The following is a 288,358-nucleotide window of genomic DNA, read 5'->3' as shown; positions in this document are numbered from 1 at the left end:
TTTACATGTCATATTTATTATGCTCGGGGGGGTCTGCAGAGTAAATTACAGAAGCCAAAAGTATGTGAATCTCTAATCTGTGGATTCTTGGTAACTATGAAATCAGTTCTAGAATGCGTTTTATCTGACTGTCTTAAACAACCTGGACTTGCCAAGAAGAATTCTAAACTGATTGATCAAAGTAGATTTAGTAAACCACAAAGTAGATTTAATAAACCACAAAAGCTTTTTAGTATGCAAACAAATAAAATGTAAGCCTTCACCTAGAATAATAAAGGAAAAAGTTTAGCTCCTTTAGAAGCTGCTTTGAACTGCTGGTCTAGCAAGGATCATACTCAAACATTATTAACAAAGTATATATATTTAATTATCCTCCAGAAATGTAAAAGTTAATCTTTGTAATATACAATATTACCTAATTTTGCTTCCTACTCTTTAATACATCATGTTGAATGTGCTGTTTTAACTGCCTAGTTCATGCTCCTTTATATGCTGCTTTGTACTGCTGCTCTAGCAAGAACCAGTACTAAAACAATAATTATAAAACACTCATTGTCTGATCATAGAGTAAGGAAAGTGTTTGTAAATAGTGATTGAGTATGGGTTCTTGGTAAAGCCACAGTTCAAACCAGCTTCTAAAGGAGCTTGAACTAGCAGTTAACGCAGCATTTTCAGTATGGTGTTTGGGAGAGAAGGAATCAAAATAAAGAAATGGTGTATATTCCAAAAAAATCATAACTTTGCAATGCCTGGGGGATAATTTCAGCTACTTTTGAAGCTTTGGTTTTGAATGCACTATTGGCTACGGGGCGGCAAAGGAAAGATTTGCAAAGCCATCTTGCTCATCAAAGATACACAGTTAATCAAATGACAAGAAAATGGAAATTGGAAAATGGAAATTCTGACAGGTCAAGATATAAAGATAACTAAGGCGCTTTTTAAAACGTATATTCGTGGGTCTGATCAAGGGTGGTCTTAAATGCTCACTTTCGTTTCAACAAACTTTGCATAAAATTAAAGTACAAGCAAATAAAATAAACTTTGTAATATAGCTTATCAGGTTAATATGCTTCTGTCTCCACTTATCAGCCACTTCTCCTCCATGCTTTGGGGACTCATCATTCACTCTGAAAATCAGCTAAAATCCATTTTTAGTGAAAGTAAGCCTGCCAGCTCACTGCAGAATCAGGTTACAGCTCTTACTAAAATCTATGGAGAAGAGAGAGACCAGTGAGATACAGAGAGATGACAATACATGTAGAGTTTGTAGTAGCTCTCTAGTATTTTTCAATCCCCAGAGCTGCATTCACATCTACACTGATCAGTACTCCTATATAATGTCCTCCATTCTACTGATTTCTAGTAAGTGTTTTGTATTACACCTGTGCTGGATTGACAGCTACACTATTCAGAGATGCAGTATAGTGTCCTCCATGTTGCTGATTTTTAATTACTGTTTTATCTCATGCTAGCGCTAAATTCACAGCTACAGTGCTTAGTACTGCTGTATAATGTCCTCCATTCTGCTTATATTTAGGAAGTATGCAAACGTTGAAAAATATATAAAGGCACAAGATTGGACCCATAGAAGAGTCTCCCTGCATATCTTCCCTCACTCACCGCTATGTCGGTTTGAATGTTGGTATGAATAAAAAGACTTCTTTTCACCACAGGAGTGCGGTCTTTCTATATGTTTTCATGTTTGCATACTACTTGTTGGCTGCTTTACCACAAACATTAAAAGTTTCCTGAACAACTGTTATTGGCTTTTACAACAGTTCATCCACTGGTGCCTACATATTCCTCACCTGTTCTGAATTATAAGGCTGAGTTCACACGTCGTGGTTTTTTCACGGCGGTTTTAAACGCGCAACTTTGCCGCGAAAAATAAGCATCCCATGCAATCCTATGGGATTCCGCAATGCTGTGCTAATGCTGCGTTTTTTTTCTGTGGCCGAATCGCTTCGCGGTAAAAAACGCCGCATGCTCATTAATTTAGCGGAATCGCGGCGATTCCGCCCCCATTTGGGAATTCATTGTACTGCTTACTTTCCGCATGTGGCTGTGCCCACCATGTGAAAAGTAAGCAGAACATTTGCGGATGGTATACCCAGGGGGTGGAGGAGAGGAGACTGTCCTCCGGGCTCTGGGTACCATATCCCTGTAAAAAATAGAATAAAAAATATTGTTATTCTCACCTTACGGCATCCCACGCAGCCTTCCCGCCTCTCTCCACGCTCCCGGTCCCAGTAATCCTTTGCGCTAGGTTTGACGAGTGTGACCAACCTGTCAATCAGGTCTCCAAGCGATGCTACAGATCACTTGGAAAACGCTAGCATTCTGCAAGCTAATTACGCTTGCAAATCGCTAGTTTTTCCGTGGGAAAATCGCGGGAATTTAAAATGCGATTTTCCCGCGGAATGGAATTCCGGAATTCTCGCGGTAACTTCCACGGGAATTCCGCTACGTGTGAACTTAGCCTAAGAGTTTTATATTACATCAGTGCTGGATTCACAGCTACACTGTTCAAAGATGCAGTATGATGTCCTCCATGCTGCTGTTGCTGTTTGAGCATGTGGTACATAGAAACAGAAGAGCTGGAATCCCTCATGTCGGTTTGTGATGGGCATGGGAGACATTGGGCAGCTACCCACTAGCTCAGAGACAACTGATTGTTGGGTGTTAGTCTTCATGTATGAAAGCTTTTTCTGAAAAATCAACTTAAAATTCAGATTAGTGTTGAGGATAAATCAAACTTTTGCTGCAAATTGAAATGTTTATCACAGGGCAGATGCCAAAGTCACCTGGGCTAGTGGGGAGGGAAGGAGCATCGCAATCTACCTAAATATGTCAACGCAACTTTTCCACACTGAAATTGGGGGATCTGGTGTTTCAGGGGGCTGATTATGGCTTCGTGGTACAAATGAGTATCAAATACAAATAGCAATCGGTCAATTTGGGTCACATATCGCAGCACTTCATAAATAAACCATCATGGAAGGAAGCGGACATCAATCTTGTGGAACATCTGTTGTATCTGCAACATCCGCAGTAAAAACATCATCATAAACCGATAAAAAAAAAAAAGAAAAAAAAAAGCCCTCAGCCTCCATATTGTCATTCACATGTAGGTGAAAACAAATAAAGCAAAACGTATCCGACCAATTAATCACCAGTAAATGTCACAATCGATGATAATGGAGGCTAAGGCTTTATTATTTATTTAAACCGCACCAGGTAATAGATTTAACTCTGCGTGCGCCGCCAGAGCAATCAGCCACCGTCGGGTTTGTGATGCCATTAAATGATCATCTTTCATTTGTCACATGCATCTTTCAAGTTTATTTGACTCTTGAGAGCGAGATTAGATGATACAATTTATTACCGCCCGTAAAATGGCTCTGTCAGGAGCTGAAGTGTTATCAGTGACTTTGTGATTACTGCCGAGCCCTGCGCACTAAACCGCGGCAAATCTACACATGATGTACCTGAGCGAATGGCAAATGTGACTTTAACGGGCCAATAAACGTCCGCTATGAGGCCCTATATAACAGAGAGGTCACTAATGGGGTAAACAATTCTAGGAGTGCGCGTGGGGAGGGGGGCACAGGGTGGAGGCAGACCGAGAGGGCAGGGTGGAGGCAGACCGAGAGGGCAGGGTGGAGGCAGACCGAGAGGGCAGGGTGGAGGCAGACCGAGAGGGCAGGGTGGAGGCAGACCGAGAGGGCAGGGTGGAGGCAGACAGAGGGCAGGGTGGAGGCAGACCGAGAGGGCAGGGTGGAGGCAGACCGAGAGGGCAGGGTGGAGGCAGACCGAGAGGGCAGGGTGGAGGCAGACCGAGAGGGCAGGGTGGAGGCAGACCGAGAGGGCAGGGTGGAGGCAGACCGAGAGGGCAGGGTGGAGGCAGACCGAGAGGGCAGGGTGGAGGCAGACCGAGAGGGCAGGGTGGAGGCAGACCGAGAGGGCAGGGTGGAGGCAGACCGAGAGGGCAGGGTGGAGGCAGACCGAGAGGGCAGGGTGGAGGCAGACCGAGAGGGCAGGGTGGAGGCAGACCGAGAGGGCAGGGTGGAGGCAGACCGAGAGGGCAGGGTGGAGGCAGACCGAGAGGGCAGGGTGGAGGCAGACCGAGAGGGCAGGGTGGAGGCTGACGTAGAGTGCGAAAAAGTACAAAAAAGTGAAAAAACAAAAAAAATAAACAACTTTATAATAACTGTAATAGAATAGAAACAAAATGTACAAAAAGACTAAAAACACTACTGCTACGTGTAGTATTACTACTTCCACTACTATTACTATTTCTTCTTCAGCTTCTAGTATATTAGTACTACTATAATCTCTACTATACCGACTACTTCCATTACAACTAATTTACTACTACTTCTATTACCGTTGCTACTACTTCTATTACAAATACTATTAGAACTATTACTTCTATTTCTACTAATAATGATACAATAATATTAATTCTCTTACAACTGTTAGCATATTTATTACAACCACTATATCACTACTTCTAGTACATTAACTGTTACTATTTCTACTACTAAGGCTGGTACTACTATTTGCCCTATTACTACTTCTACCACAACTACTATACTACTAGTTCTGTTACTAATACTATTATCATTATTACTACTACTATTAGTTCTACTAGAAAAAAACAAAGACAAAAACATAACGATTAAATACCCTGCTGTAAATAACTAAACAGCAATAGTGTATGATGCAAACAGACTGAAAAAACCAAAAGGTATGAACTGGGATTTTTTTCATCTGTTTGCATCATGTTGTTAGGACTGTCCCAATTACGGTCACCGTGAAGTGGTGGGATGGCTTTTGCATTTTTTTATATAAAAAAATATGTTAACTAAGTACTGTATATTATTTTCATGCACTATTGCTGTTTAATTATTGAAGGGTATTCAATCATTATGTTTGTCTTTGTTTTTTTCTGTTTAGTGGCTAGTGTGAACGTGCGCTTACACGCTGCATGCACACCAGTTTATATCCCAGTTCATAGCGTTGGTTTTTTTTACTGGTTCTACTACTAATACGTGTACACTATTACTATACTACTAATATTACTTCTATTTCTTCTACTACTACTTATACCATATGATACCTTGTTTGGGGACATATACAGTTGAAACCAGAAGTTTCCATCCAATATAATATATATATACTGTATATATACACACACACATCTGCAGGTTTTTCTCAATATCTGACATGAAGTCAGAATAAACCTTTCCTGTCTTAGGTCAATTAGGATTACTATAATTATTAATATTTGCCAAATGCCAGAATAATGAGAGAGAATGTTGTAAGTCATTTTTATTACTTACTGCAAAGTCAAAAGTTTCCATCCATTTCATTAGAATTTGGTCCCATTGTCTTTAAACTGAATGACTTGGGTTAGACGTTTGGGATCTCCTTCCACAAGCTTCTCACAATACTCGGAATTTGGGCCTATTCCTCCTGACAAAACTGGTGTAATTGATCCAGGTTTGTAGGTCTCGCTCGCTCATTATTCTGGCATTTTGAAAATATTACTAATAATATTGAGAAAAACATGCATGTGTCTTTTTATATAGTGTATGTAAAGTTCTAGTTTAAACTGTATACCAGGATGGGGTACATATATACCAGGATGATCCCAGAATGGGGAATTGATATACCAGGATGGGAGACATATATACCAGGATGGGAGACATATATACCAGGATGGGGTATATATACACTGCTCAAGAAAATAAAGGGAACACTTAAACAACAGAATACAACTCCAAGTAGATCAAACTTCTGTGAAATCAAACTGTCCACTTAGGAAGCAACACTGACTGACAATCAATTTCACATGCTGTTGTGCAAATGGAATAGACAACAGATGAAAATTATTGGCAATTATCAAGACACCCTCAATAAAGGAGTGGTTCTGCAGGTGGGGACAACAGACCACATGTCGAGGCTGGAGGCGCTACCAGGAGACAGGCCAGTACACCAGGAGACGTGGAGTGGGCCGTAGGAGGGCAACAACCCAGCAGCAGGACCGCTACCTCCACCTTTGTGCAAGGAGGAACAGGAGGAGCACAGCCAGAGCCCTGCAAAATAACCTCCAGCAGGCCACAAATGTGCATGTGTCTGCACAAACGGTTAGAAACCGACTCCATGAGGATGGTCTGAGTGCCCGACGTCCACAGATGGGGGTTGTGCTCACAGTGCTTCCGATTAGGAACTGCAGCTCTCTGGCACCCCCCCTTATCCTCAGGTCAGTCAGGGAACTGCACCTAGGATAAGTAGACGCCGGAAAGACTGCCTTGTCGCGTACTGGCTATCGGGCAATCTGCAGTGGTATGTTTATCATCAGTTCCAGGCTGGGAATATACACATAAACCTCCAATCCGTCACTGCCAGGGTCCCCCAATACCACCAGGACGTTATGCTGCCACCAGTTCCTCGTTTGATACTAAATCCTATATTGGGTCAGGAACCAACCTACAGGTAGCGTGATTTGGCGCGGAGTACATGTCAGTTCGGTCATAGAGCAGGGAGAAAGAAACTAGTAAATTTACAAGTTTACTCCAGAAAATATCGGCAGTGTTTACAAAAATACAAAAGATATTACAGAATGGAGACAAAATACAATATGTACAGACAGTTAGAAATAAAAGGGATTAAAATAGGAAACTTACTGTCATGTCCGCTGTCTGTTATGCCGCATGACCCTTGGAGCAGTGTGCACGAGCACCGAACTGTAATGCCCGCCATGTCTGGTATGCCGCATGATTCCTGGAGCAGTGTGCATGCGCACCGAACTATCATGTCCGTTATGTCTTATGCTGCAGGACCCCTGGAGCAGTGTGCATACACACCTCCTGACTGTTGTGCTGCAAGATGCCTGGCGCAGTATGCACGCGCGCCTCATCTCATGGCTGCCTGCCATTGCTAATGCGCATGTGTGCTTTACCTCATGGCTGCACGCCGTTGCTATATTACCATCCGTCTCTGCTCTGCCTGCAGCGATCCTCCCTATGGTCCTGGACTCCCTGATCATGTGACCCTCTCTATGTCCAGCAGTATCTGATCCAGCAATCCTCTCAATGGTCCTGGAGGCCCTGATCATGTGACCCTCTCTATGGTCCAGCAGAATCTGATCTAGCTAGCCTTTCTATGATCCTGGAGGACTGAACCGGAAGTCCTCTCCTGGTCCTGACCCGGAAGTGCAGGTGCTAATGCCCTATATCAGACCGCCCCTTCCTATGGTCGGGGCCTGAGTATCGTGTTGCTTCCCTGCATGGCTGCTTGGTCTGCTCGGTCGCTCTCTGCATTCTGTGCCCCTGCACTCTGCCCTGTTGTGTGTCTCTGCACATGCTCTGTGCTTGTATTCTGCCTCTTGTCCTGTGCCATGTCTTGTGTTGTCTCTCGTGCCGTGTTTTGTCCTTGTTATGCTCTGACTTGTAGTACTTACACTGTTCTCTACCTTTGCCTGTTTCGCCATGTCTTGCCTTTGCTATCCTTCGCCTTCTAGTACTTCCTATATTTCGTGTCTAGTCTCAAGGCTCTGCCTTGACCTGGCTCTGGGCTTCGGCCTACGCTCCGCTGCTAGACTCTGTCCTATAGTGCTCTCTTGCACATTTCCTGGCTAGTCTCAAGGCTCTGCCTTGACCAGGCTCTGGGCTTCGTCCTACGCTCTGCTGCTAGCTCTATGTCTCTGTACCCGGCTCTGGGCTCTAGCATACGCTTCGCTTCTCTTGTACCCGGCTCTGTGTTACTGCTTACGTTCCGCTCCTTGCTCTGTACCTTGCCTCGCCTCTTCGCGTGCCCTTTGCACGCGCCTGGCCTTCCTAGCCTCCTGTCTGTGCCTCAGCCGTGCCCGCCTGCTTGTGCCTCAGCCGTGCTCGTCGGCCAGTGACAGCTGTGTCGCCTGTTATGCCTCAGCCAGGTTCGCCTCAGTCTTCCCGTCTGTCTGTGCCTCAGCCCGACCAGCTAGTCAGTGCCTCAGCCGTGCTCTGTGCTTCCTTGCACCCACGCTCTCTGCACTGTGCATTGCGTGCCCTCTTAGCACGCGCAGGCCATAGCCTGCTCCTTGGCATACCTCCCCGTGCTTCTCTAAAAGTATGCGCAGGTCTTGCTATATACCCTGTCGTGCCCTCTTGCACGCACAGGCCCCAGCCTGAACCCTGGCGTGCCTCCTAGCACCTGCAGGCCCTTGCCTTAGCCTGAACCCTGGCGTGTCTCCTAGCACGCGCAGGACCTTGCCTTAGCCTGAACCCTGCCATGCCCCTTTGCACACACAGGACCTTAGCCTGAACCCTGGCGTGCCCTTCTGCCGTGCAGGACCTTAATAATAATAATAATAATAAATTTTATTTCTATAGCGCCGACATATTCCGCAGCACTTTACATTTCAGAGGGGATTTGTACAGACAATAGACATTACAGCATAACAATAATCACATACAGTAGATTATAACAAATACCAAGAGGAATGAGGGCCCTGCTCGCAAGCTTACAGTCTATGAGGAAAGAGGTAGACACGAAAGGTGGGTGGTAACAGTTGCCCTGATTGTATGGACCAGCCATAATGTTGAGTGTGTAACAGTACAAACACAGAGGGCTAATGGATGCATAAAGCATGTGGGAACATGATGCGGGAAATCTGGTTATGGTAAAACTTTTGGCTGTTCCACACAGGGATAGATTAAGTTAATGTGTTGAGGCGGTAGGCCAGTCTGAATAAATGCGTTTTCAGGGCACGCTTAAAATTGTGGGGATTGGGGACTAATCGTATTGACCTGGGAAGTGCATTCCAAAGAATTGGCAAGGCACGTGTAAAGTCTTGGAGACGGGAGTGGGAGGTTCTGACTATTGAGGATGCTAACCTCAGGTCATCAGCAGAACGGAGGGCGCGGGTAGGGTGGTATACTGAAACAAGGGAGATGTAAGGTGGTGCTGAGCTATGGAGGGCTTTGTGGGTGAGGGTAATAAGTTTATACTGAATTCTGGAGTGGATGGGTAGCCAGTGTAATGACTGGCACAAGGTAGAATCATAGAATCGTAGAGTTGGAAGGGACCTCCTGGGCCATCTGGTCCAACCCCCTGCTCAAAGCAGGATTCGCTAAATCATCCCAGTCAGATGTCTGTCCAGCCTCTGTTTGAAGACTTCCATTGAAGGAGAACTCACCACTTCTCGTGGCAGCCTGTTCCACTCATTGATCACTCTAACTGTCAAAAAGTTTTTTCTAATATCTAATCTGTGTCTCCTCCCATTCAGTTTCATCCCATTGCTTCTAGTCTTTCCTTGTGCAAATGAGAATAAAGTTGATCCTTCTACAATGTGACAGCCCTTTAGATATTTGTAGACAGCTATTAAGTCTCCTCTCAGTCTTCTCTTTTGCAAACTAAACTAAAGGTAGAGGCATCGGTGTAACGATTGGAGCGAAATATGATCCTGGCTGCAGCATTCAAGACAGATTGGAGGAGGGGGGAGAGTTTGGTAAGAGGGAGACCGATTAAAAGAGAGTTACAAAAGTCGAGACGAGATTGAATAAGAGAAACAGTAAGAGTTTTTGCAGAATCAAAAGTAAGAAAAGGTCGAATTCTAGAAATGTTTTTGAGGTGCAGATGACAAGAGCGAGCCAGTGATCGAATGTGGGGGGCAAAGGAAAGCTCGGAGTCAAGTATGACCCCAATACAGCGGGCATGTTGCTGGGGAGTAATAGTGGAACCACACACAGAAATGGCAATGTCGGGTATAGGTACATTAGTAGCGGGAGGAAACACAAGGAGTTCAGTCTTTGACAGGTTCAGTTTCAGATATAGTGAGGACATGATGTTAGACACAGCGTTTAGACAATTGCCGGTGTTTTCTAGAAAGGCTGGCGTGATGTCAGGAGAAGAAGCGTATAATTGGGTGTTATCAGCATAGAGATGGTACTGGAAACCAAATCTACTGATTGTTTGACCAACAGGGGCAGTGTACAAGGAGAAGAGGAGGGAGCCTAGGACTGATCCTTGAGGAACCCCAATAGTAAGGGGAAGATGAGAGGAGGAGGAACCAGCAAAAGATACAGTAAAGGAGCGGTCAGAGAGATAGGAGGAGAACCAGGAGAGAACGGTGTCCTTGAGGCCAATGGAACGGAGCATAGTGAGGAGGAGTTGATGATCCACAGTGTCGAATGCTGCAGAGAGATCCAAGAGAATTAGCATGGAGTAGTGACCATTAGATTTAGCTGTTAGCAGATCATTAGAGACTTTAGTGAGGGCAGTTTCAGTGGAGTGTAAAGAGCGGAAACCGGATTGGAGAGGGTCGAGAACAGAGTTTTCTGAGAGACAGCGGATCAGACGGGAGTGGACCAGGCGTTCCAGGAGTTTAGAGATGAAGGGAAGATTAGAGACAGGTCTATAGTTAGTGGCACAGACCTTGGACCTTAACCTGAACCCTGGCATGTCCCCTACACACACACACACCATGTCTTGCACTTGGAACTCTGAACCCTAGCATGTCCCCTATACACGCACCGTGTCTTGTACTTAGAACTTTGAACCCTGGCGTGTCCCCTACACATGCACTTTTCCTTGCACCTTGCCCTGGACCCTGGTGTGCCCCTAGCACGCACCCTGCCTTGAACTTTGCCTTGGACCTTGGCGTGTTCCCTAACACGCACCATGTCTGGAGCTCTGTCGTGCCTCCTTGCCTGAACCCTGCATTGCCAGCCGGATGCCCGGAACCTGCCGATCGCTGCCACAGATCGTAAGCCTGACGACTGCGGCCTGATGTCCGAAGCTGATGTACACAGCCTGATGCCCTGATCCTGTCGATCATTGCCAGCTGTCCGGAGTCCGATGCCTTCGAGCCTTGCTTGTACCTAGGCGTGCCATCTAACACGTACCATGCCATGGACCTTGGCGTGCCACGCACGCACCTTGCTGTGTTTTCCCTGTTATCACGTTTTGCACCTGATGTCACCCTGAGTTTGCCTTAATGAAGATACCTTGAATTCACGTCTTGTCTTGTTTCCTGCATGTCCTTTGTCGTCAGACACTTGTAACTTAGTGTCTACCTGAGCCGGCCGTCTGGTTCCAGCAGTCGTGGTGGCTCACCCCCTTGGTCTTGCCCCTGACACTCTCTGTATAGGGGGTGGTTCCTCACAAGGTTAGCTTGCCCTAGGTGGGTGGGTGCCACGACCCAGAAGGTCCACTCTAAAGAAAACGACTCAGCGTAAGCTGACTCCGTCACACTCTCTCAGTCACATGTCAATAAAAGGGAGGAGAGAATCCCACCGAAAAGATTCAGCCCATAGCCTGTTGCCTGGCTGTCTCTCACGGGGTCTGAACTCGTCTCAAAAGGTTGTTCTTCGTTTATGATTTACCCATAAACTTAGGAACTCCTACTTTTATTGACCTCACATATGGGCTGTTCCCGAGTGGGACACCTCTTTTGAAAAGTTATTAAAAGCTTCTACTTGCCATATCTTTGGCTGGGAAGCTAACAGAGTGACGACAGGGGCATTAGATTTTCGCCTTCCAATTTACCTTTCTTTTGAGACCGAACACGACATGTCTGTGTGTTACTGGGAGGCAGAAACTCATTTCCCAGGTTTCTGATGACCGTACAGTCCACAAAACGTTGCCATACGTAGCCTACAGGCCCAGCTCATGGGATCCCAAGTTTTACATTTCTAGGTCCACTGTGAGTTATTAAATTTGACTTTTGAGCATTTCGGGATTAGGACAAAGGAAATTCTGGAGGGAAAAGAAAACCCACACTTATCTGGCCAGAGTAATAAAAGTGATGGATAGTCACAAGCCATCAAACAAAGAAGAACTGCTTAAATTTTTGCAAGAGCAGCAGTGTGAAAGACTGGTGGAAAGCATGCCAAGACGCATGAAAGCTGGGATTAACAATCATGTTTATTCCACAAAATATTGATTTCTGAACTCTTCCTGAGTTAAAACATTAGTATTGTTGTTTCTAAATGATTATGAACTTGTTTTCTTTGCATTATTTGAGGTCTGAAAGCACTGGGTTTTTTTTTTATTTATTTGGGCCATTTTTCTTTGTCAGAAAAAAAAATACAAAATTTAGTGCTTGGAAATTCGGAGACATGTTGTCAGAAGTTTATAGACTAAAAGAACAATTTACATTTTACTCAAAAATAAACCTATAGAGAGAAAAAAAAATCAGACAAACTGAACATTTGCAAGTGGTCTCAATTTTTGCCAGAGCTGTATATACCAGGATTGATCCAGGGTGAGAGACATATATACATGGAAGGTTCCCAGGATGAGGGATATTGCAACATGATAGGTGAGGTGGTTAACATGCATGTTCTTATAGGATTTAGAACAATGCAAGGGCCCATACATCTGGCCAACATGTAGGGCGAGGGGGGCCCAGGTCCAAATTTTCAACTGGTGTCCACTGGACTCTTCATACCCCACTAGTGCAGGCAAAAGAAACACTTGTCAAAGGTTTTCTGTGTGCTACATCATAGTACATATCTCCAGCATTTCCATCTTAGACACAGTCTTACATTAGTTAGTTCTCCCTCTGAGAATCAAGCACTGTCAATCAGAAGTGGAGGAACCACCAAACATGCAAAATGAGGGGGCATATTGGTGCATCGAGATCTTGTCCGTGCCAAGGGTGAAAAGGACCATTTGGGCATCCTACACTCCAGAGACAAGGTTCAACTGTTTTTAAGAACTAGTAATAGTTGGGGGCCTGTTACATATTTTGCATTGGTGCTCACATGCTTCAGATTACCCCATGCAACATTTTATATTTTGGGTTTGTACCTTTTTAGATTAAATTAGGACCAGACCATTGTCCATACTTGATCTCCAGGAACCACTCTACCAATGGTCGCCCTGTTGTCCCTTTTTGGAGTAAATTAGGACCTGAAAATTGTCCATACGTGATCTCCAGTAGAGTCGTCACCAATGGTCACCCTGTTGTCCCTTTTTGGATTAAATTAGGTCCTGAATATTGTCCATACGTGATCTCCAGTAGAGTCGTCCACCAATGGTCGCTCTGTTGTCCCTTTTTGGATTAAATTAGGACCTCATCATTGTCCTACGTGATCTCCAGAAGAGAAGTCCACCAATGGTCACCCTGTTGTCCCTTTTTGGAGTAAATTATGACCTCACCATTGTCCATACGTGATTCTCCATTAGAGTCGTCCACCAATGGTCACCCTATTGTCCTTTTTTGGAGTAAATTAGGACCTGACCATTGTACATACTTGATCTTCAGAACAGTCGTCCACCAATGGTCACCCTGTTGTCCCTTTTTGGAGTAAATTAGGACCTGAATATTGTCCATATTTGATCTCCAGAAGAGTCGTCTACCAATGGTCGCCTGTTGTCCCTTTTTGGATTAAATTAGGACCTCACCATTATCCATACGTGATCTCCAGTAGTCGTCCACAAATGGTCACCATGCTGTCTATTTTTGCAGTCTCAGCGATGCAATACTTAACGATACCTTGTAATGAGTTTTGACACAATTACTATCTGCACTTTATAGATGAAGGTTGACACATCGTGATGAGATTAATTCTTTCCAGGTTTTTTTTCCCCGGGGAACAGAATCCTATTTATAACAGAGGAAGGTTTGCAAAGGTTTAAGCAGAATTAGTTTATGAACCACTTGGGAGGTTTTACTGAAGGGGATAAACAGGAAATAATAAGCATAAAATGCTCCCATAAATCAGCAGAACCAGTGTAATCTGGGAAACATTGCACTTTAAAGTCAAGTAGATCGCCAATAAAAATGATGGAAGCATTATTAAATCTCTCCCTGTAAACTTTCCGCGTCGAGGTTTTAATGGAATGGAGGAAGTGGTGTCAGCCGGTGCGGTATATCTGCGCAGAGTCAGTATTAAACTATAGGACAATTACTGGCACATACGTGCAGTATATGCTACATTAACGTCACCTGAAGGATATTGATGTTCTCGGGGTTTGCGCAAAATTGTGTTTTGCATTTCATTTTATTACACCAATGTCATCAATTTCACAGAAAGTGGATCCACTGCCTACACGCGGTGTGCGGGGGCTGGATGGAATGGGCATTTTAGGATACACATGCTCGTCAGCTGACTGTACATCAGAATTTAAAGAATAAAGCTTGAGGGTCTTAAAGGAGGTTTTTCGAGATTGGATAAAATTTGGTTAAAGAAAAAAAATGAGAAAAGTAACACATTCAATCTTCCCCACTGAACTCGGTCTACTTTCCTGCACTACTCTGGTAGTCCCTGCTGGTCTCTGTCTACTTTCCTGCGCTTCTTCGGTGGCCCCCACTGGTCTCAGTCTACTTTCCTGCACTGCTCCAGTGGTCCCTGCTGGTCTCTACTTTCCTGTACTGCTCCAGTGGTCCCTACTTGTTTCGGTCTACTTTCCTGCACTGCTTCAGTGGTCCCTACTGGTCTCTGTCTACTTTCCTGTATTGCTCCGGTGGTCCCTGCCGGTCTCCCTCTACTTTCCTACGCTACTTCGGTGGTCCCCACTGGTCTCGGTTTACTTTCCTGCACTGCTCCAGTGGTCCCTGCTGGTCTCTATTTTCCTGCACTGCTCCAGTGGTCCCTGCTGGTCTCTATTTTCCTGCACTGCTCCAGTGGTCTCTGCTGGTCTCTATTTTCCTGCACTGCTCCAGTGGTCCCTGCTGGTCTATTTTCCTGCACTGCTCCAGTGGTCCCTGCTGGCCTCTGTCTATTTTCCTGCACTGCTCCAGTGGTCCCTGCTGGCCTCTGTCTATTTTCCTGCACTGCTCCAGTGGTCCCTGCTGGTCTCTGTCTATTTTCCTACGCTGCTTCGGTGGTCCCTGCTGGTCTCTATTTTCCTGCACTGCTCCAGTGGTCCCTGCTGGTCTCTATTTTCCTGCACTGCGCCAGTGGTCCCTGCTGGTCTCTGTCTATTTTCCTGCACTGCTCCAGTGGTCCCTGCTGGCCTCTGTCTATTTTCCTGCACTGCTCCAGTGGTCTCTGCTGGTCTCAGTCTATTTTCCTGCACTGCTCCAGTGGTCCCTGCTGGCCTCTGTCTATTTTCCTGCACTGCTCCAGTGGTCCCTGCTGGCCTCTGTCTATTTTCCTGCACTGCTCCAGTGGTCCCTGCTGGTCTCAGTCTATTTTCCTGCACTGCTCCAGTGGTCCCTGCTGGCCTCTGTCTATTTTCCTGCACTGCTCCAGTGGTCCCTGCTGGTCTCAGTCTATTTTCCTGCACTGCTCCAGTGGTCCCTGCTGGTCTCAGTCTATTTTCCTGCACTGCTCCAGTGGTCCCTGCTGGTCTCAGTCTATTTTCCTGCACTGCTCCAGTGGTCCCTGCTGGTCTGTCTATTTTCCTGCACTGCTCCAGTGGTCCCTGCTGGTCTCTGTCTATTTTCCTGCACTGCTCCAGTGGTCCCTGCTGGTCTCAGTCTATTTTCCTGCACTGCTCCAGTGGTCCCTGCTGGTCTCTATTTTCCTGCACTGCGCCAGTGGTCCCTGCTGGTCTCTGTCTATTTTCCTGCACTGCTCCAGTGGTCCCTGCTGGCCTCTGTCTATTTTCCTGCACTGCTCCAGTGGTCCCTGCTGGTCTCAGTCTATTTTCCTGCACTGCTCCAGTGGTCCCTGCTGGTCTCTGTCTATTTTCCTGCACTGCTCCAGTGGTCCCTGCTGGTCTCTATTTTCCTGCACTGCGCCAGTGGTCCCTGCTGGTCTCTATTTTCCTGCACTGCTCCAGTGGTCCCTGCTGGTCTCAGTCTATTTTCCTGCACTGCTCCAGTGGTCCCTGCTGGTCTCTGTCTATTTTCCTGCACTGCTCCAGTGGTCCCTGCTGGTCTCTGTCTATTTTCCTGCACTGCTCCAGTGGTCCCTGCTGGTCTCTGTCTATTTTCCTGCACTGCTCCAGTGGTCCCTGCTGGTCTCTATTTTCCTGCACTGCGCCAGTGGTCCCTGCTGGTCTGTCTATTTTCATGCACTGCTCCAGTGGTCCCTGCTGGTCTCAGTCTATTTTCCTGCACTGCTCCAGTGGTCCCTGCTGGCCTCTGTCTATTTTCCTGCACTGCTCCAGTGGTCCCTGCTGGCCTCTGTCTATTTTCCTGCACTGCTCCAGTGGTCCCTGCTGGCCTCTGTCTATTTTCCTGCACTGCTCCAGTGGTCCCTGCTGGTCTCTGTCTATTTTCCTGCACTGCTCCAGTGGTCCCTGCTGGTCTCTGTCTATTTTCCTGCACTGCTCCAGTGGTCCCTGCTGGTCTCTATTTTCCAGCACTGCTTCTGTGGTCCCTGCTGGTCTGTCTATTTTCATGCACTGCTCCAGTGGTCCCTGCTGGTCTCAGTCTATTTTCCTGCACTGCTCCAGTGGTCCCTGCTGGCCTCTGTCTATTTTCCTGAACTGCTCCAGTGGTCCCTGCTGGCCTCTGTCTATTTTCCTGCACTGCTCCAGTGGTCCCTGCTGGCCTCTGTCTATTTTCCTGCACTGCTCCAGTGGTCCCTGCTGGTCTCTGTCTATTTTCCTACGCTGCTTCGGTGGTCCCTGCTGGTCTCTATTTTCCTGCACTGCTCCAGTGGTCCCTGCTGGTCTCTATTTTCCTGCACTGCGCCAGTGGTCCCTGCTGGCCTCTGTCTATTTTCCTGCACTGCTCCAGTGGTCCCTGCTGGTCTCAGTCTATTTTCCTGCACTGCTCCAGTGGTCCCTGCTGGCCTCTGTCTATTTTCCTGCACTGCTCCAGTGGTCCCTGCTGGCCTCTGTCTATTTTCCTGCACTGCTCCAGTGGTCCCTGCTGGTCTCAGTCTATTTTCCTGCACTGCTCCAGTGGTCCCTGCTGGCCTCTGTCTATTTTCCTGCACTGCTCCAGTGGTCCCTGCTGGTCTCAGTCTATTTTCCTGCACTGCTCCAGTGGTCCCTGCTGGTCTCAGTCTATTTTCCTGCACTGCTCCAGTGGTCCCTGCTGACCTCTGTCTATTTTCCTGCACTGCTCCAGTGGTCCCTGCTGGTCTCAGTCTATTTTCCTGCACTGCTCCAGTGGTCCCTGCTGGTCTGTCTATTTTCCTGCACTGCTCCAGTGGTCCCTGCTGGTCTCTGTCTATTTTCCTGCACTGCTCCAGTGGTCCCTGCTGGTCTCAGTCTATTTTCCTGCACTGCTCCAGTGGTCCCTGCTGGTCTCTGTCTATTTTCCTGCACTGCTCCAGTGGTCCCTGCTGGTCTCTATTTTCCTGCACTGCGCCAGTGGTCCCTGCTGGCCTCTGTCTATTTTCCTGCACTGCTCCATTGGTCCCTGCTGGTCTCAGTCTATTTTCCTGCACTGCTCCAGTGGTCCCTGCTGGTCTCTGTCTATTTTCCTGCACTGCTCCAGTGGTCCCTGCTGGTCTCTATTTTCCTGCACTGCGCCAGTGGTCCCTGCTGGTCTCTATTTTCCTGCACTGCTCCAGTGGTCCCTGCTGGTCTCAGTCTATTTTCCTGCACTGCTCCAGTGGTCCCTGCTGGTCTCTGTCTATTTTCCTGCACTGCTCCAGTGGTCCCTGCTGGTCTCTATTTTCCTGCACTGCGCCAGTGGTCCCTGCTGGTCTCTATTTTCCTGCACTGCTCCAGTGGTCCCTGCTGGTCTCAGTCTATTTTCCTGCACTGCTCCAGTGGTCCCTGCTGGTCTCTGTCTATTTTCCTGCACTGCTCCAGTGGTCCCTGCTGGTCTCTATTTTCCTGCACTGCGCCAGTGGTCCCTGCTGGTCTCTATTTTCCTGCACTGCTCCAGTGGTCCCTGCTGGTCTCTGTCTATTTTCCTGCACTGCTCCAGTGGTCCCTGCTGGTCTCTATTTTCCAGCACTGCTCCAGTGGTCCCTGCTGGTCTGTCTATTTTCATGCACTGCTCCAGTGGTCCCTGCTGGTCTCTGTCTATTTACCGGCACTGCTCCAGTGGTCCCTGCTAGTCTCTGTCTATTTTCCTGCACTGCTCCAGTGGTCCCTGCTAGTCTCTGTCTATTTTCCTGCACTGCTCCTGTGGTCCCTGCTGGTCTGTCTATTTTCATGCACTGCTCCAGTGGTCCCTGCTGGTCTGTCTATTTTCATGCACTGCTCCTGTGGTCCCTGCTGGTCTGTCTATTTTCCTGCACTGCTCCAGTGGTCCCTGCTGGTCTCTGTCTATTTACCGGCACTGCTCCAGTGGTCCCTGCTGGTCTCTGTCTATTTACCAGCACTGCTCCAGTGGTCCCTGCTGGTCTCTGTCTATTTACCGGCACTGCTCCAGTGGTCCCTGCTGGTCTCTATTTACCGGCACTGCTCCAGTGGTCCCTGCTGGTCTCTATTTACCGGCACTGCTCCAGTGGTCCCTGCTGGTCTCTGTCTATTTACCGGCACTGCTCCAGTGGTCCCTGCTGGTCTCTGTCTATTTACCGGCACTGCTCCAGTGGTCCCTGCTGGTCTCTGTCTATTTACCGGCACTGCTCCAGTGGTCCCTGCTGGTCTCTATTTTCCTGCACTGCTCCAGTGGTCCCTGCTTGTCTCTATTTACCGGCACTGCTCCAGTGGTCCCTGCTTGTCTCTATTTACCGGCACTGCTCCAGTGGTCCCTGCTGGTCTCTGTCTATTTACCGGCACTGCTCCAGTGGTCCCTGCTGGTCTCTATTTACCGGCACTGCTCCAGTGGTCCCTGCTGGTCTCTGTCTATTTTCCTGCACTGCTCCAGTGGTCCCTGCTTGTCTCTATTTACCGGCACTGCTCCAGTGGTCCCTGCTGGTCTCTGTCTATTTACCGGCACTGCTCCAGTGGTCCCTGCTGGTCTCTGTCTATTTTCCTGCACTGCTCCAGTGGTCCCTGCTGGTCTCTGTCTATTTACCGGCACTGCTCCAGTGGTCCCTGCTGGTCTCTGTCTATTTTCCTGCACTGCTCCAGTGGTCCCTGCTTGTCTCTATTTACCGGCACTGCTCCAGTGGTCCCTGCTTGTCTCTATTTACCGGCACTGCTCCAGTGGTCCCTGCTTGTCTCTATTTACCGGCACTGCTCCAGTGGTCCCTGCTGGTCTCTATTTTCCTGCACTGCTCCAGTGGTCCCTGCTGGTCTCTGTCTATTTTCCTGCACTGCTCCAGTGGTCCCTGCTGGTCTGTTTATTCTCCTGCCGCCCAGTAAGGCTACTTTCACACATCAGTTTTTTGCCGTCAGGCAGGATCCGGCTTTTTTTAGAAAAAACGGATCCGGCATAAATTTTGGAGAACTGTAGAAACGGATCCGTTTTTTTGCTGGATCCGTCTCTGTTCCTGGCGGCTGGCCAATTGGATCTGAGCATGCGCAGACTTAAAAAAACCGGATCCGGTTGCTGGATCCGTCTTTTTCTGGATCCGGCGCCCATAGACTTTCATTGTAGCAAAAAGCTGGAAGCGCCGGATCCGGCGCTTCCGGCTTTTTCGCCGGAGACAAAAAACGTTACAGTAGACGTTTTTTCAAGACGCCGGAATGAGACAAGTTGCCGGATCCGGCAAAAAACGGATGAAACGCAATGCCATCCGGCACGATCCGGCGCTAATGCAAGTCAATGGGGAAAAACCGGATCCGGCATTGCATTTTGCCGGATCCGTTTTTTCCAAAAAAAGCCGGATCGCGCCTGAAGGCAAAAAACTGATGTGTGAAAGAGGCCTAAGGCTACTTTCACACATCCGGTGTGTGGGGTCCGGCGGCGTGCGGCGAAAAGTCGGGCCGCCGGATCCGGCCTGCAGCCGTGACACCGGATGTGTGTGCGGCGAGACGATACGGCTCGGACATTATTAAAGGAGCCGCAGGACGAGGTGGACAGAGGCAGCCAATGAGACAGCTGCTGAAAGGGAGGTGAGGGGAGGAGAGGGGAGGGGAGGGGGGTGGAGAGAGACATGGGGGGTTAACACTTAGTGTCCAGGCAAGAGAATCTCTCTCTCTTGCCGGGCACTTGTGGGGTTAACCCCACAGAGAGATCTCTCTCTCTCACCCAGACACTGTGAGTGTTAACCCCACAAGTGCCCGGCGAGAGAGATCTCTCACAAGTGTCCGAGTGACAGAGAGAGATCTCTCTCTCTCTCGCCGGGCACTTGTGGGGTTAACATTCACAGAGTCCGGGCATGCGCTGTGGAAAAAGCCGGTCCGGCGCTGCAAAAAAACGTTACATGGAACGTTTTTTCCAGACGCCGGACAGGCTGTTTTTGCCGGATCAGGCAAAAACCGGATACGCCGCATAGGTATCCGGCGAGATGCGGCAATAATGAAACTGAATGGGGGAAAAACCGGATCCGGTGGCAACCGGCGCCGGATCCGGTTTTTACACTTTTCGCCGCATCGCGCCTGATGCTGAAAACCGGATGTGTGAAAGAGGCCTAATATAGACTGGGTGAAGTGTGCAATACAAGACCTAGTAATGACCGAGCTGCTGTCTCTTTACGCTCTGGCACTTAACAGGAAAGCCATGTCCCAGTGTGCTGTTAAATGTGGGGTGCAATTACTCACTTGCAGGTGGTAGGACTCTGCTGTCTCCAGGCCTCCATCATCAGGAGCTGCCTCACACAACTCAGGGACACCAAGTTCATTTCAACCAACAGAAGTTTACTGGTTCGTTTAAGATCATCAGCCTTTGAAGCCCACTGCACTTGAAAGTGACCATGTGATGACCCTATCTGCGCCACTACCAGGAAGTACCTGATTTTCACTAACACTAGCCTCTCCCTTTATGGGCTTGTCTCAAACATTGTCCTATACCGCTGCACATGTACTACACATACCATACTACCCCATATCACAGCACATAGTTCACGTTTCACATGACGCTACACATATAAGTGATCAGTTTTTATATTTCATTTAGCATTTTTTAAGATTTTTAAGAATAAAAAAATTCCCAACATTCGGGAAATGTAAATACAATTGTCTGCCTCACCCAGTTTGTTTCTTTTTTGCACATTTGTTTTAATAGTCAAATATTAGACCCGTACAGTCACTTCGAACACAGCGGTCTGTTGTAGGTGCTGCATTTTGTGACGTGAACCTTCATAGGTGCTCTCGTCCGGTCCCTTTTGGGAAAGGGGATTGTTTTAAAAAAATATACAAAAAAAAAAAATTTAAAAAAAAAAGGAAAAATGTACAGATTTTTAATTGTTGCATACCCATTTTACATCTCCAGTTTGGCCACCATAAACCCCACAAATATACTGTGGGCTGCTGCCACATTTGGAAGTCGTACACCTGTACACCTACCTGGCATTTGTTGTTAGTTTTGGGCAGAGAAATCAATTTGGTCGGTAAAAAAATCTAAATTGAACTAAATCGAGACATTTCGTGCCGGTCTGTTTTGCACACCTGTTTACGTTTGCCAATTAATAATACATTTTATTTCTATGGCGCTGACATATTCCGCAGCACTTTAGAATTGGAGACACAGCCACGCCACACTGATACTACTATGAGCAGGCTTTTGTTGCATTTTGTCAGTGATGTACCCTACCTTGTATTTCTGATTGATTCCATATTTTTTCACGGTTGGATAAGTGTGGTTAAATTCTTTTTGGAAATGTTATATTTGTGTCTAAAACAAATTATATGGTAAATGAAAAAGTGGCAACGGACTTTGTAGAGAGAGTAAATCAGAAAAAAAAAAACATACGTCTAAAAATGTGGGTGCCACTAGCAGCAAGCAGAATCACTACCACCACCACTGGAACCAACAGTAGCATTACCAAACTTAGGTCACATTTTGGTTCCTGTACTTTCGACAAGTTTATCAGTGGGGAAAATATTATGGAATATGTAGCACATCACTCATCTCAATAACACAAAGGTAATGCTACCTCTGACAGCGACACTGTCAGTCTGAGTCAGTGTTCTGTACAGAACAATCTGCCTGATCACAAAGGGCTAAGGAGGGTAATTTTTGGACAGTTTTAATAAAAAAAAAAAAAACAAAAAAAAAAAAAACCTGAAAAGTCTGTTTGTGCTCTGTGTTATTAAATGGGATGTTGGTTACTATCGGGTTACTGTCAGTTCCTATGGTGAGGTCACTGTTTTTTGTGTTAAAGCACTTGAGAGCAGTTGGATACAGTTCTAAGAGACCTCACATTGTAGAACCTTTTCAGGGAAGTTTAAAAACTTTCTTCCGGTGGAGACGTCAAGAATGAGTAAACTGGAGGGACAAGAGGACAACTCCTTGAGCTCATCCTCATCCTCTTGAGTGGTTATTTGTAACCAGGTCAGTGTTCTGCTTGGTATTGTTGAGACCTTTCTTTTTACTATATGTTCCTGTCATGCTCGCCATGTCTGTCATGTCCGCCATGTCCGTTTTGCCTCATGACCCCTGGAGCGGTGTGCACGCACATCTCATGTCTGCTATCCTGCATGTTCCCTTAGAGAAGTGTGCACTCACCTCATGACTGTTGAGCTGCAGGATGCCTGCATTTCTGCTCTGCCTTCTGTGATCCTCTCGTCATGTCTAGAACCCCTGATCATGTGTCCTTCCTATGTTCCAGCAGAGGCTGGTTCTGCATTCATCTCTGTATGTCTGGAACTTTGATCATGTGACCTGCCTAGGTTTCAGCACTGGTTCTGCTATCTCGTCATGTCTGGAATTCTGATCATGTGACCTGCCTAGGTTTCAGCACTGTTTATGCAATCATCCCTGCATGTCTGGAATCCTGATCATGTGACTGCTCCCTGTGATCCTGGAGAATCTGAACTGGAAGTTCTTCCCTGGTCCTGGTCCTGACCTGGAAGTGGAGGTGCTATGCCCTATATCAGACCGCCCCTTCCTATCCTCAGGGCCTGAGTATTGTGTTGCTTCCCTGCATGGCTGCTTGGTCTGCTGGGTCACTCCCTCTATTCTGTGCCCTTGCACTCTGCTCTGTCGTGCGTCTCTGCACACGCTCCGTGCTCGTATTCCGTCTCTTGTCTCGTGTTGTCCTTCATGCTTTGTTTGTCCTCGCTATGCTTCCTTGTTATGTTTTGCTCTGTACCCTGTCCCTGACGTGTCTCTCTACACGTGCAGGCCTCCGTTCTGTACCCTGTCCCTGACGTGTCTCTCTACACGTGCAGGCCTCCGTTCTGTACCCTGTCCCTGACGTGTCTCTCTACACATGCAGGCCTCCGTTCTGTACCCTGTCCCTGACGTGTCTCTCTACACGTGCAGGCCTCCGTTTTGTACTCTGTCCCTGGCGTGCCTCTCGGCACGCGCAGGTCTCGCCTTGTACCTCCCTGGCATGTTCTCTGCATGCGCAGGACTCTGCCTCGTACTCTATGCCTTGTCTCTGATACTTCGTGTGCCCTTTGCATGCGCCTGGCCTTCCTAGCCTCCTGTTCGTGCCTCAGACGTGCCCACCTGCCTGTGCTGCAGCTGTGTCGCCTGTCATGCCTCAGCCGGGTTCGCTGGAGTCTTGCCCGTCTGTCAGTGCCGCAGCCCGATCAGCTAGCCAGTGCCCCAGCCGTGCCCTCTGTGCTTCCTTGCACTTCACGCTGTTTCCGCACTGTGCTTTCCGTGCTCTCTAAAGCACGCGCAGGCCCTCACCTGCCCATGGCATACCTCCCCATGCTTCTATAAAAGTATGCGCAGGTTTTGCCATGTATCCTGTCGTGCCCTCTTGCACACACAGGCCCTAACCGTTCTCGTACTCCGTCCCTGGCATGTCCTGGCACGCGCAGGCCACCGTCCTTGTGCCTCTCCCTGGCGTGCCCTCTGCACGCGCAGGCCTCCGTCCTTGTACCTGACCCTGGCGAGTCCGTTGACACGCATCATGTCGCTAACCTTATCTTGTCTCCTTGCATGGAATCCTGGTTTACTTTCGGATGTCCGGATCCTGCCGATCGCCTACAGAGCTACAGGGTCTGATGTCCCGGTTGATCGTAGTCCGCTGTCCGGAGTCCGATGTCATCGTGCCCTGCCTACCATCTGCACCTTGGACCTCGGCGTGCCCCTGCACGCACTTTGCTATGTGTTCCCTGTGTATTTACGTTTGGCACCTGTTATTACCCTGAAGTGTTCCTTAATGAAGTTACATTGAATTAACGTCTTGTCTCGCCTTGTCTTGTTTCCCTGAGCCGGCCGTCTGGTCCAGCTGCTGTGGTGGCTCACCCCTTGGTCTTGCCCGACACTCCCTGTATAGGGGGTGGCTCCTCACTAGGTCAGCTCGCCCTAGGTGGGTGGGTGCCATGGCCCAGAGGGTCCACTCATTCAAGAAAAACGACTCAGCTTAAGCTGACGCTCGTCACAGTTCCCTAAAGTTACAATAGTTCCCTATTAGAACTTGCACTGGGACTGGACCCATTCTCATCTTCTCGTCTTTCTTCATGCAGTGCACATCACACAATCATGTCTGAAGAAGGCTGGACCATGTGAAAAGGTAGTGACACAGCGACCACTTTAATCTATGAAAGTGTTGGGCGAGGTGGCAGGTGAACCCTCGGTAGCAATCAGGCTGTGGTAGATTGTAGTCTCTCATTGATCCATATCTGCATCGTAAGACAGTATGCGCTGCAGTCAACAGTGCAATCACATGCGAAGCGGTGGGGATCAATGAGGACCACAACCTGCACTCATGCTCCTTGCCTATCTTACTCTGGAGTCCATCCTACAATAAATGATTTCCCTTCTGATGTTCTTTTAAGGACTGAACTCATTTTTATCTACGAGGAGGCTCATTTTGACCCTTTACAAGAAGTGGGCTCTATTTTGATCTTTTCTACAAGTGGATTCCATTTTGACCTTATACAAGAAATGGGCTCCAATTTGATCTATTAACAAAAAGTGGGCTCCAATTTGATCTTATAAGTGGTTCCTATTTTGATCCCCGTACAAGAATCGGCACCACTTTGATCCTTTTTCAGGGTAACGGGCTTCATTTTGATCGTCTTACAATAAGTTGACTTCTTATCGACCTAGTTCTTTTCAATGTACCCTTGCATTTGATCCCGCTCATCTTTCCCCAATGGCTGAAAAGATTTACTGTCATGGACAAGGTTTTAGGATCCTGGTTACTTTGATGCAATCCTCCCCTCGACCTCAGCAGTGGGATACCCCTTATCAGATGCCCACCCATAAGTGTCACAGATGTGTCAGAGGCTGCAGACCATTGCACTGCTTCTGGCTACATAGGGTCTCAGCAGTTTGCTTTGCAGACTTCTGCCTGGTCCTTCTGATGCTAGAACCCAGTAGTCACCTCCCCTGACTCTAATGATCACACCTGGATCTGGGTGTTAATAACTCCCAACTTCATGTTGGGAGTCACGGGTGTTATTCTCTAGTTGCACTTCCCTGTTGAGGCTTGAAGTTGTAGAAGTCTGTTAGTGTCCTCTTTGGAGTGCGTTGGTGTTTCTCTCTGAGTCTACTCAAGCTAAGTTTCTCCCTTGTTTCGTTTATCCTGTCATTAGCGGTAGTGGGTATTGACTAGTGCTTATCCTGCTCTTCTCGATGCAGGGCTTATCGCCAGGTTCAGGCAGGGATTAGGTATCCTGCTCGGCGATAGGTGCGGAACCTATATAGGGACAATAGGGCAGACAGGGTAACATTAGATCTGCCTAGGGGTCTCCACTCCCCGCTTCCCTTTGTGGTGCACTTAGTCTGTTCTACACGTTGCGTGACAGTAAGGCCAATTCCTGGCTCCCTGTAAGATCATATGCAATGCTGCCCACATGCTCCTGTCATCTCCAATATCAGAAAAGACGACAGCGGTGACAATAGATTTCCGTGTCACTTCTCCTTTAACTATACAGGTTATCATTGATCAGTTCCTTCCAGTCTTGTATAAATAAAAACAAAACAAAAAAACACACCAAATAATAGAAATATTCCAGCAAATTTATCACATCAGCCGCTACCTCCAGGAAGGCAGGATCCCGGGCTATCTAGTAACAGGGAGCAGATAAGGAATGGAAATAAAGTGATTTATTCTTTTCTTCCTCCGATTGGCCCATACGAGATGTTTCTTCTTTGCCTTCCCTCCTGATCAATTATCTTTCACATCAATATTTGCTTCTAACTTCCAAACAGATTGAAGCCTCCTATAACCCACATCACTCAATCCTCCGCGCACAGATTCAATTTAGATAACGCAGAACAAAAGTTACAGGATGTTTCCTTTTGCACTTTTCTATTAAATCCGCTAACAATTCAATTTTTATTATCCATTTAGCCATTTCCATGTCTTGTTAGTTCGGAATAATTCAATGGAGCCCAAACGTAACCAAGATGAAGCACGGAAATAAAATGGCTCAATGCTAACGATAAGATATTGGGTTTTCTCCATAAAACTCTTCCAAACCTTGTTGTCTTCTCTAGAAATAAATCTGTTTCAAGTTTAATGGATAAAATCATATATTATTGTGTAAATAGCAATAAACCGCGGGAAATATCTCCGAAGCAAAAAAACGAATGTGTCAAGACAGATTTCTCATTCTCCAGCAATGTATCCTCAAAGGCGCCTGGTTTGTCCTGGTGCTACAGGAGGAAGGAGGATCAGGGCGAGGAATATGCGGTCCAGACGTCACAGCTACTGAGACTTGACCGTGTGGAAGACAAGGTGGTGCTGGTGGTGGCAACGTGACTGGAAGGATTAACCGCTATCCAACCAACAACCTTTTGACACTGCTCTCGGGTTCAATGGTGGTGTGCTGCGGTCCCCTAGTAATTTGGACAGAAAGGTCGGGCGAGAAGATGTGGGTGTTTGTTGTGGAACAATTTCAGCTTGGCCACGGCCTCAGCCTCTGGATGCACCATCACGTCTAGTTCCCCGTCCCTAGCCCATTTTAAATGAAGGACAATATTTTCCTCTTTCACTACAAATGCCTGAATTTGCAGTGAACTTATATGTGATCCGTGTGACGGACAAACCACAGTTTTAAATAGCTGGCCTGTAGGTAACTATTTTTTTTTTTACCAGCAAATTGATATCAATAACTTGGCTAACACACTGCAACAAAATTTACAAGGAGGCCAAATATGGCAGAATTTTGAGCGCACTTTTTATCTCTGATCCGTGTGACGGACAAACCAGTTTTAAATAGCTAGCCTGTAAAAAAAAAAAAAAAAAATTATTCCTGGCCCCTGATACCAGGGGCTATGTCTAGAAATATCTGTAATAGCAGCAACAGACAGAACTGAAATGGACCCTCTTGCACATGAGCTCTGTATATAGTGTCAGTGTACAGGTAATACAGGGATCACTGGTGACATTACACACAGGAGCTCTGCATATATAGTAGTGTCAGTGTACAGATAATACAGTGATCACTAGTGTCAATATACGCAGGAGCTCTGCATATAGTATACAATGTATAGTGTAAGTATACAGGTAACAGACTGACTCACCAGTTGAATATAATCATCTTGGCTTTTCTTCTTCATCCAGCACAGACCGCCATCACTTCTTCCAGCCAGGACTTGTCTCTGCAGAAAATAACACAGTTATGTAGCGCATATTCCCCAATGTTTCCCCGACTTCTACACTATGCCAGATGAAGAAAAAGAGTGACAGTGTCACCCTGCACAGTAGCAGGACCTCCCCCCATTGAAAACAGTATCTTCAAAAATAAAATATATCACAGCAGTAATTATATCCCTTAATTTGCCCCAACAGTAACAATGCCATACAACCTGGCACCTTCCTGTAATAACGTCCACCAACCTGGCCCCCATATGTCTCAATCTTGCTTCCATATGTCCTCCCATTAAGGTCCCATGTGTCAGTCCTCCCATCCTGCCCCCCCATATGTCCTCCCATCCTGTCCCCCCAAATGTCTCCATAATTTCCCCATATCTGTCCTCCCATCCTGGCCCCATATATGTCTCCAGCCTGCGGATATATATGTCCTCTCAACCCGGGCCCATATGTCTCAATCTTGCCCCCATATATGTAGTCTCATCTCGGCTGCATGTCTCCATCCTGACCCTATACATGTCCTCTCATCCTGTGCCCCCATATATGTCCTCCCTCCATATGTCTCTCCATATTGCAGATTTCAGTGAAAAGAAAAGTTCCTCCCTACCTTGACACTGTCCAGAGGTGTCCTGTTCCTCAACCATTGAGGAACTGGAGCAGGACAGCGACACTATACGCCGGCGGCGTGAGCTGAGATCAGGGATTGCTGTGTATTTATGCACCGTTGAGAAGGCCGTGGTCGGATGTTACAGCAGAGCGGACAGTCTAATCTCCCATGCCACTATGCATGTACGCCTGCGGATCTCCCGCGGACACTCACATGGGGTGCAGGTGTATGAGCCGCAGCATGTCAGCTTCTCTTGTGGAGACGCTAGAAATTTCACCACTAGAAAAGTACATGGAATCCGTGAATCCGCACAGTTCATGGATTTACCGGTGTGATGGGAGCGCAGCGCTATGGATGCAGCGACAACACCCCGTGTGCAAAGTGCGGCTGCTACCGGATGGTGTGGATGTAGTGGCTGCTGGCGGCTCCTACTGCCGAGCGGGGAGGGGTCCTGCACCACTACAGATGTCACCTCAATGTGCGTCTGAGGACCGCCCCTGGGGCCCGCTGAGGAGGGGGCCCCGGACAGGTGAGCAGAGGGGGGGCCACGTACCAGTGAAGAGGGGGCCCCGGACCGGTGAGCAGAGGGGGGGCCCCGGACCGGTGAGCAGAGGGGGGGCCCCGGACCGGTGAGCAGAGGGGGGGCCCCGGACCGGTGAGGAGGGGGGGGGCCCCGGACCGGTGAGGAGGGGGGGGGCCACGTACCGGTGAAGAGGAGGGGGCCCCGGACCGGTGAGGAGGGGGGGGCCCCGGACCGGTGAGGAGGGGGGGGCCCCGGACCGGTGAGGAGGGGGGGGCCCCGGACCGGTGAGGAGGGGGGGGGCCCCGGACCGGTGAGCAGAGGGGGGGCCCCGGACCGGTGAGCAGAGGGGGGGCCCCGGACCGGTGAGCAGAGGGGGGGCCCCGGACCGGTGAGCAGAGGGGGGGCCCCGGACCGGTGAGCAGAGGGGGGGCCACGGACCGGTGAAGAGGAGGGGGCCACGGACCGGTGAGCAGAGGGGGGGCCACGGACCGGTGAGCAGAGGGGGGGCCACGCACCGGTGAAGAGGAGGGGGCCCCGGACCGGTGAGCAGAGGGGGGGCCACGTACCAGTGAAGAGGAGGGGGCCCCGGACCGGTGAGGAAGGGGGGGCCCCGGACCGGTGAGCAGAGGGGGGGGGCCCCGGACCGGTGAGCAGAGGGGGGGGGCCCCGGACCGGTGAGCAGAGGGGGGGGCCCCGGACCGGTGAGCAGAGGGGGGGGCCCCGGACCGGTGAGCAGAGGGGGGAGGCCCCGGACCGGTGAAGAGGAGGGGGCCCCGGACCGGTGAGGAGGAGGGGGGGGCCCCGGACCGGTGTGGGGTGGGGGGGCCCGGACCGGTGAGGAGGGGGTGGGGGTTTAGCGGACTGGTGAGGAGGGGGGGGCCTGGACCGGTGAGGAGGGGGGGGCCCCGGACCGGTGAAGAGGAGGGGGCCCCGGACCGGTGAGGAGGAGGGGGGGGCCCCGGACCGGTGTGGGGTGGGGGGGCCCGGACCGGTGAGGAGGGGGTGGGGGTTTAGCGGACTGGTGAGGAGGGGGGGGGCCTGGACCGGTGAGGAGGGGGGGGGGGGCGGACTGGTGAGGAGGGGGGGGCCCCGGACCGGTGAGGAGGAGGGGGCCCCGGACCGGTGAGGAGGAGGGGGCCCCGGACCGGTGAGCAGAGGGGGGGCCCCGGACCAGTGAGGAGGAGGGGGGGGCCCCGGACCGGTGTGGGGGGCCCCGGACTGGTGAGGAGGAGGGGGGGGGGGGCCTGGACTGAGGATGCAGCACACAGAACTGAATCAGAGAGCCAGCTGTAATTTGAACACTCGGACCCCCTGTACCGGGTGAAGCCCACCCCCGGTTATGTCCCTTCCTGACCTCCTATAACATCACTGGCTGCAGCCAATAGAGAAGAGACAGAAGATAATACACAGAATCTACCATAACTGACCAGCACCGGAGTGTATCACCAATATACCGCAGCCAGACCGAGCGAGGACGGGGCCGGGAGGGAGGAGGCAGACAGCGCCTCACAGACAGACAGGCCTCCCGCTCTTTTCTTTCCCCAGGTTCTCTGTGGCTCCGCCCCTCCGTTTAGCCCCGCCCCCATGCTGTTCCACGGCCAGATAGCTGTGAGGCGGCTGGAGGGGAGGGCTGGGCTCCCTGGCTCCGCTGCTGGAGGGGAGGGCTGGGCTCCCTGGCTCCGCTGCTGGAGGGGAGGGCTGGGCCCCCTGGCTCCGCTGCTGGAGGGGAGGGCTGGGCTCCCTGGCTCCGCTGCTGGAGGGGAGGGCTCCCTGGCTCCGCTGCTGGAGGGGAGGGCTGGGCTCCCTGGCTCCGCTGCTGGAGGGGAGGGCTGGGCTCCCTGGCTCCGCTGCTGGAGGGGAGGGCTGGGCTCCCTGGCTCCGCTGCTGGAGGGGAGGGCTCGGCTCCCTGGCTCCGCTGCTGGAGGGGAGGGCTGGGCTCCCTGGCTCCGCTGCTGGAGGGGAGGGCTGGGCTCCCTGGCTCCGCTGCTGGAGGGGAGGGCTGGGCTCCCTGGCTCCGCTGCTGGAGGGGAGGGCTGGGCTCCCTGAATCCGCTGCTGGAGGGGAGGGCTGGGCTCCCTGGCTCCGCTGCTGGAGGGGAGGGCTGGGCTCCCTGAATCCGCTGCTGGAGGGGAGGGCTGGGCTCCCTGAATCCGCTGCTGGAGGGGAGGGCTGGGCTCCCTGGCTCCGCTGCTGGAGGGGAGGGCTCGGCTCCCTGGCTCCGCTGCTGGAGGGGAGGGCTGGGCTCCCTGGCTCCGCTGCTGGAGGGGAGGGCTGGGCTCCCTGGCTCCGCTGCTGGAGGGGAGGGCTGGGCTCCCTGGCTCCGCTGCTGGAGGGGAGGGCTCGGCTCCCTGAATCCGCTGCTGGAGGGGAGGGCTGGGCTCCCTGGCTCCGCTGCTGGAGGGGACGGCTGGGCTCCCTGGCTCCGCTGCTGGAGGGGAGGGCTCGGCTCCCTGAATCCGCTGCTGGAGGGGAGGGCTCGGCTCCCTGAATCCGCTGCTGGAGGGGAGGGCTCGGCTCCCTGAATCCGCTGCTGGAGGGGAGGGCTCGGCTCCCTGAATCCGCTGCTGGAGGGGAGGGCTGGGCTCCCTGGCTCCGCTGCTGGAGGGGAGGGCTCGGCTCCCTGAATCCGCTGCTGGAGGGGAGGGCTGGGCTCCCTGGCTCCGCTGCTGGAGGGGAGGGCTCGGCTCCCTGGCTCCGCTGCTGGAGGGGAGGGCTCGGCTCCCTGAATCCGCTGCTGGAGGGGAGGGCTGGGCTCCCTGGCTCCGCTGCTGGAGGGGAGGGCTCGGCTCCCTGAATCCGCTGCTGGAGGGGAGGGCTCGGCTCCCTGGCTCCGCTGCTGGAGGGGAGGGCTCGGCTCCCTGAATCCGCTGCTGGAGGGGAGGGCTCGGCTCCCTGGCTCCGCTGCTGGAGGGGAGGGCTCGGGCCCTGGCTCTGTTACCCGGTGTCAGGACTGCTCCTGCTCAGCTGATTATATGACTTGTAGCAGGGAACAGTGATTAATTTTTGGACAACCCCCTTTAAATTATAAGATTTAAAGGGGTTGTCCAAAATTAAACCAAAGGTGTCACCGATCTGTGCATGATGCCTTGTATTGACACGGTCAGCCTGCGATATCGCAGACAACCAGTAGAAAGGTGTGACGCTGTTTCTCTGTTTTTGGAAGGACGCCGCTATTTTTGCCTGATCTTGGACGTTTTCTGGAGGTTTCTACATGGGGTGTCCTCCCCTGTAAATAATAAGTCTAAACAATCATATCAGACGGTAATTTCTGCGTTCTAGGTATCACGGCACAAGCAAATTTATCGGCAAATGCATAGATCAAACCGACATTACTGGTATCAAAGCCGCGCCGGCATCTACAGACAGAGCACTGACTCTATCTCGTTAGCCGCGGTGTGATGAGTCGCATTAATCACGCATCTGAAGCCGAGGAAAGTTTATCTCTGCGGCAGAAATAATGTGCGATCCGCAGGGATGAAGGTGGACGACTCCTGGTGGAGCAATGGACACTCACCCGAGCCTCCGTCACAATGGGATTACGTGGGGGTGATACCCATTGCTGACCGGAGGAGCGGGTGGGGGGCGAGCGTGGGATGGTACATTACTGACCGGAGGAGCGGGTGGGGGACGAGTGTGGAATGGGTACATTACTGACCGGAGGAGCGGGTGGGGGACGAGTGTGGGATGGGTACATTACTGACCGGAGGAGCGGGTGGGGGGCGAGCGTGGGATGGGTACATTACTAACCGGAGGAGCGGGTGGGGGCGATCATGGGAGGGTACATTACTGACCGGAGGAGTGGGGGGCGGTTGTGGGACGGGTACATTTCTGACCGGAGGAGCGGGTGGGGGGCGGGCGTGGGACAGGTACATTACTGTCCGTAGGAGCGGGTGGGCGTGGGATGGGTACATTACTGACCGTAGGAGCGGGTGGGGGGCGAGCGTGGGATGGGTACATTACTGACCGGAGGAGCGGGTGGGGGCGAGCGTGGGATGGTACATTACTGACCGGAGGAGCGGGTGGGGGCGAGTGTGGGAGGGTACATTACTGACCGGAGGAGCGGGTGGGGGGCGAGCGTGGGATGGGTACATTACTAACCGGAGGAGCGGGTGGGGGGCGAGCGTGGGATGGGTACATTACTAACCGGAGGAGCGGGTGGGGGGCGAGCCTGGGACAGGTACATTACTGACAGGAGGAGTGAGTGGGGGGCGAGCCTGGGACAGGTACAGTACTGTCAGGTGGAGCGGGTGGGGGGCGAGTGTGGAATGGGTACATTACTGACCGTAGGAGCGGGTGGGGGGCGAGCGTGGGACAGGTACATTACTGGCCGGAGGAGTGGGTGGGGGGCGAGTGTGGAATGGGTACATTACTGACCGGAGGAGCGGGTGGGGGGTGAGCCAGGGACAGGTACATTACTGGCCGGAGGAACAGGTGGAGGGCGAGTGTGGGATGGGTACATTACTGTCCGGAGGAACGGGTGGAGGGCGAGTGTGGGATGGTTACATTACTGACCGGAGGAGCGGGTGGCGAGTGTGGAATGGGTACATTACTGACCGGAGGAGCGGGTGGGGGGGCGAGCGTGGGACAGGTACATTACTGACCGAAGCAGCGGGTGGGGGGCGAGCCAGGGACAGGTACATTACTGGCCGGAGGAGCGGGTGGGGGGCGAGTGTGGAATGGGTACATTACTGTCCGGAGGAGCGGGTGGAGGGCGAGCGTGGGATGGGTGCATTACTAAGTGGAGGAGCGGGTGGGGGGCGAGTGTGGAATGGGTACATTACTGAGTGGAGGAGCGGGTGGGAGGCGAGCGTGGGATGGGTACATTACTGAGTGGAGGAGCGGGTGGGGGCGAGCGTGGAATGGGTACATTACTGTCCGGAGGAGCGGGTGGAGGGCGAGCGTGGAATGGGTACATTACTGAGTGGAAGAGCGGGCGAGGGACGAGTGTGGAATGGGTACATTTCTGTCCGGAGGAGCGGGTGGAGGGCGAGCGTGGGATGGGTACATTACTGACCGGAGGAGTGGGTGGAGGGCGAGCGTGGAATGGGTACATTACTGACCGGAGGAGTGGGTGGGGGGCGAGTGTGGAATGGTTACATTACTGACCGGAGGAGCAGGTGGGGGGCGAGTGTGGAATGGTTACATTACTGTCCGGAGGAGCAGGTGGAGGGCGAGCGTGGGATGGGTACATTACTGACCGGAGGAGCGGGTGGGGGGGCGAGCGTGGGATGGGTACATTACTGACCGGAGGAGCGGGTGGGGGGCAGGCTTGGTACGGGTACATTACTGTCCGGAGGAGCGGGTGGGGGGCGAGTGTGGGATGGGTACATTACTGACCGGCGGAGCTGGTGGGGGGCGAGCGTGGGACGGGTACATTACTGACCGGAGGAGCGGGTAGGGGGCGAGCATGGGATGGGTACATTACTGACCGGAGGAGCGGGTGGGGGGCGAGCGTGGGATGGGTACATTACTGACCGGAGGAGCGGGTGGGGGGCAGGCTTGGTATGGGTACATTACTGTCCGGAGGAGCGGGTGGGGGGCGAGTGTGGGATGGGTACATTACTGACCGGAGGAGCGGGTGGGGGACGAGTGTGGGATGGATACATTACTGACCGGAGGAGCGGGTGGGGGGCGAGCGTGGGATGGGTACATTACTGACCGGAGGAGCGGGTGGGGGGCGAGTGTGGGATGGGTACATTACTGACCGGAGGAGCGGGTGGGGGCGATTGTGGAATGGGTACATTACTGACCGGAGGAGCGGGTGGGGGGCGAGTGTGGGACGGGTACATTACTGACCGGAGGAGCGGGTGGGGGGCGAGCGTGGGATGGGTACATTACTGACTGGAGGAGCTGGTGGGGGGCGAGCGTGGGACGGGTACATTACTGACTGGAGGAGCGGGTGGGTGGCGAGCGTGGGATGGGTACATTACTGACCGGAGGAGCGGGTGGGGGGCGAGCGTGGGATGGGTACATTACTGACCGGAGGAGTGGGCGGGGGATGAGTGTGGGACGGGTACATTACTGACCGGAGGAGTGGGTGGGGGGCGAGCGTGGGATGGGTACATTACTGACTGGAGGAGCTGGTGGGGGGCGAGCGTGGGACGGGTACATTACTGACTGGAGGAGTGGGCGGGGGATGAGTGTGGGACGGGTACATTACTGACCGGAGGAGTGGGCGGGGGATGAGCGTGGAATGGGTACATTTCTGTCCGGAGGAGTGGGCGGGGGGCGAGCGTGGGATGGGTACATTACTGACCGGAGGAGCGGGTGGGGGGCGAGTGTGGGATGGGTACATTACTGAGTGGAGGAGCGGGTGGGGGGCGAGTGTGGGATGGGTACATTACTGACCGGAGGAGCGGGTGGGGGGCGAGCGTGGAATGGGTACATTACTGACCGGAGGAGCGGGTGGGGGGCGAGCGTGGAATGGGTACATTACTGACCGGAGGAGCGGGTGGGGGGGGCGAGTGTGGAATGGGTACATTACTGACCGGAGCGGGTGGGGGCGAGTGTGGAATGGGTACATTACTGACCGTAGGAGCAGGTGGGGGCGAGCGTGGGATGGATACATTACTGACCGGAGGAGCGGGTGGGGGGCGATTGTGGAATGGGTACATTACTGACCGGTGGAGCGGGTGGGGGAGATTGTGGAATGGGTACATTACTGTCCGGAGGAGCGGGTGGGGGGCGAGCGTGGAATGGGTACATTACTGTCCGGAGGAGCGGGTGGGGGGCGAGCGTGGGATGGGTACATTACTGACCGGAGGAGCGGGTGGGGGGCGAGTGTGGGATGGGTACATTACTGACAGGAGGAGCGGGTGGGGGGCGAGTGTGGGATGGGTACATTACTGACCGGAGGAGCGGGTGGGGGGCGAGTGTGGGATGGGTACATTACTGACCGGAGGAGCGGGTGGGGGGCGGGCGTGGGATGGGTACATTACTGACCGGCGGAGCTGGTGGGGGCGAGCGTGGGACGGGTACATTACTGACCGGAGGAGCGGGTAGGGGGCGAGCGTGGGATGGGTACATTACTGACCGGAGGAGCGGGTGTGGGGGCGAGCGTGGGATGGGTACATTACTGACCGGAGGAGCGGGTGGGGGGCAGGCTTGGTACGGGTACATTACTGTCCGCAGGAGCGGGTGGGGGGCGAGTGTGGGATGGGTACATTACTGACCGGAGGAGCGGGTGGGGGGCGAGTGTGGGATGGGTACATTACTGACCGGAGGAGCGGGTGGGGGGCGAGTGTGGGATGGGTACATTACTGACAGGAGGAGCGGGTGGGGGGCGAGTGTGGGATGGGTACATTACTGTCCGGAGGAGCGGGTGGGGGGCGAGCGTGGGATGGGTACATTACTGTCCGGAGAAGCGGGTGGGGGGCGAGCGTGGGATGGGTACATTACTGACCGGAGGAGCGGGTGGGGGGCGGGCGTGGGATGGGTACATTACTGACCGGCGGAGCTGGTGGGGGCGAGCGTGGGACGGGTACATTACTGACCGGAGGAGCGGGTGTGGGGGCGAGCGTGGGATGGGTACATTACTGACCGGAGGAGCGGGTGGGGGGCAGGCTTGGTACGGGTACATTACTGTCCGCAGGAGCGGGTGGGGGGCGAGTGTGGGATGGGTACATTACTGACCGGAGGAGCGGGTGGGGGGCGAGTGTGGGATGGGTACATTACTGACCGGAGGAGCGGGTGGGGGGCGAGTGTGGGATGGGTACATTACTGACCGGAGGAGCGGGTGTGGGGGTGAGCGTGGGATGGGTACATTACTGACCGGAGGAGCGGGTGGGGGGCAGGCTTGGTACGGGTACATTACTGTCCGCAGGAGCGGGTGGGGGGCGAGTGTGGGATGGGTACATTACTGACCGGAGGAGCGGGTGGGGGGCGAGTGTGGGATGGGTACATTACTGACCGGAGGAGCGGGTGGGGGGCGAGTGTGGGATGGGTACATTACTGACAGGAGGAGCGGGTGGGGGGCGAGCGTGGGATGGGTACATTACTGACTGGAGGAGCGGGTGGGGGGCGAGCGTGGGATGGGTACATTACTGACCGGAGGAGCGGGTGGGGGGCGAGCGTGGGATGGGTACATTACTGACTGGAGGAGCGGGTGGGGGGCGAGCGTGGGATGGGTACATTACTGACTGGAGGAGCGGGCGGGGGGCGAGCGTGGGATGGGTACATTACTGACAGGAGGAGCGGGTGGGGGGCGAGCGTGGGATGGGTACATTACTGACAGGAGGAGCGGGTGGGGGGCGAGCGTGGGATGGGTACATTACTGACCGGAGGAGCGGGTGGGGGGCGAGCGTGGGATGGGTACATTACTGACTGGAGGAGCGGGCGGGGGGCGAGCGTGGGATGGGTACATTACTGACTGGAGGAGCGGGCGGGGGGCGAGCGTGGGATGGGTACATTACTGACCGGAGGAGCGGGTGGGGGGCGAGCGTGGGATGGGTACATTACTGACCGGAGGAGCGGGTGGGGGGCGAGCGTGGGATGGGTACATTACTGACTGGAGGAGCGGGCGGGGGGCGAGCGTGGGATGGGTACATTACTGACTGGAGGAGCGGGCGGGGGGCGAGCGTGGGATGGGTACATTACTGACAGGAGGAGCGGGTGGGGGGCGAGCGTGGGATGGGTACATTACTGACAGGAGGAGCGGGTGGGGGGCGAGCGTGGGATGGGTACATTACTGACCGGAGGAGCGGGTGGGGGGCGAGCGTGGGATGGGTACATTACTGACTGGAGGAGCGGGCGGGGGGCGAGCGTGGGATGGGTACATTACTGACTGGAGGAGCGGGCGGGGGGCGAGCGTGGGATGGGTACATTACTGACTGGAGGAGCGGGCGGGGGGCGAGCGTGGGATGGGTACATTACTGACAGGAGGAGCGGGTGGGGGGCGAGCGTGGGATGGGTACATTACTGACAGGAGGAGCGGGTGGGGGGCGAGCGTGGGATGGGTACATTACTGACTGGAGGAGCGGGCGGGGGGCGAGTGTGGGATGGGTACATTACTGACTGGAGGAGCGGGCGGGGGGCGAGTGTGGGATGGGTACATTACTGACCGGAGGAGTGGGCGGGGGGCGAGCGTGGGATGGGTACATTACTGACCGGAGGAGCGGGTGGGGGGCGAGCGTGGGATGGGTACATTACTGACTGGAGGAGCGGGCGGGGGGCGAGCGTGGGATGGGTACATTACTGACCGGAGGAGCGGGTGGGGGGCGAGCGTGGGATGGGTACATTACTGACTGGAGGAGCGGGTGGGGGGCGAGCGTGGGATGGGTACATTACTGACTGGAGGAGCGGGCGGGGGGCGAGCGTGGGATGGGTACATTACTGACAGGAGGAGCAGGTGGGGGGCGAGCGTGGGATGGGTACATTACTGACAGGAGGAGCAGGTGGGGGGCGAGCGTGGGATGGGTACATTACTGACCGGAGGAGTGGGCGGGGGGCGAGCGTGGGATGGGTACATTACTGACCGGAGGAGTGGGCGGGGGGCGAGCGTGGGATGGGTACATTACTGACTGGAGGAGCAGGTGGGGGGCGAGCGTGGGATGGGTACATTACTGACTGGAGGAGCGGGTGGGGGGCGAGTGTGGGATGGGTACATTACTGACCGGAGGAGTGGGTGGGGGGCGAGCGTGGGATGGGTACATTACTGACCGGAGGAGTGGGTGGGGGGGCGAGTGTGGGATGGGTACATTACTGACTGGAGGAGTGGGCGGGGGGAGAGCGTGGGATGGGTACATTACTGACCGGAGGAGTGGGTGGGGGGCGAGCGTGGGATGGGTACATTACTGACTGGAGGAGTGGGTGGGGGGGCGAGTGTGGGATGGGTGGGGTGTAAGCATTTATTTATCATTCTTCCTCGCCTGAAATTTTTATGTAAATTGAATCCCAAAAAAGTTTGATTCTAGTGTAACCACTACCGTCCCAATGTTAAAAAAAACAAAAAACGTCTCACTGTATGGTGTAGAGATAATAAGGGTGGTGGCCCCATATAGAGGGGAGCTGTGCGGGGTCAGGATGGCTGTCACTGCTATAAAGACTGGCTCTAGTATGGGGACACTGGTTGTCACTGTTATGGGTGCACTGTGATTTGCTCTATTTTTGGTGCACTGTGGTTTGCTCTGTTATGGGGGCACTGTGATTTGCTCTATTTTTGGTGCACTGTGATTTGCTCTGTTATGGGGGAACTGTGGTTTGCTCTGTTATGGGGGCACTGTGATTTGCTCTATTTTGGGTGCACTGTGGTTTGCTCTGTTATGGGGGCACTGTGATTTGCTCTGTTCTGGGTGCACTGTGATTTGCTCTGTTATGGGGGCGCTGTGATTTGCTCTGTTATGGGGGCACTGTGGTTTGCTCTGTTACGGGGACACTGTGGTTTGCTCTATTTTTGGTGCACTGTGATTTGCTCTGTTATGGGGGAACTGTGATTTGCTCTGTTATGGGTGCACTGTGATTTGCTCTATTTTTGGTGCACTGTGATTTGCTCTGTTATGGGTGCACTGTGGTTTGCTCTGTTATGGGGGAACTGTGATTTGCTCTGTTATGGGGGAACTGTGATTTGCTCTGTTCTGGGTGCACTGTGATTTGCTCTATTTTGGGTGCACTGTGGTTTGCTCTGTTATGGGGGCACTGTGATTTGCTCTGTTCTGGGTGCACTGTGATTTGCTCTATTTTGAGTGCACTGTGGTTTGCTCTGTTATGGGGGCACTGTGATTTGCTCTATTTTTGGTGCACTGTGATTTGCTCTGTTATGGGGGCGCTGTGATTTGCTCTGTTATGGGGGCACTGTGGTTTGCTCTGTTACGGGGACACTGTGGTTTGCTCTATTTTTGGTGCACTGTGATTTGCTCTGTTATGGGGGAACTGTGATTTGCTCTGTTCTGGGTGCACTGTGATTTGCTCTATTTTTGGTGCACTGTGATTTGCTCTGTTATGGGTGCACTGTGATTTGCTCTGTTATGGGGGAACTGTGGTTTGCTCTGTTATGGGTGCACTGTGATTTGCTCTGTTATGGGGGAACTGTGGTTTGCTCTGTTATGGGTGCACTGTGATTTGCTCTATTTTGGGTGCACTGTGGTTTGCTCTATTATGGGTGCACTGTGGTTTGCTCTGTTATGGGGGCACTGTGATTTGCTCTGTTATGGGGGCACTGTGATTTGCTCTATTATGGGTGCACTGTGGTTTGCTCTGTTATGGGGGCACTGTGGTTTGCTCTGTTATGGAGACACTGTGATTTACTCTGTTATGGGGGCGCTGTGATTTACTCTGTTATGGGGGCGCTGTGATTTGCTCTGTTATGGAGACACTGGTTTGCTCTGTTATGGGGGCACTGTGATTTACTCTGTTATGGGGGCACTGTGATTTGCTCTGTTATGGGGGCGCTGTGATTTGCTCTGTTATGGGGGCACTGTGATTTGCTCTGTTATGGAGACACTGTGGTTTGCTCTGTTATGGGTGCACTGTGATTTACTCTGTTACGGGGACACTGGTTTGCTCTGTTATGGAGACACTGTGGTTTGCTCTGTTATGGGGGCACTGTGATTTACTCTGTTATGGGGGCGCTGTGATTTGCTCTGTTATGGGGGCACTGTGATTTGCTCTGTTATGGAGACACTGTGGTTTGCTCTGTTATGGGTGCACTGTGATTTACTCTGTTACGGGGACACTGTGATTTGCTCTATTTTGGGTGCACTGTGATTTGCTCTATTTTTGGTGCACTGTGATTTGCTCTGTTATGGGGGCACTGTGGTTTGCTCTGTTATGGGTGCACTGTGATTTACTCTGTTACGGGGACACTGTGATTTGCTCTATTTTGGGTGCACTGTGATTTGCTCTATTTTGGGTGCACTGTGGTTTGCTCTGTTATGGGGGCACTGTGGTTTGCTCTGTTATGGGGGCACTGTGATTTGCTCTGTTATGGGGGCACTGTGATTTGCTCTATTTTGGGTGCACTGTGGTTTGCTCTGTTATGGAGACACTGTGGTTTGCTCTGTTACGGGGACACTGTGGTTTGCTCTGTTAAGGGGGCACTGTGGTTTGCTCTGTTATGGGTGCACTGTGATTTGCTCTGTTACGGGGGCACTGTGATTTGCTCTAGTATGGGGGCACTGTGATTTGCTCTGTTATGGGGGCACTGTGGTTTGCTCTGTTATGGGGGCACTGTGGTTTGCTCTGTTATGGGGGAACTGTGGTTTGCTCTGTTATGGGTGCACTGTGATTTGCTCTGTTATGGGGGAACTGTGGTTTGCTCTGTTATGGGGTAACTGTGGTTTGCTCTGTTATGGGGGCACTGTGGTTTGCTCTATTTTGGGTGCACTGTGATTTGCTCTATTTTTGGTGCACTGTGATTTGCTCTGTTATGGGGGCACTGTGGTTTGCTCTGTTATGGGGGCACTGTGATTTGCTCTGTTATGGGGGCACTGTGATTTGCTCTGTTATGGGGGCATTGTGATTTGCTCTATTTTGGGGGCACTGTGGTTTGCTCTGTTATGGAGACACTGTGGTTTGCTCTGTTACGGGGACACTGTGGTTTGCTCTGTTACGGGGGCACTGTGGCTGACGCTGGTATTGGGGCACGCCGTTGGTTCTGTTATACAGACACTGTGGTGGCCCCTCCCTGGTGTCAGGGCTGATGACTGTCACTATTAGGTGCTGTGCGCTGCTGTTATGGGGGATCGGAGGCTGATTCTGGGTTATGGGCACTCTGACTATTTTGATACGGGGCTAGCTCAGATAAAAGGGCAGTGTAGGCTATGGTGTTCTGATAGCCCTGGGGTCCTAGGATGAAGCTGAGCTGAAGGTAACATCTGCATAGAGATGATCACCCCAAAAAGAGGAAAATGATCACCGATCTGCATGATCCACAGTAGTGTGATGTGTCCCCACCACGAGGCGATAGAGGGCAGTAGTCACACCTGCACACTGGTGCTATGTCCTCCTCCAGCGGCTGCCGGGTCCCACTGCCCGGGAATTACTCGGTGCTCCTATCAGGCCTTGTAGCTACTCAGGTGGTGCGTGCTGCCTGAGTATTCTGGTAATTTGCATCCTGCCTCTACACTCTGCTGCATCATTTTTTCAGCAGACTATGCTACACCAGCCATCACTGTGCCAGTTCTGCTACATCGCTGCGTTATCTCTATTAGACTTCACTACAAGTCTAGTTTTATACATCACTATGTCAGCTCTGCTATTAGACTTCCTTACAAGCAGAGCTCTGCTAGACCTGACCTCATCACTGGGTTGAATTCTGCTACATCACTGATCCAGCTCTGCCTTTGAATATTCTGCGCAGCTATGCTGCTCTGGTTCCTCTTTGCTGGGTTGAATTCTGCAGCATCACTGATCCAGCTCTGCCTTTGAATATTCTGCGCAGCTATGCTGCTCTGGTTCCTCTTTGCTGGGTTGAATTCTGCTACATCACTGATCCAGCTCTGCCTTTGAATATTCTGCGCAGCTATGCTGCTCTGGTTCCTCTTTGCTGGGTTGAATTCTGCTACATCACTGATCCAGCTCTGCCTTTGAATATTCTGCGCAGCTATGCTGCTCTGGTTCCTCTTTGCTGGGTTGAATTCTGCAGCATCACTGATCCAGCTCTGCCTTTGAATATTCTGCGCAGCTATGCTGCTCTGGTTCCTCTTTGCTGGGTTGAATTCTGCTACATCACTGATCCAGCTCTGCCTTTGAATATTCTGCGCAGCTATGCTGCTCTGGTTCCTCTTTGCTGGGTTGAATTCTGCTACATCACTGATCCAGCTCTGCCTTTGAATATTCTGCGCAGCTATGCTGCTCTGGTTCCTCTTTGCTGGGTTGAATTCTGCTACATCACTGATCCAGCTCTGCCTTTGAATATTCTGCGCAGCTATGCTGCTCTGGTTCCTCTTTGCTGGGTTGAATTCTGCTACATCACTGATCCAGCTCTGCCTTTGAATATTCTGCGCAGCTATGCTGCTCTGGTTCCTCTTTGCTGGGTTGAATTCTGCAGCATCACTGATCCAGCTCTGCCTTTGAATATTCTGCGCAGCTATGCTGCTCTGGTTCCTCTTTGCTGGGTTGAATTCTGCTACATCACTGATCCAGCTCTGCCTTTGAATATTCTGCGCAGCTATGCTGCTCTGGTTCCTCTTTGCTGGGTTGAATTCTGCTACATCACTGATCCAGCTCTGCCTTTGAATATTCTGCGCAGCTATGCTGCTCTGGTTCCTCTTTGCTGGGTTGAATTCTGCAGCATCACTGGGCCAGTTCTGCTATAGAATCTCCATTGTGCAGACACCGCTCCTCTTCGCTGAGTCTCCTCTGCTTCTTACACCTGTTTCAGTTGCTTCAGCTCTGCTTCACCAGCTTCTGTGGTTCCAGTTCTGGTCTTCCAGCTGCTATTGCTTCTGTCGTAACACATCTGCCTCCGTTGTTCCGAATTTTGTGCTTTGCTTCCCTCACTCCGTTTTGCTCCATATTGGCCTTTGCAGATGGCCCGGCGTGCTCCAATGGGACCATCTGCTTGGGCCTGCATAAGGCTCACCAAGACACACCTGTATCCTGGTTTTAAGACTTCAGCATTTTTAAGACTCTGGCTTGCTCCATACACTTCGATCTCCTCAGCGGTTGGCAGTCTCCTGGACGTCTCTTGCCCCCTTGCTTGTGGTCTCCTGGACGTCTCCTGGATGTTTCCCGCCTCCTTGCTTCTGGTTTCTAGGATGTCTCTCGCATGTCAGTAGTTTCCAGCATCCTGTCTGCTTGCCTGTGGTCACATGAACATCTCCCGCTTGCTTGCCCTTGACCTCCTGGATGTATACCGCCTGCTTGCCTGTGGTCTCTGGACATCTCTCGCCTGCTTATTGGTGATCTCCTGGATGTCACCCACCCTATCTGCAGTTTCCAGCACCCCACCTGCTCTTCTGGAGTCTCCTGGTCATTTCCCACCTGTCAGTGGTTTTCAGCATTCTATCTGCTTGCCTGTGATCTCCTGGACGTCTCTTACCTGTGTGCAGTCACTTGGATGTCTATCGCCTCCTTGCCTGGGGTCTCCTGGGTGTCTCTTGCCTGTCAGTGGTTACCAGCATCCTATATGCTTGCCTGTGGTCTCTTTGATGTCTCCCACCTCCCTGCAGTCACTAGGATGTCTACCGCCTCCTTGCCTGGGGTCTACTGGATGTCTCTCACCTGTGGTTACCAGCATCCTGTCTTCTTGCCTGCGATCTCATGAATGTCTCCCACCTGCTAGCCTTTTGCCTCCTGGGTGTTTGTGCCTGCAGTCCCGTGGGCATCTCTCGACTGCTTGTCTGTGGTCTTCTGGATGTCTCCTCCGTCTGCGGTTCCCAGCATCCCACTTGCCTTTCTGCAGTCTCCTGGATATCTCTCACCTGTCAGTGGTTTCTAGCATCCCTCCTGCTTGCCTGTGGTCTCCTGTCTCCCTGAGATATCCTGCCTACTTGTCTGTAGTCTCCTGGATGTCTCCCCCATCTGCGGTTTCTAGAATCCCATCTGCCTTTCTGTGGTCTCCTGTGCGTCTCCCATCTGTCAGTGGTTTCTAGCATCCAATCTGCTTGCCTTTGGTCTCCTGGACGTCTCCTGCCTGCCTGCGGTCTCCTGGATGTCTCTCACCTGCCAGATGTTTCCAGTCCCTCAGCTTTCCGTGTTCTGCGTGAACACCTAGCTGTTGTTCAGATGCCCCCGGCCCATGTACCCACCTGAACCTTGGGCTGGAATGATCTAAATCACCTAATGAGCCCAAGAGGATCGCTGTGCTGCACCAACGCCGTCTTTCCGTGCATGAGAATACTCATCGGGACCAAAGGCTTTTAGGATCCACCTCTCCAGATGGCACATAACACCCGTTGTCCCATGACACCCAGTAGATACACTGACTACAGAGACATTCTATACAGTGATACATTGTTTCAATGCAGTAAAGGACTGGTCACTTTTGGAAATCGCAGGTGTGATACAATGTTTGCCCTCATATTGCACAGAATCGGTTGATATTGGAGATCGAGAGAAGTTTAGAAATGAAAGAGAACATAAATAAAGTAACGCGCGACATCTAGAATCTTCAATCCGGCCTCAGTCAATGAAGGGGAGAGAATATTAAGGAATTAGGAATGAATGCAGAAGGCTAAAGTGGTTTGCGCGTCGTTACCTGACACAGCCGCTTTGTACATCCACCTCGCTGCCATTTTCTTGTCAAGGGCCTGTCCATTCAAGAGCTTTTCACATTACGCCATGTGCTAATGGAATTTTGATTGATTAAATTTGCATAAAAAGGCCGTTCTCGCGAAGGATAAAATAGCTGCAGCTAATTCATACAATGGCAAATGTCACCCGCTGGCTCCGTAGTCGGAGGAATATTGGAATAAATTGTGGAGCAGGTGGTTTTATGGAGGGGTTTTTTTGTTCTATAAAAACTAGTAATTGGATTGATACCTGCCAAAAAGATAAGCAAAAAGCAAACGCTACAAAAACAAGCAGAGTACCAGGCGAAATTACACAACTGGTATCATCTCCAAAACTTTACTAAAAGGGCCTTTCCATAAGCTGATGTATAGGTGTGTCCCAACCTCACCTATTCTCACGATACAACATATCAAAAAATGACCATAATTGTAGAAATACATGATTTTGCGATACTCTGTCGGGAGTTTTTAATGGTACAAGTTTCTTTATCTGGCCACCTAGTGGTGGTGATGTGTGAAACGGTTATTGGCGCAGTCTTATGGTCGTCGTTTCCTTCGCTCTGCAGTGGTTATTCCCGCAGTCTTATGGTCGTCGTCTCCTTCGCTTTGCAGCGGTTATTGGCGCAGTCTTATGGTCGTCGTCTCCTTCGCTCTGCAGTGGTTATTGGCGCAGTCTTACGGCCGTCATCTCCTTCGCTCTGCAGCGGTTATTGGCGCAGTCTTATGGTCGTCGTTTCCTTCGCTCTGCAGCGGTTATTGGCGCAGTCTTATGGTCGTTGTTTCCTTCGCTCTGCAGCGGTTATTGGCGCAGTGTTATTGGCCGTCATCTCCTTCGCTCTGCAGCGGTTATTTCCGCAGTCTTATGGTCGTCGTTTCCTTCGCTCTGCAGCTTTTCCTGGCGCAGTCTTATGGTCATCGTCTCTTTCGCTCTGCATCGGTTCCTGGCGCAGTCTTATGGTCGTTGTCTCCTTCGCTCTGCAGCGGTTTCTGGCGCAGTCTTATGGTCATCTCCTTCACTCTGCAGCGGTTCCTGGCGCAGTCTTATGGCCGTCATCTCCTTCGTTCTGCAGTGGTTATTCCCGCAGTCTTATGGCCGTCATCTCCTTCGCTCTGCAGCGGTTACTGGCGCAGTCTTATGGCCGTCGTCTCCTTCGTTCTGCAGAGGTTTCTGGCGCAGTCTTATGGCCGTCGTCTCCTTCGCTCTGCAGCGGTTATTGGCGCAGTCTTATGGTCATCGTCTCTTTCGCTCTGCATCGGTTCCTGGCGCAGTCTTATGGTCGTTGTCTCCTTCGCTCTGCAGCGGTTTCTGGCGCAGTCTTATGGTCATCTCCTTCACTCTGCAGCGGTTCCTGGCGCAGTCTTATGGCCGTCATCTCCTTCGTTCTGCAGTGGTTATTCCCGCAGTCTTATGGCCGTCATCTCCTTCGCTCTGCAGCGGTTATTGGCGCAGTCTTATGGCCGTCCTCTCCTTCGCTCTGCAGTGGTTATTCCCGCAGTCTTATGGCCGTCATCTCCTTCGTTCTGCAGTGGTTATTCCCGCAGTCTTATGGTCGTCGTCTCCTTCGCTCTGCAGCGGTTATTGGCGCAGTCTTATGGCCGTCATCTCCTTCGCTCTGCAGCGGTTACTGGCGCAGTCTTATGGCCGTCATCTCCTTCGTTCTGCAGAGGTTTCTGGCGCAGTCTTATGGCCGTCGTCTCCTTCGCTCTGCAGCGGTTATTGGCGCAGTCTTATGGTCGTCGTCTCTTTCGCTCTGCATCGGTTCCTGGCGCAGTCTTATGGTCGTTGTCTCCTTCGCTCTGCAGCGGTTTCTGGCGCAGTCTTATGGTCATCTCCTTCGCTCTGCAGCGGTTACTGGCGCAGTCTTATGGTCGTCATCTCCTTCATTCTGCAGTGGTTATTCCCGCAGTCTTATGGTCGTCGTCTCCTTCGCTCTGCAGCGGTTACTGGCGCAGTCTTATGGCCGTCATCTCCTTCGCTCTGCAGCGGTTATTGGCGCAGTCTTATGGCCGTCCTCTCCTTCGCTCTGCAGCGGTTATTGGCGCAGTCTTATGGCCGTCGTCTCCTTCGCTCTGCAGCGGTTACTGGCGCAGTCTTATGGCCGTCATCTCCTTCGTTCTGCAGAGGTTTCTGGCGCAGTCTTATGGCCGTCGTCTCCTTCGCTCTGCAGCGGTTATTGGCGCAGTCTTATGGCCGTCGTCTCCTTCGCTCTGCAGCGGTTACTGGCGCAGTCTTATGGCCGTCATCTCCTTCGTTCTGCAGAGGTTTCTGGCGCAGTCTTATGGCCGTCGTCTCCTTCGCTCTGCAGTGGTTATTGGCGCAGTCTTATGGTCGTCGTCTCCTTCGCTCTGCAGCGGTTATTGGCGCAGTCTTATGGCCGTCCTCTCCTTCGCTCTGCAGCGGTTATTGGCGCAGTCTTATGGTCGTCATCTCCTTCGTTCTGCAGCGGTTATTGGCGCAGTCTTATGGTCGTCGTCTCCTTCGCTCTGCAGCGGTTACTGGCGCAGTCTTATGGCCGTCATCTCCTTCGTTCTGCAGTGGTTATTGGCGCAGTCTTATGGCCGTCGTCTCCTTCGCTCTGCAGCGGTTACTGGCGCAGTCTTATGGCCGTCATCTCCTTCGTTCTGCAGTGGTTATTGGCGCAGTCTTATGGCCGTCGTCTCCTTCGCTCTGCAGCGGTTACTGGCGCAGTCTTATGGCCGTCATCTCCTTCGCTCTGCAGCGGTTATTGGCGCAGTCTTATGGCCGTCATCTCCTTCGCTCTGCAGCGGTTATTGGCGCAGTCTTATGGCCGTCGTCTCCTTCGCTCTGCAGTGGTTATTGGCGCAGTCTTATGGCCGTCGTCTCCTTCGCTCTGCAGTGGTTATTGGCGCAGTCTTATGGCCGTCATCTCCTTCGTTCTGCAGAGGTTTCTGGCGCAGTCTTATGGCCGTCGTCTCCTTCGCTCTGCAGTGGTTATTGGCGCAGTCTTATGGTCGTCGTCTCCTTCGCTCTGCAGCGGTTATTGGCGCAGTCTTATGGCCGTCGTCTCCTTCGCTCTGCAGCGGTTATTGGCGCAGTCTTATGGCCGTCGTCTCCTTCGCTCTGCAGCGGTTACTGGCGCAGTCTTATGGCCGTCATCTCCTTCGTTCTGCAGTGGTTATTGGCGCAGTCTTATGGCCGTCGTCTCCTTCGCTCTGCAGCGGTTACTGGCGCAGTCTTATGGCCGTCATCTCCTTCGCTCTGCAGCGGTTATTGGCGCAGTCTTATGGCCGTCATCTCCTTCGCTCTGCAGCGGTTATTGGCGCAGTCTTATGGCCGTCGTCTCCTTCGCTCTGCAGTGGTTATTCCCGCAGTCTTATGGCCGTCGTCTCCTTCGCTCTGCAGCGGTTACTGGCGCAGTCTTATGGCCGTCATCTCCTTCGCTCTGCAGCGGTTATTCCCGCAGTCTTATGGTCGTCGTCTCCTTAGCTCTGCAGCGGTTACTGGCGCAGTCTTATGGCCGTCATCTCCTTCGTTCTGCAGCGGTTATTGGCGCAGTCTTATGGCCGTCATCTCCTTCGTTCTGCAGCGGTTATTGGCGCAGTCTTATGGCCGTCGTCTCCTTCGTTCTGCAGCGGTTATTGGCGCAGTCTTATGGCCGTCATCTCCTTCGTTCTGCAGCGGTTACTGGCGCAGTCTTATGGCCGTCATCTCCTTCGCTCTGCAGCGGTTACTGGCGCAGTCTTATGGCCGTCATCTCCTTCGCTCTGCAGCGGTTATTCCCGCAGTCTTATGGTCGTCGTCTCCTTCGCTCTGCAGCGGTTACTGGCGCAGTCTTATGGTCGTCATCTCCTTCGCTCTGCAGCGGTTATTGGCGCAGTCTTATGGCCGTCATCTCCTTCGTTCTGCAGTGGTTATTCCCGCAGTCTTATGGTCGTCGTCTCCTTCGCTCTGCAGCGGTTACTGGCGCAGTCTTATGGCCGTCATCTCCTTCGTTCTGCAGCGGTTATTGGCGCAGTCTTATGGCCGTCATCTCCTTCGTTCTGCAGCGGTTATTGGCGCAGTCTTATGGCCGTCGTCTCCTTCGTTCTGCAGCGGTTATTGGCGCAGTCTTATGGCCGTCATCTCCTTCGTTCTGCAGCGGTTACTGGCGCAGTCTTATGGCCGTCATCTCCTTCGCTCTGCAGCGGTTACTGGCGCAGTCTTATGGCCGTCATCTCCTTCGCTCTGCAGCGGTTATTCCCGCAGTCTTATGGTCGTCGTCTCCTTCGCTCTGCAGCGGTTACTGGCGCAGTCTTATGGTCGTCATCTCCTTCGCTCTGCAGCGGTTATTGGCGCAGTCTTATGGCCGTCATCTCCTTCGTTCTGCAGTGGTTATTCCCGCAGTCTTATGGCCGTCGTCTCCTTCGCTCTGCAGCGGTTACTGGCGCAGTCTTATGGCCGTCATCTCCTTCGCTCTGCAGCGGTTATTGGCGCAGTCTTATGGCCGTCATCTCCTTCGTTCTGCAGTGGTTATTCCCGCAGTCTTATGGCCGTCGTCTCCTTCGCTCTGCAGCGGTTACTGGCGCAGTCTTATGGCCGTCATCTCCTTCGCTCTGCAGCGGTTATTGGCGCAGTCTTATGGCCGTCATCTCCTTCGTTCTGCAGTGGTTATTCCCGCAGTCTTATGGTCGTCGTCTCCTTCGCTCTGCAGCGGTTACTGGCGCAGTCTTATGGCCGTCATCTCCTTCGTTCTGCAGCGGTTATTGGCGCAGTCTTATGGCCGTCATCTCCTTCGTTCTGCAGCGGTTATTGGCGCAGTCTTATGGCCGTCGTCTCCTTCGTTCTGCAGCGGTTATTGGCGCAGTCTTATGGCCGTCATCTCCTTCGTTCTGCAGCGGTTACTGGCGCAGTCTTATGGCCGTCATCTCCTTCGCTCTGCAGCGGTTACTGGCGCAGTCTTATGGCCGTCATCTCCTTCGTTCTGCAGTGGTTATTCCCGCAGTCTTATGGTCGTCGTCTCCTTCGCTCTGCAGCGGTTATTGGCGCAGTCTTATGGTCGTCATCTCCTTCGCTCTGCAGCGGTTATTGGCGCAGTCTTATGGCCGTCATCTCCTTCGTTCTGCAGCGGTTATTGGCGCAGTCTTATGGTCGTCGTCTCCTTCGTTCTGCAGCGGTTATTGGCGCAGTCTTATGGCCGTCGTCTCCTTCGTTCTGCAGTGGTTATTGGCACAGTCTTATGGCCGTCATCTCCTTCGCTCTGCAGCGGTTATTGGCGCAGTCTTATGGTCGTCATCTCCTTCGCTCTGCAGCGGTTACTGGCGCAGTCTTATGGCCGTCGTCTCCTTCGCTCTGCAGCGGTTACTGGCGCAGTCTTATGGTCGTTGTCTCCTTCGTTCTGCAGTGGTTATTCCCGCAGTCTTATGGCCGTCGTCTCCTTCGCTCTGCAGTGGTTATTCCCGCAGTCTTATGGCCGTCGTCTCCTTCGCTCTGCAGTGGTTATTCCCGCAGTCTTATGGCCGTCGTCTCCTTCGCTCTGCAGCAGTTACTGGCGCAGTCTTATGGTTGTCGTCTCCTTCGTTCTGCAGTGGTTATTCCCGCAGTCTTATGGCCGTCATCTCCTTCGTTCTGCAGTGGTTATTCCCGCAGTCTTATGGCCGTCGTCTCCTTCGCTCTGCAGCGGTTTCTGGCGCAGTCTTATGGTCGTCTCCTTCGCTCTGCAGTGGTTATTCCCGCAGTCTTATGGTCGTCTCCTTCGTTCTGCAGTGGTTATTCCCGCAGTCTTATGGTCGTTGTCTCCTTCGTTCTGCAGCGGTTACTGGCGCAGTCTTATGGTCGTCGTCTCCTTCGCTCTGCAGTGGTTATTCCCGCAGTCTTATGGCCGTCGTCTCCTTCGTTCTGCAGTGGTTATTCCCGCAGTCTTATGGCCGTCGTCTCCTTCGTTCTGCAGTGGTTATTCCCGCAGTCTTATGGCCGTCGTCTCCTTCGCTCTGCAGCGGTTACTGGCGCAGTCTTATGGTCGTCGTCTCCTTCGCTCTGCAGCGGTTATTGGCGCAGTCTTATGGTCGTTGTCTCCTTCGCTCTGCAGCGGTTACGATGCACAGATATGTCTTATCACTAAAGAAGACTCCTGGGTACGACTCATGGCTGGAAAGCAAGATTTCCTGACACTAAAAGAATTATTACGTCTGATGGCCACAGGCAGCGGAGTTACTTATGTGCCGGAAAATGAAATTGAAGGTTGCAGAACATTCCAGACTCGGCTCTTGGTTTTGCCTGAAGCGCGATAATCTACTGTCAACTTCAACTCCCAACATGTATCTGGAGTGCAGTAACCAGAGAGCGGCCGTCGTCCAGGGCCAGGTACACACACGGCTGTATGCCGAGCTGCAAAAGGGCTAGTCCCACCATCCACCTCCAGGATAAGGTATACCTTACTGACCACTAGGGGACCCCAGCGATCATGAGAACGGGGGCTACCAGTAGTATTTTTTTGTATTACTGCTAATAATAATAATAATTGCAAATTGATGTTAATTACATTTGTTATGAATTTCCAGAAAAATTTGGATGTCAAAATGGATTTTTCCATATTTCACACAAATCTAGCAAACAGATTGATCAGCCCTATACCGTGTTTCAGGGTTCTTTGTAAGACCAGGAAAATGCTAATGAGTAATAAAAGGTTGTACTGACTGGTCCTAGGTCACTCCTCGACGCCCCTTGCCTGTCCTAGGCTCGCCCATGCACGCTCCTAGGCGCCCCCTTGCCTGTCCTAGGCTCGCCGCTGCAATCTCCTAGGTGCCTCCTCGCCTGTCCTAGGCTCGCCCCTGCACTCTCCTAGGTGCCTCCTCGCCTGTCCTAGGCTCGCCCCTGCACTCTCCTAGGTGCCTCCTCGCCTGTCCTAGGCTCGCCCCTGCACGCTCCTAGGCGCCCCCTTGCCTGTCCTAGGCTCGCCCCTGCACTCCTAGGCGTCTCCTTGCCTGTCCTAGGCTCGCCCCTGCACTCTCCTAGGCACCTCCTTGCCTGCCCTAGGCTCGCCCCTGCACTCTCCTAGGCACCTCCTTGCCTGCCCTAGGCTCGCCCCTGCACTCTCCTAGGCACCTCCTCGCCTGCCCTAGGCTCGCCCCTGCACTCTCCTAGGTGCCACATTGCCTACCCTAGGCTCGTTCCTCCCTGTCTTAGACTAACACCTCCATTCTCCTAGGCACCTCCTCGCCTGCACTAAGGCTTGTCCCTCCACTCTCCTAGGTATCTCATTTGTCCTAGGCTCATCCCTCCCTGTTCAAGATTAATCCCTCCCTATCCTAGGCTAGTCCCTCTACTCTCTTAGAGACCTTCTTGTCTATCCTAGGCTTGCCCCACATCTGACATAGCCTTGCTCTTTTCCTGCCCTAGGTTCACCCCTCACATGACCTAGATTGCTCCCCCACTTGTCCTAGCCTCATTCTTCGCCTGTCGTAGGCTCAGTCCTCCCTTGTCCAAGATTGATCCGTCTCCTGTCCTAGCCTCACTACTTGCCCATCTTAGGCTTACCACTTGTCCTGGGCCCTCTACCATCGTATACTTGCCCCTCGCCTTTCCCAGCCTCACCCCTCAGATGCCCTTATCGCTCCCTTCACCTGTCTTAGACTCCCTCCTCGCCTGTCTTAGGCTCACTCCTCGCCTGTCTTAGGCTCACTCCTCGCCTGTCTTAGGCTCACTCCTCGCCTGTCTTAGGCTCACTCCTCGCCTGTCTTAGGCTCACTCCCCCCCTGTCTTAGGCTCGCTCCCCCCCTGTCCTAGGCTCGCTCCCCCCCTGTCCTAGGCTCGCTCCCCGCCTGTCTTAGGCTCGCTCCTCGCCTGTCCTAGGCTCGCTCCTCGCCTGTCCTAGGCTCGCTCCTCGCCTGTCCTAGGCTCGCTCCTCCCCTGTCCTAGGCTCGCTCCTCCCCTGTCCTAGGCTCGCTCCTCCCCTGTCTTAGGCTCGCTCCTCGCCTGTCTTAGGCTCGCTCCTCCCCTGTCTTAGGCTCGCTCCTCTCCTGTCTTAGGCTCGCTCCTCCCCTGTCTTAGGCTCGCTCCTCCCCTGTCTTAGGCTCGCTCCTCCCCTGTCTTAGGCTCGCTCCTCCCCTGTCTTAGGCTCGCTCCTCCCCTGTCTTAGGCTCGCTCCTCCCCTGTCTTAGGCTCGCTCCTCCCCTGTCTTAGGCTCGCTCCTCCCCTGTCTTAGGCTCGCTCCTCCCCTGTCTTAGGCTCGCTCCTCGCCTGTCTTAGGCTCGCTCCTCGCCTGTCTTAGGCTCGCTCCTCGCCTGTCTTAGGCTCACTCCTCGCCTGTCTTAGGCTCACTCCTCGCCTGTCTAGGGTTTGCCCCTCGCCTGTCGTAGACTTGCGATTTGCCGAACCTATGCTCATCCTTGCCTGTGATAGCATCGCTCCTCGCCTGCCCTAGATTCACTCATCTTTTTTTTTAGTGTTCCTAGTAATATAGGGCTTTACAGGGAGGGAAAGTATTTTTTTTTACCTCTCCACTCACATCCAGAGCTGCATTCAAACTTCAGTCTGCTAACACCTACAATATGTCATCATACTCACCGATGTTGCGACGCATTATAAGGGTAGCTGTTGTGAGTTAATTCTCTGGTTCACCAGTTGTGAGTTCTCCTTCCAGACTCCCTCTGGTGGTAACAGGAGGTAGTGAGGCTGATTTGATGGGTGGAGATCTGCCACCTGAGAATGAGGATGACAATTGGACCTCAGGAGTCTCAGATTGGATTTAAGACAGCCGGCGCCCTATTCAGTTTCTGGTGATTCCTTCTGGCTTGTCAGCTCTTGGTTTTCAGCCTGTTCCAGTCAAACAAAGCTAAGTTTTTCTGCAAATGTTCACACTTGATTTTGTTGGTCTATTCAGTTTTTTGGTGTGGTCGGCCAGCCCCGGCTGGGGGCTGTGCTGAATTTCCACTCTTGTTTATCAGTGTTTTGCCAGTTTGCTTTTTGTCCCTTATTAGATTGGCCTCTTTTTGCTCTGTCTCAGAATATTTCAGAGTGCTGATATAGTGGGAGAAGTCTAGTGACTTCAGGGTTAATTTTGCTATCAGAAGTGTTGGACATTATTTTTGTAGTGTCTTTCCTTTCCTTTCCTCTCTAGTCAGTTTGGGCTCCATCGTTTGCTCAGCCTATTTTCCTGCCTGTGTTTGTGCCTTCATCTTGTTTCACCGTCAATACATGTGGGGGGCTATCTACTCCTTTGGGGTCTGCTCTGGGGCAGTTAGTTTTCCCCTTTTCTTGCTTCAGGCTTATTTAGTCCTCCGGCTGTGACGAAGCGTCTAGGAACATCGTAGGTACGCTCCACAGCTGCTGCTAGTTGTGTGGTAGGATCAGGGATCTGCAATCTGCATAGTTACCAACCTCTCTGGTTTTCTGTGACTTAGCTTGTTTTGTTTTTTGCTCCTCGGTGACCCATTCATAACAGGTAGCGTATTTTTTGCATCACTTTATTACGGAGTCCTCTACCAATACACCATGAGAATTAACACACTGTCTTTCCAGCGGGGGCAGCAAAGAGATGTCGTTATTGCATCCTGAGAGTTAACTGGAAGGCAGCAAAATATTAAAGGTGCCTATGCAAATCAATACTTTACCACTGCCTCCCTTGTGCCACCTAGAGGCCGCTCCCTGTATGTCACTGTCAGATATATTAGATGTATGAGTCACTCGGATGCTTGTTCCCATGATGCATTGCCTGTAATAATTTGGGCAGCTGCTGAATCTCCTTTGTCAGAGCCAGCCCCCTCCTAGGTATCTATAAAGCAGACAACCATGTATACAAACATGACTAACGCGTCAGATCAATGCGTCCTGGCAGCACGCCACATGGCCATAATCTCAGACTCAGTGAGCCCCCCCATATATATATATAAAAAGAGCACGGCGTAATGCCGAAACGCGTCATCCATGAGCAAATAATGCAACTGTAAAACGCTGTAAGTGACATCCATTATTCACGCTACAACGTATAATGACATCATAAATTATGGAATATTCCACATTACCGAGAAGTTGCAAGTAGTCACTTTAATTAGACTTCATAAATTTCTGAGCGGAGCTTCTTATGGCAATGGCTGATTAATAGGCAGCGGCTCCTGGCTGGCATCAAAGACCGGCATGCGCTCATATGCCAACAGTACCGGTCAGCTCCTCCGCTGGAGAACGCCGCCGTTAAAGAGTCACCGTCGCTTTCACTTTTATTCCATAAATGAATAGTACGGGTGAAGATAGTAAACTGTAATATATCTTATCAGAGAGAGAAATCCGCTTTTCGCTCCTCTTGGAACGGATTCTTCATTCCCAATTCAGGGGTCAAATCGATAAAATCTGTTTTCAGTTAAAAAAAGATTTTTCCTATTACTGTGATAAGAAATGACAGTGCTTATAAAATTCTATGGAGGGGGAGGAGCTAGAAGACACGAACATTCCGCTGCAAGTTCTCCTAAAGTTACACTTCTCCATAGAACTCTGAGCACCAACTGTCGTCTCCCATCTCAGTAATGGGAAAAGCTGTGTCCACTGAAGACACACTTTCCCATTACTGAGATAGGAGGTAACAGTTGGTGCTTTTAAAATTCTATGGAGGGGAGGAGCTAGAAGAAGACACGAACATTCCGCAGCAAGTTCTACAGAAGCGACAGTTACACTTCTCCATAGAACTTTTTAGGCACCAACTCTATGAAGATGGGAGGAGGTGCTAGAAGCAGACATAGATATTCTGCTGCAAGTTCTCCCGAGATGTCAGTTATTGTTCTCCATAGAACTTTATGAGCACCAATTGTCATCTCCAATCTCAATCATGGAAAAGTCTGTATTCTCTGAAGACACATTACTGAGATAGGAGGTGGATAGTATATAACGTCCGGTACTGACATAAAGCTACTTTGTTACCAATCTTCTAATGCAGCCGACATAAAGGCTCCTTATCTAGAAGGGTCGGACGATACGTGGCCGTGATCACTATGCGGCGTCCTTCACTGCTGCAGCCTCGTCACATTAACATCTTCCGACAGGTCGGCTCCGCGTTCTGCGCAGCCGCCCCAATTATGGCCGAGCTACAGTAATTAATATCCTCTCGGAGGGGCTTTAATAAAGTGCAGGAGAAGAGCGTAAAGATGACAAACGGCCGCTCTACAGTTTTAGGGAGGAACATGGACTTTTATGGATTTTTATGGGATGATTCAATATTATTCTTTTACTTGTGATGCAGGAAATGTGCAGAATAAGAAGTTCATCTCAATCTTCTCACCAGGCGATGATCTGACCGTCGCACGTGACGGAAATGAGCGGAGTTTTGGGTTCCAGGCGCCATAGTCAGGAGTTGGTCCCTACTATACATATTGATTTAAGAGGATTTTCCAATCTTAATTAGATAACGCTTAATTATCCCCAAAAAGATCCATAAACTTAGAGGTGGATTCATTCTATTTGCACCAATGTTTTGTCTCGTTTTCTTTTGTACCAAAGTTTCGTTTTAAGTTTTCGCCTATTTTGAGGTTCTTTTTTTCCCTCGAGGTTTACATTTGAGTCCATATTTAAAACTTTTTAAGAAGTTATAAACTTTTGTGAAACCCCCGTCATCGCCAAGCGATTTTTTTTTTAAAGTTTTTACAAGATTCTTCCCCGTTTTCCTAGAGGTAAACTATGACTGTCGGAATGTAAGAATCTGGCGTACAGGCGACGTTCCCCTTTAATCCAACTCTCCGGATTTCTGATTTCTTTTTTTCAACAATGTTTTCTATTTCCGTTTCTGGCGCTTTTCACAGTGAGCGGCAGCCCAACCTTTGTCCGGATCTTATTCTTGCCGGCGACATGTTGTTATTTTCTGCTTGAAACGTGGCCCCCATGAACTGTAAAGATGCTCCGAGCCCCCCGGGGCGACCTTGCAGTATACTCCACCGCTAATCCTTCTTCTCACTGTTTGGAGATGTAACAAGATCCTTCTCCGGAAAATAATCTAATTGAAAGGTGCACAGAGTTTTCACAAACAGCAAATCCGCAAACCGAAGGGACGCAAATGTAGCAATGACGTCCGCTACATTGTAGCCAGTCTGATCACAGCCTAAAACTGACCCCGTAATACAAGACGTAGCCCACCGCCCTTCCTCCACTGCCCCCACCAACATAGGGACATAAAAAGGAGAAAATTCCTCTAATCTGAACTCCAACGCTTCAGCTACGTGACGTGGACATTGATAAGACTCTCCCTATTTTCCGTGATACTTCTGAAGGTGAAGATGCCGGGGCCGCCACACTTGCTTTATCTCCTGAATTAGTCCTCCCTCTGTTCTCTTCCCCCATCCAAGGAAGAGGGGCGCTACTGTGCACCACAGTACACCAACCCGACACTGTACACCAACCCGTTACAAATAGAGTAACAGAATAATCGGAACATATGTTGTCTTATCTAATATATACTTACCTTGTAATGTCTTCACATCCTGTTCCATTCAGATGTGTCCGGATCCCAGAATTCCAAGCGGCGGAAGTTAACCGGCCGCCATATTGGGACACCCAAGTGATGGGTGTCTCAATATGGAAAGTGCTGGTGGTACCAGCCTCTTGCACGGTACCACCAGCGGAACACCGTTGCACCACACACACACTGGACAGCTCAAACGGGACAGCACATGAGGGGAGAACACAGCACAGGAAGGAGAGAGACAGCAGACAAGGGGGAGGATAGCACATGGGGTAGACAAGTCAAAGAAGAGAGCACAGACGGGAGAAGTCTGAGCACATGGGGAAAGAGAGAGTGCATAGGTGGGTGAGCACATGGGGGGGAGAAATTCTCAACACTGCAAAGCCTGCCCCCATCGTGACATTACCGCCCTCGCATCGGGCCTCCATCTAGTATATATATAACTATCTAATAGACCTACATTATCATTGGTATTGCATGGACCACGTGCAGAAAAAAAAAAGTGCACTAAACATGCACACCTCATCAGACTTGGAATACAGGGACTAAAGTAGTCATACATCCTTAGTAGCATCAAAACCACATAATAAGTAACATAATGTACATACAGAGTAGTAATATTACCTTATAGGATCAGGTTGTCCAGGCACCCACCACACCCGATGCGCGTTTCGCATTGAAATGCTTTGTCCAGGGGTCATCCAGTGGTGGGCACCGCAGACCTTCACATAGCGCGACTTCACTTTTTTTTCTATCCAGATGACTGATGAAGGTCATTTGTTGACCGAAACATCTCAAATTTTCGATGGATCTTCTACATTCAATACATTTTTCTTGAATACACCTGTATGAGTGCCAGGTGCCCCAACGAGATTGAGCTTGAACCAGAGGGGAGCTGTAACAGTCCCATCCCAATAGTGTCCTATAGGATCCCCCTATGTAATAGTCCCCCAAAATGTGCATCCAATCACCGCTGTCCTATAGGCTTAGGATGTCTGTGACCCGGTGCAGGCGGCACAATGACGTCACTGTGCAGTGAGGGGGCCGGCATCACTACTTTTTAAAGGGATATTATCTGCTTACTTTATCTTTTCGTTTTTCTTGTTATATTTTTATACCAGTATTTTCTATTCCTTTTTTTCGCAATATTTGTAGATTTATTTATTGTTTCCGATAATACATAGAGGATAAAAGCAGCGTCTATGCAGGGAATATTGCAGCGGGGGGGGGATCGTTCGCCATTTCCTCGCTTGCAGCTTATGTATCACGTTATTGCCTGGGAGATGCGATATCATCTCTTATGCACATATATTATGGTCAGATGCCGGCATAAAGTATGTGATTATTTTCAGATATTCTAGCAGATATTTACAGCAAATGCTCAGAATTATACACTGCAATGTGAATAATGGCATATCATTCTTCAAAAGCTGGAAAAAAAAACATTAAAAAGGGAATATATTCCAAGAAAAGATTTCAGTACCAGAAGGAATATCTAGGAATTGATCTTTCTCCGATGTTATAACAGTGACCAGAAATGGCTGCCTAAACTTCCAATCAAGAGGCTAAAATAATGATGCCCCTCCCACCAGACTCTTTAGAAAAAAAACTTCCTGTTTCTAAAGAGTCAGCAGTGTCATGTGATTCTAGGCTTCACTGATTGGATGAGGGGGATCACAGAGGGAGGTGCTCATACAGTTCTAAAAAGTTTACTAAAACTTTTTGCTAAAAACTCCTATTCAATGAAGTTTTACCCAAGGAATAAAACTGAAATCTAAGTAAGAGAAGAAGTTAGCTACTTCCACCCACAAAGTTACACTTTCATCCAGGAAAGTGTCAGCTGGGAGTCACAGTTCTCCCAATATTCCACCCATGATCAGTACAGGACTAATGTAAATAGTCCACCTCCTGCCATGATTAACGGGAGCTCCTGGTGTCTCGGCACGCCCTGCGGCCCGGAGAGTAGACTGGTGGAGTTTGGGTGGCGTGTGTGAATATATGACTGGGGGGGTTCGGGTCTGCCTGTACCTGACGCCATTCCTGGCGGACAAAGAAACAAGTGGGCACTGAGCATGATTGAAGGCAAAGAGGCGTATGGAGAAAAGGGGCGACAATGGTGGGGCCAGGCGACAATGGTGGGACCAGGCGACAATGGTGGGACCAGGCGACAGTCTAATATGCAGAGGGATTATTGTTCTTTGGTCACCACTGCTGCAGTGATCGCGATGACCCATTTCAGTAATGTTCTCCTGACCGCAGGCTCAGTGTCATCAGGTGCCTCATGCCAACTTGCTTCTGGACTCTGGTTCCTCCTGGTGTGAACCTTCATTCTGTCTATGTCTGCTCCTTCTGGGACCCTACTACAGTCTTGACTGATTAATGGCAATAAGGTCCTCCTGGCTCTGACCTAGTGTTACCTGACTATGCTCCGGTCCTCCTTGCTCTGACCTAGTGTTACCCGACTATGCTCCAGTCCTCCTGGCTCTGACCTAGTGTTACCTGACTATGCTCCAGTCCTCCTGACTCTGACCTAGTGTTACCCGACTATGCCAGTCCTCCTGGCTCTGACCTAGTGTTACCTGACTATGCTCCAGTCCTCCTGGCTCTGCCCCACATTAGCTGACTATGCTCCAGTCCTCCTGGCTCTGACCTAGTGTTACCCGACTATGCTCCACTCCTCCTGGCTCTGACCTAGTGTTACCCGACTATGCTCCGGTCCTCCTGGCTCTGACCTAGTGTTACTTGACTATGCTCCGGTCCTCCTGGCTCTGACCTAGTGTTACTTGACTATGCTCCGGTCCTCCTGGCTCTGACCTAGTGTTACTTGACTATGCTCCAGTCCTCCTGGCTCTGACCTAGTGTTACCTGACTATGCTCCAGTCCTCCTGGCTTTGACGTAGTGTACCTGACTATGCTCCAGTCCTCCTGGCTCTGACCTAGTGTTACCCGACTATGCTCCGGTCCTCCTGGCTCTGACCTAGTGTTACCCGACTATGCTCCAGTCCTCCTGGCTCTGACCTAGTGTTACTTGACTATGCTCCAGTCCTCCTGGCTCTGACCTAGTGTTACCTGACTATGCTCCAGTCCTCCTGGCTCTGACCTAGTGCTACCCGACTATGCTCCAGTCCTCCTGGCTCTGACCTAGTGTTACTTGACTATGCTCCAGTCCTCCTGGCTCTGACCTAGTGTTACCTGACTATGCTCCAGTCCTCCTGGCTCTGACCTAGTGCTACCCGACTATGCTCCAGTCCTCCTGGCTCTGACCTAGTGTTACCCGACTATGCTCCACTCCTCCTGGCTCTGACCTAGTGTTACCCGACTATGCTCCGGTCCTCCTGGCTCTGACCTAGTGTTACTTGACTATGCTCCGGTCCTCCTGGCTCTGACCTAGTGTTACTTGACTATGCTCCGGTCCTCCTGGCTCTGACCTAGTGTTACTTGACTATGCTCCAGTCCTCCTGGCTCTGACCTAGTGTTACCTGACTATGCTCCAGTCCTCCTGGCTTTGACGTAGTGTACCTGACTATGCTCCAGTCCTCCTGGCTCTGACCTAGTGTTACCCGACTATGCTCCGGTCCTCCTGGCTCTGACCTAGTGCTACCCGACTATGCTCCGGTCCTCCTGGCTCTGACCTAGTGCTACCCGACTATGCTCCGGTCCTCCTGGCTCTGACCTAGTGCTACCCGACTATGCTCCAGTCCTCCTGGCTCTGCCCTAGTGTTACCCGACTATGCTCCAGTCCTCCTGGCTCTGACCTAGTGTTACCCGACTATGCTCCAGTCCTCCTGGCTCTGACCTAGTGTTACCTGCCTATGCTCCAGTCCTCCTGGCTCTGACCTAGTGCTACCCAACTATGCTCCAGTCCTCCTGGCTCTGACCTAGTGTTACCTGACTATGCTCCAGTCCTCCTGGCTCTGACCTAGTGCTACCCGACTATGCTCCAGTCCTCCTGGCTCTGACCTAGTGTTACCTGACTATGCTCCAGTCCTGCTGGCTCTGACCTAGTGCTACCGGACTATGTTCCACTCCTCCTGGCTCTGACCTAGTGGTACCTGACTATGCTGCAGTCCTCCTGGTTCTGACCTAGTGTTACCCGACTATGCTCCGCTCCTCCTGGCTCTGACCTAGTGTTACCTGACTATGCTCCAGTCCTCCTGGCTCTGACCTCGTGTTACTCGACTATGCTCCAGTCCTCCTGGCTCTGACCTAGTGGTACCCGACTATGCTCCAGTCCTCCTGGCTCTAACCTAGTGTTACCCGACTATGCTCCAGTCCTCCTGGCTCTGACCTAGCATTACCCGACTATGATCCAGTCCTCCTGGCTCTGACCTAGCATTACCCGACTATGCTCCAGTCCTCCTGGCTCTGACCTAGTGTTACCCGACTATGCTCCAGTCCTCCTGGCTCTAACGTAGTGTTACCCGACTATGCTCCAGTCCTCCTGGCTCTGACCTAGCATTACCCGACTGCTCCAGTCCTCCTGGCTCTGACCTAGTGTTACCCGACTGCTCCAGTCCTCCTGGTTCTAATCTACAGCATTACACAGTGAACCCCAAAGCAGTGAACGATCAGCGGTCACACTTGCTCGGGGGTCTCCCTGACTGGCTGCTCAAGGTTCGTGCACTTTGGTGCTAACACCTTATACCGGAGGAATGTCGGATCAGGCCCAGAGAAGACTGATGTGACAATGAAGACGGGGAAACTTCCAGGACTTTGGTCTTCAGACGAAACTCTCAGGTTTGGATTCCAGGGACGACTTTGACTAATAAGTAATTATGAAAGTGACTTAAGTGCAAACAAGAAATTGTAAGTCATCGGACTCCCAGCGGGGCGAGCGGCGAGTCTGAGGATCGGCGCGGGCGCTGGGCAGTAATGAATGTGTGAGCGTCCCACAAGCTGCACTCTAATGTCCCCGCTGTAACTAATCCAATCTCAATAATTAGATTGCTTCATATGTGGGAGGCCGGACCGGATAATGAAAAATTCATCTCAAGCTGAGAAACATCAAAGGCGCCAGATGATTCCCACTAACTATGGAGGGACATGAAAGCTCAATCTAGCAGCCTCCATTCTTCACCGGAATAGGTAACACATTACTGGCGCTCGCTGTTTATTACGCTCTCGCCTCCTACTATTATTTGTGAGAGGAGAAATATCCATATCCAATAGTCCGGATAATATCATGCAAGGAGCAACGGATGCGAACAAGAGGGAAGTATCCAGAGTCAACGGGGACTGTGCCATAGATACTGTAGATAGACTCATTGTGCAGAGAAGACCCCAAAACTGTAGAGTCCAGATCTCCTCTGTTATCAGCACAAACACTGCGTCCCCGCCAGAAGCTTCATGGCCGAGCAGCTCCATGCAGCCGTACATCACCAAGCACAATGCCGAGTGTCGGATGGAGTGGTGTAAAGCCGCCACCACTGGACTCTGGAGGAGACGTGTTCTGTGCAGTGACGGATCGCACTTCTCTATCTGGTGTCTGGATTTGGTGACTCCAGGAGGACGATACCCCCTGACTGCATTGTGGTAGTGGAGGATAACGCTATGGGTTTGGTATCAGGAGTCAGCCTTGGCTCCTTAGTCCCAGCGATGGGAAATCTTAATCTTTAGCGCAAGACATTTTGGACAAATGCAACTTCAGCTTTGGGGGAACAGTTTGGGGAAGACCCTTTTGTGTTCCTATGACTGTGCCCAATACACAAGGTCCATACAGACATGGACGGGGAACATGAGCAGCCGCACAGAGCCTGGACCTCAGCCCCAACCAAGAATTTTTGGAAAGTCCCTTTTCTATTCCCTATGACTGTGCCCAATACACAAGGTCCATACAAACATGGAGGGTGGAACATGAATGGCCGCACAGAACCCGGACCACAGCCCCATCCAAGACCTTTGGGAAAGAACCTTTTCTGTTCCCTATGACTGTGCCCAATACACAAGGTCCATACAGACGTGGAGGGGGAACATGAATGGCCGCACAGAACCCGGACCACAGCCCCATCCAAGAACTTTGGGAAAGACCCTTTTCTGTTCCCTTGACTGTACCCAATACACAAGGTCCATACAGACATGGAGGGGGAACATGAGCGGCCACACAGAACCCGGACCTCAGCCCCATCCAAGACCTTTGGGAAAGACCCTTTTTGTTCCCATGACTGTGCCCAATACACAAGGTCCATACAGACGTGGAGGGGGAACATGAGCGGCCACACAGAACCCGGACCTCAGCCCCATCCAACACCTTTGGGAAAGACCCTTTTCTGTTCCCATGACTGTGCCCAATACACAAGGTCCATACAGACATGGAGGGGGAACATGAGCGGCCACACAGAACCCGGACCTTAGCCCCATCCAACACCTTTGGGAAAGACCCTTTTCTGTTCCCATGACTGTGCCCAATACACAAGGTCCATACAGACGTGGAGGGGGAACATGAGCGGCCGCACAGAACCCGGACCTCAGCCCCATCCAACACCTTTGGGAAAGACCCTTTTCTGTTCACTATGACTGTGCCCAATACACAAACTATGGGGAATTTGGAGGAAGAACATGACCTCCTCCAACACCTAGAAATGAGATTGTGACCCCGGCCTCTCCCTAACATCAGGGTCTGACCCCACAAATGCTCTTCTGGATGAAGGGGCAAAAATTCCCACAGATGTCTCCAAAATCTTGCAGAAGAAGAGCGGGGGTGACCTGTCTACAAAGCGGCGGCTCCATATTAATGTCTATGGATGTAGAATGGGAGGTCAGAAAAGCTCCTGGAGGTGGAGGAGGCACATACTTTTCTCCAGATGGATAGATTGTTTCCATTGTCCTCGTTCCGTAACATTCGGATACAGAAGCCTTTGTTCTCGGTATCTCAGCAGATTCTCTTCTTTTCTGGCTGATAAATTGATATTCCGCGGAAACCTAATGAGCTAGAGAAAGAAGATTTAGTCCGGAAAAGTCTGCGGATCGCTTCTACTGACCTTCAGAGAGCAAAAAAAGTATTTCTGACTAGCGGCTCAGAGCAACGAGAAAATGATACACAAGCGTCTTCCATGCTCGGCATTTATCTAAGATTGCCATATGAAGGGGTTATTCCCCAATTGTGGGGGTCCGACCACTGGGACCCCTACTGATCCTGAGCATGCAGCTCTGAAATGATCTGTCGGTTTAGGATGGAGACACAAGTGAACCAACTCTCTATTCATTCTCTATAGGACTGCTGAAGAGCTCAGGATCGGAGAGGGTCTCAGCCGCCGGACCCCAAGTGGTCATAACAGGCGTTATTGTGGCGGTCAGACCTCCGGGTGCAGAGGCTCAAATTTCTAACCCATTCATGTTGTGAGTTCATTTTCTCCTTCACCATTGAGGTCTGATGAACTCCCTCTTCTGGTGAAGGAAGGTAGTGAGGCTGATTACCAAGCACCTGGGTATGATGATGATGACTGGGTGACGGGAATTACTGACTGGATATAAGGCAGCCGACGCCCTTCTGCCTTGCTGGTGATCTCTCCGAGGCATTCTAGGAGACCAGTCTGATTCCTGCTCCTCAAAAGCTAAGTTTTCTGTTCTACTTTTTGCATTTGTGTTTTGGTTTTGTTTTGCATTGTTTTCTGCCATTCCCTGCTGGGGTGAGCTGAATTCCTTTTTGCTCTGTCTTCAGAAAATACCTGAGTACTGATAGTCTTTTTGAAGTCTAGCATCTTCAGGGCTTTTTTCCCTATCAGCTGTTGGCTCTTGTTTTGATAGGGTTTTGGCGGATTACAGACAGCAGCTTTTCTATCCTGTCCTATCTAGTTAGCTTGGGCCCCATCATTTGCTCAGCCTATCTTTCTAACTGTGTGAGTGTTTTTTCATCTTGCTTCACCGTCATTATATGTTGGGGGCTGCCTATTGCTTTGGGGTCTGCTCTGGGGCAGTTTAGATTTCCCTTTCTGTCTTTAGGCTATGTAGTTCTCCGGCTGTGATCGGGGGGTCTAGGGCACCGTAGGAACCCCCCACGGCTACTGCTAGTTGTTGTTGATAGGTTCAGGGGTCTGCAATCCGATAGCTGCCAACTTCTCTGGTTTTCTGGACTTAGCTAGTATTTCTGTTTTGGCCTCCTACGGTGACTCATTCCTAACACATTCACTTCTATGGAACAGAAAAGGTCAGGCAGAATGTCCTAGGATGGTATGGGGTTAGGGTTGGGGCTTTGCCATGTGAATGAGCCCTACAGAGTCCACATCTCGTATTCATGCAGCGGATGGATCCTCATGACTATTCCTGCACTAACTAGAATGGGACTTTCAGTCCCTCCAGCACTGATCATGTATGTCATTACCCAGATAGCAGAGCCTGGACGTAAAAAGAGCGAGCGCGCCTTCCATGCAAGCCAAACGGAAACATGGAGACTTTAATTGGAAGCGTTCTTATCGCTGCCTCTCCAGGCCGTCGCCTGCATGATAATCACATCTGACAGCTCGGAGGGATCACTTCTGCTTAGGGGACGTGGAATCAGAGGGTGACTCTAAAGTCCCTATATACTAGTCTATCCCCACTTCACTCAAGTTGCCATTTTTTTTTACCCTAAAATGTATCTTCTCAGAGCCGCTAGTCCATTTTTAAAGTGAGATCAAGTTTAAAAAAAAAAAATAAATAAATTAAAGGGATCATCTGCTTTATAAAACTAATTTTAAGACAATCATTCATTAATTAGGGTTGAGAGTTGCTCCAAAGAGTGTTTCCCTTCTTGGAGGACCCAGCAGTGCAATACCTAATCTTTCCAGCGGAGGCGATGTAGGGAGATCTGAGTGCTTGTTATCAGGTTCCTAAGTAGATCGCAGCTGATCTATGAAGTTCCAAAGACAATTTTTTCTATTATATTTTTATTATCCTCTAAGAAAAAAAATTTCTAAACAGATTACCTCTTTTTATCAAAGGATTGAGGATTCATATTAAAGATAAAATATAATAATCATCAACTAAAATCATTTTTTTTTTATGTCTAAGGATCCTTCATAGAGAATCCAAGGAGAAATGGGAACATTTTATAAAGCGCATGATACATTATCGCATTTGCACCTTTTCTTGTTTTAGTTTTTTCTCATTTTTTTTTTTATCTAGTTTTTGTTTGATTTTTTTTTTCCTCTATATTAGTCAGTGCAGTTTCCAGATGTTTTAGTTGCTTTCAGCTCATTCACCAATTGCAGATTTTTTAAAAATGTCAAAATTTGGTGCAAATACCTTTCACCCCTCTCCCTAGGATGCGAGAATTTGGTGCATTTTTTTTTTTTTACCATTGTGTATTTTTCTATGCAAACAATACTGCATTGTTTTACGGTTCATTCACGATGGATGAGATTTATGAAGCGCTTGAGCCCATTATGATTTTATCTAAAGCTGCGGATATAGACCCGTGGGCACATTCCTCTTGTGGTAAATATACGTTTTATATGCAGACTTGAATTAAATCCAGAAAATCCGTAAATACAAAAAAAAATACATTTCCGCAGTAAGCTCAGACCTGCAGTTAATCATTCATCTGCTGCAAGTATAATGAAGTCATCTCTAACATTGCTCACACTACAAATAATGCTTACGTCGCGCACAAATGGGCTATTAAAATAGATTTTTTTGGAATAAAATGGTGGTGTGCTGCTTCTTTAATTTTTCTACTATAAGGACTGGTATGTACCTGTGAAGCCTGGCACCCGACTACATTCAGGTGCTGCTCTCTGCTCAGTTTTTTTCTGGATAGATAGACAGATAGATAGATAAATATGAAGGATAATTTAGTATTAAACCATGCATAAAAAGTGCCTGTGTGAGCCTTGGCCCCCTGCGCGTTTCGCAGTGGGATGTGGCTTCTCTCCGGCTATTAGTGACTAACAAATTGTTGTACATTTGCAGCCGCAGTAAAACGCGCTGTGCAGTGGGCAGTTACTCGGCTTCATTTGCTGGTTTTGATGACTGGACAATACTGGAGGTGTCTTTCACAGAGATAATTCACAGACTCATAATTTTCCTCATAAAGAAGCTGTAATTTCTGAGCAACTTCCTGCATACTAAGAAGGGACGGAGAGCAGCGTCTGCGGCACAGAACCGAGCACGAGGGGCTGCAGGCAAGAAATCCCACCACGTGCTGTAGAAGGAGAGTACATGTGTCCCCCAGGAAGATGTACATGTATCATTATATACAGGAGATGCCCAGGTTATACCAGCTGTACATATATAATTATATACAGGAGATGCCCAGGTTACACCAGCTGTACATATATAATTATATACAGGAGATGCCCAGGTTATACCAGCTGTACATATATAATTATATACAGGAGATGCCCAGGTTATACCGGCTGTACATATATAATTATATACAGGAGCTGCCCAGGTTATACCAGCTATACACATATAATTATATACAGGAGCTGCCCAGGTTATACCAGCTGTACATATATAATTATATACAGGAGATGCCCAGGTTACACCAGCTGTACATATATAATTATATACAGGAGATGCCCAGGTTATACCAGCTGTACATATATAATTATATACAGGAGATGCCCAGGTTATACCAGCTATACACATAATTATATACAGGAGCTGCCCAGGTTATACCAGCTGTACATATATAATTATATACAGGAGATGCCCAGGTTACACCAGCTGTACATATATAATTATATACAGGAGCTGCCCAGGTTACACCAGCTGTACATATATAATTATATACAGGAGATGCCCAGGTTACACCAGCTGTACATATATCATTATATACAGGAGATGCCCAGGTTATACCAGCTGTACATATATAATTATATACAGGAGATGCCCAGGTTATACCAGCTATACACATATAATTATATACAGGAGCTGCCCAGGTTATACCAGCTGTACATATATAACTATATACAGGAGATGCCCAGGTTACACCAGCTGTACATATATAATTATATACAGGAGATGCCCAGGTTACACCAGCTGTACATATATAATTATATACAGGAGATGCCCAGGTTATACCAGCTGTACATATATAATTATATACAGGAGATGCCCAGGTTATACCAGCTGTACATATATAATTATATACAGGAGCTGCCCAGGTTATACCAGCTATACACATATAATTATATACAGGAGCTGCCAGGTTATACCAGCTGTACATATATAATTATATACAGGAGATGTCCAGGTTATACCGGCTGTACATATATAATTATATACAGGAGATGCCCAGGTTACACCAGCTGTACATATATAATTATATGCAGGAGATGCCCAGGTTATACCAGCTGTACATATATAATTATATACAGGAGATGCCCAGGTTATACCAGCTATACACATATAATTATATACAGGAGCTGCCCAGGTTATACCAGCTGTACATATATAATTATATACAGGAGATGCCCAGATTATACCAGCTGTACATATATAATTATATACAGGAGATGCCCAGGTTACACCAGCTGTACATATATAATTATATACAGGAGATGCCCAGGTTATACCAGCTGTACATATATAATTATATACAGGAGATGCCCAGGTTATACCAGCTGTACATATATAATTATATACAGGAGATGCCCAGGTTATACCAGCTGTACATATATAATTATATACAGGAGATGCCCATGTTATACTTGCTGTACATATATAATTATATACAGGAGATGCCCAGGTTATACCGGCTGTACATGTATCATTATATACAGGAGATGCCCAGGTTATACCGGCTGTAAATATATAATCATATACAGGAGATGCCCAGGTTATACCAGCTGTACATATATAATTATATACAGGAGATGCCCAGGTTATACCTGCTGTGCATATATAATTATATACAGGATATGCCCAGGTTATACCGGCTGTACATATATAATTATATACAGGAGATGCCCAGGTTATATCAGCTGTTCATATATAATTATATGCAGGAGATGCCCAGGTTATACCGGCTGTACATATATAATTATATACAGGAGATACCCAGGTTATACCAGTTGTTCATATATAATTATATACAGGAGATGCCCAGGCTATACCAGCTGTAGATATATAATTATATACCGGAGATGCCCAGGTTATAGCGGCTGTACATATATAATTATATACAGGAGATGCCCAGGTTATAGCGGCAGTAGCATCGCTGCTCTCAGCCAATCACAGTGCAGAGATCAGCTGATGTGCAGCTCTGGGAGATGTAATGAAGTTTGAGTGGTGATTTACTATTTACTTTCTGATAAGTAATTTATGGAGACAATTAAATCTGTGAATTCTGGAGAAATGAACGAGGCTTCACTTTGTGTTGAGCGACTGCTTTATCATATTCTGCTGTTCACAGATCTCCTGAAATACTTCATCTGCACCCAAAGACGATGAATGAGAATGAGCACATTACTTCATGAAGACCCCAACACAAACATCTCATACAGAAAATAAGGGGGACGGATCTCCAGGGCAGGAGGAGGCCTCATCGAGGAAAATCTCCACTGTGCGGAACGCCATGCTCAACCGAACAATGAGACTGTGATTGCAAAGAATATCTCTGGGGAGGCATGTGGGCGGAACAGTGCATCCTCAGGAGCATACATGATGATACAGTGCATCTTCAGGGGCACATATGTTGGATAAATCTTTAGGAGAACGTATGGCGGTGCAGTGTACCTTCATGGGAACATATGGCGATACAATATATTTTAAGGGGCACGTATAGTGGTACAGTGCATCTTCAGGAGCGCAAATGGTGCTACGGTACATCGTCAAGGGCACAAATGGTGGTACATTGCCTCATCAGGGGCACATATGGTGGTACAGTGCCTCGTCAGGAGAACATATGGTGGTACAGTGCCTCGTCAGGGGAACATATGGTGGTACAGTGCCTCGTCAGGGGAACATATGGTGGTACAGTGCCTCATCAGGGGACCATATGGTGGTACAGTGCATCGTCAGGGGAACATATGGTGGTACAGTGCATCGTCAGGGGAACATATGGTGGTACAGTGCCTCGTCAGGGGAACATATGGTGGTACAGTGCCTCATCAGGGGAACATATGGTGGTACAGTGCCTCGTCAGGGGAACATATGGTGGTACAGTGCCTCGTCAGGGGAACATATGGTGGTACAGTGCCTCGTCAGGGGAACATATGGTGGTACAGTGCCTCGTCAGGGGAACATATGGTGGTACAGTGCCTCGTCAGGGGAACATATGGTGGTACAGTGCATCGTCAGGGGAACATATGGTGGTACAGTGCTTCATCAGGGGCACATATGTTGGATAAATCTTTAGGAGAACGTATGGCGGTGCAGTGTACCTTCATGGGAACATATGGCGATACAATATATCTTAAGGGGCACGTATGGTGGTACAGTGCATCTTCAGGAGCGCAAATGGTGCTACGGTACATCGTCAAGGGCACAAATGGTGGTACATTGCCTCGTCAGGGGCACATATGGTGGTACAGTGCCTCGTCAGGAGAACATATGGTGGTACAGTGCCTCGTCAGGGGAACATATGGTGGTACAGTGCCTCTTCAGGGGAACATATGGTGGTACAGTGCATCGTCAGGAGAACATATGGTGGTACAGTGCCTCGTCAGGGGAACATATGGTGGTACAGTGCCTCGTCAGGGGAACATATGGTGGTACAGTGCATCGTCAGGGGAACATATGGTGGTACAGTGCTTCGTCAGGGGAACATATGGTGGTACAGTGCATCGTCAGGGGAACATATGGTGGTACAGTGCATCGTCAGGGGAACATATGGTGGTACAGTGCCTCGTCAGGGGAACATATGGTGGTACAGTGCCTCGTCAGGGGAACATATGATGGTACAGTGCCTCGTCAGGGGAAAATATGGTGGTACAGTGCATCGTCAGGGGAACATATGGTGGTACAGTGCATCGTCAGGGGAACATATGGTGGTACAGTGCCTCGTCAGGGGAACATATGGTGGTACAGTGCCTCGTCAGGGGAACATATGGTGGTACAGTGTCTCGTCAGGGGACCATATGGTGGTACAGTGCCTCGTCAGGGGAACACATGGTGGCACAGTGCCTCGTCAGGTGAACATATGGTGGTACGGTGTCTCATCAGGGGACCATATGGTGGTACAGTGCCTCGTCAGGGGAACATATGGTGGCACAGTGCCTCGTCAGGGGAACATATGGTGGTACAGTGCCTCGTCAGGGGAACATATGGTGGTACAGTGCCTCATCAGGGGAACATATGGTGGTACAGTGCCTCGTCAGGGGAACATATGGTGGTACAGTGCCTCGTCAGGGGAACATATGGTGGTACAGTGTCTCGTTAGGGGAACATATGGTGGTACAATACCTCCCACTGCGGAGGACTGAGCCACCTTGTATTTGATAGTGGTCTATTGTTTTGGAAGGGCTTTACATACCACATTTCTGGTGGCCGCTGTGATCCGCCGCGTTCCCTGGTGACGGCCGATCACAGCTCTCTGTATAAGCCTCTGTCGGGTTCTCCGGTTTGGAGCATTATATAAGCAGCAGTTCTAGTTTCTTGCACCAATTGGTAAAGCGTCTAGCTGTACAGTGCGCCATTTCCAGAAGTAATGTAGATCCTCCTTTAAAAAAAAGCTCGTGTGGCAGGATCTCGTGGCCTGCGGCTGAAAGGGGGCTCTCTGTGTGTATATGTATATAAACTGCTCAAAAAAATAAAGGAAATAATAAGATAGATATCACTGAATGAAATATCGCAGCTGCAAATCTTTAGTCATTACATAGTGGCATGCGTTGAGAACCAGAAAACAAAAATGATCCATGGAAATCACAATGAATATCCCATGGAGGTCTGGATTTGGAATGATACTCAAAATAACAGTTGAAAATCAAATTACAGGCTGATCCAACTTCAGTGGAAATGTCTCAAGACAAGGAAATGATGCTCAGCACTGTGTGTGGCCTCCACATGCCAGTATGACCCCCCCACTATGCCTGGGCATGCTCCTGATGAGGCGGTGGATGGTCTCCTGTGGAATCTCTTCCCAGACCTGGACTAAAGCATCCGCCAACTCCTGGACAGTCTGTGGTGCAACGTGACATTGGTGGATGGAGCGAGACATGATGTCCCAGATGTGCTCAATCAGATTCTGGTCTGGGGAATGGGCAGGCCAATCCATAGCTTCAAAGCCTTCATCTTGCAGAAACTGCTGACACACTCCAGCCACAAGAGGTCTGGCATTGTCCTGCATTAGGAGGAACCCAGGGCCAACTGCACCAGCATATGGTCTCACAAGGGGTCTGAGGATCTCATCTCGGGACCTAAGGGCAGTCAGGCTACCTCTGGTGAGCACATGGAGGGCTGTGCGGCCCTCCAAAGAAATGCCACCTCACACCATTACTGACCCACTGCCAAACCGTTCATGCTGAAGGATGTTGCAGGCAGCAGATCGCTCTCCACAGTGTCTCCAGACTCTGTCACGTCTTTCACATGTGCTCAGTGTGAACCTGCTTTCATCTATGAAGGGCACAGGGCGCCAGTGGGAATTTGCCAATCCTGGTGTTTGTGGCAAATGCCAAGCGTTCTGCACGGTGTTGGGCTGTGAGCACAACCCCTATCTGTGGACGTCTGGCAATCAGACCATCCTCATGGAGTCAGTTTCTAACCAATTGTGCAGACACATGCACATTTGTGGCCTGCTGGAGGTCATTTTGCAGGGCTCTGGCAGTGCTCCTCCTGTTCCTCCTTGCACAAAGGCTGAGGTAGCGGTCCTGCTGCTGGTGTGTTGACCTCCTACGGCCCCCCTCCATGTCTCCAGGTGTACTGGCCTGTCTCCTAGTAGTGCCTCCAGCCTCTAGACACTACACTGACAGACACAGCAAACCTTCTTGCCACAGCTCGCATTGATGTGCCATCCTGGATGAGCTGCACTACCTGAGCCACTTGTGTGGGTTGTAGAGTCCGTCTCATGCTACCACGAGTGTGAAAGCACAACCAACATTCAAAAGTAACCAAAACATCAGCCAGAAAGCATTGGTACTGAGATGTGGTCTGTGGTCCCCACCTGCAGAACCACTCCTTTATTGAGGGTGTCTTGATAATTGCCAATAATTTCCATCTGTTGTCTATTCCATTTGCACAACAGCATGTGACATTGATTGTCAGTCGGTGCTGCTTCCTAAGTGGACAGTTATATAAACTCACATATCCTCATGACTGAAACGCGTTTATTAGGTGTTAGGCCTGTATCACACATCTGTTTTTTCCCTTCAGTCAAAATCCGCCAAATTTTTCAAAAAACGGATCCGCCAAAAAAAAAGGGGCGGATCCGTTATTTCCCCCCATAGACTTACATTATTGTCGGATCTTGACTGACGGTCGCCCGTCCCACCCGTTTTTTACGGATCCGCCAAGATTTTAGCGGCTCCCGGGCGGATGAACCGGACCCTGCAACTTTTTTTGCTTTGACGGTCCGCTAATTTCAGCATTAACCCCCTCTCTCGTCCCTCCTGCGATATCCCAATTCCTGATCGCGCTCCACCTCCCGCGATATCCCTCTCCCGATCTTGCTACTCCAGCTCCCGCGTTGTCCCTCTCCCGGTTGCGCTCCACCTCACGCGATCTACATGCAATTTGCGACCGCCACGGTCGCTTTAAATTTGGCCGCATCGCTTCTCCCACGGATCCTTCATCCTACGTGCTCCGCTGACATCCGTCCGTCATGTATCAGCTGGTTTCAACGTTTGGCGGATTTCAACTGAGCGCCGATGACGGAAGTATGAAACAGGCCTTACATGACCAGACTGGCTTAGTCAGAGGCAATTTAAGGTTTTCCTGGCGCCACCTTGTCTACAGGTTGGGTGCAGTATTAGGGTGTGTGTGCACACGCTGCGGATTGCTCTACGGAATTTTCCGCGAGGATATCATGAAAAACGCACTTCATGAGAGCCGAGCTGCAACACCAGCTATAACCTAAGGACAGTTGTGGCGCTATTTCTGGAAGAAAGCCGCCATGTCTTGGGAATATGCTTCTCTTCCCAATTCTGCTACATTCAGGTCCGGACGGCCTCTTCCGATGGCTCGGTGCGCCCTCGTGTTATGGAAGGTGTGATCACTGGCATGGAGTCTGCGCTCTTCGATGACGGACCATGTACCATTAGTAATGCAGAGAGCGCAGACGTCCTGCGGCCACTCCATGATCTGAAGGCTTTGAAGCCTCTGCGGAGCACTTGAAGGAGGCTCCGAGCACTTACTGAGCACTCATGGTGCGGCGATCATTCCGGGGGAGCCGGACGGATGGGCTTAATGGACAGGAGCGGTCCCGTGGTTGGATGTACTGGGAAGGTATCATTTTAGTGTAATTTTTCCCAGTTTCCCCTTCCAGTAGCAATTATAAATCTATAATTTTTTGGTCACTATTGGAAAATAAACAAAATTATATTTTCTTCTCTTGGAAGATGATGTATAATTATTTTTTTCTTTGAAGACTAAGTATCATTTTGTGTTTATTTCCCAATATAAATCAATACATTTTGGTTACTAAGTGCTACAACAAGGGCAAACTGGGAAAAATACTTATAAAAAAATAAATATATTTACATTTAAAAATATATTTAAATAGATTTATGATTATAGATATAGATATATATATATATATATATTTTAGTATATTTTTCTGGTTCACCTTCCAAGTAGCACTTAGTTACCAAAAAAACAATACAGATCAATAGTTCTGCAGCTGTTCCATATGTTTAATGACTCCTATGTGTTCTACATTGAAAATGGAAAACTGCAAATTTCCCCAATTTGGGGGTGTACACAGCTCTTCTGCAGACTTCTCTGTCTCCATGGGTACAGGATTGTGTATAACACAGATACCCTTCCAAAATGTTCCCAAACATCCAGCACAATACCCCCCATGAAGAGAGCTGGAAGCCTCCAATGCCTCCTGCACCGGCTCCGTCCAGGAAGAGGCATATAACGCTCTCCCGTGTATGGACGGCTCTCCTTACTGTCAGGGCATGACAGTATAACACTCTGGACAAAGGTACAGCGCTGTGGCTGACACAGCTAATGGCATCTGCACAATCAACGCTCGCAGCTCATCAGGCCGATGTCTGGAGGGATGGAGCGCTGCGCACATGGTTGTTACAATGTATCGGTGAAGGCAATATCACTCTGTAGTAGGGAACATCTACTAAGGCTATTACGGTGTCAGCGTAGGTCGGCCCGATCAAACAGAGCCCAGAAGGGTCATTTCATGGAGAGACCCTGATGCACCAGCCACCATCTGTCGCCATCCCTGCTGCCTCCTGTGAGCTGCAGGACCCTCGTGATGTCATAGTTGTGGCATGACACCACACCTAGCCTCCTAATCAGAAGAGGGAAGCAGGTGACCATTCACCGAGCTCCACGGACTAGTCTACGTCATACGATACAATCTGCTCATCTGTAAGTGGAGAATCTACAGCGAGACACTGTACGAAACCCACAGCTGTGAAGGCAAGTCAGGAAAGGTCTTTAGAGGAAAAGCGGACATAAAAGCATGCTGGGAGTTGTAGTACCCCACCAGCAGGATGGGACGCCCGTCAAGAGAGCTCAGTGTGCAGGAATATCTGTAATTATCAGTGTTCTTGTTGCTCGGCAGGTTCTGAATATGAAGTCTTCAGTGATCTTTGATTTGTAAAACAAGTTGTTTTGTGATGAAAGGGACGATTCACCCCGCCGCACTTCATCTCCATCCAGTCTCAGCTTTCCAGCTGCTAGAAGGACCAGGGGGCTTGGCCAGACTTCACAGGGATGTCAGCTTCCCAGATACGCGAGGAGGAAGAGTCGGGCTTTTGTCACATCAGACTGTGTGTGATTGTGTAGGTGACAGTCCTGTGCTCCTCCCTCTGGAACCTGGGCCCGAGTGATCTGTGCGGCCTAATCTCAGAGCGGCACCCAGACAGCGAGCCTGCCATTATCAGCTAGAACTGAGGGCACGGGTGAAAACCCACCGAGTCCATAGAACCGGCCACATCTCACCGACACTTCTCCGGCAGGTCACCGAAGCTGTACTTACACATTCCTGGCACATGCCCACAGGAGTCAGAGCAGAGCAATGTGGGGGGACTAAAAAACCCAGCATAACAGCAGCTGTAGCTTACCTACCAATGTAAAACCTGAAAGCTGCAACAAAATCTACTAGACACTTATGGGGACTAACATCAATGTGGTTTGTTACTGCAACATGGGGTCTCCAATTCAAAGAAAACTGAAATATAGCTACTATAATGCTGCCCCTACGTACAAGAAAATAACTACTATAATGCTGCCCCTACGTATAAGAAAATAACTACTATAATGCTGCCCCTACGTACAAGAAAATAACTACTATAATGCTGCCCCTACGTACAAGAATATAACTACTATATTCCTGTCCCCTATGTACAAGAATATAACTACTATAATACTGCTCCTATGTACAAGAATATAACTACTATAATACTGCTCCTATGTACAAGAATATAACTACTATAATACTGCCCCTATGTACAAGAATATAACTACTATAATACTGCTCCTATGTACAAGAATATAACTACTATAATACTGTCCCCTATGTACAAGAATATAACTACTATAATACGGTCCCCTATGTACAAGAATATAACTACTATAATACTGCCCCTATGTACAAGAATATAACTACTATAATGCTGCCCCTACGTACAAGAAAATAACTACTATAATACTGCTTCTATGTACAAGAATATAACTACTATAATACTGCTCCTATGTACAAGAATATAACTACTATAATGCTGCCCCTACGTACAAGAAAATTACTATAATACTGCCCCCTATGTACAAGAATATAACTACTATAATGCTGCCCCTACGTACAAGAATATAACTACTATAATACTGCTCCTATGTACAAGAATATAACTACTATAATACTGTCCCCTATGTACAAGAATATAACTACTATAATACTGCCCCCTATGTACAAGAAAATAACTACTATAATACTGTCCCCTATGTACAAGAATATAACTACTATAATACTGCCCCCTATGTACAAGAAAATAACTACTATAATGCTGCCCCTACGTACAAGAAAATAACTACTATAATACTGCTCCTATGTACAAGAATATAACTACTATAATACTGTCCCCTATGTCAAAGAATATAACTACTATAATACTGCCCCTATGTCAAAGAATATAACTACTATAATACTGCCCCTATGTACAAGAATATAACTACTATAATACTGCTCCTATGTACAAGAATATAACTACTATAATACTGCTGCTATATACAAGAATATAACTACTATAATACTGCCCCTATGTACAAGAATATAACTACTATAATACTGCTCCCTATGTACAAGAATATAACTACTATAATACTGCTGCTATATACAAGAATATAACTACTATAATACTGCTGCTATATACAAGAATATAACTACTATAATACTGCCCCTATGTACAAGAATATAACCAATATAATACTGCCCCTATGTACAAGAATATAACTACTATAATACTGCTCCCTATGTACAAGAATATAACTACTATAATACTGCTCCTATGTACAAGAATATAACTACTATAATACTGCCCCTATGTACAAGAATATAACTACTATAATACTGCCCCTATGTACAAGAATATAACTACTATAATACTGCCCCTATGTACAAGAATATAACTACTATAATACTGCTCCCTATGTACAAGAATATAACTACTATAATACTGCTCCCTATGTACAAGAATATAACTACTATAATACTGCCCCCTATGTACAAGAATATAACTACTATAATACTGCCCCTATGTACAAGAATATAACTACTATAATACTGCTCCTATGTACAAGAATATAACTACTATAATACTGCCCCTATGTACAAGAATATAACTACTATAATACTGCTCCTATGTACAAGAATATAACTACTATAATACTGCTGCTATATACAAGAATATAACTACTATAATACTGCCCCTATGTACAAGAATATAACTACTATAATACTGCTCCCTATGTACAAGAATATAACTACTATAATACTGCTGCTATATACAAGAATATAACTACTATAATACTGCTGCTATATACAAGAATATAACTACTATAATACTGCCCCTATGTACAAGAATATAACCAATATAATACTGCCCCTATGTACAAGAATATAACTACTATAATACTGCTCCTATGTACAAGAATATAACTACTATAATACTGCCCCTATGTACAAGAATATAACTACTATAATACTGCTCCTATGTACAAGAATATAACTACTATAATACTGCTGCTATATACAAGAATATAACTACTATAATACTGCCCCTATGTACAAGAATATAACTACTATAATACTGCTCCCTATGTACAAGAATATAACTACTATAATACTGCTGCTATATACAAGAATATAACTACTATAATACTGCCGCTATATACAAGAATATAACTACTATAATACTGCCCCTATGTACAAGAATATAACCAATATAATACTGCCCCTATGTACAAGAATATAACTACTATAATACTGCTCCCTATGTACAAGAATATAACTACTATAATACTGCTGCTATATACAAGAATATAACTACTATAATACTGCTCCTATGTACAAGAATATAACTACTATAATACTGCCCCTATGTACAAGAATATAACTACTATAATACTGCCCCTATGTACAAGAATATAACTACTATAATACTGCTCCCTATGTACAAGAATATAACTACTATAATACTGCTCCCTATGTACAAGAATATAACTACTATAATACTGCCCCTATGTACAAGAATATAACTACTATAATACTGCTCCCTATGTACAAGAATATAACTACTATAATACTGCCCCTATGTACAAGAATATAACTACTATAATACTGCCCCTATGTACAAGAATATAACTACTATAATACTGCTCCCTATGTACAAGAATATAACTACTATAATACTGCTGCTATATACAAGAATATAACTACTATAATACTGCTCCTATGTACAAGAATATAACTACTATAATACTGCCCCTATGTACAAGAATATAACTACTATAATACTGCTCCCTATGTACAAGAATATAAGTACTATAATACTGCTGCTATATACAAGAATATAACTACTATAATACTGCTCCTATGTACAAGAATATAACTACTATAATACTGCCCCTATGTACAAGAATATAACTACTATAATACTGCCCCTATGTACAAGAATATAACTACTATAATACTGCTCCCTATGTACAATAATATAACTACTATAATACTGCCCCCTATGTACAAGAATATAACTACTATAATACTGCCCCTATGTACAAGAATATAACTACTATAATACTGCTCCTATGTACAAGAATATAACTACTATAATACTGCTCCTATGTACAAGAATATAACTACTATAATACTGCTGCTATATACAAGAATATAACTACTATAATACTGCCCCCTATGTACAAGAATATAACTACTATAATACTGCTCCTATGTACAAGAATATAACCAAAAACACAGACCTATTATAAAGTGCTCTAGTGCAAAAAAAAAATGAAAAAACTACAAACAACTGTTAATTCCTATATATGGATACCAGCTATGGTACATGAACGCAACTACGGTATTCATTCTGTTGCAGCTTTGTAGTGTCAGTATACACATACAAGGGTTGTGGTGTCTGCAGCAATCTCCGGCCTTAGTGTATGGCTATGTGCACACGTTGCGGAACTCCCGCGGAAAAACTAGCGATTTGCAGGCGTAATTAGCTTGCAGAATACTAGCGTTTTCCAAGTGATCTGTAGCATCGCTTGGAGACCTGATTGACAGGTTGGTCACACTCGTCAAACACAGTATTTGACAAGTGTGACCAACTTTTTACTATTGAGGTCGCCTATGCAGCATCAGTAGTAAAAAGATATATTAAAAAGTAAAAAAAAAAAAAAAATCGGGTTTTTCTCACCTTCCAACGTCCCGCACAGCGTTCCCTAACATCGCGATGGTCCCGTTCCCAGCGATGCCTTGCGAGACCTTTGATGACGTAGCGGTATTGCGAGACTGCTACGTCATCACAGGTGCTTGCTGCAAGCCATTACTGGAAACGGGAGTTGGCGGGAGCATCGGGAAGTGTGCGCGGGATGCCGGAAGGTGAATATAACCCGATTTTTTATTCTATTTTTTACAGGGATATGGTACCCAGAGCCCGGAGGACAGTCTCCTCTCCTCCACCCTCTGGGTACCATCCGCAAATGTTCTGCTTACTCTTCGCATGGTGGGCACAGCCACATGTGGAAAGTAAGCAGAACAATGCATTCCTATGTGGGCGGAATTGCCGCGATTCCACACAAAGAATGAGCGTGCTGCGGATTTTTCTGCGATGCGATTCCGCCGTGTGAAAACCCGCAGCATTAGCACAGCATGTGCTAGGTGGCATGGGATGCTGTTTTTTCGTTTTCGCGGCAAAATCACACGTTAAAAACCGCCACGAAAAAACCACAACGTGTGAACGCAGCCTATATCTTATTAATCATGGTACTCACAGCCTGATATTGAATTTACCTGACCCTCTGCCATCGCTGAGGAAGGGGGATCGTCACCAATAACGGCACTTCCCTTAGAACTGTGTCCGATTTCCAGCTCAGGTTTGACCTTTCATACCGCCTACCGTGCCGCCATCCTTTTTGGGCGTCTTCCCCCTCTTTCTGGAACAGTTTGCGGTTCTTTTGCAGCGGTCAGTACCACCTTTCTCTAGGTGACCATTACGGTAGGAGCACTGGATGAAAGGTGGAACTATCCCTTTAAGTACTGGTGTTCCTGAAGTCCTCTCTCCTTGGTGCCAGTGAAGGAGTTCCATCTCACAGGTGGAAGCTGGAGACAGCAGTCGTGCAGAGGATCGCCTGTACACGAACCCTCCGCTGTGGATGAAACGAAGACTCACACACTCCCTTCACTGACAGCGAGCAGAGATCGGTGGTGATCGCCTGAAATAAGCACTCAGCCAAGGACTGCGCTGGTTTGTGGTAGAGTCAGACTTTAATTTTGCCTCTGTACACCACTGACAGCCTCGGATATTTGCCTTTACATTAAATACCGGATGGAGACGAATATCACAATCTCTTTGTACAGCAGATTCTTCCCGACAAACTCGGTGGTTTATTAAAATGTCAGATTCTCATCTCTTAGAAGCACGAAACCCGTAAGAAACAAACCCCCCAGGGGACAGGAGAAAGTTCAGCCGACGATCACCAGGTCATCGGAGGGGAACTCGTAGTAGGGGACCTCGAGGTTGAGGGGCGCGGGGCCCTTCCTAATTCTGCCGGAGGCGTCGTAGTGAGAGCCGTGGCAAGGACAGTAGTAGCCTCCGAAGTCTCCGGCGTTGGCAATGGGCACGCAACCAAGATGGGTGCAGACTCCGATCAGGATGGCCCACTGGGGTTTCTTCACCCGGTCCAGGTCGTGCTGGGGGTCTCGCAACTCGCTCAACTCAACCTGAGCCTCCTGCTCGATCTCCTTGGGGGTCCTGTGGCGGATGAACAGGGGCTTACCTCGCCACTTGAAGCACATGTTCTTGCCTTCGGGGATGTCGGAGAGCTTGACCTCGATTTTGGACAGGGCCAGAACGTCGGCCGAGGCGCTCATGCTGGAGACGAACTGGGAGACGACGTTCTTGGCCACGTAGGCGGCGGTGACGGTGGTGACACCGGTGACCAGGTAGGAGAAGCCCTTTCTGGCATCGTCGCTGGGGCGGGAAGATTTCCTGCTGTTTGCCACTTCTGGGCGGCGATAATCGGAAAATTCAGGGACGGTGACATCGCTGTGCAAGAAGCGAATGGTGGAGGGACCTGCGGGAAAAACAATAGAGGAGAAGGAAAACGGTGAACGAGGGGAACCCTGACATTTAGGTGAGGGCCACGCAGAAGGGGAAGACGCTGCACTGCCACACAAGTATGCGGTGTACATTATAGGAGCCAGGCTGCGGTATTCCTTATCACATACACTATGCAGGCTCCTTCCTCTGGGATACGCACCTATATAACCACTAATGGTTAATATACACGAAGCTCCGTCTTCATTCGGATTATTCAGTTATACACACACGGGCAATGCACACAAGTCTGTAGGACAGTGTTCACACCACCAAAAGACTGAAGCACAGGAAAACACAGCAAAACAAACGTAACAATACGCTGGTGTAAAAAAGCAACAGTAAACAGCAAGCGCTAGTAAAGAGATGATGAAGAACAGGGCATTTGGTTGATACGTTTTTTGCAAAAAATGTATACTAAGCCGCTCTTATCAGAGCAGTCCTCACTGTATGTAAAGGCCGACCTCCACAGCGTGTCCACATCGGATCAGTAAGGGACAGCGCACGCCGTCACCCACAGACCGCACAGGCCCGGGGGACGCCGTGATGTCATCAGATGATGGAGCCAGGGATAGAGGCCCCGAGCCGAACCAGGGGAGCGCAGCAGATTAGGGAAGGAAGGATTAGAGGGGACACGGCCCGAGACAGGGACCAGCGAGGAGGAGACCCTGCAGCCCCATAAAGGGGAGGTCAACTACTAGGGTCTAAAAGCCACCTGACCGCCCCGCGGGTGTGGAATGACCCGACGCCCAATCAGCGCTGGCGCCACTGTCTACGCCACTTAAATTGAAAATGAAGAGGCCGACGGAGCAGCAGCTGTTCAATATGACAGGAGGCGGGGCCAGAGACACCAGAGCGGTGTGCACCACCTGTCCTCGCACCACTCCACAGCCCCAGCACCGGAGGTGGGGGGGGCAAACAGTTCAATAGCGGGTTGTCCTAGCCGTGGAGAACCCCTTTAATGGTATGGAAAGGCACAAAACAGGGATCTGCCATCACAGCCACGCACAGGAGGAGGAGATGACACATTCCTATAGCTGCATCGTAATGGGTATTAGAGATGGACAGCCCCTTTAAGTAGTTAGCGGCGGCCTGTCCGCGCTCTCACATACCACAGTGCTGGTTTGGCTTCACACCTTTTCTGTACAGACCTCAGGGAGAAATCGGGTGTGGAAGACGTATGCAAATCAGGTGGGGCAGTAACAGCGCATGGACACGCCCCCAGTGCACTTCCTACCTGATTTGCATACATCTCATGCCTGACACATCGGCTCTCTACAGGAAAGGCGTCCAGCCATACTGTGACTGGACAGCCCCTTATAGTGAGCCCCTGAGGGCGTCACCCTGCAGGACCCTCCCCAGAGCTAGGGGATACAGGTGTGAGAAAAAGAGCAAGAAAACCTCTAAATAAGACTACAATTCCCAGCAGCCCCCGGGCCCACAGAAGACGCAGAGCACGACAGAAGCATGCTGGGAGCTGTAGTCCTCACACACATACCGTGGGCCTCAGGCTTACCATTGATCCCGGCGGTGGCGGACACGGCTCCGGTCGCGGCTTGCCCGCTCAGCGTTTCCCGGCTGAGGAACGGTCTCTTCACATCGAGCAGGACGGCTCCGGACACCAGGGGCTTCAGCTGCCCGGCCACAGCGTACGAGGTGGCGGCCAGGTAGGGAGAGAAGGCGCCGGAGCGGGCGGTCACAGACAACATGGCTGAGGCAGGTCAGAGCTGCGGGGGCGCCGCGCCGGTCACTGCGACCTTTCTCAGGAACAGGAAGTGACGTGTGGGGGCGTGATGACGTCAGGAGCGCGCACGGGGAGGTGTCTGAAGCCGCGTCTACGAGTCTGCCAGGAAGGGGGCGTGGTCAGGAGAGAAGAAGCGGCCAAATGCTAAAACTCTTCAAAACCAATTATTTTCATTACTATCTTTCATTATTTTCTTAGTATTTGCTATAAACATACAGAAAGCAAAGAAATTAAAAAATAGTGGTGCAGTTGCTCATAGCAACCAATTTTATCCCTCATGTGATTGGTCAAAACATAATGAAAGCTGAAATCTGATTGGTTGCTAGGCGCACAGGGCTCTCTGTCTCTCTCTCTTTCTATCTCTATATTATATCTCTATATATAAAGCTGAGTGTATGTATGTGTATATGTATCAAGCCACGCCCACTCCACATAGCCCCGCCCACTCCATAACCTGTGGAGAGTGGCATTGGATTGGAAGGGGCCAGGACTGACTGAGAGGATTTTGGGTAATGGTTGACAGAGAAATGAAGGATTTGCTGCTCAGGTGGCGGAGGAGGACAGTGCCGGAGCCGGGCGCAGGTAATCACCATGGGGGGTTGTCATGGAGGGGGCAGCGGGATCTCTGAGGGAGCTCTCAGCGAGCGCACTCCCCCGTGTCACCACAACTCCGCTTCCCTTCCTTAGCCTGTCACGGCCGACGCGCAAACTGAGCTCACACTGCAAGGGAAGGGGTCTCCCAATACACCGGGGGTCTCACACTGCAAGGGAAGGGTGCTCACAATACACCGGGGGTCTCACACTGCAAGGGAAGGGTGCTCACAATACACAGGGGGGGTCTCACAATACACCGGGGGTCTCACAATACACCGGGGGTCTCACAATACACCAGGGGTCTCACAATACACTGGGGGCAGGGCCGGCCCGAACGTATAGGCGAACTAGGCAGCCGCCTAGGGCGCCGACCCAATGGGGGCGCCAGAGAAAAAATAGAAAAAATTATAAAAAATCTTTTCAAAAGGCAAAAAGTTTTAGGGATGGACAGAAAAGTGTACATATTTAAGGGCAAATATGACGCAAGAGAGGTTGGTTGGGTTGGCAACAATTTCGATAGAATCTGAAGTTGCTAAACAAATTAATCTAGGTGACTTAGTGTCATCCTTTTCAAAAAAAGGCAAGGAAACAAATTTTAATTACCTATGGTCGTTTTTGTTTTGTGTTATTGATTACTTTGTATATATTTGTCCTATACAACTTCTCAGAAGATTAAAGAGTTAGGAGAGAGTTAATTAATCATTGTTGTTGTGGTTTATTTTGCTCCTAAATTTATATCCCAAGTTTTCATCTACTGCCAAGAATAGTAGGGGCGCAACAAAATAGTTTCGCCTAGGGCGCCGTAATCTCTCGGGCCAGCCCTAACTGGGGGAGGTCTCACAATACACGGGGGTCTCACACTGCAAGGGAAGGGTGCTCACAATACACGGGGGGTCCCACAATACATGGGGGGGGTCTCATACACAGGTGGTCTCACACTGCAAGGGAAGGGTGCTCACAATACATGGGGGGTCTCACACTACACAGAGGGTCTCATACACAGGGGGTCTCAGAATACATGGGGGGGTCTCACACTGCAAAGGAAGGGTGCTCACAATACACAGGGGGTCTCACACTGCAAGGGAAGGGTGCTCACAATACACAGGGGGTCCCACAATACATGGGGGGTCTCATACACAGGGGGTCTCACACTGCAAGGGAAGGGTGCTCACAATACATGGGGGGTCTCACACTACACAGGGGGTCTCATACACGGGGTCTCAGAATACATGGGGGGGTCTCACACTGCAAAGGAAGGGTGCTCACAATACACAGGGGGTCTCACACTGCAAGGGAAGGGTGCTCACACTACACAGGGGGTCTCACACTACACAGGGGGTCTCACACTACACAGGGGGTCTCACACTGCAAGGGAAGGGTGCTCACAATACACAGGGGGTCTCACACTGCAAGGGAAGGGTGCTCACAATACACAGGGGGCTCACAATACACTGGGGGTGTCTCACAATACACAGGGGGTCTCACACTGCAAGGGAAGGGTGCTCACAATACACAGGGGGCTCACAATACATGGGGGGTCTCATACACAGGGGGTCTCACTGCAAGGGAAAGGTGCTCACAATACACGGGGTGGAATCACTGCAAGGGAAGGGTGCTCACAATACATGGGGGGGTCTCACAATACACTGGGGGTGTCTCACAATACACAGGGGGTCTCACACTGCAAGGGAAGGGTGCTCACAATACACAGGGGGCTCACAATACACTGGGGGTGTCTCACACTGCAAGGGAAGGGTGCTCACAATACACAGGGTGGAATCACACTGCAAGGGAAGGGTGCTCACAATACACTGGGGGGGGTCTCACAATACACGGGGTCTCACAATACATGGGGGGGCAGTCTCACACTGCACAGCTCGGGCAACGCCGGGCTCTCGAGCTAGTATATATGAATGTATTATTATATATATTCGGTGTCCCCATATAATGTAGGAAGTGAATCTCTCAGGTGAGTGACACTGAAGGTAGACGCCATCACGGACCCTAATTATATATATATATACACCATACCTCCAAGCTTTGAAAGAGGAACAAGTGAGTGACCGTGTTCACACGTTGCAGAAATCCTGTGTTTTTTGTGTTCTGCAGAATCTGCATCACACTACTACACAACATGACTCTTTTCTGGTTGCTGCATCGGTGATCGCTGTGTTGTCCCGGCCATTGCGATTACACGGACACCAAATATGTCCTTGTTGTTTCCTGATTTGTGAGGTTTATTATTTTTTTTAAAAAAAGCAAATGAAAACTGACCTTATTGTAATTGTTTTTCATTATTTTTGAGTAATTTTATAGGAAGAAAAAAAACTCTTTTTTTTCTCCCTCTAGAGTACAGGTGTATAGAAATCCATGGCTACGTACAGCTGTATCTCTATGTAACCTGCTTGTGGAGTCAGAGCCTGCAATACAGATCAAGTACACACAATTCTCCCCGTAACGTTACCAGAGCTTGGTAGATTTTTGTGACCCCCCCTCCATAGAAAAGATGTCAAGCCACATGGCCGAAAACGCCATCAGTGAGAAGACTGAGTGTTTTTAAGGGGTTTCAATTTTAGTAAATGGGTGCAATTGAAAAGCACTTGCAAAGACAAACAACTTAGCAATTGACACCTTATTAAAAATACTCTCTGTGATCAAGAAAGCAGGGATTCCTAATTTTATTGTTGCCTAGGTAACCAGCCACTCATGCAGTCTATCAAAGGTGGACAGTTTCCTAGGCGAGGAGCATGACACTTACGGGAATAACCCTCTTAAAGACGTTTCCTGACACACTTGTACATGCACATTTGTGACTAGTGCATTGGTTTGACCCCATTTTGCCATGTTGGCGATGCGTTTGTTGTATTTTGGCTTGAAGTTAAGTGGGGTGTTTAGTTATGTGTTATGTTTCTTATTTGGTGCATGGGGGCTTTGAAAAGATATATGGTGGAACACGTGAGTCTGTTCTGCCGAGCCGACCGACAAAATAGATATTTACTAGTGATGGGCGAGCGTTTTCAGCACTGCTCGAGCATCGGGGAGCTTGAGTACGCTCAGTAATCAGTCGAAGTGGACATGCTGCTGATGGTGCACGCAGAGGCCGTGGGTCAGGTGAAGCTGCGCCAACTGTGGGAGCACAACTGTCATCATAGGACCTTCAAAAGGCTCATATTTTTTAGAGGGTCATCATGCGGCCCTTGCTCTTAATGCCCTCATTCATCATTTTTGCCAGATGTGTATGAGGCCTACGTCTGCAATTACACGTAGCGCATGAGCTTTGCTAGTCTAGGAGTTCTACTACTTAAAAATGTGGAAAAAAATGTTTTGTGAGGTCCGCATCTACGTTTCTTCTCGGGTGTATTTCAGAGCCTTCTTGTAATTTTTGGCAGCCCTCAGTACATAGGCTTTACCAGTCTAGGAGTCCCACTACCTAGCAATGTGTATGAGGCCTCCTTTATGTCTAATGCAGGAGTATTCTTTTCTTTTTTTTCTTTTGGCATGTAGTTCTTGCATTGTCCCCATAGGCTTTGTAAGTTTCAGAGTCCGTCCTTCATAAATACCCAGGATGTGTCTGACCATGTCACACACACCACAGCCCAGATAAGGTCGGAAAATGGTAAAATGACATTTACCGGTGGGTGCAGCTTCATTTCCCCCTTTACTATGTCATCTACTGTAGTCATAGGTGACGGGGAACTACGGTGAGAGATGGCCCCACTATTAAGGGGTGGAGGAGACTTTTTAATTTTGCCTTATATACAAGTCATTATACAGGACAGAATGTTTCCTAACAATTCCATTTTATGTGTTGTTTTATTGTCAATCCGTAAAGGTGGTGTAAGACTCTGATACCATTGTTCGCAGCAGTGACCTTGGAGAGATGCGTCCGGGCGTCTTCCCCATGCTGTTCCCATTTCGGTGATTTTCCTGACCCCCCCCCCAGCGCTATTGCGGAAAAAATGCTCCAGTTACCTATTAACGCTTCCATTATACTCAAGTGGCGCCATTCCGAGCGTCTGACCTGCTCGATCATCACTAATATTTACGTATCGTTTACGGTACTCTTTGCAAGAATCTAGAAATTCTGATAATCTGGCAGATCCAGGTTTTGCCATTTTATGGTCCTTAGATAATTATTAATTAGCAATTATTGCACAAACAATATCGTATTCATCTGATAGTCTGGTACCAGTGGTATCCCTCCGTATTCATCTGATAGTCTGGTACCAGTGGTATCCCTCCGTATTCATCTGATGGTCTGGTACCATTGGTATCCCTCCATATTCATCTGATGGTCTGGTACCAGTGGTATCTCTCCGTATTCATCTGATAGTCTGGTACCAGTGGTATCTCTCCGTATTCATCTGATAGTCTGGTACCAGTGGTATCTCTCCGTATTCATCTGATAGTCTGGTACCAGTGGTATCTCTCCGTATTCATCTGATGGTCTGGTACCAGTGGTATCCCTCCGTATTCATCTGATGGTCTGGTACCAGTGGTATCCCTCCGTATTCATCTGATGGTCTGGTACCAGTGGTATCCCTCCGTATTCATCTGATGGTCTGGTACCAGTGGTATCCCTCCATATTCATCTGATAGTCTGGTACCAGTGGTATCTCTCCGTATTCATCTGATAGTCTGGTACCAGTGGTATCTCTCCATATTCATCTGATAGTCTGGTACCAGTGGTATCTCTCCATATTCATCTGATGGTCTGGTACCAGTGGTATCTCTCCGTATTCATCTGATGGTCTGGTACCAGTGGTATCCCTCCGTATTCATCTGATGGTCTGGTACCAGTGGTATCTCTCCATATTCATCTGATGGTCTGGTACCAGTGGTATCCCTCCATATTCATCTGATGGTCTGGTACCAGTGGTATCCCTCCATATTCATCTGATGGTCTGGTACCAGTGGTATCTCTCCGTATTCATCTGATAGTCTGGTACCAGTGGTATCTCTCCGTATTCATCTGATAGTCTGGTACCAGTGGTATCTCTCCGTATTCATCTGATAGTCTGGTACCAGTGGTATCTCTCCGTATTCATCTGATGGTCTGGTACCAGTGGTATCTCTCCGTATTCATCTGATGGTCTGGTACCAGTGGTATCCCTCCGTATTCATCTGATGGTCTGGTACCAGTGGTATCCCTCCGTATTCATCTGATGGTCTGGTACCAGTGGTATCCCTCCATATTCATCTGATAGTCTGGTACCAGTGGTATCCCTCCATATTCATCTGATAGTCTGGTACCAGTGGTATCTCTCCGTATTCATCTGATGGTCTGGTACCAGTGGTATCTCTCCGTATTCATCTGATGGTCTGGTACCAGTGGTATCTCTCCGTATTCATCTGATGGTCTGGTACCAGTGGTATCCCTCCGTATTCATCTGATGGTCTGGTACCAGTGGTATCCCTCCGTATTCATCTGATGGTCTGGTACCAGTGGTATCCCTCCGTATTCATCTGATGGTCTGGTACCAGTGGTATCCCTCCATATTCATCTGATGGTCTGGTACCAGTGGTATCCCTCCATATTCATCTGATAGTCTGGTACCAGTGGTATCCCTCCATGCCGGATTACAAGAAGTATAAAAAATGACAGCTCGGAAATCTATGGCGTACAGGCGGACTATAATATGTAGCTTATTACACACAACCTATGCTCTCTGCTACAGGACTTGGATTATATTAACCCTTACCTACCGAGCGGAGAGCAGAGCCTGGTGGAGTGCGGGCAGCCAGTACCCAGGACACTGACAGTATATAGCATCCCTAGCTCCCCGAGTCCCTTACACATTGGTCAGTATTCCACCCCTTATTCCCAGAGCACAAGCCTTTTATTTTCAGAAAATATTGATGTGATTACTTTTTGCCCTTTCGCCTCCAAGTTATTTCTGCTTTTTGTTGAAATCCAACAGAACATTTAGAAAATGAAAAAGTTCTACTTTCCGATAATGTTTTTTTATTTTGCTTTTAATTTATACTACATTTTGTTGTTTTTTTTGCTTTTGCTATCATTTTATTACTCTAGCCCTAAACCTTAGCTTAGTAGCTCTAATCTTAGCCCTAATCTCTAGTCCTAACCCTAGCCTGCACTGTAACCCTTACCCTAACACTAGTAGCCCAAAACTCTAGTCACAACCATAGCCCTAATCTTAGCCTTAGTAGCCCTAACCATAGCACTAATCTTAGCCCTAAGCTCTAGTCCTAGCCCTAACCATAGCCTTAATCATAACTCTAGTGCCCTAACTCTAGGCTTAATCTCTTGTCCTAGCCCTAACCCTAATTTTAATAACCTAGTAGCCCTAACCCTAGTCCTACCTATAGCCCTAACCTGTAGTCTTAACCATAGCCCTAATCTCTAGTCCTAACCGTAACCCTAATCCTAACCTTAGTAGCCCTATCCAAAGCCCTAACCTTTAGTCTTAATAAAAGCCCTAACCATAGCCCTAACTCTAGCCTTAGTTGCCCTAACCAAAGCCATAAACCTAACCTTAGTGTGATGAACATCCCACCGCTGCCACCAATATGTGATGATACGGCAGCAGGAGGCAAGCCGTTGCCACCGAATTGTGACGAACTGCGGACCCTGTGCCACCAAAACGTCACGATCCCACCACTGGCACCAGTAGGTCAGCGGACGGAGGGACGCGACGCACTGCCGGCACACGGCTATCACAGGCACAGTGGGGGCTTATCTTAGTTATCCCACCACCGGCACCACGTGACAAAAATACAGCATGCTAATTTTGATCTAACAATTTATAGCAGGGGGGTATTTTGGATGCCCCACCACTGCTAACAACCTTCCAAGAACTGCGGGGATTTATGTATATCCCACTTTCTCAGTTCCACTTTGGAACTCGCAGCTCTCCGGCGCCCCCCTTACCCTCAGGTCAGTCAGGGAACTGCACCTAGGATAATTAGTCGCCGGACGGCTGCTTGCTGTGCACGGGCCACTAGACTACTGCAGTAAGGGAATTATCAATGCTGTGGCCGCAGCCCCTCATTCAGCATGTAAGACCCGTCTGTACTGCCAGCTAGCCGAGCCAGCCGTGCACACCACGCTGCCACCAGCCAAGCTTTACTTAATCAAAGAGTTAATTAAGAGGGTCCGTGACAAACCCCAAATTAGTAGCGATTATCTAAAAAAAAGCGCATAGTTCGTTTACTAGAGCATGGAGGCAAACTAGTAGAATTTTATCATTTATTCCCAAAAGGGCAGTGATTACATAGATAAAAGTTGCTATAAAGTTGAGACATTAAATATGTACAAATACAAATATAAAACAAAGGGATTAAAAGACAGAAAGTAACACGTGTTCAGTCGATAACAGGCAGACCATGTGGAGGGAGAAGGCGGAGCCACACGTCTCCACTCATCTGGGGGTTCTTGTCAGCACGGACTCTGTAGCTCCAACTGATTGGAATTTGCTAGGGAATACCTATAGCCTAGGGTCTGTGACCTCATGAAATCGGCGGTCTGGAGAGGTCCAACCTCCCTCTCTCCAAGTTATGATTTGGCTACAAAACTTAGAATAACTATATCTAAACGAGAAAAGCCCGTACCAACACACATAGGGCATCATTGTTTGTGATTTACCGAATAGAATCCGAAGACACCAAGCATGCCGTGATTAAGATCCTCCATTTGGGAGCAATCCATATCTCAGTTTCTGGAAGTGATAGAACTTTGCAAGAGCCACCGTAAGGAAGCCGGGTCCGCGCAGATCACAGAAATGTCCGTTTCGTTTTTCTGTCGCGATCGGAGCGCATGCTAGCCTATTTCAATATCTCTCACAGTTTTATTTCAAACACTTGTCCCAGAGGATAAAGGACTTCCTTTAGCTGTGCAGGGAGGGGGGAGGAGAAGAATTCTACACTGAGGCTTCAGGTTTTCCAGAGCTGCAGGCAGGAAGACACTGGTGTGTGGAGTGGTAGGGGAAGAGGGGGATTGCAGCTGTGTGACAAAGGGATTTTCTAGAATGTTCCAGAAACATCATATTTTACATTACACTTAGTAACCTTAACCATAACCCTAACGTCTCGTTCTAACCATAGTCCTAATGAATTTGATTTGTAATTATTCTGGGCAGCTTATAAAAGAAAAAAATCACGGCCATTGTTTCCTGACAGATCAGAAAACCATAAGAATAATTAAAATTTTAATTGATATTTGATACACAGCGGGTGAAATAAGTATTGAAAACGTCTCCAATTTTTGAAGTAAATATATTTCTAAAGGTGCTATTGATATGAAATTCTCACCAGGTGTCGGTAACAACTCATGTAATCCACACAGGCAAAGAAATCACCATAGATGGCCGTAAATTATAAGTAATACAGGCAATTGGTACTAAACACATGAAGAAAGAAATGAGCAAAATGCCCTGGAAAGTCCTGACACCTATCAGTAGTTAGAAAGCATTCTTGACACTTATTGACAAATAATGTCAGCTGGTTCATCTGATGGCTTATAGCCCTAACCCTAATCCTACCCATAGCCCTAATCCTAGCCCCAACGATAACCCTAATGCTATCCCTACCCACAGTCCTAACCCTACCCATAGCACTAATACTAGCACTACCCATAACCCTAATGCTAGCCCTACCCACAGTCCTAACCCTACACATAGCCCTAATTCTAGCCCTACCCAAAACGCTAACCCTAATCCTAGCCCTACCCACAGCCCTAACACTAATCCTAGCCCTACCCTGAGCCCTAGCCCTACCCATAGCCCTAATGCTACCCCTACCTACAGCCCTAACCCTAATCCTATCCCTACCCATAGCCTTAACCCTAATCCTAGCCCTACCCATAGCCCTAACTCTATTCCTACCCCTACCCACAGCCCTAACCCTAATCCTACCCACAGCCCTAACACTAATCCTACCCACAGCCCTAACACTAATCCTAGCCCTACCCTGAGCCCTAGCCCTACCCATAGCCCTAATGCTACCCCTACCTACAGCCCTAACCCTAATCCTATCCCTACCCATAGCCCTAACCCTAATCCTAGCCCTACCCATAACCCTAACCCTATTCCTACCCCTACCCACAGCCCTAACCCTAATCCTACCCACAGCCCTAACACTAATCCTAGCCCTACCCTGAGCCCTAGCCCTACCCATAGCCCTAATGCTACCCCTACCTACAGCCCTAACCCTAATCCTATCCCTACCCATAGCCCTAACCCTAATCCTAGCCCTACCCATAGCCCTAACCCTATTCCTACCCCTACCCACAGCCCTAACCCTAATCCTACCCATAGCCCTAAGCTTAATCTTAGCCCTACCCATAACCCTAATCCTAGCCCCACCCACAGCGCTAACCCTAATCCTAGCCCCACCCACAGCGCTAACCCTAATCCTAGCCCCACCCACAGCGCTAACCCTAATCCTAGTTTGGTTTGGAAAAAAAAGCAAAAAAGGTAACATTAGCATATTATTTATTATTAATGGTTTTCTTTCTTTTTTATGTTGTGGACAGTGTTTCCTGCAGGTTTCTGCCTCCTGCTTACTTGTGACATGAGCTGTGGGAAAGCGAAGTGCAGCTCCTGAGTCACTGCTGTCTTTCTCGGCTCTGTCTTCTCCAGGGCGGCTGCAGTCGCTCCACATGGACGAGCTTTTTGCTGCTGGATCATTTGGTAGCGGGTGCGGTGGAGAATTTGGGTCCCCATGGAATCTTGCATGGAGGCGACCACCCCTGTTAGTCCTAACCACTTCAGCTACTGACATAATGAGCTGCACCAGTCGGATAATTGCTCTGGGCCAGATAACCAATTCCTTTACCCATAGATGCAGCAGAGCTGAGTTTATCGGGCTGACTCCTTTCTGCATACGGCTAGCTGCTGTCCTCTTTCGGTCATTCACAGTCATCCAGAGAAATTGTTTACCAGCCTTCTTCTCCTTTAAGGTAACTATGAAGATGAGGAGGATCTTCCAGCTTTTTGCCCCCTGATCCGCATTTCCATTCTGCTAATTCTGAAATAAAAGCAGAGCTGTGCGAGCGGGGACGTCCTGGCACCGGTAAAACCCATGATTTCTTGGTTTGGCTACAGAAATTCCATGTACTTAGATAGTTTTATAATACAGTAATAAATTCCAATGTCAGGCTCATCTTGTGAGAAGACAGCAATGTCACTCCTAAAATATGATGTTCTGAGCCGAGAGAAGAGCGGAAACTTCGATTCTAAATGGAAGAAATGAAAGTCAATGAAGGAGAAGCAATTAAAGAGACAGAACCGAGCTGAAAGCCGGCAGATCGCGGCAGAAAGCGGCAAATACGAGGGAACGAGAGCGCTGGATACATCTGACCGGCAGATGTATCCGAGCCACAGATGTATCCGAGCCACAGATGTATCCGAGCCGCAGATGTATCCGACCCGCAGATGTATCTGACCCGTCACCCGCAGAGGTATCCGACCTGCAGATGCTTCCGAGCCGCAGATGTATCCAAGCCGCAGATGTATCCGACCCTCAGATGCTTCCGACCCTCAGATGCTTCCGACCCTCAGATGCTTCCGACCCTCAGATGCATCCGACCAGCAGATGCATCCGAGCCGCAGATGCATCCGACCGGCAGATGCTTCCGACCGGCAGATGCTTCCGACCGGCAGATGCATCCGACCGGCAGATGCATCCGACCGGCAGATGCATCCGACCGGCAGATGCTTCCGACCAGCAGATGCATCCGACCGGCAGATGCTTCCGACCCTCAGATGCATCCGACCGGCAGATGCTTCCGACCGGCAGATGCATCCGACCGGCAGATGCTTCCGACCCTCAGATGCATCCGACCGGCAGATGCTTCCGACCGGCAGATGCTTCCGACCCTCAGATGCATCCGACCGGCAGATGCTTCCGACCGGCAGATGCTTCCGAGCCGCAGATGCATCCGACCGGCAGATGCATCCGGCCGGCAGATGCATCCGGCCGGCAGATGCTTCCGACCGGCAGATGCTTCCGACCGGCAGATGCTTCCGACCGGCAGATGCTTCCGACCGGCAGATGCTTCCGACCAGCAGATGCTTCCGACCGGCAGATACATGGGAGCCACATATACAAAGCGATAAAGTGGTCCATGTCTACATCCGAAGCGGTTGGAATTGTGCATTATGATGGGTTATTAGGCTGCAGAGGGCCCATATATATTTCCTGCACAGGGGCCCCTCTGTCTGTGACGGCTCCTGCCACCATGTGCGAGACATCAGCGCTCAGGTCTTATCCTCCCCAGCCCCTGGCGGGAGCGCACTGCAGGAGAGGATGCCGGTGATGTGCAGCATCTGTCACCGGCTTTACTACCGCTATTAAACCGATCAGACCGTAGCATCTACAGGTGCATCCTCACCAAAAGGACAAAACTAGCCCTGCAAAGTGACGAAACTGCAGCAGTGCGGCGCAACAGGAATCTAACACATTGTGCAGATATTAGCGGTCCCTAAGCCGTGTGTGAAGCATTGGAGTAGACTAAATACAAGGCGGTATATACAGTATATCAAATATCAGTTTATTTTCAATTCATCATTATTTTCAAGGCTTCTGCTCCTTCACATCTACATACGTACAGAAATGGCGGCAAAATAGTTCCGGCGCATGAGCCGGAAAGAAGTGTGCTGGCGCATGGGCACTGATGTTTTCGGCTCTGCCCACATTAGGGCAAATCATAGTGCGCAGGCGCGATCTGGCGATTTCTCTGCGCTGGCATGGAAATTTGCCCGAATATGTGGATGACGCAGAAGGTGTCACCCACATCGATCAAAACAGGAGGACGGAGGGTCAGCAGCCGGGAGGAGGAGTAGAGAGAGTCCAGAATGGACACCTCTGGACCAAAAAGATTAACATACAGCGCAGGGGGAACTTGAAAAGGTTTTTTTTGGGGGGGATTCAGGGTGTTACATAACCATTTACGGAATTCAGCATAGGCTTTGAATAAGGTAATATCAAGTTTAACCTACTTTGACCAGAGCTGTAATCACAGCTACACCGCTCAATACTGTTGTATAATGTTCTTTATTCTGCTGCTACATAAAGACAGAAGAGTAAGAATCTCTCATGCCCCGGCTCAGCTGCATAGATAGTGGCTTTTCCTGGGATAGTATGGTTCCCATCATTCTCTGTGATCTTGGAGGAGGGAACGCTGCACTCACCTTTTTTGGTGTAATTTTTCATTAAACTTTCAGAGATAATTAAGGAGATGGCAGACATCGAGGATATTAATAATGGAATCTGTAAACTTCAGGTTTGTGCGTCAGATCCATTATCAATATCACAACCTTCCTCCGTGACCGCGTCATAAAACTTCCCAGATTTACGGGCGGATGTGACGGCTCTTTTAATTGCAGGATGTGATTAATTAGCGACTTAAATAATATTGATTTAACGCTTTTGCTATTTTTTTTCCCCTTGATTCGCGGCCGTTGGCGGAGGATAATGGACGATCTTCACTATTTACGGCCCGGCTTGATCTTCCATATAATTCTTTTCCGTTGTGAAAAGGTCAAATTGCCGTAGATTGGAATGTGTTTGATAAGATCACGGGGAAAGAAGCTTTCTGGAAAGAACCATGAATATTTAACGTGGGATTTTAGAAGAGTCTTTAAAGGGATTGTTAACTCGAAAGGGACCCAACTTGTTAGAAGGGTCCCGGACAATTAGCTCTCTGCCTGGACTCCCTGCACTCAGCTGTACTCTTTGGTAAGCCCTCCAGCAGTAAGTGCTCCTATTCCCTGTAGCGCCACCCCAGGGGAAAATGAGTATTAATAGTGTTCACTCTTGGTGCAATCTCCGAAACATTTGATGTCTATGGTCTAGGCATTAGATCTGTTACTCGTCTGTCATGGATCCAGCGCCTGGCTCTGCTCCCTATTCTTCGGCTCACTAGATTGGCATAGGGCACCACTGACCTCATGTCTTCAGGCCTTCTTATCAGTCATCTCAAGCAGCAGATCACTGCCTGAGTATTCAGGTAGTTGGTGTCCACGGCACTGCTTGTGGGTCGCCCTCCCAGGGCCGTGGGGTACTCGGTACCGGGCCGGTGTCGGCGATTTGTGTCACAGCAGCAGCGACCCGGTCCGTGGCCCTGGGCGCCCAATTAATAGAGGAAATTTGAATGGTGGAATGTAGTTAATGGAATAGTTCGTGACGCCACCTGTGGTGTTCAGCAAGTGAGATGTTAAGCCGACGCTGCATGCAGATCCTCTGGGACTGGTGGTGTGGTGCAGCCAAGATGGTGTAGCTCCCCACAGCTGGAGCTGTAGTCCCAGGGCAGTGTAGATGTAGGGGTAGAGGAGAGGCACAAGCGGTGTAGAACCTGGTACCCTGATGTAGCGGTGCTGGGTGCGTTGGCGCAAGAATTAATGGAGGACACCAGGGCTTGTAGTTCCAAAGCTTTACTCACAGTCTGTAGTACACACAGGTGCCTGCCTCCGTGCGTGTCCTCCGGGTCAGGGACTCAGTCAACCTCCAGGTCAGATGGAAGGCTCCCTTCCAACACTCCGCCAACATGTGCCTTTCTGAACGTCTCCTCTTATAGCGCCTTTAAGTGTGAAGTACTCCAGTACTGAGTTACACTGGAGTTCCTCCTGACAGATGTTCCCAAGAACCCTACTTGTACGGCAGACAGCTGTAGCCTGCTTCGGGGACTCCTTACTCCTGAGTCCCGGCTCACAATCAAGGTTGTTGTTGTGCCCCCAAGTCTTAGATGGGAGTAGTGCATTTACAGCTCACTACTCCACCGGTGTCTGCTGTAGAACCATTAGTGTCCATACAACCTCGGGGACCGGGCCCCGGCCTTACGCTTAGAACTTCTAGGCAGGGTTCTTCCTCTAACCCACGTCCTCTGTTCCCTTTTACTCCTACGGTCCGTACTAGTCTTTCCTTCTTATGGAAGATCAGGTTTCTGTTCAATGTCTTTCTCCTTCTTTCCTTTCCCGTGCCAGCAGACCCAGATCACTGAGATCTGCTGCAGCACCTCCTTCCTCCATCCCTCTCTCAGGGATCTTCTCTCCTCACTCCTCTCTGAGTGACTCTCTGACTGACTGACCTCTAATCCTAAACCTTCCCGCTCTTTTATGTATTCTAACTCCACCCGCCTCCCAACACGTTTCGTGTTCCAAGCAGGGAGCCACCAAAGGTGCTCTGCTACACTCCAAGCAGGGAGCCGCAATGTGGCTTTGCTGAACTACCGTGTTGTGTGGGATACAGGTGTTGGAGCGTGGTCAGGAGCCTCCAACTTACCTGGATGGTGGGGCACCACACCTCAGGAGGAGGGGCAGTACTTCTGTGGCGACTGAGCCTCTGGGGCACTACACTTGCACTTCTGCAACTCTGTTGAAGTGCTGGGGTCTGCTACAATATATCGTCAATCTAACTACCCAACCCTGCCATAATGTCGGGCTCTGCTTTAACTCCAAAGTATGTCTCTTGACCTACTCAACTCTGCGATGATGGGATCTGCTACATCACCACAGTGAGCTTTCTGACCATCTGCATCCTACATCACTGGGCTCCACTGCCATAGGAAATTTCCTGTCCCACTCGACTGGGCTCTGCTACATCACCTAACTCTGCTGAACAAATCTACATGGAGCCATCAGACAAACCTAGTACTGCTGCATCATTTAGCTCTACTTCATTGATCATCTCTACAGATCTCTCAGTGGAGACCCAGCTCTGCTACATCACTGGGCTCTGCTATAACGCTTGCCCATTCCATATAATGTAGGACTCCATAACATAATCTGCTCTGATTCATTGCTAAGTCTCCTCTGCGGTGCTGCTATCTTGTCTCTGCGCTGGGTAACACACATAGGTGACCATAGACCTGTAACATTCGGTGGCAGATGTGGCCAATATTGGTGGGATCTGCAGACCATCCTATGATTTTAGCAGACCTGGAATTGCCAATATTTTTGCATGTAACTTTAAAGTTACCTTTTAAGAAAGTCTTCCAAATAAGATAACTGACTGAGGAAAAACAAGCTGCTGCCAAACAATCCACTGATTTCAGTAGCCACCATGTAATACTCCATTCTTCCTGCGGGGGTGCTGTTGGGAAACTGAGCACTTACCAGGTTCCTCTGTAGATTGCAGCTAATTAATGGGGATTTTAGTAGTCGGGCAATGTGTGATTTGCATATTTATTAGGTATTCTCCTAAAGAGTTGCCAAAACCAGAATCCCTCATGTTGCATTGTCAGATCTGGTCCCCCAGACACATTTTATGCTTTCCATGTGCTGAAAGTATCGATGATCACAGTCACTCAGGATCTAGATGGAGCAATTAGGAGAATAAGTACCGATCCCGCGAGCGAGAGTCTGTAGCAACGTAGTGTGCAGGATCCGGTGGCCTTTGGGACGTAACCTCAGATGATCTCTGCTTCTGCATCATGATATGAAGTCTTATAAAGAAAATTCATTACCAGCCGTCATCTCCTGGAGACACAGGCACTAATCATCTGCAGCGTGTGTCATAAAGGCCCCCAGACAAACCTCACCGATCGTAAATCGCGGGGCCCGAAGACTGATCGTCTGCACATTGATGGACAATGAGCGCAGATGTAGTGTCAGTGCGGCAGAGATATCTATCTATCTATATCATTTGTTTATCTATTATCTATCTACAGGTGCGTCTCACAAAATTAGAATATCATCAAAAAATGAATTTATTTCAGTTCTTCAATACATAAAGTGACTCTCCTCTATTCTATAGAGTCATTACAGAGTGATCTATTTCACGTGTTTATTTCTGTTGATGATTATGGCTTACAGCCAATGAGAACCCAAATGTCATTATCTCAGTAAATTAGAATACTTTATAACACCAGCTTGAAAAATGATTGTAAAATCTGAAATGTTGTCCTACTGAAATGCATGATCAGTAAATGCCCTCAATACTTGGTCGGGCTCCTTTTGCATCATTTACTGCATCAATGCGGCGTGGCATGGAGGCGATCAGCCTGTGGTACTGCTGAGGGGTTATGGAAGCCCAGGTTGCTTTGATAGCAGCCTTCAGCTCGTCTGCATTGTTGGCTCTGGTGTCTCTCATCTTCCTCTTGATAATACTCCATAGATTCTCTATGGGGTTAAGGTCAGGCGAGTTTGCTGCCAATCAAGCACAGTGATACTGTTGTGTGTACACCAGGTATTGGTACTTTTGGCAGTGTGGACAGGGGCCAAGTCCTGCTGGAGAATGACATTTCTATCTCCAAAAAGCTTGTCGGCAGAGGGAAGCATGAAGTGCTCTACAATGTCCTGGTAGACGGCTGCGCTGACTTTGGTCTTTATAAAACACAGTGGACCTACACCAGCAGATGACATGGCTCCCCAAACCATCACTGATTGTGGAAACTTCACACTAGACCTCCAGCAGCTTGGATTGTGGCCTCTCCACCGTTCCTCCAGACTCTGGGACCTTGATTTCCAAATGAAATGCAAAATTTACTTTAATCTGAAAACAACACCTTGGACCACTGACAACACTCCAGTTCTTTCTCCTTGGCCCAGGTAAGACGCTTCTGGCGGTGTCTATTGGTCATGAATGGCTGACACAAGGAATGTGACACTTGTAGCCCATGTCCTGGACACGTCTGTGTGTGGTGTGAAGCAATGATTCCAGCAGCAGTCCACTCCTTGTGAATCTCCCCCAAATTTTTGAATGGCCTTTCCTTAACAATCCTTTCCAGGCTGCGGTTATCCTGGTTGCTTGTGCACCTTTTTCTACCACACTTTTTCCTTCCACTCCCCTTTCCATTAATATTCTTGGATCCAGCACTCTGTGAACAGCCGGCATCTTTAGCAATGACCTTTTGTGGTTTCCCCTCCTTGTGGAGTGTGTCAGTGACTGCCTACTGGACATCTGTCAGGTCAGCAGTCTTCCCCATGATTGTGGAGCTACTGAAACTAAGGGACCTTTATAAACGCTTAGGAAGCCTGTGCAGGTGTTTATTGTGAATTATTCTAATTTACTGAGATAATGACTTTTGGGTTTTCATTGGCTGTAAGCCATAATCATCAACATTACCAGAAATAAACACGTGGAATAGATCACTCTGTAATGACTCTATAGAATATAGGAGAGTCACTTTATGTATTGAAGAACTGAAATAAATTACCTCTTTGATGATATTCTAATTTTGTGAGAGGCGCCTGTATATATCTTAGTAGGTCTAGATCCATTTATTACAGATGTGTACGGTATCAGTTTATACAATTTACTTTATATATATTATTATTATTGTCTCTAGAAATAAAAGGACAAACTGTAAATATTGACACAGAGGAAGAAATAATAATACAAGTATAAAATATGCAATAAATGAGTTTATGTCCTGACTGTCAGACTTTGCAGACTTTGCCTACTGTGGGAATATTTTGGCAGCCATCTTGGTTGTCACTTAACCGTCCCAAGTATAGGTATGAGAAGAGCAAAGCCAAGATCCATTTCTCAGATCTATATTGTAATAGATCCCATTACCCGGGTGCGTCAAACTTCCTATGTTTCATGCAGCAGATTACAATATTTTGGCAAAAAAGATAAAAATTTTTGAATTTTTTCCGTTTAAGGGTTAAAAAAGCGACTTGGGTCTAGTTGCTTGTTCACGGAGAGACTCGTCCCGTCTGCTGTCAGTAGATACCTACAAGGTTAATTGTTTGCACCCGACCAGCACATGTGATTAAGGATCACGCTGCCATGTGGAGACAGATGGGCGTTCGGTGGCACTGACTGCCGGAGCCAGGACTGGGGTGGACAGAGCTGTTCCGCCAAACAGATGGACGGGACGCCGTGTGCAGGACATTCTTACACAAGGACACTGGACTAGTGATGGACGTCTTGTGATGGTATCTCTCGCTCTTCTCTCCAGATTCCATTAAAAATTGCAGATAGTCGCAGCTTCGAAATTCTCCGAGACAAAACGGGTCTTTATCCGCAACATTAACCTCTCGGGGCTGGAATTTACGAGAAAGCCCAAAGTTAAACCAGCAGAAGGAAAACATAAGCCCTGCCGTCATATTTCTCAAAATCTGCTTATTTTGATACTTGTTATGACCTAGTTAGATGAACTGTACATGCACTGATTTACGGACTTGTTTTTTTTTTTGGGGGGGGGGTGGTAATGGTGATTTTGTTTTTCTACTAATTATATATTATGGTCACGATCTTAAGTATCATTAATAGGCAGAAACAGCTAGAAACAAGCATTCTTCTGGAGCGTCATTTATACAATGCCCTTCAATATCTACCTTTACAAACCTTAAATCGTACCCGTTGTTTCATTTGACTATTTGGAATAAGCTATTTGGAATAAGCTGTCGTGTGTGTATACGAGGAAAAACACTATTTCTGGCCATTATATAATTTGTAAACTGCATTTTTCGCTAGTTTTCCCCTTTACGGCCAATATATCTAATTTTCAGTTGTCTCTAAGCTAGTGGGTGCAGGCTATCTGATGTCTCCCATACACAACGCGCACAGACATGATAAATTCCTGCTCTCCTGTCTCTATGTACCACATTTACAGAAGCCGAAGCAGCAAGGAGGAAATTTTACAGCAGTACTGAGCAGAGTAGCTGTGAATCCTTCACTGGAGTGTGATAAAACGCTTGATAGCAGTAGCATGGAGGACATTATACAACGGAAATGAATAATGTAGCTGTGAATCCTTCACTGGAGTGTCATAAAACGCTTGATAGCAGTAGCATGGAGGACATTATACAACGGAAATGAATAATGTATATGTTAATCCTTCACTGGAGTGTGATAAAACACTTGATAGCAGTAGCATGGAGGACATTATACAACAGAACTAAATAATGTGTATGTGAATCCTTCACTGGAGTGTGATAAAACGATTGATAGCAGTAGTATGGAGGACATTATACAACGGAACTGAATAATGTAGCTGTGAATCCTTCACTGGAGTGTGATAAAACGCTTAATAGCAGTAGTATGGAGGACATTATACAACGGAACTAAATAATGTAGCTGTGAATCCTTCACTGGAGTGTGATAAAACACTTGATAGCAGTAGCATGGAGGACATTATACAACAGAACTGAATAATGTGTATGTGAATCCTTCACTGGAGTGTGATAAAACGATTGATAGCAGTAGTATGGAGGACATTATACAACGGAACTGAATAATGTAGCTGTGAATCCTTCACTGGAGTGTGATAAAACGCTTCATAGCAGTAGTATGGAGGACATTATACAACGGAACTAAATAATGTAGCTGTGAATCCTTCACTGGAGTGTGATAAAACGCTTGATAGCAGTAGCATGGAGGACATTATACAACAGAACTGAATAATGTGTATGTGAATCCTTCACTGGAGTGTGATAAAACGATTGATAGCAGTAGTATGGAGGACATTATACAACGGAACTGAATAATGTAGCTGTGAATCCTTCACTGGAGTGTGATAAAACGCTTGATAGCAGTAGTATGGAGGACATTATACAACGGAACTAAATAATGTAGCTGTGAATCCTTCACTGGAGTGTGATAAAACGCTTGATAGCAGTAGCATGGAGGACATTATACAACAGAACTGAATAATGTGTATGTGAATCCTTCACTGGAGTGTGATAAAACGATTGATAGCAGTAGTATGGACGACATTATACAACGGAACTGAATAATGTATATGTGAATCTATCACTGGAGTGTGATAAAACGCTTGATAGCAGTAGTATGGAGGACATTATACAACGGAACTAAATAATGTAGCTGTGAATCCTTCACTGGAGTGTGATAAAACGCTTACATGAAAGCAGCAGCTTCTACTATTGGTTTCTGTAAAGTTTATTGAAACAAGAGTGACCATTTCATTGATAATTAAGGTGTTAAAAACAAACAATAAAGGTAGTTGGTATACAAATGTGTATCTCTACACCCTTCTGGGTACATAAAAAGCTGGGTGATAATCGTTTAGGCATTAGAATAGCTTCCATTACCAATTGTCCTCCACCATGTTACCTGTGTAGACCAAGAATCCACTAAATAGAATTGGATAAATTGTAGCCAAACACTAGATACATGGATGTAGCAGAGCTGAGATGGTCATTGAATTGTTTCTTTAGTGGAACCTCTCTATCTGTTGTATCAGTCTCTAGGCAATACTAATGGCTTCCCGGCCCGTCGCGCCCCCCAGGGTCCTCGGACAGGTTACCGCCCGCACCTCCGCCAGCCCAGCACCATTATTTAGCTGTTATTATAGAACGTATCCTCCTTTAATAATATTTTCCTAGTTTAAATAATATTTTCACGGCACAATTAAGTCGAACTTTACAAGTGTAAAAAGCCATTAGGAGCATGTAAGATAATATTTCCATTGAATTATCACTAAAGTCCCGCAGCCAGATGATATTTTTTACAACCGAACGGTATTTAAAATGATGAAATTGGAGAAGATGGGCACAAATCGTGTTTTACGTCTTCCATCTCGGCAGCAGTAAACTGACACAGACCTATAAATTCTTAATAACGTATCATAATATAAAAGGCTACAAGCAGAGCTATATTACGCTCCGGTGTCAGGTATGGGCGAGGGGCTGCCTGAGAATGGGTGCAGCGAGGGGTCCATGGCTCAATCCTTAAAGGGATTGTCCTCGTTCAGTAATCTGCCTGCCTGCAGGTTCAGTTGGGTGTAAAATAATCAAGCTCTGGTTTACATACCATCCCCAGGTCCAGTGTTGTGTTTCCACTGCTGCCCCGGTCTCCGTTGTTTGACTGCAGGGGTGATGTCATAGCAACATGAATGCTGCCCCTGTCTTTGATGATTGACTGCGGTGCTGATGATATGACACCACCCCTGCAGCCAAACAGCAGAGACCGGGGCAGGAGTGGGAACGCATCTGTCACTGCAGCAGTTAATCAACAGAGGCTGGGACAGCAGCAGGAAATGAATGCATTACCACTGCAGCCAAACAGCAGAGACCGGGGCAGCAATGGAAACACATCCGTCACTGCTGCAGCCAATCAACAGAGACTGGGACAGCAGCAGGAAATGAATGCATTACCACTGCAGCCAAACAGCAGAGACCGGGGCAGCAATGTAAACATATCCGTCACTGCTGCAGCCAAACAGCAGAGACCGGGGCAGCAGCAGGAAATGAATGCATTACCACTGCAGCCAAACAACAGAGACCGGGGCAGCAATGGAAACACAATCCGTCACTGCTGCAGCCAAACAACAGAGACTGGGACAGCAGCAGGAAATGAATGCATTACCACTGCAGCCAAACAGCAGAGACCGGGGCAGCAATGTAAACACATCCGTCACTGCTGCAGCCAAACAGCAAAGACCGGGGCAGCAGTGGGAACGCAATCTGTCACTGCAGCAGTCAATCAACAGAGGCTGGGACAGCAGCAGGAAATGAATGCATTACCACTGCAGCCAAACAGCAGAGACCGGGGCAGCAATGTAAACATATCCGTCACTGCTGCAGCCAAACAGCAGAGACCGGGGCAGCAGCAGGAAATGAATGCATTACCACTGCAGCCAAACAACAGAGACCGGGGCAGCAATGTAAACACATCCGTCACTGCTGCAGCCAAACAGCAAAGACCGGGGCAGCAGTGGGAACGCAATCTGTCACTGCAGCAGTCAATCAACAGAGGCTGGGACAGCAGCAGGAAATGAATGCATTACCACTGCAGCCAAACAGCAGAGACCGGGGCAGCAATGTAAACATATCCGTCACTGCTGCAGCCAAACAGCAGAGACCGGGGCAGCAGCAGGAAATGAATGCATTACCACTGCAGCCAAACAACAGAGACCGGGGCAGCAATGGAAACACAATCCGTCACTGCTGCAGCCAAACAACAGAGACTGGGACAGCAGCAGGAAATGAATGCATTACCACTGCAGCCAAACAGCAGAGACCGGGGCAGCAATGTAAACACATCCGTCACTGCTGCAGCCAAACAGCAAAGACCGGGGCAGCAGTGGGAACGCAATCTGTCACTGCAGCAGTCAATCAACAGAGGCTGGGACAGCAGCAGGAAATGAATGCATTACCACTGCAGCCAAACAACAGAGACCGGGGCAGCAATGGAAACACATCCATCACTGCTGCAGCCACACAATAGAGAGAGGGGCAGCAGCAGGAAATGAATGCATTACCACTTCAGCCAAACAGCAGAGACCGGAGCAGCAATGGAAACACAATCCGTCACTGCTGCAGCCAAACAACAGAGACTGGGACAGCAGCAGGAAATGAATGCATTACCACTGCAGCCAAACAGCAGAGACCGGGGCAGCAATGTAAACACATCCGTCACTGCTGCAGCCAAACAGCAGAGACCGGGGCAGCAGCAGGAAATGAATGCATTACCACTGCAGCCAAACAACAGAGACCGAGTGTTATGGTTCCGGCTGCTGCGTTCTCCTCCCGGCGCGTCCCCGCACCCGGCTTCCGGGTTCCCCAGGCGTCGGGCACCCGTGCACTGTGGAGATTCCGGCGCTCTGCCTCCTGGGAATTATGACGCGGTGGCGCCGCCCCCAACATGGCGGCGTCCACCGGCTATTTAGGATTGGGGTTAGTCAGGTAAGGTGCCTGACTGTCGACTTCGGTGACGCTGTCTCCTGCACCGTTCACTCTGTCCCAGACCGTACCTCTTGTCTGCGTCTCCAGCGCTCTTTCTGTGTCTGCCGCTGTCTCGCCTATCTGCTTTGTCACTATTGTTTCTTGTGTCTGCCGCTATCGCTCCTGCCTTCCCTTGCCTGGTTGTTCTCCTGTGTTCCCCTCTGTCCGCTTGCCTCCTGCTGTGTCTCACTGTCTTTGCCTTATCCATTTTCCCTCTCTATTACAGCCTCCCGTCTGTGCCATCCTCTGAGTCTGCTCACAGTCCCTCCTCCACTGTTCCAGGTCCATTGCTGCCCTGATTATCTGTGTATCCTCTCCAGGCTTACCCCAGTCGCCCCTTTGGTTCCGGCCATCACGGTTCTACCCTCCGTGGGCCTGCCCCTAACACTCCTTGTATAGGGGGTGGTCATCACCTGGGCCGCTCGCCCACGGGGGCTCTGGAACCGTGACCCAGAGGGTCCACTTCCGGGTTGTTCTTTATTGCCCCTGTAACAGCAACCGTAACAGTACAGTCAGGCGATGGACCCCGCTGGAGCCTCGGCTGCGCAAAAAGAATTAATTTTCCTGCGGGAGAATCAGACGCGCATCATGTCCTTCATGAAAACCATGGACTCGCGTCTGTCCGCCCTCCAATCCTCTGATCCTGGTAACACCGCCCAGTTGGCGGGTTTACAACAAGAATTAGCGCAGCAGCGTGATACTCAGACCCATATTCTCAGTGACATGGCGTCTGTGGACGCCCGATTACTTTCCCTGCAGTTGGCCGCCTCGGCCTCCTCCCCCGCTCCTGTTTCTCATTCTCCCCAGCGCTTAGCCAAGCCACCTCGATATAATGGTGACACTAAATTATGCCGGGGTTTTTTAAACCAGTGCCGTCTCCATTTTGAATTACTGCCCCAGCAGTATCCGACAGACCGGGCCAAAGTGGCCTTCATCATCTCCCATTTGGAGGGGGACGCCTTGGCTTGGGTCAATCCCCTCTGGGAGCGTGACGAACCGGTGGTCACTCAGCTATCCGTATTTTTGGACACTTTTCGGCGAGTTTTTGATGAACCAGGCCGTCTTGCCTCCACCACTGAGGCACTGTTCAACCTTTGCCAGGGTTCCCAGACTGTGGGTCAGTACGCCATACAGTTTAGGACCTTGTCCTCTGATTTAGGCTGGAATAGCGAGGCACTGGTGGGCGCCTTTTGGCGAGGTCTCTCGGGTCGTATTAAGGACGAGCTGGCTGGTCATGACACTCCAACAGCTCTGGAAGATCTAATTTCCCTGGCCACCCGAATTGTCCTCCAGTTCCAGGAACGAGCCCGGGAGAGAAGGGTTTCCCGTCCTTTATCTTCTGTTTGCAGACCGCCCAGTCCCCGACCAAGGACCTCCCCTCCGGCTTCCGTACCCGAACCCATGCAGGTGGACCGCCTTAAGCTCTTGGACCAGCGTCGTAGGGAGAGAAGTCTCCAGGGCCTTTGTTTCTATTGCGGCAGCAACTCCCATCTACTCCGAGCTTGTCCTGAGCGTCCGGAAAACTTCTTCGCCTAGGCCAGGTGTATGTGATACCTCTCAACCCCTCACTTTATCTGTCCTCTTGCATGTGGGTGGGAAGCGGGCTTCTCTAACGGCCTACGTGGACTCAGGCGCTGCTGGAAATTTTATCAGACTTGAGGAAGTTAATAAATTTTCAGTCCCTGTGAGGGTCTTGGAGAACCCCCAGGTTCTTGCGTCCATTGACGGCTGACCCCTACAAGAGGCCGTGACTCATGTTACTCTAGAGGTAGAATTGCAGATAGGGGCCCTGCACAGGGAGAAAATTACATTTTTTGTCTTAGCAGGGATCTCCCATCCTATCCTCCTCGGCCTCCCGTGGTTGCGGCTCCACGAACCCACGTTGGATTGGCATACTGGCAGCGTCTTGCGCTGGGGGGAGTCCTGTCGGGCTCGGTGTCTGCTGCCGGTGCGTCCCGTAGGTAATCCCTCTCCTTCCCCTGTTCCCGCCGGGTCGCCGTTGGCTTACACTGCTTTTTTGGATGTCTTCGACAAAAGAGAAGCTGAGACTCTCCCTCCGCACCGTCCCTACGATTGTCCCATCGAGCTGGTTCCAGGAACCACCCCGCCTCGTGGTAGAATTTATCCCCTCTCATCAGCAGAGACTCAAGCCATGTCTGAATACATTCAAGACAATTTAGCCAGAGGTTTTATTCGAAAGTCTTCGTCCCCTGCTGGAGCAGGCTTCTTTATTGTGAAAAAGAAGGATGGGTCCCTACATCCGTGCATCGACTACCGTGGCTTGAATCGCATCACGATCAAGAACAAATATCCCCTGCCGCTCATCTCTGAGCTCTTTGATCGCCTGAGAGGAGCGAGAGTGTTCACCAAGCTCGATTTACGTGGAGCCTACAACCTTGTTCGCATACGCTCTGGGGATGAGTGGAAAACCGCGTTCAGTACGCGAGACGGGCACTATGAATATTTGGTTATGCCGTTTGGTCTCTGCAACGCCCCTGCAGTGTTTCAGGAACTCGTTAACGACATCTTTCGAGATCTTCTCTACTCTTGTGTCGTGGCCTACCTGGACGATATCTTGGTTTACTCCTCCGATCTTGCCACACATCGTCGAGACGTTCGCCAAGTCCTCCAACGTCTCAGAGAAAACCACCTTTTTGCTAAGTTGGAGAAGTGCATTTTTGAGCAAACTTCATTGCCTTTTCTGGGATACATCGTCTCGAGCTCAGGGTTAGATATGGACCCTGAGAAAGTCTCCGAAGTTCTCAAATGGCCACGTCATCTTGGTGTAAAGGCCATTCAACGTTTTTTGGGGTTTGCCAATTACTATAGGCAACTTATTCCCCACTTCTCGTCTTTGACTAAACCTATTACCGCGCTTGTCCGCAAAGGAGTCAATCCCAACCTCTGGCCTCCTGAAGCACAAGATGCTTTTGAAGCTTTGAAACAAGAATTTGCGAAGTCGTCAGTACTTCATCGCCCGAATACCAACAGGCCATTTATTCTCGAAGTCGACGCATCCTCAGTGGGAGCTGGAGCTGTTCTGATGCAAAATTCTTCTTCCGGCCGAACTCTCACCTGCGGGTTCTTTTCCAAAGCCTTCTCCGCTCCCGAACGAAACTATGCTATTGGAGATAGAGAATTGTTGGCCATAAAATTGGCTCTCGAGGAATGGCGTCATCTGCTCGAAGGAGCCATCCATCCGTTCACCATCTTCACGGATCACAAGAATTTGGCTTACCTTCAGTCCGCTCAAAGGCTTAACCCTCGGCAAGCCAGATGGTCACTGTTCTTCGAACGTTTTGACTTTGAACTCCACTTCCGGCCCGGGGACAAGAACATCAAGGCCGATGCCCTATCGCGGTTGTTCTTATCAGTGGATAAGGAGGAGGGTCCTGCACATCTCATCGACCCTGCCAAAATCCTTACTGTGGCTCCACTGAACGTGGTGTCCCCACCGTCCGGTAAAACCCTTGTTCGAAGTAAAGATAGACTGAAGGTTCTGTGTTGGAGCCATTCGTCTAAATTCTCTGGGCATGCAGGAGTTAAAAAGACCCTCTCTCTCGTCATTATTGGTGACCTTCTCTTTGCAAGGACGTCTTGGAAGTCATCGCCTCTTGTCCTTCCTGCGCCCGAAATAAAGTTCCTCGACATCCTCCTTCGGGTCTCTTGTATCCATTGCCAGTGCCTGCCAAACCTTGGACCCATGTTGCTATGGATTTTGTCACCGATTTGCCTCCATCTTCCAGATGTACGGAGATATTAGTGGTCGTGGATAGATTTTCCAAGATGGCCCACTTTATAGCTCTGCCAAGCTTGCCACTGCTCCCGAGTTGGCGAAGATCTTCCTACTGCACATTTTCCGCCTCCGTGGCTTTCCCCAACATATCGTCTCTGACCGGGGAGTGAAATTTACCTCTCGTTTTGGCGAGCACTCTGCGGATTGTTAAAGATAAATCTGGATTTTTCCTCCGCCTGCCACCCCCAGTCTATTGGTCAAGTGGAGCGAGTCAACCAGGCTCTCACGGCACACCTTCGGCATTTCACCAATGCTCACCAAGACGACTGGGTCTCTCTGCTTCCTTGGGCAGAATTCGCCTATAACAACCATTCCGGTGAGGCCTGCTCAAAGTCTCCTTTTTTGTGGTTTTTGGTCAACATCCCGGCATCCCTCTTCGTTTCCCCTACCTCATCCATCACTGCTGCAGCCAAACAATAGAGAGAGGGGCAGCAGCAGGAAATGAATACATTACCACTGCAGCCAAACAGCAGAGACCGGGGCAGCAATGGAAACACATCCGTCACTGCTGCAGCCAATCAACAGAGACTGGGACAGCAGCAGGAAATTAATGCATTACCACTGCAGCCAAACAGCAGAGATCGGTGCAGCAATGGAAACACATCCGTCACTGCTGCAGCCAATCAACAGCGACTGGGACAGCAGCAGGAAATGAATGTATTACCACTGCAGCCAAACAGCAGAGACCGGGGCAGCAATAGAAACACATCCATCACTGCTGCAGCCAAACAATAGAGAGAGGGGCAGCAGCAGGAAATTAATGCATTACCACTGCAGCCAAACAGCAGAGACCGGGGCAGCAATGGAAACACATCCGTCACTGCTGCAGCCAATCAACAGAGACTGGGACAGCAGCAGGAAATGAATGCATTACCACTGCAACCAAACAGCAGAGACCAGGGCAGCAATGGAAACACATCCATCACTGCTGCAGCCAAACAATAGAGAGAGGGGCAGCAGCAGGAAATGAATACATTACCACTGCAGCCAAACAGCAGAGACCGGGGCAGCAATGGAAACACAATCCGTCACTGCTGCAGCCAAACAGCAACTGGGGCAGCATTGCGGTTGACATGATGTTACTGGTTCAGCCAAACAACTGAGACCTGTGCATCAGTGAAAACTCAGTTCCTGACCCAGGGAGGGTGTAATAAGGCAGTTTTTTACACCTAAGTAATTCTGCTTGCATAAGATTACTGAACGAGGACAACCCCCTTAAGGAGCTCCAGAAAGGGTCTTCCATCTTTGACTACGCCTCTTGTGCGTCGTTCATTGTGCCCCATGTGACCGCATGAGACTTTAAAGATTCGGAGGAGGCTGTTGCGACCGGACAAATGAGGAGTGGACCTAGGAAGGATGTGTAAAAGCCCTTATGATTTTTGAGCCTTCTGTTTATTACACTTTAGAGTCTGGAGAAACCTCAGAGCCTAAAAAATGTCTTTTCACTGCAATTTTGAGTGGGACAAATCTGCTCTGAAACCATTTTTGGGAACGTCGCTCATCTCCGGTGCTCACTTTTTAATTATTCTTATGAATAATCCAGCATGCAGTGAACACGATCCTGCCGGTACACGGGGAGCTCTTTAAATATTTGCTATGTATTTGAACCTTTTGTCTCTGAGCGTTGCTTTCTGTTCCCGCTCAGGAGCTCCATTTGCATTTCTCAGAGTTTGATGAGAGACTTTGCCTTGAAGTTTGACTGAGCCTGTAACTCCGGGATCTCAGCCCTCTTCCACCTGCGGCAGCGAGCGCTCTCCTTGTCGCGCTCTCGTGACTCATAATATATACCGGGGAAATTGCGGAGTCTCATATACATAAGAGGAGAAGAAAAACGCGCAGCTGTCAAATACCGGCGTGGGGCATTTAAGGAGAATTCTGGCAAAGAGGAGAACGTTCTGTCCCGTGGATGCATCATTCGGTGACAAGTGGGGTCCTGTTCTTCCACTGCCTCCGTAGTTAGGATGCACCTTATGTCAATTTCCAGCAGTATGCTAAATCCACTGTTACTACGCCCGAGCTGGCACACCTTACAGATGAAATCCACGCCAAACAAAATGTTCAAAAACTCTGAATTTCTTCAGCCTCCAAATCCTCCTGCCTCAGCTGCTGTCACTGCGCTTATTAATGGTCATCCGAGGAAGGTTCCTCTGCTGAATGCACTTAGAAAAATCATCAAGATCCTCTGCTGGCAGCTCCTGTATGAGCATCGACCAATAATGTTCCAGATGTGGGGACAAGTCTGGAGACGCTGCAGGTCCCGGTTGGGTCACCTTGTCACGCTGGAATGGCTTTTATGTTTTTTTTTGTTTTTTTTTAATCAAAACCGCATTAACTAAGAACCCAATATTATTTACATGTACTATAACCATTCTTTACTCGCTGTAGGGTATATGCTCATTTTGATTTTTTTTTTTTAGTATAATCTGAGTTTTTTTCTGTAGACCACATAATAATAATAATCTTTATATAGCGCCAACATATTCCGCAGCGCTTTACAGTTTAACAGTTTCAAAACACAAGTCATAAGTAGCAACTTTAGCAATGCAATAATAAAAACAAAATAAGCCGCCCCTGCTGGTGAGAGCTTACAATCTACAATGAGGTGAGGGAGATACAGAGTACAGGTGTGTATATACAATGATGTATTTACAATGATGGTCCAGCCATCTTGAGGGAGTGAGGGATGGATGGAGATAGTGAATGGGCTACACACGCACCCTTACACATAGAATGACTGTGATTAGGGAACGTGATAGGCCGCTCTGAACAAATGTGTTTTGAGGGAGCGCCTAAAACTGTGCAAGTTGTGGTTAGTCCTAATTTCTTGGGCTAGAGCTTTCCAGAGGATTGGCGCAGCGCGGGAGAAGTCTTGGAGTCGGGAGTGGGAGGTACGGATTAGTGCAGAGGTTAGTCAAAAGTCGTTTGCAGAGCGCAGTGGTCGGCTAGGCCGATAGACAGAAATGAGGGAGGAGGTGTAGGGGGGTGCCGCACTGTGGAGAGCTTTGTGGGTGAGATCAAGTACTTTGAATTGGATCCTATAATGAATGGGCAGCCAGTGTAATGACTGACGAAGAGCGGACATGTCCGAGTACCGATTAGCCAGATGGATGACCCCGGCTGCTGCATTAAGTATGGACTGGAGAGGGGATAGTCGAGTGACGGGGAGGCCAATTAATAGAGCGTTGCAGTAATCCAGGCGGGAGTGGATCAATGCTACAGTGAGGGTTTTTGTTTCCATGGTGAGAAAAGGGCGGATTTTAGAGATGTTCTTTAGGTGTAAGCGGCAAGAGCGGGCAAGGGATTGTATATGGGATGTGAAGAGAGATCGGAGTCAAACATAACACCCAGACAGCACGCCTGCTGCCGGGGTGTTATTATGGTGCCACCCACGGAGAGGGAAATGTCAGATTTAGGGAGGTTAGTAGACGGCAGGAGCAGAAGAAGTTCAGTTTTGGAGAGGTTGAGTTTCAGATAGAGAGTGGACATGATATTGGAGACTGCGGACAGACAGTCACTGGCGTTCTGTAGTACAGCGGGGGTAAGGTCGGGGAAGACGTGTATAGTTGTGTGTCATCAGCATAAAGATGGTACTGAAAGCGAAATCTGCTGATGGTCTGTCCAATTGGGGCCGTGTAGAGAGAGAAGAGAAGGGGGCCAAGGACTGAGCCCTGAGGTACCCCGACAGCAAGAGGAAGAGGAGATGACGTGGAGCCAGCGAGCAAAAATCTGAAGGAGCGGTCAGAGAGATAGGAAGAGAACCAGGAGAGAGCGGTGTCCTTAATGGCTAGTGACTGGAGCCTAGAGAGTAGGAGATGGTGGTCAACAGTATCGAAAGCTGCAGATAGGTCAAGAAGAATGAGCAGAGAGTGGTCACCATTACGTTTTGCTGTCAGAAGGTCATTGGTCACTTTGATGAGTGCAGTTTCAGTCGAATGTAGGGGGCTGAAACCGGACTGTGAAGGGTCTAGGAGGGAGTGAGTGGAGAGGTAACGGGTAAGGCGGGAGTAAACTAGGCGCTCCAAAAGTTTAGAGATGAAGGGGAGATTGGAGACTGGTCTGTAGTTGTTTGTGCAGGATGGGTCGAGAGCAGGTTTCTTTAATAAATGACTAACGATAGTGTTGGAAGGAGGATGGGAAAATCTATCTATTATCTTATCTATGCATCTATTATCTAACTTTCTAATTTTTATTATCTATCTATCCATCCATCTATCTATCCGTCCTACCGTCCGTCCGTCTATCCATCCAACCCTCCGTCCAGCTGTCCACCATTTCTCTCTCACGGTGTATAATGTATGTTTGTTGGTTTCTGACTTTATCTAGACATAATGGATATATTATGAGTTACACAGAGACCAATGGCTGCTGAAGGAAAGAGTTCAGCTTTTTTATACTTTTGTATCAATGTCTGCAATCTGGAGAACACATTTGTCTCTTTTTTTTTTCTACCTACATGACCTCCTAAATACTTGCAATTATGTTTTCCAAGGTGTTCACAGGCATGCAAAGTGCTATGCCGCCATACTGTGCCATCAACCAAATCAATCGCTCCTTCCCATCTCGCTCTGGACAATAGTTCAGTTCTGCGGTGGTTATAATGAACCTATAGCGGCTCGGGCCGATGTCTGATTTGTCCGTCTCCCTCCTCCTTTTGTTTGTGCTTTTCACATTCTCGTCTTTGTTCTAAGCAGCCAAACTTGGAATAAATCTACATAATTCCCCATTGACCCAGGCGTCTCCAAATCACTGTATCTGAGAAACAATGAATAATAATTTCACATTACCTGGAGGCAAATGTGGCCGATGGAATATGAAGGTAATTTAGAGGAGGCGGACGCTTAGCCGGACTTAACCTGCTTTATTTCTACCATCCATGTGCGATCTATGTCTCCTCATATTTTATCCACATTTATAGTCGTCACAAGGAAAACAAGGAACACGAACTCAAGAATAAAGTTTGGTGATTGTCACAGCCTGCAAGGGGTTAACCTCAGAGTGGGGGGTGAAGTATCTGAATTACCATGCCCTAACTTCAGAAAACCTTAAACTATCCATTGATAACTTGCTGCTAGTTGGGGGTCCAAACGCTAGGACCCCAACGATTCCAAGAAAATAAACAGTCCTACTGTGCCCTGTACCCTGTGTATCCTGTGCATCCTGTGCCCTGTGTATCCTGTGCCCTGTGTATCCTGTAACCTGTGTATCCTGTGCCCTGAACCCTGTGTATACTGTCCTCTGTAACCTGTGTGTCCTGTGCCCTGTTGTCACGCACAGTGGGTGAAAACGAACTGCTACACGAGGGGAAGGAAGCCTAAATGCTAGGGAAAGGGTGATTAGAGACCCCTAGGCAGATCTAATAGCACACCTTGCCTCCCCTAACATCCCTATATTGGTTCCACACCAATCGCCGAGCATGAACCTAAGCCCTGTATATCCCTGGAGCTAGTCCCTGAATAGGGCAGGGGGGTGAGCACTGGTCAGTCCCCACTGTACACTAAAAATAAAAAAGGAAACAACAAACAAGGGAAAGCAACTTATTTTGAGCAGATTCCAGAGAGATAACCCCAAACATCCTCCAGCAGAAACAGAGAGGAAGTAAGGCCGGTTTCACATTAGCGCTTTTTCAGCGCACGCACGGCCGGGGGTAGCTCCGCCCCCGAGCCGGCTCTCTGCCCGGCGTGCCCGCCCCTTGCTTGTAGCGCCGCCTACTAGCGGACAGCGGGTGCCTGCGATTGGCGCACCCTATCTTTAGCATAGGGTGCGCAGATCATGCGCAGGCCGTGCGCTAGTTGCGCTTTGACCTGCGCTGCGCACTTTTGACGGTGCGCCATGCGCGCCAAAATCAAACTTTTCGGATTTTGGCGCGCACGGCGCACCGTCAAAAGTGCGCAGCGCAGGTCAAAGCGCAACTAGCGCACGGCCTGCGCACGATCTGCGCACCCTATGCTAAAGATAGGGTGCGCCGATCGCAGGCGCCGCTGTCCGCTAGTAGGCGGCGCTACAAGCAAGGGGCGGGCACGCCGGGCAGAGAGCCGGCTCGGGGGCGGAGCTACCCCCGGCCGTGCGTGCGCTGAAAAAGCGCTAATGTGAAACCGGCCTAACCCGACTGCTATAGCTCCAAGCCTTCACAAGGGAAAAAGCAAATATCAATGGCAACACACTGCAGCAGACTGGGGATTTATAAACACCCAGGTCCAGGTGTGTCAACTGGTTTCCACTGGGTTCAAAAATCAGAAGGATTAAGGAGGTGTCTACAATGCCAAATGCAGAGACCTTCTGCAGCCAGATGCCGATCAACTGTCTGTAGTATCTGACACACCCTTGACAATACCCCCCTCTGATTGGCATCAAGACCAGGTTTCTCAGGATAACAGATGTGGGATAAACCAACCAACCTGGGAGCATTCACCTCTGATGCTGAGACCCACATCCTTTCCACTGGACCATAACCCTTTCAGTGCACAAAGTACTGTAGGGAACGATGGTGGAGGTGAGAATATACAATTCTCGAAATCTGAAACTTTCCATCAACCATTATTGGGGGCGGCGGTAAGGGAGAGGACTCAAGAGGTTCCACATATTTCTTGAGCAGAGACCTGTGAAAGACATTGTGGATCTTAAACGCCTGTGGTGGCTCAAGACGAAACGCTGGTGGGTATTTTATAGGGACCAACTTCCAGGAAAGAACCTTCAACTTGATATTCGTGGTAGACATCAACACAAGGTCATTCACATTCAGGTCCGGACCTGGTAACCGTACGCACCAAAGAACGGTGACCTGCTGGTAGATTTAGGTGATTATTGATAGCAAATTCTGCCAGCGGTAAGTAGGATGCTCATTCCTCCTGATTTTCAGAGTCAAAACACCTGAGGTACATCTCCAAATTCTGATTAACGCACTCAGTCTGTCCATTCAACTTGGGATGGAAAGCAGAGGAAAAGGACTGCTGCACCCCCAGTCGAGAACAGAACGCCCTCTAGAACTTGGAAACAAATTGGGTCCCCCCGATCTGACACCACATCGTAGGGAAGCCTGTGAAGCTTCACAATCTCATTTATAAACACCTAAGCATGAGTCTTTGCATTCAGAAGTGCCGGTAATGCGATGAAGTGAATCATTTTACTGAACCTAACTACAACCACCAATACCACAGTCTTACCTGCAGTGTGTCCATGTTCTGATAAGAATAGGAAGTTGGTGAAGAGTGGGAATGAGATACTTTAGAACGCACGCAGATACTACAAGCAGATACGTGTTCAACCACATCCCGATGCAACTCTGGCCACCAGAAACGATGAGAAATGAGATCCACCATTGCCTTACCACTTTGATGACAAGCAAGTACAGAGTTTTGATGTTCCTTAATTACTTTGCGGTGCAGATTAGATGGTACAAATAACCTTCCTAAAAGGCAGGAGGCCAGAGTGTCCCCCTGGGCCTTCAACACTTCATCCTCCAGCTCAGGGTACAACACCGAAATGACTTCCGCAAAATTGGGGCAGGGTTCTCATGGTCACCACCACCAGGGAAGCTCCGGGACAAAGCATCAGCCTTGACTTTTTAATCCCTGGACAGAATGTGACAACAAAATTTAACCTAGTAAAAAAACAAGAACCATCTAGGTTGCCTAGGGTTGAGACGTTTAGCCGACTGAAGATATGAGAGGTTCTTATGGTCAGTGATAACATTGGTTGGAGGGGGCTAGCCATCCTATTACTGTCACCATTCTTCAAATGCCAATTTAATCACCAAAAGTTCCCTATTGCCCACGTCATAATTTCTCTCAGCTGTGGAAGATTTCTTAGAATAGAAAGCGCATGGGCGCCATTTACCGGGGGACGGACCCTGAGATCACACAGCTCCAACCCCCACCTCCGAAGAAGGGTTAGATATTTCCCTTTTCCTGACTTTCCACAATGAAATCCTTCATGGCTTGTCTCACCGGCCCGAAAGATTGTACAATCTGGACTTTGGAAGTTTAGTTCTGGGGTTCAGGTTAATAGGACAGTCATATTCATGATGAATAGGCAAATCCTGACACCCCTTCTCGGAACAAACGTCCTCAAAACCCGACAAAAATGCCGGTACGGCTGCTGTAGAGACTGAAGAAAGAGAAATATTTAAACAGTTCTCATAGCAGTAATCCCTCCACTCAATGGTCTCCCTGGCTTGCCAAGCCACCAACAGATTATGTATCACCAACCAGTGTTCTTTATCAGATTCATACCTCTTTGTTAAGTTTTAAATTTAGACTCTGGTCCATATTCTGCCCTTGCTCAGCCTTGTTGGTTCTTTCCTCCATAAGAAGGCTAATAGCGAGGAAAATGCTTGCTCGTGATCTCACCTTGGTCCACTCCATTGGTTCCTCATCTGCATCCTTCCTTCAGATGGTTCTGTTCTGGACTTTCTATAAATCAAGTACAGATACAAGACAATACAGAAAGTCTATCGCCAGACACTTCTGTAAATAATCTTACCAAAGTATACTGTATATGTGAGAATGTGTTATGGAGGGAAGGAAGAATGAGCTGAGCGGAATCGTCCATAAACCAACATCATGAGATCCCAGCACTAATGCCGTCTAGGAAGCCGGAATATCCTTAGAGTTCTAAGAATTATGACATTTCAATAGAAGCAATGGAAAAAAACTGTTTTCGTATTCTGTAGTGAAATGTAATTTCCATTTTCATGGTTGATTACCCCCTGCTGCATATACCTATAGGGGCAGGTCCTGTGCGTTACCTTCACATAGCAAAATGCTGGAGGTGACAGATGGCCCAGCTGTCATTCAAGATTAATACAAGCAGTGGATGTCTATGTATCTATCCCATATCTATCTATCTTCATATCTGCCGCAGGCATTAGGGGTGACAAGCTGGGCAATTGTCCAGGGCCCAATGTCTACTAGGGGCTCCCAGCATTTGTTGCACAAACTTTCTGACGTTGAGACTGCCTGTGCTGTATGGCGAGACAGTCCAGAAGATCTGGCGAAGAAGAGGCAGACTGCGAAGTAGTGTATGTGTATCTGTATATGTCTATGTATGTCTGTATGGATGTGCTCTGTGTGTGCATATATCTGGATGTACGTGCTCTGTGCATGCATGTGTCGGTATCTGTGCTCTGTGTATGCAGCATGTCTCTATGTACTCTGTGTATGCATGCATATGTATATGCTCTTTGTATGCAGCATCTCTGTGTGTATGTGCTCTGTACATGTATGTGTCTGTATGTACGTGCTCTGTCCATGCATGTGTCTGTATGTACGTGCTCTGTCCATGCATGTGTCTGTATGTATGTGTTCTGTACATGCATATATATGTATGTATGTGCTCTGTTTGCAGCATCTCTGTATGTACTCTGTATATGAATGTATCTGTATGTACTCTATCTGTATGTATGTATGTATGTTCTCTTTGAATGCATGTATCTGTATGTATGTGCTCTGTGTATGCATGTCTTGGTATGTATGAGCTCTGTGCTTGCAGGTATCTGTATGTGCTCTATGCATGTAAGTATCTGTATATGTGCTCTGTATGTGTTCTGTGCATGTATGTATGTTCTTTGTGTATGCAGCATGTCTATGTATGTGTTCTATGTATGCACCGTGTCTCTATGTATGTATGTATATGTAGCTTGTGCATACGTGTATCTGTATGTATGTGCTCTGTGTATGGAACATGTTTGTATGTTTGTGGTCCGTGCATGCATGTATTTTTATGTATATTTGTGCTATGTGTATGCATTTCTCTGTATGTATTGTGATAAAACACTCCGGGATCACCTTTGCTGGGGTCAAAGGTCACGTGCGTTCAGCATGAAACTCAGGCGCACAGCCGGGGTCCGGGTATAACTGACACTGGGTCAGGTTTATTAAAGGTGAAAGCAATGCATAAAGAAAAAAAACATAAAACAAATCCTTGCCTGTCCGGCACTAACTAAACAAAGTACAACCTAACTACCAACTGGCGGTCTTCTCCCGTCCAGCCAAACCACAGTTGCAGTGGGCACTGCTTCCACTCACGTGTGTCTCTCACACAGACAGGCTCTCTGTGTTCCCAGGCTGAGACACTCACACAACCACCTGGCATCCTTTTATATACGCCTCCCATTATTCATTAGTAACCAGGTGCGATACTGACCACACTAGGCCACATAGGAAAGGTATCTGGGCGAGATATACCTGCCCTCATCCACTATTCCCACATGATTCTCACATATCCCCCCCCCCCTCTGCTCAGACCACTCCGGTCGAGCAATGACACCCGCCAAACAGTGCACTCGGGACAGGGCATCTGCATTCCCCATCTGTACCCCTGGGCGGTGCTCCACCGTAAAAGTGTAGGCCTGCAGGGCAAGGAACCACCGGGTCACCCGGCTATTCCGTTCCTTGTGCAAGTGCATCCACTTGAGAGGGGCATGGTCAGTGATCAGCCTGAACTTTCGGCCCACCAGGTAATATTTGAGGGCCTCTAGAGCCCACTTAATGGCTAGGCACTCTTTTTCTACGACTGCATACTTTTGCTCATGTTTATTCAGCTTCCTGCTGAGATAGAGGACCGGGTGTTCCACTCCGTCCCTCACTTGTGACAGTACGGCTCCGATACCGGTATCAGAGGCATCCGTTTGGACCACAAACTCGCTGCAGAAGTCCGGAGTCACCAGTACTGGTTGAGAGCAAAGTGCCCGTTTTAGGCTATGGAAGGCTTCTTCAGCCGCTAAACTCCATTTAATCATGACGGAGTCTTTCCCAAAATTGGGTATGAACCGGCGATAATAGCCAGCGATCCCCAGGAAGGCTTGCACCTGCTTCTTGTTGACAGGTTGCGGCCAGTCCTGAACCGCCTGAATCTTATCGAGCTGGGGTTTAACAATACCCCTCCCAATTACATATCCCAAATACCGGGCTTCTTCTAGCCCGATGTGACATTTCTTGGGGTTCGCGGTTAGACCTGCCTCCCACAGGTCGTCAATCACAGCTTGTACTTTCTGGAGATGAGTCTCCCAGTCCAAGCTGTAAATGACAATGTCATCCAAATAGGCCGAAGCGTACTGCCTATGTGACCTCAGGACTCGATCCATCAGTCTCTGGAAAGTCGCCGGTGCCCCGTGCAGTCCAAACGGCATATACACATACTGAAATAAACCTTCCGGCGTAGCAAATGCCGTCTTTTCTCTGGCAGCCTCCGCCAGAGGGATCTGCCAATACCCCTTTGTAAGATCTAGGGTCGTAATATACTGGGCTTTTCCTAAACGATCTATTAACTCGTCGACCCGGGGCATAGGGTAGGCATCAAATTTTGAGACCGCATTCAGTTTCCTGAAGTCATTGCAGAACCGGATGGTGCCGTCCGGTTTAGGAATTAACACAATCGGGCTGGACCAAGCACTGTACGATTCCTCAATGACACCTAACTCTATCATTGCCTTCACTTCTCGGGAAACGGCTTCACGGCGCGCTTCCGGAATTCTGTAGGGTTTCACGTGAACTTTGACACCAGCTTCCGTTACGATGTCATGTTTCATTAGCATAGTCTGCCCGGGTTTTTATGAGAAAAACTTTTGGTTGTGAAGTAGAAACTGCCTGACCTCAGTCTTTTGCCGCTCCGAGAAAGTCTCTGCAACCCGTACCTCCGGTACGGTATGCGAGCCGACGGGACGGGCCAGCTTCGCTGACAAGGCAGACCGATCTTTCCAGGGTTTTATCAGATTTACATGATAAACCTGTTCAGGTTTCCGTTTACCTGCCTGGTATACTTTGTAGTTTACTTCACCAATTCTTTCCTTAATCTCAAAGGGGCCCTGCCACTTTGCTAGGAACTTACTGTCCACCATGGGAACTAGGATCAACACGCTATCTCCGGGTGCAAACGTACGGATCTTGGCACCCCTATCATAGATTCTTTTTTGGGCTCCTTGAGCCTGCATCATGTGTTTTTTGACGATAGGCATAACAGCCGCAATGCGGTCCTGCATTTGGGATACGTGATCTATCACCGTTTTAAACGGAGTGACCTGACCCTCCCAGGTTTCTTTGGCGACGTCTAACAGTCCATGAGGACGTCGGGCGTACAATAACTCGAAAGGCGAGAATCCCGTGGAAGACTGGGGCACTTCCCTGATGGCAAAAAGTAAATACGGAAGTAAATAGTCCCAGTTCTTCCCATCCTTGTCTATCGCCTTTCTCAGCATCTGCTTCAGACTTTTATTGAACCGTTCGACCAACCCGTCTGTTTGAGGGTGATACACGGATGTGCGTAACGGTTCGATTTGTAATAACCGGCAGAGCTCCTTCATTACCCTGGACGTAAAGGGAGTCCCTTGGTCAGTGAGTATTTGTTTTGGTATACCGACCTGACTAAACACATGCACCAGTTCCTTGGCAATCGTCTTGGTGGCCGTGTTACGCAAAGGGATGGCCTCCGGGTAACGAGTGGCATAATCCAAGAGGACCAGGATATGTTGGTGTCCACGTGCAGACCGTGGAAGGGGCCCAACTAAATCCATCTCAGTCCTCTCAAACGGGACCTCAATAATAGGTAGGGGTACCAAAGGGCTACAGAACCGGGGCTTAGGCGCAGAGGCTTGGCAGTCAGGACAAGACTCACAATATACACGAATATCGTGTTGCATGCCTGGCCAAACAAAACAGTGTAATATCCTTTCGGTGGTTTTCTGAACTCCCAGGTGACCTCCCATCACATATCCGTGGGCCAGGTCCAGCACCTGCCGCCGGTAGGGTTTTGGCACGACTAATAGTTGCACCGTGTCTTCCCCCTTTTTCTCTATCTGATAGAGTAAATCATTCTCCAGGACCATGTAAGGATATGCCAGCCTAGAGCCAGGTTCTACGGGTACCCCATTTATCACTTTTACATTTGTCCTAGCCTGAGAAAGTGTAGGATCCTTTATTTGCTCGCTTTGGAAGTCATCTTTCTGAACTTCCAAATCCGGCAAACGGGGAGGTGGACGGCTGTCGGCCTCCTCCTCTTCCCCGGTCTCCTCCGTATCACCCGCCATGACAGAAAACGGGAACTGCAGGTCATTTCCAGCAGACTCTTCCACCGAGTCTTCTGGGGAGACCTCTTCCAGGGGTTCGGGACCCACATGTGCCCTGGGAGAAGAATCATGTACACTATTACCCTGGGGTATCAACTGATTCTCCTACAATTGCCAGAAGTGGGGAAAATCCCGGCCCAAGATAACATCATGCAATAACGCAGGGACGAGTCCCACTTTATGTTGCACAGACCCATAGGAAGTAGTGATGCATATGACCGTGGTGAGGTACGAGCAGATGTCTCCATGCACACAAGTTACAGAAAATTTGTTTGATGGTCCAGTCGGGGCTGACACCAGACTGGCCTTCACCAGAGTCACCACACTTCCCGAGTCTAACAATGCCACCACATTTTTTCCATCAACAGTTAAATCACACGTGTTTTTCCACATCCTTTTGACCGGCATTCACACTCACTACCCGTGCAACCATAGACATGCGTTTTTTAGAGTCTGTGACGTCGCACTGCATGGGTTCAGTAGTGACCGGACAGGTCGCAGCAATGTGTCCCATCTCTTGGCAGCGGAAACGCCTAACAGGCCCCTTGCTTAGACCATAGTTCGTTACTCTCTGCCTCGCAGTGCGGGCAGTCCCGTTTTCCTCCCCCACTGTCTTAGGGATTTTTCCTTCTCCCCTACTCCCTGGAACAGTCTTACCGATTCCACGTGGAGATGATGAAGAACGAGGTGGGGTAGCGTCGTCTTGGAGTCCTTCCGCCACGGAGTAACGTTCAACCAGATCCACCAGTTGATCTGCTGTCGTAGGATTTCCATGGCTTACCCACTTCCTCAGGGCTGGTGGTAGGGCTCTCAGGTATTTGTCCATGACGACTCTCTGCATTATCTCTGGCGCTGTCAACACCTCGGGTTGTAGCCACTTCTTCGTCACGTGGATCAGGTCGAACATCTGTGACCGCGGTGGTTTATCCGGCTGATAAGTCCATTGATGCACTCTCTTTGCGCGGACAGCGGTCGTCACTCCTAGCCGGGCCAAGATCTCGGCTTTCAGTTTGTCAAAGTCCTGCACGGCTTCAGGTTCTAAGTCATAATAAGCCTTTTGGGCTTCACTGGAAAGAAACGGGGCAATCAGGCCGGCCCATCGTGCCTTCGGCCATTTTTCTCGCACCGCCGTCCGTTCAAACGTGTTCAGGTATGCCTCGACGTCATCTTCGGTCGTCATCTTCTGCCAGTACCAACTCACGTGAATCACTCTCGACTCTGCTTCCAGGTTAACCTCAGGTAAGCTTGCCAGGCGCTGCGCCACCTGCTGGAGAAGCGAACGATCGGTAGCTGTCATGTCCACCAACTCCTTCAACTGGGCCATCATCACCCAATTAGCTTCTTGCTGGACGGCAGTGGACTGTACCAGCGCTTTCACCACGTCCTCCATGCTCATGCTTCCCATGTGATGCCCGCGTTCTCCACCACAATGTGATAAAACACTCCGGGATCGCCTTTGCTGGGGTCAAAGATCACGTGCGTTCAGCATGAAACTCGGGCGCACAGCCGGGGTCTGGGTATAACTGACACTGGGTCAGGTTTATTAACGGTGAAAGCAATGCATAAATGAAATAAAAACATAAAACAAATCCTTGCCTGTCCGGCACTAACTAAACAATGGACAACCTAACTACCAACTGGCGGGCTTCTCCCGTCCAGCCAAACCACAGTTGCAGTGGGCACTGCTTCCACTCACGTGTGTCTCTCACACAGACAGGCTCTCTGTGTTCCCAGGCTGAGACACTCACACAACCACCTGGCATCCTTTTATATCCGCCTCCCATTATTCATTAGTCACCAGGTGAGATACTGACCAGACTACGCCACATAGGAAAGGTACAATATTTCAACAACGTGTCCAATTATAAAAAATGGCACTTCAAAACAAGACAGAAAACACACTATGATGGCCACAAAGTAAGCTCACCATAAAGAAGCGAACCACAAAATTATATGAAAATTGTTTTTATTAGCAAAATCATATATATTAAAAGGGCCACATACCCATAATTACAAAAATACCCCAAAGAGGGGACTACAGCATTATTTTACTAATATATTGCACAGGTAAAAAGATGTGTTGATATTCTGAGGGTATGTCCCATATTAATCTATAGTACAACACCATATATCCGTATGTAAAATAAATATTTTCACTAGTGCTAAAATTAGCATCTATTATAAATGATATTATCCTTATTTAGACAGTGGACCACCCTCAGGAAATCAACATACAATATTCCACAAATAATCTCTCATAACGCCTCAATTTAAAAAGGCAAGGCATATGACATCATACATTAAGTCGTATATGCTATTCCCAGCATTAAAAAAATCTATTTACACCTTGTCAGGTAGTATAAAGTCAAGCCTATATACAGTATCAGATTATAGAGCAATACCCATAATGGCAACAAAGGAGGTATAGTTAATCAGTGCTAGGTAAAATCCACAGCATTAGCCCCCACACTCCACTATACAATGTACAAGCGGAGCGACCAGTATATTCATAACAACCACCATTAATGAGTTTTTAAATAAATAGAGACATAATATAGATACCTTATAATGTGCTATATGTAATCCAGCTGCTGTCCCCTGCGCCCCGACGCGCATTTCACCCTGCTGCTTCTTCCACATAGGAAAGGTATCTGGGCGAGATATACCTGCCCTCATCCACTATTCCCACATGATTTTCACAGTATGTGCTCTGTGTATGCATGTCTTGGAATGTATGTGTGTGCCCTGTGCATGAATGTATTTGCATGTGCTCTGTGCATGCATGTATCTGTATCTATGTGCTCTGTGTATGCAGAATGTCTCTGTATGTATGAATGTTCTCTGTGCATGCAAGCTGATGTATGTTGTATGATGTATGTTTATGCTCTGTGTATGCAGCAGGTTTCTATGCATATATGAGCTTCTGAAATCCAGAAAAACAAAGCAAAAACAAAGTCAAAGCACAAAAGCAAAAGGCTGAGCAGCAAACTTAGCTTTGGAGGAGCAGGAATTCAGACTGGTCTCCAAGGATCCCACAGAGAAATAACCCGCAGGGCAGAAGGGCGTCGGCAGCATTATATCCAGTCCGTAACTCCACTCAGCCAGTCACAATCATCAGCCTCAGGTGTTTGACAATCAGGCTCACTACCTTTCTTTACCAGAAGAGGGAGTTCCTCGGGCCTCAGTAATGAAGGGGAAAATGAACTCACAACAGTACCTCCCCCTTGAAGAGGGGTCACCGAACCCTCAACTATGCCACCAGGGCGATCAGGGTGAGCCCGATGAAAGGCACGCACCAATCGTTTGGCATGAATACCAGAGGCGGAGACCCAGGAATTATCCTCCTGACCATAACCCTTCCACTTAACCAAATACTGGAGTCTCCGTCTAGCCAGACGGGAATCCAGTACTTTCTCTACCTCATACTCCATGTTACCTTCAACCAATACAGGGTCTGGATGTGCCACCCCCGGAACAACAGGTTCAACAAACCTCTTCAACAAAGATTTATGGAACACATTATGGATTTTAAATGTGACAGGAAGAGCCAAACGAAAAGAGACCGGATTAATAATCTCCACAATCTTGTAAGGTCCAATAAATCTAGGCTTAAACTTAGGAGAAGCCACCTTCATAGCAATATTTTTTGATGATAACCACACTATATCACCAACCTTAAACTGGGGACCAATGGTCCTATGTCGGTTGGAAAACCGCTGGGCCTTCTCCTGGGAGAGAGATAACTGGTCCCAGATCTGGTGCATTCTCTCCACCACAGTGTCAACACCTGGGCAGGCAGAGGGCTCCACCTGCCCTGAAGAAAATCGAGGATGAAACCCAAAGTTACAAAAAAAAGGTGACATCAAAGTGGCAGAACTAGCTCTATTATTCAAAGCAAATTCGGCCAAGGGCAAAAATGAAACCCAATCATCCTGATCAGCAGAAATAAAACATCTCAAATATGACTCCAAGGTCTGGTTTGTTCTCTCTGTCTGCCCATTGGTCTGAGGGTGAAAAGCAGAGGAGAAGGACAACTGAATTCCCAGCCTGGACACAAACTGAACTCCTCTGTCAGATACAAGGTTCTCAGGAATCCCGTGCAAACGAACCACCTGTTGTAAAAACAGGGGCACCAACTCAGAGGAAGACGGCAACTTAGGGAGTGGTACAAGATGAACCATCTTAGAGAACCTATCACAAATCACCCAAATAACAGTCATCCTCTGAGAGACAGACATATCAGAGATGAAATCCATTGAAATATGGGTCCATGGCCTTTTGGGGACAGGCAAAGGTATCAACAACCCACTAGAGCGAGAACACGATTTGGACCGGGAGCACGTCCCACAGGACTGCACAAAATTCCTGACATCACGAGACAAGGAGGGCCACCAAAAAAACCGACTCACCAGATCTCTAGTACCAAAAATACCTGGATGACCAGCCAAAGCAGAGCAATGAACTTCAGACATCACTCTCTTCTTCCACTGGTCAGGAACATACAACTTTCCACTGGGACAACGCTCAGGTTTGTCCTCCTGGAACTCTTCAAGAGCACGTCTCAAATCAGGCGAGATGGCAGAAAGAACTACCCCTTCGCCTAAGATGGTAGCAGGCTTGGTCACCACAGGAGAATCAGCAAGGAAGCTCCTAGAGAGGGCGTCTGCCTTGACATTCTTTGTTCAAGGAAGAAAAGAAACCACAAAATCAAAACGTGTAAAAAACAAGGCCCACCTAGCCTGTCTAGGGTTCAAGCGCTTAGCCGACTCTAGGTAAATCAAATTCTTGTGGTCAGTGAGGACCACGACTTGATGCTTAGCTCCCTCCAACCAATGTCTCCACTCCTCAAATGCCCATTTCATGGCCAACAGTTCCCTATTCCCCACATCATAGTTACGTTCAGATGGAGAGAACTTTCGGGAAAAGCACAGGGATTCATTTTAGATGTTACAGGATCCTTTTGGGACAAAACAGCTCCTGCACCAATCTCAGAAGCATCCACCTCTACCAGGAATGGAAGTGAGACATCAGGTTGCCGCAAAACCGGGGCGGAGGTGAATCTTCGCTTCAACTCCTGAAAGGAAGAAACAGCCTCTGGAGACCAATTTAACACATCAGCACCCTTTTTAGTCAAATCAATCAATGGCTTGGCAATACTAGAAAATTTTGCTATAAATTTCCGATAAAAATTAGCAAAACCCAAAAACTTCTGGAGGGCCTTCAAAGAAGTGGGCTGAACCCAATCGTGAATGGCCTGTACCTTGGCCGGGTCCATTTCAATAGTTGACGGGGCCAAAATAAATCCCAAAAAAGAAATCCTCTGTACTCCAAAAAGGCATTTAGATCCCTTGACATACAGGGAATTCTCCCTCAAGATCCGGAACACAGTCCGAATATGTTCCACATGAGAATCCCAATCCTTGGAGAAGATGAAAATATCATCCAGATAGATAATCAAAAATTTATCGACAAAGTCTCGGAAAATATCGTTCATGAAGCACTGGAAGACAGAAGGGGCATTAGTGAGCCCAAAAGGCATCACCAGGTACTCAAAATGTCCCTCCGGAGTATTAAACGCCGTCTTCCATTCATCCCCCTGCTTAATGTGGATAAGATTATACGCCCCCCTGAGGTCAAGCTTGGTAAACCAGCAAGCACCTTTAACTCTGGAGAATAGATCAGAAATCAGGGGTAACGGATACTGATATTTAACAGTAATTTTGTTGAGGGCACGATAATCAATACAAGGTCTTAATGATCCATCCTTTTTGGCTACAAAAAAAAACCCGGCACCCAAGGGTGACGAGGATGGTCTAATATGACCCTTCTCCAACGCCTCCTTAATATAGGATCGCATAGCCTCGTGCTAGGGTACAGATAAATTGAAGAGCCGACCCTTGGGAAATTTACACCCCGGGCTCAGTTCAATTGCACAGTCATAACTCCTATGAGGAGGCAGAGACGCAGACTCATTCTCACTAAATACATCATAAAAGTCCGCCAAATAATCAGGAACATCATGCGACTGAGGAGAGGTGGAAAACACCTCACTAAAGGCACACCGACAACCCCAACTCACCACAGACACAGATTTCCAATCCAAAACTGGATTATGAATCTGTAACCAGGGAAACCCCAGAACAATAGTATCATGCAGATTATGCAACACCAGAAATCTGCAATTTTCTTGATGGTCTGGGGCGACCCGCATGACCAACTGGGTCCAAAACTGAGGTTTATTTTTAGCAGAGGGGTAGCATCAATCCCCTCAAAGGGATAGGCGTCTGCAGAGGTGTCAACGGAAATCCACAACGTTTAGCAAAATCCAAGTCCATTAGGTTTAGGGCTGCTCCCGAATCCACAAACGCCTTGGCGGAAAATGTGGACAGGGAGCAGATCAGAGTAATAGCCAGAAGAAACTTAGGTTGAACACCCCCAACAGAAAACGTGTGTGCAAAGCGTTTCTCTCGTTTGGGACAGACAGAAATAATATGCGAGGCATCTCCACAGAAAAAATACAACTTATTACGCCTTCTGAACTCCTGACGCTGCTCTCTGGAAAAAACTCTATCACATTGCATAGGTTCAGACATTTGTTCAACAGGTGGCAACACCTCTCGTGCAGCTTTGCGTTCGCGCAAACGCCGATCAACCTGAATGGCTAATGACATAGAATCGTCAAGACCAGAGGGAACAGGAAATCCCACCATAGTATCTTTTACGGCTTCTGACAACCCCTTCTGAAAGAGAGCAGCCAAGGCATTATCATTCCAGGTAGTAAGTACTGCCCACTTTCGGAATTTTTGACAGTACAATTCTGCAGAATCACGACCCTGGCTCAATGCCAGCAGGGTCTTTTCAGCCTGATCAATGGCATTAGGTTCGTCGTACAACAACCCCAAAGCTTGAAAGAATGCGTTCACATTAGTCAGAATAGGATCATCTGGTTTCAAAGAAAACGCCCAATCCTGGGGATCGCCACGCAGCAAAGAGATGACAATTTTAACCTGCTGCGCGGAGCTCCCTGACGAGTTAGGCTTCAAGGCAAAAAATAATTTACAATTATTTTTGAAATTCAAAAATTTAGACCGATCCCCAAAAAATACATCAGGAGTAGGGATCTTTGGTTCAGCAGCATGTGAATGAGCAAGGTAGGCGGAAATTCCCTGCACTTCCGCAGCGAGCTGCTCCACACGATCAGACAATTGCTTTATCTCCATTGAGAGAAAAAAAAATTCTCCCTACGCCCTCAGAGATATAGAGGAAAAAATATACACACCTTTTTTTTTTTTTTTTACAATTCTTTCCTGCTATTGAGTACCCTAGAATCTGCGGTATGGCGGGTTATTCTGTTATGAATGAGTAACCGTAGGGGGCAAAAGCAGAAATACAAGCTAAGTCCAGAAAACCAGAAAAGTTGGCAACTATCAGATTGCAGACCCCTGAACCTATCAACACAACTAGCAGTAGCCGTGGGGGGTTCCTACGATGCCCTAGGCCCCTCGATCACAGCCGGAGGACTACATAGCCTAAAGACAGAAAGGGAAATCTAAACTGCCCCAGAGCAGACTCCAAAGCAATAGGCAGTCCCCAACATATAATGACGGTGAAGCAAGATGAAAATACTAACACAGACAGAAAGACAGGCTGAGCAAAGATGGGGCCACAAAACTACCTAGATAGGAAAGGACAGGAAGGCTGCTGTCTGCAATCTGCCAAAACCCTATCAAAGACATAAGCCAACCAGCTGATATGAAAAAGACCCTGAAGCAGCTAGGCTTCAAAAACTGAATCAGCACTCAGGTATTTTCAGAAGACAGAGCTAAATGAATTCAGCACACCCCAGCAGGGAATGGCAGAAATCCAGAAAAACAAAGTCAAAGCACAAAAGCAAAAGGCCGAGCAGCCAACTTAGCTTTGGAGGAGCAGGAATCAGACTGGTCTCCAAGGATCCCACAGAGAAATAACCCGCAGGGCAGAAGGGCGTCGGCAGCCTTATATCCAGTCCGTAACTCCACTCAGCCAGTCACAATCATCAGCCTCAGGTGTTTGACAATCAGGCTCACTACCTTTCTTTACCAGAAGAGGGAGTTCCTCGGGCCTCAGTAATGAAGGGGAAAATGAACTCACAACAGAGGCCAATAAACAAGCGACGAACTGCGGTACTTGAATATTGGCGATCGCGCTCATTCGGATGCCTGAGCTGAACGCATGTACATGCCTCCTAAGGTGGTGCAGTCTGTTAGGCCCCACTTTTGCCCAGAGCCCCGTTTTTTCTAAAGATGACCCTGTAGATATCCTCTATATTTCCTTTATCTGCTGCTTCTGTCTATTGTTCTTCCACTTTCAGTCTCATCCTTTTCCTAGGTCACCTTTACCGTACGTCATAAATCCGTCTAACTACATAGCGGAGGCTGCCGTCCCGTCCCTCGTTCTACTCTTCTGCAATCTACTTATTATAGCCAAAATTTCATTTCTCTTTCCCTTTTTGCAATCGGGAATCGCTGCTGGTAAGTATGGCTTATAGGAGGCCGGGGTGACCCTGCTGTCTGTGGTGCCGACCCCTCGTCCGTATGTAGAGCTTCCGACCACAGAACTCTACAGTAGAACGCCACTTTAGAGGTTAGAAGCATCTAAACGGCATAACGCCACACTAAAGACACAGACTATTCCAGTCTTGGCTTCTGGTTCTAGTATTAGCTTTCTATACTTTATGTTACTCGTTTTCATACTCTCCATGATCTTTTTTGTCATTTTGGTTTGCCATTTACTCCATGTTTCGGCGGCCGGTAGAGAACCCTCCGGTCTACAGATAAGATTAACCATGGCGCGGATCCCGAGTCGTGGATCTCAGCCAGGCCGTGATGTGAATACCAAGTGCCGGCCAGGAGTCCTGGAAGTTGGCAGAGTTCTGTAAGTCTGGGGTCACCGCTATCAACAATGATAATCCTGAAATGATGGGAGACCTTTTATCACCGTCTCCTTATATCACGGACCCTCTAATGCTTCAGAGTTATTGCACGGGAGGAATCTAATAATATTGGCATTCAAGATGAGAGAAGTTCACCCTCAGATTTACAGTAATTAGCCTTTCTACCTTCATCTGCAAAGGAAGAGGCTCTGCGGAGGGACCGTCCTCACGGCACAGCGTCCATTACTGCTTTATTGTTCTGGACATCCGCGCTCCTCACACCATAGAAATAGCAGCCGCGCTCTGTTTTCATAACTTAATGTTCCAACATATTTTCCCTGGCACGCGGCAAGCCTTTGGCTCTCGATTTCATTATCTTTCCTGCTCATGTAAATTACCTTGTTTACCCTTAATTATATTTACACCGGATCCTGGGCCTTGTATAGGGATGGCATTACAACAAAGGAATAGGTTTACTCAGACAAAAATGATGCTTAACATGTGGATAATCCTTCTCACTGACGTGTCGCACCACTAATCACAGCATGTCCTGGCTCAGAATAGCTTCACACTCAGGATGCTATACTCATATACAAGAATACAACTACTATAATACTGCCCCTATGTACAAGAATATAACTGCTATAATACTGCCCCTATGTACAAGAATATAACTGCTATAATACTGCCCCTATGTACAAGAATATAACTACTATAATACTGCTCCTATGTACAAGAATATAACTACTATAATACTGCCCCCTATGTACAAGAATATATCTACTATAATACTGCTCCTACGTACAAGAATATAACTACTATAATACTGCCTCCTATGTACAAGAATATAACTATTATAATACTGCCCCTATGTACAAGAATATAACTACTATAATACTGCCCCCTATGTGCAAGAATATAACTACTATAATACTGTCCCTATGTACAAGAATATAACTACTATAATACTGCCCCCTATGTACAAGAATATAACTACTATAATACTGCTCCTATGTGCAAGAATATAACTACTATAATACTGCCCCCTATGTACAAGAATATAACTACTATAATATTGTCCCTATATACAAGAATATAACTATTACAATACTGCTCCTATGTACAAGAATATAACTACTATAATACTGCCCCCTATGTACAAGAATATAACTACTATAATACTGCTTCTATGTACAAGAATATAACCACTATAATACTGCCCCCTATGTACAAGAATATAAATACTATAATACTGCTCCTATATACAAGAATATAACTACTATAATACTGCTCCTATGTACAAGAATATAACTACTATAATACTGCTCCTATGTACAAGAATATAACTACTATAATACTGCCCCTATGTACAAGAATATAACTATAATACTGCCCCTATGTACAAGAATATACGGTAACTACTATAATACTGCTCCTATGTACAAGAATATATCTACTATAATACTGCCCCCTATGTACAAGAATATAACTACTATAATACTGCTCCTATGTACAAGAATATAACTACTATAATACTGCCCCCTATGTACAAGAATATATCTACTATAATACTGCCCCCTATGTACAAGAATATAACTACTATAATACTGCTCCTATGTACAAGAATATAACTACTATAATACTGCTCCTATGTACAAGAATATAACTACTATAATACTGCCCCCTATGTACAAGAATATATCTGCTATAATACTGCTCCTATGTGCAAGAATATAACTACTATAATACTGCTCCTATGTACAAGAATATAACTACTATAATACTGCTCCTATGTACAAGAATATAACTACTATAATACTGCTCCTATGTACAAGAATATAACTACTATAATACTGCCCCTATGTACAAGAATATAACTACTATAATACTGTCCCTATGTACAAGAATATAACTACTATAATACTGCCCCTATGTACAAGAATATAACTACTATAATACTGTCCCTATGTACAAGAATATAACTACTATAATACTGCCCCTATGTACAAGAATATAACTACTATAATACTGCTCCTATGTACAAGAATATAACTACTATAATACTGCTCCTATGTACAAGAATATATCTTCTATAATACTGCTCCTATGTTCAAGAATATAACTACTATAATACTGCTCCTATATACAAGAATATAACTACTATAATACTGCTCCTATGTACAAGAATATAACTACTATAATACTGCTCCTATGTACAAGAATATAACTGCTATAATACTGCTCCCTATGTACAAGAATATAACTACTATAATACTGCCCCTATGTACAAGAATATAACTACTATAATACTGCCCCCTATGTGCAAGAATATAACTACTATAATACTGTCCCTATGTACAAGAATATAACTACTATAATACTGCCCCCTATGTACAAGAATATAACTACTATAATACTGCTCCTATGTGCAAGAATATAACTACTATAATACTGCCCCCTATGTACAAGAATATAACTACTATAATATTGTCCCTATATACAAGAATATAACTATTACAATACTGCTCCTATGTACAAGAATATAACTACTATAATACTGCCCCCTATGTACAAGAATATAACTACTATAATACTGCTTCTATGTACAAGAATATAACCACTATAATACTGCCCCCTATGTACAAGAATATAAATACTATAATACTGCTCCTATATACAAGAATATAACTACTATAATACTGCCCCCTATGTACAAGAATATATCTACTATAATACTGCCCCCTATGTACAAGAATATAACTACTATAATACTGCTCCTATGTACAAGAATATAACTACTATAATACTGCTCCTATGTACAAGAATATAACTACTATAATACTGCCCCCTATGTACAAGAATATATCTGCTATAATACTGCTCCTATGTGCAAGAATATAACTACTATAATACTGCTCCTATGTACAAGAATATAACTACTATAATACTGCTCCTATGTACAAGAATATAACTACTATAATACTGCCCCTATGTACAAGAATATAACTACTATAATACTGTCCCTATGTACAAGAATATAACTACTATAATACTGCCCCTATGTACAAGAATATAACTACTATAATACTGTCCCTATGTACAAGAATATAACTACTATAATACTGCCCCTATGTACAAGAATATAACTACTATAATACTGCTCCTATGTACAAGAATATAACTACTATAATACTGCTCCTATGTACAAGAATATATCTTCTATAATACTGCTCCTATGTTCAAGAATATAACTACTATAATACTGCTCCTATATACAAGAATATAACTACTATAATACTGCTCCTATGTACAAGAATATAACTACTATAATACTGCTCCTATGTACAAGAATATAACTGCTATAATACTGCTCCCTATGTACAAGAATATAACTACTATAATACTGCCCCTATGTACAAGAATATAACTACTATAATACTGCCCCCTATGTGCAAGAATATAACTACTATAATACTGTCCCTATGTACAAGAATATAACTACTATAATACTGCCCCCTATGTACAAGAATATAACTACTATAATACTGCTCCTATGTGCAAGAATATAACTACTATAATACTGCCCCCTATGTACAAGAATATAACTACTATAATATTGTCCCTATATACAAGAATATAACTATTACAATACTGCTCCTATGTACAAGAATATAACTACTATAATACTGCCCCCTATGTACAAGAATATAACTACTATAATACTGCTTCTATGTACAAGAATATAACCACTATAATACTGCCCCCTATGTACAAGAATATAAATACTATAATACTGCTCCTATATACAAGAATATAACTACTATAATACTGCTCCTATGTACAAGAATATAACTACTATAATACTCCTCCTATGTACAAGAATATAACTACTATAATACTGCCCCTATGTACAAGAATATAACTACTATAATACTGCCCCTATGTACAAGAATATACGGTAACTACTATAATACTGCTCCTATGTACAAGAATATATCTACTATAATACTGCCCCCTATGTACAAGAATATAACTACTATAATACTGCTCCTATGTACAAGAATATAACTACTATAATACTGCCCCCTATGTACAAGAATATATCTACTATAATACTGCCCCCTATGTACAAGAATATAACTACTATAATACTGCTCCTATGTACAAGAATATAACTACTATAATACTGCTCCTATGTACAAGAATATAACTACTATAATACTGCCCCCTATGTACAAGAATATATCTGCTATAATACTGCTCCTATGTGCAAGAATATAACTACTATAATACTGCTCCTATGTACAAGAATATAACTACTATAATACTGCTCCTATGTACAAGAATATAACTACTATAATACTGCCCCTATGTTCAAGAATATAACTACTATAATACTGCTCCTATATACAAGAATATAACTACTATAATACTGCTCCTATGTACAAGAATATAACTACTATAATACTGCCCCTATGTACAAGAATATAACTGCTATAATACTGCTCCCTATGTACAAGAATATAACTACTATAATACTGCTCCTATGTACAAGAATATAACTACTATAATACTGACCCCTATGTACAAGAATATAACTACTATAATACTGCCCCTATGTACAAGAATATAACTACTATAATACTGCCCCTATGTACAAGAATATAACTACTATAATACTGCCCCCTATGTACAAGAATATAATTACTATTATACTACCCCCTATGTACAAGAATATAACTACTATAATACTGCTCCTATGTACAAGAATATAACTACTATAATACTGCCCTTATGTACAAGAATATAACTACTATAATACTGCCCCTATGTACAAGAATATAACTGCTATAATACTGCTCCTATGTACAAGAATATAACTACTATAATATTGTCCCTATATACAAGAATATAACTATTACAATACTGCTCCTATGTACAAGAATATAACTACTATAATACTGCCCCCTATGTACAAGAATATAACTACTATAATACTGCTTCTATGTACAAGAATATATCCACTATAATACTGCCCCCTATGTACAAGAATATAAATACTATAATACTGCTCCTATATACAAGAATATAACTACTATAATACTGCTCCTATGTACAAGAATATAACTACTATAATACTGCTCCTATGTACAAGAATATAACTACTATAATACTGCCCCTATGTACAAGAATATAACTACTATAATACTGCCCCTATGTACAAGAATATACGGTAACTACTATAATACTGCTCCTATGTACAAGAATATATCTACTATAATACTGCCCCCTATGTACAAGAATATAACTACTATAATACTGCTCCTATGTACAAGAATATAACTACTATAATACTGCCCCCTATGTACAAGAATATATCTACTATAATACTGCCCCCTATGTGCAAGAATATAACTACTATAATACTGCTCCTATGTACAAGAATATAACTACTATAATACTGCTCCTATGTACAAGAATATAACTACTATAATACTGCTCCTATGTACAAGAATATAACTACTATAATACTGCCCCTATGTACAAGAATATAACTACTATAATACTGTCCCTATGTACAAGAATATAACTACTATAATACTGCCCCTATGTACAAGAATATAACTACTATAATACTGTCCCTATGTACAAGAATATAACTACTATAATACTGCCCCTATGTACAAGAATATAACTACTATAATACTGCTCCTATGTACAAGAATATAACTACTATAATACTGCTCCTATGTACAAGAATATATCTTCTATAATACTGCTCCTATGTTCAAGAATATAACTACTATAATATTGCTCCTATATACAAGAATATAACTACTATAATACTGCTCCTATGTACAAGAATATAACTACTATAATACTGCTCCTATGTACAAGAATATAACTGCTATAATACTGCTCCCTATGTACAAGAATATAACTACTATAATACTGCCCCTATGTACAAGAATATAACTACTATAATACTGCCCCCTATGTGCAAGAATATAACTACTATAATACTGTCCCTATGTACAAGAATATAACTACTATAATACTGCCCCCTATGTACAAGAATATAACTACTATAATACTGCTCCTATGTGCAAGAATATAACTACTATAATACTGCCCCCTATGTACAAGAATATAACTACTATAATATTGTCCCTATATACAAGAATATAACTATTACAATACTGCTCCTATGTACAAGAATATAACTACTATAATACTGCCCCCTATGTACAAGAATATAACTACTATAATACTGCTTCTATGTACAAGAATATAACCACTATAATACTGCCCCCTATGTACAAGAATATAAATACTATAATACTGCTCCTATATACAAGAATATAACTACTATAATACTGCTCCTATGTACAAGAATATAACTACTATAATACTCCTCCTATGTACAAGAATATAACTACTATAATACTGCCCCTATGTACAAGAATATAACTACTATAATACTGCCCCTATGTACAAGAATATACGGTAACTACTATAATACTGCTCCTATGTACAAGAATATATCTACTATAATACTGCCCCCTATGTACAAGAATATAACTACTATAATACTGCTCCTATGTACAAGAATATAACTACTATAATACTGCACCCTATGTACAAGAATATATCTACTATAATACTGCCCCCTATGTACAAGAATATAACTACTATAATACTGCTCCTATGTACAAGAATATAACTACTATAATACTGCTCCTATGTACAAGAATATAACTACTATAATACTGCCCCCTATGTACAAGAATATATCTGCTATAATACTGCTCCTATGTGCAAGAATATAACTACTATAATACTGCTCCTATGTACAAGAATATAACTACTATAATACTGCTCCTATGTACAAGAATATAACTACTATAATACTGCTCCTATGTACAAGAATATAACTACTATAATACTGCCCCTATGTACAAGAATATAACTACTATAATACTGTCCCTATGTACAAGAATATAACTACTATAATACTGCCCCTATGTACAAGAATATAACTACTATAATACTGTCCCTATGTACAAGAATATAACTACTATAATACTGCCCCTATGTACAAGAATATAACTACTATAATACTGCTCCTATGTACAAGAATATAACTACTATAATACTGCCCCCTATGTACAAGAATATATCTTCTATAATACTGCTCCTATGTTCAAGAATATAACTACTATAATACTGCTCCTATATACAAGAATATAACTACTATAATACTGCTCCTATGTACAAGAATATAACTACTATAATACTGCTCCTATGTACAAGAATATAACTGCTATAATACTGCTCCCTATGTACAAGAATATAACTACTATAATACTGCTCCTATGTACAAGAATATAACTACTATAATACTGACCCCTATGTACAAGAATATAACTACTATAATACTGCCCCTATGTACAAGAATATAACTACTATAATACTGCCCCTATGTACAAGAATATAACTGCTATAATACTGCCCCCTATGTACAAGAATATAATTACTATTATACTACCCCCTATGTACAAGAATATAACTACTATAATACTGCTCCTATGTACAAGAATATAACTACTATAATACTGCCCTTATGTACAAGAATATAACTACTATAATACTGCCCCTATGTACAAGAATATAACTGCTATAATACTGCTCCTATGTACAAGAATATAACTGCTATAATAATGCTCCTATGTACAAGAATATAACTGCTATAATACTGCTCCCATGTACAAGAATATAACTGCTATAATACTGCCCCCTATGTACAAGAATATAACTGCTATAATACTGCCCCCTATGTACAAGAATATAACCACTATAATACTGCCCCTATGTACAAGAATATAACTACTATAATACTGACCCCTATGTACAAGAATATAACTACTATAATACTGCCCCCTATGTACAAGAATATAACTACTATAATACTGCTCCTATGTACAAGAATATAACTGCTATAATACTGCTCCCATGTACAAGAATATAACTAGTATAATACTGCCCCCTATGTACAAGAATATAACTACTATAATACTGCCCCTATGTACAAGAATATAACTACTATAATACTGCCGTCTATGTACAAGAATATAACTACTATAATACTGCCCCTATGTACAAGAATATAACTACTATAATACTGCCCCTATATACAAGAATATAACTACTATAATACTGCTCCCTATGTACAAGAATATAACTACTATAATACTGCTCCTATGTACAAGAATATAACTACTATAATACTGACCCCTATGTACAAGAATATAACTACTATAATACTGCCCCTATGTACAAGAATATAACTACTATAATACTGCCCCTATGTACAAGAATATAACTACTATAATACTGCCCCCTATGTACAAGAATATAACTACTATAATACTGCTCCCTATGTACAAGAATATAACCACTATAATACTGCCCCTATGTACAAGAATATAACTACTATAATACTGCCCCTATGTACAAGAATATAACTACTATAATACTGTCCCTATGTACAAGAATATAACTATAATACTGCCCCTATGTACAAGAATATAACTACTATAATACTGTCCCTATGTACAAGAATATAACTACTATAATACTGCCCCTATGTACAAGAATATAACTACTATAATACTGCCCCCTATGTACAAGAATATAATTACTATTATACTACCCCCTATGTACAAGAATATAACTGCTGTAATACTGCTCCTATGTACAACAATATAACTGCTATAATAATGCTCCTATGTACAAGAATATAACTGCTATAATACTGCTCCCATGTACAAGAATATAACTACTATAATGCTGCCCCCTATGTACAAGAATATAACTACTATAATACTGCCCCCTATGTACAAGAATATAACTACTATAATACTGCTCCCATGTACAAGAATATAACTACTATAATACTGCCCCCTATGTACAAGAATATAACTACTATAATACTGCCCCCTATGTACAAGAATATAACTACTATAATATTGCCCCCTATGTACAAGAATATAACTACTATAATACTGCCCCCTATGTACAAGAATATAACTACTATAATACTGCTCCTATGTACAAGAATATAACTGCTATAATACTGCTCCCATGTACAAGAATATAACTACTATAATACTGCCCCCTATATATAAGAATATAACAACTATAATACTGCCCCTATGTACAAGAATATAACTACTATAATACTGCCATCTATGTACAAGAATATAACTACTATAATACTGCCCCTATGTACAAGAATATAACTACTATATTACTGCCCCTATATACAAGAATATAACTACTATAATACTGCTCCCTATGTGCAAGAATATAACTACTATAATACTGCTCCTATGTACAAGAATATAACTACTATAATACTGACCCCTATGTACAAGAATATAACTACTATAATACTGCCCCTATGTACAAGAATATAACTACTATAATACTGCTCCCTATGTACAAGAATATAACTACTATAATACTGCCCCTATATACAAGAATATAACTACTATAATACTGCCCCTATGTACAAGAATATAACTACTATAATACTGCTCCCTATGTACAAGAATATAACTACTATAATACTGCTCCTATGTACAAGAATATAACTACTATAATACTGCCCCTATGTACAAGAATATAACTACTATAATACTGCTCCCTATGTACAAGAATATAACTACTATAATACTGCTCCCTATGTACAAGAATATAACTACTATAATACTGCCCCCTATGTACAAGAATATAACTACTATAATACTGCCCCTATGTACAAGAATATAACTACTATAATACTGCTCCTATGTACAAGAATATAACTACTATAATACTGCTCCCTATGTACAAGAATATAACTACTATAATACTGCTCCTATGTACAAGAATATAACTACTATAATACTGACCCCTATGTACAAGAATATAACTACTATAATACTGCACCCTATGTACAAGAATATAACTACTATAATACTGCCTCCTATGTACAAGAATATAACTACTATAATACTGCCCCTATGTACAAGAATATAACTACTATAGTACTGCCCCTATGTACAAGAATATAACTACTATAATACTGCCCCTATGTACAAGAATATAACTACTATAATACTGCTCCTATGTACAAGAATATAACTACTATAATACTGCTCCTATGTACAAGAATATAACTACTATAATACTGCCCCCTATGTACAAGAATATAACTACTATAATACTGCACCCTATGTACAAGAATATAACTACTATAATACTGCCTCCTATGTACAAGAATATAACTACTATAATACTGCCCCTATGTACAAGAATATAACTACTATAGTACTGCCCCTATGTACAAGAATATAACTACTATAATACTGCCCCTATGTACAAGAATATAACTACTATAATACTGCTCCTATGTACAAGAATATAACTACTATAATACTGCTCCTATGTACAAGAATATAACTACTATAATACTGCCCCCTATGTACAAGAATATAACTACTATAATACTGCACCCTATGTACAAGAATATAACTACTATAATACTGCCTCCTATGTACAAGAATATAACTACTATAATACTGCCCCTATGTACAAGAATATAACTACTATAGTACTGCCCCTATGTACAAGAATATAACTACTATAATACTGCCCCTATGTACAAGAATATAACTACTATAATACTGCTCCTATGTACAAGAATATAACTACTATAATACTTTCCTTTGCATGGTGACTATGACAGGAGACACCTATTCTCTTACACCAATATGATCATCTTTGCTTTGTCAGTGTCTTTTCCAGTTCTGCCCTTTAATTTTATGCTTTAGGTAAATATTCTCCTTTTCGGTCTGTTTTCACAATTTCAAGCTTAGCGTCGCTGATAGATCCTCGTTTGCATGTATGATAAAGAGAATTCCTGGTTGGGAGCTTGATTTTTACACTTTGTAGACTTGTTCTACCTTGGAACAAAAGAGCCGAGATCTTAGCGTTAGTGGCTCCTCGGGATCTGTGGGGAGAAGCTTGCAGCCGGCGTTATGAGAAAGGAGAATACATCTTTTGTTCTATGAAAACAAAGGTGATGGAGTTTTATGTTCTAGCTTTTCTTTCTAGCATGTTGTCACCAAACAAATGAAACAGAATTTGGAAACACTTGGAGAGTGCATGCGCTTGGAGCCAAAAAGAAAAAACTTATTGTCCTCCTAGAATAAAAAAGAATATTTTAATTTTGAAAGAGAAGATTCACAGGATTCACTTATGACTTGTTCAGATGCAGGGCTAGGGTCTGAATATTATCTTTTAGACTTTTGGAATGTGCCTGCTTTTAAAAACTCCTGAAAAGTCACTCAAAAAGCACTTGAAAGACTCTTCCTATTCATTTCTGTTGTAAAGCGACTTTTTCAGTATTTTGAACCTTTTTTTCTTCCTTTTTATTTTTTGTTGGGAAAAAAAAGTGCTCGCCACTTCCTATTGGAAAGTCTCCAAACTTTGCACTGTCCAATCAAAAGTCTGCAACGAGTTCTTCTGGAGAAAACAATCTGCAAAAAAAGTTTGAAAAACTTTTTTTAAATCACTATGGAGACACGGGGAGGTCGATGGGCCACTAGCCGAAACCGCGTAGACCAGGGATCATCCCACCACACGCCCACTCTCTTTTCAACGTGGGCGTAACGCTACTCGGACAACACAGGGTGAAGGTAACACTGTGTAACAACAAGCTTAGAAAGAGGACAATCAGTTGAGGTACAAGGTCAGTTGATCTGAGGGTGACAACCTGGCTTCTCTGAACATCTCCATGGAGCCAGGCAACCTGGCTTTCTCCAAATGGTTCCATAGGTTCCAGGTGACTGGCAGGTCGCAACCTGGTTTTCACAAACGTATCCATGGATACACGATGGCCAATGGAGCAGATCTGTATCCTTCCAGCTGGTGCCATAGTCCCCTAAGCTGGTATCCTCTGGAAAGACAAATCTGTGCCCCTCATGATGGAGCCATGATGCCATGGCTGCTGTCCTGTGTCTGGTCCTTTGGCTGTCTTTGGCTGAATCTCTGTCTCTCACAGTGGCATATAAACTCTTTTTATGATTAACAAGTGTCCTTCAAACAGCATTTACAGGTAAAGGAGAAGAATGGAAATGTATTTGCATAGCTTTTCCTCCTTTTATTTTAAAAGTTAACAAACTTTCTGGCCTAGACAATGTGTAATTAGCATATCAGCAAACATCACTAGTCATCAAGGATAAGAGCACAATATGTTACTACAAATTGTCAACTTACAAGTCAATATTACAGGCTTACACAAGCAAAAGTCTGTTTTCTTGACCAACCAGAAAGAAACACATAAATATAAAAGTCAACATATAGATAACAGTCTATTCTCCCTGGCTTGCTAAAATAGACATCTGGTTAATTGAGATTCAATGCTGTGTCTCCACAACCACTGAGAGAAATGAAATACTATTCCAAAAAGTCCCAGAAAAGGAAAGTTTCCAGTATAAAACTTGCTTTTGAACATGTTAAAAAAAAAACCTTTAGGGCCATTACTCTATATACCAGCAATTATGCAGTGTGACGGTTTGTGTGGAGTCATTCACACTGTTTGGACGGGTGTGGGGGACATTATTCTCTTTGGAAGGCTGTGTTGGGGATGTGTGGGGTCCATCATACTGTGTGGAGGGATGTATAGGGTCCATGGGATTATGTTGGGGCCAGCATACTGAGTGGAGAGGTGTGATGGCCATTATACTGTATGTAGGGCTGCCTGGGGGGGTCACAGGTGAGGGATCATACTGTGTTGGTGTCGCCATACTTTGCCAAGGGTATTGAGAGGAGGTTCAGTAGGGTCATCATATCGTGCAAGTGGAGGATACTGTGGAGGAATTCACTCTGAGGGTATCATACTGTCAGACTGTCTGTTTGGGGGGCTCTATCGTTTTAATCATACTTTATGGGGGAAATAAAACAGCAATTTAGGGGCTTTAATAGGAGGAAAATTACTTTGTAAGGGCTGCAATGTTGTGAGATATGCTCTTCTGTGACTTATTTTTTTTTGTGGAGCACAATTAGAACTTCTGCTATGGGGCCTCATGATTTCTATGTTCGCCCCCGCTATCACCTTTCTATGTCACAAATGATGACTTGAGGGCTTCACACAGCTGGAAAACCCATCCAGAGAGCTGGCCCATTGCTGTAACTTTAAGCAGTGGACACACCTGCAAACTATTGCTCCGTTTATTGATTCTAGGACTTTGGAAGATGGGCGAGTACATGCTTGACTACCTCCACCAGTCCCGTAGACAATGAATGCAGCACTGGTGTTCATGTGCAACCATCAAACAGAGCACTGCTGAGACTTGTTCTTGAGATAGGTGATGGTTCCAGTGGTGAGATTCCCAGTAATCAGCTTTGCAAATTTTTTTTAAGGACCCAGGATGGTGAAACAGATTCTCCTATACCTTCTTTGGCCACCAAGATAGCATGACCCATCCCTGTAGGATGATTTTGGAGTTATTTATCTAACCTTGGTGGACAATGTGTACAGTAGAAGACTGAGGCACTACCTTCTCGACTGGAAAATTAATTTTACCAAAATTGCTAACCACTAACCAGTATTGGTAAAGTAATTGGGCTTGATGGTTTTTGGCCTCGAACTTGAAGTCATTGACCTGTATCTCAACGTTGTGAGGAACGGCGGGGCCGCTGCCGCCAAATTGTGACGGACAGCGGACCCTGTGCCACCAATAGATCACGATCCCATCACCGACACGGGTTTGTCAGCGGACGGAGGGACGTGACGCACTGCCGGCACACGGCTATCACAGGCACAGTGGGGGCTTATCTTAGTTATCCCACCACTGGCACCATGTGGCAAAAACACAGCAAGCTAATCTTGCTCTAACAATTTATCGCAGGGGGGTATTTTGGTTGCTAACAACCTTCCAAGAACTGTGGGGATTTATGTATATCCCATTTTCTCAGTTCCACTTTGGAACTGGCAGCTCTCCGGCACCCCCCTTACCCTCAGGTCAGTCAGGGAACTGCACCTAGGATAATTAGTCGCCGGACGGGCTGCTTGTTGTGCACGGGCAATTAGACTACTGCAGTAAGGGAATTATCAATGCTGTGGCCTCAACCACTCATTCAGCAATATAAGACCCTTCTGTACTGCCAGCTAGCCTCGCCAGCCGCGCACACCATGCTGCCACCAGCCACGCTTTACTTAATCAAAGAGTTAATTAAGAGGGTCCGTGGCAAACCCCTGAAATTAGTAGCAATTATCTAAAAAAAGGTGTGTAGTTCGTTTCTTAGAGCATGGAGATAGAGCTAATAGATTTTATCATTTATTCCCAAAAGAATGCGGGCAGTGATTACATAGATAAAAGTTGCTATTAAGTTGAGACATTACATATGTACAAATATAAAACAAAGTGGATGAAAGAACAGAAAGTAACACTCACATGTGCGTAGTTGGTATTAGGCAGACCATGTGGCTGGGGGAGGGGCACTTAACCAGACGTCCCCACTCATCGGCACGTCTCCCTGGCAGGAGGACTCCAGCTGAACTGACTGGAATTTGGTAGGGAATACCTATAGCCTAGGGCCTGTGACCTCATGAAATGGGCGGTCTGGTGAGGTCCAACCCCCCTTCTCTCTCAGTTATAACTTAACTAAAAAGGTTATGATAACTATATCTTAATGGGGGAAGCTCGTATGAACTCACCAAGGGTATCATGTTTCCCAGTGTAACGAATCCAACAAGAAAACATCAAGAATACACTAGATAGGACACTCCATTTGGGAGCAATCCATATCTCAATTTCTGGAAGTCAGAGAATCGTGAAACTTAGGGGTTTAGAAAGCTGGCTTTGTGCCCTTTGCAGAAATGTGAGTTTCATATCTCTGTCACAAGCGAAGTGCACGCTAGGCTTCTTTTAATATTTCCTATACCTGTATTCAAGCTTCATGGTTTCGGAACAAAGCAATGCTTTCCCTTGCAGGGGGGAAGGCTGCGAGAGGAAATGGATGGTTTCATGTTACCAGCAAGCACAGAGCTGATAAGGAGGGGGGTTGCAGCTACATGACAGGCTCGTCTCCTCAGTGTGTAGCAATGGGGAATTTCTAGAAGGTTCTAGAAACCTCATACTTTACTTTAACATACAGATCTTACAGACATTTTACATTACAAACGTCCATGGCTGTCTTCACATGTTTGAAACATAACATCCTGTAGCCAAAAGGTTCCTAATAAATTTTCAATATAATACTAGAGATAGCCAAGTAGGAATCAAATTTGCATCCAATTTTTAGGAACTCAAATAAATTGTGAGTGTCTTAAATTGCCTTCTGCCTTTTTTTTTTACATCCCAGGAGATGGTGTCAGCCAGAGAAGGCTAACATGACCTCATGCCAGTCAACTTGTCCATAATGCATTGTAGTTTTCACATCACATGGAACAGTGGAGACAATCAAAAAGGAGTATTGAAGTCTGTATGCAGTACTTTTGATTTTTGGTGAATAGATTAGATTTTCAGCATCTTTGGTCTAATCAGAGAAATTCCTGGACAGCGCAGGGGTGGGGCATAAAATCTTCTTTTATTTGGGATTGGCTGGAGGTAAACTTCCTTGGACAAATGCATGGGTGTGGACAAGGTCATGCTATCCGTGCGGGTGGGTCCCAGCGAATCCAAACAATCAGTCACTTAAAAAGGAACTATCCTGTAGCTATTGGAGGAAGATATTTACCTACATACAGTCGTGGACGAAAGTGTGAGAACCCTTGAAATTGTTATACACATGTTTATTTCCTTTGTGTGTATTGGGGCAACACAAAAAAACATGAAAAAAGGCAAATTGGACATAATTTCACACAAAATCCAAAAAATAGGGCGGACAAAATTGTTGGCATCCTCCACTTAACTGCAATCAGTCATGTCCTAAAATCATCAACAAGCTTCTTACACTTCTCAGCTGGAATTTTGGACAGATCTTCTTTTGCAAACTGCTCCCGGTCTCTCATATGTGATATGTGAAAACGCCTTCTCCCAACAGCAAGTTTATGATCTCCCACAGATGATCAGTGGGATTTAGATCCAGACTCATTGCTGCCACTTCAGAACTCTCCAGCGCTTTGTTTCCATCCATTTCTGGGGGGCTTCTTCAGGTATGTCTTGGGTCATTGTCCTGTTGGAAGACCCATGACTTAGGATGCAAACCCAACTTTCTGACCCTAGGCACTACATTGCTGCCCAAAATCCATAGTCAAGGCACCCAGTGCCAGAAGTATAAACCCAACCCCAAAACATGTTTGAACCTCCATCATATCTAATTGTAGGTGCTGTGTTCTTTTCTTTGTAGGCCTCATTCTTTTTCAGTAAACAGTAAAATGGTGTGCTTTACCAAAAAGCTCTATCTTGGTCTCATCTGTCCAGAGAATGCTTTCCCAGAAGCATTTTGGCTAACTTACGGACATTTTGGCAAACTGCAGTCTATATTTTTTAAGTCTCTGTGTTAGCAGTGGGGTCCTTCTGTGTCTCCTGCCATAGTGTTTCATTTCATTCAAATGTTGATGGATAGTTCACGCTGAAATTGATGCACCCTGAGGCTGCAGAACAGCTTGAATTTCTTTGGAACATGATTTTGGCTACTTATTCGCCATCCAGACTATCCTACGTTGCAACCTTTCATGAATTTTTCTCTGACGTCCACATCCAGGGAGATTAGCTACAGTGTCATGGGTTGTAAACGTCTTGATTATGTTGCACACCATGGACAAAGGAACAACAAGATCTTTGGAGATGGACTTGTAACTTGAGATTGTTGATATTTTTTTAACAATTTTGGTTCTAAAGTCCTCAGACAGTTCTCTTCTCCTCTTTCTGTTCTCCATGCTTAGTGTGGCACACACAATGCAAAGATTGAGTCAACTTCTCCCTTTTTTATCTGCTTTCAGGTGTGATTTTCATGTTGCCCACACCTGTTACTTGCCACAGGTGAGTGTGAACGAGCATCACATGCTGCAAACAAAGTTGTTTACCCACAATTTTGTAAAGGTGCCAACAACTTTGTCCAGACCATTTTTGGGGCTTTGTGTTGAATTATTGTATGTCCACTTTGCCTTTTTTCTCTGTTTTTTGTGTTGTTCCAATACACATAAAGAAAATAAACATGTATATAGCAATATATGTGTAATTGTAATAATTTTCTGTGGAAATACTACATTTTCTGGAACAATCAGACACAGAGACACTTTGTAACAAGATGAGCCAAAAATCACCGGAAGCCCGTTGTGTTCTTTAGTTATCCGGCTTGACGTTTTCATTGTTTAGTATTTATTAGGTTTGGCGCTGTCATCCATTTTGCCACCCACTCTTGTAAATGAGCTGCGATCACCAGTAAGTCTCTGCCTTTACCCAGGTAAACGCGTTGATGTAGTGCGCAGTAAATGTATTTAGCTTCTATGGCGGCTCGCGTGGCGCCTGCTACTTTATTGGTCTCCCTGTTACGTTCAGGAGATGGCGGTTGTATATTTATTTTGCGAGTCGCTATCTTTTATGTGATGGCTGCTGTAATATGCGTCTCCTCTCTGCTCTTAAAACAGATAAATAAAACAGATTTGTACGTGGAAGCAGAAGATTTTTTTTTTATTCCCTTATTTCATGATTTGCAATTATTTCCTGCATAAATTTACCGAATACAATTTTTTATTATTCATTGAGCCGCACGAGACTCATTTTAAATCCATTTGTGACATTTACGGAGTTGGGGAGGTTGGGTTTTGTCTGTGTTTTGTGAATCCTGATAATTCCATTTAAAGCATCCTCCACCCACGACCTAAAAGTCATAATGTACCTATCAGTGTGACTGAAATATCACCATCCTTACCATAGCTGCAGAAAAATATCAGTCTTTTTCCTTCTCTTTCATGGCTTATGTAAATGCACATTTTCTCCTTTGTGTGTTGTGAGCCAATCGGATGTCTTCTCTTCTTACTTCTCCTCTATTACAGCAGCCATCCTGCACGCCTAGGGAGAGACCCTGCAGTCCCTTCACCTCCCTCCCTGCCACATTTGCAGCATGAGGGAGAGATACTGCAGCTGCTTCCCTCTCTGACCCACGCACAGCATGTAGTCTAGCAGACACAATATGACAGAGAGACACTGCAGATAATTCCCCTCCTCTCTCTAAGAATTCATTTTACAGACACAAGAGATGCACTGCAACTGCTTCCCCTCCTCTTCCTCTCCCATGCAGTCTCACAGACACACTGTAGGAGAGACACTGCAGCTGCTTCCCCTCCTCTCCCTCTCCCATGCAGTGTCACAGGCACACTGTTGGAGAGACACTGCAGCTGCTTCCCCTCCTCTCCCTCTCCCATGCAGTGTCACAGGCACACTGTAGGAGAGACACTGCAGCTGCTTCCCCTCCTCTCCCTCTCCCATGCAGTGTCACAGACACACTGTAGGAGAGACACTGCAGCTGCTTCCCTTCCTCTCCCTCTCCCATGCAGTCTCACAGACACACTGTAGGAGAGACATACTGCAGCTGCTTCCCCTCCTCTTCCTCTCCCATGCAGTCTCACAGACACACTGTAGGAGAGACACTGCAGCTGCTTCCCCTCCTCTCCCTCTCCCATGCAGTGTCACAGGCACACTGTAGGAGAGACACTGCAGCTGCTTCCCCTCCTCTCCCTCTCCCATGCAGTGTCACAGACACACTGTAGGAGAGACACTGCAGCTGCTTCCCTTCCTCTCCCTCTCCCATGCAGTCTCACAGACACACTGTAGGAGAGACATACTGCAGCTGCTTCCCCTCCTCTTCCTCTCCCATGCAGTCTCACAGACACAGTGTAGGAGAGACACTGCAGCTGCTTCCCTTCCTCTCCCTCTCCCATGCAGTCTCACAGACACACTGTAGGAGAGACACTGCAGCTGCTTCCCCTCCTCTCCCTCTCCCATGCAGTGTCACAGACACACTGTAGGAGAGACACTGCAGCTGCTTCCCCTCCTCTTCCTCTCCCATGCAGTCTCACAGACACAGTGTAGGAGAGACACTGCAGCTGCTTCCCCTCCTCTCCCTCTCCCATGCAGTCTCACAGACACACTGTAGGAGAGACACTGCAGCTGCTTCCCCTCCTCTTCCTCTCCCATGCAGTGTCACAGACACACTGTAGGAGAGACACTGCAGCTGCTTCCCCTCCTCTTCCTCTCCCATGCAGTGTCACAGACACACTGTAGGAGAGACACTGCAGCTGCTTCCCCTCCTCTTCCTCTCCCATGCAGTCTCACAGACACAGTGTAGGAGAGACACTGCAGCTGCTTCCCCTCCTCTTCCTCTCCCATGCAGTGTCACAGACACACTGTAGGAGAGACACTGCAGCTGCTTCCCCTCCTCTTCCTCTCCCATGCAGTGTCACAGACACACTGTAGGAGAGACACTGCAGCTGCTTCCCCTCCTCTTCCTCTCCCATGCAGTCTCACAGACACAGTGTAGGAGAGACACTGCAGCTGCTTCCCCTCCTCTCCCTCTCCCATGCAGTCTCACAGACACACTGTAGGAGAGACACTGCAACTGCTTCCCCTCCTCTTCCTCTCCCATGCAGTCTCACAGACACACTGTAGGAGAGACACTGCAGCTGCTTCCCCTCCTCTCCCTCTCCCATGCAGTGTCACAGGCACACTGTTGGAGAGACACTGCAGCTGCTTCCCCTCCTCTCCCTCTCCCATGCAGTGTCACAGGCACACTGTAGGAGAGACACTGCAGCTGCTTCCCCTCCTCTCCCTCTCCCATGCAGTGTCACAGACACACTGTAGGAGAGACACTGCAGCTGCTTCCCCTCCTCTTCCTCTCCCATGCAGTGTCACAGACACACTGTAGGAGAGGCACTGCAGCTGCTTCCCCTCCTCTCCCTCTCCCATGCAGTGTCACAGACACACTGTAGGAGAGACATACTGCAGCTGCTTCCCCTCCTCTTCCTCTCCCATGCAGTCTCACAGACACACTGTAGGAGAGACACTGCATCTGCTTCCCCTCCTCTCCCTCTCCCATGCAGTGTCACAGGCACACTGTAGGAGAGACACTGCAGCTGCTTCCCCTCCTCTCCCTCTCCCATGCAGTGTCACAGACACACTGTAGGAGAGACACTGCAGCTGCTTCCCTTCCTCTCCCTCTCCCATGCAGTCTCACAGACACACTGTAGGAGAGACATACTGCAGCTGCTTCCCCTCCTCTTCCTCTCCCATGCAGTCTCACAGACACAGTGTAGGAGAGACACTGCAGCTGCTTCCCTTCCTCTCCCTCTCCCATGCAGTCTCACAGACACACTGTAGGAGAGACACTGCAGCTGCTTCCCCTCCTCTCCCTCTCCCATGCAGTGTCACAGACACACTGTAGGAGAGACACTGCAGCTGCTTCCCCTCCTCTTCCTCTCCCATGCAGTCTCACAGACACAGTGTAGGAGAGACACTGCAGCTGCTTCCCCTCCTCTCCCTCTCCCATGCAGTCTCACAGACACACTGTAGGAGAGACACTGCAGCTGCTTCCCCTCCTCTTCCTCTCCCATGCAGTGTCACAGACACACTGTAGGAGAGACACTGCAGCTGATTCCCCTCCTCTTCCTCTCCCATGCAGTGTCACAGACACACTGTAGGAGAGACACTGCAGCTGCTTCCCCTCCTCTTCCTCTCCCATGCAGTCTCACAGACACAGTGTAGGAGAGACACTGCAGCTGCTTCCCCTCCTCTTCCTCTCCCATGCAGTGTCACAGACACACTGTAGGAGAGACACTGCAGCTGCTTCCCCTCCTCTTCCTCTCCCATGCAGTGTCACAGACACACTGTAGGAGAGACACTGCAGCTGCTTCCCCTCCTCTTCCTCTCCCATGCAGTCTCACAGACACAGTGTAGGAGAGACACTGCAGCTGCTTCCCCTCCTCTCCCTCTCCCATGCAGTCTCACAGACACACTGTAGGAGAGACACTGCAGCTGCTTCCCCTCCTCTTCCTCTCCCATGCAGTCTCACAGACACAGTGTAGGAGAGACACTGCAGCTGCTTCCCCTCCTCTCCCTCTCCCATGCAGTCTCACAGACACACTGTAGGAGAGACACTGCAGCTGCTTCCCCTCCTCTTCCCCTCCCATGCAGTCTCACAGACACAGTGTAGGAGAGACACTGCAGCTGCTTCCCCTCCTCTTCCTCTCCCATGCAGTGTCACAGACACACTGTAGGAGACATACTGCAGCTGCTTCCCCTCCTCTCCCTCTCCCATGCAGTGTCACAGACACACTGTAGGAGAGACACTGCAGCTGCTTCCCCTCCTCTTCCTCTCCCATGCAGTGTCACAGACACACTGTAGGAGAGGCACTGCAGCTGCTTCCCCTCCTCTCCCTCTCCCATGCAGTCTCACAGACACACTGTAGGAGAGACACTGCAGCTGCTTCCCCTCCTCTTCCTCTCTTATGCAGTCTCACAGACACAGTGTAGGAGAGACACTGCAGCTGCTTCCCTTCCTCTCCCTCTCCCATGCAGTCTCACAGACACACTGTAGGAGAGACACTGCAGCTGCTTCCCCTCCTCTCCCTCTCCCATGCAGTGTCACAGACACACTGTAGGAGAGACACTGCAGCTGCTTCCCCTCCTCTTCCTCTCCCATGCAGTCTCACAGACACAGTGTAGGAGAGACACTGCAGCTGCTTCCACTCCTCTTCCTCTCCCATGCAGTGTCACAGACACACTGTAGGAGAGACACTGCAGCTGCTTCCCCTCCTCTTCCTCTCCCATGCAGTGTCACAGACACACTGTAGGAGAGACACTGCAGCTGCTTCCCCTCCTCTTCCTCTCCCATGCAGTGTCACAGACACACTGTAGGAGAGACACTGCAGCTGCTTCCCCTCCTCTTCCTCTCCCATGCAGTGTCACAGACACACTGTAGGAGAGACACTGCAGCTGCTTCCCCTCCTCTTCCTCTCCCATGCAGTCTCACAGACACAGTGTAGGAGAGACACTGCAGCTGCTTCCCCTCCTCTTCCTTTCCCATGCAGTGTCACAGACACACTGTAGGAGAGACACTGCAGCTGCTTCCCCTCCTCTTCCTCTCCCATGCAGTGTCACAGACACACTGTAGGAGAGACACTGCAGCTGCTTCCCCTCCTCTTCCTCTCCCATGCAGTCTCACAGACACAGTATAGGAGAGACACTGCAGCTGCTTCCCCTCCTCTCCCATGCAGTCTCACAGACACACTGTAGGAGAGACACTGCAGCTGCTTCCCCTCCTCTTCCTCTCCCATGCAGTGTCACAGACACACTGTAGGAGAGACACTGCAGCTGCTTCCCCTCCTCTTCCTCTCCCATGCAGTCTCACAGACACAGTGTAGGAGAGACACTGCAGCTGCTTCCCCTCCTCTCCCTCTCCCATGCAGTCTCACAGACACACTGTAGGAGAGACACTGCAGCTGCTTCCCCTCCTCTTCCTCTCCCATGCAGTGTCACAGACACACTGTAGGAGAGACACTGCAGCTGCTTCCCCTCCTCTTCCTCTCCCATGCAGTCTCACAGACACAGTGTAGGAGAGACACTGCAGCTGCTTCCCCTCCTCTCCCTCTCCCATGCAGTCTCACAGACACACTGTAGGAGAGACACTGCAGCTGCTTCCCCTCCTCTTCCTCTCCCATGCAGTCTCACAGACACAGTGTAGGAGAGACACTGCAGCTGCTTCCCCTCCTCTTCCTCTCCCATGCAGTGTCACAGACACACTGTAGGAGAGACACTGCAGCTGCTTCCCCTCCTCTTCCTCTCCCATGCAGTGTCACAGACACACTGTAGGAGAGACACTGCAGCTGCTTCACCTCCTCTTCCTCTCCCATGCAGTCTCACAGACACAGTGTAGGAGAGACACTGCAGCTGCTTCCCCTCCTCTCCCTCTCCCATGCAGTCTCACAGACACAGTGTAGGAGAGACACTGCAGCTGCTTCCCCTCCTCTCCCTCTCCCATGCAGTCTCACAGACACACTGTAGGAGAGACACTGCAGCTGCTTCCCCTCCTCTTCCTCTCCCATGCAGTCTCACAGACACAGTGTAGGAGAGACACTGCAGCTGCTTCCCCTCCTCTCCCTCTCCCATGCAGTCTCACAGACACACTGTAGGAGAGACACTGCAGCTGCTTCCCCTCCTCTTCCTCTCCCATGCAGTCTCACAGACACACTGTAGGAGAGACACTGCAGCTGCTTCCCCTCCTCTTCCTCTCCCATGCAGTCTCACAGACACAGTGTAGGAGAGACACTGCAGCTGCTTCCCCTCCTCTTCCTCTCCCATGCAGTGTCACAGACACACTGTAGGAGAGACACTGCAGCTGCTTCCCCTCCTCTTCCTCTCCCATGCAGTGTCACAGACACACTGTAGGAGACATACTGCAGCTGCTTCCCCTCCTCTCCCTCTCCCATGCAGTGTCACAGACACACTGTAGGAGAGACACTGCAGCTGCTTCCCCTCCTCTTCCTCTCCCATGCAGTGTCACAGACACACTGTAGGAGAGGCACTGCAGCTGCTTCCCCTCCTCTCCCTCTCCCATGCAGTCTCACAGACACACTGTAGGAGAGACACTGCAGCTGCTTCCCCTCCTCTTCCTCTCCCATGCAGTCTCACAGACACAGTGTAGGAGAGACACTGCAGCTGCTTCCCCTCCTCTCCCTCTCCCATGCAGTGTCACAGACACACTGTAGGAGAGACACTGCAGCTGCTTCCCCTCCTCTTCCTCTCCCATGCAGTCTCACAGACACAGTGTAGGAGAGACACTGCAGCTGCTTCCCCTCCTCTTCCTCTCCCATGCAGTGTCACAGACACACTGTAGGAGACATACTGCAGCTGCTTCCCCTCCTCTCCCTCTCCCATGCAGTGTCACAGACACACTGTAGGAGAGACACTGCAGCTGCTTCCCCTCCTCTTCCTCTCCCATGCAGTGTCACAGACACACTGTAGGAGAGGCACTGCAGCTGCTTCCCCTCCTCTCCCTCTCCAATGCAGTCTCACAGACACACTGTAGGAGACATACTGCAGCTGCTTCCCTCCCTCTCCCATGCAGTGTCACAGACACACTGTAGGAGAGACACTGCAGCTTCTTCCCCTCCTCTTCCTCTCCCATGCAGTCTCACAGACACAGTGTAGGAGAGACACTGCAGCTGCTTCCCCTCCTCTCCCTCTCCCATGCAGTCTCACAGACACGCTGTAGGAGAGACACTGCAGCTGCTTCCCCTCCTCTTCCTCTCCCATGCAGTCTCACAGACACACTGTAGGAGAGACACTGCAGCTGCTTCCCCTCCTCTCCCTCTCCCATGCAGTCTCACAGACACACTGTAGGAGAGACACTGCAGCTGCTTCCCCTCCTCTCCCTTTCCCATGCAGTCTCACAGACACACTGTAGGAGAGACACTGCAGCTGCTTCCCTTCTTCTCCCTCTCCGCATGCAGTGTCACACACACACTGTAGGAGAGACACTGCAGCTGCTTCTCCTCCTCTCCCTCTCCAATGCAGTCTCACAGACACACTGTAGGAGACATACTGCAGCTGCTTCCCCTCCTCTCCCTCTCCGCATGCAGTCTCACAGACACACTGTAGGAGACATACTGCAGCTGCTTCCTATCCCTCTCCGCATGCAGTCTCACAGACACACTGTAGGAGAGACACTGCAGCTGCCTCCCTTCCTCTCCCATGCAGTCTCACAGACACAGTGTAGGAGACATACTGCAGCTGCTTCCCCTCCTCTCCCTCTCCGCATGCAGTCTCACAGACACACTGTAGGAGACATACTGCAGCTGCTTCCTATCCCTCTCCGCATGCAGTCTCACAGACACACTGTAGGAGAGACACTGCAGCTGCTTCCCCTCCTCTCCCATACAGTGTCACAGACACACTGTAGGAGAGACACTGCAGCTGCCTCCCTTCCTCTCCCATGCAGTGTCACAGACACACTGTAGGAGACATACTGCAGCTGTTTCCCTTCCTCTCCCTCTCCACATGCAGTCTCACAGACACACTGTAGGAGAGACACTGCAGCTGCTTCCCTTCTCCCTCTCCGCATGCAGTGTCACAGACACAGTGTAGGAGACATACTACAGCTGCTTCTCCTCCTCTCCCTCTCCAATGCAGTCTCACAGACACACTGTAGGAGACATACTGCAGCTGCTTCCCTTCCTCTCCCATGCAGTGTCACAGACACACTGTAGGAGAGACACTGCAGCTGCTTCCCCTCCTCTCCCATGCAGTGTCACAGACACACTGTAGGAGAGACACTGCAGCTGCCTCCCTTCCTCTCCCATGCAGTGTCACAGACACACTGTATTAGAGACACTGCAGCTGCTTCCTCCCCCTCTCCGCATGCAGTATCACAGACACACTGTAGGAGAGACACTGCAGCTGCTTCTCCTCCTCTCCCTCTCCCATGTAGTCTCACAGACACACTGTAGGAGAGACACTGCAGCTGCTTCCCCTCCTCTCCCTCTCCGCATGCAGTCTCACAGACACACTGTAGGAGACATACTACAGCTGCTTCCCTTCCTCTCCCTCTCCCATGCAGTCTCACAGACACACTGTAGGAGAGACACTGCAGCTGCTTCCCCTACTCTCCCTCTCCGCATGCAGTGTCACAGACACACTGTAGGAGAGACACTGCAGCTGCTTCCCCTTCTCTCCCTCTCCCATGCAGTCTCACAGACACACTGTAGGAGAGACACTGCAGCTGCTTCCCTTCCTCTCCCTATCCACATGCAGTCTCACAGACACAGTGTAGGAGACATACTACAGCTGCTTCCCTTCCTCTCCCTCTCCCATACAGTCTCACAGACACACTGTAGGAGAGACACTGCAGCTGCTTCCCCTCCTCTCCCTCTCCGCATGCAGTGTCACAGACACACTGTAGGAGAGACACTGCAGCTGCTTCCCTTCCTCTCCCTCTCCCATGCAGTCTCACAGACACACTGTAGGAGAGACACTGCAGCTGCTTCCCCTCCTCTCCCTCTCCGCATGCAGTCTCACAGACACACTGTAGGAGAGACACTGCAGCTGCTTCCCTTCCTCTCCCTCTCCCATGCAGTCTCACAGACACACTGTAGGAGAGACACTGCAGCTGCCTCCCTTCTTCTCGCTCTCCGCATGCAGTGTCACAGACACACTGTAGGAGAGACACTGCAGCTGCTTCCCCTCCTCTCCCTCTCCCATGCAGTCTCACAGACACACTGTAGGAGAGACACTGCAGCTGCTTCCCTTCCTCTCCCTCTCCGCATGCAGTCTCACAGACACAGTGTAGGAGAGACACTGCAGCTGCTTCCCCTCCTCTCCCTCTCCGCATGCAGTCTCACAGACACACTGTAGGAGAGACGCTGCAGCTGCTTCCCTTCCTCTCCCTCTCCCATGCAGTCTCACAGACACACTGTAGGAGAGACACTGCAGCTGCTTCCCCTCCTCTCCCTCTCCGCATGCAGTCTCACAGACACACTGTAGGAGAGACACTGCAGCTGCTTCCCTTCCTCTCCCTCTCCGCATGCAGTCTCAAAGACACAGTGTAGGAGACATACTACAGCTGCCTCCCTTCTTCTCCCTCTCCGCATGCAGTCTCACAGACACACTGTAGGAGACATACTGCAGCTGCTTCCTATCCCTCTCCGCATGCAGTCTCACAGACACACTGTAGGAGAGACACTGCAGCTGCCTCCCTTCCTCTCCCATGCAGTGTCACAGACACACTGTATTAGAGACACTGCAGCTGCTTCCTCTCCCTCTCCGCATGCAGTATCACAGACACACTGTAGGAGAGACACTGCAGCTGCTTCCCCTCCTCTCCCTCTCCCATGCAGTCTCACAGACACAGTGTAGGAGAGACACTGCAGCTGCTTCCCCTCCTCTCCCTCTCACCATGCAGAGTCACAGACACACTGTAGGAGACATACTGCAGCTGCTTCCCCTCCTCTCCCTCTCCCATGCAGTCTCACAGACACACTGTAGGAGAGACACTACAGCTGCTTCCCCTCCTCTTCCTCTCCCATGCAGTCTCACAGACACACTGTAGGAAAGACACTGCAGCTGCTTCCCCTCCTCTCCCTCACCGCATGCAGTGTCACAGACACACTGTAGGAGAGACACTGCAGCTGCTTCCCCTCCTCTCCCTCTCCCATGCAGTCTCACAGACACACTGTAGGAGAGACACTGCAGCTGCTTCCCTTCCTCTCCCTCTCCGCATGCAGTCTCACAGACACAGTGTAGGAGACATACTACAGCTGCTTCCCTTCCTCTCCCTCTCCCATGCAGTCTCACAGACACACTGTAGGAGAGACACTGCAGCTGCCTCCCTTCTTCTCCCTCTCCGCATGCAGTGTCACAGACACACTGTAGGAGAGACACTGCAGCTGCTTCCCCTCCTCTCCCTCTCCCATGCAGTCTCACAGACACACTGTAGGAGAGACACTGCAGCTGCTTCCTCTCCCTCTCTGCATGCAGTCTCACAGACACACTGTAGGAGAGACACTGCAGCTGCTTCCCCTCCTCTTCCTCTCCCATGCAGTCTCACAGACACAGTGTAGGAGAGACACTGCAGCTGCTTCCCCTCCTCTCCCTCTCCCATGCAGTCTCACAGACACACTGTAGGAGAGACACTGCAGCAGCTTCCCCTCCTCTTCCTCTCCCATGCAGTCTCACAGACACAGTGTAGGAGAGACACTGCAGCTGCTTCCCCTCCTCTCCCTCTCCCATGCAGTCTCACAGACACACTGTAGGAGAGACACTGCAGCTGCTTCCCCTCCTCTTCCTCTCCCATGCAGTCTCACAGACACACTGTAGGAGAGACACTGCAGCTGCTTCCCCTCCTCTTCCTCTCCCATGCAGTGTCACAGACACACTGTAGGAGACATACTGCAGCTGCTTCCCCTCCTCTCCCTCTCCCATGCAGTGTCACAGACACACTGTAGGAGAGACACTGCAGCTGCTTCCCCTCCTCTTCCTCTCCCATGCAGTGTCACAGACACACTGTAGGAGAGGCACTGCAGCTGCTTCCCCTCCTCTCCCTCTCCAATGCAGTCTCACAGACACACTGTAGGAGACATACTGCAGTTGCTTCCCTCCCTCTCCCATGCAGTGTCACAGACACACTGTAGGAGAGACACTGCAGCTGCTTCCCCTCCTCTTCCTCTCCCATGCAGTCTCACAGACACAGTGTAGGAGAGACACTGCAGCTACTTCCCCTCCTCTCCCTCTCCCATGCAGTCTCACAGACACACTGTAGGAGAGACACTGCAGCTGCTTCCCCTCCTCTTCCTCTCCCATGCAGTCTCACAGACACACTGTAGGAGAGACACTGCAGCTGCTTCCCCTCCTCTCCCATGCAGTCTCACAGACACAATGTGGGAGAGACACTGCAGCTGCTTCCCCTCCTCTCCCTTTCCCATGCAGTCTCACAGACACACTGTAGGAGAGACACTGCAGCTGCTTCCCTTCTTCTCCCTCTCCGCATGCAGTGTCACACACACACTGTAGGAGAGACACTGCAGCTGCTTCTCCTCCTCTCCCTCTCCAATGCAGTCTCACAGACACACTGTAGGAGACATACTGCAGCTGCTTCCCCTCCTCTCCCTCTCCGCATGCAGTCTCACAGACACACTGTAGGAGACATACTGCAGCTGCTTCCTATCCCTCTCCGCATGCAGTCTCACAGACACACTGTAGGAGAGACACTGCAGCTGCCTCCCTTCCTCTCCCATGCAGTCTCACAGACACAGTGTAGGAGACATACTGCAGCTGCTTCCCCTCCTCTCCCTCTCCGCATGCAGTCTCACAGACACACTGTAGGAGACATACTGCAGCTGCTTCCTATCCCTCTCCGCATGCAGTCTCACAGACACACTGTAGGAGAGACACTGCAGCTGCTTCCCCTCCTCTCCCATACAGTGTCACAGACACACTGTAGGAGAGACACTGCAGCTTCTTCCCCTCCTCTCCCTCTCCCATGCAGTCTCACAGACACACTGTAGGAGAGACACTGCAGCTGCTTCCCTTCCTCTCCCTCTCCGCATGCAGTCTCACAGACACAGTGTAGGAGAGACACTGCAGCTGCTTCCCTTCCTCTCCCTCTCCCATGCAGTCTCACAGACACACTGTAGGAGAGACACTGCAGCTGCTTCCCTTCCTCTCCCTCTCCCATGCAGTCTCACAGACACACTGTAGGAGAGACACTGCAGCTGCTTCCCTTCCTCTCCCTCTCCCATGCAGTCTCACAGACACACTGTAGGAGAGACACTGCAGCTGCTTCCCCTCCTCTCCCTCTCCGCATGCAGTCTCACAGACACAGTGTAGGAGAGACACTGCAGCTGCTTCCCTTCCTCTCCCTCTCCCATGCAGTCTCACAGACACACTGTAGGAGAGACACTGCAGCTGCTTCCCCTCCTCTCCCTCTCCGCATGCAGTCTCACAGACACACTGTAGGAGAGACACTGCAGCTGCTTCCCTTCCTCTCCCTCTCCGCATGCAGTCTCACAGTCACAGTGTAGGAGACATACTACAGCTGCCTCCCTTCTTCTCCCTCTCCGCATGCAGTCTCACAGACACACTGTAGGAGACATACTGCAGCTGCTTCCTATCCCTCTCCGCATGCAGTCTCACAGACACACTGTAGGAGAGACACTGCAGCTGCTTCCCTTCCTCTCCCATGCAGTGTCACAGACACACTGTATTAGAGACACTGCAGCTGCTTCCCCTCCCTCTCCATCCATTTGTGACATTTGCGGAGTTGGGGAGGTTGGGTTTTGTCTGTGTTTTGTGCATCCTGATAATTCCATTTAAAGCATCCTCCACCCACGACCTAAAAGTCATAATGTACCTATCAGTGTGACTGAAATATCACCATCCTTACCATAGCTGCAGAAAAATATCAGTCTTTTTCCTTCTCTTTCATGGCTTATGTAAATGCACATTTTCTCCTTTGTGTGTTGTGAGCCAATCGGATGTCTTCTCTTCTTACTTCTCCTCTATTACAGCAGCCATCCTGCACGCCTAGGGAGAGACCCTGCAGTCCCTTCACCTCCCTCCCTGCCACATTTGCAGCATGAGGGAGAGATACTGCAGCTGCTTCCCTCTCTGACCCACGCACAGCATGTAGTCTAGCAGACACAATATGACAGAGAGACACTGCAGATAATTCCCCTCCTCTCTCTAAGAATTCATTTTACAGACACAAGAGATGCACTGCAACTGCTTCCCCTCCTCTTCCTCTCCCATGCAGTCTCACAGACACACTGTAGGAGAGACACTGCAGCTGCTTCCCCTCCTCTCCCTCTCCCATGCAGTGTCACAGGCACACTGTTGGAGAGACACTGCAGCTGCTTCCCCTCCTCTCCCTCTCCCATGCAGTGTCACAGACACACTGTAGGAGAGACACTGCAGCTGCTTCCCTTCCTCTCCCTCTCCCATGCAGTCTCACAGACACACTGTAGGAGAGACACTGCAGCTGCTTCCCATCCTCTCCCTCTCCCATGCAGTGTCACAGACACACTGTAGGAGAGACATACTGCAGCTGCTTCCCCTCCTCTTCCTCTCCCATGCAGTCTCACAGACACAGTGTAGGAGAGACACTGCAGCTGCTTCCCTTCCTCTCCCTCTCCCATGCAGTCTCACAGACACACTGTAGGAGAGACACTGCAGCTGCTTCCCCTCCTCTCCCTCTCCCATGCAGTGTCACAGACACACTGTAGGAGAGACACTGCAGCTGCTTCCCCTCCTCTTCCTCTCCCATGCAGTCTCACAGATACAGTGTAGGAGAGACACTGCAGCTGCTTCCCCTCCTCTCCCTCTCCCATGCAGTCTCACAGACACACTGTAGGAGAGACACTGCAGCTGCTTCCCCTCCTCTTCCTCTCCCATGCAGTGTCACAGACACACTGTAGGAGAGACACTGCAGCTGCTTCCCCTCCTCTCCCTCTCCCATGCAGTCTCACAGACACACTGTAGGAGAGACACTACAGCTGCTTCCCCTCCTCTTCCTCTCCCATGCAGTCTCACAGACACACTGTAGGAGAGACACTGCAGCTGCTTCCCCTCCTCTCCCTCTCCGCATGCAGTGTCACAGACACACTGTAGGAGAGACACTGCAGCTGCTTCCCCTCCTCTCCCTCTCCCATGCAGTCTCACAGACACACTGTAGGAGAGACACTGCAGCAGCTTCCCCTCCTCTTCCTCTCCCATGCAGTGTCACAGACACACTGTAGGAGAGACACTGCAGCTGCTTCCCCTCCTCTCCCTCTCCCATGCAGTCTCACAGACACACTGTAGGAGAGACACTGCAGCTGCTTCCTCTCCCTCTCTGCATGCAGTCTCACAGACACACTGTAGGAGAGACACTGCAGCTGCTTCCCCTCCTCTTCCTCTCCCATGCAGTCTCACAGACACAGTGTAGGAGAGACACTGCAGCTGTTTCCCCTCCTCTCCCTCTCCCATGCAGTCTCACAGACACACTGTAGGAGAGGCACTGCAGCAGCTTCCCCTCCTCTTCCTCTCCCATGCAGTCTCACAGACACAGTGTAGGAGAGACACTGCAGCTGCTTCCCCTCCTCTCCCTCTCCCATGCAGTCTCACAGACACACTGTAGGAGAGACACTGCAGCTGCTTCCCCTCCTCTTCCTCTCCCATGCAGTCTCACAGACACAGTGTAGGAGAGACACTGCAGCTGCTTCCCCTCCTCTTCCTCTCCCATGCAGTGTCACAGACACACTGTAGGAGACATACTGCAGCTGCTTCCCCTCCTCTCCCTCTCCCATGCAGTGTCACAGACACACTGTAGGAGAGACACTGCAGCTGCTTCCCCTCCTCTTCCTCTCCCATGCAGTGTCACAGACACACTGTAGGAGAGGCACTGCAGCTGCTTCCCCTCCTCTCCCTCTCCAATGCAGTCTCACAGACACACTGTAGGAGACATACTGCAGCTGCTTCCCTCCCTCTCCCATGCAGTGTCACAGACACACTGTAGGAGAGACACTGCAGCTGCTTCCCCTCCTCTTCCTCTCCCATGCAGTCTCACAGACACAGTGTAGGAGAGACACTGCAGCTACTTCCCCTCCTCTCCCTCTCCCATGCAGTCTCACAGACACACTGTAGGAGAGACACTGCAGCTGCTTCCCCTCCTCTTCCTTTCCCATGCAGTCTCACAGACACACTGTAGGAGAGACACTGCAGCTGCTTCCCCTCCTCTCCCTCTCCCATGCAGTCTCACAGACACACTGTAGGAGAGACACTGCAGCTGCTTCCCCTCCTCTCCCTTTCCCATGCAGTCTCACAGACACACTGTAGGAGAGACACTGCAGCTGCTTCCCTTCTTCTCCCTCTCCGCATGCAGTGTCACACACACACTGTAGGAGAGACACTGCAGCTGCTTCTCCTCCTCTCCCTCTCCAATGCAGTCTCACAGACACACTGTAGGAGACATACTGCAGCTGCTTCCCCTCCTCTCCCTCTCCGCATGCAGTCTCACAGACACACTGTAGGAGACATACTGCAGCTGCTTCCTAACCCTTCCCGCATGCAGTCTCACAGACACACTGTAGGAGAGACACTGCAGCTGCCTCCCTTCCTCTCCCATGCAGTCTCACAGACACAGTGTAGGAGACATACTGCAGCTGCTTCCCCTCCTCTCCCTCTCCGCATGCAGTCTCACAGACACACTGTAGGAGACATACTGCAGCTGCTTCCTATCCCTCTCTGCATGCAGTCTCACAGACACACTGTAGGAGAGACACTGCAGCTGCTTCCCCTTCTCTCCCATACAGTGTCACAGACACACTGTAGGAGAGACACTGCAGCTGCCTCCCTTCCTCTCCCATGCAGTGTCACAGACACACTGTAGGAGACATACTGCAGCTGCTTCCCTTCCTCTCCCTCTCCCATGCAGTCTCACAGACACAGTGTAGGAGAGACACTGCAGCTGCCTCCCTTCCTCTCCCATGCAGTGTCACAGACACACTGTAGGAGACATACTGCAGCTGTTTCCCTTCCTCTCCCTCTCCACATGCAGTCTCACAGACACACTGTAGGAGAGACACTGCAGCTGCTTCCCTTCTTCTCCCTCTCCGCATGCAGTGTCACAGACACACTGTAGGAGACATACTGCAGCTGCTTCTCCTCCTCTACCTCTCCAATGCAGTCTCACAGACACACTGTAGGAGACATACTGCAGCTGCTTCCCTCCCTCTCCCATGCTGTCTCACAGACACACTGTAGGAGAGACACTGCAGCTGCTTCCCCTCCTCTCCCATGCAGTGTCACAGACACACTGTAGGAGAGACACTGCAGCTGCTTCCCCTCCTCTCCCATGCAGTGTCACAGACACACTGTAGGAGATATACTGCAGCTGCTTCCCTTCCTCTCCCATGCAGTGTCACAGACACACTGTAGGAGAGACACTGCAGCTGCTTCCCCTCCTCTCCCATGCAGTGTCACAGACACACTGTAGGAGAGACATTGCAGCTGCCTCCCTTCCTCTCCCATGCAGTCTCACAGACACACTGTAGGAGACATACTGCAGCTGCTTCCCTTCCTCTCCCTCTCCCATGCAGTCTCACAGACACAGTGTAGGAGAGACACTCCAGCTGTTTCCCTTCCTCTCCCTCTCCGCATGCAGTGTCACAGACACACTGTATTAGAGACACTGCAGCTGCTTCCTCCCCCTCTCCGCATGCAGTATCACAGACACACTGTAGGAGAGACACTGCAGCTGCTTCCCCTCCTCTCCCTCTCCCATGTAGTCTCACAGACACACTGTAGGAGAGACACTGCAGCTGCTTCCCCTCCTCTCCCTCTCCGCATGCAGTCTCACAGACACACTGTAGGAGACATACTACAGCTGCTTCCCTTCCTCTCCCTCTCCCATGCAGTCTCACAGACACACTGTAGGAGAGACACTGCAGCTGCTTCCCCTCCTCTCCCTCTCCGCATGCAGTCTCACAGACACACTGTAGGAGAGGCACTGCAGCTGCCTCCCTTCTTCTCCCTCTCCGCATGCAGTGTCACAGACACACTGTAGGAGAGACACTGCAGCTGCTTCCCTTCCTCTCCCTCTCCCATGCAGTCTCACAGACACACTGTAGGAGAGGCACTGCAGCTGCCTCCCTTCTTCTCCCTCTCCGCATGCAGTGTCACAGACACACTGTAGGAGAGACACTGCAGCTGCTTCCCCTCCTCTCCCTCTCCCATGCAGTCTCACAGACACACTGTAGGAGAGACACTGCAGCTGCTTCCCTTCCTCTCCCTCTCCGCATGCAGTCTCACAGACACAGTGTAGGAGAGACACTGCAGCTGCTTCCCCTCCTCTCCCTCTCCGCATGCAGTCTCACAGACACACTGTAGGAGAGACGCTGCAGCTGCTTCCCTTCCTCTCCCTCTCCCATGCAGTCTCACAGACACACTGTAGGAGAGACACTGCAGCTGCTTCCCTTCCTCTCCCTCTCTGCATGCAGTCTCACAGTCACAGTGTAGGAGACATACTACAGCTGCCTCCCTTCTTCTCCCTCTCCGCATGCAGTCTCACAGACACACTGTAGGAGAGACACTGCAGCTGCTTCCCTTCCTCTCCCTCTCCCATGCAGTCTCACAGACACACTGTAGGAGAGACACTGCAGCTGCTTCCCCTCCTCTCCCTCTCCGCATGCAGTCTCACAGACACACTGTAGGAGAGACACTGCAGCTGCTTCCCTTCCTCTCCCTCTCCCATGCAGTCTCACAGACACACTGTAGGAGAGACACTGCAGCTGCTTCCCCTCCTCTCCCTCTCCGCATGCAGTCTCACAGACACACTGTAGGAGAGACACTGCAGCTGCTTCCCTTCCTCTCCCTCTCCCATGCAGTCTCACAGACACACTGTAGGAGAGAAACTGCAGCTGCCTCCCTTCTTCTCCCTCTCCGCATGCAGTGTCACAGACACACTGTAGGAGAGACACTGCAGCTGCTTCCCCTCCTCTCCCTCTCCCATGCAGTCTCACAGACACACTGTAGGAGAGACACTGCAGCTGCTTCCCTTCCTCTCCCTCTCCGCATGCAGTCTCACAGACACAGTGTAGGAGAGACACTGCAGCTGCTTCCCCTCCTCTCCCTCTCCGCATGCAGTCTCACAGACACACTGTAGGAGAGACGCTGCAGCTGCTTCCCTTCCTCTCCCTCTCCCATGCAGTCTCACAGACACACTGTAGGAGAGACACTGCAGCTGCTTCCCTTCCTCTCCCTCTCTGCATGCAGTCTCACAGTCACAGTGTAGGAGACATACTACAGCTGCCTCCCTTCTTCTCCCTCTCCGCATGCAGTCTCACAGACACACTGTAGGAGAGACACTGCAGCTACTTCCCTTCCTCTCCCTCTCCCATGCAGTCTCACAGACACACTGTAGGAGAGACACTGCAGCTGCTTCCCCTCCTCTCCCTCTCCGCATGCAGTCTCACAGACACACTGTAGGAGAGACACTGCAGCTGCTTCCCTTCCTCTCCCTCTCCGCATGCAGTCTCACAGACACACTGTAGGAGAGACACTACAGCTGCCTCCCTTCTTCTCCCTCTCCGCATGCAGTCTCACAGACACACTGTAGGAGACATACTGCAGCTGCTTCCTATCCCTCTCCGCATGCAGTCTCACAGACACACTGTAGGAGAGACACTGCAGCTGCCTCCCTTCCTCTCCCATGCAGTATCACAGACACACTGTAGGAGAGACACTGCAGCTGCTTCCCCTCCTCTCCCTCTCCCATGTAGTCTCACAGACACACTGTAGGAGAGACACTGCAGCTGCCTCCCTTCCTCTCCCATGCAGTCTCACAGACACACTGTAGGAGACATACTACAGCTGCTTCCCTTCCTCTCCCTCTCCCATGCAGTCTCACAGACACACTGTAGGAGAGACACTGCAGCTGCTTCCCTTCCTCTCCCTCTCCGCATGCAGTCTCACAGTCACAGTGTAGGAGACATACTACAGCTGCCTCCCTTCTTCTCCCTCTCCGCATGCAGTCTCACAGACACACTGTAGGAGACATACTGCAGCTGCTTCCTATCCCTCTCCGCATGCAGTCTCACAGACACACTGTAGGAGAGACACTGCAGCTGCCTCCCTTCCTCTCCGCATGCAGTATCACAGACACACTGTAGGAGAGACACTGCAGCTGCTTCCCCTCCTCTCCCTCTCCCATGTAGTCTCACAGACACACTGTAGGAGAGACACTGCAGCTGCTTCCCCTCCTCTCCCTCTCCGCATGCAGTCTCACAGACACACTGTAGGAGACATACTACAGCTGCTTCCCTTCCTCTCCCTCTCCCATGCAGTCTCACAGACACACTGTAGGAGAGACACTGCAGCTGCTTCCCCTCCTCTCCCTCTCCGCATGCAGTGTCACAGACACACTGTAGGAGAGACACTGCAGCTGCTTCCCCTCCTCTCCCTCTCGCATGCAGTGTCACAGACACACTGTAGGAGAGACACTGCAGCTGCTTCCCTTCCTCTCCCTCTCCGCATGCAGTCTCACAGACACAGTGTAGGAGACATACTACAGCTGCTTCCCTTCCTCTCCCTCTCCCATGCAGTCTCACAGACACACTGTAGGAGAGACACTGCAGCTGCTTCCCCTCCTCTCCCTCTCCGCATGCAGTGTCACAGACACACTGTAGGAGAGACACTGCAGCTGCTTCCCTTCCTCTCCCTCTCCCATGCAGTCTCACAGACACACTGTAGGAGAGACACTGCAGCTGCTTCCCCTCCTCTCCCTCTCCGCATGCAGTCTCACAGACACACTGTAGGAGAGACACTGCAGCTGCTTCCCTTCATCTCCCTCTCCCATGCAGTCTCACAGACACACTGTAGGAGAGACACTGCAGCTGCCTCCCTTCTTCTCCCTCTCCGCATGCAGTGTCACAGACACACTGTAGGAGACATACTGCAGCTGCTTCCCCTCCTCTCCCTCTCCCATGCAGTTTCACAGACACACTGTAGGAGAGACACTGCAGCTGCTTCCCTTCCTCTCCCTCTCCGCATGCAGTCTCACAGACACAGTATAGGAGAGACACTGCAGCTGCTTCCCCTCCTCTCCCTCTCCGCATGCAGTCTCACAGACACACTGTAGGAGAGACGCTGCAGCTGCTTCCCTTCCTCTCCCTCTCCCATGCAGTCTCACAGACACACTGTAGGAGACATACTACAGCTGCCTCCCTTCTTCTCCCTCTCCGCATGCAGTCTCACAGACACACTGTAGGAGACATACTGCAGCTGCTTCCTATCCCTCTCCGCATGCAGTCTCACAGACACACTGTAGGAGAGACACTGCAGCTGCCTCCCTTCCTCTCCCATGCAGTGTCACAAACACACTGTATTAGAGACACTGCAGCTGCTTCCTCTCCCTCTCCGCATGCAGTATCACAGACACACTGTAGGAGAGACACTGCAGCTGCTTCCCCTCCTCTCCCTCTCCCATGCAGTCTCACAGACACAGTGTAGGAGAGACACTGCAGCTGCTTCCCCTCCTTTCCCTCTCACCATGCAGAGTCACAGACACACTGTAGGAGACATACTGCAGCTGCTTCCCCTCCTCTCCCTCTCCGCATGCAGTCTCACAGACACACTGTAGGAGACATACTACAGCTGCTTCCCTTCCTCTCCCTCTCCCATGCAGTCTCACAGACACACTGTAGGAGACACTGCAGCTGCTTCCCCTCCTCTCCCTCTCCCATGCAGTCTCACAGACACACTGTAGGAGAGACACTGCAGCTGCTTCCCCTCCTCTCCCTCTCCGCATGCAGTGTCACAGACACACTGTAGGAGAGACACTGCAGCTGCTTCCCCTCCTCTTCCTCTCCCATGCAGTCTCACAGACACACTGTATGAGAGACACTGCAGCTGCTTCCCTTCCTCTCCCTCTCCCATGCAGTCTCACAGACACAGTGTAGGAGACATACTACAGCTGCTTCCCTTCCTCTCCCTCTCCCATGCAGTCTCACAGACACACTGTAGGAGAGACACTGCAGCTGCCTCCCTTCTTCTCCCTCTCCGCATGCAGTGTCACAGACACACTGTAGGAGAGACACTGCAACTGCTTCCCCTCCTCTCCCGCTCCCATGCAGTCTCACAGACACACTGTAGGAGAGACACTGCAGCTGCTTCCCCTCCTCTCCCTCTCCCATGCAGTCTCACAGACACACTGTAGGAGAGACACTGCAGCTGCTTCCTCTCCCTCTCTGCATGCAGTCTCACAGACACACTGTAGGAGAGACACTACAGCTGCTTCCCCTCCTCTCCCTCTCCCATGCAGTCTCACAGACACACTGTAGGAGAGACACTGCAGCTGCTTCCCTTCCTCTCCCTCTCCGCATGCAGTCTCACAGACACAGTGTAGGAGAGACACTGCAGCTGCTTCCCTTCCTCTCCCTCTCCCATGCAGTCTCACAGACACACTGTAGGAGAGACGCTGCAGCTGCTTCCCTTCCTCTCCCTCTCCCATGCAGTCTCACAGACACACTGTTGGAGAGACACTGCAGCTGCTTCCCCTCCTCTCCCTCTCCGCATGCAGTGTCACAGACACACTGTACGAGAGACACTGCAGCTGCTTCCCTTCCTCTCCCTCTCCCATGCAGTCTCACAGACACACTGTAGGAGAGACGCTGCAGCTGCTTCCCTTTCTCTCCCTCTCCCATGCAGTCTCACAGACACACTGTAGGAGAGACACTGCAGCTGCTTCCCCTCCTCTCCCTCTCCGCATGCAGTGTCACAGACACACTGTACGAGAGACACTGCAGCTGCTTCCCTTCCTCTCCCTCTCCCATGCAGTCTCACAGACACACTGTAGGAGAGACACTGCAGCTGCTTCCCTTCCTCTCCCTCTCTGCATGCAGTCTCACAGACACAGTGTAGGAGACATACTACAGCTGCTTCCCTTCCTCTCCCTCTCCCATGCAGTCTCACAGACACACTGTAGGAGAGACATTGCAGCTGCTTCTCCTCTCCCTCTCCCATGCAGTGTCACAGACACACTGTAGAAGACATACTGCAGTTGCTTCCTCTCCCTCTCCGCATGCAGTCTCTCAGACACACTGTAGGAGAGACACTGCAGCTGCCTCCCTTCCTCTCCCTCTCTGCATGCAGTCTCTCAGACACACTGTAGGAGAGACACTGCAGCTGCCTCCCTTTCTCTCCCATGCAGTGTCACAGACACAGTTTAGGAGACATACTGCAGCTGCTGCCCTTCCTCTCCCTCTCCCATGCAGTCTCACAGACACAGTGTAGGAGAGACACTGCAGCTGCCTCCCTTCCTCTCCCATGCAGTCTCACAGACACACTGTAGGAGAGACACTGCAGCTGCCTCCCTTCCTCTCCCATGCAGTCTCACAGACACAGTGTAGGAGAGACACTGCAGCTGCTTCCCCTCCTCTCCCTCTCCGCATGCAGTCTCACAGACACACTGTAGGAGAGACACTGCAGCTGCTTCCTATCCCTCTCCGCATGCAGTCTCACAGACACACTGTAGGAGAGACACTGCAGCTGCCTCCCTTCCTCTCCCATGCAGTCTCACAGACACACTGTAGGAGAGACATTGCAGCTGCTTCCCCTCCTCTCCCTCTCCACATGCAGTCTCACAGACACACTGTAGGAGAGACACTGCAGCTGCCTCCCTTTCTCTCCCATGCAGTGTCACAGACACAGTGTAGGAGACATACTGCAGCTGCTGCCCTTCCTCTCCCTCTCCCATGCAGTCTCACAGACACACTGTAGGAGAGACACTGCAGCTGCTTCCCTTCCTCTCCCTCTCCGCATGCAGTCTCACAGACACAGTGTAGGAGAGACACTGCAGCTGCTTCCCTTCCTCTCCCTCTCCCATGCAGTCTCACAGACACACTGTAGGAGAGACGCTGCAGCTGCTTCCCTTCCTCTCCCTCTCCCATGCAGTCTCACAGACACACTGTTGGAGAGACACTGCAGCTGCTTCCCCTCCTCTCCCTCTCCGCATGCAGTGTCACAGACACACTGTACGAGAGACACTGCAGCTGCTTCCCTTCCTCTCCCTCTCCCATGCAGTCTCACAGACACACTGTAGGAGAGACGCTGCAGCTGCTTCCCTTCCTCTCCCTCTCCCATGCAGTCTCACAGACACACTGTAGGAGAGACACTGCAGCTGCTTCCCCTCCTCTCCCTCTCCGCATGCAGTGTCACAGACACACTGTACGAGAGACACTGCAGCTGCTTCCCTTCCTCTCCCTCTCCCATGCAGTCTCACAGACACACTGTAGGAGAGACACTGCAGCTGCTTCCCTTCCTCTCCCTCTCTGCATGCAGTCTCACAGACACAGTGTAGGAGACATACTACAGCTGCTTCCCTTCCTCTCCCTCTCCCATGCAGTCTCACAGACACACTGTAGGAGAGACACTGCAGCTGCTTCTCCTCTCCCTCTCCCATGCAGTGTCACAGACACACTGTAGAAGACATACTGCAGTTGCTTCCTCTCCCTCTCCGCATGCAGTCTCTCAGACACACTGTAGGAGAGACACTGCAGCTGCCTCCCTTCCTCTCCCTCTCTGCATGCAGTCTCTCAGACACACTTTAGGAGACATACTGCAGCTGCTGCCCTTCCTCTCCCTCTCCCATGCAGTCTCACAGACACAGTGTAGGAGAGACACTGCAGCTGCCTCCCTTCCTCTCCCATGCAGTCTCACAGACACACTGTAGGAGAGACACTGCAGCTGCCTCCCTTCCTCTCCCATGCAGTCTCACAGACACAGTGTAGGAGAGACACTGCAGCTGCTTCCCCTCCTCTCCCTCTCCGCATGCAGTCTCACAGACACACTGTAGGAGAGACACTGCAGCTGCTTCCTATCCCTCTCCGCATGCAGTCTCACAGACACACTGTAGGAGAGACACTGCAGCTGCCTCCCTTCCTCTCCCATGCAGTCTCACAGACACACTGTAGGAGAGACATTGCAGCTGCTTCCCCTCCTCTCCCTCTCCACATGCAGTCTCACAGACACACTGTAGGAGAGACACTGCAGCTGCCTCCCTTCCTCTCCCATGCAGTCTCACAGACACACTGTAGGAGAGACACTGCATCTGCCTCCCTTCTTCTCCCATGCAGTCTCACAGACACACTGTAGGAGAGACATTGCAGCTGCTTCCCCTCCTCTCCCTCTCCGCATGCAGTCTCACAGACACACTGTAGGAGAGACACTGCAGCTGCTTCCCTTCCTCTCCCTCTCCGCATGCAGTCTCACAGACACACTGTAGGAGAGACACTCTAGCTGTTTCCCCTCCTCTCCCTCTCCGCATGCAGTGTCACAGACACACTGTAGGAGAGACACTGCAGCTGCTTCCCCTCCTCTCCCTCTCCGCATGCAGTCTCACAGACACACTGTAGGAGAGACACTGCAGCTGCTTCCCCTCCTCTCCCTCTCCGCATGCAGTGTCACAGACACACTGTAGGAGAGACACTGCAGCTGCCACCCCTCCTCTCCCTCTCCGCATGCAGTCTCACAGACACACTGTAGGAGAGACACTGCAGCTGCTTCCCTTCCTCTCCCTCTCCCATGCAGTGTCACAGACACACTGTAGGAGAGACACTGCAACTACTTCCCCTCCTCTCCCTCTCCGCATGCAGTCTCACAGACACACTGTAGGAGAGACACTGCAGCTGCTTCCCTTCCTCTCCCTCTCCCATGCAGTGTCACAGACACTGTAGGAGAGACACTGCAGCTGCTTCCCCTCCTCTCCCTCTCCGCATGCAGTCTCACAGACACACTGTAGGAGAGACACTGCAGCTGCTTCCTTTCCTCTCCCTCTCCCATGCAGTGTCACAGACACTGTAGGAGAGACACTGCAACTACTTCCCCTCCTCTCCCTCTCCGCATGCAGTCTCACAGACACACTGTAGGAGAGACACTGCAGCTGCTTCCCCTCCTCTCCCTCTCCGCATGCAGTCTCTCAGACACACTGTAGGAGAGACACTGCAGCTGCCTCCCTTCCTCTCCCATGCAGTCTCACAGACACAGTGTAGGAGACATACTGCAGCTGCTTCCCCTCCTCTCCCTCTCCGCATGCAGTCTCACAGACACACTGTAGGAGAGACACTGCAGCTGCCTCCCCTCCTCTCCCTCTCCCATGCAGTCTCACAGACACACTGTAGGAGAGACATTGCAGCTGCTTCCCCTCCTCTCCCTCTCCGCATGCAGTCTCACAGACACACTGTAGGAGAGACACTGCAGCTGCTTCCCTTCCTCTCCCTCTCCGCTTGCAGTCTCACAGACACACTGTAGGAGAGACACTCTAGCTGTTTCCCCTCCTCTCCCTCTCCCATGCAGTCTCACAGACACACTGTAGGAGAGACACTGCAGCTGCTTCCCCTCCTCTCCCTCTCCGCATGCAGTGTCACAGACACACTGTAGGAGAGACACTGCAGCTGCTTCCCCTCCTCTCCCTCTCCGCATGCAGTCTCACAGACACACTGTAGGAGAGACACTGCAGCTGCTTCCCTTCCTCTCCCTCTCCCATGCAGTGTCACAGACACACTGTAGGAGAGACACTGCAACTGCTTCCCCTCCTCTCCCTCTCCGCATGCAGTCTCACAGACACACTGTAGGAGAGACACTGCAGCTGCTTCCCCTCCTCTTCCTCTCCCATGCAGTCTCACAGACACACTGTAGGAGAGACACTGCAGCTGCTTCCCCTCCTCTCTCTCTCCCATGCAGTCTCACAGACACACTGTAGGAGAGACACTGCAGCTGCCTCCCTTCCTCTCCCTCTCTGCATGCAGTCTCTCAGACACACTGTAGGAGAGACACTGCAGCTGCCTCCCTTCCTCTCCCATGCAGTCTCACAGACACAGTGTAGGAGACATACTGCAGCTGCTTCCCCTCCTCTCCCTCTCCGCATGCAGTCTCACAGACACACTGTAGGAGAGACACTGCAGCTGCCTCCCTTCCTCTCCCATGCAGTCTCACAGACACACTGTAGGAGAGACATTGCAGCTGCTTCCCCTCCTCTCCCTCTCTGCATGCAGTCTCACAGACACACTGTAGGAGAGACACTGCAGCTGCCTCCCTTCCTCTCCCATGCAGTCTCACAGACACACTGTAGGAGAGACACTGCAGCTGCTTCCCCTCCTCTCCCTCTCCGCATGCAGTGTCACAGACACACTGTAGGAGAGACACTGCAGCTTCTTCCCCTCCTCTCCCTCTCCGCATGCAGTCTCACAGACACACTGTAGGAGAGACACTGCAGCTGCTTCCTTTCCTCTCCCTCTCCCATGCAGTGTCACAGACACACTGTAGGAGAGACACTGCAGCTGCTTCCCCTCCTCTCCCTCTCCGCATGCAGTCTCACTGACACACTGTAGGAGAGACACTCTAGCTGTTTCCCCTCCTCTCCCTCTCCCATGCAGTCTCACAGACACACTGTAGGAGAGACACTGCAGCTGCTTCCCCTCCTCTCCCTCTCCGCATGCAGTGTCACAGACACACTGTAGGAGAGACACTGCAGCTGCTTCCCCTCCTCTCCCTCTCCGCATGCAGTCTCACAGACACACTGTAGGAGAGACACTGCAGCTGCTTCCTTTCCTCTCCCTCTCCCATGCAGTCTCACAGACACACTGTAGGAGAGACACTGCAACTGCTTCCCCTCCTCTCCCTCTCCGCATGCAGTCTCACAGACACACTGTAGGAGAGACACTGCAGCTGCTTCCCCTCCTCTCCCTCTCCCATGCAGTCTCACAGACACACTGTAGGAGAGACACTGCAGCTGCTTCCCCTCCTCTCCCACTCCGCATGCAGTCTCACAGACACACTGTAGGAGAGACACTGCAGCTGCTTCCCCTCCTCTCCCTCTCCGCATGCAGTCTCACAGACACACTGTAGGAGAGACACTGCAGCTGCTTCCCCTCCTCTCCCTCTCCGCATGCAGTCTCACAGACACACTGTAGGAGAGACACTGCAGCTGCTTCCCCTCCTCTCCCTCTCCGCATGCAGTCTCACAGACACACTGTAGGAGAGACACTGCAGCTGCTTCCCCTCCTCTCCCTCTCCGCATGCAGTCTCACAGACACACTGTAGGAGAGACACTGCAGCTGCTTCCCCTCCTCTCCCTCTCCGCATGCAGTCTCACAGACACACTGTAGGAGAGACACTGCAGCTGCTTCCCCTCCTCTCCCTCTCCGCATGCAGTCTCACAGACACACTGTAGGAGAGACACTGCAGCTGCTTCCCCTCCTCTCCCTCTCCGCATGCAGTCTCACAGACACACTGTAGGAGAGACACTGCAGCTGCTTCCCCTCCTCTCCCTCTCCCATGCAGTCTCACAGACACACTGTAGGAGAGAGACTGCAGCTGCTTCATCTCCTCCCTGCCCCGTGGACAGTTTGCCATTTTACCAACCCACTGCAGTAAATTCTGCAATCTCATTTGTTCAATGTTTTAATCACAGCAATCTAAAGGGGGGGTATTTTGCTACTTAGCTCTAATTCTCTCTGGGACTTCTCAAGAAACATTTGATCAAAGCGATCCATCAAGTGATCACCCAATTTAAGAAAGGTGAAATCCTGGCATCTGATTGGTCACAATTGGCTTCGCCTCCACTTTGTTTTATGTTAATATCCATAAATAAAGCTCAGAGGGCTCTTCAGGGGCAGAGCAGCCAATCAGGATCCTTCCTTCATAATTCGACCTGGAATCTGATTGGCTGTTGCTTGCACCTGTTTTTTCTTCTGCTCTGCTTTTTATACATATATTTTTTAATCTGTTATGAAACCTTTTTCAGTTCCTTTCAAATTTCAATAAATGTCTAAACAGGTGTCTACTATTTCTGATTTATTGAATCCTGTACTGGAATGTAACTGCAATTATGCAGAAATAACATTATACCGGCGGCAATTAGGAGTTTAACACCTATGGTGTGAGATCGACGCTCAGCGCTACAAATGCGTGCTAACTCTATTTAAAGGTTTGATTAATGACTACAATTGGCAAATAATTACTTAATCATTACTCACTTTACTTAACATTACCTAAGGCTTTTATTTTTTTCCATCTTTCCCATAGTGAATGAATACACGGGATCTGGCCTTGAGGTCTGACGTGAATTAGCAGAGCACTTGGTGAAAACATAAACATTGCTGCGAATATCTGGTTTACGTAGGGATTCTGAATAGAGTAGGGAAGTGATTGACAGGGAGCTGGAATTCATTCGTAACATCCAGGCATCCAGACTTTGACATAGAGAAAATTAGGTTTTGGCAAGTGTAAGGTTTCCTATGGAGCCGAGCTTACAAAGCAACTGGTAAGACTTTTGTGTTGTGTTCCGGGAATGTTCTCCACCAAACATTCACTCCAATTGTTCTTCTATTGATACATTTTAGACTATACATTTGTAAGGAAATTTTTGTAATCATCAAATTTATGTCATACTAATCAAGTCTCCAAGTAAACAATGTGGTTAAAAAAATACATTCTACTCCGTATGCCCCTCACACGTCCTGGCACTATAGTACCCTGCCCAATCCTGTTCTTGCTTAACTCCTGATCTGTCCTGGTGCCATAGTTCCCTGCTCAATCCTGCTCTTGCTTCCCTCCTGACCTGTCCTGCTGCCATAGTTCCCTACCCAGTCCTGCTGTTGCTCACCCCCTTACCTGTACTGGTGCCATAGATCCCTGTCCAGTCCTGCTTTTCTCACCTGACCTGTCCTGGTGCCATAATTCCCAACTCAGTCCTGCTCTAGCTCAGCCCCTGACCTGTCCTGGTGCCTTGGGTCCTGCCTAGTCCTGCTCTTGCTCACCACCTGTCCTGGTCCGATAGGGCCCTGTCCAGTCCTGCTCTTTCTCACTCCCTTACTGGTCCTGGCACAACAGTTCCCTGCCTAATTCTGCTCTTGCTCACCTCCTGACCTGTCCTGGTGCCATAGGTCCCTGACCAGTTCTGCTCTTGCTCAACTCCTGACCTGTCCTGGTGCCATAGGTCCCTGACCAGTCCTGCTGTTGCTCAACTCCTGACCTGTCCTGGTGCCATAGGTCCCTGACCAGTCCTGCTGTTGCTCAACTCCTGACCTGTCCTGGTGCCATAGGTCCCTGACCAGTCCTGCTGTTGCTCAACTCCTGACCTGTCCTGGTGCCATAGGTCCCTGACCAGTTCTGCTCTTGCTCAACTCCTGACCTGTCCTGGTGCCATAGGTCCCTGACCAGTGCTGCTGTTGCTCACCTTCTGACCAGTACTGGTGCCATAGGTCCCTGCTCAGTCCTGCTCTTGCTTACCTCCTGAGCTGTCCTGGTGCCATATGTCCCTGCCCAGTAATGAGCTGGCTAACTCCATCTCTCTGGCAATGGTCTTCTCTTTTGTCTTTATCTTCATTCTTCGGTGCCTCTTGCATTAACTAAGCTTCAAGCACATGTTATGCAATTGCTTGAATAATGTCAGTGTAGGGATGGGGATTGTCTTACCCAGTTTCTGCCCCTGACATGTGAATACCGTTGTGTGGTTTTATATGTAAATGTAAAATATGTCTAATGTGATGTATTATGATGATGTATATTATATAAGGCGTTAATGGATAATGTGAGTATAGCACAAGATAAGCTTAGGATAGCATGGGATAAGAAATAGTTAAATATAGGATTAGCCCAGTGGGTGGGCACTAGTGTCAATAAAAGGGAGGACAGTTCCTGGCTAGGGAGAGTTCAGTATCAGTTAGTGAAGGCCGAGTTTCGGTGGGGTGGGCTGCTTGGGGCGGCATGGCCCGAGCGTTCAAGGCAGTGGGAGGCCGTATGTAGGACATTCCAACAGCGTCCGGGGCCTAGAGGTCAGGCCAGGTACATAGGAGTGGGTCTGGTCTTCTGCCATCACGAGGTCGATGGACATGGAGTTACATGAGGAGCAGGTGACTGATCTCGGGTGCACTGCTGGAGTGGAGAATGAATCCCCGAGGCTGATGAAGACAGCGGGCTTGAGGGTAGTCAAGGATGAACGTTTGGCAGGACAGAAGAGGCGTTGTACTAAGGAGGAAGGAAGTGCAAATTGCTGTGGCCTACCCCACCTGTAACCACCTGACGAACATGGACTATTTAATGTTTCACTGTTACAAAGATCTTGTTGTCCCTTTCATTGTATGCGGCGGCTTCTGAGGATGGAAGCCTGAAGACAGCGGAGACCTGCGGCCTACAAGTGAGAATGATGCAACCGACACCCTATAGCACATTTAGACTGGGATACTCCTTGTCTGTAAAGTGCCAGAACACAACTGGACAGTAGCTTGGTTGCTAATACCACTCTATGCCAGCACAGGACTGCGCAAGGAGCTCTGGAACTAGGACACAGGTGAGGGGGTGAGCCAGCACTGGACTTGGCAAGGAGCTGTGGCACTAGGACAGGTGAGGGGCCAAGCCTCCACAGGACATTGCAAGGGGCTGTGGCACCAGTAAAGGTAAGGGGCCAAACCTCCACCGGCCGGGCAAGGAGCTATGACACGAAGACAGGTGAGGGACTAAGCCAGCGCAGGACTTGGCTGGTAGTTTTGGCACTAAAAAGTATTTGTTCGTGTTGAGTCAAATTTTGCTTCCTGGCGTTTCCTTTGAGTTTTTATAAAATTGAAAGCAAATTCAATTTTGCCTCAAATCGATTGTCACATCTCTAATCGGAGCCTCATCTTCCTGATGAAGAACAATGAAAATCCTGCCCTGCTTCTCACTAATGCATAAACCATTTCCTGCTAGATTAGCATTAATTAGATTGTAAGCTGTTGGATAGATGGATATTCTTTCGTTCCTCTTGTCCAGCGTTCTTCCGAGCACTTGTTTTACTCTAACTTATTCCATGCATTTCGCTCTTGTTAAGCGCCCAGTACCCAGCGGAGCTACTTGAGGAGAAGTATACATATATGCATACAAATCGAGAAGACGTCAGATATAGCTGTCATTTATCAGTTTGGAGAGCTCCAGTCTTCCCAACGCGTTGGCTTCACAAATTATAGGGGGAATACATTTGGTAATATGAAACATTGACATTGGTGCACTGGGTGGTTAATACACCATTTACATGCCATGTCCATGGGCTCTTAAACCTAAACCGCTTGAATAAGAATAAAATATCCCTATAACATCTTGAAGTATTAGAGTCTTTTTAGAGTCGATTATGAGAAATTCCACTTTCCTTTCATTGCAGATGTCTCTGGCCTCTATAGCTCTAGATTGACCAGTCTACGACTAATGGTGGTCATCTATGTTCGACAACCCATAGTCTCCTAAGCACGTTTGCCCAACAAGGTTGTTTTCTTCTTTTTATTGTATTTTTTCACTTATATAACAAAAAACATGAATTGGCGAGACAAAGGTGAATTCAGTCTACCGTTACTTTTTATGTATTTTTTATCCCTTTGCATGCTTTTTTTTACTCTCCGTGCCCCTTGAGGAGTTAGGTTCTTCTTGGTGCAAGTCTGTTGCTATAATAAGGTTTTGCACTCTCCATCCTCCCATAGGAGTCTCATATACAGAAAAAGACTGAAACTGCCATCCCCCTCAACAATCGCATCCCCCTCACATTCCCTTCTCTCTCTACTAAATAATGTAACAAAGAGAGGCAGGACAGGGTTAATCCTAGTACTAAAGATCTTGATTAGATGCATGTGCCTAGTTTTGACTAAGACCCAGGTGTCAGTCTGCTGGATACTGAGCAGAATTGAGTGTGCTGCTGGTGAGTGACTAGCCAACATGTGAGCTGTAGCTGACGTGCTGGGGTCTCTCTCTGAATGGAGACTGCACGGGTCAGCTAGGAAAGATGAGCAGTCTGTGTGTTGGAGCTGCAGAGAGACATGTGGAAGCTTCATCCTTTTCAGTGTGACCTGTGCCTGGACTTGAATACTTCTGTTTGGCGGTGGAAGCTGTGGGAGTTCGGGCTACCTTTTGGCCCAGAAGAAGCTGTTCTTGGTTTTTGAATCCCCTGGAGTTTTATGAAAGCAATAAAACGGCACCTGTTTGGACCAAACTTCATTGCCAAACTGCAAATGCAAAGATTGAATTTTTTGGTCAGCGATAAACATCCCCATTTGGAAAGTCAACATGACCACAACATGTATAGAGCCAACATAAAGGCTCCAGGTGTTGGTGCCCCTGTGGTCAACTCGGCTACTTTGCTATAGCATGACGACATTGAGGCAATGATGGGGATCCAATGAAATAATCAATAAAGTTGGTGTGAATTTATTTGCACGTCCCATTCCATCGGGAGCGGAGAGGGAGTATAGCCAGCTTTGACAACGGCTCTTCTTTTGATGACCCTGCCTGGTGCGATGGCACCATATCCACAAGGCGCACAGGCGTCAGAAAAACAAAACAAAAGAAGAGGCGGCACTCCCTCTCCCATTCCAGACCTCTGTCATGGCCGACGTAATGAGACGTGCCAATAAATTTGCTCTACCTCTAATAGTCAATAACGTATCCACCGGTAAAACAAAAAATGTATCATATATAACACAGCACTTTATCAATACCAAAGGAGCATAAAGAGTGAATAAAACGACGCCTGAACCGATCGTCCCGATCCGAGCCTTATCAGGGCATAAATCCTCATCCGGGTCTTTTTCCCGGCAGAAGGATATCACCTAAATATTTATTAACCAGCTGCTCTTTCTCTTTCTCGCTCCAGTCCTCCGGCTGCGCAAGACAATCACTATGTGAAATTACAGTCATCAAAAGTTTCCAGCGTTTCTCTGTTGAATGTTTTGGCTCATGGACTTTCCATAATTTGGCCTTTTTTGAAGGTAATAATGAGGTTTTCTTCCATGAGATGAAATTATTTAGCGATTTGTAACTTTTATGAATACACTTCCATTATTTGCAAATTTTTTTGGGTCCAAATTCCTAAATGTATTTATTATTTAAATGACGGTTTAGCATTCATTGGTCTTCTCTCAAAGTAATTTGCGTCGTTGCAAAGAGCCCAGTTGATGTGAGTTTTATCCTCGGGCAATGGAAGCAGACAAGTCAACCAGATGATGACAAGAATGAAGTCTGGAAATAAAACTGAGGATAAATTTGGTTGCAGAACAATTATGTAAAAATCAATATTCATTCTTGTTTGCTAAAATCTTGGTTCCAATAGAAGAAGCAAATAGGAGGCCATGTCTAAGAAGGAAAACATTCTCTATTCCTGTCAAGCAAGGATGATGGGGATCTATGTAATAGGGTCAGTATTAAGTAAGTGGACTTTGACACTACATGTTACCCTTCTTCAGGACACCTCGGTAAATTAGTCAGGCTTGGCACAGTTCAAGAAAATGTAAGGTGAATATTAATTGGGGGCTCTAAGCTTGGCGGTTACAGCCTACGGGCTCAGATGCTCGGTGATTACAGTGTATGTGCGCAGATGCCTGGCGGTTACAGTGTTTGGGGACAGGTGCTTGGCAGATGCAGTCTATGGGCTCAGATGCTTGGTGGTTACAGTCTATTGGCACACATCCTTGGTGGTTACAGTCTATGTGTACAGATGCTTGACAAATGCAGTCTATGGGCACAGACGCTTTCAGGTTACTGTCTATAGACTTAGATGCTTGGTGTTTACAATCTGTAGACACAGATCCTTGGTTGTTACATATAGACTTAGATGCTTGGTGGTTACAGTCTATATGTACAGATGCCTGACAGTTAATAGTCTATGGGGACAGATACTTGGCAGATGCAATCTGTGGGCACAGATACTCAGTGGTTACAGTCTACGTGCACAAAAGCTTGGAGGTTACAGTCTATGGGCACATATTCTTGGTAGTTACAGTCTATGGTCACAGATGCTTGGCCGTTACAGTCTATGGACACAGATGCTTGGCAGTTACCGTCTATGTGCACAAAAGCTTGGAGGTTACAGTCTATGGTCACAGATGCTTGGTGGTTACTGTGTATAGGCACAAATTCTTGGTGGTTGCAGTCTATAGACACAGATGCTTGACAGTTACCGTCTATGTGCACAAAAGCTTGGTAGTTACAGTCTATGGTCACAAATACTTGGTGGTTACTGTGTATAGGCACAAATTCTTGGTGGTTGCAGTCTATAGACACAGATGCTTGGCAGTTACCGTCTATGTGCACAGATGCTTGGCGGTTACAGTCTATGGGCATAGATCCTTGCCAGTTAGTCTATAGGCCCAGATGCTTGGTAGTTACAACCTATAGACATAGATGCTTGGTGATTACAGTCTGTGGGCACAGATGCTTGGTTGTTACAGTCTACAGGCGCAGAAGCTTGATCATTACAGTGTATAGACACAGATGCTTCTCAGTTAGTCTATGGGTACAGATGCTTGATGGTTGCAATCTATGGTCACAAATACTTGGTTACCATCTATAGGCACAAATGCTTGATGGTTGCCGTCTATGGGCACAGATCCTTAACGGTTACAGTCTATGGGCCCAGAAGCTTGACGATTTCAAGAAGACACAATCACCATCAGCAGCAATTGGCAAAATGGCTCCAGTTGAGTTTGACCAACCCAGTCTTAAGATGCCTTACCATGCTTAACCTAAACCTTAAAGTGTTTTTTTTTGCTACCTTTGAAGAGGTTGGAGACAGAAGGGGTCATTATGAAAAGCAAAAGTTTCCTCTGAAATCCCCAATGACTAAAGTGATGAGTCCTGTGACTTTGATTATCTCCATTGGGACCAGAAGTGTCGATGTCCCAAATATCAGTCCCAGACCACTTAGATCACTGACTGCAAGATTAGGTGACTGGTGAATTGGATGTTATCACACCAGAAGTGATGGTGTTCTGACCCCTGAGGCCACTGATTGGCTGGCCGGGATGTCCTCCCTTCCTCTTCCGATAGAGACTATCAGAGGGGCAACGTCTTTAAAGTTATATATTGTTGCTTTGCATCAAAAAACCCAAATTCACTTGAGTCTCCATAAAGATGAGACGATATCCTCTTTGTATGGATGTTTGTGAAGTGTGATTATATACCCACTATGAGCCAAACTCTTCTTTTTTTCCCCGTAAGTCAGGTGTGCCGCATTAATGCATTATGTTCCAACAAAGCCAAAAATTCATTACAGGCCTCTTATTCCCGCTGTTTTGATTTCATATATCTTCATTGGTTAATGGAACATTCGAAGACGAAAAAAAAACTAAATCGAAAATGAGAATGAGAAAGAAGTCTGTAGACAATGAACGGTAATGCACCTGTGAATCTGGATGGAAAGATTAAAGGAATAAAAATGGGAATTGCCCAACCTCCGTTCATTAAGACTCATTATTTGACTTCTCGGCAACTTGTGATAAAGCGCGAAAATTAGAGCTGAATTCCTTGAGCTGCCACCAAGGTTATCGTAAAAAAAATGGAATTTCATCACTGTTTGCTATTATGGAAGCGGCGATGATAGTTATCGACGGCTCCGTATTACCACAACATATATTTATTTTCTAATTTTCATCTCGGTATGCAGCTGCAACGTTTTAATGTTCTTTGTGGCAAATGGAGTCGGCCCCACTGATCAGTTACCGTACGGGAGAATCGTTTTTCACGCAATGGATATTAGGTCTGATAAAATTGAATCACAACTCTAAATAAATTCCCATGGCGCTTCATATACTTTCCTAGCGAGAAGCTGCCGGAGGTCTATTATTGTCAGAAATCTTACCGAGCGTGCACCTGGCTTTTTGTCTTTTTTTTCCGAAATTCACCGACCTCGACCATCAAAACGAGCGCCTGCCGGTAATTAGAAGTGGCTTTTAAAATCACAGTCGCAAAATAACTTTGCTACCGTCACTTACCATTTCCAATCCTGTTGACTTCATTGTGGTTTTGTGATCTTTTTTTGAGTTTGAATTTGGGACCAAGTTGGAAAAATGAAGACAAGAATGGAGGGTGAGATTCATGAATTTAGCAGTTGGCAAAAATGGCGCAACTCGTAGCAAATTTACAGAATGTGGAATTTACATTTGATGCAAAAAAAGTTATTCTCAATATTGAAAGTTATTAGCTCTCCATAGAATGGGGGATTGTTGAGGTCCAACTGATGGGAGCAACACTGATCCCAAGAACGGGGCTTGGAAATGCCTTGGATGCCATGGATCGAGATAACGTTCTATGTTTGGAGAGATACAATACAAGAGGCACTCCCTGGGTAAAACCATGGGCAACAGATGAAGGTGAGTTGGAAGGTCACCCACTTGATCAGGTTGTGCACGGCACAACTACGTGATGTATACTCCGATCATGGCTGCTCTGTACTCACACCAAATGGAATGAGGACAAAACAAGGCAGAGAGAAGTGTGGTGGATCCCGGGAGCTGCAAAGAGTAATCCAGGTGGGAAGTATAAAAAATTTCCAATTTATTGCGACACATTTTGGAGTAGAACCTACTCTTTCCTCAGGCATCAAAAGTACATTCTACTCCAAAACGCGTTGCAAAAAATTGGACGTTTTTTATACTTACGGCCTGGATTAAACTTTGTCATTCTCCTCTTTCCTTTACTTTGTATGGTTAGAATTACCCAGAATAGGGTTCACACCAAAGCGTAAATATAAGGTCTTATTTGGATTTTTCTTGGTTGCAAAAATTGGAACGTCAGTGTTTTTGGATCAGTGAAAAAATTAGAAAAAGTGTCAATTCAGCTTTACTGATAAGTATCCCAAGAGACTTCCAGGGTAGACAGTCTGTGGTGTGGGTGTGGTGCACGGAGTGTGCACTGCTTCCAGATCAAGTAGCTCACAACAGTCCAAAGAAGGGATGTTCTCCAACACCAAAGCAAAGTACTTAAAACTTAAGCCATTAATCATATAGGATAAAAAAAATTGTCAGATTGTGCAAAAAACCCAGAATACTTATTCATTTTAGGTGGCTAAGACTAAGGGTTTTTACTGTCTGAAACGCGTTAGCATTACGTTTTTGTTTTTTTATTATTCCTGCACATTCTGCCAATTTTTTTTTTATCCCATATGATTAAAGGCTAAGTTTTAACTGCTTTCCTTTGGGGCTGGAGAACATCCCCTTTTGGACCAATGAGAAGTTTTGGATCAGTGTTTGCTCCATTTTTACCATTGGAATTTCATTGTTGAATTTTTCATACACTTAAAAAAGTCACATAAAAAATACAAAAACTTACGTCTCCGATTTTTTTTATTTTTGCTCACTATTCGACCTGCAAAAGAAAAAAATCGACTTCTGAACGGCCACATAATCTTTAATGGGTTTGTGTCCTATGCATGAAGAAAAACCACCTACGTGAAAAAGAGACTCCTGACTGAGGTCTTGGCTTAGACAAAAAGTTGGACTAGAAAGAAACAAACTGATTGATGATTGGTTGAGACAAAAAGTTGCACTAGAAAGTGGTGAATCTGATTGGCTGAGATAAAACTTGCTTTAGAAGGAGACAAATCTGATTGGTTGAGACACAAAGTTGCACTAGAAAGAGGCGGATCTGATTGGTCAAGACAAAAGTTGCACCAGAAAAGGACCAAACTTATTGGCTCAGACAAAAAAAAAAGTGAACTCGAAAGACACAAATTGGATTTCTGGAAACAAAAGAAAGTTTCACGAGAACCAGACGACTTTGGTGGATTGCTCTGTGTAACGAGACATTACTTGCTACTTTTCATCAACACGGCCCATCTGAGAATGGACGACGTTGCACTTCTCCTTCGCGGTGACAAGACGCTGCTTAATTTTTTACAATTAATAACTTTTCAATTTTTTTTCCATTGGTTTTCGGTGGTGAGTAATGGAGACGCCGCCATGAGCCTAATGATATAAAAAATACATTACCGGTGTCATTGTCCATCTGCGTGTGACAGCTCGTAATTACCTCTAATGAATTGGATCTGCGCATCTCCATTTTTCTCCTCCTTTTCGCCATCCGTTGACCCTGGGTGCGCCATTCTTAGTGAGTAGAGGCTTTTACGAGGTTTTTTTTCATTTGCTAAGTCATGAATAACACCTCGTTGTATAATTTATTACAACCTATCTCAAAGGGCATTATAAGTAATTAACTTTTTTTTTTTTGGTCTCGGTGTTATCCTCTAGTGCTTCTTCATCATATCCACTGACAGCAAATCTACCTGTCCATCCAGCGGAATTCATGCCATCAACATCTTTTATTCTCACCGTGGATATTTGTGCCTGTGAACGCAGGGAAGCTGGAGACAAGCTGGAGCCTGTTCTGAGCAATGTCATTAAGTAGCGGTAGGACTTCAAAGATTCACGGGAGAACCCATTGACTTTCAACTTTTACTTAAAGGAATAGTCTTGAGTTTTTCCAGAATTCCACTTTGATAATGTAACATATTTGTGTCAACGCAACAATAAATCAGATTTAGTTATGGGTCAGAAGCTCAATGGTCGGTACTTGAGGAAGTCCTAAGGAAAATGGAATCGTTTCCGGTTTTGTATGAGATCAAAAAACTACCACAAGACTCCAGTAGACCTAGGTCTTGGCATCTTACAAAGGAAAATTACCAGTGTTATATGAGAGGTGCAAACAATTCTATCACAACTTACATTTAGTCTAGTCACAGCAGGATCTCCGCCAATAATTAGAGCATTAATGCAAGGGTCTAAGTTTTAGACCCCCCCCCCTCAAGAGACTGACTCTTTCTCTAAATGACCTGGATCATCTGTGGGTGACAACCCTAAATCCAAAAAAGTTGGGCTTCTCCATAAAATATAAAGAAAATAGAACGCAATTATTCCTTACCTTTTATCACCAGATTTTATTCACAGCAGAACAAAGAGCAGATCAGAAGGTGATTGTTAGAATTTGATGTCAGCAACAAATCTCAAAACAGTTGTGCCCGGGCCACATCCAACATTGTTCCCAGGCCATGTCCCCCACTTTGCCCAGCCATATCTTCCATTGTGTCAGGGCCATGTCGACCATTGTGCCCAAGCCGTGTCCAGCATTTTGCCCATTTCCTGTCCACCATTGTGCCTGGGCCATGTCCACCATTGTGCCTGGGCCATTGTGCCTCTGTTATGTACAACAGTCCTGCTCACCCATCATAGCTGGCACAGTCCTTGCGTCTCCTCGCTGGCCCCCTGATGCGCGTTTCACGTAGATGCTTTCTCAAAAAGGGGAGTCCCCTTTTGAGAAAGCATCTACGCGAAATGCGCGTCAGGGGGCCAACGGGCAGACTCAACGACTGTGCCAGCTGTGATGGGTGAGCAGGACTGACTGATAAATATACGAATATTGGGTGATTCTTGTATCTCATTGACTTTATTAATGGTAATGGTCTTTTATATGGTTTATGATCTGTCTCACCCCTGGATACTTTTTCTGTCCTCGTTTTTCTCCTCCGCTGTACCAGTGTGTCTCCACACCTATACCTCTCTTTGTTGCCAAGCTGAATGGTCCCTCTCCTAAATAACAAGCTGGATGGCCCCTCTCCTCAATAACAAGCTGGATGGTCCCTCTCCTCAATAACAAGCGGGATGGTCCGTCTCAATAACAAGCGGGATGGTCCCTCTCCTCAATAACAAGCTGAATGGTCCCTCTCCTCGATAACCAGCTGGAAGATCTGTCTCAATAGCAAGCTGGTTAATCACTCTCCTTCATTACAAGCTGGATGGTCGCTCTCCTCAATTACAAGCTGGATGGTCCTTCTCCTCGATAACCAGCTGGAAGATCTGTCTCAACAAGCTGGTTAATCACTCTCCTGGATGGTCCGTCTCCTCAATTACAAGCTGGATGGACGCTCTCCTCAATTACAAGCTGGATGGTCCCTCTCCTTGATAACAAGCTGGGTGGTCCCTCTCCTCGATAACAAGCTGGATGGTCCCTCTCCTTGATAACAAGCTGGGTGGTCCCTCTCCTCAATAACAAGCTGGATGGTCCCTCTCCTCAATAACAAGCGGGATGGTCCCTCTCCTCAATAACAAGCTGGATGGTCCCTCTCCTCGATAACCAGCTGGAAGATTAGTCTCAATAACAAGCTGGTTAATCACTCTCCTTCATTACAAGCTGGATGGTCGCTCTCCTCAATTACAAGCTGGATGGTCCCTCTCCTCGATAACCAGCTGGAAGATCTGTCTCAATAACAAACTGGTTAATCACTCTCCTTCATTACAAGCTGGATGGTCCGTCTCCTCAATTACAAGCTGGATGGTCGCTCTCCTCAATTACAAGCTGGATGGTCCCTCTCCTCGATAACAAGCTGGGTGGTCCCTCTCCTCGATAACAAGCTGGGTGGTCCCTCTCCTCGATAACAAGCTGGGTGGTCCCTCTCCTTGATAACAAGCTACCGTCAATCTCTAAATGAGTTATTTAAAACAAAAAGGAAAACTGTCCAATGTTCAACTTCTGATCTATTCTGTGTTCTGTTGTCAATAAAATGTGGAGATAAGAGTTTTCCAAAATATTTAATTCTTTGTACAGCGGGCAAACTTTTTTTTGGAATTGAGGTTTGTAGAAGCCATATGCAAATCAGGTTGGAGGTGCACTAGGGGCGTGTCAGTGGCTCATCTCCCAGAGCGCTCGGCAGGTGAAATTCAAACTGCTTGACCCTTTTCTCCCTCAGTGGATGATGTTGAGAACCCCCATACACATTGGACTGACGGATGACCCTTTAGATATATTGATGTAGATGATTTCGATCCACACAGGGTTGTCTTAGGCTTCTCGACTTCGTCTTTGTAACTTGTAACACATTTTCCATGGGTCTTTTACAGATAACAGTCCTGGTAGATCTTCTTTCATATTATTTGGGGATTCTTATCTTTTTTCTTCTGTAATCACCGAATTTTGCAGAAATGTAAGAACAAGAACAAAGAGTCGTGGAAATGTCAGAAGGACTTCTGTGAATGACAGGGGTGACATTCATGAATAATGACCTGCTCCTGACATACAAGAAGATAGATAACTTCGGATGTACCTTTGACTTGTTTTTTGGTCATCCTCCACCAATCTTTAGATCATGACACCTACCGGCCGTGGATGCCGCCTGGCAAGCAACTGTTTCTTGGACATCATAATGTTCGCACATAAAGCATAGAATAAAAATATGTTGTACAGGATAAATAATTTCTGTCCCGTAGGAATAATACAGTGTTTTGCCACCTGAAAGAAAAGAAACTGTGTTTAATATTTACTTTTTCATTTCCTAATTTTTATTAGTTTTTTAATATTTTTATTATATTTGTATTATACTCTTTTTAGGGGTACTTTTTAGTATGTTTTTTTTTTTAGTATATTTACATTAAGCTTTAATATTATGAGTTTATTTACTATATTATTATTTTAGTTATATTTTAATACATTCTTTATTTTTAGGGTATTTTTTATTAGGTTTTTGCTGTTATAATTTTAATGTATTTAGATTTAATTGTAATATTATGACTATATTTTATATGTATTTTTGTTAATTTATTCTTTGTTTTTAGTGTGTCTTTATTACATTTATAGTGTTTGTTGTATTTTTAATATTTAGTTTAATATTATTGTTCTTTATTATATTATATATATTTATATTATATTATTTTTATTATATTTTTAATATATTCTTTATTTTGTAGTTTTTTTTAATTTTATTTATATATAGTTTTTAATATTAGGACTTTATTATATTACTATTTTATTTTTCATTATATTTCTAATATATTTATTTTTTAGGTTATTGTTTTATTATCATATCTATTTAGCTATGTTATGACTTTATTGCTGTGCACATAAAGATTCATAGAGAGGCCACTTATATTATGACTTTACTATATATACTGTAACTTATATAGCACCATTAATTCCACAGCGCTTTACAGTCATTATCTGTCCCCATTCGGGCTCACAATCTAGATTTCCTATCGGTATGTCTTTGGAATGTGGGAGGAAACCGGAGAACCCGGAGGAAACCCACTGGAACACGGGGAGAAGATACAAACTCCTTGCAGAGTTTAGGATTTGAACCCAGGACCCCAGCGCTGCAGTGCTAACCACTGAGCCACCATTTGTATATTGCATATATTATATATATATTTATGTATTTATTATTTATGATTTTAGTGTTTCTTTATTACCTTTTTATTGTTTATTATATTTTTAGATTTATTAATATTTATTTTTACTATTGTAATTTTATTATGTAATTTGTTTATATTTTTATTATAAAATGTTTCATTATGGTTTATGTTTTAGGGTATTTTTATAACATTTTTTATTGCTAATATTTTATATTTATTTATCATTAGTTTTAATATTATTGTTATGCTTTGTATTCATTTTATATATATTTTTTATTTCCATTACTATTTGTATTTATTATATTTTTAATATAAATATTTTAAAGTTTATTTCCGTTACTATTTGTGTTTATTATATACGTTTATACATAAATTTTATATCTATTTTATATTTATTTGCATTACTATTTATATATTTATTACATTACTTTGTTGGAACATTTCCTATCCGCTCTGGAGGTCAATATTTTACATATACTGTGTGTATATGTGTGTATATGTGTGTGTGTGTGTATATATATATATATATATTATAATTTGTTCTCATTTCTGTGTAATGTGCTGGGATTGTTGTCAGATGAGTTTGTGCAGCATGAGGAAACAATCTCTTGAATGGTGGGAATAAATGTTCTGCGTTAGATTTGAGGATGCGAGCTCGAGAATAGGTTTTCTTACAGAAGCTCTCGACTTGCTATTCACATCAACCTCTATAATCTAGTGTGACTACTCGGCCCGCCTGCCTCGGAGAAAAACGAGTGGGCAGGAATTCACAAGGCAAACGTGGAGGGCGCAACAAAAAAGGTTTAAAGACTCAAATACAAATTATAATTAAGAAATTAAAGGGGTTGTCCAGGATTTATACATTGGTGACCACTGACTACACCTGGTCAGCCTCATGTCACAGCTCCACTTCAATTGGCTCTGAGCTGCAGTACCGAGAACAACCACTACATAGTGTATGGAGCTGTGCTGTTCCAGCTGTGCACTGTGTACTTCCTGGCTGCGCAACCTTGTAACAGCTGGTCACACAGGCCTGATATTGTTGACCTATTTTAAAGAAAGACCCGTTAAAGAACAACCCCCGAAAAAGGAAAGAATGTGCATAGAATACAAGGAAGAAGAGACAAATTTGCAGAAATGAGGAAGTAATACCAGTAACACATAAACCATACTCTTGAGACCAGATTCAGGGGACCCTCTGAATTCAGGTCTGAGGTCATAAATCAGTTGAAAGCAGATCAGAAAATGACAGGTAAATGGTACAACACCCTCCACCCATCAGATCATCAGTGCGAGCTCACTGACAGATTGTAAGTTAACACAGGAGCTGAAGAAATGGTGCAGATTGTTTAGTGAAATAATTGCAAACATGTTTTATTTTGTGCCACAATTACCTACATTTAAGAAAACACATACATCTTGAAAGGTGGACAACCCCACTTGCCAACTCATATAAGAAATAAGAGCTGTGATCAGAGCCAGCATCGGACCCCGGACGCTCTCCGCAGCCATTCTGGCTTCTAGAACGGCTTATTTCATTTTTGGCAAGAAAAATAAAGAACAAAATAGCAACGGCCAATTAAAGCCGTCCATAAACCTGACGTCTCCCGGTAGATTTTATTTGTGGCTTAATTTACACCCCTGGCAAAAAAAAAAAAATAGAATGCTGGCCCGTATTTCAGAGTGTTTTGAAATTCATGCATGTCTACATGAGATAGCATTATGGGAAGACAAAGGCCGACCCTCTGTCACCACGAGCGAGGAATCATCACCTCCCGACGCGCGTCGGGTGACAGCACCCAGAGCTCGTTAGTGATTAATAACGGTCACAACTGAAAATGTCCAAGACCCAACGCCAACAGGATCTTTTATGTTTCAATTTATACTTTTGTGTGCTTTATTTTCTTTATTTGATGATTCAATTAATTCCGTTATTTTTGTTTTAACGAATGCATTGATTTTGTTTTATTTACTTAATAATCAAATATTCTGTTTGTATCACTTCCAGGCGCCATTATTCAATTCCTGGCTGGAGTTGGTCTCATGACTTCCTGCGCCTTTTTGAAAACTGCTATGTAGCGAATTTCATCTGCGACTGAAACATTTTGGCAGTGGTGTAGCTAGTCCGATGAGCCCCGATGCAAGATTTGGACCGGTCCCTCCTCGTGCATGTTGGTGAGATGTAGTGAGATGTAGTGTTCTAAATTTGATGCGTTTTGGGGCAGATGTGTTTTTTATCGTACAGAAAAGCGTTGATTCTGCACTTAATAAAGTATCTGAAGTTTACTTACAGTACATCCTTTTTTTTTAGGCTCCACATAGAAGACAAGAGAGAAAAGTAAGTACCAAAACCGCACAGTTCAGCCGCATCTTTAGACCACAGAGGGCGCAGTTTTCGTGGAATCACAACACAGCAGAATTTCTGTGCAAAAAAAGCAGCAAAAAAAAAAGGGCAGCATTTACGCTACAATGTGAACACGGCCTCGGCATTACATTTTTATGACATTTTTATGGGTTTAATAGAGAAAAAATATATCAATCACGCCATTTACCGATGCCCATAAATAATTTAATCGCTGTGTTGTGTGGGTCGTTACGATTACAGGGACACCAAATATATCTGTGTTATTTGTGATGTCCATTATTTTTTTAAAAAAAGCTAATTTAAAATATTTTAAGAGTTTTCCACTATTTTTTTAGTAATTTTATAGGATAAAAAATCATAGGATATAGAAACACAGAAATACTCTGCCGTGTACAATTTATCAGCACAGTCTGCCTGTGGAGTCAGAGCCTGCAATACAGATCAAGTATACAAATTTATTCCAGAGCCTGTGACTCCGCTGCCTTAGCTTCTGCCTGTAATGTTTACTGTTGTGGGTTCGATTACAGGGGAGACTCACAAAAATTACAATTTTATAATTGCTTTTTATTATAAGTTACAAATTTTCACTGATGTCAGCGGGCCTCTCACCAGCACGGGTTCGAACGCAACAATTGCGATTGTTTGGCCCTTGCATTTGGGCTATGATCACACATTGTGGGGTTTTTTTTTCGGCAGGCAAAACCTGTTGGCAGAAAAGAAGCTACTTACAAAAAGCAGGTTTTGCTGCGATGGATGAGATGTTTTTTTTGCTTTCTTCTTCTCATTGTTTACAGCTCTTGTATCTGTAAACTGATTGAACAAAATGGAAAAACATTGAAACGTTTTGTCATTTACAATAAAAGCAAAGAAATACAAACAGATGAAAAATACATTCTCCTTTCAGAAAAACTATTTTTTTTTATTTAATAGTAAATTTGTCCGACATGAAAAGTTTTGAAACTTTGCAAACAAATTTCTTTAGGGATTTATCCTCATCATTCCTGTAAATGAATTGTATGTCAATGGCTTCTGCCCTGGCTTTTCCCCAGTCTATATCGGCACAAACTCATTTGGAGCACAGATAATGGCAGTGACGGCTCAGCACCTGTGTCTAACTCTGGGGAGGAGCTGATCCATCACTGCCATCATCTGTACTTCAAATGGAAAAGTTTTGGCACTCTGCATGGTTAGTACTTATTAAAAACATATGTGACATGCACAAGTGTGAACAAGTCGGTCTGACTTGTTCACACTTGTGCATGTCACATATGTTTTTAATCTGTTTTTTCCGTGCTCAGCATGGTTTGGGAGACCCCACCCCTCTCCTGAGTGACATGCACATAAATGAGCTGTCTTACACCACAAGCCCATACACTAGGAGGCGCCTGTCTGTATCCTGTTCATTTAGACACTGTTCACATATTCAGGTTTTAAATACATCAGATAGGGACTGCTTCGTGAAGGGTTACCGTGACGTGGTGAAGCGGCTTGGTATACATTTTTTGCAAAAAACGTATCGACTAAATACCCTGTATTTGTTATACAGCACTTGCTGATTACTGTCATGTTTTTACTGCAGAGTATTTTTTGCAAATTTGTCACTTTATGTTTTCTTGTTGTGTTTCAGCCATTGGGTGGTGTGAGCATTGTCTGACCGACTTGTTCACACTTTTGCATGTCACATATGTTTTTAATCCGTTTTTTCCTTGCTCAGCATGGATTGGGAGACACCACCCCTCTCTTGTGTGACATGCACATAAATGAGCTGTCTTACACCACAAGCCCATACACTAGGAGGCGCCTGTCTGTATCCTGTTCATTTAGACACTGTTCACATGTTCAGGTTTTAAATACATCAGATAGGGACTGCTTCGTGAAGGGTTACCGTGACGTGGTGAAGCGGCTTGATATACATTTTTTGCAAAAAACGTATCGACTAAATACCCTGTATTTGTTATACAGCACTTGCTGATTACTTTCATGTTTTTACTGCAGAGTATTTTTTGCAAATTTGTCATTTTATGTTTTCTTGCTGTGTTTCATGGTTAGTACTTAGTAGCGCCCCCTTTTGCAAGTATCACAGCTTGTAAACGCTTTTTGTAGCCAGATTAGAGTCTCTCAGTTCTTGTCTGAGGGATTTTCCTCCATTCTTCCTTGGAGAATTCCTCCCGTTCTGTGAGATTCCTGGGTTGTATTGCTTTCTCTGCTATTTTGAGGTCTAGCCACAGATTTTCAATGACGTTCAGATCAGAGGACTGTGAGGGCCATTGTAAAACCTTCACTTTGCACCTTCTGAGTCGTTTATCGTGTGGATTGTGACATGTTTAGGATCTTTCTCCATGTGTAGAAGCCATCCTCTTCCTCTTTTCACCTTCAGCTTTTTTTTTACAGATGGTCTTATGTTTGCATCAAGGTTTTATTGAAAATTCATTGAATCCATTCTTGCCTCTACCCGTGAAATTTACCCCATGCCATTGGCTGCTGATTGATACACCCCCATGCTTAGTGGATCACAAGATGTTCTGTGCCCTTTTTTTCCACACATACCCTTGATCAATCTGACTAAAGAGTTCTATTCTAACCTCGTTGGTCCAAAGGACTTGTTTCCAAAATGCATCAGGCTTGTTTAGATTTTCTTCTGATACTTCTGACACTGAATTTTATGGTGAGGATGCAGGAGAGGTTTTCTTCTGATGATTCTTCTATGGAGGCCATATTTGGTGCAGGTGTCTCTGAGCAGTAGAACAAGGTACCACAACAACAGTCTGCTAAATCTTTCTGACGGTCTTTTGCAGTCATGTCGGGGTTCTCATTTGCCTCTCTAGCAATCCTCCGAGCATCTCTCACTAAAATACTAAAATTTTGCTTGGTCTTCCAGACCTTATCTTGACCTCCACTCTTCCTGTTAGCTGCCATTTCTTAATTTCATTTCGTACTAAGAAAATGGCAACATTAAAACACTTTGCTATCTTCTTATCTTCTTATAGCCTTCTCCTACTTTGTGAGCCTCCACCATTTTCATTTTCAGAGTGCTAGGCAGCTGCTTAGAAGAACCCATGGCTGTTACATTGGCACAAGGTTAGAGGAGGCTGGGTTTTTATAAAGCGGGGAAATTTGCATCCCCTGGCCTTTCCTAACCATGATAGTGAACAAGCCGTAACCCTAACAGGCTAATTAAGGTTTGAAACTTTGGTCAAAGTTATCTGAGCACACAAATTTCTAAGGGTGCTAAAACTTTTGCATCATCCCATTTTCCTTTTCATAATTTTTAAAATGTAAATAATTTTATATTTTTTTGCCTAAAATACAAAGGAAATGTGTCATCTGTAACTTTAGGCCTTTTTATCTTTTGCTTAGCTGTTCACAATCAGTCATTTTGACCAGGGGTGCACAAACTTTTACATGCCACTGTATATACTTAGCTCAAAAATAACTCATTGGTTTAGTTTTGTAGTGAAGGGTGTAAGGGAAAATGAGTTATACCAGGAAATGGAATGATAGAAAAGTTGTGCAGCAAAAGTATTTCTGTATAAGTTTTGAAAGTTGTCGTGGTCATTCCCTTTGGTGAGCACTTACTGGTCAGTTTTTGTCTTCTGGATTTCTTGCTTTTTTATTACATGTGGCTGATTAGTACATGGCTATGATCAGTGACTCCAGCTTAGCTGCATTGTCTACAGGAGTCCGAGGTAGTCTGAAAGCCTCCTTATCTCATCATCATCCACCATGCTGAACACTGCTGCTTTGCTCCACTTGTACATAGCTTCTTCTCTTTAAGGGCACAGCATAATCAGTGTTTCCCCCATGCTTTACACTGCAGTTAAGACACAATGTTATAAGAATTTTTTTTTCTATAAACGTAAGGCTAAAATTGTATGATCATCAATATGAATTAAAAATAATAGTGTGACGGAAACAGTCGTCTCTGATTACTCTCCTGAGTCCTGACCCTTGAGGATTATGGTCTTTCGGGTGTCGCGTGTGTAGATTTACCACGATGGAGACTTTGGCTTGTAATTGTTAATCTCTGGATTTAGACTTTATTTCCCTTCGCTTTCATGTATACAATTCCTCTGATGAACGCGAGCCTCACAGACAATTAAGAAAACATCCCAGAAATTAATCCCTTCGATCTCCGCTGGGATCTACCTGGAAGCAGCGTCTTACCCAGACGAAGGATTTAAACTTTCCAGTGAAGACGCTGATGCTAATCTACAGAAATAGGATGGAGATAAGTCATTTCTAATTTACAGGCGTTTGATGGTATCGGTGTCGGACACGAGCAGACAGGCGTGCGGGCAGATAAGACGACGCAGAACTCGTGACGTAATCCACTGGTCCTGAAGAGTAGACACATGGACAAAAGGGGGTGAATATAGAGTAGGGGTCCCTCACATGTTCCTCGCTAGTCCCTTCTATAGATGTTCCAAAAGTTTGGAGAGACGCTCATGGGCAGCTACCTCTCCATTCCCAGCAGTATCAGATGTGGGGTCTGGAACATATCAGCAGGAGAGGCCATGAATGTCTGAGAGGTGCGGGTCCTATGGTGGAGGTCGGGACCCTGTCTTGCTCCACCAAGAGTTCAGAGATGTCTGATTATGCAGCTCTCTTCATTAACTTCTATGGAAGTTTCAAAAAGTTTGGATACATCCATAAAAATGTGGTTATCATAAATGTCAGATTAATGATCTCAAGCCACCAGGAGCGGAGAGCTGGCTGCACATCCTTTTAAGTAAATGAAAGAGCTATACATGCGCAGCATCCTCTCCATCCCTGGCCTCCTAGAGGTGGGGTCTACATCAATCCGACACATGTGGAATATTTTGTGGATTGGACGAGTTTAAGCTTTTAAGCTCTGTTTCTTTTAGAGTGGACTGAGCTCGAGCGCTCCTATCTCCTCAGTGTCGTCAGAGCTCGCTGACCATATTGATGTGACTCACTGTGCGCTTGTGTGACGACACAGCATTAATCTGTGAAGTCTATTTTCAGTAGGCCAGGAGACATATGCGTTATCTTTATGTTGACTTTTGAATTTGTGTTTTTCTTTGATTGGTCAAGAAACACAGTGTTGTGAGCTCATTTTCGGGTTTACCTCTGGCTTCTGGTGAGGGTTGTGGAGCTGGCTGTGCTGACAGAGGAGTAGTGAGTTCTCTATCTGGACTCCCTCTGTTGGTGAAGGGAGGTAATGGAGCTGATCTAAATGGGAGAGACCGGCCACCTGAGGAGGAGGACTGCGATTGGACATCAGGAGTTTCTGATTGGATTTAAGGCAGCCGACTCCCTAGTTTTTTGCTGGTGATTTTGTTATGAATGAGTCACCGAGGAGGAAAAAACAAAAAGCAAGCTAAGCCCAGAAAACCGGAGAGGTTGGTAACTAGCAGATTGCAGACCCCTGACCCTATCCACAACAACTAGCAGTAGCCGTGGAGCGTGCCAACAGTGGTCCTTGATGCCTCGTCACGGCCGGAGAACTAAATAAGCCTAAAGAAAGAAAGGGAAAATCTAAACTGCCCCAGAGCAGACCCCAAAGCAATAGACAGCCCCCAACATGTATTGTCGGTGAAACAAGATGAAAACACAGACCAGGTAGAAAGATAGGCTGAGCAAACGATGGGGCCCTCACTAACTAGAAAGGACAGGAAAGAAAAGCTGCTGTCTGCAATCACGCAAAAAACCCTGCCAAAACGAATGTCCAACACGTCTGATAGAAAAAGGCCCTGAAGTCGCTAGACTTCAATCACTATATCAACACTCAGGTATATTCTGAAGACAGAGCAAAAGAGATCAACTGATCAGAGACAAAATGGGGATTCAGCCCAGTCCCAGCCAGGGCTGGCTGAACACAAAAACTAAGTAAACCAGACAAAAACTCATATGAACAATAGCAGAGAAAACTTAGCTTTAGTAAGGCAGGAACCAAACTGGAACTCAGGAGCCAGAGTCAGGAAAAATCACCAGCAAGAAACTAGGGAGTCGGCTGCCTTAAATCCAGTCAGAAACTCGTGATGTCCAACCGCAGTCCTCCTCCTCAGGTGGCCGGTCTCTGCCATTTAGATCAGCTTCATTACCTCCCTTCACCAACAAAGGGAGTCCAGATAGAGAACTCACTACTCCTCTGTCAGCACAGCCAGCTCCACAACCCTCACCAGAAGCCAGAGGCAAACCCGAAAATGAGCTCACAACACACAGACTATTGTTTGTATGAGCCTGGATATTGACTTCTTAGTTTGTTGTAACAAATTGTGCTGTTATCTCTGGAGGACAGGGACACAGGGTTATTGAACAATAGATTTTTGTTAATATGTTGATTACACATTGTACCAGGATTGCTAGGTTGTTGACCTGCAAAACAGAGGTCAAATTGTGCAGATTAATTAAATACTCAAACAATGAGCGTTAAACTCACTCAACTCCCTCCCCCTGACATGTGAATGATGACCTGAGCCACAGATGTTAGTTTAAAAAGTGATTTGTGTCATTCTGCAAGAAGAACCAGAAACTCTTTACAAAATCACATCCAGGAGCACTTTACAGGACAGCAGCCAGGATATCATGGCTCCATCATGAGAGGGACACAAATTTGACATTCTACAGGATGTCAGCTAAGGGGACCATGGCCCCGGCTGGAAGAACACAGATCTGCTGTATTGACCATCGCTGAACCATGGATAGGTTTTGGATAGTAGGGATTTAGATCCACCGGTCACCTGGCTCCATAGAGACATTCGGAGAAGCCAGGTTGTGATCCTCCAGTCAACTGACCTTCTACATCACTGGACTGTCAGCTTCCTAAGCTTGTTGTTACCTCCTCTCTGAGTGTGCCACAGGTGAGGCAGTCGGCCCTGGAAGTTGAAGCCAGGTTGTGACCCGCTGATCCACTGGCCTTGTACCTCAATGGACTGTCACCACTGAACCCTTAGAGATATCTTGAAGAATCCAGGTTGGGACAGTTAGGTCACCTGGCTACAAACCTTACTGTACTCAGTCAGCTTCTTAAGCTTGTCATCACCTCCTTTCTCTGGGTGCCCACCAAAAGCAGGGGAACCACTGGTGGGGGTACTCGGCCCTGGAAGTCCCAAAGTCATAGCTGCTCTAATCCTGGCGAGTCAGGGGAATGGCGAGACTCTGTAATTTTCACCATCTTGGGCATCTTGCTGGGACTGTGCTGTGCTATTGTTTGTTGGTGGTTCAATAAAGTATTGCCACACTGTTTTACCCTTACCTTGTGATGTCTGAGTAGTCTTACGCCCACGGGAAAGGAGTGTGGGCATTCAGTGGGATGAGCCCTGGTCCATAGGGTCTTAGCCAGCGGACGAGAGCACCCACTGACCTCTGTGTCTCCCAGCTAAGTATATGAGTGTCTTTACCGAAGCAACATTTTCCTGCCGCACATTCCTGTCTTTACTGTGTCAAATGCTTTCCATTTTTATTGGGTCTTTGTGCAGACAGAGCCCATCTGATATTCAGGAGAACAGATCTACCTTTGGCCGGTAACGGCTACGACTACATTTCCTTCAAATGAGATTCAAGAGGGGCCATAAAAACCATTACATGAATTGAATCGGCTTTGAAAGGTGTTTAGGTGGCACCGCGGCACAATATCATCACGTTCCTCACTCCTTCACAAAAACACAATATTTCATCGGAAACAGTCTCTTCGGCGCAGGGAGACATTTTATTTGGAAATTCCGTATTGCTGACTATTCATCGACTTTTATTTTATGTCCGTTATGTCTCCGAGCGAGATGAGATTGCCGCTTTCCATCACCTCATCTGTAGTGGATCTTATTGCTTGGACCTCCCAACAAACAGCTCGAACCCCCCCACAATAAACACTGTGCCCATCGAAAATAATTGGGGTCTTCGTAGTCAGCAAATTATTCTTTAGAGGGGGTCACATATATAGGGAGCCCCCCTGTATTATTTCTGGATCTACTAGCTAGACACCCCCTTAAAGTCTGCCTCCACTTATTCCATTCACACTTCTGGTGATGGGGTGGGGGTGTATTACCCCTTAGTCTGTGCTGTAGAGGGCGTCTTAGTGGCTACGATTTCGATACAAGCTGAAAGGATTGCAGGAAGTTGCACAAGAGACTGTCTCTCTGTGCTACACAGACTTGTTTGAGGTTCATCCCAACCAAGCAACAAGATACAAAGCGGCTGTCCCAGAAACACCATTTATTGCCTATCTACAGGATACACATGCAAACACTGGGGGTCCAGCAACTGAGACCCCCATCAATCCTAAGAATGGGGGTCTAAAGTCTCCAGTGTGAATGAAGAAGTGATCATGTATGACCACCACTAGATGAGACCACGATTGATTCTAAAAATGAGGGTCCAAAGTCTCCATTGTGCATGAAGAAGTGATCATGTATGACCACCACTAGATGAGACCCCCATTGATTCTAAAAATGGGGGTCCAAAGTCTCCAATGTGAATGAAGAAGTGATCATGTGTGACCACCACTAGATGAGACCCCATCAATCCAGAGAATGGGGGTCCAAAGTCTCCAATGTAAATGAAGAAGGGATCATGTGTGACCACCACTAGCTGAGACCCCCATCAGTCTGGAGAATGGGGGTCCAAAGTTTCCAGTAGTAATAAAAAAGAAGTGATCATGTGTGACCACCACTAGCTGAAACACCCATCAGTCTGGAGAATGGGGGTCCAAAGTCTCCAGTGTGATTGAAGGAGTAGTGATCACGTGTGACCACCACTAGATGAGACCAACATCGATCCTGAGTATGGGGGTCCAAAGTCTCCAATGTGAATGAAGGCAAAATGAGCATGTGTGACTACCACTCTTGTAGGTAGTAATGGAGTCATGGTTGCACATGATCATTAATGCTACTGGGGACTTTGGGCATGCCATTCTTATAAACAGCTACCATATATATGCCGCCTTCAGGACAGCTGACGTGTGTGGGACATCCCCTTTAAAGGGTTTTTTTTTCATTTTCATAGAGTAATATTGTCAGATAGGGCTTGTAAAAACACACACTTTCCTAATTTACTGCTTATTAAAAGTTTCATCCGTTCTTGAGATATTAACACTTTCCTTTTGTTCCCACCTCGTTTCCTGGGAGACCGACCACTTCTGCTGTTTACCTTGTAAGCGCTGAGCTAAAGCTGGCCAGGATTAGGTGGTAACTACACCTTCCAGCAATCCTGGACAGCTTTAAAACATGGACTAAAACCTCAATAGAAAAGAGCCTGTAAGCACTGCGCATGTTCTGCCGTCAAGCAGCGGTGGTCGGTCTCCAAGGCAGCGAGCTGTAAACAAAAGTGTTAATATCTCAAGAACGGCTGAAAATTTTAACAAGCAGTAAATTGCAAAATTGCTTGTATTTACCAACTCTGTCCAACAATATCCATCTATGAAAATGGAAATTTAACCCTTTAAATTAGGAACCATACAGGGTATACAACAATCAAGACAAGGCGGGATACTGTATGCACATATTGGCGCATTTCATCCCCATTATTGGCAGCGTTCCCTTTACAGGCAGTTACTCCACAGTGATGCCACCTCTGCACAGGGACTGCAGCACAGTTCTATTCAGGTCCCTGCACACCTGGGTGGCCGGCACGTCTCCGTGTTTCAACCGAGCCGCTTCATTCCCAGGATCAAAGATTGGACCCCTACCAATCCTAGCGATATTACTTCTCTTTATCCCTTCAAAAAGAATGTGCCACAGTTGAGAATTGATTGTAAACAAATCAAATTTTTTTTAGAGTTTTCCAAAAGTTCATAAACTCTGGCAAATCGGAATTTTTCAGGCTTAGATTTGGCCAGCTATCCACCATCTTGCTGAGTTCTTATAGCCGGGAAAGGGTTGAAAAACATAAAATATACTGACCCATTCTCTCCACCACAGACCCCCGCCCGATGGTTCCTAGGTCCCCCGATTTGGAGAAGGTCTCCTCTTTACTCATCACGTGCATATTCTGAGGGCAAGAAGTTACAACATACTCTGCCCAAAGCAATGGCAGAACGTTCGTCAAGGTACAACCGGCAACCGAAAGACCGGTAGGGTGATACGGCAGCAGGGACAGGAGAGAGGCCATGGAAGCCTGTACAAGACCGGTGGTGCAATACGGCAACAGGGACAGGAGAGAGGCCAGGGAAACCAGTGCAAGACTGGTGGGGTGTGATGGTGTGATATGTTATGTGGGTATCATTTTGTGTCTATTTATATTTTACAGATTTCCATAGTGTTCTCTTGTTGCCCTGTATCATTCCATGTATTCCCCATATTGTCTAGAGTCTCAATTACCTTCCAAAAGTCTGATAATTGAATTAGTTCACTTACTGTCTGCAGCCTGACTGTATCTATGCCTCTTGTTGAACCCCCTGTAGTGCCTTAACCCCCAAGGCACCTTTGTCAGGTCTGGGAGGCCTGAAAACCGCCCCAACCTGTCTGACTACCCCTGGACATAAGGAGGGGGCTGGGAGGACAGGAGCGGGTCAAGTAAGACGCTGTGTGGTGATGATCGTGTGAAGACGGCACGTCAGAGAGAAGGTGAAGCATATGGACCCATTTTATCCTCTGTTGGCTGGATTATTGGACTCATCTCCTTGGACATTCATCTTGTTGCTGATCTTCATTCGTGTTCTGGACTATTGTATTCTCAGTGTGGTGGATTGTTTATGGACCTTTTTAGTTTTGCCTATAATAAAGGTCTTGGGATTGTTTACACTTCCCTCGCTCTGTTGATTGTGTGATACCGGAGAAGGACCCTGTGACAACTGGTGGCAGCGGTGGGATCAACAGAGTGTAACCAAATGGAGAACCACCCACAGAGTGAGCACAGAAACTGGACTGTATCCAGTTTACAGGAGAGAGCCAGAGACCTGGGCCTGAACTACCAGGGACTGACTAAAGAAGCCTTATTTCACCTACTGGTGGGTGCTAGCCCGGTCACCTCCTCCCAGATGTCTGAAGGACAAGCACTGGAGACAGAGGTCCCCACCCCAAAAAGCCAGTGGTTGGTGTGGTACGAAGCAGAGATGGCGGTTCTGGGCCCCGGCGTCTCTCAGGAGTATAAGGAAGAGACTGCCCGCCGGGCACAGCCGAGACAAGAAGCAATGGAGCTTGAAAGAGGGAGTAATGCAATGTGGAGTATAAACCCAACGATGCGGGAGCCTGTACGGATCACCCGGACAGAGTTTAAGCCATTTGATGAGGCTTCCAGAGATGTGGAGGGGTTCTCCAAAGACTTTGAGCAGCAGTGTGCTGTGATGGAGGTGCCCCACTCTGGCTGGATGCGTTTGTTAGTGGGACTCCTGAGCGGAAGCATGGTGGAGGCTTACCGAACCATTGACGCACAGCGGAATCGGGATTATAACACTGTAAAGCGGACTATCCTGGGTTACCATGCTATCACCCCAGACTCATATAGGGCCAAGTTCCGAGACCTCCCATGCACCACGGGGGTTGTTTAGGATGTATGCACATAAGATGTCCCAGGCATGTCAGAGATGGCTGAAAGCAGAAAACGCCTTTACTGTGGAAGATGTTATACAGGCGTTCCTTATAGAACAATTTCTTGCCAAGTGCCCTGCAGAGGTACGGGAATGGGTCCAGGAGCGCACGCCGGGTACCGTGGATAGAGCTGCAGCCCTGGCCGATGAAGCCCTTACTATCTGACCGCAATGGAGGAGGCTTCTGGACAATGAATCACGGCCTGCCCCCACACCCCGTCCCACTCCGATTATATCGGCACCTCCACCTAGTCGGAAGCCGATGACAATCGCGCCTCACAATCCTAGGCCCCAACAGTTCCGACCACAACCTGGGGGTATCACAGAGAGGAGATGTTATGGGTGTGGGCAACCTGGACATTTTACAGTTTGGCTGTCCCTCAAGGATTCGGAGGGAGCCCCACACAGCCCCACCTCATCCAGTGCTTCTTGAACACTCCATCCCGCCTGAGGAAGAGCTACCACCACCCCCACCAGAGTGGACCACCGACCACGGCACCATAGATACCCCTCATGGAGTGTACGGACTCCGGCCTTTGTCCTTTAGCTACCCAGAGCAACGGCAACTCCACCTGCAGGATGTCTTAATTGATGGATACAAAGTGCCAGGATTTAGAGACACGGGGGCATTCCTGACTATCACTGACCCCCGTGTGGTTCGACCCAAGGCAATTCACCAGGGTCTAGGAATTCCCATTGTCCTGTGTCTATTTATATTTTACAGATTTCCATAGTGTTCTCTCGTTGCCCTGTATCATTCTGTCTATTCCCCATATTGTCTAGAGTCTCAATTACCTTCCAAAAGTCTGATAATTGAATTAGCTTACTTACTGTCTGTAGCCTGACTGTATCTATGTTTCTTGATGAACCCCATGTAGTGCCTATCCCCCAGGCAACTTTGTCAGGTCTGGGAGGCCTGTAAACCGCCCCAACCTGTCTGACTACCCCTGGACATAAGGAGGGGGCTGGGAGGACAGGAGCGGGTCAAGTCAGATGCTGTGTGGTGATGGTCGTGTGAAGACAGCACATCAGAGAGGAGGGGAAGCATATGGACCCATTTTATCCTCTGTCTGCTGGAATATTGGACTCTCATCTCCCTGGACATTTCATCCTGTTACTGAACTGCATTTGTGTTCTGGACTATTGTATCCTCAGTGTGGTGGACTGTTTATGGACCTTTTAGTTTTGCCTATAATAAAGGTCTTGGCATTGTTCACACTTCCCGCGCTCTGTTGATTGTGTGGTATTGGAGAAGGACCCGTGACAGGGCTAATAAGGCAGCAGGGTCAGGGGAGAGGCCAGGGAAGACAGTTCAATACTGGTGGGGTAATAAGGCAGCAGGCTCAGGGGAAAGGCCAGGGAAGCCAGTGCAAAAGAAATGTACCTCCTGGCCCAACACGTTAACAGACGGCTGCTCTGAGCTTTTTCCTGCAGCTCGGCCTCTTCTGTTTGGCTGCTGTATAAACCACAAGCCCAGCGCCAGCAAGAATAGGAGGAGGAAGGAAAACCACAAGTGAGAAAGTGAATTTAGACCCCAGATACATTGAGGTAAATGACTCTCAATAGGGCGTGGGGTAGTAAGACCCTTTTAGAGTGGGGATCTGCCTCTATGACTATGATATAGGAGCTATTAGGATGAATGGACTATTTTGTTCATGAAACAATTATTACATTAGGGTGGTTTCTGTATGATGGATAGTTCTAGAAAAAAGGAAAGATGAGCGGATCTGGTGAAATCTGAGCCTTAAGATTCGCTCAAATTAGTATCCAAAGTTATTAGTTGTAAATCAGTTTGCTCCTAAATGTCATTAATTATATTCTAAGATTTCTCCAGACCACAAATTCTAATAAACAGAGGGGTTAAAACATAAAAAAATACTCATCTCACCCCTCACCTGTCCTGGTGCCACCACTCCCCACTTGTTCCTCCGCTGTCTCACTTCCTCCCTCCAGCTCTTTGTCACCTCCGGCATCGATGAGGCCACATGTGATCACAATGTCGCCTGTGGTCTACTGAGCAATGGAGGCTCTAAACCATGGGTCCTCAAACTACGGCCCGCGGGCCACATGCGGCCCGCCAAGGACTTTTATCCGGCCCCCCGCCAGGCCGACATTGAACTCATGAACTGCACTGCAGTTCAATGCCGGCAGGCCCTGTAATCGCGGGTGGGACGAGGCGCCGAGGAAAGGCGTTACGCAGCCCTCCATATGCAGCAGAGCACAGTGCACACAGACGGCGTGATTGTCATCACACCGCCTGCGTGGCCTCATGACGTCACGCCGCCTGTGCGCCTGTGCAGGAAGAAGACTGAGATGAGCAGGCGCCTCTTCAGAGCAGCGGGGGACATAGGTGAGTACTTTTTTTTTTTTTTTTTTTATTTTTTTTTTATCGCCGGATCCTATTGGGGTCATTTACCTGCCTAATGGGGACATGTGCTGCCTAATGGGGACATGTGCTGCCTAATGGGGACATTTACCTGCCTATTGGGGACCTGTGCTGCTGCCTAATGGGGACCTGTGCTGCCTATTGGGGACATGTGCTGCCTATTGGGGACATTTACCTGCCTAATGGGGACATTTACCTGCCTATTGGGGACCGGTGCTGCTGCCTAATGGGGACCTGTGCTGCCTATTGGGGACCTGTGCTGCCTATTGGGGACATTTACCTGCCTAATGGGGACATTTCCTGCCTAATGGGGACATTTACCTGCCTAATGGGGACATTTACCTGCCTATTGGGGACCTGTGCTGCCTAATGGGGACATTTACCTGCCTATTGGGGACCTGTGCTGCCTATTGGGGACATTTACCTGCCTATTGGGGACATTTACCTGCCTATTGGGGACATTTACCTGCCTAATGGGGACATTTACCTGCCTAATGGGGACATTTACCTGCCTAATGGAGACATTTACCTGCCTATTGGGGACCTGTGCTGCCTATTGGGGACATTTACCTGCCTATTGGAGACGTATGCTGCCTAATGAGGACCTTTGCTGCCTAATGGGGACATTTACCTGCCTGATGGGGACATTTACCTGCCTAATGGGGAGCTGTGCTGCCTATTGGGGACATTTATCTGCCTATTGGGGACATTTATCTGCCTAATGGGGACATCTACCTGCCAATTGGGGACTTGTGCTGCCTAATGGGGACCTGTGCTGCCTACTGTGTGCACAGGAATTTATTCATAATTTTTTTTAAACTATATTCCGGCCCTCCAACGGTCCGAGGGACCGTAATCTGGCCCCCTGTTTAAAAAGTTTGAGGACCCCTGCTCCAAAGAGTAAAGAAGACTGAAGGCAAAAAGAAGCATGAAGCTGGTGGGAGGAAGTGAGCCAACGGAGTATCGGGCAGGGAGCACTGGTGCCAGGACAGGTGACGGGCGTATAATTTTTTTTTAAACCCCTTCCCAAGCGTAAAAAGAATTAAAGGGAATGATCAGAAATAGCCGTATTAATTAAATTAGGGTTTAATTATTATTTATTAATATTGTTGTTATTTATTATTATTATTATTATTATTTATCTTTTTTTTTAATTGTTAAAGAAGCATGAAAAAAAAAGATTGCCAAATCAAATTTTTTATTAAAAATAAAAAAATAGAAATCTTGCAATTCTCACACCGGCCACAGGGGCTTTTTTAAATCCTAACTTCCTGTCGTTTCAGGAAGTAACACATGTACCTTAGCGGCAATGAGCATCTAATGAGCGTGTGCAAAGGTTATTGTGTATAGAGAGGTGTTAAAAGCCAACATCATCCTGCCTCTGATGATAATAATGAGCCTGCTGAAAACTCTTCCGGAAGTATTAGTCTAACAATGTCTGTGAAAATCACAAAAAAAAATGCAAAAAAAAAAACCTTTAAAAATACAAGTAATGCTGATTTGAAACAATAAGTCATTTTCTCATTGGTTCAAAAGAAAATGTATTTTTGGGAAATTTCAAAGCGATTTCCAGGCACCACGGATCTCTAATATATGATATATGAGTGTTATTAGCTCTTCTATATGAATATGTATTTTGACACTTAAGCGGTTGACAGGCGACATGTGGCGGCTCGGCCAAGATGAGAACAGATCCCCACCGCGGCCCCATCTGTAATGACTCCGGGATAAATAGGACCCATGTATTTCACAATCAGCGCCCGGAATCGGTGCCATTTATCAGTCGCCTCGCTCCGATGATAGGAATTGAGCCGCGAGTGCCAACAAAGAATCAAACTAAACGGAATTCATCGCGTGACATTAGCCAAAGATGGCGATCGATTTGCCGTGAAACTCGGAGCCCCCATCAATAAGGGATTTTTTTTTCTCATTTTTTTGAGGTCTTAATTCCCCATAAGTTTGCCTTGATTCTTATTGACGAGCCTATTAGTTTCCGTAGCTTCATCGGAGTCCACCGCGAAGACCCATCTCGTTTGTTTCCTTGACATGTTGCGTACACTCAACTCCCGGGCTATGAGATCCAACATATTTAATATTTCCATCATCGCCGGGAGTCGGCCTTAATGATTATAGATGAGCTTCTTCTCCATCTTCGCAAATAAAAATGATTAAAATATGCTGAATCCGAGCATCTGACAGAAAAGTTTAATGCTGTAATATATTATGGACGCGCGTCAGGGTGTTTTATCTTTTTAGCGAGATGCAAACAAAGCTTCTCGTGACGGGTCTACAAAAATTCATTATGGCAGTGGAAAAGGCCAAGGATCTGTATCAAGGTTGATGAGTGAATCATTACTGATTTAATTGGGTTATACATACACCTTTCAGATCCGCAAGAGCGATCTGCAGCACGGGAGAAGCTGCCGCCATGGAAGAGAAAAGGCTACTGTTTAACCCTTTGCAATGCAAAAAAAAAAGCGTATCTTCCCTTTAAAAAAACAATAAATTAGTAACTATATTCTTAGTGTTTATTTTTCATATAGACCTCCAATTTTTCTGCATAGACAGTACATTTCCAGCAGCCACCACTAGAGGGAGCATAGGAGCTGATTGCATACTGCCTTATCATTCAACATGTATGCATTCAGCTCCTAAGCTCCCTCTAGTGGTGGCTGCAAGTAGTCAGAATTGTATTATTTTTCTATGCTGTGGATTTGTCGATTATTAAAATTAATCACAGCACTGACATTTCTTAAAATTGTTAGATGTTCTAAATGTATAGATTTTATTTAACAGTATATCATTGTCCAAGATTTTCCTTTTCTCACTGGGCTCATGGAATTATCTATTTCCTTAGAGCATTGCAGAGATCTAGAAAAGCTGCAAAAGTTTTCTAGACCTATGCAAACCTTTCTAAAACACCAAACTACTTGTTTTTTGAAAGACATGAATGGTTATAGCCCTGATGGTTCAGAGGAAGAAGAGGACAAGAAATAGAAATAGTAAACTATTTATTCTTTTGAGTATAATGAATGAACAGAGCCCTGGTGGTCCCGAGGAAAAAGAAAACTGGCAATAGAAACAAATACTACTTTTTCTTTTGAGAAACTTTAATAGTTAAAGCCCTGTTGGTCCAGAGGAAAAAGAGGACAAGAAAAAGAAACACCAAACTACTTTTCCTTTTCAGAATAATAAATGAGCTGTAAGGATTCCGAATGTTTCCATGGAGCCTGTTTTCCCCTTGTCCAAAATAGTCTGGTACTTCGCCCTGGACTTCCTGTCTGTCCTGCTATTTAAGTCCATGTCAGGAGATCCTCCTTGCCTGAGTATATTGTTGCTGTTTGCTTCTGAGCTTCCTCCTGACTTGCCTCTAGAGTTCCTGCTGCTGCTCGTTACTCGGTGCTCTGCCTCACCACGTCCAGTTACCTTCAGTCTTCTAAGCTTCTTCTGGATACTGGCTGGGGTTACCTAACTTCTGAGACTGTGTTCTGTTGCGGGCTGCTTTGTGGGACTTCTCAGCCCAAAAGGTACATTTAAGGACCTACTCCCTGTTATGCTCCACCTATGTATTTCTGGACTTCCATGAAAGGAGTCATCTCTGTCTGCATAATTCTGGACTTCCACATATAAGTGCCCGTCGCACTCTTGCTGCATACTACTGCTGGACTTCCACGTATAAGTGCGGGTTGCACTCATGTTTGCATACTACTACTGGACTTCCACGTATAAGTGCGGGTTGCACTCATGTTTGCATACTACTACTGGACTTCCACGTATAAGTGCGGGTCGCACTCTTATTTGCGTACTACTGCTGGACTTCCATGTATAAGTGCTGGTCAAACTCTTACTGCATATTCCTGATGGACTTGCTTGTATTAGCGGTCGCGCCCCGCTACTCAGTTTGCTGACATTTCTGTTTTGTGCTGACACTTCGTTACAATTGCAGGAAAGTCTCTGTTAGTTCATTTTCTACTTTTTGCTTTGTCAAATACACTTATTTGTCTCAGCTTTGGTCTCAGAATCGTTTTATCCCACACAATCAGATTCCTTAGTATCCACATAATTGTTACATGACCGTAGCCCTGATGTAACAGAGGAAGAAGACAACTAATAGAAACACCAAACTACTTTTTTTTTTGAGAATAATGAATAGTTATAGCCCTGGTGGTCCAGAGGAAGAAGAGGACAAGCAAGAGAAACACCAAACTACTTTTTCTTTTGAGAATAATGAAGGAACATAGCCCTGATGGTCCAGAGCAAGAAAAGGAGAAGCAATAGAAATAGTAAACTACTTTTTCTTTTGAGAATCATGAATGTAACAAGACAAGAGGACGAAGAGAAGAAGCAAAAGAAAAGCTAAACTACTGTTTTTATTTAGAGACAAGAATGCTTATAGACCTGGTTGTCCTGAGGAAAAGGACAAGCAATAGAAACCACAATCTACTTTTTCTTTTGAGACTATTGAATGAACATAGCCCTGGTGGTCCAGATGAAGAAGAGAAAAAGCAATAGAAATAGTAAATTACTTTTTCTTTTGAGAGTCATGAATGGTTAGTGACAAGAGGAAGAAGAGAAGAAGCAAAAGAAAAGCCAAGCTACTGTTTCTATTGAGAGACAAGAATGCTTATAGTTCTAGTTGTCCAGAGGAAGAAAAGGACAAGCAATAGAAACACTAAACTACTCTTTTTTTGAGACTTATGAATGATTAAAACCCTGGCGGCACAGAGAAAGAATAGAATGAGCAAAATAAACACTAATCTACTTTTTGCATTGAGAGAAGTTAATCTTTATAGCCCTGCTGGTCCAGAGGAAGAAGAGGAAAGGCAATAGCACATTAAGCTAATTTTGCTTTCTTTTGAGAAACATAAATAGACCTGGTGACCCAGAGAAAGAAGAGAACAAGCAATAGAAATAGTAAACTACGCTTCTCTCTTGAGAGTTATATGAATGGTTATAGTCCTGGTGGCCTAGAGGAAGAAGAGAACAAGCAAAGAGAGGAAGTAGCATAAGAGTTCTGTTACTATTATATGACAAGTGATAGATATACAATGTTGCAAATAAAAGCAGTGACTAAAATGTGATATATATAAATAAATATATTCAAAGGCGCCTAAGAGGGTCCCCGGATAGTATTAGAAAAGTTAGGACCAACGCTACACCCCCTACAGAGAGAAGGTTCCAATGTAGATCTCTCCTGGAAGACATAAGGTTAATTGACTGACTACAAATAAATCCAATGCAAGATTGTTTCATTAATTTCCTGGTAATTCAATTACAGGTTTGGTATTGATTCGTCGTTGCGAGGTTTGTATATTGTAGCATTACAATTACAGGACACAAGACGACACGGGGAGGCCTCGTTGGGTCCGGACACAGGTCACGGGCTCCTCGATCCATTATCTGTTGTCATTCAGCTAAGAAAGTATAAGAAATAATAAGAAAAACAGCACAATGCAAGTAATCTGCAGACAGAGCGAAGGCTGCGGAACAGAAGACTTCACCACTAATCCATCTCCGGATACATTAGAAGCTGCAGACGTTCTGATCGCCGCTATGACTTAAGTTCTGGAAATACATACAAGTAAGAAAGAGCAGATGAAGGGTTATCAGGAAGGCAGACGCCTCTCACCTCCTCCAGATAAGAGAAATCCATACAAAGTAGAAAATGAAGGCAGTTTAATTGCAAATAGAATAAATTAGAGATAAGACCCCCACATACCCCCCTCCTCTGCACCATCCCATACAGGACTGCGACATACCGCAGCTGGTACACAGCCAACCGGAAAGGATCAATCAGCCGTGTCTACAGAATACCGAGAGTTCTAAAAGTTCATGTATAAGAAACAGTTATATACTAATATGACATGCAGAACATAGAGGCAGTATTATAGCAGTTATAACCAAATACATAGGGGCGGTATTATAGTAGTTATATTCTTGTACATAGGAGCAGTATTATAGTAGTTATATTCTTGTACATAGGGGGCAGTATTATAGCAGTTATAACCAAATACATAGGAGCAGTATTATAGTAGTTATATTCTTGTACATAGGGGGCAGTATTATAGTAGTTATATTCTTGTACATAGGAGCAGTATTATAGTAGTTATATTCTTGTACATAGGGGCAGTATTATAGTAGTTATATTCCTGTACATAGGGGCAGTATTATAGTAGTTATATTCTTGTACATAGGGGCAGTATTATAGTAGTTATATTCTTGTACATAGGGGCAGTATTATAGTAGTTATATTCTTGTACATAGGGGGCAGTGTTATAGTAGTTATATTCTTGTACATAGGAGCAGTGTTATAGTAGTTATATTCTTGGACATAGGAGCAGTATTATAGTAGTTATATTCTTGTACATAGGGGGCAGTATTATAGTAGTTATATTCTTGTACATAGGGGCAGTATTATAGTAGTTATATTCTTGTACATAGGGGGCAGTATTATAGTAGTTATATTCTTGTACATAGGGGGCAGTATTATAGTAGTTATATTCTTGTACATAGGGGCAGTATTATAGTAGCTATATTCTTGTACATAGGAGCAGTATTATAGTAGTTATATTCTTGTACATAGGAGCAGTGTTATAGTAGTTATATTCTTGTACATAGGAGCAGTGTTATAGTAGTTATATTCTTGGACATAGGAGCAGTATTATAGTAGTTATATTCTTGTACATAGGGGGCAGTGTTATAGTAGTTATATTCTTGGACATAGGAGCAGTATTATAGTAGTTATATTCTTGTACATAGGGGGAAGTATTATAGTAGTTATATTCTTGTACATAGGGACAGTATTATAGTAGTTATATTCTTGTACATAGGGGCAGTATTATAGTAGTTATATTCTTGTACATAGGGGGCAGTATTATAGTAGTTATATTCTTGTACATAGGGGGCAGTATTATAGTAGTTATATTCTTGTACATAGGGGCAGTATTATAGTAGCTATATTCTTGTACATAGGAGCAGTATTATAGTAGTTATATCCTTGTACATAGGGGGCAGTATTATAGTAGTTATATTCTTGTACATAGGGGCAGTATTATAGTAGTTATATTCTTGTACATAGGGAGCAGTATTATAGTAGTTATATTCTTGTATATAGGGGCAGTATTATAGTAGTGATATTCTTGTACATAGGGGCAGTATTAGTGATATTCTTGTACATAGGGGCAGTATTATAGTAGTGATATTCTTGTGCATAGGGTGCAGTATTATAGTAGTTATATTCTTGTACATAGGGGCAGTATTATAGTATATTCTTGTATATAGGGGCAATATTATAGTAGGTATATTCTTGTACATAGGGGGCAGTATGATAGTAGTTATATTCTTGTACATAGGGACAGTATTATAGTAGTTATATTCTTGTACATAGGGGCAGTATTATAGTAGCTATATTCTTGTACATAGGAGCAGTATTATAGTAGTTATATCCTTGTAAATAGGGGGCAGTATTATAGTAGTTATATTCTTGTATATAGGGGGCAGTATTATAGTAGTTATATTCTTGTACATAGGGGCAGTATTATAGTAGTTATATTCTTGTACATAGAGGCAGTATTATAGTAGTTATATTCTTGTACATAGGAGCAGTATTATAGTAGTTATATTCTTGTGCATAGGGTGCAGTATTATAGTATATTCTTGTGCATAGGGTGCAGTATTATAGTAGTTATATTCTTGTACATAGGGGGCAGCATTATAGTAGTTATATTCTTGTACATAGGGGACAGTATTATAGTAGTTATATTCTTGTACATAGGGGCAGTATTATAGTAGTTATATTCTTGTACATAGGGAGCAGTATTATAGTAGTTATATTCTTGTACATAGGGGCAGTATTATAGTAGTTATATTCTTGTACATAGGGGCAGTATTATAGTAGTTATATTCTTGGAATTATGTGTTACAAGGAAACACGTTCCAGTAGAATTACCATAAATGATGTTCCTACAGCCTCACATTTTCCTTCCGTCATCTTTGCTTCTTTCGCCGCTTTGAGATTTGTCTGGCTGGATGTTGACTCCATACTGAATCCCATCTGTTGATCTCAGTCCGGATGCACTGAGTTGCCGTACGTGCTCCAAGCTTCCACCTGCCCCACATCTGGATGTCAAGCATATCTACATGCAAAGGTCTCCTGACCACAGAGACTCGCGGCACAGATCAGGCAGACAGCAGCAGCGTGCCAGTCAGGAATTACAATGAAGATAAAGGGATTGGTGTCAAGATAGTAATATATAACAAAATATCACTGCTTGTAAGAAGTCACTAATGTATCACAATATTCCCTCCATTCTAGGCCAAATGCCAGCACCCCTCAAGTTGTAGCATACCCAGCAATGACATGCCATGTGTCTGATATTATTTTTTTGGCACAAAGAATGAAGAATGATTGCAAATTAATGAGTGGTCAGAAAAAGCACAACAATAATTTGTATACTTAGATATTGTGGAATTACTCTCCTCCACATTCAAATTGCAACACATTTACTAGGATCAGGACCCCGGACAGCTCATACATACACTGGGATCAGGACCCCGGACAGCTCATACATACACTGGGATCAGGACTCTGGACAATTCATACATACACTGGGATCAGGACCCCGGACAGCTCATACATACACTGGGATCAGGACCCCGGACAGCTCATACATACACTGGGATCAGGATCCCGGACAGCTCACACATACACTGTGATCAGCACCCCAGCCAGCTCATGCATATACTAGGATCAGGACCTTGGACAGCTCATACAGATACTGGGATCAGGACCCCATACAGGTCATACATACACTGGGATCAGGACCCCGGACAGCTCATACATACACTGGGATCAGGACTCTGGACAATTCATACATACACTGGGATCAGGATCCCGGACAGCTCACACATACACTGTGATCAGCACCCCAGCCAGCTCACACATATACTAGGATCAGGACCTTGGACAGCTCATACAGATACTGGGATCAGGACCCCATACAGGTCATACATACACTGGGATCAGGACCCCGGACAGCTCATACATACACTGGGATCAGGACTCTGGACAATTCATACATACACTGGGATCAGGACCCCAGCCAGCTCATACATACACTGGGATCAGGACCCCGGACAGCTCATACATACACTGGGATCAGGACCCCGGACAGCTCATACATACACTGGGATCAGGATCCCGGACAGCTCACACACACACTGGGATCAGGACCCCGGACAGCTCATACATACACTGGGATCAGGACCCCGGACAGCTCACACATACACTGGGATCAGGACCCCGGACAGCTCATACATACACTGGGATCAGGATCCCGGACAGCTCATACATACACTGGGATCAGGACCCCGGACAGCTCATACATACACTGGGATCAGGACCCCGGACAGGTCATATATACACTGGGATCAGCACCCCAGCCAGCTCATACATATACTAGGATCAGGACCCTGGACAGCTCATACAGATACTGGGATCAGGACCCCATACAGCTCATACAGATACTGGGATCAGGACCCTGGATAGCTTATACATATTCTTGGATCGGGATCAATGATGGGCAAACCCATGAATGTTTGGTTCTGGCGGGTTCAGATTAATATCTTTAATAAAAGTTTGGTTTGGGTACTATAACGGTATCTGAACCCAGACCTCATTCAAATGACAGCATGGCAAACACGGGCTCTGACCGGTGGTAAGATTATTACAGCCAGTCAGAGAGCTGCGGATCCCACACCATCAGATGACAGTGTGAGCTAGAAGCTGTGAACAGGGGTAAAAAGGTTACCGCAGGTGACAGGCATTGGCTGATGAGAGAGTACTACTCTTATCAGCCTATGCCTGTTGTTGCTGATTGGAGCAGGTGCTGCTGATGGAAGAATTCTTCAGACAGCACCTGTGTTATAAATAAAAAAACGTTCTCACACAGCGAGAGGTGCTGTAAGGAGGTCACCGTGGTTCATCAGCTTTGATCTCCGGTGAACTTTCTCACAGAAGCTCAGTGCTACACACTGCAGGAGCAATTACGCTCCTGTCTCAGTGTGAGCTGCCTGCTGAGGATAGCGGTCGACTCACTGATGTGACCACTTTCCAAATCCTCCAGATCATCATGGAACAGTATAGATTATCTTCCCATCGGACAGGTGAGGGATATGGTTGTTTATCATTTTTCTTCTTTTCGATGGGAAATGAGCATCGGTGGATTAGGCATAAAGGTGAGTATTATAGTTGTTTATTATTTTCTGTTTTATACAGGTGATATGGGCTTCAGTGGAATAGGCGTAAAGATGAATATAATTACGCTTTTTTATTTTTATTTCAAATAATGGATTCTGTGTCCTTCAATTAAAGAATTTTATTCTGGCTGTGTCTTTTTTTACAATCTAACTATGGAGTTAGTAATTGGGGCGTCTTATAGATGCCTCTGCATTACTAAACTGCGGTCTTGATGTCAGCGGTCATAAAACAGCTGACATCAACCCCACAACTATTACCCAACTTGCCAACGAACCAGGGCAAGTGGGAAGAGCTGGGTAAAGTGCCAGAATTGGCACATCTAATAGATGCATCTTTTCCATTGTGGCTGCCGGATGCTCTTTTTAAGCTGGGGTCCAATATCCATGGCTCCTTACCAGTCTGATAATACCAACCCTCAGCTGTTTGCTTTAGCTTGCCTGGTTGTCAAAAATGTGGGCGTAAATAATTTAAAAAACGACATGGGATCCCTCTATTCTTGATAACCAGCCATGATAAAGCTGACAGTTGAGGTGCAGACAAACCATCAGAAAGTGTTTGCATGACATTGTGTTACGAGCCAGATGCCCACCTATAGGTCATCTAATGACCTCTTCAAAGATACCATGGTGCAGAGTAAGACAGCAATGGAGGTCTATCCTCTTTAGCGATGAGTCCCACTCTTGTCTTGGGTGTAATTACTTCCTGAGTATGAGCTGGAGGCCATGTAGGCAACACCATGAAGTGGCCTTCACGAAGGAACATGAAAGTGTCCAAGGATCTGTTTTTCTGTGGCCCATGCTGTGGCGAGCAGCTTGCTTAGCCTAGACATGGTGCATTGACCTGCAGAATCTACAGACTTGGCTTAGATCAAGCACATTTGGGACTTCATTACACAGGAGCTGCCAGCAGTGGATCTTGATGATTTGCCAAAGTGCATTCAGTGGCAAACCCTTCCTTTGACACAATCATATTCCTCAAACCTTTGCAGACATTATCGGCACTGCCCCATTGAGGCTCACAATCCTACATTTCCTATTTGTACGTCCTTGGAGTGTGGGAGGAAACCCAGTCAAACACATGGAGAACATACAAGCTCCTTGCAGATGTCCTTGGTGGGACTAGAATCCAGAACCCCAGCACTACAAAGCAACAATGCTCACCACTGAGCCATTGTGTGCACCAGACCAAGAACAGTAGATACACACAATGTGCTCAGGACCAAAGACATTTCATGCATAATGTGACCAGAACCATGGACTTCTCACACAGCCTGCGCTCTACTCTGCCCCCGTTATCGGTGCTTGGACACTTCCATTCTTTGCCATTTGCATGCATTATGCGCCTGTGATTATGACCTTGGTTAATTCATATACATACAAATCATATGTCAATCCAAACCGCCCCCGATGATCCGTAAACTCCAAAGGTTTCATGCATGAAATCTCCGTCTTGTCTTCTCAAAACTTGCCATATCTTGAAAAATTGTATCCTATCTTTGTTTGATCTGCGACGAGACATAAACGAGAATGGTTTATATACAGAAGACCCTGGTGGCGGGAGAATGGAGGTCTCTCTATACACCGATTAGGCTCATTCTTGTCATCTATACACCGAAAACTTACAGTATAAAGGGACGACATTGGCTTGGATTTCTAGCGGAGTAACGTTGCGTCACCGATCTGTCATCCGTTACATTGTCGTCCGTCACAAAGTAACAATATTCATTCATTCCGAAATGAACAAGAAATTTGGAAAGAGATTTTCTAGATTCTTGCCTGTCTGCCAAGGTTCTGAAATGCAGTCACGACAGGGTCAAAACGAAGCCTTAGAATCCCCATATGAACAGCGTCCTACGTCCCGGATTTTATATTCCACCTCTTAAGGAAAGATCTGATATTTCCTCCTTTATCTATGATCATTACAACATTAAATCAGAAAAGAGCAAAGACAAAAGGGTCAATTTTTTTTTTTTCCAGCTGACGCACGAGCGGGACTGGAGCCACAGATCAGTACCACTAGATACCTTGATTACTTACCATTACCATGTTAAAAATCAATACACTCTTCAAGGTCTGAAGACTTGGAAACATGAAGCTATTCTCCGGGGAATGAGGTTTAGAAAATAACCACATCTATTCTGACTTTTGCTCTTTCTTTCTGCCGTGAAAAAAAATAATATATATAGCATTTGACAGTGCGGACTGGTTTATATACAATAAAGGCTTTAATTAAGGCTTCCTAATGATTATATAGGCAATAAAAGGTCACCGGTATGGGGATGTATGTATACATATATATTTATTGCTCTCGCGCTGTAAGAATTCTTGTGCTGTTGATCGGATCAATTCTTTATCGTCTTTGGTAAAAGTAGGGAGTCGAAGCCCCGGTCTCCTGCTATTAATGCTCAGCGCTAAATCAAATCACCGGGGTGACCTTGGAAAGTCGTTCTGTCAAGCAATACCCCAGGTATATGGTGGAGAGGATATGAATAGCTTTTACTCTTCTTGCAATTATTTGCCCTGACAAATCCACCGGCTGTAAAACAATCCGAGGGAAATAAAGGACACATTGTATCCGTATGGGGAAAAATGGAAATGAGGACGGGAAATACCTGTTAAAGTCAAGAGTCCCCATTTATGGGGTTAGGCTTACTGGATAGCCCCTATTTAGATTGAAACAAGTAGGTTTCCCATTATATACCCTATGTAAAAGTAATTACATGGCCCATGGCACCCACCTTCGATCACACCAAGTTGGGAGCCATTCTTTTGCTTTCATGAATGAGGTCATTGAGTGAGGACCTCCTTTTTGGAATCCACAATGCCCAGGTATTGGCGTATGGGTGGATGTTGTCTTGATAAAACAACCCCTTTTAAATATATTCCGATTTGAGAACTATTGGTTTCATTGAGAGATGCATCACCATTTGGAGAAATGAAGAACATCACACAGCGATCTGCTCATCCAGCAAATGGGAGGATTTCCAAAGTCAGGTCCATGTCGTGACTCTGGAAATCAAAAAATCCAATAGAACCCAAGGAAGATCTAGTAGGGTTTGGAGGAGAACTTTAATCATTTCATGGTGCCCCTATTAATGGCGGACAGAGAAAAAAGAAGCTTCCCGTGCAAGGACAGTATACAGAACCTTTGCCATCCGATTGGTATTCATAATGCGCCCCTTCGTGTATCTAGGACAGAAGGTGCTTTGCAGAGGGAAGTGATCCTCTTTACCTCTTGACCCCTGAATGGTTGCACAAATTGCACCAATGATATGTCGGCTCCAGGCCAAATCTGCCAGAGCTTTGGATACTAAAAGGGGGTTCAAAATGGAAAAGCCATCATATAATAGTCATTTATAAGTCTTCTTAACACCTCATAAAGGCCAACTGCAGATGGGCGGGTGGATTTGTGCCTTAGTGTTTTGAATCAGAGGTGGAGATATTGTTGGTACAACCTGTACAGCCATGCAGGAGCCCAAGAGGTAATGGGGCCAGTATCACCTCCAATCCAAGTGAGAAGTTGCATTATAATGAGCAATTGGACTACAAAGGGCCCCTGTACTGTTCTTGCCCAGGAGCCACTTCTCTTTGTGTATGCCAGTGTTGTGGATCCAAGTACTAGTCCATCTAAAGGTCCAATGTCTTGAGATGACAGCGTCATTGGGATCTATAGCCTGTCTGTTTGGGTCCACCGACCGATTGTCCAACGTCTTGAGCTGACAGCATCATTGGGATTTATAGGCTGTCCCTTTGGGTCCATCAACCAGCAGTCCAACGTCTTGAGCTGACAGCGTCATTGGGATCTATAGGCTGTCTGCTTAGGTTCACCAACCAGCAGTCCAAAGTCTTGGGCTGACAGCGTTATTGGAATCTGTAGGCTGTCCATTTGGGTCCACCGACTGGCATTCCAATGTCTTGAGCTGACAGCGTCATTGGAATCTCTAGGCTGTCCATTTGGGTTCACCATCCAACAGTCCAACGTCTTGAGCTGACAGCGTCATCCGGACCTATAGGCTGTAGGTTTGGGTCCATCAACCAGCAGTCAAACGTCTTGAGCTGACAGCAGCATTGGGACCTATAGGCTGTAGGTTTGGGTCCATTGACCGGCAGTCCAATGTATTGGGCTGACAGCATCATTGGGATCTATAGACTGTCCCTTTGGGTCCATCGACCGGCAGTCCAATGTCTTGAGCTGACAGCGTCATTGGGATCTACAGCTGTCCGTTTGGGTCCATCGACCGGCAGTCCAATGTTTTGGGCTGACAGCGTCATTGGGATCTATAGGCTGTCCCTTTGGGTCCACCGACCGATAGTCCAACGTCTTGAGCTGACAGCATCATTGGGATCTACATACAGCTGTCCGTTTGGGTCCACAGACCAGCAGTCCAATGTCTTGAGCTGACAGTGTTACTGGGATCTATAGGCTGTCAGTTTGGATCCACCGACTGGCAGTCCAATGTCTTGAGCTGACAGCGTCATTGGGATCTACAGGCTGTCCGTTTGGGTCCACAGACCGGCAGTCCAATGTCTTGAGCTGACAGTATTACTGGGATCTATGGGCTGTCAGTTCGGGTCCACCAACCAGCAGCAGTCAGGCCAAGATATTCATTCATGAAAATAGGTGACAATTGTGTCCATGATATGCTTGGAAGAAACTGACCTGAGGCGGAAAGTAACGGGAGAAACAAGGTAGAGAGGCTGGTATAAAATGCATTAAAAATGAGTAGATGGAAACAGTGCACAATAGGAGATTACTTCTAGTGTTTGAGTGAGCTATCATGGTCATTCTAATGTTTTCATTGCAGCTGCCATTACACATTGGTCACATAAAGCAAAAGCAGAAGATATTTGGCAAAAAGAAGTATTTTACCTCTAATTCTTACAAGTTGTAAGCAGAATGTGATCGGACTGGAGCATGACGCTGCAAGGGAAGATGAGAAGAGCGATTTAGACTTGTGGCACCTGGCATTCATCTTCATAGGTCATGTCTTTCCGCATTAGGCAGCAGACCAGCCGCTGGAAATTGATGCCACCCTCCACCCAAATATGACATTACCACGAGATACAAGTCATAAATAACATACGATTTACTTCCAGCAAATCTCACTCTTGTAACGTTAACAGTCGCTTTAGAAATCTTCTACTGTTTTGCCTCCAGGAAAAAAAATATCTTTCGACGGCAGAAAAATGTGAGTTTATTGGATATTAAAGTTGATCAGAATGAATTTGCGTCAAATAAAAGTGGAGCTTCCAACTTTTTAATCACTTCAGTCTTTTGTCAACTAAGATCCAGAAGGGACATCATAAGTGACCAGAAAAACAAATAAACTACTAAAATTGGATCGTGGTTTCAGCGGGGTTTGGAGGTTGTACGGATGCACGCTTTCTGACAGCAGATTGGGTACACACACAGGAACTTGGTTGTGGTGCAAAACAGTCTTATGTCTATTTCCCAACATAAACATTAACAAAGTCCACGTGAAACAAAAAGACCTTACTCTGGCTTCAACGAATAATGGGCAAAGAAACGTTTCGGAGAATGCTGAAACGAAGAAGAAGCAGAAGGAGAGAGAACATCCCCGGGTGGCGGCAATCCGTGTCCATCCGGCGGGGGCGGCATCATGAGCGGTGGGAAGCCGTACATCAGCAGTATATCACCTCTGATATGAGGGCATCCTGTACACCATCAACACCAAAAACTCCACGGTGGCCAAGGAGCGGGAGCCAGGGGAAGCTGGAGAGCGCTCCGATGTTACACCCCCAGTATATATACCCCGAGGTAACTTATACTCCTCATACATTTATATACACACCCCGGTACATACCGTATACTCATCATATGTCTATATATACCCATGGTATATACCGTATACTCATTATATGTCTATATATACCCATGGTATATACCGTATACTCATCATATGTCTATATATACCCATGGTATATACCGTATACTCATCATATGTCTATATATACCCATGGTATACACCGTATACTCATCATATGTCTATATATACCCATGGTATATACCGTATACTCCTCATACATCTTTATACCACCCAGTATATACCATATACACACATAATCTCTAACCCGTATGGCAGTTCAGGCAGTGTTTTTTGCTCAGTTTGGGTCAGCAAGAAACTGACCCCCACACATCACACAACCCCATTGGTCAATGTAGCAGCCTTTTACAGGAAATGCAAAAGCTCGATCGGAGAATGGGAGCGGCCATTCCCATCCAAGCTGTTTGGTCTCACCTAAATCTCGGACCCAAAATCTGGTCCCATTAAAAACTCAGCAATCTACACTGGGTGCAGAATTATTAGGCAAATGAGTATTTTGATTACATTATCCTATTTATACATGTCCTACTGCAAGGTGTATAGGCTTGAAAGCCAACTGCCAATTATGTAAATCAGGTGATTTGCATCTCTGTACTGAGGAGGGGTGTGGTCTAATGACATCAACACCCTATATAAGGTGTGCTTAAATATTAGGTAACTTCCTTTCCTTTGGCAAAATGGGTCCGAAGAAAAATTTGACGGACTCTAAAAAGTCAAAAATTGTGAGATGTCTTGCAGAAGGATGCAGCAGTCTTGAAAATGCCAAACTTTTGGAGCTTGATCACCGAACAATCAATCGTTTCATGGCAGATATCCAACAGGGTTGCAAGAAGCGTGTTGATAAAAAAAGGCGCAAAATAACTGCCCATTAATTGAAGAAAATCAAGCGTGAAGCTGCCAAGTTGCCATTTGCCACCAGTTTTGCCATATTTCAGAGCTGCAACATTACTGGAGTATCAAAAAGCTCAAGGTGTGCCATACTCAGGGACATGGCCAAGGTAACGAAGGATGGAAAACGACCACCTTTGAACAAGAAATGTAAGATAAAACGTCAAGACTGGGCCAAGAAATATCTTAAGACTGATTTTTCTAAGGTTTTATGGACTGATGAAATGAGAGCGACTCTTGATTGGCCAGATGGATGGGCCCAAGGCTGGATCAGTAAAGGGCAGAGAGCTCCACTCCGACTCAGACGCCAGCAAGGTGGAGGTGGGGTACTGGTATGGGCTGGTATCATCAAAGATGAACTTGTGGGACCTTTTTGGGTTGAGGATGGAGAGAAGCTCAACTCCCAGACCTACTGCCAGCTTCTGGAAGACACCTTCTTCAAGCAGTGGTACAGGAAGAAGTCGGTATCGTTCAAGAAAAACATGATTTTCATGCAGGACAATGCTCCATCACATGCATCCAAATACTCCACAGCGTGGCTGGCCAGTAAAGGTCTAAAAGAAGAAAAAATAATGACATGGCCCCCTTGTTCACCTGATCTGAACCCCATAGAGAACCTGTGGTCCCTCATAAAATGTGAGGTCTACAGGGAGTGAAAACAGTACACCTCTGGGAACAGTGTCTGGGAGGCTGTGGTGGCTGCGGCACATTGCAATGTTGATCGTAAACAGATCAAGCAACTGACAGAATCTATGGATGGAAGGCTTTAGAGTGTCATCGTAAAGAAAGGTGGCTATATTGGCCACTGATTTTTTTTGTTTTGTTTTTTAATGTCAGACATGTTTATTTCTAAATTTTGTGTTGCTCTATTGGTTTACCTGGTGAAAATAAACAAGTGAGATGGGTATATACAGGGGTTGGACAAAATAATGGAAACATCTAACGTTTTGGCATCACAATTTTCGAAGATGTTATAAACATGCAAACCGTGACATATGGTAATGTTTTGTAGTTGATTATTTGTGTTATGTGATATGTGTATGTAAATTAACTGTTTGTTTTGCAGAATTGTAAGAACATTGATGAGAACCTGATGCCAATGGCAGACCTCTCGGATTTTCAAAGAGGCCAAATTGTTGGTGCTCGTATGGCAGGCGCTAGTGTAACAAAGTGCCCGAATGCTTGGCGTGTCAAGAGGTACTGTCTCCAAAGTAATGACTGCGTTTGAAAGAGAAGGAAAAACGTCCGCAGCAAAGCACAGGTCCGGCCGAAAGTCGAAGTTGACTGAGAGAGACCGTCGGACTCTAAAGCGAATTGTGAGGGAGGATCGCAAGACCACAGCTCCGAAAATCACTGCTGAGCTCAATGAACACCTACAGAACCCAGTTTCCACAAAAACTGTTCATCGGGAGCTGCACAAATCTGGATTCCATGGAAGATCTTCAATTAGAAAACCGTTGCTCTCAATGACAAATGTTTCCAAGCATTTAGAGTGGTGTAGAAACCTCCAGAATTGGTCCCTCGAGCAGTGGAAACATGTGATATTCTCAGACGAATTGTCTTTTAACCTATTTCCGATCTCTGGCCGAGTGTACGTTTGGAGACAGCCGAAGGAAGCATTCCATCCAGACTGCCTTCTCCCAACCGTAAAACATGGTGGAGGTTCTGTGATGATCTGGGGTGCTATTTCGTGGAGATCCGCCGGGCCAATGATATTCCTTCATGAAAGAATTAACAGCCGAGATTATTTAGGCATTTTGGGCGACCAAGTGCATCCCATGGTTCAAGCACTGTTCCCGGAGGGGAACGCCATCTTTCAGGATGATAATGCACCAATTCATACAGCTAGAATTGTTAAAGCATGGCACGAGGAACATTGTAATGAAGTTAAGCATCTCATCTGGCCCCCACAATCCCCAGACCTCAACATTATTGAGCATTTATGGTCGATTTTAGAGATTCAAGTTAGACGTCGCTTTCCACTGCCATCGTCGCTCAAAGACCTGGAGGGTGTTTTAACTGAAGAATGGGCTAAAATTCCTTTGGAAATAATTCACACCTTGTATGAATCCATACCTCGGAGAATTGAGGCTGTAATCACCACAAAAGGTGGACCTACACCATATTAAACTAACTTTTGTTGATGTTTCCAGGTGTTTCCATTATTTTGTCCAACCCCTGTATTTGGTTTTTATTAAGTTGCTTAATAATTCTGCACTGTAATAGTTACCTGCAAAAACAGATATCCTCCTAAGATAGCCAAATCTAAAAAACTCCACTCCAACTTCCAAAAATATTGAGCTTTGATATCTATGAGTTTTTTGGGTTGATTGAGAACATAGTTGTTATTCAATAATACAAAGAATCCTTTCAAATACAACTTGCCTAATAATTCTACACATGGTGTATTATTATTAGAACCTTTCATCTCCAGGATCTACATCACCGAGGCTAGCAACCTTGGTGACAAATATCTCCCATCCAGGATTTTACCATCTGCTCCTTCACAAGGAGCATGTCACTTCCAGACTGGAGTGCCCAGTTCCATGCTCAACCCTACTCCGGGAATGCCAATCAGTGCTCCCATGATGCGTTGATGTATGAATAAAACCCATTTGTAATTTTTGATATGAGGATAAAAAAACTTCATATTTATGCAAATTAATATGATCAATTGAGAACAATAACATCTAGATATCGTAGCTTGGAGAACAGCCATGTGTTGGAACGGCCATTGGGAACTTTTGCAATTGATAATGGACAATTTATATTCTTGGCGTGTCCTTCATGTTTCAAACTTCCTCTCTGCCTAGCAGAGTTGTGGCTAGGGTTTGCTTTACCAGGAGAAAATATTCAGCTTATTGCCGTAACCCATTTTCCAATTATTTAAGCCTTTTTCTAACTAGCAGTGTCTCCCTCCTTGTCCCAGCATTTGGTGCACGTTCCCCGACAACCCAACCATATCTCTGTGTATGCTATAAAGATAAAATCAAGTGTCAGGATAACACTGCCAGTCACATTGAAATGTGCTGTAATGCATTCCTATGATTGGAAGTACGAGCAATGACACAAATGACCCCAAAGTGGAGAAATTCAGCAGTACATAATCTAAGCGATATCCAGTGACAGCACTTAGCAAAGAAGATGCAGAAAAGCTGATAGTGTCCTTGTTCTCCGCGTGAAAGAACAGTGCTTGGGTTATCAAAACAAGAAGCTGTTAAGGAAAGATGATATTTGCTCAAACGTCAAAGCCGGTATCAGATATTCACCTACGGAGAGTCCTGCTACCACCGCCATGCACTGCCATCAGAAATGCTGGAGACCATCTAACCTGACATGATCTAGAATGATCAAATCATCATCTGTTGACTCACTGTCAACCTCGTTCCAAAAGCAAAACTTGGCCGGAGGTTTGGTGACAAGTCTGTTAAGGGGGCTGTGCCAACTTGACAATTTATCATCTATTCTTTCTGTTCTCTCGGTATCTCATCAATATTTAGAAAAGGCTGTAAAATACCCCACTGCAAATGAGAAGTGATGGCACATGTCCATAGGAATGTCGGAGATGGTCGAGTTTGCCTATTCTTAGTAATGTCGTAGATGGTCAAGTTAGCCTATCCTTAGGAATCTTGAAGATGGTCGAGTTCACCTATCCTTAGGAATGTCGGAGATGGTCAAGTTTGCCTAGCTTTTAGGAATGTCGGAGATGGTCGAGTTCGCCTATCTTTTAGGAATGTCGGAGATGGTCGAGTTTGCCTATTTTGATGAATGTCGAAGATGGTCGAGTATGCCTATCCTTAGGAATGTCGAAGATGGTCGAGTTTGCCTATCTTTTAGGAATCTTGAAGATGGTCGAGTTCGCCTATCTTTTAGGAATGTCGGAGATGGTCGAGTTTGCCTATTCTTAGGAATGTCGGAGATAGTCGAGTTCACCTATCTTTAGAAATGTCAGAGATGGTCGAGTTTGCTTATTTTTAGGAATGTCGAAGATGGTCGAGTTCGCCTATTCTTAGGAATGACCAATAAAGTCGAGTTCACCTAGCTTTAGGAATGTTAGAGATGGTCGAGTTCACCTATTCACCTATACTTAGGAATGTCGGAGATGGTCGAGTTCACCTATTCACCTATCTTTAGGAATGTCGGAGATGATCGAGTTCACCTATTCACCTATACTTAGGAATGTCGAAGATGGTCGAGGTCACCTATTCTGTGTCAGATAGAGAGGTGACAATTGACCAAGTTGGGACAACCCTTTTAAGCATTTATTTGAAAGTATAAAAGGGATTTCCACCACTTTTTATTTAAAAAATGGGCCTATGGTGTTCATAGGAAAAAAAAACTCATCTATTGCTACTGTTACCTGTGTCCTCCATTGGTCTTCTTGCTTATTCTCCTGAAGGGGGAAGACACATGACACTGCAGCCACTGATTGGCTGCAGACGTCATGTGATATCCACTGCCAATCTCTGATTGCCTGCAGATGTCATGTGATATCCACTGCCAATCTCTTACTGCTTCCTAGTACTGCAGAGGTCAAATCATGACGGCTGCAGGCAATCAGTGGCAACTAATTGGCTACAGAAGTCATGTGAAATCCATTGTCAATCTGTTTGCTTCCTCTAACTACAAGAGACAAACCATCACTGCTGCAGGCAATTAGTGACAACTGATTGGCTGCAGAAATCATGTGAAGTTCATTGTCAATCTCCCTGCTTCCTCTTACTGAAAGTGACGACCCATAATGGCTGCAGGAAATCAGTGGCCACTGATGAGCTGTAGATGTGATGCGAGGTTCATTATCGATCTCTTTACAACGTCTTAATGCAAGGGACAGCCCATAACTGCTGCAGGCAATCAGATGTTACTGATTGACTGATTGTCTGCAGAAGTCATGTAAGGTTCACTGTCAATCTTCCTGTTTCCTCTCACTGAAAGGGACAGCACATGATCGCTGCAGGTAATCAATGGCCACTGATTGATTGTAGAAGTCATGTGATGTCCACTGCCAATTTTCTTGTTTCTTATTGCAAGAGACAACCCATGACTGCTGAAGGCAATCAGTGGTGTGATGCTAATCACTCCTCATGGACAGGCCATGAGGCAGAGATGTCAGACGTTCTGGGGTTCAGTACCAAGAGAGCACGTAGAATACTAAGAAAAAAGACAAAGGCATTAGTCAGGTCAAAGTCTGGGGATGGAAAACCAGAGAAATAGCAGATCGACGGGGCAAAAACAAACGAGTAGTCAGTGTCACAGCTCCACCCCTCAGGGTGTCTGGGATGCAGTTACTGACAGCTCGGCCATCCAGTCTGGTATAGGGGAGTGCTGAAGCTGTCAGTACTTTGATTGACATCATGGCCATCCAATCTGGTTCAGGGGCGTGCTGAGCTGTCAGTGTGTTGATTGACAGCTTGACTAGCCAATCTTTGACTGGGAGGTGTCGGCAGTCTCCAGGTGTTCACTACCCTGGGTAAATGCCATGCCTACTTAGCTGAGCAGCTTGTTCCAGACCACCGCCAGATGTACATTCATCTTGTGAGGTTTGTTCTCTCCTGTGCCTTGAGTTCTATATGCTTGATCTGTTGCCTGACCTTGGACTTTCTTCTGGCTATCTGCCTGTTTAACCCCTTCAGCGCTGATCCCTTATCCTCCTGGTACTCTGACCTTGGACCGTTACCTGACTACGCTTTTGGCTCTTCCTTCTGTTTCTGACGTACCCTCCTGGCTTCTGACCTTGGACTCCTTTACCACTCTGACTCACGGCTTGGCCGTGAGAAGTGACTGGCGTCACAGTCAGAACACGGTCCAAAGGTCAAGCAGCAGTAGATCAGAACTCACATAACAATTAGGTAAACACATATCAGAGAGGAAAAGCTTTGACTGGCAGTGATCTGGGCTAGACAGCTCACCTAAATAGCAGGGCACTTACTAAGAACGGGGAGCAACTGGAGAAATCTCTGCACCTCCTGGTCTCAGATAGGTCAACTGAGCTGTCAATCAAAGCTCCGACAGCTCAGAATGTGCCAGCACAGGATAGGATGACAGAGCTGTCCATTACTGAGTCCCAGATACACTGAGCAGAGAAACTGTGACAAGTGGCCACTGATTGACGGCAGAAGTTATGTGATGTCTACTGACTATCTCCTTGCTACTGTAAGGGACAACCAATGACCGCTGCAGGCAATCAGTAACCACTCATTGAATGCAGTGATTTCAGAACATCCCCTCTTGGAAGAGGAAGGGAGGAGATTGGCAGGAGACATGGCGGTGGAAGCAGGACGGGGGAGCAGCAGGGGTCTAGTAAGTGAATACAGTATATGTATTCAGATCTAAATAGGTCTGTTTTTAAATTAAAAAATTGTAGTAGAACCCTAAGTCCTCTCATCATGATGGTGGCTGGTTGTATTTGTCCTGCTGGGAAAGAAGAGAAGATGCGAATTTAAATGAAATGTTAAGATAATTTGTCTTTTTCTGAGCTTCAGATGATAATATAACAGCTGCCATTAACATATGTGCTTGACATGTATCGGATTCTCTCACGGAATTTATGTTTGGCAATATATGCAAATGGCAACTCAAGTCAGGCTAATGCGTGCCATATTTATGCAAGAATGTTCTTTGCGTGCCTCCGGGAGTGGAGGGGTTAAAAGTCATAAGTTCGCCTTGAAATAAACAAAAAGAAAGAAAAAAAAAATAAAGCAACATTAAAAAGCTTCAGAAAAATGTCAAAAAGGGAGCAAAAAGGTCGTCCACCAGAGCCGTAACACATGGGCTCGATAACATTTGTGAATCCCAATTATAAAAGTCAATTTCTAATTACTGTGGTGGATGATAATGTTATTATAAGGGTGAGTGAGCTTCAGTATTATGGTTTCACCTTTGATCACTAATTACAATGTGTCACAATTTGGAGAGTATCATTTTCGTAAGATGTGTCTAGTGAAGTGCTTCATCCATAGAGCAAATCTTCAACTGCTGCAAAATCCAACTGATTAGTGTTGTGATAGTAATAAGAAACAAAGCGAGAAGTCAAGAAAGTCAGGAGAGAAGCTCCAAAGGCAAGTTACAGGCTGAAGAGAGAGAAAAAGCCAGGGGAAAATGTAACAAGAAATGCTGATCAAGTCGTTATATTATTATATATATAATATAATACTGCCCCTATGTACAAGAATATAACTACTATAATACTACCCCTATGTACAAGAATATAACTACTATAATACTGCCCCTATATACAAGACTATAACTACTATAATACTGCTCCTATGTACAAGAATATAACCACTATAATACTGCCCCCTATGTACAAGAATATAACTACTATAATACTGCCCCTATGTACAAGAATATAACTACTATAATACTGCCCCTATGTACAAGAATATAACTACTATAATACTGCCCCTATGTACAAGAATATAACTACTATAATACTGCCCCTATGTACAAGAATATAACTACTATAATACTGCCCCTATGTACAAGAATATAACTACTATAATACCGCTCCTATGTACAAGAATATAACCACTATAATACTGCTCCTATGTACAAGAATATAACTACTATAATACTGCCCCTATGTACAAGAATATAACTACTATAATACTGCCCCTATGTACAAGAATATAACTACTATAATACCGCTCCTATGTACAAGAATATAACTACTATAATACCGCTCCTATGTACAAGAATATAACCACTATAATACTGCCCCTATGTACAAGAATATAACTACTATAATACCGCTCCTATGTACAAGAATATAACCACTATAATACTGCCCCCTATGTACAAGAATATAACTACTATAATACTGCCCCTATGTACAAGAATATAACTACTATAATACTGCCCCTATGTACAAGAATATAACTACTATAATACTGCCCCTATGTACAAGAATATAACTACTATAATACTGCCCCTATGTACAAGAATATAACTACTATAATACCGCTCCTATGTACAAGAATATAACCACTATAATACTGCTCCTATGTACAAGAATATAACTACTATAATACTGCTCCTATGTACAAGAATATAACTACTATAATACTGCCCCTATGTACAGGAATATAACTACTATAATACTGCCCCCTATGTACAGGAATATCACTACTATAATACTGTCCCTATGTACAAGAATATAACTACTATAATACTGCTCCTATGTACAAGAATATAACTACTATAATACTGTCCCCTATGTACAAGAATATAACTACTATAATACTGCCCCTATGTACAGGAATATAACTACTATAATACTGCCCCTATGTACAAGAATATAACTACTATAATACTGCTCCCTATGTACAAGAATATAACTACTATAATACTGCTCCTATATACAAGAATATAACTACTATAATACTGCCTCTATGTACAAGAATATAACTACTATAATACTGCCCCTATGTACAGGAATATAACTACTATAATACTGCCCCCTATGTACAAGAATATAACTACTATAATACTGCTCCTATATACAAGAATATAACTACTATAATACTGCCCCTATGTACAGGAATATAACTACTATAATACTGCCCCCTATGTACAGGAATATCACTACTATAATACTGTCCCTATGTACAGGAATATAACTACTATAATACTGCACCTATGTACAAGAATATAACTACTATAATACTGCTCCTATGTACAAGAATATAACTACTATAATACTGTCCCCTATGTACAAGAATATAACTACTATAATACTGCCCCTATGTACAGGAATATAACTACTATAATACTGCCCCTATGTACAAGAATATAACTACTATAATACTGCTCCCTATGTACAAGAATATAACTACTATAATACTGCTCCTATGTACAAGAATATAACTACTATAATACTGCCTCTATGTACAAGAATATAACTACTATAATACTGCTCCTATGTACAAGAATATAACTACTATAATACCGCTCCTATGTACAAGAATATAACTACTATAATACTGCTCCTATGTACAAGAATATAACTACTATAATACTGCTCCTATGTACAAGAATATAACTACTATAATACTGCCCCTTTGTACAAGAATATAACTACTATAATACTGCCCCCTATGTACAAGAATATCACTACTATAATACTGTCCCTATGTACAAGAATATAACTACTATAATACTGCTCCTATGTACAAGAATATAACTACTATAATACTGCTCCTATGTACAAGAATATAACTACTATAATACTGCTCCTATGTACAAGAATATAACTACTATAATACTGCCCCCTATGTACAAGAATATCACTACTATAATACTGTCCCTATGTACAGGAATATAACTACTATAATACTGCTCCTATGTACAAGAATATAACTACTATAATACTGCCCCTATGTACAAGAATATAACTACTATAATACTGCCCCTGTGTACAAGAATATAACTACTATAATACTGCTCCTATGTACAAGAATATAACTACTATAATACTGCCCCTATGTACAGGAATATAACTACTATAATACTGCCCCCTATGTACAGGAATATCACTACTATAATACTGTCCCTATGTACAGGAATATAACTACTATAATACTGCACCTATGTACAAGAATATAACTACTATAATACTGCTCCTATGTACAAGAATATAACTACTATAATACTGTCCCCTATGTACAAGAATATAACTACTATAATACTGCCCCTATGTACAGGAATATAACTACTATAATACTGCCCCTATGTACAAGAATATAACTACTATAATACTGCTCCCTATGTACAAGAATATAACTACTATAATACTGCCCCTATGTACAAGAATATAACTACTATAATACTGCCCCTATGTACAAGAATATCACTACTATAATACTGCTCCTATGTACAAGAATATAACTACTATAATACTGCTCCTATGTACAAGAATATAACTACTATAATACTGCCCCTATGTACAAGAATATAACTACTATAATACTGCTCCTATGTACAAGAATATCACTACTATAATACTGCTCCTATGTACAAGAATATAACTACTATAATACTGCTCCTATGTACAAGAATATAACTACTATAATACTGCTCCTATGTACAAGAATATAACTACTATAATACTGCCTCTATGTACAAGAATATAACTACTATAATACTGCTCCTATGTACAAGAATATAACTACTATAATACCGCTCCTATGTACAAGAATATAACTACTATAATACCGCTCCTATGTACAAGAATATAACTACTATAATACTGCTCCTATGTACAAGAATATAACTACTATAATACTGCCCCTTTGTACAAGAATATAACTACTATAATACTGCCCCCTATGTACAAGAATATCACTACTATAATACTGTCCCTATGTACAGGAATATAACTACTATAATACTGCTCCTATGTACAAGAATATAACTACTATAATACTGCCCCTATGTACAAGAATATAACTACTATAATACTGCCCCTGTGTACAAGAATATAACTACTATAATACTGCTCCTATGTACAAGAATATAACTACTATAATACTGCTCCTATGTACAAGAATATAACTACTATAATACTGCCCCTATGTACAGGAATATAACTACTATAATACTGCCCCCTATGTACAGGAATATCACTACTATAATACTGTCCCTATGTACAGGAATATAACTACTATAATACTGCACCTATGTACAAGAATATAACTACTATAATACTGCTCCTATGTACAAGAATATAACTACTATAATACTGTCCCCTATGTACAAGAATATAACTACTATAATACTGCCCCTATGTACAGGAATATAACTACTATAATACTGCCCCTATGTACAAGAATATAACTACTATAATACTGCTCCCTATGTACAAGAATATAACTACTATAATACTGCTCCTATATACAAGAATATAACTACTATAATACTGCCCCTATGTACAAGAATATAACTACTATAATACTGCTCCTATGTACAAGAATATAACTACTATAATACTGCCCCCTATGTACAAGAATATAACTACTATAATACTGCCCCTATGTACAGGAATATAACTACTATAATACTGCTCCTATGTACAAGAATATAACTACTATAATACTGTCCCCTATGTACAAGAATATAACTACTATAATACTGCCCCTATGTACAAGAATATAACTACTATAATACTGCCCCTATGTAAAAGAATATAACTACTATAATACTGCTCCTTATGTACAAGAATATAACTACTATAATACTGCTCCTATATACAAGAATATAACTACTATAATACTGCCCCTATGTACAAGAATATAACTACTATAATACTGCTCCTATGTACAAGAATATAACTACTATAATACTGCTCCTATGTACAAGAATATAACTACTATAATACTGCCCCCTATGTACAAGAATATAACTACTATAATACTGCTCCTATGTGCAAGAATATAACTACTATAATACTGCTCCCTATGTACAAGAATATAACTACTATAATACTGCCCCTATGTACAAGAATATAACTACTATAATACTGCCCCTATGTGCAAGAATATAACTACTATAATACTGCCCCTATGTACAAGAATATAACTACTATAATACTGCTCCTATGTACAAGAATATAACTACTATAATACTGCCTCCTAGCTGTGAGGTTGTGTGTCTGTGGTTCTCCTCATGTCTGGAGCAAGCCCATGGAGGGGCCACCCTGGGCGGGGAAGCTCCCCAAGCAAGGCCCTGGCTTCCAGGCCTACACTGGGAGGAAACTCCCAACCTTCTCATGTGGATGGAAATCCCAGAGTTGCCTCTGGGGAAAATAAACCTCAGAATGGAAGACCCAGCAGCATGGAGAAAGATCCTGTGTTGAAGTTCAGCACAGTAAAAAACAGGCGAAAGCATTGTCTGTGTGCAAGGATGTTGCAGTTAAACAGTTGGCCGGTCAAGGCAAACAGTGTCCAGAGCCTGGAAGGAAATCCCAGAAGGCATCTTCTGCTGAGAACCTGAGTGCTGGAGGGCAGGTGGCTGCACAGAAGGTGAGGCAGAGTCCATCATCAGCTTCAGGTGTGCAGCTCACTCAAGGCAGACACAGACGGACATCTCTGGAGAAGCAAACACTCCAGGAGAACCTTCAGCTGGGACATGTGGTGACCAGCATGGCGAGCTCTGGACGCACGAGGTTGCAGGCTGGTGGCAGTGGTAAAAGTGTTGTGGAGGCTGGAGCCACAAAACCAGCAATATTAAAAACCAACGTGTCAACCCCTAAAGCAAGACCCCAGAAGGAGCCGCCGCGAGCCCCAGAGCTACAGGTGGCAGAGGAGATACCAGGACTGGTCAGGAGGATGGGTGAGTTGCAGCAGCAGAGGAATCTTCTGCAAATGGAAATTGACTGCATTTACAAGGTGAAGGCTGCTAATCCTGGGGATCACTCTGTATATGACCAGAGACTGAATGCACTGGGGGTAGAGCTGGCAACTGTGGTGCGGGACATAGACTGTGTGCTGGTGAGGATGGGGCCCCTGGCAGAGACATATAGGAACCAGGAGCGGTTTAGGTCCTGCGCTCAGGACTCTGCGGGTTCCCGCGCAGACATTGTCCCAGGGGGGACCCGGCAGCAGGTACGGCCGGTGCTGCAGCCCGCTAGCTTCTGTTTTAAGGAGGGTCAGATACTGCACCAGCAGCCGCAACTACCTGCGGCAGACCCCAAGCAGGAGCAAGAGGCTCAGATCCCAGTGGTACCACAAGTCCCAGCATGCCCAGCACAACAGCAAGACAGTGGACATGAGACTGCATCTACTGTTGGAGCCCAGGAGAGCACAAATTCTGGGGATATTGATACTGTTCATGTGGGGTTGGGGGCTGAAGGGGGTACAGAGACTGTGGTGGACATTGCGCATCCTGATGATGCTATTGAGATTGATGATGATGATAATAATGTGCAAAATGTCTGTGATTTCCCCCCTTTGGTTTCCAGCACACAAGGTGCAACAGGCCCCTCCGCTGCAGACCCTCGCCCTGTCAGTCAGCCCAGTGTGGCCCCACAGGTCCCTCCCAGTAATGTTTGGAGCCGCGGCGCTCCGTCCTTTACCTCCGGGGCCAATTACACCGGGCAGGCTTTCAAAAGGAGGAATGTGGTGCGGTTCAGGCACAGAGGTGCCAAGGAGGACCTGCCGGACAGGAGGCTGGTAGTCAGGGAGCTTCTGTGCTGCCAGATGGGGTTTGCGCCGGTTAATATCTTGGCAGTCATCAATCTGCCAGACAGACAGGGCTATGATATCAGCTTTAAGCTTATGTCTGATCTGGACAGATTCTGGGCCAATTTCCCCAAGTTCAGGGACGCTGATGGCTGGAATAAGTTCAGCTTCATTCCAATATCTAAGCCAGATACCGCCACGGTTAACATCATCTTTTGGAATGAGGCTGTTCCCCCGCAGGACATTGTGGTGTGGCTCCGGAGGCATTGTGACCTTGTCTCCGACCTCACCAAAAACAGGGATGAGGACGGTATATGGACCGGTGGATGGAAGGTGCTGGTGAAATTGCGCCAGCACAACAATATCACAGCTCACTTACCCAACTCCTTCTTTATCGGGAGGGAGAAGGGGGTTTGCTTCTACCCTGGGCAGCCACGAAAGTGTTTTAAGTGTGGTAAAGTGGGTCACCTGGCAAACACCTGTACCGTGGTAAAGTGCAGCCTGTGCGGGGAAGTCAGCCACTTAGCGGCAGATTGCCAGAACATCAAGTGCAACCTCTGTGGGGAGGTCGGCCACCCTCACAGGGACTGTCCTGATGCCTGGCACAATATATGCAAGCTCCTTCCTGATGAGGAGTTAGTGACAGGGACAGAGGCTCAGGAGGAGGAGGCTTTAATGTCAGGGACAGTACTGACCAGGTCAGAGGTCCACCAGGGGTCCGCTCAGGTAACATCAGAACAGCTTTGTACAGAGGGGAGCATGGAGGTCGTCCCTCAGGTCCAGCAGCCACCACTTCAGTATCACCATCTCTAGCTGAAGAAAGTGGCTGTAATCAGGTTAAAAGGAAAAAAAAGGACAAGGCCTCCCGTAAACCTGAGGAGGAGTATGTCACTAGCCAGGGTGGCAGGAAAAAAGTCCAGAGTTCGGCAGGTGTGATGGTCGTGTCCAATAAGTTTGATGTTTTGTCTGAGTCTGATGGGGACTTGGAGGAAGAGATAAAAAGAATAGAGACTGAGTATGACAGGGACGTAGCGGACCATCCCCCTACAAAACGGAAGCCCGTACTTGCTGACACTGAGATACAGTCTGACATGGAGACCGGTGGTAGTCAGAACATCTGTGACCCAGACTTATGATGACGGCTTTTGCATCTCTGCTCCTCTGTTGTGGTATTGTGATGGCAGATTTCTCATTAAAAGTAACATCAAGTAATGTGAACAGCATTAAGGTGAGGAGGACGAGGCACGCTGTCTATGACCATCTCCGATACCTGGACGCAGATGTCATCTTTCTGCAGGAGACGCGGCTGACGACTCAGGGGCTCATGAGGGAGGCTGAGAGGGAATGGCGGTCTGGTCCCTCTTTTTGGTCACTGGCTGTGGAGCCGTACGCCGGGGTCGCCATTCTGTTTAACACCAGGGATGTGACAGAACATAGGATGACGGAGGTGGTTATGGGAAGGTGTCTGGTCCTGGAAGTCACTGTCCATGGGAGGCGACTCCGGCTTACTAACATCTATGGGCCACAGACGGTGACTGACAGGATACAGTTATTTAATGATGTCAAGCCTTATCTGTTCACCTCTCTTCCAGTGATAATGGCGGGGGACTTTAATGCCATACTGACATCAGGTGACAGCTCCTCAGGTAGAACCGTGACGAGGGATGGTAGGATCTTGAATAACATAGTCCTGCAAGCCGGATTAGGGGACGTCTTTAAACGGGGAGGACGAAAGCCAAAATTAACCTATTCCTGCTCCAATAGAAGCAGTAGAATAGATCTGGCTTTTGTAAGTCCCATGGAAGTCATTGGTGCCATGAGTGAGAGAGTCGTCCCATACTCAGACCATCTTGCCCTATATTTCTGCCTCGGGGCCAATAAGCGAGCTGATGTTGGTAGGGGGTTATGGAGACTCAATTCTAGCCTCCTCCATGATGTCTCTGTCCAGAGTTGTGTTCTCTCCCTTTTGCAGGGTCATCTTCAGAGAGTGGACTTCTATGACAACATGGCCGACTGGTGGGAGGACGTCAAGGATGATATCAGATACCTCTTGAAGAGACTGTCAGTTAAGAAAGGCAGGAGAAAGTATAGCCAGTACCTAAGGCTGCGCAAAGAATTGGAGTCACTCTATTCGGAGGGCGGGGGTAACAAAGAGAAGATCGACCGGTTGAAATCTGAGATAAGGCAGTATCAGTACAGCAGGTATACCTCCTTGGTTCTCGAACGGGATTATGGGGTCTTAGGGGCACCTGATCCCTTTGAGAATTGCCGGGAGCGGGTGGCCAATAAATTGGTCACATGTCTCATTGACTCCCAGGGTGTGTTGCAGGAATCTCGGGAGGGTATCCTAGGGGTTGTGAAATCTTATTATACTGACTTGTTTCAGAGGAAGGCTTTGGATAAACATAAAATGACTCAATTCTTGGAGGCAACTCCAACACCTGATATTAATGATCTGGACTTTTCTCCTTTGACAGCAGAATTAACGGTGGAGGAGGTTAAGGAGGCCATTGATAAGTTATATCTGAAGAAGGCACCAGGTCCGGATGGTATAACAGCAGAATTTTATAAGATATTCAGAGACCTCCTGGCTCCAATTCTTGTGGATGTTTACAAAAATTGTCTAGAAAATCACCTGATGCCTCCATCCATGAGAGTGTCCTCATTAATTCTGCTGTCTAAAGGTAAGGAGCCGAGCGACATCAAGAACTGGAGGCCAATTGCCCTCTTGAATGTTGACAGGAAGATTCTGGCAAAGATCCTGTTTTCTAGGTTAGTCTGTTTGTCCCCGGCACTGTTGGCAGGCTCTCAGTTTGGCACGGCAAAAGGGCGAACATCTCTGGAGCAGTCATCTCGAAACGGGAGATGTTTGAGAGATGTAAAGCTCTGCGGTGTGGGAGATATGTTGTCAGTCTGGACCAGGCTAAAGCCTTTGACAGAGTTGATCATGATTATCTGTTGGCCACTTTGTCAAAGTACGGTATTCCGGGACAATTTGTGGATTGGCTGAAGACTTTGTACAGAGAGGCGGTGAGCTTTCCTCTGATTAATGGTTGGCAGGGTGGCACTTTTGGAGTTGAGGCGGGGGTGAGACAGGGCTGCCCGCTGAGTCCACTCCTGTATGTTTTTGCCATAGACCCGTTTTTGAGGTCACTGCAGGAGTGTAACTTTTGGGGGGTGCCGATCCCCCACTGCTTGCCTCTGAAGGTGGTTGCCTACGCGGATGATGTGACGCTGGTGATATCTAATCCTCATGAGGTGCAGATGTTGTCTGCGGCCATCAGAAGTTACTCAGAGGCCTCCGGGTCTCTGGTCAACCTTGAGAAGAGTCAAGCTCTGTGGACATTGCAATCTGACCCAGACTTTGATCTGCCGCAGTTTGTTAAGGCCTCCACCCATATTAAGATCTTAGGGGTTAAATTTGGGAGGGACGATAATGCCAGCCTAAATTGGGAGGAAAAATTGGAGACCGGAAATGCAAAGGTTCAGCGATGGAAGAACTGGAGGCTGACTTACAGAGAAAGGGTTGCTATGTTGAAGACTTACCTGGTCCCCGTCTTCTTGTATGTCTCTGTCGTTTTTCCTTTGCCAGAATCCTTCTCGGCGAGGCTCCTCAGCCTGTTCTTCCAGCTCTTGTGGGGGAACAGGATGAACCTGATAAAGATGGGAATAACGTACCTACAGCGGAGTGAGGGCGGGCTGGATATGGTGAATCCAAGGGTTTTCTTTGACTCCTTGTTTCTGAAAGTAAATTTTGGGAACATGGATTCAAACAGTAGCTCCCTGTGGGCGAATAGTATCAGGTATTGGATATTGCCTTTTGCGGAATCTTGGGTGCGAGGCGGCAGTCTCAAGAGGAGGAGATGGACAGGTGACCACCTCCCCCAGTATCTGGAATATGGTCTGAAGTGTGTTAGGAAGTGGGGACTTGAGAAGTCCTACATTGAGAGTAATACGAGGAAAGATCTGTGTGCTCATATATGTAGGACTTTCTTCTACTCTCCACTGGCCCTAAGAGATTGTGCCACCAGGACCCTTCAGGACAGTCTCCGATTCCTCAACGGGAGGCGACTTCCAGCAAAGTTTTTTGACATTGCTTGGCTGTCGCTACATGGGAAGCTCTTTGTGAGGGGGAACTTAAAATATTTAAGTGTTTCGGATCGGAACTGTCCCCTTGGTTGTCAGCAGGAGGAAACCATGGAGCATTTTATTTGTGATTGCTGGGGAGGTAGGGAAATATGGACGGAAGTATCGACCAAGCTGAAAATCCCCAGACTGCTGTCCCTGAATTACCCTGACATTATCGATGGAGTCCCATCCACTGACGGTAACATCGACAGGGGGACAATGTACCTGATCATTACCACCATTAAGTATTACCACTGGCACATGAGAACCCAAGTGTCCCTCCACAGCGAGCCCTTCCATCCCGTCACCGCAGCCACAAAGATACTGTCCGAGCTCAGATGGATAAGAGCGTTAGAGATAAAGAAAAGTCAGAATAATGAGAAACTATGGAGGAATGTGTCTGTGGGATAATAACATGATCGTGTTACTAAAAGTGTTTATTTCATATTCTTCCTTCCACAGGAGTGAACTCTAAGTTACCTTTATTCCTAATGTATTAATTTAGTTCTATAATTGTCTGATGCATTCATGAATATTTATGTTTTGTATTCAGGAAGAATTCTGTTTATATTAATTGTATTTGTTGGTTTTATACAATAAAAATTGCCCCTATGTACAGGAATATAACTACTATAATACTGCTCCTATGTACAAGAATATAACTACTATAATACTGCCTCTATGTACAAGAATATAACTACTATAATACTGCCCCCTAGGTACAAGAATATAACTACTATAATACTGCCCCTATGTACAAGAATATAACTACTATAATACTGCTCCTATGTACAAGAATATAACTACTATAATACTGCTCTACAAGAATATAACTACTATAATACTGCCCCTATGTACAAGAATATAACTACTATAATACTGCTCCTATGTACAAGAATATAACTACTATAATACTGCTCCCTATGTACAAGAATATAACTACTATAATACTGCCCCCTATGTACAAGAATATAACTACTATAATACTGCTCCTATGTGCAAGAATATAACTACTATAATACTGCCGCTATGTACAAGAATATAACTACTATAATACTGCTCCTATGTACAAGAATATAACTACTATAATACTGCCCCTATATACAAGAATATAACTACTATAATACTGCCCCTATGTACAAGAATATAACTACTATAATACTGCCTCTATGTACAAGAATATAACTACTATAATACTGCCCTATGTACAAGAATATAACAACTATAATACTGTCTCTATGTACAAGAATATAACTACTATAATGCTGCCCCTATATACAAGAATATAACTACTATAATACTGCCCCCTATGTACAAGAATATAACTACTATAATACTGCCTCTATGTACAAGAATATAACTACTATAATACTGCCCCTATGTACAAGAATGTAACTACTATAATACTGCCCCCTATGTACAAGAATATAACTACTATAATACTGCCCCCTATGTACAAGAATATAACTACTATAATACTGCCCCCTATGTACAAGAATATAACTACTATAATACTGCCTCTATGTACAAGAATATAACTACTATAATACTGCCCCTATGTACAAGAATGTAACTACTATAATACTGCCCCTATGTACAAGAATGTAACTACTATAATACTGCCCCCTATGTACAAGAATATAACTACTATAATACTGCCTCCTATGTACAAGAATATAACTACTATAATACTGCCCCTATGTACAAGAGTATAACTACTATAATACTGCCCCTATGTACAAGAATATAACTACTATAATACTGCCCCTATGTACAAGAATATAACTACTATAATACTGCTCCTATGTACAAGAATATAACTACTATAATACTGCTCCTATGTACAAGAATATAACTACTATAATACTGCTCCTATGTACAAGAATATAACTACTATAATACTGCCTCCTAGCTGTGAGGTTGTGTGTCAGTGGTTCTCCTGATGTCTGGAGCAAGCCCGGGGAGGGGCCACCCTGGGCGGGGAAGCTCCCCTGGCAAGGCCCAGGCTTCCCGGCCTACACTGGGACTAGCCTCCCAGGCTTCTATTAATGGGAATGTTAATCCCAAAGCCACTGTGAGACCAGTGAATGCAGCGAGTCAAAGCTGCAGCAGTTTGGTGAAGGAGGAGAAAGCTTTGACTACAGTTTTGGGAGGAAAACGTGCTCCAGTTCCAGCAAAGAAGCCAGAAGGAAAAGTGTTGGTGAGTGATGGAAACCAGCAGAATGTGAAGTCTTGTAGCTCCCCAGTCGGTAAGCAGCTCCTGCCAGGTGCACAGGTGAGATCGGCCCCAGCTGTGCAGATCACCTCTGCTGCTTCCAGGCAGAGACGGACGTCTTTGGAAAGGCAGACAATGCAGGAGAACCTACAGCAGCATGGCAGTATGGCGCGGTCAGGACGCACACGGTCACACATCAGGTGGCAGCGATAAACCTGCTGCGGAGCCTGCATCCAGCCAAGGGGCCACAAAACCATCCGTGGTGGACCCGCACAAGACTGTGTTCAAAACCCCTGTACCCGTGGTCAAGACTAAACCTGTGGGGCCGGCGCGTGCACCCGAGCTGCAGCTAGCGGATGAGATACCGGGGACTTGTCCGAAAACTGGGTGAGTTACAGCAGCAAAAACAAGCGCTGCAAATGGAGGTAGACTTCATCTATAGTCTAAAGATCACTAATCCTGCCAGTAATGAGGCCTATGACCTGAGACTGAACACACTGGGTGTACAGCTGGCGAGTGTTGTGCAGGACACTGAATCTGTGCTGGAGAGCATGGGGCCCCTGGCAGAGACCTACAGGAACCGCGAGCGGTTCGCCTCCTATAAGTAGGACTGTGCTGTAGAGGCCAGGACCCCTGATGTTCAGGACGGGACCCCCCAGCAGCGGACACGGCCAGTGTTACAGGCTGCCCGCTTCTGCTTCCAGGAGGGAAAACAGCTGCAGCAGCAGGCAGCTCAGTGTGAACAGGAGCACACACTGCAGACTCCAGCAGAGGCACCACAGGTCCCAGAATGCCCCACACAGGAGCAGGACAGTGTATGTGAGACTGTTTGTGCTGATGAGGCTGAGGCTGAAGCACAGACTGTGGCTGGGGATGCTGTGCCCATGGGGTCGGGGGTTGGAGGGGTTTCACATTCTGTAATGGACGTTGCACTGTCTGATGATAATGATGCTGCTCATGATAATGTGCATGATATGTGTGATTATCCCCCTTTGCCATCTAGTCCACAAGGTGTGACAGATCCCCCTGCTGCAGGCCCTCTCCCTGTCAGTCAGCCCAGTGTGACCCGGCAGGTGCCCCCCAGGAATGCCTGGAGCCGCGGCGCCCCATCCTTCACTTCCAGCGCCAGGTACACCGGCCAGACATTCAAACGCATTAATGTGGTGCGGTTTAAATGCATAGGTGCCAAGGAGGATCTGCCACAACGCAGGTATGTGGTGAGAGAGCTGCTCTGCGGCCAGATGGGGTTTGTGGCAAATGAGATACTGGCAGTGTCTAATCTTCAGGACAGGCAGGGCTACGAGGTCAGCTTCAAGCTCATGTCTGACCTGGATAGATTCTGGGACAATTACCCCAAGTTCAGAGATGTTGAGGGCTGGAAAAAGTTTGTGTTGGTTCCTATCTCCAGGCCGGACACTGTCACAGTGAATATCACCTTCTGGAATGAGGCCGTTCCTCCACAGGACATCGAGGTGTGGCTCCGGAGACACTGTGACCTCGTCTCTGGACTCACCAAGGTCAGAGTTGAGGATAGTATCTGGACAATGGGGTGGCGGGTCTTGGTAAAATTGCAGCAATGTAATAACATCACTGCCCACTTACCCAACTCCTTCTTCATTGGGAGGGAGAAGGGAAGGTGTTATTATCCCGGGCAACCCAGAAAGTGCTTCAAATGTGGTGGGAAAGGTCATCTGGCTAACGCCTGTACTGTGGTGAAGTGCAGTCTGTGTGGGGCAATCGGCCATGTCGCTGCAGACTGCCGGGACGTCAGGTGCAACCTCTGTGGTAGGATGGGCCACCCTCACAGGGACTGTCCAGACGCCTGGCACAACATCTGCAGAGTCTTCCCTGATGAGTTAGTGATGGCAGGGGCAGAGGCTTAGGAGGATGAGGATGTGGTGGCAGGGACACATGAGGAGGAGTGTTTAATGTCAGGAGAGATGTTGACCAGCTCAGATGCCCACCAGGAGTCCACTCAGGCAGCACCAGAGAAGCAGGGTGCAGAGGGGAACATGGAGATCGTCCATCAGGTCCAGCAGCCTCAGATAGCCCCCCCTTCAGCATCGCTGTCTGTATCTGATGACTGGAACATTAATAATAATAAAAGGAAAAAAAAAACACATCCTCCCGTAAACCTGAGGCAGAATATGACACTGGTCAGACTGCTAGTAAGAAGGTTCAGAATTCTGCAGGAGTGATGGTCGTGTCCATCAAGTATGGAGTTTTATCTGACTCCAATGGTGACGATTATGAGGAAGAGTTGAGGAAAGTTGATGCTGAGTGTGACAGGGACATAGAGGACCATCCCCCGCCAAAGCGGAAGCCCTTATCTGTGGACCCTCAGGTAGAGTCTGACATGGACACCAGTGGTGGACAGAACATCTCTGACTCATGATGATGGCTGCTACTGTGCTCCTTCTATATTGTGTTGCGATGGCGGGGTTGTCATTGACAGTGACCTCGAGCAATGTGAAAAACATTAAGCTGAGGAGAACTAGACACACGGTGTATGAACATCTCAAATATCTGGACACAGATGTCATCTTCCTGCAGGAGACACGACTGACATCTCTGGGGCTTATGAGAGAGGCTGAGAGGGAATGGCGGTCCGGTCCTTCTTTCTGGTCACTGGCTGTGGAGCCTTATGCCGGGGTCGCTGTCCTGTTTAACACCAATGATGTGACTGTGCATAGGATGACGGAGGTGGTCATGGGAAGATGTTTGGTCCTGGAAGTCACTGTCCATGGGAGGCGACTCCAGCTTATTAACATCTATGGGCCACAGACAGTGACGGACAGGATCCAGCTGTTTAATGACGTCAAGCCTTACCTCTTCACTTCTCTTCCAGTGGTGATGGCGGGGGACTTTAATGCCATAATGACATCAGGTGACAGCTCCTCTGGCAGGGCAGTGACCAGGGACGGTAAGGTCCTACATAACGTCATAATGCAGGCAGGATTGACCGACGTTTTCACACAGGGTGGGCGACAGCCCAAATTCACGTATTCATGTTCCAACAGGAGCAGTAGGATAGATTTTGCTTTTGTCAGTCCTACTGAGGCTGTCGGCACCCTGAGTGAGAAGGTCGTCCCTTACTCTGATCACCTTGCCTTGTGCTTCTCTTTGGGTTCCTCTAACCGTCCGGACATTGGTAGAGGGTTGTGGAAGCTCAATTCCAGTCTCCTGGATGATGCCTATGTTCAGAGCCGTGTTCACTCCCTTATCCAGCTTCATCTAGACAGGGTTGACTTCTATGACAACATGACCGACTGGTGGGAGGACGTCAAGGAGGATATCAGATCCCTCTTAAAGAGACTGTCAGTTAATAAAGGGATAATGAAAACTGAAAGAAAAACAGCGCAATAGGGTCTTACCCGAGAAAATAAGAATATAAAACAATAAGTTATACTCACCCTGTGTAGGAGAGTATTAAGCATAAAGGAACAAAGTCAGCTTGCTGCACATCCAAATGACCACGCCGTGGCCATAGATCATCAGATTCAAAGAAGGAATTTTTATGGATTAACCGTGCGCTGCCAGACCATCACTCCTCACAAGTTGTGTTCTTTAAAACATTTAATTCCCAACGCGTTTCAAAGTTAAAAACTTCTTCCTCAGGGGATGACATGTACCTGTCATCCCCTGAGGAAGAAGTTTTTAACTTTGAAACGCGTTGGAAATTAAATGTTTTAAAGCACACAACTTGTGAGGAGTGATGGTCTGGCAGCGCACGGTTAATCCATAAAAATTCCTTCTTTGAATCAGTTAATAAAGGGAGGAATAAGTACAGCCAGTACCTAAAGCTGCGCAAAGAATTGGAGTCACTGTATTCGGCGGGCGGGGATGACAAAGTGAAGATCGACCGGCTGAAATCTGAGATAAAGCAGTATCAGTATAGCAGGTATACCTCCCTGGTTCTTGAACGGGATTATGGGTCCTTAAGGGCCCCTGATCCCTTTGAGAATTGCAGGGAGAGGGTGGCCAAAAAAATGGTCACGGGTCTCATTGACTCCCAGGGTGTATTGCAGGATTCACGGGAGGGTATCCTGGAGGTGGTGAGATCTTACTATGCTGACTTGTTTCAGAGGAAAGTTTTGGATAAAGATAAGATGACTCAATTCTTGGAGGCAACTCCAGTGCCTGATACTAATGATCTGGACTTTTCTCCTTTGACAGCAGAATTAACGGTGGAGGAAGTTAAGGAGGCTATTGATAAGTTATATCTGAAGAAGGCACCAGGTCCAGATGGTATAACAGCAGAATTTTATAAGAAATTCAGAGACCTCCTGGCTCCAATTCTTGTGGATGTGTATAGAAATTGTCTAGAAAATCACCTGATGCCTCCATCCATGAGAGTGTCCTCGTTAATTCTGCTGTCTAAAGGTAAAGAGCCGAGCGACATCAAGAACTGGAGGCCGATTGCCCTCTTGAATGTGGACAGGAAGATTCTGGCAAAGATCCTTTTTTCTAGATTAGTTTGTTTGTCCCCGGCACTGTTGGCAGGCTCTCAGTTTGGCACAGTAAAAGGGCGGAACAACTCTGGAGCAGTCATCTCGATACGAGAGATGTTTGAGAGACGTAAAGCTCTGCGGTGTGGGAGATATGTTGTTAGTCTGGACCAGGCTAAAGCCTTTGACAGGGTTGATCATGACTATCTGTGGGCCACTTTGTCAAAGTACGGTATTCCGGGACAATTTGTGGATTGGCTGAAGACGTTGTACAGAGAGGCGGTGAGCTTTCCTCTGATTAATGGTTGGCAGGGTGACACTTTTGGAGTTGGGGCGGGGGTGAGACAGGGCTGCCCAATGAGTCCGCTCCTGTATGTTTTTGCCCTAGACCCGTTTCTGAGGTCACTGCAGGAGTGCGATTTTTCAGGGGGTGCCGGTCCCCCACTGCCCGCCTCTGAATGTTGTTGCCTATGCGGACGATGTGACACTGGTGATCTCCAATCCTTGTGAGGTGCAGATGTTATCTGCGTCCATCAGAAGCTACTCAGAGGCCTCCGGGTCTCTGGTTAACCTTGAAAAGAGCCAAGCTCTGTGGACATTAGATACTGAGCCCAGCTTTGATCTGCCGCAGTTTTCCAAAGCCTCCACCCATATTAAGATCCTAGGGGTTAAATTTGGGAGGGATGATAATGCCATGCTAAATTGGGAGGAGAAATTGGAAACCGGAAATGCAAAGGTTCAGCGATGGAAGAACTGGAGGCTGACCTACAGAGAAAGGGTCACAATGTTGAAGACGTACCTGGTCCCCGTTTTCTGGTATGTCTCTGTCGCTTTCCCTTTGCCAGAATCTTTCTCAGCGAGGCTCTTCAGCCTGTTCTTCCAGCTCTTGTGGGGGAATAGGTTGAACCTAATAAAGAGGGGAATAACGTACCTACGGCGGAGAGAGGGTGGGCTGGGTATGTTGAATCCAAGGGTTTTCTTTGACTCCTTGTTTCTAAAGGTGAATTTTGGGAACATGGACTCAAACAGTAGCTCCCTGTGGGTAAATAGTATCAGGTACTGGATATTGCCTTTTGCAGAATCTTGGGTGCGGGGCGGCAGTCTCAAGTGGAGGAGATGGACAGGTGACCACCTCCCCCAGTATCTGGACTATGGTCTGAAGTGTGTTAGGAGGTGGGGACTGGAGAGGTCTTACATTGAGAGCAGTACGAGAAGAGACCTGTATGCTCGTGTATGTAGGACTTTCTTCTACTCTCCACTGGCCCTGAGAGATTGTGTCACCACCACCCTGCAGGAAAGCCTTAGGTTCCTAAACGGGAAACGGCTACCTCCTAAACTGTTTGATGTCACTTGGCTTTCACTGCATAGTCGGCTCTTTGTCAAAGGGAACCTGAAACATCTGTGTGTCTCTGATCGGACGTGTCCCCTTGGTTGTCAGCAGGAGGAGACTATGGAGCACTTTATATGTGATTGCTGGGGAGGGAGGAAGATCTGGGAGGAAGTGTCAGATAATCTAAAAATCCCCAGACTGCGGACTCTAAAGTATCCTGACATAATCTATGGTGTCCCCTCCACTGTTAGTAACATCAACAGAGAGACGATGTACATTATAATCAGTGTCATCAAATACTATCACTGGCACATGAGAACCCGGGTGTCACTGCACAATGAGCCGTTCGATCACACCGCTGCAGCCAATCAGGTTATGTCAGAACTCCGGTGGATAAAATCACTGGAAGTTGGAAGGAGTCCAAGAAACATAACGTTATGGAGAAACGTAAAGTTCAGTTAGAAAATATGATAATGTTTTTTTTGTTTTTTTTTCCCTCTAACTTTCTTTTTCCATCCCCAGGTGTGGACACTTTAATTTATTTATGAATATGATCTGATCATTAGTGCTGCGTATATATTACCTAAGTGGTTTGTGTTTTGTAATACTGGATGATTTTTGTTTTATTATAATTGTATTTATGTTTGGGTTTTTATAATAAAAATTGCCCCTATGTACAAGAATATAACTACTATAATACTGCTCCTATGTACAAGAATATAACTACTATAATACTGCTCCTATGTATAAGAATATACTGTAACTACTATAATACTGCTCCTATGTACAAGAATATAACTGCTATAATACTGCCCCCCTATGTACAAGAATATAACTACTATAATACTGTCCCTATGTACAAGAATATAACTACTATAATACTGCCCCCTATGTACAAGAATATAACTACTATAATACTGTCCCTATGTACAAGAATATAACTACTATAATACTGCCCCTATGTACAAGAATATAACTACTATAATACTGCCCCCTATGTACAAGAATATAACTACTATAATACTGCTCCTATATACAAGAATATAACTACTATAATACTGCTCCTATGTACAAGAATATAGCTACTATAATACTGCCCCCTATGTACAAGAATATAACTACTATAATACTGTCCCTATGTACAAGAATATAACTACTATAATACTGTCCCTATGTACAAGAATATAACTACTATAATACTGCCCCTATGTACAAGAATATAACTACTATAATACTGCCCCCTATGTACAAGAATATAACTACTATAATACTGTCCCTATGTACAAGAATATAACTACTATAATACTGCCCCTATGTACAAGAATATAACTACTATAATACTGCCCCTATGTACAAGAATATAACTACTATAATACTGCCCCCTATGTACAAGAATATAACTACTATAATACTGCTCCTATATACAAGAATATAACTACTATAATACTGCTCCTATGTACAAGAATATAACTACTATAATACTGCCCCCTATGTACAAGAATATAACTACTATAATACTGCCCCTATGTACAAGAATATAATTACTATAATACTGCCACTATGTACAAGAATATAACTACTATAATACTGCCCCCTATGTACAAGAATATAATTACTATAATACTGCCCCCTATGTACAAGAATATAACTACTATAATACTGCCACTATGTACAAGAATATAACTACTATAATACTGCCCCTATGTACAAGAATATAATTACTATAATACTGCCCCTATGTACAAGAATATAATTACTATAATACTGCCACTATGTACAAGAATATAACTACTATAATACTGCCACTATGTACAAGAATATAACTACTATAATACTGCCCCTATGTACAAGAGTATAACTACTATAATATTGCTCCTATTTACAAGAATATAACTACTATAATACTGCCCCTATGTACAAGAATATAACTACTATAATACTGCCCCCTATGTACAAGAATATAACTACTATAATACTGCCCCTATGTACAAGAATATAACTACTATAATACTGCCCCCTATGTACAAGAATATAACTACTATAATACTGCTCCTATATACAAGAATATAACTACTATAATACTGCTCCTATGTACAAGAATATAACTACTATAATACTGCCCCCTATGTACAAGAATATAACTACTATAATACTGCCCCTATGTACAAGAATATAATTACTATAATACTGCCACTATGTACAAGAATATAACTACTATAATACTGCCCCCTATGTACAAGAATATAATTACTATAATACTGCCCCCTATGTACAAGAATATAACTACTATAATACTGCCACTATGTACAAGAATATAACTACTATAATACTGCCCCTATGTACAAGAATATAATTACTATAATACTGCCCCTATGTACAAGAATATAATTACTATAATACTGCCACTATGTACAAGAATATAACTACTATAATACTGCCACTATGTACAAGAATATAACTACTATAATACTGCCCCTATGTACAAGAGTATAACTACTATAATATTGCTCCTATTTACAAGAATATAACTACTATAATACTGCCCCTATGTACAAGAATATAACTACTATAATACTGCCCCCTATGTACAAGAATATAACTACTATAATACTGCCCCTATGTACAAGAATATAACTACTATAATACTGCTCCCTATGTACAAGAATATAACTACTATAATACTGCCACTATGTACAAGAATATAACTACTATAATACTGCCCCCTATGTATAAGAATATAACTACTATAATACTGCCACTATGTACAAGAATATAACTACTATAATACTGCCACTATGTACAAGAATATAACTACAATAATACTGCCCCCTATGTATAAGAATATAACTACTATAATACTGCTCCTATGTACAAGAATATAACTACTATAATACTGCCTCTATGTACAAGAGTATAACTACTATAATACTGCCCCCTATGTACAAGAATATAACTGCTATAGTACTGCCCCTATGTACAAGAATATAACTACTATAATACTGCCCCTATGTACAAGAATATAACTACTATAATACTGCTCCTATGTACAAGAATATAACTGCTATAATACTGCCCCTATGTACAAGAATATAACTACTATAATACTGCTCCTATGTACAAGAATATAACTACTATAATACTGCTCCTATGTATAAGAATATAACTACTATAATACTGCTCCTATGTACAAGAATATAACTGCTATAATACTGCCCCCCTATGTACAAGAATATAACTACTATAATACTGTCCCTATGTACAAGAATATAACTACTATAATACTGCCCCCTATGTACAAGAATATAACTACTATAATACTGTCCCTATGTACAAGAATATAACTACTATAATACTGCCCCTATGTACAAGAATATAACTACTATAATACTGCCCCTATGTACAAGAATATAATTACTATAATACTGCCACTATGTACAAGAATATAACTACTATAATACTGCCCCCTATGTACAAGAATATAATTACTATAATACTGCCCCCTATGTACAAGAATATAACTACTATTATACTGCCACTATGTACAAGAATATAACTACTATAATACTGCCCCTATGTACAAGAATATAATTACTATAATACTGCCCCTATGTACAAGAATATAATTACTATAATACTGCCACTATGTACAAGAATATAACTACTATAATACTGCCACTATGTACAAGAATATAACTACTATAATACTGCCCCTATGTACAAGAGTATAACTACTATAATATTGCTCCTATTTACAAGAATATAACTACTATAATACTGCCCCTATGTACAAGAATATAACTACTATAATACTGCCCCCTATGTACAAGAATATAACTACTATAATACTGCCCCTATGTACAAGAATATAACTACTATAATACTGCCCCCTATGTACAAGAATATAACTACTATAATACTGCTCCTATATACAAGAATATAACTACTATAATACTGCTCCTATGTACAAGAATATAACTACTATAATACTGCCCCCTATGTACAAGAATATAACTACTATAATACTGCCCCTATGTACAAGAATATAATTACTATAATACTGCCACTATGTACAAGAATATAACTACTATAATACTGCCCCCTATGTACAAGAATATAATTACTATAATACTGCCCCCTATGTACAAGAATATAACTACTATAATACTGCCACTATGTACAAGAATATAACTACTATAATACTGCCCCTATGTACAAGAATATAATTACTATAATACTGCCCCTATGTACAAGAATATAATTACTATAATACTGCCACTATGTACAAGAATATAACTACTATAATACTGCCACTATGTACAAGAATATAACTACTATAATACTGCCCCTATGTACAAGAGTATAACTACTATAATATTGCTCCTATTTACAAGAATATAACTACTATAATACTGCCCCTATGTACAAGAATATAACTACTATAATACTGCCCCCTATGTATAAGAATATAACTACTATAATACTGCCACTATGTACAAGAATATAACTACTATAATACTGCCACTATGTACAAGAATATAACTACAATAATACTGCCCCCTATGTATAAGAATATAACTACTATAATACTGCTCCTATGTACAAGAATATAACTACTATAATACTGCCTCTATGTACAAGAGTATAACTACTATAATACTGCCCCCTATGTACAAGAATATAACTGCTATAGTACTGCCCCTATGTACAAGAATATAACTACTATAATACTGCCCCTATGTACAAGAATATAACTACTATAATACTGCTCCTATGTACAAGAATATAACTGCTATAATACTGCCCCTATGTACAAGAATATAACTACTATAATACTGCTCCTATGTACAAGAATATAACTACTATAATACTGCTCCTATGTATAAGAATATAACTACTATAATACTGCTCCTATGTACAAGAATATAACTGCTATAATACTGCCCCTATGTACAAGAATATAACTACTATAATACTGCCCCCTATGTACAAGAATATAACTACTACAATACTGCCCCTATGTACAAGAATATAACTACTATAATACTGCTCCTATGTACAAGAATATAACTACTATAATACTGCTCCTATGTACAAGAATATAACTACTATAATACTTTCCTCTATGTACAAGAATATAACTACTATAATACTGCTCCTATGTACAAGAATATAACTACTATAATACTGCCCCCTATGTACAAGAATATAACTACTATAATACTTTCCTCTATGTACAAGAATATAACTACTATAATACTGCTCCTATGTACAAGAATATAACTATTATAATACTGCTCCTATGTACAAGAATATAACTACTATAATACTGCTACCTATGTACAAGAATATAACTACTATAATACTGCTCCCTATATACAAGAATATAACTACTATAATACTGCCCCCTATGTACAAGAATATAACTACTATAATACTGCCCCTATGTACAAGAATATAACTACTATAATATTGCTCCTATGTACAAGAATATACAGTAACTACTATAATATTGCTCCCTATATACAAGAATATAACTACTATAATACTGCTCCCTATATACAAGAATATAACTACTATAATACTGCTCCTATGTACCAGAATATAACTACTATAATATTGCTCCTATGTACAAGAATATAACTACTATAATATTGCTCCCTATATACAAGAATATAACTACTATAATACTTTCCTCTATGTACAAGAATATAACTACTATAATACTGCTCCTATGTACAAGAATATAACTACTATAATACTGCTCCTATGTACAAGAATATAACTACTATAATACTGCTACCTATGTACAAGAATATAACTACTATAATACTGCTCCCTATATACAAGAATATAACTACTATAATACTGCCCCCTATGTACAAGAATATAACTACTATAATACTGCCCCTATGTACAAGAATATAACTACTATAATATTGCTCCTATGTACAAGAATATAACTACTATAATACTGCTCCCTATATACAAGAATATAACTACTATAATACTGCTCCCTATATACAAGAATATAACTACTATAATACTGCTCCTATGTACAAGAATATAACTACTATAATACTGCCCCTATGTACAAGAATATAACTACTATAATACTGTCCCCTATGTACAAGAATATAACTACTATAATACTGCCCCCTATGTACAAGAATATAACTACTATAATATTGCTCCTATGTACAAGAATATAACTACTATAATACTGCCTCTATACAAGAATATAACTACTATAATACTGCCCCTATGTACAAGAATATAACTACTATAATACTGCCCCCTATGTACAAGAATATAACTGCTATAATACTGCTCCTATGTACAAGAATATAACTACTATAATACTGCTCCTATGTACAAGAATATAACTACTATAATACTGCCCCTATGTACAAGAATATAACTACTATAATACTGCTCCTATGTACAAGAATATAACTACTATAATACTGCTCCTATGTACAAGAATATAACTACTATAATACTGCCCCCTATGTACAAGAATATAACTACTATAATACTGCTCCTATGTACAAGAATATAACTACTATAATACTGCCCCTATGTACAAGAATATAACTACTATAATACTGCCTCTATACAAGAATATAACTGCTATAATACTGCCCCTATGTACAAGAATATAACTACTATAATACTGCTCCTATGTACAAGAATATAACTACTATAATACTGCCCCTATGTACAAGAATATAACTACTATAATACTGCCCCCTATGTACAAGAATATAACTACTATAATACTGCTCCTATGTACAAGAATATAACTACTATAATACTGCCCCTATGTACAAGAATATAACTACTATAATACTGCCCCTATGTACAAGAATATAACTACTATAATACTGCCCTATGTACAAGAATATAACTACTATAATACTGCCCCCTATGTACAAGAATATAACTACTATAATACTGTCCCTATGTACAAGAATATAACTACTATAATACTGCCCCTATGTACAAGAATATAACTACTATAATACTGCCCCTATGTACAAGAATATAACTACTATAATACTGCCCCTATGTACAAGAATATAACTACTATAATACTTTCCTCTATGTAGAAGTAGAAGAGTATAAAAACAATGTTATATTCTGTTCTCTATAAGTGCCATGATTTAGTAATAAAGTGTAATATGATTCCCATATCTTTCTATACACTGACTTTCCAGACAATCTAATAAACATTTTCTTGGTCTATAAATGTAGCTGCAGAATTATCCTGAGATGAGATCAATACACTATTGAGTATTTTCACTAACTATGTTTGTTAACTAAATTATTGAATAGTTTGTGTGGACGTTTACCTGCTCCTAAATAATGAAGTCATCAGATACAATTGTAATTGAAGATCAATACCTGTAATGTATGAGTTATCTTAATGCAGGATGCCGGAGCACACAGCTATTTTTCTTTTTTTCTTTCCTATCGGCATTTTGCCCGAGGGGTAAACACTTCCAAATTCTGTCACATCTTTATAACATTTCTACATGTTCCACCATGTGTTGATCTGAACAATATAATGTAATTTTTAGAACATTTACAGTGAGAAAAACCTAAACATCCTAAAGTAACATCTCTCATATGTGTGCTGTATTTTCATATCTGCGACCTTATTAACAGTGTTGCACCTTTACTATATTTAATAATATATTTATCATAAAAATGCTTTGAGTTTGGAGTCATAATACTGTGTCTGATTTTGGCAATATCTAGATAAAGTGGAGACCTAACTTTTGTATGATTGTAGAACAGCTGAAAAGCGCTCCTTGGAGGACCCAATACGTTGTGTATGTGTAATACATCTTTCCTCCTGTGGTGGAGCTGTGGTGTAATTAAACACTTATTTTCAGGTTCCCCAGCTGATTACAGCTGGTCATTGCAACATAGACAGAGATTCTTAAAGTGTATCTGTCGTTTTCTGGAACTTTTCAGAATAAGCTGTCATATATGTGCGCACTGAGGAGTAACTATTTCTATCCATTATATGACTTGTGTCCTGCATGTTTCAACATTTTTCATCTCTGCAGACTTTATCTGCAATTTTTATTTGTTGCTAATCTAATTGGTAAAAACTAGCTACTGTCATGTCTTCCATACATAGCAAACACAGACATGAAAGATTCTTGATCTACTCTCTCTATGTAACATGTTAATATGCAGCATGAAGGACATTAAAAGGCAGTAGTGAGCATTATAGTTGTGAATTCTGCTCTGGGGTGCTAGAATTCGGCAGTATGGAGGACAATTTAGTGCAGAGTTGAGCAGTGTAGTTGTGAATTCTGCCCCCGGGGTACAAGAAAGCATTTACTAGAAATCATCAGTATTGAGGCCAATTTGGAGCAGTGCAACTAAGACTGACAACTAAGCAGTTGTTTTTTTTTAAAAAAAAAAAAAGAAAAAAACTTTGAAAATTTCCAGACTTTCCAGATATCCTGAAAGCATCTCCTCTAGGTTATAGGTTAAGATTTAGCCATGATCCTTACGAGAACATCGGGAAATATTATTCTCAGGACTCGGGGACATTATTAAATGTTAAAGGAACCTGAGGCTAATTATCCCCCGGGTCATTGATTGTTCCTCAGTGCCTTAAGGTACTGTCACACTTAGCGATGCACCAGCGATCCCGACCAGCGATATGACGCTCATCATTGAGCATCATTTATCTACTCTAGAAACATAGCCCTAAATATGGGCCGCAGATTTGTCCACAATGTTGTGCTTGACTCTTTATACTCTGTGGGCGACAATCATTATTGGCCACCATTATGGTGCTCCTAGGAGTTGTCATTTTTTTTATGTATACATCTGTATATTAAGTTCAGTTCCTCCATTTTCCATCTCCAGCTGATCTTTCCACATGAGTATCAGTTGTCACTATTGTTGCTCTTCTGTCCATGACCCAGGAAGATTATCATGAACCACAATGCAGTATAGCTTCTGTACTGAGGGTTTGATTGGATAGTTGAGATTCGGTAGGTGCCCCCTTTGGCTAGCTCTCTGAGCCCTCCGATGGTAGCTGTTGGTGATCTTGTACCTCTTGGTTGGTGGACACCATCACAATGGAGGAGAATGTGGGAATGATATAATGGTGTTCATCTTTGCTGGAACTAAGCCTCATATATAGTAGTAAAGCATGGTATTATGGAGCCAAGGGTCGTGGTATAATGGAGCCAAGGGTCATGGTATAACGGAGCCAAGGGTCATGGTGTATTGGAGCCAAGGTGTCACGGGGTCCTTCTCTGGTATCACACAATCAACAGAGCAAGCGAAGAGTGAACAATTCCAAGGGTCATGGTGTATTGGAGCCAAGGGTTATGGTATAATGGAGCCAAGGGTTATGGTATAATGGAGCCAAGGGTCATGGTATAACGGAGCCAAGGGTCGTGGTGTAACGGAGCCAAAGGTCGTGGTATAACAGAGCCAAGGGTCATGGTATAACGGAGCCAAGGGTCATGGTGTAATGGAGCCAAGGGTCATGGTATAATGGAGCCCAGGGTCATGGTGTAATGGAGCCCAGGGTCATGGTATAATGGAGCCAAAGGTCATGGTGTAATGGAGCCAAGGGTCGTGGTATAATGGAGCCAAGGGTCATGGTATAATGGAACCCAGGGTCGTGGTATAATGGAGCTCAGGGTCGTGATATAATGTAACCTAGGGTCATGGTATATGGAGCTCAGGGTCTTGGTATAATGGAGCCATGGGTCATGGTATAATGGAGCCCAGGGTCATGGTATAATGGAGCCCAGGGTCATGGTATAATGGAGCCAAGGGTCATGGTGTATTGGAGCCAAGGGTTATGGTATAATGGAGCCAAGGGTCATGGTATAATGGAGCCAAGGGTCACGGTATAACGGAGCCAAGGGTCGTGGTGTAACGGAGCCAAAGGTCGTGGTGTAACGGAGCCAAGGGTCATGGTGTAATGGAGCCAAGGGTCATGGTATAATGGAGCCCAGGGTCATGGTATAATGGAGTCCAGGGTCATGGTAAAATGGAGCCAAGGGTCATGGTATAATGGAGTCAAAGGTCATTGTATAATGGAGCCAAGGGTCGTGGTGTAATGGAGCCAAGGGTCATGGTATAATGGAGCCCCAAGGGTCGTGGTATAATGGAGCCAAGGGTCATGATATAATGGAACCCAGGGTCGTGGTATAATGGAACTCAGGGTCGTGATATAATGTAACCTAGGGTCATGGTATATGGAGCTCAGGGTCTTGGTATAATGGAGCCATGGGTCGTGGTATAATGGTGCCAAGGGTCATGGTATAATGGAGCTCAGGGTCTTGGTATAATGGAACCCAGGGTCATGGTATAGTGAAGATCAGGGTCATGGTATAGTGGAGATCAGGGTCATGGTATAATGGAGCCAAGGGTCATGGTATAATGGAGCCAAGGGTCGTGGTGTAACGGAGCCAAGGGTCATGGTATAATGGAGCCCAGGGTCATGGTATAATGGAGCCCAGGGTCATGGTAAAATGGAGCCAAGGGTCATGGTATAATGGAGCCCAGGGTCATGGTATAATGGAGCCAAGAGTCATGGTATAATGGAGCCAAGGGTCATGGTGTAATGGAGCCAAGGGTCTTGGTATAATGGAGCCATGGGTCGTGGTAATAATAATAATAATAATAAATTTTATTTTTATAGCGCCGACATATTCCGCAGCACTTTACATTTCAGAGGGGATTTGTACAGACAATAGACATTACAGCATAACAATAATCACATACAGTAGATTATAACAAATACCAAGAGGAAAGAGGGCCCTGCTCGCAAGCTTACAGTCTATGAGGAAAGAGGTAGACACGAAAGGTGGGTGGTAACAGTTGCCCTGATTGTATGGACCAGCCATAATGTTAAGTGTGTAACAGTACAGACACAGAGGGCTAATGGATGCATAAAGCATGTGGGAACATGATGCTGGGAACCTGGTTATGGTAAAACTTTTGGCTCTGCCACACAGGGATAGGTTAGGTTAATGTGTTGAGGCGATAGGCCAGTCTGAATAAATGCGTTTTCAGGACATGCTTAAAATTGTGGGGATTGGGGACTAATCGTATTGACCTGGGAAGTGCATTCCAAAGGATCCTAATGGACCCTTTGGTATAATGGAGCCAAGGGTCATGGTATACTGGAGCTCAGGGTCTTGGTATAATGGAACCCAGGGTCATGGTATAGTGAAGATCAGGGTCATGGTATAGTGGAGATCAGGGTCATGGTATAATGGAGCCAAGGGCCATGGTATAATGGAGCCAAGGGTCATGGTATAATGGAGCCAAGGGTCTTCACATCTGACTAAAGATCCTTCTTAGAAATTCTAAACATGGGGTTATTGTTTCTCCTACGTAATCATCTATATTCCGTCACTGCCGGTGGAGAGGGGAGCCGAAGCCTGGCAGGACACCCATGCATCTCCACGGGCTTCCATTGCATCTTCTCATTTCAGTGTGAGTACTACAATATCCCCAGGGCCAAGAGATATGCTGCTTACTGTCTAAACTTTTGCTAATGGAAAGGGTAAAGGTCCCGATAACCCTTCCCTACCAGCTGAACGTAGCATAAGGGTTGCATTGGACGTACCATATCATTTCGTTCTGGAAACCAGTCTCGTTCCTTTCTACGTGAACAGTAGCATTACCCTTGTCATGTTATTAAGCTTTCAGTGCACAGCTATGGGAAATATTATGAATATAGCAAACAAATGATAATACCACTAATGTAGTGCAGTCATGCGGAGGCTTTGTGGGTTGCAAGCATAGTCTCCTTTCGAGTGTGAATAGTCGTACGGCAATTTCTCTCCGTTCCACTTTTAGCCACTTAATTTAACTTCATGCAATAAATGTATTTAAATTGCGCTCCCCGCGTCTTCCAGGAAGACTTTGCCTTGTAGTCAAAGGATTTGCACATTCATTAAGCCATTTTTTATGCTCACTCTTGATGTGGGAACCTGTCGATTAATATTTCAGCCTTTTGCATTGAGCCGAAAGGGGGTCATTATCGTTGAGGACAAAAAAATTGGTTATTTAGAGGTTTATGTATGAGATCTCTATTACTGTAGTTCTGAAGCAGACATTAAGCTTTCCTCCTGTAAAATATCTGACATAGGGACAAAGAACTTTTCTTACTTTGAAGTTTTCTAAAATTTACACCAATATTGTTATTTCGGGTAAGGGAAAGAATGATCATTTCTAAGGAATCGTGTGGTTGGATTTTTTTTTTTTTTTTTTATCATAAAGGTTTTTATTGAGTTTTCAGAAAAAATACAAACTTCTCATACAAAAACATCAAGAACAGGAGCAATGAGTAGCAAGAGGTGGAATAACCTCGAGCCATTATTAGAATATCAATCTGGGACATTAAATACCCCTTCCAACAACAACTTGAACATAGAAGCGGGGAGAGGGGGGAGGGGGAAGGGGAAGCAGCTCTACATGCATGGCATTCTTAGGCACAATCAATTTATTTATGGTGTAGGTGTCTGTATCTGGGGGAGGGCCGTTGCATAAAGGGAAGTGGCCCACGGATGCCATTATTTAAGTCTCACCATTCTCTTCTCTAGATTGGGGGTCAAGTTGGTTTCGTATAGCCAGTGTAGGTTGGTCCTCTCAATTAGTTCTGTTTTTGTAGGGGGGCTCACCGACCTCCACTTGTATGCCACACAGTACCTGCCGGCTATGAGAATGTGAGAAATGATATTTTTTAAAAGATCCGGGATCCCATCTAGGCCAATGTGTAGCACCGCTAAGGTTGGGTTTGGGGAAAGACGGAGACTAGTAACCTCATGGATTAGATTGAACACCTCCTGCCAGAAGTTAGATAACTTAGGGCAAAACCACCACATATGACACAAGGTGCCCCTGTGGTTGCATCCCCTCCAGCACAAAGGTGACATATGTGGGGAAAAAGAAGCCAGTTTAGTAGGGGAGTTGTACCACCGCAGATGAACCTTTTTTAATTGCTCTATGTGATTGAGACATGAAGAGAATTTGTGGATCCATTTTGAGGCCGCGAACCATTCTTGCGACGGAAGCTGAGAGGCTAGATCTTTTTCCCATTTGAGCATATACGGCAATTGTTTGTCCGGTTCCGGGGAGTTTAGCAGGTTATGGATGTATGAAAGGCCTTTGATTTTGCTATTTTGAAAGAATTTTTTAATTGCGACGTGGTCGGCTGTTGTGGGAACCGGTAGGTGAGGAGCGGACTGAAGGAAGTGACGTATTTGAAAAAACTGGAATAAACTGTGTCGGGGGAGGTTAAATTTAACACACATTTCTGAGTACGGGAGAAGGACGCCTTCTCTATAGAGATCTGCTAGGGTAATTGGACCTCCACGTGTCCAGGCGGCAAGATTCAAATTCGGAATGAAGGCTTCCAGCGATCTAAGGGGAAGGCTGGGACCTAGAGCCTGTGACACTGGCTTGCTCCATAAGGACCAAGCTTTCTTTAGAGCTGCTGTGGTGGGTAGAAGATCGCCGGGGGGCGAAGGGGTTAGGAGCAGGGAGTCTATGAATTGTTTAGGGGAGTGGGCCTGTGCCCAGGTGTACTCAATCTGTAACCATCTCAAGTCTGAATCATTCTTCCACCAATCTCGAGCCGGTTCCAGGATAGCAGCTCTGTGATATGTTAGAATATTAGGAATACCCATTCCTCCACCACTGAACGGGGCATGCATACATCTCAGGGCTATTCTAGGTTTTTTCCCAGCCCATATAAATTTACTCATTAGCGAATGAATTTTGGTGAGATACTGTTGCGGAATTGTTAGGGGCAGGCACCGAAGTAAGTAGATAATTTTTGGGAGACAGATCATTTTAAAAGTCTGCATTCTCGCCACCCAAGAGAGCGGGAGAAGAGAAAGGCGAGTAAGTTCTTTATCCAATGAGGTGTGCAGGGTCAGCAGATTTTTCCGGATCACGGAGTGTAGCGGGGCCAGTATAATACCCAGGTAGGGGATTCCCTCGTCTTCCCATTTGAAAGGGTAAAGATGAGAAAGAGTGGCTCTGGTAGAGGCTGGCAAGAAGAGCGGAAAAATTAAGGACTTGGTAATATTAAGCTTGTAATACGAGACTTGAGTGAAGGTGGACAGGATCTCCATTACGTGTTGTAGGGACACCTCTACATTAGTGCAAGATAAAATCACGTCATCTGCATATAGACTGACCACATGATTTATACTCCCCACTCGAATCCCCGAGATCCGAGGGCATTCACGGATAGTCTGCGCCAGAGGCTCTATAGCAAGGGCATAGATGATAGGGGAGAGCGGACACCCCTGGCGTGTCCCATTGGTTAATTCAAAACTCCGAGATATAAATCCGGATGCCAGAACTTTGGCGTTAGGGTTAGAGTACAGCGCCATTATGGCATTAAGTATGGGGCCTTTGAAACCAAACTTGGCCAGAACTGATTTCAGATATCCCCAGTGCACCCTGTCGAACGCCTTCTCTGCATCCAGGGACAGGAATACACTGGGGATTTTCCTCCCCTCAGCCACCGCAATCAGATCCAGCATACGTCTCGTCCCATCTTTCTCCTGCCTCCCCGCCACAAACCCCACTTGATCCGGGGAAATCAGTGATGGAAGAACTTTATGTATTCTAGCTGAGATTATTTTGGCGTACAATTTTAAGTCGCAGTTTAGGAGGGATATTGGCCTGAAGTTTCCTGGTGAAATAGGGGGTTTTCCTGGTTTTGGCAGGGTAGTTATAATGGCCTCTAGATTATTTGGTGAAATATCTGCTGTGGCTCGCCAAGAGGAGAAAAGTCTCAGGAGGAAAGGAGACAGGGTTTCAGTGAATTGCCTATAATAGGAGTTAGTGAGGCCGTCTGGGCCTGGAGCTGAATTTCTTTTGGCTGTGGTCACCGCCTGGCGAACCTCTTCCAGAGAAAAAGGGGAATTTAGTTGCTCCAGCTGTACTGCAGATAACCGAGGAAGATTAATATTGTTTAAGAAGGAATTAATTGCCGTTTGGGTAGGCTTTGGGGCAGTGGGGTCATTTTTAAGGTTGTAGAGAGACTGGTAAAAGTCAGCGAATGCGTTGGCTATTTCCGTTGGGTTGCGTATTGTGGCATTAGAACCCGCCACGAGGTATTCAATTTTATTTTGCATTTCTCGTTTTTTAACCCTCCTGGCTAGTAAGGCACCCGCCCTGTCACCCATCACATAGTACCGCTGTTTGAGGGATCTTAAGTTTTTCTCATAGTCTGCCATCAACACCTGGCGGAGCTGTGTTCTTAGTTTCCTGAGCTCGTCAGATGTCGACAAGTTTGGGGCAGATTTATTGTGGGCTTCCAAAAGTACTATGTGGGACAGTAGAGCTTTGTAAGTTGCCTGACGCCTCCTTTTCTCCCTAGTGGCAATTTTGATGAATGACCCCCTAATATAGGCCTTGTGTGCAGACCAAAGCGTTTCCTCTGTCACCTCCTTGTTATCATTAAAGTTAAAAAACTCTGCGAGGTCGGCCTGCAACTCCTCAGAGATTTGTCTACAGGCTAGGAGGGAGTCATTCATGCGCCACCGGGTAAACCAGGCGCGCGGTTTTGCTCCTGAACTGTCAGGTATATGGGGGCGTGGTCCGACCAAGCTATAAGTCCAATTTTTGAATCTGAGCAATCCATAATAAGTGAGCTATCAACCAGAAAGTAGTCCAATCTGCTGTAAGAGGTGAACCGAGGCGAGAAGAATGTGTAGTCCCTCTCATTTGCATGTTGGTATCTCCATATATCATGGAGATGCCTTTCTGAAATTATTGTGCTCATCTCCTTCCTCCCCACAGCAGTATTGGAGCAATCCAGAGTGCTGGACATTACCATGTTAAAATCCCCGCAGATTATTTGCTTACCCTCTTTAACGGATGAAAGCTTGGAAAGAAACCTCCGCAAAAAGCTGATCTGACCAGAGTTGGGGGCGTAAACGGTTGCAATAGTATACTTAGATCCATTTATGGAGCAATTAATAATGGCGTATCTACCGTCAGGGTCTAAATGTTGTGAATGTAGTGTGAACGCAACAGTATTCTTTACACAAATGAATACTCCAGCCTTTTTTTCCACAAGCCAGCAGTATGAAAGGAAATTTAGCATTATTTAACCTGTGCGAGTCCCCTTGGAGGAGATGAGACTCCTGACCACATATTACATCACATTTGGATTTAACCACTTCCCGCCAAAACATGGATCTCTTGGCTGGCGAGTTCAGACCCCTAACATTTATAGACATACAGTTCAGTACCATTGTACATGAAAAAAAAGTCTCTTGCCTAGAGCTGCAGGGGGAAAAGGAAGGTCAGGCAGGAAAGAGATAACACTAACAATATTGACATCACTAACATTACTGATGTAGGGAGCATCAGTCCACAAAGAAAAAAGCCCAAAAAAGGGGCCTGCGGTATGGTGGAAATTTACCGCCATGGGGGTTCAGGGTCCTGGTTGAACAGAACCAGCGGACCTTAAAAGTAGCAACTAAGTCTCAGCCGCTACTCAAACATATCACATAACTCACACGACGGACCAATCTTCATTCACTTTATCCTGTTGGGATGATCCTGTAGCTCTTGGAGATCTGGCCGGGAGATTTGCCAAGTTCCATGAGGATAGGAGCTTTGCCAACTGCTGTGGGGAATGGCAGGCGTGGGTATTTCCTGCTCGGAAAAGCAGGATCTTTACAGGGAAACCCCATCTATAGGATATAGCTTCATCCCTGAGAACTTTGGTATAAGGAGCAAATTCCCTCCCTTTTGCCAGGGTTCCTGCAGACAGATCTGGAAAAATGGACAGGTGCCGGAATTGCTCAGACAGAGGGGGTCTCTTTCTCAGGGCTTGCAGCAGGGCTTCTTTGGTCTTGTAAAAGTGCAGGCGAGCTAAAGTGTGCCGAGGGACATCAGCACTGAGGGATTTAGGCTTAGGGACTCTGTGTATTCTGTCCACCAGGAAATCAGTTGCAGTCAGGTCTGGGAGCAGCTCCTGCAGCAAGGAGCCCAGAAAACTCTGCAGCCCCTTGTCTGGTAAGGCCTCTGGAATTCTTCTGATTCTTATATTATTTCGGCGGGACCTGTCCTCTAAACCCAAGACCTTGGTATGGAGCTTTTGCACTTGTTCCTCCAGTGCTGCATTGGCATCAATGAGGCTATTGTGTGACTTTGTCAGCTCCCCCATTTTAGATTCAATATGTGCTGTACGGCTGCCTATGGCAGTGATATCTCCCCTCAGCTCAGCCACCATATCTTTCCAATCCTGCTGCAGTGATGAGCGGAGGGCACTGAGCAGTTTCTGCATTGTACCTTTGGTAAGCGGTATATCTGCAGCGTCTGTGTCCAAGTCTGGGCCTGCTGTGGATCCCCTCCTGGATGAGCGTGAGGAAGCTGTGGAGGAGGATGCTGCCGCCATTTTCCCTCGCCCCGTGCTGGAGAAGAAGTCTGTAACTTTCGCCGGGGACGGCTTCTTCTGGGATTTTCCCCTTGGCATGCTACGATCCTGGATACCTCCGCAGCACTCCCCCCCCGTGTGCAGAGAGATTGGTGCCGCTGGCGAGCCGCAGTGAGCCGGTTAGGAGTCGAAGTGGCTGGAGCTCAGCAGCTAAGTGACCGGTGCCATTAGCAAGCAGGCCACGCCCCCGTGTGGTTGGATTTTTGAGAAGGACAAAAGAGCATTGACCTAAGAACCCACCATATTGACCGGAATTGTACCAAGCAAGGACATACAATGGGTTTGTAATGAAGAAGCTCAATGTTGGCAATAAGAGAAGTGGTGCCCAATCTAAGGTTGGCCCATGGCTCCATTATATGAGTGAGTTATGGTCATTTACTGGAAATGTGGTTATCAGATCCATAAACCATGTGATGCCTTGGACATTGATTGTGATGGTGTGATATGTTATGTGGATGTCATTTTTTGTATATTCCTATTTTTAACAATTCCAGTTATTTTCATAGTGTTTTTCTTATTACAATGTAAGCCTACAGCCTCACTGTATCTGTCTCTTGATGACCCCCTGTAGTGCATTAATCCCTAAGGCCCTTTGTTCTCTTCTGGGAGGCAACTTGTTTGACTACCCCTGGACAAGGAAGGGGGTGGGGGGAAGAACGGCAGCTGGACAAGTCAGTTCCAGTAGAGACAAGATGGTGAAAAGGCTGCATTTCACAGAGAAGGACCCATTTTTATCCTCTGGTGCTAGGGTTGTGGAATCTCGCTTCCCTGGACATTTTATCCTGATACTGGACTGCATTCTTATTCTGGACTATCTTATCCTTTGTGTGGTGGACTGAATATGGACCTTTTCGTATTTTTGCCTGAATAAAGGTCTTGGAATTGTTCACTCTTCGCTTGCTCTGTTGATTGTGTGATACCAGAGAAGGACCCCGTGACAACTGGTGGCAGCGGTGGGATCAACAGAGCGTCACCCAATGGAGAACCACCCACAGAGTGAGTGCAGAAATTGGACTGTATGCAGTTTACAGGAGAGAGCCAGAGACCTGGGCCTGAACTACCAGGGACTGACTAAAGAGGCCTTAATCGATCTACTGGTGGGCGTTAGCCCGGCCACCTCCTCCCAGATGTCTGAAGGACGAGCACTGGAGACAGGGATCCCCATCCAGAAAAGCCAGTGGTTGGTGTGGTATGAAGAAGAGATGGCGGTTCTGGGCCCCGGCGTCTCTCAGGAGTACAAGGAGGAGGCTGCCCGCCGGGCACAGCTGAGACAGGAAGCAATGGAGCTTGATAAAGGGAGTAACGCATTGTGGAGTGTAACCCCAACAATCCGGGAGCCTGTACGGATCACCCGGACAGAGTTTAAGCCATTTGATGAGGCTTCTGGAGATGTGGAGGGGTTCTTCAAAGACTTTGAGCAGCAGTGTGCTGTGATGGAGGTGCCCCACTCTAGCTGGATGTGTTTGTTAGTGGGGCTCCTGAACGGAAGCTTGGCGGAGGCTTACCGAACCATTAATGCACTACAGGGGGTCATCAAGAGACAGATACAGTAAGGCTGTAGACTTGCCATGTAATAAGAAAAACACTATGAAAATAACTGGAATTGTTAAAAATAGGAATATACAAAAAATGACATCCACATAACATATCACACCATCACAACCTCCCCCCCCCCCCATAATAAGTGAGCACGCCATGAGGTCTACACAGACCTCTGGCCTGCTCACTTTAGTCCACATTGCTCAGTTATTTATAATTCCTTGTACAGTGGCAGGGGTAGGTCGGCCTGGGGAGCCTATGGTTCTTCTTGTCGAGACAGTCCATCGGCGTTCTGGTGTTGGCTTCCTCGCTTGTATTGGATGGAGAAGCTGTAGGGTTGTAAGGACAAGCTCCACCGCAGCAATCTTCCATTGTCCCCTGATACGCAATTCAGCCATGTGAGGGGGTTGTAGTCTGTAACAATTGTAAAGTCTCTGCCATACAAGTAGGACTGCAATTTTTTTAGCGCCCATACGATGGCAAGGCACTCCTTTTCAATAGTGGCATAGGCAACTTCCCGATCCAGTAGTTTCCGACTGGCAAAAGCAACAGGATGTTCTTCTCCGGCGGCGTTCACTTGGCTAAGTACTGCCCCAATCCCAAAGGTGGATGCATCTGTCTGCACAAGGAACCTGCGTTTATAATCCGGGGCAGCCAAGACAGGAGCAGTGACGAGGGCAGTCTTTAACTCTGAAAAGGCATCCTCGCATGCCGTCGTCCACGTCACATTCCTAGGCATGTTCTTGCGGGTCAGGTCGGTGAGGGGCTTGGCCAAGGTGCTGAAATTAGAAACAAATTTGCGATAGTAACCAGCAGTTCCTAAAAACGCAAATACCTGCTTTTTAGTCTGGGGTCTACACCAGTTGCTAATGGCTTCCACCTTGGCAGGCTCAGGCCTTAGTGTCCCACCCCCTACACTATGCCCGAGGTACTGCACCTCAGCCATCCGTATTTGGCACTTATCAGGGCGAATGGTCAGTCCTGCAGTAAGGATACAGTCCAGCACTATGCCCAAGTGTTTAAGATGTTCCTCCCAGGTTGTGCTAAAAATGGCGATGTCGTCTAAGTAAGCACAGGCAAAGTCCTGACATTGTTGTAACAGTCGATTCACCAGTCTCTGGAAAGTAGCGGGGGCAGTTTTTATCCCAAAGGGCATTCCTAGGAACTCATAAAGCCCAAATGGAGTAATGAAGGCTTAGCACTCCCGAGCGTCCTCCGTTAGGGGTATCTGCCAGTACCCCTTGCTCAAGTCTAACGTGGTCACAAATTGGGCACTGGTCAGACGATCCAATAGGTCATCAATCCTGGGCATGGGATAAGCATCACTCTTGGTGGCATCATTTAGTCGTCTGTAATCAACGCAGAATCGTGTTGTACCATCCTTCTTGGGGACCAGGACGACAGGAGAGGCCCAAGAACTGTGAGATGGCTGAATAACTCCCAGTTGTTTCATCTCCTCCAGTTCATTCTTTATCATGCCTTGAACAGCCTCTGGAACCCGGTAGGCAGCCTGCTGGATGGGGCGTTGTCCGGGGGTTTCCACATGGTGACTGGTGAGAGTAGTGTTCCCCGGCTTGGAGGAGAAAGCAGCAGCCCTCGGCCTTAGTACGGCGACAATATCGTCCTTTTGTATATCCGATAAATGGGAGCCCAGGGGCACTTGTTCCAGTGATCTTCCCGTTTGGGCAACCTGGAGGAGATCTGGGAGATACTCGTCGGCGGCGGTATCACTAGGGGGGTGGCAGACAGCTAGAACAGGCAGAGATCGGTCGTGGTAGTCTTTCAGCATGTTAATGTGGACGGTTTTCTGTCTTCGACCACTAGAGTCCAGGGCAATAACATAGTTAGTGTCATTAATTTTCTTGACAACCTGATAAGGGCCTTCCCACACTGCTTGAAGCTTGTTGGCAGGGGAAGCAGTAATCATGAGCACTTGCTGTCCTTCCATAAATTCCCGGTTCCTGGCATTACGGTCATACCAGTTTTTTTGTCTGGACTGGGCCATTCGCTGATGTTCTTTAGCGAAGGTAGCTAGCTGGGCGAGACAGTCTCTGAGCTCTAGAACATAGGGAACGATGGGCATTCCGGTATCTGAGATGTCTCCCTCCAAATGTTCTTTCAGAAGAGTGAGAGGCCCACGGACCTTCCGGCTAAACAGTAGTTCGAAGGGAGAGAACCCTGTGGACTCTTGGGGAACCTCCCGATAGGCGAAGAGGAGGTGTGGCAGGTACTTTTCCCAGTCTTTTTCAACGTCAACAAAAGCCCTCAGCATATTTTTTAGGGTTCCACATTAAAGCGTTCACATAGTCCGTTGGTCTGCGGGTGGTATGGGGTGGTGCGAATGGCTCGAACACCACAGGTATGCCATAGGGACTGGACCAGATCTGACATGAACTGAGTGCCTTGATCTGACAATATTTCACTAGGAAACCCTATCCGGGTAAAGATGGTAACAAGGGCCTCGGCTACCTTTACTGCTGTAATACTGGACAGGGCCACAGCTTCAGGATACCTAGTGGCATAGTCCACCACCGTCAGGATATATTTTTTCCCCGACCTGCTGGGGTGGGCCAGAGGACCTATGATGTCGACAGCTACACGTTGAAATGGTTCCTCAATTAATGAAGAAGCTCAATGTTGACAATAAGAGAAGTGGTACCCAATCTAAGGTTGGCCCATGGCTCCATTATATGAGTGAGTTATGGTCATTTACTGGAAATGTGGTTATCAGATCCATAAACCATGTGATGCCTTGGACATTGATGTTCTGCCTTAACCCGTAGGAGGCATAGACTGCGTTCATGGTCATCATTCAATGAGAAGTCAAGGACTCGTGGCAACAACAATGATCATGTAGCCAGGATTGCGGCCAAGGGTCAGATTATGAAAGACCATAGGTCAAGAAGAGGGCATAGTGAAGAAGCAAACAAAGTTGAGTCTAGGCAACAGGTCTGAGATGAACAATCCCAAGCACATGACATCTTAGATATGAAGGAAGGCCGAAGTCGATCAAAAGTCCGATTCAGGAACTAAGCACCAGAAAAGAGACCCAGGTCCAGGTATGAACTTCACGTAGGAGGCAAGGCTTGGCGGGACAATTCCTCCATACCTGCCAACAATCTTGATTTGGATGGGAGAGGGTGCTTATGTACCCAAATGGGGGGAGAAGTATAGGGAATTTTAATTTCCGAACCTTTCGTTTTCAGGGGGTATGGGCCATTTTTAGAGGAGTGTGGCCAATACTTTCTACTCTCTCTCGGGACGATGTGTAACACGGATTTTGGAGAATACGATGGATGCTTAAATTGGCCTGTAAGCTATCTCATATTTATGGATAAGGTGGTGTGAACTTAAGCAGGGTCCCTCCTCTACAAGGGCACAGACCATAGCAAACAAAAAAGGTGCACTAACCTCAGGCATGCAACAAAGAGCCATGTTCTGGTGGCAATGACACAGTTGTCCGATTTCTATACATTTTTATGGGTGTCCTACACTTTAGGCGCCTCCTCTAGATGTTTCTCTCCATGTTGATTCATGTGTCATTGTGATTATTTTGGATGAAGTTTAAATAAAACCAATTTGGTTCCACCTTCGGGACATTTCGCTCTACAAAATAATAATATTCCCCTCTTCAAAGTGTCCATCCGAAGCGAGACTCTTCTCTGAAGTCCCCCCAGCCTCGCAGTTACATTTTTCAGCTTTTTCAATTTACTCAGTAAACTCGACTACAATACAGTAATCATGACAATGCTTCCAGCTAATGTCAGAGAAGGCAAAACTGCTGAATGAAGATAAGTCTGTAACTTCTAGCGATGCCGGACCGGCCGCGCTCCGGACAAAGGAAGCTTTGTTTTATTATATTTCTGCACTTTTGAGAACAAACTAGATTAAAGAAATTACAATTTGTCTCTTATGCTGAGAGCCTAAGTGACATTTTCTAAATGCTAGGAGAGTTTTAGCTAAGGGTTTAGAAAATCTGCTTTTTAATACTCGGTTTACGTCCTTCGGAGTTAATAGAGGGCGGTCTCCCATTAGGACCCTTCTCTAGTATCCAGATTGGAGCCACAGAAAGGTCCTCTCTGGAGGACCCAACAAGTCATGTGTGACAATTTTTTTCACTGAGATCTATGTAAAGCTGAATATTCCATGTCGAGGATCTACAGAAGAATTGTTCCCAGATTTTCCCGAGGATTCCAGAAGATTGCTATCTACTCCCTTTGTTAAAGGGTCTTCCCTAAACAATACTTATGGCGGTCCGACAGCTGATACACCCATTGAACCTGAGATCCCAAGGCTCTTGCGTGAACAAAGTGTTTCTGCACATGTGCGACCACTTCTACTATACAGAAATTAACAGAGCACATGCTCACTGAGGCTCCATCCACACAGTGGATTATGGGACTTGCGTACTCAGGATCAATGGGCGTTCTAGCAGCCGGACCTGATGGAATCATATATTTATCATCTATCCTATGGATAGGTGTTCGATATTGTTCCCATCAAGCTTAGCATCAACCCTATTAAGGAGAATTTCTGGTAATGTAATAAAGTATTGTTTGCCTATCCAATGGAGGTCCAACTCCAGCTCTAACCACAGGCATAAAAGCTTTGAGGCTCTACCTTAAGCAATCTTATCAGAAACAGCTCCATATCTAGACTAGTGGCTGTATATGGCATTGCAGCTCATGCACATTCACTTTCTGTATACCTGGCTACTAGCAACCCGAGACTTGGGGTTCCTCAGTCCTATCCCAGGGTCCACTGCAGAGGATGAAAAGAGCCTTGTGGGTTGGGTTCACACCTGCTCCATGCTCAGTGTGTGCTGACTGTTTAACACAGCAGACATCCAGTAGTAACTGCTGAAATTGGAGATACCACTGTTTGCAGCACTTTAACACTTTAGATGCTGAGATGAGTAGCAAACATGGACAGAAAGAGGACCTCCTCTTACCATCTCATTGTGCCTCCGCAATACAATTGTGGGAGTCCAGTGGAGACCAACGAATTGTTTTGGGTTGGGAGGCGGTGAAGGAGTCTAATGTGAATTTTCGCAATGGGACCCCATGATTTCTATATGCTGGATTTCCAAGTTTTTAGCTACCGAAATATATTTTATGAGTGGTATTGTATTTTTGTTGAGTTGGACTTTGATACCCACAAAAATCGGTGGAGAAACCTTTCACAGATTTTGCACTAGAGCCCATGAAGCTACACCTTTATTTTTCCCTACTTCATCAATGCTCCACTTCCGAGGTGTCTAGACGTGAAGCCTCCGAAATCCAAGTAATGGAGACTCTCATGAGAGCTTGGAGGGAAGGGTAGAAACATGGATGAGTCATGAGAGCTTGGAGGGAAGGGTAGAAACATGGATGAGTCATGAGAGCTTGGAGGGAAGGGTAGAAACATGGATGAGGCATGAAAGTATCTCTAGGGGAAGAAAAACGGTAGAAGAAGTGATGCAAAGAATCAACGCTGTTAATTAATTTCTAAAAAAATTAGAGGAAAGCGTAAAATTTCTTCTGGAGTCATGTCAGGGATATTAATCTTTTCGTTAGCAGATCGGTCAAGAGCCTGTTCTGTATTATTCTATCATTTCCCAGTAGATCTGGTTGGCCATTGGTTAATTGTATATTTCCATATAAATTACCTACCGGCGTGATCTTACTTTCCTATTAGAGTTAGTAATTTTCGATATGACTTGACTTTTCTATGTTCCACCCATGGTCGTTGCCTCGATTAATTTGTTAAAATGGTAGATATTGAGTCCGCACTCGTTATCCAAGTTACTGATCTAAATTCTGCAGACATAAGCAAGAGCTTCGAATGGAGAAGGGTGGCAGGAAATCATGTTCAATTATCTCCCCATTGACCTAAATTCATGAACATCTGTTGGACGCACCGGCAGATTGGTCATTATATCAGTGTCTACAGTCAATGCTCTTCAGAGTAGAGCGAGGCTTCGGGATTTTGGACACGATTTGCTTTTCTTTTTTTTTTTCCAATTGCTGCAATGACAACCGCGTTACGTTATGAAAATATAGTCTTTTTAGTGGTGTGAACTCCTCCAGAAGTATAACTGACAGATCATTATAATTAATAACACCGACATACAGGGCTGCTTGTTTAATTAGAAGTCATTAGCCATGTCAATAGGAAACTGCTGCGAAAATGCAATCGGCTGATTTACTTTGGCTGAATAAATTGCAAGTCTATTGTAATGCAGACACACGTTGCCTGGTCAGGTTCACTTTCCGCGATTATGGCAAGGTTCAACTCATTTTTTACATATTCCTGGACTACGATGTCCTTAGGATAAGTCATCATATCAGATAGATGGGGGATCCACCATCAGCTGTTAGGAAGTCCCGAGGCTTCTGGAAGTAGTCAATGTACAAAGTCAGGACAGCCCTGTTCCATACTGTGGCTCGGTTCTGAGCTGAAGTACCTGTGAACAGCCACTACATGGTGTATGGAGCTGCGCTGTACAATGAACTTCCAATGCCCTTAGGGCCTGCTAATAGCTGATCAGTGGGGGGTGTTGGTTGTCACACCCAACCTGTATGGTAACAGTAGCTCATCAATGTCGAAGACTTAGAAAACCCCTTTAAGCCCCCTCCCCTTGCGTTGGGGAGAATAGAAACATTGTGTTATAGCTAGTTTTGGTTCTGCGGGGGTGGGGCTTGACACTAAAAAATTATCTTTTTCTTCTAATTTTAAAGGCCTGCGAATAGAAACATTGTGTTATAGCTAGTTTTGGTTCCGCGGGGGTGGGGCTTGACACTAAAAAATTATCTTTTTCTTCTAATTTTAAAGGCCTGCGAATAGAAACATTGTGTTATAGCTAGTTTCGGTTCCGCGGGGGTGGGGCTTGACACTAAAAAATTATCTTTTTCTTCTAATTTTAAAGGCCTGCGAATAGAAGCATTGTGTTATAGCTAGTTTTGGTTCTGCGGGGAGTGGGGCTTGACACTAAAAATTATCTTTTGCTCCTTCCCCAGCCTGGATGCATTATTTTTGTCAAGTTGTAAAAGATAACACTCATGAAAGCCTGTTTGTTTCTATTTTTCCTTCTACTCTTAGGATTTAAAGATCTAATGTACAGCTGGGAAATAATTAAGCTTAAAAAGTCAAACTATATTCCTCCAATTACAAAAGAAGTTTCATGATGTACGGTAAGAGTCAAAAGTTTGGACACCCTTGTTCATGAAATGGTTTCCCTTGTTCTTATTGGAATGTGCACAATGGAGATTCAGATTGAAGGCAGCAAAACCGCGAAGGACACATATGGAAATAGGGAGTAAAGAACCAGATGTGAAACAAACCAGAATATATGTTACACTTTAGCTTCCTCATGGCCTCTTTACACCCCCTTGCCATTCTTTGCATCAGCTTCATTGCATCATCACATGGAACGGCTTTCAGTGAACAGCTACGCCTAATCAAGAGTTTATAGTTTGGAATCACCGGTCTTCAGGAAAGTTTGATGACTATCATTTGTGTTTTGCTGGTAAACAGCTCCATAGAGTGCTGAATCATATTCCACGACTATTCGAAGCCAGAATATGGCAAGAGCTAATCATCTAAGTAAAGAAAAACCACAGTCCACCATTACTATAAGAAATGAAGGTCATTGAATCTGGAAAAATTACTAGAACCTTGAAAATATCCTCAAGTGCAGTCATGAAAACCATCAATCTCAAAGATGAAACTGTTTCTCATGAGGATTGCCCCAGGAAGATAAGATCAAGAATTACCTCTGCTGCAGAGGATAAGTTCATCATAGTTACCAGTCTCAGAAACCACAAATTTACAGCACCTCAGATAACCCTCATAGGTGATGCACAATTATCAGTAGACACATCTCAACATCAACTGTCCAAAAGAGACTGTGAGAATCGCGACTCTATGGTGGAATTGCTGCAAAGAAGCCTATTTGAGGACCAATAACAAGAAGATACTTTTTCAGGCACAAGGACGAGAAATCAGATCAGTGGAAATCTGTGCTGTGGTCTGAAGAGACAACATTTTAGATTTTTGCTGACAATCGTCCTGTCTTTGTGAGCCGTAGAAAATGTGAGTGGAAGGTGTATACGTGTGTGTTGCCCATGGTGGCGTATGGAAGTGGAGGTGTGATGGTGACAGTTTTGGTGTTTTTTTTCCCAATTTCAAGGCACATTACCCAACATGGCGACCAAAGTGTTCTGCAGCAACCCTTCTGGTCTTCACTCAGTGGAACCATCATTCATACAGGACCATGACCCCAAAGACACGTCAAGGCTTTGTAAGGGCGATGTGACCAAGAAGAAGAGTAATGGAGGTTGCGTCAGATGACATGGCCTCCACAATTGCCCAACTTCAACCCAATAGAGATGCCTTACGTACTTCCAATATGTATGTGAACCTTTAATAAAGTTCAGTTTTTGAGTTGATGTCGCCAAGCTGTGGACGGACATGAGTTACAAATCGCTTTCAATCATCTGTAGCATAATTTCTCGATTTCTTAATTATCCTAACTAGCCTGAAAGCACAGAGCCTGAAAAGACTTTCCATAAATGCGTCTAATTTGGTTGGTAAAAAAAAAACCCTGTAGGTGCATTTAGCTCTTCCTTTCTGATCATTTTTTTTTTTTTGTCGGAGATATAAAGGCTTCAAATGAGCCACATTTATCCCACTCGCGTTAGAATAGAGGCAGAAATTTCAGACATCTGCTGAATGAAAAGTAGTTGTTTACTCGAGAGTTCCCCATCACAGTGGGTCATCAGAAGTCTTCTCTTGATGTACGAGCGGAGAGACCCTCTAATTGTTCCTTCTTTGTTCAACATCTGCAATGAAAACCCGCGTCGTCCTCTGTAATTACGAATATTCATTATGACTGTACAGCTATACTCATGGCTATTAGGGGCTTTATATACACGATGTACATCAGCTTAATTCTACATCAACTATCCTCGAGTTGTCCTCTTCCGTCTACAAATTCTCTTCAGGTGTTTTCTTAAGCGGGAACCATTATTACTTCTATAGAGGTTGTCATCCAAGATTTCCTAAAATCCTAAGTGGGAAATTTGAATTGTAATATGGCATTTGAAATGACACAGGCCCAAGTTGTCCCCGTCCCCATGAACCAGATGGGATATATTACTAATATTACCCCGGATGGAGGAAAGGAAGATTTTCTACAAGACCAATATTTCTAATGATACCCATGGCCCCCTTGTTGTAAGAGATGGAGTCAACGACTTTGTGCTCCATCACAACTCTTAACAGTCTTGCGAACACCGATTCTGATAACAACGCAGCAGACAAGGCAGCTCACGACCAGACAGGCCCTTAAAGCATTTTCCAGAATTGCCAGAGGGCCAGTCCGGCTCTGTTTTCCACCTCACTTTAGAAATTGAAATCAATGAACAGATTGGTTAGATGTGTTGGGCAGCTATGTCTATTTTTCCTGACCTTCCCATAGGTGCTGAGAGTCATATTGATGACTTACCCAGAGTTTAGTTCTCAGGCAGCATGATGGCCCAGTGGTTAGCACTGCTGGTGTCCTGGGTTCAATTCTGGCTGAGGACAATGAGATTCCTCCTCTCAGGTGTGTTTTAGAAATTGTAGTCAGTGATTGTAATGGGACCTGCTCTAGTTTTTCCTACCTTCCCATAAATGCTGAGAGTCCTATTGATGATCTGGCCAGAAAAAAATCTCTCAGGCCATGGTGGCTCAGTAGTTAGCTCCATTGCCATCCTCCATTGGGTCCTTAGTTCAACTCTGACTGAGGTCAATGAGATTTCTTCTCTCAGACACATCTTAGAAAATGAAATCAGAGACCTCAAATGAAACCTGCTCTTCTTTTTCATGACCTGTCGGTGGTCACTGTTAGGCATATTGTTGACCTAGCCATCAGGTAATTCTTTGGTGTCTCAGTGGTAAGCTCAATTACATTTCAATGATTGGATCCTTAGTGCAATTCTGGCTAAGATCGGAGTAATTCTCCCTCTCAGTTCTACTTTAGAACTTGCAAGTGGACCCGATCTAGTTTTTTATGACCTGTCGGTGGTCACTGATAGACATATTGATGACCTAGCCATCAGGTAATCCTCAAGCAGCATGGTAGCTCAGTGGTTGGCTGGGTTACCTTTCAATACTTGGGTCCTTGGTTCGATTCTGAGTAATTCAACTTCTCAGTTGTACTTTAGAAATTGCAAATGGTCCCACTTTAGTTTTCCATGACCAGTCGGTGGGCACTGATAGACATATTGATGACCTAGCAAGCCAACAACACTCATGCAGCATGGTGGCTCAGTGTTATCTTGGTTACCTTTCAATGCTTGGGTCCTTAGTTCAATTCTGGCTAAGGTTGGCATAATTCTGTTTCTCTGTTCTACTTTAGAAATTGCAAATGTACCGCCTCTAGTTTTTCATGACCTGTCGGTGGTCACTGATAGACATATTGATGACCTAGCCATCCTGTAATTCTCAGGTAGCATGGTAGCTCAGTGGTTACCTGTTTCACCTTTCAATGCTTGGGTCCTTGGTTTGGTTCGGTTCTGAGTAATTCTACCTCTCAGTTGTACTTTAGAAACTGCAAATGGACCTGCCCTAGTTTTTCCCGATCTTCCCATTGGAGCTGGTAGTAATACCAATGACTTTGCCAAACGTTATCTTCTGTGCAGCACGGTGGCCCAGTGGACAGTGCTGGTGCTTTGCAGCATTGGCGTCCAGGGTTCAAATCCCACCATGGATGACATCTGCAAGGAGTGGGTGGCCACCCTTGCTCCAAAGACATACAGGTAGGGGCCAGAGATAGTGTTTAATCTGTGCAGCATCCAGGAGGTCTGCTTGCCCCCTTCTTTGGGCAAGTAGTCCCAGTCCTTATTGAATGAATTTGCTCATACAAGTGATTGGCTTGTATAGAGACAGCTCAGTTGCTAGTGACTGAGCTGGTGTCTTTTTGGACTGAAAATGGACCTGCTCCAGATTTTCCTGATCTTCCCATAGGTGCTGGTAGTAATGTCAATAACTTTGCCAAGGAATGTCTTTTGAGCATCATGGTGGCTCAGTGGTTAACTCAATTACCTTTCAATGCTTGTGTCCTTGGTTTGATTCTGGCTAATGTTGGAGTAATTCTACCTCTCAGTTGAACTTTAGAAATTGCATATGGCCTGCTCTAGTTTTTCATGACCTGGTATTGATGGCCATATTGATGACCTAGTCATTGAAAAAACATTCAGACATCATGGTAGCTCAGTGGTTAGCTGGTTTGCCTTTCAATACTTGGGTCCTTGGTTTGATTCTGAGTAGTTCTACTTTAGAAATTGCAAATGGTCCCACTCTAGTTTTTCATGACCTGCAGTGGTCACTGATAGACATATTGATGACCTAGCCATCAGGCAATTCTCAGGTAGCATGTTAGCTCAGTGGTTAGCTGGGTTACCTTTCTATTCTTGGGTCCTTGGTTTGATTCTGAGTAATTCTACTTCTCAGTTGTACTTCAGAAATGGACCTGCTCTAGTTTTTCCTGAGCTTCCCATAGGTGCTGGTAGTAATGTCAATGACTTTGCCAAATTCTATCTTCTGAGCAGCACGGTGGCCCAGTGGAAAGCGCTGGTGCTTTGCAGCATGGGAGTCCAGGGTTCAAGTCCCACCATGGATGACATCTGCAAGGAGTTTGTATGTTCTCCCTGTGCTCAGGTGGCCTGCCACTTGCTCCAAAGACATACAGGTAGGGGCCAGTGATGTTGTTACCTGTGCATCATCCAGGAGGGGCTGCTTGCCCCCATCTTTGGGCAAGTAGTCCCAGTCCTTATTGGATGAATGTCCTCATACAAGTGATTGGCTTGTATATAGACAGCTCAGTCGCTAGCAACTGAGCTGGTGTCTTTTTGGACTTAGCAGCGCAAAAGGATTTTAAGTCCAAAAAGACAACAGCTCAGTTGCTAGCGACTGAGCTGTCTATATACAAGCCAATCACTTGTATGAGGACATTCATCCAATAAGGACTGGGACTACTTGCCCAAAGATGGGGACAAGCAGCCCCTCCTGGATGATGCACAGGTAACAACATCACTGGCCCCTACCTGTATGTCTTTGGAGCAAGTGGCAGGCCACCTGAGCACAGGGAGAACATACAAACTCCTTGCAGATGTCATCCATGGTGGGAATTGAACCCTGGACTCCCATGCTGCAAAGCACCAGCGCTTTCCACTGGGCCACCGTGCTGCTCAGAAGATAGAATTTGGCAAAGTCATTGACATTACTACCAGCACCTATGGGAAGATCAGGAAAAACTAGAGCAGGTCCATTTCTGAAGTACAACTGAGAAGTAGAATTACTCAGAATCAAACCAAGGACCCAAGAATAGAAAGGTAACCCAGCTAACCACTGAGCTAACATGCTACCTGAGAATTGCCTTATGGCTAGGTCATCAATATGTCTATCAGTGACCACTGCAGGTCATGTAAATTAGAGCAGGTCCATTTGCAATTTCTAAAGTACAAACGAGTGGTAGACTTACTCAGCACTGAACCAAGGACCCAAGCATTGGAAAGTAAGTGAGCTAACCACTGAGGTACCATGAAGATTGCCGGATGGCTAAGATATCCGTATGTCTATCAGTGCCCACCATCAGGTCATGAAAAACTAGAGAAGGTCCACTTACAATTTCTAAAGTACAAATGAGTGGTAGACTTACTTGGAATTGAACCAAGGACCCATACATTGAAAAGTAAGTGAGCTAACCACTGAGCCACCGAGGAGCCTGAAGATTGCCAGATGGCTAAGTCATCAATATGTCTATCAGTGCCCACCATCAGATCATGAAAAACTAGAGCAGGTCCACTTGCAATTTCTAAAGTACAAATGAGTGGTAGACTTACTTGGAATTGAACCAAGGACCCATACATTGAAAAGTAAGTGAGCTAACCACTGAGCTACCGAGCAGCCTGAAGATTGCCAGATGGCTAAGTCATCAATATGTCTATCAGTACTCACCATCAGGTCATGGAAAACTAGAGCTGATCCATTTGCAATTTCGAAATTAGAACTGAGAAATAGAATTACACCAAGCTTAGCCAGAATTGAGCTAAGGACCCATGCATTGAAAGGTAACCAAGCTAAACAATGAGCTACCATGCTGCCTGTGTGCTATGTGATGGCCAGGTCATCAATATGTCTATTAGTGACCACCAACTGGTCATTAAAAACAAGAGCAGGTCCATTTGCAATTTCTAAAGTACAACTGAGAAGTAGAATTACTCCAACCTAAATCAGAATTGAATTAAGGACTCAAGCTTTGAAAGGTAATTGAGCTAACCACTGAGCCACCACAGAATAACCTGATGGCTAGGTCATTAATATGCCTATAAGTATCCACAAACAGGTCATGAGAAGGAAGCGCAGGTTCCCTTGTGGTCACTGATTTCATTTTCTGAGATGTGTCTGAAGAGGAATCTCATTGTTCTTGGTCAGAGCTGAACCAATGAAAACAGCAACAAGAAAAAGAAAGCCCCAGTGTTAGGCTTCTTTTACACTTGCCGTGTTTTTGCAGCCCCAATAGATTGCTATGGTGCCGCAAAAACAGGCTGCAAAAATTCGTTGGAGCGCTGGACACCATATGGCCGTGAGGGTCATATTTATGGCCATGAAAAAATATCAAGCCTGCTCAATATTTTTCACAGCTTACGGGCACGGCCCCCATTGAAAAAGAATGGGGCCGCAAAAACAACGGAAGCTTGCCCAGTGTGTTGATTTTGCAGGACACCGTGAAGACCATATTTGCGGAATGCCATATTTTTTCTAGGACACTCCCATGTACTTCCTGTTTATCACTTTGAAGTTTATCACTCCATGCCTGCAGAGACACAAGATGGACCTGGAGAGAATCATCGTTCTCATTCAGGGGTGTAGGGGTGCTGAAAAGCACCCCGCCCCCCCCTTCGGTGTCGACGAGTGTAGGGGAGGCTCCAGGTTATTATGGGGGACAGTAGGTGAAGAGCCCTCACCGGCCCCCGATACTGTTGTTTTTTCCTGTGACAAGGGTCATACAGAGATGGGAGGGGGTGTTAAAAGATAGAAAAATAGGGGTGGCAGAGAGTGCAGAAGAGGGGTGGCAGAGTGCAAAAGAGGGGTGGCAGAGAGTGCAAAAGAGGGGTGGCGGAGAGTGCAAAAGAGGAATGGTGGAGAGTGCAAAAGAGGGGTGGCAGAAAGTGCAAAAGAGGGGTGGCAGAGAGTGCAAAAGAGGGGTGGCAGAGAGTGCAAAAGAGGGGTGGCGGAGAGTGCAAAAGAGGGGTGGCAGAAAGTGCAAAAGAGGGGTGGCAGAAAGTGCAAAAGAGGGGTGGCAGAAAGTGCAAAAGAGGGGTGGCAGAGAGTGCAAAAGAGGGGTGGCGGAGAGTGCAAAAGAGGGATGGCAGAAAGTGCAAAAGAGGGGTGGCAGAAAGTGCAAAAGAGGGGTGGCAGAGAGTGCAAAAGAGGGGTGGCGGAGAGTGCAAAAGAGGGGTGGCGGAGAGTGCAAAAGAGGGATGGCAGAAAGTGCAAAAGAGGGGTGGCAGAAAGTGCAAAAGAGGGGTGGCAGAGAGTGCAAAAGAGGGGTGGCAGAGAGTGCAAAAGGGGTGGCAGAGAGTGCAAAAGAGAGGTGGCAGAGTACAAAAGAGGTGGCAGAGAGTGGAAAGGAGGGGTGGCGGAGACTGGAAAAGAGGGGTGGCAGAAAGTGCAAAAGAGGGGTGGCGGAGAGTGCAAAAGAGGGGTGGCAGAGGGGTGGTAGAAAGTGCAAAAGAGGGGTGGCAGAAAGTGCAAAAGAGGGGTGGCAGAAAGTGCAAAAGAGGGGTGGCGGAGTAGTCATTTTATTTCATTGCGGTTTGCTTTTGAAAAATATGCTATTTCTGATCACCCCCTTTTTTTTGCTTCAGGATCATCCCTGCATTTGGGATTCCAGGCGTGAGTGTTATCACTACCGGGACATGAAACAGCGGGCCTGGGAGGATGTGGCCCAATCCCTCATTCCAAACTGCTGGCAGCGTGCAGACTTTAAGGAGCAAGACTTGATATGTAAGTACTCAGCACATGACATGATATACTTGCTTTTTTTTTTAATTTAAAAAGTGGGAAATTGAGTTCTGTTTTTTCTTCCACTACAGTGAAATCCATTAAGACCAAGTGGGGATTTTCAAAGGACCAATTAAAACTGGAAATAAAGGCCAAAGCTGAGAGACAGAGGTCTGGAGAGGCTGGTGGAAAAGAAAAGAAGTCCTACAGAGTCACCCAACAGCTTCAGTTTCTGATTCTTGTCCTTGGCATGCGTGAGTAAGTATACATACATATATATGTATCCTCCATGTTCATGTTTGTTGTCTAGCCTCTTTCATTGTCCGCTCTCATTTGCAGAGCTGAAGTAAGTATTCCTGTGGACTCCATGCAATCCCAGCAGTGGTGCAAGTCCATCATTGGATTCCAGTGAACCAAGAATCATTTTAGAAGAGCGCTTGGAATGTCCTGCGGAACAGGCGGTCACTGTAGATATTAGCACAAGCGGAGTGCTGCTGTTTCTGCTGCTGCACTTGAAATGATGCCTCCGTCTGAGACATCCCAGGAAATAATAGAGTTTTTGCAGGAAAAAACCCAGAAGGCCGAGAGGAGGAGCTATAAAGGAGCTTGAGCCCATATTCCCGCGCTGTGCTCCCGGAAAACAAGCAGAGCTGCATTAGTATGATCAAAAGTATACTTTATATATGTGTACTTCACCGCGCTCTGCTGAGAAAGTGTGCAAAAACTTGGTTGTAGGTAGATAAAAGTATTATTAGTTAGTAAAGTTGTTGGTACTTGGAGTAGAGGAGTTGCCGAGTGTTCTATGTAGGGTGTGATGTCTAGATAGCGAATAATTTGCAGATTATCTTGGGATGATCATTTCTTTTGGCAGCTAGTAGTGCTGGTGGAGTAATAATAGTATTAGAGCACCAATAAATATTCTCTGTATTCCACACTGTAAATTGTATGTCGCCTGTACTCACTAGCTCTTTTTCAGCGTTTCTATTCCATTTGAGATAGTGGAGTATTTTTCTTTCGGGTAGAAAAATATCGGAGTACTGTATATATAAATGTTAATTTTATGCTGACCAAAGACGAGCAGCAGCAATGTCCGCTGAGGTGAGCAGTGTGGTAACGCGCTGTATATGAAAAAGTCCACTATGTGGATGATAATGGCAGTCAGTCCTAATAGGACTCGTGTGCACTTACTTCTGCTGGCCGCTGTCTCCCGGAGCAGGGGCGATGTCCGACAGCCTCAAAACGCGTTGGTTTGTGCCTATCGCACACCCGTCCTTTGCCCTGTTTGTGACGTCACAGTAGCTCCGCCCCCCGATCCTGCCGCGTCCTCGGTGTTACTTCCGGCCGGAGTACACGAGGTGCAGGTGTCTACCCGCTTCCCCCTCCACACACTGTACCGCCTGGTATCCTCACCAGTAGCTACCACTTCGGTTAGACTGCGGCCAGGAGAAACCAGCACAAGTAAGTGCACACGAGTCCTATCAGGACTGACTGCCATTATCATCCACATAGTGGACTTTTTCATATACAGTGCGCTACCACACTGCTCACCTCAGCGGACATTGCTGCTGCTCGTCTTTGGTCAGCATAAAATCAGCACAAGTAAGTGCACAAGAGTTCCATTCATTTAGGACTGACTGTCCAGCTTATGGTCATTGCTACTAATTGAGTTTGCCTCCTCTTAGAAATACAGTACTCCGATATCTGTCTACCTGAAAGCAACTACTCGTGAGTACAGTCAACATACAATGTGCAGTGTGGAATACAGAGAATATTTATTGGTGCTCTAATACTATTATTACTCCACCAGCACTACTAGCTGCCAAAAGAAATGATCATCCCAAGATAATCTGCAAATTATTCACTATCTAGACATCACACCCTGCATAGAACACTCAGCAACTCCTCTACCCCAAGTACCAACAACTTTACTAATAATACTTCTATCTACCTACAACCAAGTTTTTCGCACACTTTCTCAGCAGAGCGCGGTGAAGTATACAAATACACCTTTGATTCAGTCTTTTCTAGCAGGAGCTGACACCGTCCTGTCATTTCACCAGCTGCATCTGAGTCTTTCCTTTAAGGCTGAGTTCACACGTGACATTTTTTTCGCGTTTCCGCGGTGGTTTTAACCGCGCGATTTTGCCGCGAAAATTAAGCATCCCATGCATTCCTATGGGATTCCACAATGCTGTGCTAATGCTGCGGTTTTTACGGCGGCGGAATCGCTTTGCGGTAAAAACCGCAGCATGCTCATTAATATCGCAGAATCGCGGCGATCCCGCACCCATAGGAATGCATTGTTCTGCTTACTTCCCGCATGTGGCTGTGCACACCATGCGGAAAGTAAGCAGAACATTTACGGATGGTACCCACGGTCCGGAGGAGAGGAGACTGTCCTCCGGGCTTTGGGTACCATATCCCTGTAAAAAATAGAATTTAAAATAAAAAATATTGTTATTCTCACCCTCCGACGTCCCGCGCAGCCTTCCCGCCTCTCTCCACGCTCCCAGTAAGCCTTTGCGAGCGATGACGTCCGTTCTCGCGGGATCGCGAAGTCTCGCGGTCATTCGCACGACGTCATCGCGAATGACTGCGAGATGTCGCGATCCCGCGAGAACAGACATCATCACGGTAATTGTCGCAAAGGATTACTGGGACCAGGAGCGTGGAGAGAGGCGGGAAGGCTGCGCGGGACGTCGGAAGGTGAGAATAACAATATTTTTTTTTATTATTATTTTTTACATTCTATCTTTTACTACTGATGCCGCATAGGCAGCCTCAATAGTAAAAAGTTGGTCACACTCGTCAAACACTATGTTTGACGAGTGTGACCAACCTGTCAATCAGTTCTCCAAGCGATGCTCCAGATCGCTTGGAAATCACTAGCAATTCTGCAAGCTAATTACGCTTGCAAAATGCTAGTTTTTCCGCGGGAAAATCACGGGAATTTAAAATGCGATTTTCCCGCAGAGTGGAATTTCCGCGAGAGTTCCGCTACGTGTGAACCCAGCCTTAGAAAGGTAGCGCCCGTGTATAATCTATCACACTGATTTTTTTATACTTTATATATGTTTTCATGAACCCCATCGGATCAATTTGGAGGAGGCTACTGATGGGTACAAGCAGTCAACGAGGCAGTTTCAAGGTCCATCAAGTCTTTTCAGCACTCCTCAATCTTCTGACCACGATATCCCGAACTTTCTCAACATGTGAATTTTGAGCATGACCCGTTTTTATTCCAAATACCAAATTCAAGCCGTTTATCTTTTGTTTTGTTTGTAAACCATGTAGGAAATGTTTTGGTTTTCAAAAAAATTTCTGTTCCAAATTTTTTTACCGAGAAAAAAAAAAAAGGTTTTTTAAACAAAATTTATCAAACTTTGTGAGAATGTCTTTTTTTTATTGGGATCAGTAAGTGCAGCCGTTAGTTCAGATCTCGTGTGGCAGACTGAGACTAGATTAGTACTCTGGTTTCAGCGTGCCACACAAGATCGGAACAAATTGGATTAGTTTCCAAGTCTGTAAGCAAAAATGTCTTTAGCAAAAAACTCACCAAATTTGCAGAAGGAAAAAATACCGATTTCCTTGTGTGTTTTTCAAAACGTGCCGGGAAATCAGCCACCACAATCCCGCCACATGTGGATGTACACAAATACTCACCTCTGCCAAAGCTGCTGATTTTCATTTGCTTTTACACACACTTTAGGGACAGAAATCATGTGACTGTTCTTGATGAGGCATTAGAAAGAATGTTAAAGGCTGCATAGCCTCTTTACTGATGATACATTGAAGTGTGATCAGTAAAGAATGACTACCAACCATATTAACGTTCTTTAGCCCACAAGCCAGCGTCAAGGCTCCTCATTGTTGTCACGCCGCCGCCTCCCGAGCCCCGGCATGCTCACCGCTCCACGGTGTCCCGGCGCGCTCCCGAAGTGGGTGCGCGTCATCCAGCATCCACTCCCCCTGTCTCGCGGCCGGCTCCTGTCTCCCGCTGGGTGCGAGTGCCCATCTCTCACTCTGGGCTCAGCGGTGCATGCGCACATCACCTTCCCTGACCATGACCGCTCCTTCCTGTCCTCTGTATGCCCTGGGAGGTCTCTGACCCGGAAGTCCTGCAGCCCACTCTGCATATCAGGCAGCCTCTTCCGTTAGGCTGTGCCTGATTATCATTTGTGCCTCACTCTTGATTCGGGCCCCACTCTTCCCTGCGGTTCCCTGTGCTCTGACTACCT

General features: G+C 46.5%; 1 protein-coding gene, 1 long non-coding RNA gene and 1 pseudogene across 2 annotated transcripts; 2 read left to right on the top strand and 1 right to left on the bottom strand.

The window, feature by feature from the left end:
* Positions 1-81,029: 81,029 nt before the first annotated feature.
* Positions 81,030-83,688, bottom strand: UQCRFS1 (ubiquinol-cytochrome c reductase, Rieske iron-sulfur polypeptide 1). Its single transcript, XM_073555039.1, has 2 exons — positions 83,397-83,688; positions 81,030-81,857 (listed from the first exon to the last, which is right to left on the bottom strand). The coding sequence occupies exons 1-2, from the start codon at positions 83,587-83,589 to the stop codon at positions 81,247-81,249; spliced, it is 804 nt and encodes a 267-aa protein (XP_073411140.1). The 5' UTR covers positions 83,590-83,688; the 3' UTR covers positions 81,030-81,246.
* A 377-nt stretch (positions 83,689-84,065) lies between these two features.
* LOC141058681 (uncharacterized) lies at positions 84,066-277,511 on the top strand. The gene is made up of 5 exons (XR_012222274.1): positions 84,066-84,206; positions 182,267-182,381; positions 193,570-193,736; positions 193,873-193,899; positions 276,171-277,511. It is a non-coding gene; the product is annotated as an uncharacterized lncRNA (long non-coding RNA).
* Positions 92,668-93,782, top strand: LOC141058817 (uncharacterized; annotated as a pseudogene).
* Positions 277,512-288,358: the final 10,847 nt, after the last annotated feature.

The sequence above is a fragment of the Dendrobates tinctorius genome, unplaced genomic scaffold, assembly GCF_039654945.1.
Source record: "Dendrobates tinctorius isolate UK_male_01 unplaced genomic scaffold, ASM3965494v1 ptg000214l, whole genome shotgun sequence".
NCBI classification, from domain to species: domain Eukaryota; kingdom Metazoa; phylum Chordata; class Amphibia; order Anura; family Dendrobatidae; genus Dendrobates; species Dendrobates tinctorius.
This window is presented reverse-complemented; position numbering and strand designations above follow the sequence as displayed.

What these genes read in the sequence shown, in the direction of transcription:
- UQCRFS1 (XM_073555039.1), bottom strand. Translation starts at nt 83,589, where the DNA reads ATGTTGTCTGTGACCGCCCGCTCCGGCGCCTTCTCTCCCTACCTGGCC. An exon ending in CGCCACCGCCGGGATCAATG is followed by an intron (nt 81,858 to 83,396) that starts GTAAGCCTGAGG and finishes TTTTTCCCGCAG; the next exon opens with GTCCCTCCACCATTCGCTTC.